Below are 288358 nucleotides of genomic sequence, written 5' to 3' on the forward strand. Positions count from 1 at the left end.
CAAGGAGGGAGCCATTCTGATCACTCTGGGCAGAGTGTTCCAGAGTCTAGGGGCAGCCACCAAGAAGACCTTCTCTCATGTCCCCACCAACTGTGCTTGTGATGGTGTTGGGACGGAGAGGAGGGCCTCTCCAGAGGATTTCAGAGTCTGGGCCAGTTCATACAAGGAGATATGGTCTGCCAAATAGTGTGGACCTCAGCCATATAGGGCTTTATAGGTAATAACCAGCACCTTGAATTGTGCCCGGAAACAAACTGGCAGACATTGAAGCTGTTTCAGCAGGGGCATTGTGTCATCTCTGTAATCTGCCCCCGTTAACAGCCTGGTGGCAGCTCTTTATATCACCTAAATTTTCCGAACACTCTTCAAAGGCAGCCCCATGTAGAGCCTGTTACAGTAGTCCAAATGGGATGTAACCAAGGCATGTACCACTGTGTCCAGAGCCAGCATTTCAAAGAACGGGCGCAGCTGGCACACAAGTTTTAAATGTCCAAAAGCCCTCCTAGTCACTGCAGAGACCTGGGCCTCCAGTTTCAAAACTGAGTCCAAAAGTAGCCCCAAACTGCAAACTTGTGTCTTCGGGGGGGAGTGTGACCCCATCTAACACAGACTGGATCCCTGTTCCCTGATCTGCCTCCTCACTGACCACGAGCAGCTCTGTCTTGTATGGATTAAGTTTCAACTTGTTTGCCCTCATCCAGCTGTTACAAAAGAATAACAGAAAGAAACAGTTGTTATGTGTTATCTGTTCTGAAAATTTATTTATCACTGACCCTTTCTTCAAAAAGCCTCTTGGTAAATTTCTACAAAATCACATCAGTCCATAATTCATGATGATGCTATAACTGACCTATGAATCCAACAGCATAAATTAGCTCTGTGTTTAAAATCCTATTTTTTGTTCTCTCGTTATTGTGTGTATGTGGTTGAGTGGGTTACATGTTGGGTGACTGAGTGGAGAGAGATGAGTGGGAGGCACAGAGCATAACAGTATGGCAGATATTATTTTTAATATCAGAATAATCTGACTAGAAGAATAACTCCTTTCTTGTGTTACAGTCCCACATGAGTCATATATTTGTACTACACTATTATTTCATATAACTTTTTGTACCACTTTTTGTTCATAGCTGCTTCCAAAGGGATCCTAGTTTTTGTAGTCTGTTGAAGTGCATAGAAGGTAGCAAGTTGCCCTGAGAAGAGAGGGGTTGAATTATATCAGTATAAACATGTAGCATAGATAGGCAGTCAGGGTACTTGGACTTGGATTTCAGGAAGTACACTAGACAGCAGACAGTTCTAAGTGCCTCAGCAAACTACAAAATCCAGAATTCCTTAGAATGGACTCTTGACAATTAAAGTGGTATGAAAGTGATACGGATGTGTAGTATAGATACATCTAGAATATTCATTAATCACTGATGCATCTGATACAAAGTTTATCTAATACAGGTGGATAAAAGGGGGGAAAGGAGAGGAGGAGAATGTAGCAACACTTTTAAGACTAATTTATATTGTACATAAATATTTATACTTATATTTTACCATGAATTTTCATGGATATCAGTCCACTTTCTGAACTGATATTTGTAAACCTATGTCAGAGAGACACTATGTGGGAGAATTACACAGTTGTGAGGGAGAATGTAATAGGATACAGAAAATGTGTGTTGTGACCCTGGTGATAAATCTTCAAAGAATCGTGAGAAGTGATGCAGTTTGTTGCTGTTGTTGTTATGTGCCTTCAATGGTGACCCTAAGGCAGACCTATCACAGGGTTTTCTTGGCAAGATTTGTTACAAGGGGGTTTGCTTTTGCTTACATAGGCTGAGAGAATGTGCCTTACCCAAGTTCACCTAGTGGATTTCCATGGCCCAAACATGATTCGAACTCTGGTCTCTTAGGGTCCTACTCTAACACCCAAACTACCACACCATGCCACATAAAATGGATCATAATACTGGGACAATACTCGACCACAAAACCAAGTGCCAACTCTATCCCCATATCTATTTTTGCAACAACATTACAAGGACTAGTAACAGCACTCCCAATGTCAGAAGTGTGATATACACCATCCTGTGTCAGTAAGGCCTTTTTGCTATACATTGAAAAAATGAACAGTCTATACCCAAGAGGATAAAAGTACATAAATCTAACATTAGAAATGGCAGTACTCAAAAACAATTGCAGAACATTCCATCATTATTGGACATATTATATGAAACTTACAAGTGGCAGTTCTTGAACAGAACAAACAAAATCAAAGGAAGACTGAAGAGAGAGAAACAGAATCTGTTGCCTGTCAGAAATCTATTTCACTGAGTAACCTTGAGTCTAGTTTTATGAAAGACAGATTTTTTCCTACCTACTTTCTCCACACCACAATTTTTTTTTTATAAAACTCTGCTATACTGTTGATGATGACCCTTTTCTAATGTGTGTAAGCCTATTTTATCCGTGGAAATTGCATCCTTCTTGAAACAGTCCACAAAACAATACTATTTTTACAATACACATATAGGCAATCAACTAACATAACATAAGGCCAGGGCAAGCACACAGACAAATTACTATGTCAGATAAATGTTCACCAGCTTGAAAGAATCCTTTCTGCTTTTATTTCCCCAAAAGTTGTTAAGGCTGTCAACAATGAGGCCCCACTTGTGCCTCTTACCAGGTACAGGTGAAGTTAGGAAGTAGGTCCTTACAGTGACCTTTAAATAGGCAAAAGCCATTTTCTATCAGCTCTGTTTCCCTAACAATCAGTAAGAACACTTGCAATTTTAATTACTTAAGAAATGTTGTCATGGGTGTGGGTTGTTTTACAGTGTGACTGTGTGTGGGTTTTCTGGCAGTAGATACAGGTGGCTGCTACCCCAAAGCCATAGGAAGACCTTCATCATTCTGCAGTTCCTGTTAGTAGAAGACTGTACTCCAGAAATGAAACTTCTTGAAGCAGAAGGAAGTGAACAATAAATTTAGTATGTGGGAATGCTACTTCTCTTTTCAAATATTGTTTATGTACACAGAAGAAACCTTAGATTTCACATTATGTCTGGTTTTAGGTTAGATTTTTCTATAGAAAAGACTATCTACATTTTCTCTGGCATGTTCTTTTTAAGAGCCTCTGTGCAGTTTCACAGACTTTGGGAAACTGTAGGAAATGCAGCCAATTGGCATCATCCAGGTGGTTGGAGGACAGGTTTGGCAGAAGCTAGAACAAAGGCTTCACTGTGGCCTAATGCTAGGGTATTTAAGCTTCATCACATGTTTTAGCCTAGTGTCTGGATCCAGTTGGTGGAGAAATAAGGCATATGTTCCCAACATACCCAGATTGGGGGCCCATACAGAACTGTGGGGGTGAGGTCATAGTGAGTCATAACCATGTTGAGGGAAGATGGCTTCACTCTGCTCCCATGTGACAAAGGAACCACACAGTAGCTTCTGTGACTGTGGCATCCCACTTCTGTCATTCCAGATATCTCTTGAAGGCAGGCTGGGGCGAGATGCTTTTATCAGCTGGCAGGTGGTTCAGCCAATGCAGGGATCAGGAGCCAAGAATTTTCACCTGTAACCAATAAAGTTGTGGCTCTTTTCTATTTCAACACATGTCTGGGTCTTTATAGGATAAGCGGAACCCAGCTCACCCCTGAACCTTCAGTATAGGAGTGTAGTGTTACTATGCCTCATGAATGATGGCTTAACATGAATGAGGGATGCTTTAGAAAACAGAATAAAGCTCGAGCTGGTGCAGACCGGCACTAATGGCTGCCTTGCAGATAGCGTGGGAGCATGATGTACACATGACGCACACCCCAATGCCACCCAGAAGCCACTCACTTGTCCATACATGGGCTGGCTTCATGACTCTCCGGCGGTGCAGCTTTTAGATGCCGTATGCTGCCTGAGTGCCACAAAGCCACTGTGGCAGCAGAAAGAGCACCCTTTTGCTAGTTCAAAAAGGAGCAGCATTTTGCTGCCTCTTTTTGAATGCCAGATTGAGGCCATGGCAACCACATGCCTTGGCCCCAATCTGACGTTCAAAGGGGTGGCATTAAGTCACCCCTTCAGGGCCATCTGAATGCATTAAGGCCTCTGTATGCATTAAGGCTTTTTGCATCTTAAATCCTATGTGCTGTATGTTCACTTTCCTGGGACTAGTTCTATGTATAGATCTTTAGAAATAATGAAGGTTTCTTAACAGGTCCAACACCTGTCACCCAGGGAGAACTGCAGGCCTACAAATGCCAGTCCTTTCCTCCTTAAGTCTCCCTGCTAGTCAATGGATGTCTGTGGCCAACCATTCTGTATTTAATACACTGTTCAGAGCCCTTGACATAACACTTTTTAGGCCATTGTTGGAAATTTAACATGGCAGCAGAGATTTGCTGCTTCTGGTTAAGAACTTGGCTTCCTCTTGTATATGAGGGGACCTAGAGAGGGCATCACTAGGGTTGGCTTCACCCAGTGCAGTAACTCATGGTGTGACTCACCCCACTGGTTTCCTCCCATACCACACCATAGAGGATCATTTGGAATATATTTTGTACTAATTCTACTGTAAATTATAATTCCTACATATCACTGAAAGTAATTACAATAGCTGAGACATAAAAAACTAGCAAAATTAAAATTATACCTTTAAATTATAATGTCATAAGCACAGCCTAAATATATTTACATTTACATAGTTTCATATGATTAAGGTGAATATTTTGTACAATGGGATGCTTTTTTTAAAAAATTAAAAAAAATTTAAAAAATTAAAAACCTCAGGCCTTTGTCCACTGAGCCTCTCCCAACTCATGCCTTCTCTTCTGCAAAGCTCCAACTTTTTAAAGGGACACAGGCCAATACCACAGACCATTTCTGCCAAAAGGTGAACATTTGGGGAGCAGAGATGTCACACACACACACACACACACACACAGCGTGTCACTCGGTGTGGTATATATTCCCCTTAGTGGCACATTTTCAAAGGAAAGTTCCACCCTTTCCCGTAAAATCTGTAACTGGGAGGATATGGCTCAAAGACGAGAGTCAGACAGAAAATCCAAATCCATCAAGGTGGGCCACAGATTTCTTATATGCAGTTGATCTCACCTTTACAATCAGAACCCAGACACAAGGTCACCAAAAAACTTAAATTCACAGCTCATGACAGTTGAAATATAAATTGAACAGAAGCGAAAACTGTCTTATCTTCTTGAAACTGCTGTTAGTCTTTAAACACTTATAGGATTCTTTAAATGTATCGGTGGTGTAATGACTCTTGTAATGTATTTAATAGAGGTTGGCATCAAATTCATTGCAGCTTATACAAATAGCACAGAAAAATGTAGAATCATTAGAAAGTAATTTTGTTCCTTCCTCAAAAATAATACACTCTGCTTCATCTGGGACAGAGATGTGTGCATAATTTTAATGGATTTCAACTTAATGTAATGAATGCTTTCACATTTCAAGTGTATCTAGTATTCTTAAATGTATATTCATGGTCAGAGGTTAAGAACCACTCTTAAATGTATATTCATGATCAGAGGTTCAGAACCACATGGCCAGAGGTTCAGAACTGATCAGCATGTCCAGAGTTTCATCTGTAATTTCCTTCAGTGAAGACAATGTAACAACATTTTATGAGAGTGGAAAGTTTAGTAGGTGTTATATACTTTTGAAATAGGGAAGGGGTGGGAAACCTGTGTCTCTCCAGATGTTGTTGCATCACATCAGTATGGACTGCAAAGCTCATCATCCCCAGTCATTGGTCATGGTTGGTAAAACTAATAGGAATGAAGTTTGGCAACATCTGAAGTAACAGGCTGCATCTGCATTGCAGAAATAATGCAGTTTGACACCGTTTTAACTGTCATGGTTCAGTGCTATGTAATCATTGGATCTGTAGTTTGTTTTGGCTCCAGAGCTCTCTGATGGAGAAGGCTAAATATCTCACAAAACTACATATCCCTGTATTCCATAGCATTGATCCATGGCAGTTAAAGTGGTGTCAAATTGCCTTATTTCTGCAGTACAGATTAAGCCAGAGAGATTGTCCACCTCTGGAATAAGTTTCTTAAAACACTGCATTGTTGTTTCAAAAGAATTATCACGAGGCTCTCTGTGAGTCACATGTTAGCTGTTTTCCACACACCTGTGCCCAGAAGTAGGGAAATGAAGTGTTTGAGATCATTTGATATCAATGGGACTGAAAAACACTTAGCTTTCCAGATTGCATCCTGATGCTTTTAAAAGCTTTCAAGTTTCCCACACCTATTAACAAAGTATGAAGGACACCTCTGTAAAGCGCACATGAAGAGCAGCCTCCCCAGTATTAAAATATGAAGAATGCAATAATTTCATGTGATAAACTTGTGCTGTTGCATAGGAAAGGTACACACATAAATAATTAAATGCACTTTCCTTGTGCAGCTGAACAAATCTGCAGTACTGTATTACATTCCCATATTGACAGAAATTGGCTAACTTTGGTGTAGCTTTCTAGATGAAATAGAAAAATAAAAGGTTGCTATAATGATGTATATATGTGTTTTTAAGGAAGTAATATAGTTCATATCCTGCATGTGGCAATGCAGCACTACACACATGTGCATGCCATCTATTATGGCTAGAGGCAGAGGCATCACGGGTGTGTGTGTGTGCAGGCCACACAAGGTGACAACCTAAGTGGGGTAACACCACTACTTTCCAAACATCTGCCATTTGGCAAAAATGGGCTGTGGTGTTCACCTGTGTCCCTTTAAAACACTGAAGAGATGGGGTGAATGGCATGAGGCTCAGTGGAAAAAGAAAGAGAGGCGCCCAAACAATAATAGTTATTTTTTGAAATATATATATTTATTTTAATTAATTTTATTCTTTTTAATTTTTCTTTTGAAACACCACACCTTATGAAATTTTCACTTTAACCACATGAAACTATGTAGAGGTAATACATTTAAGCTGCATCTATGATACTGTAATTTAAAGGTATAATTTTAATTTTGCTAGTTGTTTATATCACAAATCTTCACATTAGATTCAGTGATACATGGGAATTACAATTTATGAGTAACATTAGTACAAAAGAAAAAAAGCATTATTAAGGATTCTGTATGTTGTGGCATTGGAGGATATCATTAGTGGGGTGGCACCATGAGTTACTGCTCTGGGTGGAGCCACCCCTAGTGATGCCTCAAGCTAGAGGTTCAAAAAAAAGACACTCTCAGGTACATTTTCTCTTGATAATTATTATTTATTTGTTAGACTTATAGCCTTGTTTGTGTCACCATGAGTCCTTCACATGTTTTGCTCACAAACAACCCTGTGAGGTAGGCCCAGGCTAAGAGAGACTGACTGCCCAAGTCATGAAACAGTGAACTGCATGATACAGTGGAGACTAGAAGGTGGGATTCCCAGGTCCTAGTCCAGAAGTCTAACCACTAAACCACACAGGCTTACTTTGCAAAAATATGTTTTTTAGAAAACCATTCACAAAAAAAAAGGGGGGGGGTATTCTGTGGGAAATGAGAATATGTTCAGAAAAATATTTCCCACTACTCCACTTTCATGTAGCACTATATAGGATTAACAATAACATCTGGAGATTGTCCAAATTAAAAGGGAATTGGTATTGACAGTGAAAGGCTGGAGGTTGGAGAAGAGTTCATGAATTCTAGGGAGATGCAGGTAAACACATGATCATTCAAAGAAAGCAGATAATATTAACATGGTGGTGGATCTAAGCTAAGGTCTCTGCATGGTAGATGTGAGGGACCTATGGCCCACAACTCCCATCAGCTCAACCAGAATGGCCAGACTGTAGAAGGTCTGATCCAAAACATCTGGAGAACCAAACTTTTCCAACCCCTGCTGTGTGATATCCAAACCAATCCTTTTCATAGTTCACCTATTAACTATTGCATATTTTACCATACAGAAACTAAACTGACTTTTGATGATGTTGCTGTCAATGGCCTAAGCATTTCTAGTCACAGACAAGCTTTATTTAGTGACAGTGCTGAAGTCAGAAATGTGCAGACTAGGAGTGCTCATTTCAGTGGAGACTTTCCCACTAGCCAGTCGCAATAGGTAGCTAATGACCATATCTTTGGCTTTGGTGGTGTTCATCTTTTTCTCTTGTGATAGCTTCATGCTAATTTGATCTACATTGGTCATGATGAACTCTGACGCCAAGATGTGAGTGGGGGATGCACTGTTGCCTGGGCCATCCATGATATATTGTTTGTACAGTTCTACCACCTTCTCCTCCAAGTAGTTGTTCAGTATTGAATTAGACAGGGGTTGCTGGTGTTGCATAATGCTGGCCACACGCCAGCATGACAAATACCCTTGAGCTGGCTTGTGAAGGCTATCAGCAGGTGGCACTGATATAGATTCAATTGGTGGTGGAATCTCTGATGATTCAAGGAATGGGCCTATGCCGCTGTCATAAGTAAAATCTCTTTTCACTGAGCTCATAGGCAGCACCTGGTCACCAGCAATATGCAAGTCATTGTAATTTTTGCAAATGCTTTTACAAGAAGATGGAACCAGATATGTGTCTTCATTTACAGCATGTCCCATGGAGACACCCACAGCTGCAGATGTTTGCCTTTCAAATAATGGGTTTTGATTAGTCTGTGCCAGTGCAGCCTTCTGTCTTCTACTGTTTCTATTTTCTTTGGAACAAACAGAGTAGATGAACTTGCCAACAGATCTACACCTCCAAAAGGGAGCTCTGCCATATGTTTCCTCTGCTGATTCACCGATGATCCCATTCAAAGACCTCAGCTCATTTGCTGAGTCTTCTTGTTTGTTACAGAGCTCATAATTCAAGAGGTCATGATAAGGAATTCCACAGAGATACCCTTCAGACAACATTCTTTCAAAAAAGAAAAGAAGATTGAAATCAGTAATAAGAGAAGAAGAGACATAATCAGAGTAATGATTTGTATGAATTTTAGATCATTAAATGCAATTACTAATAACAGGGCGAAAGGGAATTGTTGAAATTAATACCTTACTGCATGCTGAGTACGGCTGTCTCAGATCAGCACTGACAATGTTATTTGATCTCTCTTTCATTGGGAAATTCTCTCTCTGTGTGTGTAGTGCTTTGAAGTACAATATTTTCTTTTCCCTTTCCCTTCTGTTCTCAAAGGATGGCAAGGAGCTGAACAGAAACTGGTTTTGTTATTTAGACCAAGTCCAGAAATATTTTGTCTGCTGGACAGATGGGACATTTGGCCTGGTGCTAGTCCTACAAGAGAATACTTTTTTTTTTAACCTGTTGGTTCTTTACCTATTGGACTTTGCAAAATGGCTGCTCAAGCCAAAGTTAAGTGCTGTTGGAGTAAGGGGGAAAGTAACAGCACTTGCAATAACTTTACCCAGCCCTATCCCACAGCACAGATACACAACTGGCAATGAGAGAGCTATCTATGGACTTTATCACACAGGGGAAATCAGAGGATTCAAAAGAGATTATCCAGGGAAAGTTGTGTGATCACAGCTAAGATTATCACATGATGTCACAATTATAGAGGACTTATCCCAGGAATAACCAGGGAAATCCTGTGAATAGTTTGTTGCTGGTTATTCCCTGGTTATTCCCAGGATAAGCCCTCTCTAACTGCGAAGTGTGTAATAATCTCAGACATGATTGCACAACTTTCTTGGATAATGCCTTTTGAATTCCCTTATTTTCCCCTGTGTGATAAAGTTCTATGTCTCCTGGAGAAATACTGTATAGCCCATGTACCTCCTGCTGCCATGACATTCTGGCCTCCACACACACAGACACACACAAACATAAGCTCTGCTCTTCAGCCACTAAGAGCAGCACAGAAGCAGCAATACTGGTTGGAGTTGGTGGGAGAGGATGTTAAATCCTCACTTCCCACTACACCCGGTAGCAGCTGGTCTTCACCACTAATGATATCACAAAAACAGAAATTCCAACTCCCACCTTCAGTAAAGTGACCTAGAAGCTGTTGGCATGATTGGCTTCCTGGTGTTTTTGTGTGCACATACTGTATGAATGTTACTGTCTATGCCACAGCTACCAGGCCTCCAGTCAACACTAGTGTCAGCCATTGAAGCCAAAAAGGTTGTCTGTCTCAGAAGGAGGGGGCAGGATTTGGCAATGATAACTGGATAATTGGTGCCTTCCCTGGAACATAGCAAGTTGCCTGTCATCCAAGCATACACTTTGTCTTTTACCTGTCTACATCAGAGATGGTCAACTGTGAAAGGATCAAGAGTCACATTAGCCCACCAGGTGATTTAGGAGGGCACACTCCTCTGTGCCCATTCCCGCTTGGGGGAAAAATCCTATTCCCCCCCTCCCCATAACACTCTAGGGAAGAAGGGGGCATTTTCATCATGGTTTAGGGCCTTCCTTGACCATTTTACGTCCAGGAAAGGACTTGTTTTAAAACAGGTAAGTAAGTGAAAGTCAACTTTTGTTCAATTCTTGATTTCTTTTTTTTAAAGCCTCTCTTGGACCTAAGTGGGCCTAGGGTGGGCCAAACATGTCCCCTAGAGCAGTGGTTCCCAACCTGTGCTCCAAGGAGCCCTTAGGTCTCTGCATGCACTTCCCAGGTGCTCTGCGGCTGCTCCAGGACAATGAAAGAAATAGAAATTGAATGAAATTAAAGAATAAGAAACAAAAAGTAACCCAACTCCTAAACACTCCTAAACTTGTAAGACATAGGGTAGGCCTCATAGGGGCTCTGCCATAAAAATTTATTCTAAAAAGTGCTCTGTGGGTCAAAAAGGTTGAGAACCCCTGCCCTAGCAAGTATTTGTGGCAAAAATGGTTTTGAAAAACAATTGCAAAAATTGGTTTAAAAATTATTTGACCCCTGGAGGGACCCAGAGCAACTCAAAACAGCCCGTTAACTGCCATGGTCGCCTTAGTCGATGATCTCCGTCTGAGCATCGACAGGGGAAGTGTGACCCTGCTGGTGCTCTTGGACATCTCAGCGGCCTTCGATACCATCGACCATGGTATCCTTCTGGAATGCCTGAGAGAGTTAGGTACTGGGGGCACTGCAGTCCAGTGGCTCCGGTCCTACCCCTCATGAAGGTTCCAGATGGTGAGGCTGGGGGACTGCTGCTCTCATAAAAGAGAGCTGACATCTGGCATCCCTCAGGGCACCATCCTGTCCCCCATGCTATTTAACATTTACATGAAGCCGCTGGGAGAGATCATCTGGAAGCATGGAGCTCAGTGTTATCAGTACGCTGATGACACCCAGATCTATCTCTCCATGTCTCCGACTGAGACAGTGACTAAGGAAGGCATCTCTCCTCTAGATGCCTGTCTGGGGTCAGTAATGGGCTAGATGAGGGAAAACAAACTCAAGTTGAATCCAGAGAAAACAGAGGTACTTGTGATAGGCACCTCAAGACCAGACAGGGAAATTTGCCATCCAGTCCTGGATGGGGTCACACTTCCCCTAAAGGACAAAATTCGCAGTTTGGGAGTACTCCTGGATCCATCCTTACAGTTATCATCCCAGGTGGATGCGATGGCCAGGAGTGCTTGGTACCAGCTTTGGCTGATACGCTAACTGCGTCCCTGTCTGGACCGAAAGGACCTTGAAACTGTAGTACACACATTGGTAACCTCTCGTTTAGATTTCTGTAATACGCTCTACATGAGACTACCTTTGTACCAAGTTCGGAAGCTCCAGCTAGTTCAAAACGCTGCAGCCAGATTGGTCACGGGAACACCCAGATCGGACCATATTACACCCGTATTAAAATCCTTATGTTGGCTGCCAATTAGCTTCCGAGCCCAATACAAAGTGTTGGTTATTACCTTTAAAGCCCTATATGGCTTGGGCCCGAGTTACTTGAGGGAACGCCTCTCCCTATACAATCCGCCCCGCATCCTCAGAACAACTGGAAAGCTCCTACTTGAACACCCTAAAGGGAGATTAACAGCTACTCACCAAAGAGCGTTCACAGCTGTGGCTCCTACGTATTGGAATAACCTCCCGGAAGAGATTTGATGTATCTCCACCCTGGACGCCTTTAAGAAGGCTCTGAAAACCCATCTCTTTCAGCAAGCATACCCCTCTGACCCTCTATAAAGGAAATCACCCAAATATATATCTATCTCAGGACATTTTTATATTGTATTTGTAAATTGTGTGTTTTTACAAATTATGTTATTACTGGAGCTGATTTTAACTAATTGTAACTGTGATGTATTGTGATTTGATAATGGCTGTAATCCCACCGCAATCCGTAGGGAGAGGAGGGAAAATATAAATAAAATTTTTATTATTTATTATTATTATTAAAACATGGTGTAAATACCCTCCACACCTTCAGAGGCTCATCTTTGGGCAATTTTTAAAAGTTTGCCAAAAAAAGCCCCCTGGGGCCACAAAAATGTTCCAGAGGGTACACACAGCCTGCAGGCCATTCTTTGCCCACCCTGGTCTACGTAGATTGGCTACAGCTTCTAGAGGATTGAAACAAAACTCTGTCCAGCATACCTTTATCACAGAATATCTGGAAAGCATGCTGAGCATATGCTGTGTTGCTGAACTACAGTTGGCCCTCCATATTCACAGATTCTTTATCCATGGACTCAAACATCCACAACTTGAAAATATTGTTAAAATATAAATACCAGAAGGCAAACATTGATTTTAACATTTGATATAAGAGACACCATTTTATTATGAAGATTTTCATACCAGTACTTACTGTGGGATAAGCGCTGGTAAAATGCCAGTAAAACCTGACATACTTCCTAAACATCAGGAAATTGTCCCCTCGCCTTCAGCGTCCCTGAATCGTTCAAGGAGCAGCCATTTCCCATTAATGGAAACTTTGTGTTAATGGGAAATGGCTGCTCCCTGAACTATTCAGGGATGCTGGAGGCAAGGGGATGATTCCCTGACATTTAGGAAGCGTACCAGGCTTTCACACACATGTGTTTCCTAAATGTTTTACTGGCCTTTTACCAGCACTTACCCCATGGTAAGCACTGGTATGAAAATATTTTATTTCATTGTATTTAATGGGATTTGAGCACCTTCGGATTTTTTAGGGGGTGGTCCTGGAACCAAACCCCAGAGGATACCAAGGGGCCACTGTATGATCTTTTCTAGAAAAAGATAATAGAGATAAAATTAAGTAAAAAGAGCAGTGACAAAAAAGACAGGTATATGTGAACTACACATTGTTTCAGGCAATTGCCCAACAATGCATTAAACTACTTGCTTTTTTCATAGACAAATGGCATGAAGTTTGGCATTAGAGAACTTAACAATACCAAATGGTGTTTGTTATTTTAAAAACTGGTCTCTTTAGGTGTACTGTTATTTAATGAACCTGCAAAGAAGTCCCAGCAGATTGTTTGCAGAAAAAAAGTCTTGTGATCATTGTGCTTCATCTACTTGAGTCTCTATTGGCCTCAGAAGTGAATGGCACAGTGGTGGCTATGCAGCTCAGTGGGATGCCTGTAAAGCATTTCTCTGCCACAGAGTGGAAATGGATGATATAGTAATGGGGGTAGGTTGTGGCATTTGCAGGGCCAGGGTATTCCAAGCTGCCCCTCGAGTATCCTGGCCAGTGTAGAGAAGGCCCCCATGTTCTAAATGAGCTGTTTTAAAATTTTGGTCCCCCAGTAATTTGGGATTTTGACTTCCATAATTCCTGAGCATTGGTCATGTTACCTGTGACTTCTGGAATATGGAGGACCAAAGACTAATAAGCACTGTTCTACATGAACTTAGATTTATGACAAAATATTAGAAATTTACATACCTCAGTAAGACAGATTTGATGCTCATTCATGCCCATCAGTTAGACTGGTTTGTAGTTTATATTGTAGATAAAATCCTTATTGATTTAGATTTCCCTTTGTTGAAGTTTTAGTAGCACCATTAGATTGAGGAACACAAGAAGGAAACAGACCATATAAAAATGAATATGTAAGAAAAATAGTCTCTGTGTACTATATTCTAGTTTTCACTTACCTTCACAAAACTTCCTACTCCCTTAGGTCAAGAAATGCACAGCAGTGATGTTACATAGAGCTTTGGGCACATTCAAGGCTTCTTATGCAATACTTTCATTTCTATTAGTGTCACTCATAGACAAAAAGTTTCATTTACAGCTATGTAGGTGGCAAAGCTTCCTCCCTCCCCCAGCACAGGCTTCTTAAACGGAAATCCTGAGCAGGGCAGAGAGAGAGCTTTATAAGTAACTTTCTGGAGTTGAGTCACTTCTGATTGCTTCTTCCTCTTTTTGTTTCCACATGAAACTTTTGGTGGAACTGACTGCTGTTAAAATAGCTTATTTCCACACAATATGCATTTACAAGCAGAGAACTCTTGACTGGTTTCACTGAGAATCAAAAGTAGAGAAACTGTTGATTGGGTTCAGAGAGTTCTTCAGAACAAAAATCTGAACTATGATCATATGAAAAGGAAATTGCCTTCTGATTCCAGACTTGCATTTTAAATTTTGTATTATGAACTATCTCTGGTCACTGAACAGTTTATAATGACTGTCCTTAGATGAAACATTGCAGAGTTGTAGTGAACTGATTCCACTTTATCTGCTATGTGTTTTAGAGTTTGGTGGGTTGCTCTGAAGCTTATCATGACCTTGCACAACTAGAAAACTACAGTTCTCTGCTAAGCAATTTAAAATTTGTCCCAATAGTGCAGATCCTGGAATTCCATAGGATGGAGCCATGGCAATGAAAGCAGCATCAGACTACTATTATTGTGAACTGTGGCTACATCCTTTATACATAAGTAGCAAGAAGAGGACTTTATTGACTACAGCAAAGCCTTTGACTTAATAGACAACAAAAAGGTTTGGCTTGTGCTTAAAAGAATGGGAGTACCACAACAACTGATTGTCCTGATGCATAATCTGTACTCAGGACAAGAGGATGCCATCAGAACTGAACAGGGAAAAATAGAATGGTTCCCAGTAGCCAAAGGGATCAGGCAAGGCTTCATACTATCCCCCATTTACTCTGATCCTGTCAACCCTGTGCAGACTGCTCAAAGCACCTCCTGTATATCTGAAAGGATTTATTTATTTATTTATTTATTTAGGTCTCATAAAACCAAAATTTCAGATGTTCTTTAATAAAATCAGCGTAGCATATTGACTGGTTTTAATAGTATAAATGGGGTTCTGTGTATTTAAGAAAGAGGCTTGTTAGGTTTCCCAATGTGGAAGATAAATTTCTTCCAATATTGTACCAAGCACCATGGATCACCTATATGCATCTTTAGTATATATTAGAGTTGGTTCTAAAGGGACATTTTTAAACAATATTTAAAGACAAGTAACTGGGATAGGCTAAAACTGATAGTATCAGCTTACTGTAACAAGTAACTGAGCAGTTGGAGCCACCTAGTGATTGTTAAAATTTGTGTCCCTTCCTTGTTTCTTGCTTTATGTATAGTTGTGTTTTTATTTGTCCCCTCTCTCCTTTATATTGCAAAACAAAGCAGGCATTGCCTCATGAGTAGCAGAATGGGATATTTCTCATAAAATAAGTGAGATGCCTTGATTTAGCAATGCCATAAAGCCAGCAATGCAAAATAGCAGCAAAGCAGATTGATGGACTGTAAGATTCTATTTGCACAAGAGTATTAATATGTATTTTTATTGTGAAGTTGAAGGCTTTCACAGCCAGCGTCCATAGTTTTCTGTGGGTTTTTCAGGCTATGTAGCCACATTCTGGAAGAATTTATTCCTGAAGTTTCACTTTGCTAGCATCTTCAGAGAGTGGTGGCATGGAAGTGTGTGGAGTATATATATTTGTGTGAACCTTGGTTGGGAGGAAGTGATTTACATGTTAATCTATGTGTTGGTCTGTTGTTGAATGGCAAGGCCTCAGGGTGGGAGGATATGTGGGAGGATATCTGTGTCTATTTAATTAGCAATCCATTGTCTGCAGGGAAACCCCTGACCCTGGGTGGTGTTCATTTGCATGAACTGAGTCTTCATTTTGGTGTTTTTCAGGACTGGTAGCCAGACTTTGTTTACTCTCAGTGTTTTGTCTTTCCTGTTAAAGTTGTCCAGGTGTTTATGGATTTCAATGGCCTCCCTGTGCATTCTGACCTGGTAGCTGTTGGCATGGTCCAGAATTTCAGTGTTTTCAAATAGCATTCTATGCCCAGGATGTTCTGCTACTGCCAATTATTCTGGCTGGCTCAGTCTGCAGTGTCTCTCATGTTCTTTGATTCATGTTTGGATACTGTGTTTAGTGGTCCCTATGTAGACCTGTCCACAGCTGCACAGTATCTGGTAAACTCCTGCAGCAGTGATAAGTTCTCTCCTGTCCTTCGCTGAATGCAGCATTTGCTCTATTTTCTTGGTTTGTTTGTAGATCATTTGGAAGTTGTGTTTCCTCATCAGTTTCCCTATTCTGTCTATGACTCCTTTGATGCATGGTAAAAATACTTTCCCTTAAAGTTGTTGTTTGTCTTCACTTAGGCTTGCCATATCCCGCCTGGGGGTGGGACTTTCCCGGTTTGGGGCGGGTCCGCACGGTCCTGCCCCGGTTTGCCCCCGCCCCGGGCTTTCCCCCGCCCCTGGGCTGAGGGGAGGATTCCTTCCCTGCCTGGGCTCCGCCGCCGCCGCCACGGCAAGCCCAGGGTCCAGGCCGGGAAGGAAAGCCTCCCTGAGGGGAGGATTCCCTGCCCGCTTGGGCTCCGCTGCCGCCACAGCAAGGCCGGGGCCCAGGCCGGGAGGGAAAACCTCCCCTCAGCGAGGCTCCTATTCAAATGTAGGACAAAAAAGTGTCCTACATTTGAAAATTTTATCCTACATTTGTCCTGGTTTAGAGGTCCTGACGTATGGCAACCCTATCTTCACTCCTGTGTTTTTTTCTGGGTGTGGTAGCTCTTCTGATATCTGAGGTGGAGTAACCGTTAGCCTGTAGAGCCCAGTTTAGATGCTTCGATTCATCTTCCGTGAAGTGGGCTCGCAGATACTTTTTCTGTGGTCTACCAGTGTTTTTATAGTACTCCTTTTTGTCCTGGGTGATGGTTGGAGTTCTTGTGTAGATATCTCTCTGTAGGGATGTAAAGAATATTCTCCAAAATTCGAAAATTAGTAGAAATATGTCTAATTCGAAAATTTCGAAAGCATTTTATAGAGAAGAAATTCTGATCACTTCTCAATCATGAGTAAGAATTTTGATTTTTAATCATTTCCAAATGAAGAGAAGAGAAGAAACTTTCAGCTGACAAATTCGACCTACAGGATTTGGGTATTTTGCGTAAGAAAAGCTACCATTCATCCTGGGTTTTACCAGAGGCTATTTCCTTTGTTAGGGTGATTGCCCCCCCCCCCATCTTTGCTCACTCACAGATTTACTTTGAAAAACAAAAGAGAACAAAAGGGGAGGCATTTTGTGTGTTGGTGGTAGATAAGACATTCTGCCCTTTATGCCATGCTCTTTTTGGATGCATCACACACTCTTATTGATGGATATTTTGAACTCTCCTTGCCATATATATATATATATATATATATATATATATCAAAATAAAAGTAGGTTTGCTTTAGCATCACCTTGAGAGAGCTGGAGAGAGGCTTGTCATGCCCTGCCTCTGAGGCTGAGAGAATGTGCACTCTCCTTGCCTATTATTATTATTATTATTATTATTATTATTATTATTGCATGACCTTAGCATCACCATGGGAGAAGTTCAGAGTTGGTCATGCCCTGCCTCTGAGGCTGAGAGAGTGTGACCCTCACAAAAGAGAAGAAGGGGCAGGGTGGGGTGCAATGGCAGGAATTCTGCCATGATGGATAAAACCTAGCATTCGAAAGGATTCCAAGAGGTCATCCAACCCCCCCCCTCTTCTACTATGAAGGAATACCTAGGAGTTGGAGTTGAAGCTGAGAGCATGTGACTTGCCCAAGGTCAGCCAGTGAATTTCTATGGTGAACTGGGAGGCTAGTGTCCTGATCCCAGCTCAGCCATGTAAATCCACAGGGTGACATTGGGTAAGTTACACTCTCTCATTCATGGATATTCTGCACTCTCATTGCCTATTATTATTATTATTATTATTATTATTGCATGACCTTAGCATCACCATGGGAGAGGTGCAGAGTTGGAGTTGAAGCTGAGAGCAAGTGACTTGCCCAAGGTCAGCCAGTGAATTTCTATGGTGAATTGGGAGAATGAAGATCTACTGAACTTTTCCCCTTCCCCACTGCCATTCCCTTCTCCTTTTGTCTCTTGTCTCTTTAGATTGGAAGCCTGAACAATCCTTGCCCAAAAGCAAACCAATCATAGAAAGAATGAATGAATGAATAAATAAATAAATAAATAAATTGTAACTTTATTATTTAAAGAGGCTTTCTTGAAATGAAACAAAACCAAAGGCCAGAACCATCAGCATTCATTCATGAAGGCTTTTTTCCCCCTTTTGTGTGTGTGCCTTCAGGTTTTTTTAAGCATAGGAATGTTCTTTAAACATCTGCCAAACTTCCTTTTGACATGGCAATTGAGTTTGAAATGCAAAGTAACTAGCGTAATTATTCGACTTGTCTTTTATTGTCATTCAAGAAATCTGTGAAAAATATTTCGCTAGCTGCTGGAAGGGAGAGAAGAAATCACCTTTTGAAAGGGGTTTTTGTAGAACGAATATTTTTTAAAGAAATTCTCTTAAAGTTCTCAATGAACGAGAAGAAAAATATGGGTTTCTCCAATCACTATCTCTCTGTGTGTAGGTTTTCTGTATACCAGGTGGTTCACTTTGCCAATGACCAGGATATCCAAGAGCAGTAATGTTCCTTCCTTTTCTTTTTCCATGGTGAATTGGATGTTGGGGTGGATATTGTTCAGATGGTTGAAAAACATGGTCAGATCTTCTTCTCTGTGGCTCCAAATAGTCAAAAGTGTCATCCACATATTGGAACCATGTTGTGGGCCTTTTTTGTGGGGTTGTTTCCAGGGCTTTCTTTTGAAAGTGTTCCATATAAAAAAATTCTATCAGAGGGCTTCCCGTGGCTACCCCATCTCTCTGCTTGTAGAATTCATTGTCCCACTGGAAGTAGCTTGTGATGTTCAAACAGGGCTGTGATGTCTTCCAGAAAGATTTGTTGGATAAGTGCCATAGTATCCATTATGAGGACTTGGGTGAATGAGGAGACCACATCAAAACTGATTAATTTGTCTCTGGGTTTCAGTTGAGTTGTTGATTTTTTTCTATGAAGTGAGCTGAGCCCTTGATGTAGTGCGGGGTTTGCCCTATATGGGTTTGTAATTGTGTGGCCAGAAATTTAGCCAGGTCATATATGGTGGATCCAATGGTGCTCACTATGGATTGGGGTGGAATGGAATCCTTGTGAATATTGGGAAGTCCATATAGTCTTGGAGGGAGATCTGCATAGACTTTGGTGTGTGATTGGCTGAACTGAGGAGTTCTTGATCAAGGTGTTCATTTTCCTGGTGATTTTGTTGGTTGGGTTCTGTTTCAGTTTTCTGTATGTTGCAGGATCCAGAATTTCCTTGATTTTTTTGTTTGTATTGTTCTGTTTCCACGATTACTGTGATAATCCACTATATCACACTGACTTCACCTCGTTCTTCATCTCTACAATATCCTGTTTAGGTGTGCTGACCAGGATTGTACATTGTATTCTGGATATAGTTTCACCATGGATTTGTACAAGTGCAGAAAGATTTTGGCAGTTTAATTTTCTATCCCTTTTCTAATTATACCCAACACAGAATTTGCCTTTTCAACAACCGAGTTGAAATTTCCATCAAGCTATTCATCACAACAACCCAAGATGTCTCTCTTATTCAGATGCTGCCAGCTCAGATCCCATCACTATATATGTGAAGTTGGGAGTTTTTTTCTTTTGGTCCCTGTATGCATCACTTAACATTTGTGTACATTGAATCTCATTTGCCATTTTAAAATTCATTCTATTAGTTTGGAAAGATCCTTTAGGACAAAGTGGGAATTATGGATCCTTTTGAATGTTGGACTGCAAGCCTCAGCAACCTTAGCCAGCACAGTTAAAGATGAAGAATGTTGCAGGCCAATATCTGGACAGCTACATTATTTCTTCCTCACCCTCACCCTCCACTTTGAGAGCTCTTTTGCAACCCATTTTTTTCTTCCTTCATTAGCCTATAAAAATTAGATTAGATTAGATTAGATTGTCAAATATCTCACTGCCATAAATCACATGGGATAGTATAAAGTGAACCTTTTTTTCAAGATTTTTCTTTCAGACCTTTGGTTGCCCATAAAGAATGAAATGTCAAGAAAAAGAAATCCTCTTACAAGAAGAGAAAATTACTGAACATATATTACACTTGATCTTAGCCAAAAGGCCGAGAAGCGAGATCTGAAGCTTTTTATTTAAATTATCTATTATCAGACAGGAACTCGCATATAACTTATAAATTGGCACAGTTTTCTGCACTAGCAATCACTTGTAGGAAAAGAACAACTGATCAAAGTTAAACACATAATATTGTGTCATGTCTGGTACTGCATGTCTGGTAAAAATCTGATATTGCTAATCTACCTTTATTATTTCTATCTTAATGGCAGAAACCCATAAAGGTTAATTTCATTTTATTTATTTTATTGTAAATGAAGCTATCTTAAATGTAACGGAAATGAATTATTTACATTTCTAGTTGGCAGATTTTTATCCCAAGCAATCTTTTTATGTGTATTATTTTATTTTTTATGTTATATTTTATATTGATGCTGAACATATATTAGCATTTCAGGTGTACTGCTGTTGTTTAGGAGATAGCTGGATCTGTTCTAGATCATTCTTGACTTGTGTGATCAGCTTAGGTTTCAGTATAGTAGTTGCAACTAGCAAATACATTTCTACACCGCTTATCAGTGTAAGCTAATTGCCCCCAATAATGTGGGTACTCATTTTAGCAGCCTCAGAAGGATGCAAGCCTGAGTCGAGCTTGAGCCCTTCACTGGTACTGAACTCACAACCTTATGGTTTGTGAGTGAGTGGCTGCAGTATAGGCATTTAACCACTGTGCCACCAGGGCTCCTGCTTGAATGTTAAGTAGCACCCTTTTCATCTGTCACCCCTAGACTGTAGAATGACCTGCCGGGAAAGACTTAACAGCTAAAAATGCTGTCTGAATTTAAAACAGTGTTAAAGACTATCTCTTCTGGCAGGTCTACCGAATCGATTTTAAGCTATGAATTTTAAATTGGTATATTTTAAATGTTATATTTGGATGATTTTAATGTATAATAGTCATTTTAATCCTGTGTTTATGTGTTTTAACCTATATGTTTAAATTGTTTTATGTGTTTAGTTATATATTGTATTTTAATCTTTGTACCCCATCTTAAGCTTTCAGGAGAGGTTGGTAAGAAATAAAAAATTATTTAGTTAGTTAGTTGCTGTTGTTGTTGTTGTCGTTATTACCTTCTGCTTTGACCCATTTCTTACAATTCAATCTGTTGCATAGGATGTAGTTCTTCAAAACAGTTTCAAATAGCCGGGCTGCAATTGCCCAGTCATTGCTTCCCTAAATGGTATTCATTAACTTCTCACTAAGGACTGAGTTGAGATTTCTATCTTGGCCTTACCTGATACAATTCTAACATTATTTTAAAGCAAGCTACACTATTATCAGTGGGAATTACTTTCTAGTAATTTGAATTGCCAGTCAAAACGAATCTAGTTTGTTCACTTTCTCCCAGAGAGAGAGTCAATTTAAAAACCATCATAGCATTTTTTAAAAACAATTTAAACAGTGTAAAATCATTCAAAAGACAAAAAAAAAATTTTTTTTTAAAGATAAATAAGACATCCCAATAAGAAGGTTCCCTGCCTACACACTGAAAGCCTGATTAAACAAAAAGGTCTTTGCCTGCTTTGCTAGAAGGAAATCAACCACACAGAAGTGTTGGTGGTCCATTTTTGCCTGATCAATCCAGTGGGGCTCATCCTCCCCCCAGCATAATCTTTGGGAGGATTGACACACACCCCTTCTGTGACCAGAACTGTACACAGATTATTCCAAGTGTGTCACATCACAGGCTTCTATAAGATTGTGATATCAGCAATTATTTTTTATTCCTTTTGTAATTAACTAGCATTTATTAGACTAGAAATACCTGCTCAAGCACAAAACCCCACTGGATGACCAGTGGATGAGTCACACTCTTTCAGCCTCAGAGAGTGACAATGGCAAACCCCCTCTGAAGAATTTTGCCAAGAAAAACCAATGATAGTTTTGCCTTAGGGTTGCTCTAGTTAAAAATGATTTGGAGACACACAACAACAACAGCAAACTACAATAATGAAAATAATATCTGTTTCAATAATGGTTAAAATATTCTTAGGTAGAGGCTGATCTCGGCTAAGACAGTCTGTGGAATGATAAGTGTTCTGCCCATGCTCCCAAATTTCTCATCCTGATTACTTTTTTAATGAAATACAAATTATTGTGGCATTGGTCCTATTTCTCTAGGTCCCTGAAACTCTGCCCAAAGCTGTATCTTATCTTCCTCCCCATCATTTTAACCATTCTTCTGAATTCTTATGGTGTCTTCCTCACTATTTTGCACACTGCTCCTCATCCCTCAAACACTTTCCAAAAGATAAAACTCAATTGTATTATTTCACAGCTAATGAGACCTTGAATTGCAATAAGACTATTTTCAAATGAGCATTTCTGTTACATCAAATGTGTATTCCATATCATTAATTTCAAAATGTATCCAATTCCTTATTAATCTTTTATAATATGGAACTAAAGGTGATGAATGCATGAAGCAAAGTCATAAATGAGTACAATATATGAGACAATATAATGTCTTTATCACTTTCATAATATGTACATGGAGGTGTGAGCATTAATTTGTTAATTGTTGCAGGAGTAAATTAGTAAGACTTTTTTTTAAAAAAATGAGGTTTTTGTTCTCACTGGATTTTTACAATAAGCAAAGAATGATTTCTAAAATTCTATATTAATAAGACTGAGAAATTGTACTTAATGACAACATAAAAATGAGAATAAAACTGCAGCTGCTGTCCACTTTATATGCAAATGCTATTTTATGATTCTGCAAAACACTTTTAGTAAATTTCATTTTGGCATACAATTCATTGGTTAATAGGCTAGAAAAAAGAGTTCTGAAAAAAGAGACATTAAGATTGAGGATTGTTATTGGGAACTGAGATTTGTAAGATGTCTGGCTAAGACTATAATGCATTTCAAACACGCTAAATTGAACAGCCCTTTCCCAACATTTTATCTATGTCTGTGACTTAGATGTCTATTTAACCCATTCTGAGCTGGTTGAAAATGTAAATTACTCATTCATTGTATTTTGCACTACAGGAATAGAAGGTGAAAGTCATCTGTTTGGGAAGAGGTAATGAATATGCCTCAAATACTGTGTTTTTTTTTTCACAGTTGTGGTGGTGAGGGAAAGCAAATAAAATCTGCTTGATTTTTTTCTCCATTGCCTTACTTCTTTTGCAGGTGCTGTGCTCACATTGGTTTTCTCTCACTATTTTTGTTGATGCAAACGTGAGCGCGCAGAGTAAACTTGGAAGCCTTGTGTTGAAGATAAACAACTGTTAGCTGCCGGAGCATGCCAAGAAAACAGCTGCTAGAAGAAAGGCACACCGACTCCTGGCTTATCTCCGTAGAGGTACTTTGTTTATTTGTTGCCAAAGACACACACAAGAACAATCACCAACACCATCCACCAACTACAAACCCACAAAATGTACAAATGGACATCTGAGCTTATATACACATTTGCTATGTGGCAATCTAGCTCAACCCCTTCCTGTACAATTCCCTGTGCATCTTGGAATATCTTCCCCCTTGCAAAGATGACACAGTATATTTACATCTTGCTATGCGCTTCTGGCACACACTGTGACCTTGGACATCACCTGCTGGTTTGAGTCCCAGCTGCAGCCAATTCCAGGCTTCTGCAAAGTGAATAACCAAAATGTTACATCTGAACATTTTCATACACTCTATACATTAACAATTTTGCATGTGCCTTTTTCCATGTATGTGTGTACAAATGTAGCTTCAAGTCAACCATTGACTTATGGCAACCCCATGAATTTCAATAGGCTTTTCTTAGGCAAGAAATACTCCGAGGCGCTTTTGCCAGTTTCTTCCTCTGAAAATAGCCTATAATGCCCTCCTCTATTGTCTGTTCTGATCCGGTGTCCATTTGGGGGTAGGGGGTTACTCCAATCTGAACTCATCCTATCTCCATTGGCCACAAGGATCAGGACAACACCCCCAAATGGAGTCAACTATTGTAATGACATTGTTTAAAACAAGCAAGCAAACAATGGCTTTTCCCTCCAATACTGTACATTTTGGGGAAGGGTGTGACTCCTTTTCATGACTCTCCCACACTGTGAACCATTTGAAACATAATTCCATAATTCCTGTGTGCTGCCTCATTCAAATAGATTTATTTTTATTTTTTGACAAAAAAGTGGATGCTCTTTTTGGGGGTGTTTGTCCTTGAGAAGTATTTTTATCCTGGCTTTCCACTCAAAATCCTCAAGGCAGTTTACCATATAACCAGCATATTAAAACAACAAAATGCAGAGTAATGATTAATAACAGAGAGAAGGGGCAATAAAACACTCCAGCTAATGTAGCAAGTTAACAACTCAGTAGCCCTAGCCCCAGTCAAGAAAAAGAAATGTATTTTAAATATAAAATGTTTTACTTGTTCCATTAACATATTTCTGTGTTATACCAGTAATTTTAAACTATTAACAGTGTTGATCACTTAGACAAGTAAGATACATACATATTCCAGTGAAACATTAGTTAAACTCTTAACTAATCCAAGTGTGACATTGCTATTCCTGAAGATTACTAGAGCTACTATGACTGGGTACCTTCCTAATTTAGGAGTTACACAACTAAATATTAGCACTGTTTTATGCCAGCCATCAAGCCTATCAAGCCTTTCAACAGGAAGACAATATTCCTGTTTAGGCGGTAAGGATAATCTCACTGGCATGACAACAGTGTTAAATTACAGGATGACAACCGGTATCCATTCTCTGATCTATTCTGTATTGAAAGTTTGAATATTGCAATCACATTTTGCTTTATTCCCCAGATCAAATGAGGTGACAAAAATTAAGCAGATACAAAAGAATGTACTTGAGTTTTTGTGGGAAGCAATCAGTTTGTGTTCATCTAAGGACATCCACACAACTATTCATCATATGGACAGCTGCTTTTTCTCATTTTCTTTGCACAGTACACATGGAGAACTGATTACCTGAATTACTGGTTGTCATGCAGAAGTAAAAAAGCTAGATTTGCACGAACATTCAGACCTTTCTATTCTACCTTAAAATTTTTTGCTTGGCTGCCAAAAATTAATTATATACACCATCTGCCTCATGTCCGGAGCAGTCTATATTATAAGAGGTAGCAGGCCACCTAATAAATTATATGTGGATCAGCTGTATCAGTGGCTTTCAAACTGTGTTCCAGGGAAACATGTGAAAACCCTGATAAGGTTCTAGAGAATATAAAAAAATATGCATTTAGATATGTGACATTAATATCATGAAGGGCTCTTTTTAGCTTTAAGTTAGTTAGAGGTGATACAAAATATTCTCCTTTATCTGGAATTCCAAAATCCAAAATGCTCCTAAATCCAAAATTATCCACATGGGCGACTGAGACAGTGAAACCTTTATTCTTTGGTGGTTCAGTGTACACAAACTTTGTTTCATGCACAATAATATTCTAAAATATTATGTAAAAAATCACCTTCAGGCTATGTGTTTAAGGTGTAAATGAAACATTAATGAATTTCATGTTTAAACTTCGATCCCATATCCAAGATGCGTATATGCAAATATTCCAAAATCTGAAAGAAATATGAAATCCCAAACACTTCTGGTCCTAAGTATTTCGAATAGGGGAAACTCAACCTGTAATTCAAGAGAGGATGAGCCAGCACTTGAACCATGTGATATTCCTTCTCCAATATTCAGTGACATGTCAATAACTATAAAAGTTGCTTAAGCATAATAGATGTATTACAAAAGGAGTGCAATTATCTCTTGTTGAATTACCATTTTGGTTGCTCTTTCGTTAACTGTAGTTTTGTGAGACATTTAGCCTTCTCCTTCAGAGAGCTCTTGTGTCACAGCAAACTACTATTCCCAAAATGCCATAGCATTGAGCCATGACAGCTGAAGTGGTTTCAAACTCGATTATTTCTGCAGTGCAGATGCAGCCATGATGGCATGATAGGAAAATGAAGCAAAACAGCTATTTGGATTCCCCAGAAAAGGAGATAATGGAGATAAGATGTTAATAGAACCTTTTCTATTTTTTCTGTAGAGGTAATTATATTGCTAGCAAAGGAATTGGGGTGCCTCTTCAACAAGGGAAACAGGAAAGTAGAAAAGGGGATTTGTATGATTTCTCCTGTGGAAGTAACTGATGCTTGTCTGGGACAAAGAAAAGCTAGCTTCTGGCTCACTGCTATTTATTTACCCAAACTTGAGATTATCAAATTGACTTTTGCTCCCAACTTAGGTAGGATGGAACAAGATAAGAAACTGTTGAAGTTGTTACCCTGGTGACTTTTTTGGGGACTAGGGTCAAACAGAAAATTTTGCAAGAGATATTCTGGGGGGGATAAGATGCAAAATTAGACCTACCAGGAATATATAGGGATGACCTTGTATCGCTTACATAGCTCTGCCTTGGCTTCTTTGGCCAGAAAAAGAGGCTTCTCCTATACATTCACAAAGCAGGAATGAAGTGTCTCTTTCTCTTTTGCAAATAAAAATGTTCCCAAGAGTTCGGTGTCTTTCAGATTTACAGTCTAAGGCGGGATACAGACGGGCAAAAAGGGGTGTGTTCATGACGTCATGAAGGTAGAGCCTTCAGACGGCCCTTACCTGAATGCCGCCATGAACACGCCCCCCGCACGCCCCAAGCGGCAAGAAGCGGCATTAAAAAGGTGCTGCTTTTCCCCGCTTCTTTTCCGTATGATGCGCAGCTGCGCAGCTCCGTCTGTAAGCTGCTGCACCGGTACGCCAGAATTGCTACGCTGCTAATTTAAGTTGCCCATTTAAAAGCTCCGTGTCTGCTGCGTCACATAATGAGTTGGGGTCCTGGAACATGCACAGTTTGCAGTCAGGCTTTAATTGCAGCATCAGCTGCCATGCAGGTGTGGAAGCTGCAGCACAGCTGCAGTGCATTTTAAGACTTGTAACCCTAACCCTAACCCTAACCCTAACCCTAACCCTAACCCTAACCCTAACCCTAGAGCAACATGTACGCATGCGCTGCTAGAATCAGGGAAAGTTTGGAATTTAAAGTGAACCCCTACACACATTCCTGTGCCATTTTCACCTAACAATAAAAACCCCTAAAACTTTAAATATTTACATATGTACAAGGCTGCGCATCCGCCAGCCGGCAAAAGAAAAAAAAAAGCCCCGTTTTTGGCCGCCCGTGAGGAAGCTGCCTCTCTCTTTGCAGTGTCCTCCGAGGCGGCGGTTTGGAAACTGCGGGTCAGAAATGGCCCCAGGTGAGGCGTCTTTACTGCCCCCCATGTGGAAGCCCCATCACCTGAGCCACGCCCCCGGGGCGGGCGGTCTGGAGGCTCCGTATTCAGCAGAATACACCTCCAAGACGTCTTCCCCTGCCCGTCTGTATCCCGCCTAAGACTCTAAGTGATACAGCTCTATTTGCTATCATTACAGTTCCTTTTTAAAACTCCAGTTACAAACCCCTTGAACAATAATATAACAATGATTATTTTCTTTGTTAGTATCAGGGTATTGTTTTTTAAGTCATAAAAAAAGGCTGGGTGTGTAATCACATGTTGGAATAAAAATAGGCTTTTATTGACCTACCTCAGCAAGACAGTTTTGTGGGGCGGGAGAACCAGTTCTACACTGTTGTTTTCTTTTCTTTTTTACAATTAATCTTTATTGAATTTTGATATATATATAAAAAAAGAGAAAGAACAAATACATTCCTATTCAATATAGTCATACATTGCTTCCTTTACTCTTCCCCCCACCCCCCTTTCCCCCTTTATTGTTCTTTGTGTTGCTGTCCTCTTAGCTATAATTTTTAATTCCTCAAGAAGTCAATCAAGTATTATCTCTTTATCTCTTATTAACCCTTACTCTTAAGCTTAATTACTAAGACTATATGGATCTTACAACCTCTTCTATCTTATTTTAACAAACCAGTTATTATCCCTTCACCTTTAACTTATTCTATATTCTACTTGTTCATTATATGCTTATCTAGTTTTGCTTAATCATTTTTCTCTCTTATCAGATTGGTATATTTGCAGCATCCTTGTCCAGGCAATATTTTCTTCTTCCTCCTTCTCATTTAATGCCATTGTTAATTTATCCATTCCCAATATATCTAAACTTCTTTCTATCCACATCTCCATATCCGGTACATATTTACTTTTCCACTGCTTTGCTAGTACTATCCTTGCCACTGTAATCAAATATAATAAGATTTTTTTTTTCCTTCCTTAATTCTTTCCACACTGTTGTTTTCTATTTGTAACCTTTCCATGTTTGTACCACTTCTTTCCTTTTTCTTACCAAAGAAAATCCACTAAGCAAGGAAAGACAGAATTAGTTCCACAAGCAATTTTCACTTGGAGCTATCATTCCGAAAGTACCATTGAAGCCGTGAGATTTAGAGAAATTAAACATAAGAGTGATACTTCAAAATCTCAAAACTGTTAAAATTCAAGGATAGACTTGAAACATAGGGGCCATTCAGACTACCTTTTAACCCAGTTCAGGATTCAAAATTTGCATGTGAAGTTCATATTGGGCCCAATTCTGTCACAATCCATGTCGAGGCTTGCACAAGGAAATGCCCCTTACTCCGGGGTATCCAGAATCGGGCTAAAATCTGTCTTTTCCCAAAAGACCCGGGTTCCGCAAAATATGAACTTGCCCTCGATCACGATCGGGGCAAATTCAGGGAGGGATTGGAGGGCGGGCAGAGGTCAGAGCATTCCCTCCCCTCATCTGAGGGGAGGCGGAGGAGGAGGAAAGAGCTGAAGGACTGGAGGCTGAGAGGAGGCAAAAGGGGAAATCAGGGTGACTTTTGGGCTGCAAAGGGCTGTAAGAGGGAGGGGGAGTGGAGAAAGTGATGGAGGAGGAGGAGGAGGAGGAGGAGGAGGAGGAGGAGGAGGAGGAGGAGGAGGAGGGAGCCCTGGGAATAAGAGAGCCATGGAGGGCATTCTCTAATGGAGCAGGAGGAGAAAGATGAAGGAGCCAGGGAAGCTTGGGAGGGGAAGGTCAGAAGGAAAGAGGAGGAGGAGGATTGCCCAGGGAAATAGGGCTGTGGGGCTAAGCCGGGGGATGTAGGGAAATCCAGCTGCAGCAGAAGGAGCCTCTTTTATTTCTGACAATTTATGCACATGATTTTTTGGGTGACATGTCTGTGTGCTTGCTTGTGCTTTATTTCCTCTTGCTCCTGGATTATTATTATTATTATTATTATTATTATTATTATTACATGTGTATGAGGCATTCTGGGGTGGCAAGGAGCTGGGTATACAGGATGCATTAGCTTGCATTTTGGGGTTGAAAATGGGGCCAAGGGCAGATCATAACCTGCACTGACCCAAATGCCCCCCCCACACACACACACACACAAAGAGGTTTTAAATTTTGACGTGTGCACATTGGGGTATTTTGTGCATGGCTCTTTAAAAAAAAGGAGGGGGAGGACACTTCCGATTCTCCTGCAAACGTCACATATGACGATCGCTTGATTGACAGCAGGTGCCTTCAAGTTAAACCTGATAAGGCATTTGGGTTAAAATGCCCCTCAAATCTAGTGAGCACTCGCTAACGGAGAGATTTGGGGGAGGGGCATGTGGATCTACCCAGTTCCACCCACGTTAACTGGGCCAGTGGGAATGGGGCCATATAGAACTTGAATATGTCTTTGTCTAAAATGCAGAGACAGATGGTGACCTGACCTCTCTTCCATTAAAGGACAACTATATTCTATGGCAGTGATGGCGAACCTTTTTAAGGTCGTGTGCCGGGGGCGGGGCTTCTACCCCCAGGATGGGGGCTGGGTGCAGGGCGGGGCTCCCACCCCCTTTTCAGAGGGAGGGAGCCTCTGGCTCCTCCCCTGGCGTTTGCCGGCCACTAAGGGTCCCTCCTGGGGCCGTCAGAGGCTGGCAAAAGGGCCGTGGAGGATGGCACGCTGTCCTCCGGCCTTTGCCGGCCCCTGAGCATCCCCCCTGGGGCCGTCAGAGGCCGGCAAAAGTGCCGTGGAGGACTGCGCGCTGTCCTCCGGCCTTTGCCGGCCCCTGAGCATCCCCCCTGGGGCCATCAGAGGTCGGCAAAAGGGCCGTGGAGGACTGCGCGCTGTCCTCTGGCCTTTTCCGGCCTCTGAGGGTCCCTCCTGGGGTCATCAGAGGCCAGCAAAAGGGCCCTCGCCCTTCCTTCGCTCGCCGGGAAAGGGCTCCACAGAGCCCTTTCCCGGCGAGCGAGGGCAAGCCAGGAGGAGGAGGAGGAGGCGGCTGGGCACGCGTCCCAGCTGTCACCTCCTCGGCCTTGGCTCGTCGGGAAAGAGCTCCGCAGAGCCCTTTCTCGGCGAGCCAAGGCAAGCCGGGAGGAGGAGGAGGCGGCTGGGCACGCATCCCAGCCGCCTCCTTCTTGGCCTTCGCTCCGCGCAAAAAGGCTCTATGGAGCCCTTTTGTGCAGAGCGAAGGGAAGCTGGGAGGGAAGAGGGCTGGGAGGAGGAGACAGATGCGCACGCACTTCTGTCTCCTCCTCCCAGGCGCCATTTTCTGGCTTCCCGCAGGAGGCCCAAAAATGGCAGGGAGGAGGCGGAACGGGCACGCGCCCGTTCCGCCTTCTCCCTCGCCCCCCGTGCCTTGCGAAACCGTGCCACGTGCCGCACGTGGCACACGTGCCAAGGGTTTGCCACCACGGTTCTATGGTATACTCAGTTTAAAGGGGACAGGTGGAGTTGTGTGATCTAACTATACCCTCTTTTTGAGTTAATTATATTTAAAGACACCTGAGAAGTATGTGTCCCTTTCTTTATCATGTTTAAGAATAACTGGAAAGCTATGGTTTTTAAGGTGATGTAATCTGCTATGAGTGCTCCATTGTATTTGGAACATATACATGTAATCAATATGTATTAGTGTGTTCATCTGTCATTAGTAACCATATCTGTTAATGGATAGAATTAGTTTTTAAAATGGCAGATGTTGGTAGTGTAATTATGTAATGGGGGTTTGCCAAAGATGATGTCAGAGGGGGTTTGAAAAAGTATAAGATTGGCCAGAATTCTTTGTTCGGGGCCCAGACAAGATTTGAGCTTTGCCTCTTGTCTTGGTGAAACTTGCTTGATTTTTGCAAAAATCAAATAAAGTTTTGTTCCTGTGAAAATTCTCTGTTCTTGTCCAGTCTTTTTGGCTAACATACTGGGCAGGGAGAAGCATCTGCATTTTGCAGTTGCGATTACACCTTGTAGCATATATTACTTATTAGGCATGGGGAACAAAGTAATTGAGAAAAGGCAGGACAATGTGTTGTGACTAAATTCAAACTAAGTGTCTTGACTTATAGCTATAATAACACCATGTCATCCATACCTTTTTTTTTAAAATGATCAGAAACTCCCTCTATTGCCACTGAGACATTAGTACAGGGGTAGGCAACCTGCGGCCTGCGGGCCGGATGCGGCCCGGCAAGGCCTTGGGAGCAGCCCCAGCCCAGTCCTGCCGCCAATTGCCGCCGGGGCCTTTGGGGGGCAATTGTCTATAGAAGCCTCAGAAACATGCATTTATATTAACATTTTTTTAAAAATCAGAAAATTTTTTCGTGTGTCCTCCATTTTTTTTAAAAAAGTGTCTTCCATTTGAAATTTTTGTCCTACATTTGTCCTGGTTTATTTATATATTTAATTTTTTTTAAATTTTTAAATTTTTAATTTTTTGGCTTCGGCCCCCCAGTTGTCTGAGGGACAGCAACCCCACCCCTGGCTCAAAAAGGTTGCCTGCCCCTGCATTAGTAGATCCCAGAAAGAAACCTTCGCAACTCCAGCATTTACGATTAAGTACATCTACTTGTGTGTTCCCTGAAAATATGAACACAAAGCCTGTTGTGTGTGCTTCTTAAGCCTGGAACTCTCCTCATAATGACCTCATTAACACACACACACACACAAATGTAATAGGGAAGAAAGCCACTTCTTCTATCCTCATGGATTTTGATTTTCTATATGCTCTGGAGTAAAAATTAACATCTCTCTCAACATGCAGGTAAGTTTTTAATCATAAAATCTAAAATGTTTTTGATCAGCTTTGCAGTATCCATTCTAACTTTGTTTCAGGAAAATATTTATTTAGTTTTTAGGACTGTTGCACAGTATATAGTGGCTTGCTGTTCATATTTTGCTCTGAGCCATGTTATGGTGAAAGTATATGTGAATGTGGGTGACATATTCCAGTTTGACACTGCTTTAACTGCTATGGCTCAATGCTATGGAATTCTGGGAATTGTAGGGTTTTTTTAAAAGACATTTAGCCTTTGTCAGAGAGCTCTGGTGCCACAAAAAACTACAAATCCCCGGATTCCACAGAATGGAGCCATGGCAGTTAAAGTGGTGTCAGACTGGATTATTTCTGCAGTGCAGATAAAGCCCTAGTAGGAATGAATTTGAACAGATGTGTATAGGATTCCACTGTATATTTTACATTGCCGTTTCTAGCAAGAAAGATGTTGTTGACATATATATATGCAAACACACACACACCTGTGCTTTCCCAAAGACTTGATGCAGTATATCTGTCACCAAAAGTCAACTGGGTGGTGCCTGGGACAAGGATCTTTTCTGTGGTTGCACCCAGCTTGTGCAATGCTATTGCATGATGTTGCCTCTTTCATCTGTGAAGCAGCCATTTGTTGTGTGCCTCCAAGTCAGTTTTGAGTTATGGTGACCCTATCACAGCAATGTATATTCTTTATTTCCTACTCGTTTTTCAAGAATCCTTGCTGCTGCTTTCAGCTTCCTACTACAAATAGAAATCTCCTGCAAGTTCCAAAGATAAAATAGTACTTTACACCTGCTCAAATATATTTGTTTTTATTACAGTACATACACATGACCAGTGTAGCAACTGTTCAGAAAATGCACCTAATATCTGCGTGCGGAGAAGTCCCACTCACTTCAGTAGCCCATGCTCCTAGAAAACCATGCACAGGTTTGGACTTTGAACAAGGGATTCCTCATTCCCTGACCACAGCTTGGCTAAGCAATTACACAAACAGCAGCAGCTGAGCAATTGCAAGGGCCACTTTGGCTTGACTCTACAAGTAAGAGACCCCCAGCAAGTACGCAGAGAGACCTTGTAGCAACTTTGAGATTAACTGAAAGAAAAGAAGCTGGGACACACATTCGTAGCCTCAGGGGAAGGCAATGGCAACCCCTCCCACTGAAGACATTTGCCAAGAAAACCCCATAATTTGCCTTTTAAGTTGGAAAGGACTTGAAAGGACACAACACACACACACCACCTTCTTTCTTCCAGTTAGTCTCCAAGGTGCTGCTAGATGCCTGTGAGTACTGATTTAGCAATATCAATTGCATGTATATTTCTATATCACTGATCAGTGAACTCAGAGGTTTATAGTCTGTAAGCTAATTTCCCCCAACAAGCTGAGTACTCATTTTACTGACCTATGAAAGGATGGGAGGCTGAGTCAACCCGAGTCAATCGAACTCACAACCTTGTGGCTGCATTACTAGCATTTAACCGCCACGCCACCAGGGCTCCCTTATTATTGTTGTTGTCTACCTTCAAGTCATTTCTGACTTATGGCGACTCTAAGGCAAACCTGTTGTAGGGTTTTTGTGGCAAGAGTTCTTCAGAGGAGGTTTGCCATTGCCTTCTCCTGAGGCTGAGACTATATGACTTGCCCAAGGTCAACCAGTGGGTTTCATGGCTACGTGGGGAATCGAACCCTGGTCTTCAGAGGTACAAGGTGTTGAATGTTACCTTCAAAACGTTACATGGTTTGGGGTCCAGGCTACCTATGAGAGGACTTTGTCCTGTACACACAGTGACACAGATCTTCTGGCAGACGTTTAGTTCAGTCAGTCAGGACTGAGGATCAGAGGACTTTTTTATAAGCTGCCCCCAAATCATGGAATAAAGCAGGGACTTGACATCTGGATATGCAGCCTGAGTTTGCTGATGTCTTTCAAGTACACCTCCAACAAGAGTCCCTTTTTAAATCAACTGTCCCACTCAGGTCTTGCAAGCCCCGCCCTGGAACAAAATCCAACCGTCTTGCTGGGCGGCCTGAGTGTTGGGACTACACTCATCCCTCCAAATTTGCAGCTTTAACTTTTGGGGATTTGATTATCCATGGATTTGATTAATGCGTCCTCTCTAGGAATCTCTAGGTCCTCCAGTGCAACTCTATGGACAAGTTTAACCAAAAGTTGCCCTGGAGGACCTGGAGATTCCTAGAGAGGACACTCTGCTAGGCCTTTGTAGCTCCTCCAGTGCAGTTCTATGGTCAGTCTCTGTCCGACGTTGATCATAGAGTTGTACTGGAGGACCTAGAGATTCCTAGAGAGGTGTCCTCCCAGGTAAAACCATGGTGCTTTTACTATTTGCGGCGGTTTTCTTTTCCCTGCCTCTTTTCCTCTTCCATGGAAGACTGCCTCACAATGGAGGAAGCAGCAGCAGAGGCTGCTCCGCGTTCCATTCCCCCCTCCCTTCCAGGCGCTTGCGTCACAAGTGTCGTCATCAAACCCCAGAAGCAGTAGCATAGCAGCTGCTGCTTCTTCCAACGACGTTCCTATTCTTGCTTCCTCTTGTAGGCGGGGCGAAAGGGCTGGTCACGTGCGCCCAAGGCCTCCGCAGTAACGGCCAATGCGTTCGGAGCGCTCCGGCTACGTCAGAGGACTTGGGCGCACGTGACCAGCGCTTTCGCCCCGCCCACGCACCTTTCACTCATTTCCTGCGTCTCTCGTGGGAGGGCAAGCCCCGCCCCCTCCTCTTCCCTGCGTGCTGATTGGCGGAGTCTTGGCCGGCGCCCCCTTCCCAGCCTCCGAGCCGCGCGCGCGGTTGCCTCAGAGTGAGAAGGACGGGCGCCGGCCGGGAGAGAGGCTGCGGGGTCGCCTGGGAGACGGGCGAGGGTCCTGCGGGCGCCATGGCAGAGACTCAGGCTGGGGCCCTGGGCCCGCTGGTGGGGGCCATCGACCAAGGGACCAGCTCCACGCGCTTCTTGGTAAGCGCACCGAACGGGGGTGCGTCCACACTGCGGAGATGGAGCGGTTTGGTACCGCTTTAGAACTGCCCTGTGGCTCCATCCTGGGATTTGAAGTGGTTTGGGTTTTGTTTTTGTTTTTTACTCTCCTTAATTAGAGATGATTCCATTCACTTAATAATTATCTGATAATTATAACATTTCATTCAATATAATAATTATATGATAATCATAATATAATATAGGATATACAATGTGTATATATTATACATAGGAGATATTATATATGCGTGTGTTATGATTTAATTAATTAAATTGTTAATTAATTATTATAATAATGATGTATACTATGATAATGATAATATAATCATTTGAGTGTTGGGCGACCTCTCTCCAGGCCGGGGTTCGAATCCCAGCCGAGCCGTGGAAACCCACTGGGTGACCCTTGGCCAGCAAGTCACACTCTCTCAGCCTCTTCAGACGAAGGCAGCAGCAAGCCCCCCTTCTGGACAAAGCTTTTAAGGAGAAAAGCCCATGGTAGGGTCGCCTGAAGTTGAAAACAACCCAAAAGCACGCAAGAACAACGGAGATATTCGGCATGGTCCATCGAGAGAGCTCAAGTGCCTCAGCAAACTACAGATCCCAGTGTTCTGTAGCATGCATTCATGGCAATTAAAGTGGTGTCATTCTGCAGCGAGGGAGCAAAATAAGCCTCCCAAAAGAGAGAAGAGAGAGGGCACGAGGGGGGTAGTCCTTGGGGTCAGCTGTGGGGGAAAAGAAGAGCCCCAGGAAGAGCAGTGGCTTCACAAGGAGGGTGCGTACCACACCAAGTGAAGCCCCAGAGAAGGGCTTGGCCCCGCAGCCACACAGGGCCGTGAATGGCCCTCCGGAGGCCACAGTGCTGTAGCTACACCGGACCCTGAAGTCTTCTTGGGTGGGGAAGCTGCCTCAACTGTGGCGCAGTGGTTAAATGCCTGTACTGCAGCCACTCGCTCACAAACTATGAGGTTGTGAGTTCAATGCCAGCGAAAGGGCTCAAGCTCGACTCAGGCATGCATCCTTCCGAGGTCGCTAAAATGAGTACCCAGATTGTTGGGGGCAATTAGCTTACACTTTGTAAACCACTTATGGAGTTCTTAAGTGCATTGATAAGCGGTATAGAAATGTACTTGCTATTGCTATTGGTCTGGGCAGAGAGGGGAAGGGAAGGCAAGGCAGTTTGCCCCCAGACACCCCAAGTGACATCAACTTCAGTGAGTGGGGCAGTGAAAGGTCTCCAGTGCCAGGAGCTCCTCTCTGGGACCCAAGGAGGAAGGGCAGAGGGATGCACACACACCCCTGGCTACATAGCACAGAGTGTGTCGTCCTTCAAGCCACCCTCGCAACGAATGGAGGGCATTGTTTGGTTCTTGTTTTACTTATGAATTATGTGCTGTGTACATGGAGTCTAATTTTTCTCTTATCCGATGGACAATGTATGTAAGGCTTCAGATGTTTATGTCTGTCTGTCTGACCAGGAGGCTTGGTGTTTTGTGCCCAAGACATGATGGAGAGGGGTACTGGCTTCTCCTGGAATAGGAAGGTTATTGATCTCTTGGTCAATGTGGTGTAGTGGTTTGAGCGTTGGACTACGACTCTGGAGACCAGGGTTCGGGTCCCCGCTCGGTCATGGAAACCCGCTGGGCAACCTTAGATGTGTCACACACTCTCAGCCCCAGAACCCCCCTTGATATGGTCACCTTAGAGTCGCCATAAGTTAGAAATTACTTGAAGGCACAGTAATTTGTGACTCTGGGTCTTGTTGGACAGCAATTCTCTTCAGCCCTCACCAGCATAGTGATCAGTATGTGGAGAGATCTTGTAGCACCTTTGAGACTAACTGAAATAAAGAAGTTGGGAGCATGGTATTTCCTAAACTAAAGTCTACTTCCTTAGATGTATTTTGATTCCTTGAATTCTACCAGCATAGTGATGGTGGGGAATGATGAGGTGGCAGTTTGGCTACTTTCACAGAACCACAAGTTCCCCACCTCTGTAAAAGGTATATCTTCCTGTTATGCTATTTGGATCTTTATGGGGTATGGGATGGAACAGAGGGGACAGAGTTCTGAAATCTAGGATGCAATGGAAGTAAACCAAATAATAGATCCTTCTCTTATGTTGATGTTACATCTGAGCCTTGAATGTATAAATCACTTCTGTACTGTCTCACTGGATTCTCTAGAGCCTGTGAGTTACTGAACAGTGTAGCTCCACATGGGAAACAATATCTCTGTAAATTCTGGAAACTTCTCTCATTGGTATTCATTTCCTTTCCTACATGGCTGATGTTGTACTGAATTGCTTAATCAAGGCTGTAGGCAGTTCCATTGTGAATATGCCCTTGGGAAACCACTGCTGTTGCTTCATCCAGAGATCAGTCTGCACTGCTTGTAGCTGCATTTGATAGACTTTTGGCATCCTACTGTGAACCTCAAAATGTGAGAAACAATGTCAGTTGGTTGAATGGTAAATTTTGTTGCTTTATGTTCATGCATCCAAAGAAGGTAAGTTAAGGCTGCACCCACACTGCAGGTATAATCCAGTTTGATATCACTTTAACTGCCATGGCTCAGTGCTGTGGAGTTCTGTGAACTGTAGTTTTGTGAGACATATAGCCTTCTTTGTCCAAGACAAACTACAATTCCAAAACAAACTCCAGTTCAAAAAATTCCATAGCATTGAGCCATGACAGTTAAAGTGATGTCAAACTGGATTATTTCTTCAGTGCAGATGCAGCCCAAGTCTACAAAAGCTAATGCTACAACTTCTTTTGCTCAGTTAGTCTCAAAGGTGGTACAAGATCCCTTTGCATAGTTTGTATATGTATATGTACATAGTTTGAGAGCCTGCATGGTGTACTAGTTTAGCATTGGACTAGATTCTGTAGACTCGCCACTTAGCAATGGAAGCCCAATCGGGTGATCTTGGGCAAGTCACACTCTCTCAGCCTCAGAAGAAGGCAAAAGCAAACCTCCTCTGAACAGACCTGAAACAGAAAACCCAGTGATAGGGTCACCATAAATCGGAAATTACTTGAAACCATACAACAACTGGTTTTGTAACCTTTAAGGTCACAGTTACTAATCAAATGTTGTAGTTGCTATTCTGTGCACATATACTTAGGAATATCCCACTGTAGTTGAACATTTTTACTTCAGGCATGCACAAAACTAAGCTTTGCTTGGGCTTTTGCACACTGACTGTTCTTTCTGAAGCAGGGAGGTTTTGATGATTGTTACTAGAAGTGAATGGATGTCCTCAGACATAAGTAGTCTTAAAGGTCAGAGGACTTAAGGCTTTTAGTCAAAATCTTGCTTTTCATGTAATTTCTAAACACCCTCTTCTAATCTTTCATCATATCCCATCTCTCTCCACTTTTCTTTTTTAAACAGAGCATAAGGTCATACAAGATCTGGCTAAAGTTCAGGAATCTTGTACCAGTGGTTACGAAAACATGCCAACTCAAATAGCTTTCAGGGACAGTCTAAAGTCCCTGCTGATGTGCGTAAGGGCAATGTGTAAAAAGGGACATAATGCAATGGCAGTGCAAAAGTTGAAAGAAAGAAAGAAAGAAAGAGTACTAATCCTATAACAGATTTTTCTGTGCTTTGGTAGACTCTTTATGCAACCTCCTTTCTGTTTGGTATGAGGTAAAAGGATGAGTTTATCATTATTTTATGCCCGTGTAAAAAAATTAAATCTATTTCCTATTTTTACTAATAGCCTAAGAGATTTGAGACTAAGTAAATGCTCCCTCACTGGCTTAATGTGACGTCTTTAAAGAATTTTACAGAAATATGTCTTCACACAATAACTGCTACATAGCAGTGATGATCTTAGATCAATTAATTAAATAAATAAATAATCCACACTATAGAAATAATGCAGTTTGACATTGCTTTAATTGCCATGTCTCCATGCTATGGAATCCTGGGATTTGTAGTTTGTTGTGGCACTAGTGCTTTCTGACAGTGAAGGCTAAATATCTCACAATACCACAAATCCCAGAATTCTGTAGCATTGAGCCATGGCAGTTAAAGTGGTGTCAAACTGTATTGTTTCTGCAAGGCAGATTAGACCATATATTTCAACATCATGTCTGATACTTATTTATAAAATGTTCTACAGTTCTAACTTCATTTCTCCCTGGTACCTCTGAATTTGACTAGGTGGGGAGACTGACCAAAGTTGAATAGTGAACTGCTTAATTCCATGAGGAGTATATCAGAAATCTCATAATCTTTAAATTTGATGCCCCTTAAACACTTTAAAATAATTTATAATCATAATTATACAGATTCTTCTAAGACATCTTGCAAATGATATCAAAATGTACTAAAATCACAATAAATGAGATTAACTCAATGTTTCCTAGATTTCCCCAATCTTTCCTCATAATCCTTTCCTAGCACTATCTTCTACTCCAATGCTTAGTTCACATTTCCAGAGCCCTATACATTTTTTCCTTCACTTCATTTGTCCAGAGAGAGTCTTGTACATCAGAAGAAAATGGTTTGTCCTCCAATAAAATGGTACACTGACTACCTGGAGAGAAGATAGCTAGTAGACAAATCACCTCCATAACAAAACAAAAAATAAAGAAGTCTTCCCAGAACAATGACAAGAAAACAGCAATGCTGAGACATCATAGAATCATTGTATTCAAAGAGACCACAAGGGCCATCCAGTCCAACCTCCTGCCATGCAGGAAATCACAATCAAAGCATTACAGACAGATGGCCATGCGGCCTCTGTTTAAAGACCCCCAAAGAAGAACACCATGCACTGAGGGAGTGTGTTCCACTGTCAAACAGTTCTTACTGTCAAGAAATTCCTCCTAATGTTGAAGTGGAATCTCTTTTCCTATAGTTTGCATCCATTGTTCTGTGTTCTAATCTCTGGAGCAGCAGCAAACAAGTTTCTCCATCCTCAATGTGACACCCCTTCAAATATGTAAACAGGGCTATCATATCACCTCTTAACCGTCTTTTCTCCAGGCTAAACATACCCAGCTCCTTAAGTCTTTCTTCATAAGGCATGGTTTTCAGGCCCTTCATCATTTTGGTGTTCCTCCTTTGGACAAGCTTCAGCTTGTCAACATCATTTTTGAATTGTGGTGCCCAGAACTGGATACATTATTCCAGGTCAGGCCTGAACAAAGCAGAATAGAGTGGCACTATTACTTCCCTTGATCTAGACACTATACTTCTATTGATGCAGCCTAAAATAGCATTGACCTTTTTAGCTGACACATCAGCTAAAGTTTTAGTTGACTCATGTTCAACTTGTGGTCTAGGACTCCTAGATTCCTTTCACATGTAGTCTCATTAAGCCAGGTGTCCCCCATCCTATATCTATGCATTTCATTTTTTTTCCTACTGAAGTGCAGTATCTTACATTTGTCCCTGTTGAAGTTCATTTTGTTAGTTTTGGCCCAGGTTTCCAGTCTGTTAAGGTCATTTTGAATTTTGATCCTGTCCTCTTGGGTATTAGCTACTCCTAATTTGGTGTCAGCTACAAATTTGATAAGTATGCCCCCTATTCTTTCATCCAAGTCATAGATGAAGATGTTGAATAGCACTGGGCCCAAGACAGAACCCTGTGGCACCCCACTGGTCATTTCTCTCTATGATGAGGAGGAGCCATTGCTGAGCACCCTTTTGGTTCAGTCCACCTAACAGTTGTATTGTCTAGCCCACATTTTACTAGCTTGTTTGCAAGAATATCACAGGGGACCTTGTCAAAGGCCTTACTGAAATCAAGATATGCTATATCCCTTTGTCTTAAACTTAATCTTGCTTCAACAAAGACTTGATTAAAACTTGATATGGCCAGTTGAGTTGAACTGTATCTCACAATGAAGCAAAGTTTGTTAATGCTTTTAGCTGCAGACCTCCAAAACATGATTGAAAAAGCCCCAGAGTAGCAAAGGTGGAGGTTAATGTGTCCTGGCACCATGGCAAGAAGTAAGTGCAGATGTTACTTCTGTTTTGTATTGGTTGAGTTCCTTTGAGCTGTCTGAAGAATATCCAAAGGCTTGACCACAGCTTACACATGAGAGCAGAGGGAGTCCTGGCTTGCAATAGAGAAAGGGGCCTTGGCTCTGGGTGAATAGTGTAATTTAGTGAGCAAAGTTATTACCATTCAGGTGATGTCTGACTGCAGATGCTTTGGTGAGCAAAGTAATTACTGCCTAATCTGCTAGGTTTTAGGAAGATTATGCACAAGAGTAGAAGAGATGGAGACGTTTACCAAAGCTCCTTAGTGAGGCCTAAGTAAAAACTTCAATATATTATTCTCTGACAGGAGACGCCTGGTTTAAAGAAAGAATTGTGGTCTTGAACTGGAAAGTTAAAAATGATGTCTTAATACAAGACCCTGGTCTCATCGGTCAATCTGAGCATAAACTAGTCCATGGAGAATCAATTTGTACAAATGTAAATGCTGTCTCCTCAGCCATTGGAATTGAAAGTTGTCTTCTGTCTGAGATAAAAGGCCTTGATAGAGTTCATTTGCTAAACTTTGAAAAACAGAGTGGCCTACATGTGAAATATTGGCAAGTTTGTACTCCCCGTGCCTGACTCAGTGGAACAGAATGCCTTGAGTTTGAAAGGAAACTACTGAATATAATAGGCAAATGGGATAGAAGGCCAGCAATAGTAATGTGAGGTCTTCATTAAATAATTTTGCATAGTCCTCTTTCTCATCAGTGGAGAGCTGTAAAGCTTAAGAAACCAAAGAGCACAATTTGAGAATATCAGGTTTCTTGTTCACTCTTTTTGAGCTTGTAAAAGAAAGTAGTGTAAAAAAAGCTTGCAAAAGAAACTAGTTTTAAAACTGTGTTCTCAAGCTCTTTGGTATATTTAACACAATAACATAAGCTCAACAACATATTGTTGACAGCAATCAACATCAAAGGCAAGATCGCCTAGCAAAGCAAAATTGCATCCCAAAGGTAGTCATTGTAAATGATAACTCCTAAGTCCTCGTCTCTTTTATATTATTTCACTCTGTTACTTTATTTCATTCTGTTTATTTCATTTTCTTTATTTCATTGTGCTTCAGGTCACCTCAAAAAGACGAAACTAGCAAGTAGCCTGTTTCAGAATACTGCAATGGCAGGGCAAAGACTGGCTTTGATGGGGAACTTGCTTCCCAGCATACACTAGTCTTAGGCTGGAGAAAGCAAACAGTCTCTGGTGTCTGGAAAGAGCATCTTCCTGGAAAAGTGCTAGGTGTGGTTCTTACTCTTCTGAATCAGAGATAAATAAGTTAGATTTACTCCTAGATAATGATTAACAACTATTAAAGGTTGTTTGGGAGCGTCTGTTCTTTGGAAGGTTCTGTTGATTCTGACCTTTGAAAGTGGGGCTGATATCGTTACATTAGCTAAAAAAGAAATAAAATCTAGAAGGAAGCTTGGCAATGAAAATTAAAATGATCAGTAATACTTTTTAATAAATGTTTCTTGTAAAGTAATTATCTATGGGAGCCAGTGTGGTGGTTTGGGTGTTGGACTATGACTTTTAGGCTGGAGAAAGCAAGACAGTACATGATGTCTGAAGACATCGGCCTGTTACAGACTGCCAAAATAAAGCTGTTTCGGGTCTCTTTGGAGGTATGCTGTTTAAATGATGCATGCACCCTAAGAATCCAGAAGCTGCACCAAAGCTGCACTCCAGTGCTTAGGAATGGAGTGTGGCTTTGGCGCGACCTCCGGACTCTTAGGACCCATGCATCATTTAAATAGCATACCTCCAAAGAGACTCGAAGCAGCTTTATTTTGGCAGTCTGTAACAGGCCGTAATCTTCCTGGAAAAGTGCTAGGTGTGGTTCTTACTCCTCTGAATCAGAGATAGATAAATTTGATGCACTCCTAGATAATGATTAACAACTATTAAAAGTTGTTCGGAAGCATCTGTTCTTTGGAAGGTTCTGTTGATTGTTACCTTTGAAAATGAGGCTGACATGGTTACGTTAGCTTTAAAGCAAAGAAAATCGAGAGGGAAGCTTGGCAAAGAAAATTAAAATGAATGAGGAATACTTTTTATGAACGTTCTTGTGAAGTAATTTTTTATGGTAGACAGTGTGGTGTAGTGATTTGGGTGTTGGACTACAACTGTGGGGACCAGCATTTGAATCCTAACCCAACCCACTGGGCCACCCACACTCTCTCAGAAGAGGGCAAAGGTAAACACCCTCTGAACAAATCTTGTCAAGAAAACCTTAAATCTTAGACTGATCTAACTGACACATTAGAGCTACAGCAAACTGGGTCCCAGTTAATGATTCAGTAAAAGTGGGTGTCAGACACAGAGCTTGCTGAGTCTGTTTTCATGTTGAAATGTATAATTATGTAGATAAGGTCTATGATTACATATCTGGGTTCTTCCTTTTGTAACATGGCAGCTCTATAAAAGTCTCTGGTCCTTATGGACTGTTCAGTTATGTTTGGAAGCTCCTACTCTCTGCCTGCCTGTTCTTATATCTCTGATGTTTGGACCCTTGGAAGCCTCTATCCCTAAGGAGGCCAGCCACTGGCACATAGAGCTTCCTCCATCAGGATATCTAATATGAATGGCAGATGCTCCAGGCACTCTCCCTGTAATGGCATTTTCCTAAATGCCCCTTTCTTTAAAATTGCTCCTGCATCTCCAAATTGCTTTCTGATATATAATAACAAGAACAACAAGCAAACAAACCCATAGTGAGACACTTAATTTTACCCACCTTCGGTATGGTTAGGCTTGCCATATCCCGCCTGTGGGCGGGACTTTCCCGGTTTTGGGCGGGTCCGCACGGTCCCGCCCTGGGTTGGCCCCGCCCCCGGGATTTCCCCCGCCCCTGGGCTTTGTTGCAAAGTGTGCAACAGCGGTGGCGGGGGAAAGAGAGAGAGGCCTCTGTAGGCCTCTCTTCTTTGGCGGGGGGCTTCCCTCCCCTCTTTGGCTCCGCTGGAGCCGAGGAAGGGAAAGAAAGCCTCCCTGGGGGCGGATTCCTTCTCCGCCTGGGCTGCTTCCAACGGAGCCCAGGCGGAAAAGGAATCCTCCCCTCAGAGAGGATTCTTTTCCCCCTGGGCTCCATTGGCAAAAACGGAGCCTAGGGGGAAAAGAAAGCCTCCCTGGGGGCTGATTCCCTCTCTGCCTGGGCTGCCTCCAACGGAGCCCAGGTGGAGAAGGAATCCTCCCCTCAGAGAGGATTCTTTTCCCCCTGGGCTCCATTGGCAAAAACGGAGCCCAGGGGGAAAAGAAAGCCTCCCTGGGAGTGGATTCCTTCTTCGCTTGGGCTGCCTCCAACGGAGCCCAGGCGGAGAAGGAATCCTCCCCTCAGCGAGGCTCTTTTTCAAATGTAGGACCCCCCCCAAAAAAGTCCTACATTTGAAAATTTTGTCCTACATTTGTCCCGGTTTGGAGGTCCGGACTAATGGCAACCCTAGGTATGTTTAATATCTAATGTTTCATTGTGCTCTTGTTTTCTGTTTCAAAATAAAACAGGTTGTTAAAATGGTTGCTCCTTACAGTCAGATTGCTTATATGATGACACATTCTGAACAAGATGCTTTGTTTCCACTGGTAGGACAGCTACACACTATGGCTCCGTTCAGCCCCCAGATAAGGAAGTATATTAGTTGCATACCATGGTTTGCAATCAAAATCAGAACCCATGGCTGGAAATGAGTTTTTCCTCCCTTCCAGTTTACTTAAAGATAGGAGTGCTTGGTATTGAAAATAAGCAATTCTAAATTGTTTGCTGATAACCTAGAATTTTATACTGTGAGTTTAGTTACTGTATTTCTCGATGACTTCTTCAGACAATGAGTACTTGAAACAGTTGATAATAAAACTATTGAAACAGTGAAATTACTTTTTTAACAAAAAAAACCACCTTTAAGCAAGGTCCCCCTGTTTTTTATTGCAGTGCATACACTGCAATAAAACAGAGGGACATTCTAAAATTGGAAGTTTCTTTAGCCACTAACAGCAGAGCAGTATCATTTTTATTAGCTAGCTAGACATCAACAATCTAAGAAGGAAGCTTCACACATAAGGCAACACTACAGAGTGTACTACGCTACACAGATCTCTATTCTCTACATGTTGTGAATCCCCAACATGGGTCCATGAGCACCACTATGCCCACAAACACCTCTACTGCTCTCCCCTCAGATCTTACCACGCCTGATTTAAAAATAAAAATAGGGAATTATTCATTTGTGGATCAGTAGCCTTCAAAACAGAATGTCTTTCTGTCGTGTAATCTTTCTTCCTAAGAATTCTCCGGGCAAAGAGGCATTTTGAGATAATAAAAATGGTGGGCAACAGCAACCTCATTTTAAAGAATAAGAAACTATAGAAAAAAAAGAATTTGGGAGATGATAGGGATATTGTGGTGTTAAGAAATATGATGTGTAGTGATTTACCTGTATGTATATTACCAATTTGCCTTCTTTAAATAGATACTCTGTTTTTTTGGGGGGGGGTTAAGGAAATTGCAGGTTTCTGTTCCCAGTTCTCCCATGTACCTAAGATTAACAATTCTACAAGATAAACAAATCTCCATATTTAACCATTAAATTGTAATGGGATATTGGAAAGGATAACGTGGAACTCAATGAATTAAAAAGTTATTTTATAATTAAGTGCTACAATAAAAGAGCAATAGTATTTTAAATTTCCAATTTTTTTTTGTGCAATGTTTTCTGTTGATAGGAATATAAACTGCCTTAAGTCTGGTCATTTGCCTGTCTGGTATGGTATTATTTTACACTGATTGAGAGTGTCTTTCCAGTCTCAAGCTGAGTTTTTTTCCATATCACCTGGTGTGTTTGTCTCTCTCCCTCTCTCTCTTTCTGTGTTATGTGTGCCTTCAAGTCGTTTCCAACTAATGGTGACCCTAAGGTGAACCTATCATGGCGTTTTCATGGCAAGGTTTTTTTTTCAGAGAATGTTTGCCATTGCCTTTCCCTGAGGCTGAGAGCATGTGAGGTGTCTAAGGTCACCAAATAAGTTGTGCCTAAATAAGGATCTTGTTAGAAACCATCAGAATTTCAAAAAACATCATGTAGTTCAAGACCCTTAAAGACTATCCTTGTAACTGTATTTTCAGAACAATCATTATGACTGTTACATACCACATGACCACCACCCCCAGTTACTGCTAAGTGGCTGCTAGGATCGATGGGGGTCCACTCTGCTGTTGATCATGAAGCAGTTGCTTCTCATCCCCACCTGTGAGTGATCTCTGGCATGACAAGCAGAAAAAGCACCCCTGTCACAACTCCTCCTTGTGTTAGAGATTGCTCACGCAAGAGGAGTGAATGCATCAGGCAGCTGCTTCTCGACTGATAGGAGGACAGACCCACACACACTGATCCCAGCAGCTGCTTACCAGTAAGTGGGATTGGGGGACTTCCATATTTGCTACATAGCCCCTAAATTAGGGACCTGGATAGGGATCATGAATATGTAACAGTTATGAAGTTATAACAACAGGATTCCGCCTAATATTTATACAATACCTTTTAGAGTAGCATATTATTTATTGTCCATTCTACAGTTAGGCCAACTGTTTTCACATTATTCTGTTCTTTGGCTCACGCGCACACACACATATATGGTATTTGTTAGAGCACTTACTCTGCTTCTTAATGTCACTCTTATTGGTGAAATTTGCTTCTTAGTAAATGTATAAGATGAGGGTGCCAGGGTTCTTTCTTGCCACTCCCATTAATTATGACCTTACAAACTGGTTTGGTGAATTAGTACATTCTGTTGTTCACAGGTTTTTAATGCAAATACATCTGAATTGCTGAGTCACCATCAAGTAGAAATCCAGCAGAAATTCCCTAAAGAAGGGTATGATTCGTCTTTCCTTTGTTTTTTGTTTTTTGTTTTGTTTTTTTGTTTTTGAATATTTGCCATTTAGTAGTGTGATGTGATTAAAATTTTTGTGGACCCAAAAGTACCCCATGTGAGAAAGTGGAAATACACCCCCACTTTTCAAACCGCCCTTCCAGTTCTCCACTACACCACACCCAGTCCTGCTCCAACTTTCCCCTTCAAGCCACATCTGTGCTGTTTGGAGTGTGCAACAAAGAGTGCTTCACTGAGAAGTAGGAGGTGAGAAAGCACCATTTCATCAGCAGGTGTATATATCTTTTTGGATATTGGCCAACATGTTTCTACTGAAGTCAGTGTTTGTTTTTAAGAATATTTGAATTAAGGATTTGTAAGAACAAGAAAAGGCTAGGAGTCTTGCATTAATATGATTTTCTTTCAATCTTTGTACAGTATTTTAAAAAAATTATCTTAGCCCAGCAATCTTTGAGGTGGAACAGTAACCATTTAGTTACCTTTTATTCATTAGTTGCTGTTCAAAATAGTCATAGAAATCTATAATCTATAACTGCATGAGCCCATGAAAGTTCTGATATCATTTAGAGAGTTCCTCCACTCTGTTCCACCACCCTCTCAGACATGTTTGGTTGGGCCAAGGGAGAGGGCCTTCTCAATGGTGGTTCCCAGACATTGAAACTCCTTTCCTAGTGAGGCCAGTATGGTCTTGTCCTTGCTGTCCTTTTGACAGCAGGTCAAAATATTTCTGTATCATCAAGCTTTTACACATTTACTAGGGTGGGATTTTAATGCTTATACAAATTGACGGGGGGGGGGGGGCTTTTAATGCTAATAAAGGGTTTACAAAAATTCATTCTAGATGGTGAGGAAATTAAAATAGTTAAGGAATTCTCATACCTTGGATCAAATATTAATCAAAACGGAGACATCACTCAAGAATTAGAAGAAAGTTTGGATTGGTAAGGGCAGCTATGAAGGAACTGGACAGAATCCTAAAGTGTAAAGATATAACTGAGCACCGAAGTGAGGATCGTTCAAGCCATGGTATTCCGCATCACCATGGATGGATGGGAGGTCTGGCTAAGGAAGAAAGCTGGTAGAAAGAAATTCAATTCATTTAAGATGTGATCTGAAGAAGAGTGCTGAGGATACTATGAAGACTAACAAATGGGTTCTAGAACAGATCAAGATCGAACTCTCTCTGGAAGCCAGGATAACTAAATTGAGGTTGTCGTACTTTGGCCACATCATGAGGGCATAAGTCACTGGAAAAGGCAATGATGTTAGGAAAGGAAGAGGGCAGCAGAAAGAGAGGAAGACCAAATGCTAGATGGATGGACTCTTATCAGAAAGGCCATGGGCATGAGCAGAGCAATGGAGGACACAGGATCTTGGAGATGTCTCATCCACTTAAGTTGAGGTCAACTCAAGGGCACTTAGCAGCAACAACAATATAGTATTTAAATGCATTGGTTCTGGTTTAAATATGGTGTTAGCCACCTTGAGTCCCATTGTCGGGAGGAAAGCAGTATAAAAGTAATGATAATAATATCCCTAGTAAGATGTATTCTCTAATTTTTTACAGAAAAGCACTAATCAGTTATCATCTCTCTTCATGGAAATGCTGTGTAACATTGCCTGTGCCAAAAATGGTTAGGGAAAGCACTCCTAGGTTTGACGTTACAGGCTCCATCTCATGAAACTTTACAAAAAAAATTGCAAATTAAATATTTGTTTGATGTATGTACAGATCATCCACATTTTTTCTCTTAGGAAAGTTGGCACCTTAAGCTTCTAACTTGAAATCAGACTTCCACAATCATTATAAATCACAGAGCATTTTTCTTCCTTGGTTCTGGAGGAGATACATACGTGTGTGTGTGTGTGTGTGTGTGTGTGTGTGTGTGTGTGTGTGTTCTAGGATTTGGAATGTTCTGCTGATATTCCTGACATAATGCTAAAAGCTATATATAGCCATTTTTCATAAACAGTATAGGATATTTCATTAGAACAAAAACTTTCCTCTTAAATTGTTAGCAACTGATATTAATATGAAAATACTCACTTAGCTATGTTTCTTAGCAGATTCTAATTTGATAATTCTTTTTGTGTGTGTACTTCATGTCTGTTCAAGGTGGGTAGAACAAGACCCGAAGGAAATACTACAATCTGTTTATGAATGTGTGGAAAGGACATGTGAAAAACTGAACCAGCTAAATGTAGATATTGCCAATATAAAAGGTATTACTGGGAGCACGGTGTTGATTTGAGGTGGGGAGAGGGAGGGAGGGACTAATAAAAGATTTCCCATACCAGGTGTAGAGGTCAAGAGGAGATTTCTGTTCTTCTATTTGGGAATAAAAGTGGTTTGTAAAGAATTGGCATACTATTAAAGTGATACTTCGTTCAGGAATAAGATGATGAAACAGGTGGTTTATTGATATGCTTTGCCAGAGTGATCTTTCCTTTACTGGCATAGCATGAAAATTAAACATTGAATTGTTTGCAGTTTGTGCAGTAGTATTCTATTTTATCATTTTCTCTTTTTTGATGGCAACCAAAGAGCTGTACTTTTAGCTTTCCATTGCAGGAGGCAGCTTTTGGGTGGATCAGTAAGCCTTAGATGCTCCTTCATCCCTTAATGTCTGCTTGCAGGTAGTTTATGAATATATAGACTTCTCAGTATACCAGGCAAAAATTTTGTTTTGTAAGCAAAGTATTTAAAGAATAACCATGAAAAGTATTAAAACAAAAATGGTGGAAGATGCTGAAATTTCTAAAGAAATCTTTGCAGAAACACAAAGGAATGTCTCGTGAAAGACAGCCTGGCTAAATTCTTTTCACTTTTCCACCCCACTTCCATGTCTTGTATCCCCATTCCAGGTAGTCTCTCAACCCTCAAGAGTGGTTTTTGAGGGAAATACAGGGGGCTGTGATATGTGGGAGAGGAACCAGGACAATCTCATTCCATGATAGGAGATATACTCTTTTAATCCAGCCCAAAGGACACAAACACTAACACTTACTTATTATTATTATTATTATTATTAACCTTTATTTATAAAGTGCTGTTCTTTTCTTAAGCTGTTGGAGTCAGCAATCAGAGAGAGACAACTGTGGTTTGGGACAAACTAACTGGAGAGCCTCTTCATAATGCTATTGGTAAGTAGGAAGGCTGTCTTCCACTATATTACATGCTAACTTTTTATGTTTTAAATTACACAATAGCTTCTTTCCTGCATACAGTTACTTTACTCGCTCTTTAAGTCGCTAAAATGAATAAATCTTGCCCCTCATATATTTGTCTCTGTTCTTTCTTCAAAATTAAATGTCTAATATATTTTATTCCTCAGAGGCTTCGGGAAATCTCACATTTGCTTTTCTCTTTAGTCTGATTTTGTATGTCTGTTGTACTAATACCTGGGTGAGAAAGTTGCCTGCTGAAAGCTCATGGAAAGCTCTTTGCCTTCTTCCTGGGCCTTTGCTGCAACTGGATGTAGTTACAAGAAGAGGCCTGTCACCTGACTCTTCATAGTAAGATTTCCAAATAAAGTCTAGAGTCTAAGATTGGTGGGTTAGGTTTTTAGAACAAGTTGGAAATACAGTGCGCCCTTATGATGCAGGCGCACTGTGTAGACAAGGCGTATTCATGCTTTGTAGGGAAGCACTGAGAGCAGCTGATGTAGCCACCTTGAGGATAAGCAGCTATGGGCTTGGTTAGTGCCTGGAACCACTTGCTAAATGGAACTGGAATGAATCTTAATTGAACCTGTCACTCTTCTGGTAGCCTGCGATACACACAAAAAGTTTGTGTAAAACGATTTCTATTTCCTAAAAGATTAAGCTGTTCTGAACCAGTTGATAGCATCAGAGAAGTATTGCTGGGACACCATAAGAGAAGAAATTGCTGAAATCAAGGCCTAACTCCACTTGTTCAACCAGTGTAGACCTGTTGAATCATTGAACTAATTAACTGACTTAACATTGATTGAGTTATCAGAGTTTCACTAATACAGTGCTCTCAGTTCTAGTTGGGACTAATAATTAGATTTAGTGATATAGTGGTTTAAGCATTGCAGTTTGACTGCGGAGACCAGGATTCAAATCCCAGCTCAGCCATGTGAACTCACTAGATGACCTTGGACAAGGCACACTCTCTCAGCCTCAGAGATATCAATGGCAAACTCTCTGAAGAAACTTGCCAAGAAAACCCCATGATAGGTCCTGTAAGGGTTGCCATGACAACTAGAAGGCACACAACAAGAACAACAAGGTCTGTAAAACACAGGATACTGTAGCAAGATATGGCAAAGACATAAGATAGTTTTCATGACATGGATCCTAAGAGATGCTCACAATGTGAAAAGTCCTTGTCCCACAGCTAATTCTACAGTTACCTGTGTTTTTTCACAGATTTGGGGAGGTGTCTCTGTGAAATCTGGGAGGGACACAGAGGTTGCTTGCAGGTGCAAAACTACTTCTGTGAACTCAAGTTATGTTGTGTTACTAGGATTTAAATGTCTTTAAATGTGAAGTGGTATAGCAGTAATTTAGGTGTTAAAATGGTAACTAACCTGCATTTTTCTCTCAGCTTTGGGGTTGAATAGCATAGTTGATATAAGTGGGCAGGGAAAGAAAGAAAGGGAGCCCTGGTGTCGCAGTGGTTAAATGCCTGTACTGCAGCCATTCACTCAAAACCACAAGGTTGCGAGTTCAAGACCAGCAAAAGGGCCCAAGCTCGACTCAGGCTTGCATCCTTCCGAGGTCGCTAAAATGAGTACCCAGACTGTTGGGGGCAAATTAGCTTACTTGCTAATTAGCTTACTTGCTGTTCACCACTATGATCTTTGGAATAATGGTATATAAATAAAACAAATTATTATTATTATTATATAGGCCTGATACGGGCAGGCCAAAATAAAGCTGTTTCGAGTCATTTTGGAGGTATGCTGTTTAAATAATGCATGAGTCCTAAGAGTCCAGAAGCCGCACTAAAGCTATGCTCCAGTCCTAAGGAAAGAAAACCTTTCCCCAAAGATCTTAAAGTCAGGCAGGCTCATATGATCTTTCATATAGGAACATGGGAGTTATGTTTAACTTGCTTAAAATGTTCTGCATAGTCCCTTTGACTAATGTTTGCTTATGACTTACAGTGTGGCTTGACCTGCGTACCCAGCCTACAGTTGAAAGACTACTTAAGCGAATTCCAGGGCAGAATAAATCCTTCATAAAGGTAAAATTTGATTTTAAAATATTGAAGAGTGTTGTGTTGATGTAAGACTTGGCCAGACATCATAATTTCTCTGGTAGCAGTCAAAACAAAATAGATAAGCTTTTTAGTAATAAGTATGAATTGATTTTTGTTTACCATTGCATTGCATTGTATTGATTAGTGGGATTCAACAGCTGGAGGAATTAAAGAGACTCTTGAGATAATCGCGGATGTTTAAAAGGTTTAAGAAAACAGATATTTAAGAAAACAGATGTTTAAAAGGCTTAAGAAAACAGGTATCACTAATAAAAATAGTGCCGTTCTATAAATCAGTAAGTCCCATTTCATAAGTGAAAATATGATTACAGCCTAAATTATTTATTCTCCAAATCTTGCCAAAATACTAAGAAACAAGGTATCAGGCATTGTTTGTTCATTAAACAAAAAATGTGAAATTATCTGAAGATTCTCTGAAAGTATAACTATTGAGGGAGAGAGTATTTCAGTGTAAATTCACTTACTTAAAGTATATTTTAGTTTCAATTGGCATTTTTCATTATGCCTAGGAAATAAACTGTTTAGAAATGCATGAGTAAATTGGTATGCTAATCCAAATTAAGTGATGAATATAAAAATTGCTGTAGCAATTTTGAAAGTAGCTGTTGTTAAAATAGTGCATCTTTTCAATATGCTCCCCTCAGTATATGTGTTTATTGCACAAGTCTTTATAGAGAGCTTGTACCAAAGATGATCTTTGAAAGGGTTTCTGCGTCCTTGCTATGTGGCAGATCTTCAAATGTCTTTTCTTTTGCTCTTTGATCATGAATTACGCTGAAGTTGGAGTTTAGCACAGGTAGTGTTGGCAGAATTTAGATGCCATTATTATTATTATTATTATTATTATTATTACTACTACTACTACTACACTGGAAACAAATCTTCAGTAGATTTGTTGCAGTTGTGTATCTTTTTAATATCCTAACTTTCACTCTTGCAGAGTAGGACTGGCCTCCCACTTAGCACATATTTCAGTGCTGTGAAACTTCGCTGGCTTCTGGACAATGTGCCAAAGGTCAAGCAAGCAGTTTTGGATCGGAGAGCTTTGTTTGGCACCATTGATTCATGGGTGATATGGGTAAGTTTTCAGTAGTCTATATTGAAATTTCTTTGTTTCTATTCCCTCTCATCTGGAACCAAATACCCTTGAGCTTTGTACAAAAAGGACATTGATTTTTGCTGTTATATTTACAGAAGCATTAATGTGCATTCATAATTTGTGAACCAGATCAGTAGCTCAATATATTCAACCTAGAAAAAATGGGGCACACATCAGGGATGGTAACCACTGTGAAGTTCTCACATTCACCAAATTAGTATCATAAAGTGTTATAGTATGTAGAATATAGTTTCAATCAGTGGTTACCTAGTACATGTCAGTAAATGTATAAAGGAGGAAGATTGGTGTCCACTGGTCACACATCCATAGTATCTTCCCATTTAACATAAACTGAAGAAGAGCTTAAATGTTGTGTACAGCTTCTTGTCTTGGTTGAAATCCCTGGCCAAAGACCACCTGCCAGTATGTGGAAGTACTCTTTTACTCTAATGCTGAGTGTGCAGCTGTTGGGGACATGACCAGTGGACTTGATTTTGCTCCTCCTGTGGAGGAGTGGTGAAGGAGTTGTACTTATGCTTGTAGCAGTTTGTTCATAAAAGTAAAAATTGTAATGTACCTCCAAGGAGCATTCCAACTATTTAGCATCAGAGATCTATATAGATTAATCCTACTGTATAATTATTTTAACATAATTAATGTTTAATTCTGTTTATCTCTCATTTGTGTGATAGTCATTATTTTACAGATATCAATAGCAAACATATACGCTACAAGATTTTCAACTTCTGTTACTAATTTGGCAGTGTATACAAATCTGGTTTTTACTTAACTTTCCCCTATTGTTATCTTTTTATTCAGAGTTTGACAGGTGGAAAAGATGGAGGTATCCATTGCACTGATGTGACCAATGCCAGTAGAACAATGTTGTTTAACATTCATTTATTAGAATGGGATGAGGAACTTTGCAAGTAAGTATTTGTCTGTGTGGCTACTAAAATGGGAGATATTGTCCACTACTTTCAAAAACTAAATCTGACATGCTGATTCTAAGTTTAGGTGTAAGTAAGTTCCATTAAAGCTGTGGAATTTGCCAGTTCTTTTTTCAGAACTGCAGCATCACACTTTACACGGCATGAGCCTGACTTTGAAGAACATATTGAGGCTTTAGTTGTAACAAGGTTCTTAGATGAACTCTGATTACTTAGGGCCCAAACAAACAGGCCAAAATAAAGTTGCTTTAGGTCACTTTGGAGGTATGCTGTTTAAATGACACACACATTTAAGTGTTCAGAAGCTGTGCCAAAGCTGCACTCCAGTCCTTAGGACTGGAGCGTGGCTTTGGCACAGCTTCCGGCCTCTTAGGACACATGCATCATTTAAACAGCATACCTCTAAAGTGACCTGAAGCAGCTTTATTTTGGCCTGTCTGTTCAGGCCCTAAGTTTCTCACTGTGTAATGGGGATCCAGGGTAAGCATATCTGTTTGAAAAATGCAGCACACGTGGCTTAGAGTAAAAGCTAAATTTGGCTTCTCAGATGGATCACAAAAGATTCTCTGCAGATCCCACATAAGATAATTAGCACAGGAAATTTCACAATCTGATTTAATGCTCTCATTTTTTAAACAGAATCTTACTTCAGTCATGGATCATGTATGCTTTGATGGTTCATTGGATGAAATAACAGATCTGTGCAAAAACTTTTTGATCCCAAGCAGCATGTCTCTTAGCCATGCTAAGCTTTGGTTTGGGCTGCATGAGTAAGAGTGTGGGCAAGTGAAATTTTTTCCACAGTTCTGATTTAACCCATGTAAAAGAAGAATGGGGGGCTGCTAATACTCACCTCTTTCCTGGGGGAAAAGACCAAGCTCTTACCTTGGTCCAAGCCTGGCAAATTTCATTGGCATTTCTATTAAGCACAGCGGCAGGTGAAGTCAGGAGACTTCTATAGTGAGTGTGCTCACACTTGTTACTGTTTGGAAGTGTAAGGTAGCATTTAAAGACACACTAAAGCTAAATAGTTTTGACAGTCTACCCTTTCCCACCCCACCCCCCGAACAAATATGAAAGATTTCAAAGTAACATTTGGGAACTCTTCTTTTTCCAGGTTTTTTGAAATTCCTATGGAAATACTTCCCAAAGTGCGGAGCTCCTCAGAGATTTATGGATTGATGGTATTTTGACATATTTAATATTTTCTCAAATGCTTCTAGTTAGTGGAAGTGTTAATAACTTGGTCTGTTTAAGCTGCATCGAATAAATGTGTTCCTTCCTTCTTGAAAATACTTTTTTTTCCATAAGTAACTTAGGCACAGAGCCTACAGAGTTTTAAAGCACAGACATCCAGCACAAGTATTATGAAAGATGTGAAACTATAGATCATATATTGGAACTGGAATTTTATTATTATTATTATTATTATTATTATTATTATTATTATTAACCTTTATTTATAAAGCGCTGTAAATTTACACAGCGCTGTACATACAGTCTTTTTAATTAGACGGTTCCCTGCCCTCAGGCTTACAGTCTAAAAAGACGCCACACAAAAGGAGAAGGGAGTAGTGGTGGGGAAGGGGATGAGGTCCAGCAGTTCCTCTCTACCTCCAAGGCCTGGACCAAGGCAGATGGACTGGAGGGAGGGCTTGGAGGGGGCACCCGGATATGAACCAAAGACCTCTTGATTTTGAGGGTTAAATAGGTATAAAGGATTAATGGGAATTTTTAGAAAATGTTTAACATTATCCAACACTCCTTGGCTGTGTATGTTAGACATTTCCAGTGTGACTTTTGCTGGCATTTCACTGAAGTAAATATGAGGTAAAGTAGAAAACAGCAATTTTTTTAGTATGCAGACATTCATAGGTTCAGTTCAGTCCTCCACTTCTTGGTCAGGGTGCAGTTTACGCCTGTAATGTGGTACTATTTACAGTACTGCTTTAGTGGACAACATGTCTGTTTCAGTATAAGGCAAGCTACTTTTGTAACAGTGATCTTCCATCCCAAGCACTTGCAAATGTGAGAACCTGCTGCTTGGAATACTTTTACTGTGGTCCTTGTAATGCCCGACTCTGAAAATCAGAATATTCTGAAAACCTTTTTCTCAAAAGGATAAACACGTGTTTGAGAAGCCACTGATAATCAGTGTGCATCCTGAACTCCAGTTCTGGCTGCTAATGATGGCCATGCAGAGACTAACAGAGTCCATGCCATTTGGTCTGACTAGGCTCTTTAGGATAGTTCTGTGCAGATTCAGAATGTTTGGGAGCTGTCTCCCAACTTCTAAGATTTTGTACCTTAATGCAGGTATTAATGTTCTGCTCAAGAATGAATTGATGGAATCTATGAATTATTTGTGCATTCAAATGCTTTTTTTTTTAAAAAAAAACAGATTTGTGCTTGACTTTCTGTTTTAGAACAAAATAACAGAACTCTCATTAGATGGATGTTCCAACAGATTCCTATAACACAATATGGTACAATGGAATAATTCAGAGTAAATTAGTTTATGAAGGAAGCAAATTATTTAAAATAACATAAAATCTGTTGTCAGTTTAAGCCATTGTAAAACTATGTATTTCTTTATTAAGTATTTAGGAAGGAAGCAAACACTTATTGGTGTTTTGGATACATTTCAGAACTGCTACCGATGTTGACTAACTTTAACCCAAATTCTATGGCAAGATCTTTCAACAGTTGTATAGGAAAGGGAATTCCAACAAATGAAGCCTATCACAATGCTGCAGAAATTTTAAAAAAGTTGCTACCTCTTTCCTCTGTACATTCATTCAGCTTTGAACAGTGTGGGATCAGTAATGTTAAAGGGTTGCTATCTCTTTTCACCATATCTGAAGCATCTAAGATAATTGTACTATGGAGCAGCAGAGAAGAGAAATTAATTACTTTGCAGTTTCATTATAAACTTGGTTTAGTGTTTACTTTAAAAAGGTGGCCATGTGAGTCTGGCAATCATTTTGTCCCAATTGCAGTTTATAGGAGGAAATAATTGGTGGGGGACTTGAGGTGGACTATCAGACTTTCAAACTGTGAATTTGTTTGTGTCTCCTCTCCCTTTTCACTTTCCTTCTTGCTGACTAGAAAATTTCTCCTACCTTGGTGAGTAGGATTTTTTTTTTTTTTTTAGGATGCCAACCCGTCACATCTTCATCCATTCTGCTCAGATACAGTGCATTTCCTTAGGGGAAATCCCATTCTTTAAAATAGAATGGAGTTAGGTGAACTATGTGAGTAAGATCAATTACACAGCTGGCTCTCTGTACCCACGGATTTTTTATCCACAGAGTCAACCATCCACAGCTTGAAAAAAAATCAAAAATAATATATACATTCCTAAAGCAAATCTTGTTTTTGCCATTTTATATAAAGGACACCATTTTACTATGCTATTGTATTTGATGGGACTTGAGCATCCACAGATTTTGGTATCTGCATGGGGCCATGGAACCAAGCCCCAGTGGCCCACTGTAGTAGATTCATTTTTCTTTAAGTTCTGCAGACACATTTGCAGCTTTATCCCACTCACCCACCCACCCCAAAAAAAAGGGGGGGGGAGGAAAAGGATGACAAATTACTGTGCATCTATACTTCAAAGAAAATATTTTAAAAGATAGCCCCAAATGGAAATGTACTGAATGTATGGTATGCATGGCTTCACTGAACGGAAGTGCTACTGCTGAATGTGCAAACATACATACAGTTGGTAAAAACAAGCTGTTTGGGTATTGGAGAAGTGGGTGGGCACCAGATTCTGGCATGCCTGGCTGTTTCAAGAACACAATGGCATATTTCTGCTGGCTTTTGAGGGAACATCACATAATTTCACAACACCAATAGCATGACATTTTTAAATAAAGTCTCCTGTTTTTTCTCAACTAATCTGTTACAATCACTCTTGCATAATAGGCACTGTATAATATATGCAGACCTCCCATTTTGAAGCACAGTGTTTTCCATTTTGCTGTAGTTCCAAGTTGGTATTTTTTATAGTACAGGTTGGGAGCAAAACTCAACTGGTATTCTGTGTAGTATTTTCATGAGTTGATAAGTGGATTTACCTTACCTTTTTGATTCCATCACCAAAATAGGGACAACAGAGAATACTGATCTGCTGATATAATTTTCACCTGATAGTGTATATGCATTGATGCAAATTTATGAATATCCACTATAATTTAAATACTAATATAATTACTCTCATCATAGCGGGGAAGATTATAACCTATCTGCCTCCTCAGTCTGGTTCCAGATTCATTCTTGAAGGCCTTTGCTCTCCCACAATGTTTTTCATCTTTAAATTGGACTTGGATTGCAATTCAAATTGATGTCTTAAAATACAAAAATGTCCTCTGTAAAGTAGAATGCATGGCCGCACTAACTGGAGCATGGGGTGAAACCTACTAGTATGCATTGAGCAGAGGGTAGTGGGTTGGATTAGTAGGTGGGAGGCAAGGAAATACTCAATTTGCCTAGTTGCAGATGTTTTGCAGTCCTAAAAGCTTTTACTGCACAATATTTGCTCTTTAGGTTTTCCTTTCACCTCATCTCAAATAATATCTAGTTCAGAGGTACTCTGCTAGTGTTTGATTTGTGAAAGTGGTATTGTGCAGTGTTCCCACTCTACAGTAGTATCACGGGGCATGTAGAGGTGGTGTCCACTTGTATTGGTCATTTGTCATGTATTTAAACAACAACCCATCTGGTTTCTTTAGAAGTTTTAAATCCAGATAAAGCTCCATCATACTAAGTAATCCTGGGATTTGTAGCTATTTATGACTCCCCACAACAACCCTAGTGTAATGTTACCCATTTTTCTTCTTGATAACTTTTCCTATTAGAAGATACTGAACACAAAGAGGTCTATTTTATATTAAAACTGTCTCCATGTATTATGTGGGGAATGCTAATTGATGGAGTAGTAACCAATTCCTCCTGTCCGTATCATTATAATAGAGCGAGTTTCTGTGGAATATATATTTAACAGTGTAAGTAAGAAGTGCAGGAGAGATTACATGACAAAATATTTTTATCTCTCTCCTCCCATTCAGTTGGCTAATTTGTTTTGTGAACTTAGTAATTTTTTCATGTCAATTAGAAATTTATTTTTATTTTTGCGGGGAAAAACTGAGTGTGAATAAATGCATACATGTGACTGGTTTTAATGTATTTGAGATTTTTATTTTAAAACAGATTCATATATTAAACATACTTGATTTTTACTCAGATGATTTTCTAGCTGTACATTGCATTCCTTCTTTACAAAATACTGGGAAAATTACTAGTTGAAAAATGAATAGCATAGAATTTTATTTTATTTTTTAAAAAAGAAAACCTTTGTCTGTTTTTGGTTAGAGTTCTGGAGCATTAACCGGCGTACCAATTTCTGGGGTAAGTTCCCTAAATCATGGTAAGATGGTTTTCTTAATACAATGAATGCTATGTGAATTTTTGCACTGTCTGTTTGATAGAATATGTATTATTTAAAAAGTATATTTCATGGATCTAAAGTCAGTTAAATGTGCATGTTCAAAGTACGAATTTCATGTCTTAGTAATGCTTGTGTGTTAAGTTTTTCATCTATATTCCTATGTAACAGGCGAGACCATAAAGAAGGGACATTTCATGCATTCTTAAGCTGTCCATATTTAGTTAGTTAGATGTGCATAATTAGGTGCTATAACAGTCAAACAGAATAAGCCCATTATACGTCTAAGAGCATAATGCAAAATCTCTGTTGATGCCTGGGCTGTACAATTACATTTATTAAGAAACAAGAAAAACAGTTTTTCAATGAATGAGTTTGTATGGTGCTCTCTTCATTCAAAGGAGCAATTTCCAGTTCACTTCCTCTTATATAAAATGTCCAGGTGCCCCCCCCCCCCCAAACTTGATGAAATTGCCTTCTATATCCCATAGATGGTGTTTGGGAGTATTTGGGGGTTAATCAGTTTGGGAGGTCTGGGGTTCAAACAGTGTGTGGCCCCTGTTCTGCACTTTTCCCATCCCTACTGAATGAAATTCAAACACTAGATAAACATGATGAATTCTGCACTTAGTGTCTCGGGCCCAAAACACACTGCAGAAATAATCCAGTTTTAGACTGCTTTAACGGTCCTGGCTCAGTGCTAAGGAGACCTTAGAATTGTAGTCTGTTGTGATACCAGAGCTCTCTGATAGAGTAGGCTAAATGTCTCATAGAACTACAGTTCCCAGAATTCCCTAGCATTGAGCCAGGACCATTAAAGCGATCTCAAAATGGATTATTTCTGCAGTGTGTTTTGGACTTCACTCTTCTAGAATTTTGTAGAAAAGATAGTACTGCATGTACTCATGTATAAGTCTAGAAATTTTAGTAAAAAACATGACCACAAAAACCTGGGTTGCTACACTTTAACTCTTATCAGTGGAATAGCAGAAGGTGAGAATTTAGTCTACCCAGGAGCATCTAAAAAGAGGGACCAACCCCCCTCTATGCTTCAGTGCTTTTTCTGGCCATTTTGAATGCCTCAGTCTGAAAATGGGGGCAAATTGGGGTTTGAAAGATTGGAATAAGACATTTGTGTATGCTTGTCAACTTTTCGGGTTAAAATCAGGCAAAGTTATCACATTAAAGTTCATAGAATCAAAGAGAAGAGACTCCAGGGGCCATCCAGTTAAAGGCAAAAATCACTGCTAACGTAGTCACCAGTTTCTTTGTTTTTTTCCTTTTTATCCTTTTGTACATGTGTGCGGTTTCTTAGACCAGCCTCTACCTGGTCACCTCTCACACACATTGCACAGCGACCATTTACTCCTCATCCATCCAGCCTTTAGTGTGAACACAAACAGTTATGACTGTTGGAATTTTGTAAGATTTTGGTATTGTTTTTCTTTGCTTTGTTCTTTACATCCTTTGTTGTATGCCCCTAAGTTTTACTTTCGACTTATCCATGGATCATATCAAAATTCATAATTTTGGCCCTCAAAATCTGTTCTTGACTTATACATGAGGTTGCCTTATAGCCAAGTATATATGGATGGTAAAAGTTAAAATAGTAATTTTCCTTAAGAACAAAAGTAAGCATCTTTGTCTGAGAATGAGAAATAGTTCATATTTTTAATAATTATATAAAAAATAAATAATGACAGATTGAAAAGAAGTGTTGTATGTTTTGATTGTATGATTGTATGTTAATGTTTTCTAATTTGTTAAATGGAAAATTTAATAATTAAAAAAAAAGATTTTCATTTCCTTAATGAAACTGTGCAATTATCGGACACAAAATTTCCCATTCCTGTCCATTTTAGCTCGGTCACCCAATACATTCCATTTCTTTTATTTTGTCTAGCTTCCTAATTAATGCTTCTCACTTTCCACCTTCCTAATATATGTGTTTTGCTGCTTTGCACTTTCCTTTCATCTCTCAACACATCAGCAGCTTAACGTTCTCTTGACTTTAGTCCAGTTGTATCTCATAATTATTTTCTGTTGTATCCCAGTAGCTGTTGAGTGCTTTCTGACTTAGGAGTGTAATCTTCTGGTGCTATATTTTATTTCATTTTGGATTGCATGGAGGCTTTGGTAGACCTGAGCCACAGAAAGGATTTAGCGGTTACTTACATCTGATGAACCACTCTTTCCCACCCTTGCTTTAAATTTAAAAGCTTATCTATTTCTATTAGTGCTTTTTTCTCTCTGCTGCATTAGTGTGACAACTAGACAGAGGTTGGGTCAAATTAAAAGAAAAATATAATTGATCTGACTTCAGCAATCAATATACAAGTGTGTTTTAGCTAAACATTAAGCATTGTTTTTCCTTCCAGTGCTTAGGTGACCAGTCTGCTGCTTTAGTGGGACAAATGTGCTTTAAAGATGGTCAAGCAAAAAATACGTGAGTATGGACATGAGAAATGGTATTAAATCATCTTTGATACGATGCAAGAATCTTAGGAGTATGCAGTTCAACATAACCAATGTAGCATAGTCACTAGGAGACCCAAGCTATGAATGAGGACGCTCCTAGTTTGATATTACTTCTGCCATATGCTGGCTATTAGAATCATAGAATCGTAGAGTTGGAAGAGACCACAGGGGCCATCCAGTCCAACCCCCTGCCATGCAGGAAATCTCAATCAAAGCATCTCTGACAGATGGCCATCCAGCCTCTGCTTGAAGACCTCCAAGGAGGGAGACTCTACTACACTCCAAGGGAGTTTGTTCCACTGTCGAACAGCCCTTACTGTCAGGAAGTTCCTCCTAATGTTGAGGTGGAATCTCTTTTCCTGGAGCTTGCATCCATTGCTCCAGGTCCTAGTCTCTGGAGCAGCAGAAAACAAACTTGCTCCCTCCTCAATATGACATCCCTTCAAATATTTAAACAAGGCTATCATATCACATCTTAATCTTCTTTTCTCCAGACTAAACACCCTCAGCTCCCTAAGTCGTTCCTCATAGGACATGGTTTCCAGACCCTTCACCATTTTAGTCGCCCTCCTTTGGATATGCTCCAGTTTCTCAACATCCTTTTTAAACTGTGGTGCCCAGAACTGGACACAATATTCCAGGTGGAGCCTGACCAAAGCAGAATACAGTGGCACTATTACTTCTCTTGATCTAGACTATACTTTTATTGATGCAGCCTAAAATCGCATTGGCCTTTTTAGCTGCCGCATCGCACTGTTGACTCATGTTCAACGTGTGGTCTACTTGGACTCCTAGATCCCTTTCACATGTAGTTTCATTCAGCCAGGTGTCCCCCATCCTTTATCTGTGCATTTTATTTTTCTGCCCTAAGTGCAATACCTTACATTTGTTTGTGTTGAATTTCATTTTGTTAGCTTTGGCCCAGCTTTCTAGTCTATTTAGGTCATTTTCAATTTTGATCCTGTCCTCTGGGGTATTAGCTATTCCTCCTAATTTGGTGTCATATGCAAATTTGATAAGTATGCTCCCAATTCTGTCATTCAGGTCATTGATAAAGATGTTGAATAACACTGGCCCCAGGACAGAGCCATTACATTTTTTTTGTTTGTTTACGGTATTTATATCCCATTCTTTAGCCCTTACAGATCTATTACTCTTAGGTGGGACTACTACTTTAATCTGTCCCATCCAGAATATAGCTTGTAATAATGACCTATCTTACAGATTTGTTGTAAAAAAATCAAGCTAATAGGTAAAGGGCTTTGAAAACTAATTTTGCATCATCCCAGACAGCTATGTGGCACTTCTTTGGGGGACTTTGGTAGTTAATCAGAGTAGCTACTCTGTGCATTTGTGTAAGTTGATTTGATGGATTGGTTTAAATGGCTGTATAAGTTGAAATGCATTTGAAGTGTGAGATGATATTGTTTAGATACAGTGTCACTGTCAGATGAGAAGTGTCAGATATAATACTATTTAGATACAGTTGCTCCCATTTCCTTTCCAAGTCTCCCAAAAGTGGCACAGAGCATTCCAAGTCCAGTGTAGTGGGGAGAACAGGCAGGCCAAGAAAATGGTGGTTTGGATAGAACATGGACAAGGGTGGCTCTGCAGGTCCTTGACTAGCAAGGCAATCCCTGTTTGCAAGCCACTCATTCCCTTCCATATCTTGGCTAGTTTGTGATCTGGAAAGTGCACACACTCCAGTCACCCAAGAGCTAGTTGCTTCTGAGCTGGTTGGCTTCCCTGAGCAAACTAATTATACTGAATAAAGCTTGCCCTTTTATCCCTTTTGTAGAGTGTTATGGAATATAGTGGCAAACTGTCTGAAACAGTTTTCCCAGCTCACTAAGTGAACGTAATATTTAAAGCATGCAACAGTATTTTGCACAGTATAGCCTACTGGCCTAGCCACCAGTCCTGAATGATGGGTAGTTGGAGAATGGGTTCCATTGAAGATGTTGATGACCGATGATGGTGGCTGGAGAATGAGTTTCATTGCTTCCCTACACTGCTACCTCCTCAGAATAGAAATATTATTGCCATTTCTAGGTAAACGAGTTCACTTGCTTTTATGTATTCTAACATCACTAACGTACATACTTGACAAGACTGCAAGTCATCTTAAAGCATATGTCTTTTGCAGTCTGGTCATGTATGTATGCCAGTGATGTTTTTCTTGTGCTTTGTTTTGTAGGAAACTAATAAGTTTTGCCATTTTCACTGTAGGTATGGGACAGGCTGCTTCTTACTTTGCAATACAGGTCAAAAGGTTAGTGCTGTGAATTAAACATCTTGGCAGTTCTGATAAATATCTGCTTTTTGCAAAGAAATAAATCTTCCTGTGCAATTCCCTCTTTAAAAAAAAATCCTGTTGAGCTGTAAAACAATGTTTTCCCATGCATTTCGCATGTTCTTTACAATGTATACACTTAATAAGAGCTCAAAAGAATTATAAGATGAACCAAAGAAAAAATATTCTTGAATATCCAAAATAAAGATAAAGTGGCAGATTTTCACATAATGCAGTACTTGTACTATAAATAATATGTTTTTATATTAAATGGATGCATATACCAGTGTATTGTTTTGTTTTCAGCCTGCGTTTTCTGAGCACGGCCTTCTGACCACTGTGGCTTACAAACTGGGCAGAGATAAACCTGTATATTATGCATTAGAAGTAGGTATAACTGTTTCCTGTATTGCATGGGTTTTTGAAGCTTTGGGATTTTTTCATGTTGTACAAGGACTTGTATATTCTACAACTATAGGTAGGCTAGCTGACATAGGGGCGAAATAGAGTGGCAAAAGGGGCGGCTTCAAGCCACTCCTTCCAAAGCCAGATTGGGGCTGTGGCAACTGTATGCCGCGGCCCTAATCCCCCTTGTAGCTTCCTGAAAGAGGACTGGCAAATAATGCTCCTTTTTTGGGTGGCAAAAAGCCAGCTTTTCTACCCTCCAGCTTTATGTCACTCTGGTGGCATGCGGTGTGTAAACGCCACACTGCCGGAGCGACATGGAGCAGCCTCCATGTAAACGGCCAGGTAGCTTCCGGGCGACTTGGGAGCATGCAGTGTGTAAATACTGTGCTCCCAAGCTGCCCAGAAGGTGGCACAAAGAGGCCCTATAGTTTCCTGGCATCTCCTTGATGTCACTGGCTGTGTTCTGTGACTTTAGAAGAGGTTCTCCACTAGAAACCATTTCAGATATGCATATGTATATATGTCTATTACTTTATTGCCAGATGTTTTAAGCTTGATAACAGCTGAATGTATAAATGTATTCCACTTAAACAAGAGTCTTGGAAGGACTGGAAGAGATGCAAAATAATATGAAAATTTAATGTGCTCTTAGGGCCACTTCACATGTGCAAGTCACAATTTTCTGTCATGAAGTAAAGAACACAGGGATATGAATCAGCCCTGGTTCTGGTTGCTTAAATTATCTGTTCTAAAAATAGATGTCGTTGTTGTTTACTTTATTTATACCCTGTGTTTTCCCCAAAACTGGGTATTGGGGCAGCTGTTCCCAGGATCACAGAAAACCTCTTTCAGTCCCCAGATCTGAGTAGCTATATGATATGTTCCTTGAGACTTGAGGGTACTTTAATTGTGAGTTCAGGGAATTTCTGTTTTGCCTTTAATGTTATTGTCCTTTATGTATGAGGAAGAGTTAACCAATTAATTCTTTGTGTGGTCTCTTACTTTTAGGGATCTGTTGCCATTGCTGGAGCTGTTGTTCGTTGGTTAAGAGACAATCTTGGTATTGCAAAGTCTTCAGATGAAATTGGTGAATATCAATAATTTGTCTTAAATAGGTTGTTGTGGAAAAATAATTACCATGGTCGTCTTCTTGCTGAGGCTAAAACTGAACATATGTTTTCCTTTTTTTCTAAGTGGGATATATGCCTGCATTTAGTAAGGCTGGTCATATAGTGTACCATGGTATTCATTAAAGAATTGGGGAGAAAATTTAAAAGGAGCCGTATCAGTTGGTATGCTAAGTCTTTTGTATTGCATTTGCAAATTTAAAAAAAAAAAAAAACAAATATGGAGATTTTCTCAGGTTACTGCTTAGCAGCAGGATTGGGGGTTTGTTATGTGTGCGTTTGTTTTTCAAGCTTTCAGTTATTGTGACTCAATAAGGCTGCAGTTGTATATCTTTTTTCATGAAAGTAACTATAATTGAACTTAGGGAAACTAAGTTTTGTGTACTCATGTATAGTAACAGTAAAAATCCCATTAACAGTATAAAGTGTGGCAAATATTGATATGCCCCTAGAAGCACAAATAATAATATTGTTCATTGATGTATTATTATTATTAGTATTACCTAGAATTGAGACTCTTACTTTTTAATTGATGTAATTTGTGTGACAGTTTTCCATACGCTGAAGTCGCCTTCCCCAACCTAATGCCCTCCAGATATTTTGGCTTCAACTCCTGTTAGGCCCAACCAGCATAGACAATGCTCAGGAATCCTAGAAGTTGTAATCCAGTACATCTGGAAATACCAAATGTTCTGGAGGCTTTAAAAAAACCACAATCCTGATTATCTAACCTTTAAATGTAAGTGGCTGTTGCTGTGCAAAGATAAGTTCTATTTTGGATTTAATTTTAGAGAAACTTGCTGCTGCTGTAGGCACTTCTTATGGCTGCTACTTTGTCCCAGCATTCTCAGGATTATATGCGCCATACTGGGAACCCAGTGCTAGAGGGTAAGGATATCTGAATAAATGTTCAATTTAAAGTATTGAAGGTTTCTCTCATTCTGATATTAACAGAAGACTTGTAACTAAGGATTGAAGGAATTTATACCAGCAGACTGTGTGCATTAGCCATAATAGCTTAAACCATATGTGACAATAATATACTTGTTTATTAATTGTGGATCACACATGGAGCAAAGGGAGGATAGTTTAAAGGGCAATGTTTGCCAGGATATGAGTGTTGAACACTTCCCTTTTCCTTCTTGTATGCTATCATGCCCTGTCATATTTTCTCAACTGGGCTGTAATTCTGGGAGTGAACCTAGCTAAGAGAGAAGCACTGTGAGATAAGAGGCTTCAGGAAAGTATAGGATGGAAGTGAGCACTTTATGACTTTTACTGATCTTTAATCAGGCCTCACGCATACCTCAACCTGGTTATGTGATTGGTTTAGACTCTAGTTATATACAGGAGTGCCTCCATTTTATGTCACCTTATCTTGAGTTTCACTGATGGAATACCCTAACTTCAATACAGTGGATTATTGTGGCAACCATATGAAGTCATATTAAATTAATATTTTAATTAATTTATCCTAACTACTGTGTTTGCTTTTTACCCTTTTTTCCCTGCAGAATCATTTGTGGCCTTACTCAGTTTACAAATAAAAACCATATTGCCTTTGCTGCACTAGAAGCTGTTTGCTTTCAAACACGAGAGGTACGGTTGATGCATGTAATCTATATTACTTTGATGATGTGTATCTCTGGGTCTCTTGTATGCATTTCTGTAGGTCACAATATTAAATATGTAATTGAATTTAGCTAATTTCACATGCTTAGAATCTCACACAGGTGTCATTGGAACTTTCAAATATGGTTTCTTTTCCTTCCTTTTTTGAGTTTTGCTTGTTCACTATTCTTTTTTCCTGAAGCATTAAAGCTAAGGATTTCTGTCTTTTTGTGGTCCTTTTCTGGCTTTTTTTAATCAGATATTTCAAACTCATTTAAGTCATTAGTATGTCCTTTTGTCTATTTGTCCTTTTTTTCTTTAAATTTGCAGCTATCTAAAATAAGGCATAGTTCTATTATGCTTCCATCATAGTTTGAAATAATACGTCCAGTCAGAGTCTTACTACTGTTTTGCTAGCACAATACTTATTTTTTCCTGTTGAAAAGGCTTTTGTGAAATTTAAAAATATGTAAATGGTTTATTTCAAGATTTTGGATGCAATGAACAAAGACTGTGGAATACCATTAAGTCAGTTACAAGTTGATGGAGGAATGACTAACAACAAGATTCTTATGCAGCTCCAAGCTGACATTCTTTGTATTCCAGTAGGTAAGAGAACTATCTGTCCTCTTTCATTTAGAACTATTACTTATAAGACCAAAGCAATATTATTCAGTTCTAGATTTATATTACAAGTATTTCCTGTAGTTGCTGATATTAGGATTCTCAGTCATGCTTCTTAAGGATGAGTCTTAAACCACCTAAAAAAACTGTGCCGCTCACATCCTACATGCATACCTTTCATCAATGAATTCCATCTTCTTGTACTGTTGTGTATATGTGGCTAGTAGCTACATTATATACCACTTCAAAGCTGGTTAAGTGGTCCCTTCCCTCAAAGAACTGCCTTTGACAATATGTATGCTATAATCCTGTCCCATTATTTCAAGGAAGGGGCAGTTGAATCCTCTTAGAACATTGTCTCTATCTCAGGAATTGTGTCTTTGGGTTCACAAACTGAACTGGTTTTGTTTGTTTGTTTGTTTGTTTGTTTGTTTGTTTTTTTCATAATGGACTTCTTGCCAGTCCACTGTTGACTTTTGGGTGGCTTATGTTGATTCCATTCTTAGTATCATAATAACGTTAGTACATAATGCAAGGTAGCCATGGTAAGATGTCACTTCCTTAAGCCATTCACAATCCAGTGGTAGTTCTTACGGGTTTAATACAGGTTGCAAGCAACAAATTTGGGCACTACTGATGGTGGCTAGAAAAAAACTTGCATGTGAATTTTAATACATAGAATAACTCTAATCTATTTTTTAAAAATTCCATGTTATTTGTCCTTCCAATGTTATTTCTGTCCCTTATTTCTACTTGATGTTCATCATGGAATGCAAACTTCTCCCTTTTCCTTAACTTGCTTTAAAATAATGACTGAGTGTAGTGCCTTGGATAAATACTTTTCCCTGGTTGATAGTTTCAGCCACCTCTACTAGAAGGTGTAGAAAACAAAAATAGGATATTGCTTTGTGTTCATACTTTGTTATGTTATAAATATTTTTAAGCAATTCATAAGCATCCTTATTTACATCTTTTTAGTAAAACCATCTATGCCTGAAACTACAGCACTGGGAGCAGCCATGGCAGCAGGGGCTGCTGAAGGAGTAGGTGTCTGGAGTCTGAATCTTGATGACCTTACGGCAGTAACAAATGAATGTTTTGAGCCAAAGATCAACCCTGAAGGTAAAAGGGGAAATTAAATCATGATTCCCAATATCTACAAATGTATCTAAGCCATGGTCCTGGCCCATTCATATCAGTTTTAAAACAGAATGATAGAGGAGAACACAAAGTCCTACCACTACCATGAAGGAGTCCTACCAGTTCAGATAGACTATCACAGAGTGTGTGCGTGCGTGTGTGTGTGCATGTCTTGAGGAAAATATACTTGCCTTTTGCCTGTTAGTGCTACAGCTGTCTAATATGGAGTATAGGAACCTTCTTTCTGAATGTGCATGAAATAGGGGTAGACCAATACTGCTTATCTTTTGATAACTGCATTTGGAGGGTTTTGAAATCAGGGAATTGGAATGAAAATATTATTTATGATTTCAGAAAGCGAATATCGCTATAGCAGGTGGAAGAAAGCTGTAAAGAAGTCAATGGGCTGGGAGACATCAGAACCTCAAGGAGATGGTAAGCAGTTACTCAATTGTGAAAGGTTTTTTTTCTAATAATAGTTACCTTCTGCAAGGAAAGGGTTTTGTAAAGAGAAGTTCACTTATCCACCTTTTTTAAAAAATGAAACTTTTCAACTAACAAATAATAGTGAATAACAAACTGTATTAGTATTATCCTTCACTTTTTTATAAGAGTCCAGGGTGGCTAATATTCTACCTAAAAGCATAGAGTTAAAGTTACAAATACATTTTTAATAGTGTCCATTTGCTGATCTGGTGGTATTGGTATTGGTATTATTTATTATAATCTAGCATAATTGCAAATCTTTTAGCAAGTGTACAAAAAAGTGGGATTATGGGGAAAGATATTCACTAAAAAAGAAAAGTAAGATCACAACTTTCCATCATTTAGAATCTATTAAAATCAATGTTGTGATAGTATCAAGTTGGAAGTATTTTCTTAACTTGCTTCAGAAATACCTAAATATTGGTCCTCTAGTGAGAAAGCACCTTCCTCTGGCTGCATGTAGAGATGGAAAAAAATAAGAAAAAATTGTGGGAGACAGTTTCACATTTCTTATTTTGCCTATGTGGCTCTGTCCTCTTCAACCAAATGACTTAGATGCAGATGTGTTTTTCTGCTTGATGCTAAAGATTAACCACATATACCGTATATACTCAACTATAAGTCAAAAAATTTTTGCCCCAAAATGGTCCCCAAAATCCTGGGGTAGACGTATACAAGGGTCAGTGGGGTCCTCCAACCAAGCGCCCGGCTGGGGCGACGCTGGGAAGGGCGCGCATTCGCCCCTCGCAGCCTTCTCTGCAGCCAGCCTCCCTCCCCCTGAGAAGGGAAGCCGGCTAGAGAGAAGACTGGGAAAGGCACGTGTGCGTCCCTGCAGCCTTCTCATCAGCCAGGCTCCTTCCTCCTGAGGAGGAGGGAGCCCGGCTGGAGAGAAGGCTGGGATGGGCGCACGTGCGTCCCTGCAGCCTTCTCTTCAGCCGGGCTCCTTCCTCCTGAGGAGGAGGGAGCCCGGCTGGAGAGAAGGCTGGGAAGGGCGCGTGTGCGTCCCTGCAGCCTTCTCTTCAGCTGGGCTCCTTCCTCCTGAGGAGGCCTCATGAGAAGGCAGCCTGTCTGGAGAGAAGCCTGGGAAGGGCGTCCCTCACAGGCTTCTCTCCAGGCGGGTTCCCTCCTCATGAGGAGGCCTCATGAGAAGGCAGCCTGGCTGGAGAGAAGCCTGGGAAGGGCATCCCTCACAGGCTTCTCTCCAGGCGGGCTCCCTCCTCATGAGGAGGCCTCCTGAGAAGGCAGCCCGGCTAGAGAGATGCTGATCGTCCCAGAGCCTCTCCCCAGCTGGGCTGCCCCCTTAAGACTGACCCTCGACTTATCCACGGGTCATATAAAAATCCCCATTTCTGCTCCCAAAAGTTGACCTCGACTTATACATGAGGTCGACTTATACATGAGTATATACAGTATTACTCTGACTGAGCCGAAATCTGGGTTGAATTAATATAAAGAACCTGCAAGTATCCTTCCCCCTTATGCACAGACTAGGTTTCTATTTTACAGGTTGAGTCTTCCTTATCCGAAGTTCTTAGGACCACAAGTCTTTTAGATTTTGGATTTTTTTAGATTTTGGAATATCTGCATTCATGAAATTCATTTATGTTTTGTATACATCTTATAGCTTGAAGGCAATTTATTGTTTGCTGTTGTTAACTACCCTCAAGTAGACCACAATTTATGGCAGCCCCATGGATGAGGCTTCTCATGTCTTCAACTGCTCTTCTCAGGTCATGTAAATTCAACCCTGTGACCTCCTTCACTGAGTCTATCCATCTGGCGTGCAGTCTTCCTGGCTTTCTGCTGCCTTCTACCTACCCTAGCATTATAGTCTTTTCTAGTGAGTCATCCCTTTTCATGATATGGCTAAAGTACAGCAGTCTCCATTTAGTCTTTGTGTCTTCCAGGGAGAGTTGAGGCTTAATCTGTTCAAGGACCCATTAGTTTGCCCAATGTATCCTCAGTTGTCTTATCCAGCACATCTCAAATTAGTTCATTTTCTTTCTATTTGCTTTTTTCACTGCCAGTGCTCACATTTATACAATGATGGGGAATACAATATATTAGACAACTCTGACTTTAGTGTTCAGTTCTCTATATTTACATTTTAAAATCTTGTCTAGTTTTTTCATGGCTCCCTTCCCATTCGTAGTAATCTTTTTTCTTGACTGCAGTCAACATTCTTATCAATGCAGGTAAAGGTAATCATATAAAGAACAAAGAGGTCTTACTAGGATTTATGGAGACAATTATCAACTCTTTAACTATTTTGATTTCTTCATTATCTTGGCTGAACTTGTGTACCATATATAGTTGTTGTGATGTCCTGCCAGGACTATTTGAATCTCCCCCTGCATTTTCTTTCATGTTGGTTCAGGCCATAGAATATTTTAGTGTAGGAAAATTCATTGTATTAGTTGTTGGAGGAGCTGTAGGATCCCCTGCATTTTTCCAGGTTTGGTTTGCCCTTTCCCAGCATGCTCTGCTTTAGCTAGAGGCTTTTTAGTTTGGTGCAGTCTTTGCTGTGAGCAGGCAGAGAACTGTCTTTTGGTGGCAAACAGGCCCAGGCAGCCGGAAAGGGCATTTCTTACACCTTAGCCATTTTAGTTACCAACAGCAAGTGAATAAAGGAATTCAGGAGCTGAAAGACCCTGCACCAGCTCCACTGAGAGAGGAGAGCAAACCAACATCAGACCCAGAAAGATGACACCCTGAAGATTGCTGAAACTGTAAAGTATCTTTTATCTAGAGCTGGGGAGGAGAAAACTCTTTATTTTTGTCCTTTAAATTAAACTTTCCCCTTTTTGAACTTTACACTCAGCTTCAGAGCCTTTTTGGGTAGAAGAGTTTGATCTCACCAGGGTACTGGCGTTGCACACCCAAACCTGCCACCACCTTTAGTTGGGTGTGTCTTCACAGTTGTCTATACGTCAAGGAATTTATGCCCAAAAATCGACACCAAAATTCCAGATAGACTTATTTACAGATCAGTATAGTAATGTGATAGCAGCTCTTTCAGATTTCCCCATGCAGTTGGAAGAGCAGTTTATTTCTCTGTTGTGCCAATCAGAAAGTGTCCTGGATGATTAATTGCTTTTAAGCAAACACACAGAGTCCCTCTCCTACCTACTGTCTTAGGAGTGAAAGACAAAACAAAAGCTGAAACGATGAAGCAAAAAGCCTCAGTTAGATTCTCTTTTGATGCACACTCACATATACACACTGAAGGAGCCTCCAAGTTTTACCAGCGACTTATGCATCAGTCATGGCAAAATTCCATCATTTTGGCCCCAAAACCTGCCCTTGACTTATACATGAGGTCAACTTATAGTCGAATATATACCATACATCCTCTGTGGTCATTATTTTTGTTTTCTTTATGTTCAGCAGTACTTTCTTCTTTTATCTTCCTTAGTAATTGTTCCAAGACTTTATCATGTCATCTGCATGTCTTGGGTCCTCCTAGCTTCACTCCTTTTCCTTCTGAGTCTAACCCTGCTCTTCATATGATATTTTATGCATACAAGTTGAATACATAGAGTGATGAATGCAGCTTTGTACACAACATTTTTAATAATTTTGTGTATGAAACAAAGTTTGTGTACATTGATCAGAAAGCAAAGGTGCCACTATCTCAGCAACCCATATGGACAGTTGGATTTCGGAATATTTTGGATTTCGGAATTCTGGATAAGGGAGATTCAACCTGTAATAGGTCCCCTGGAGCAATGGACCACAAGAACGTCAAGAATGGTTAGATCTGTAGCAGAAATGTTGCTCTGGGGGGTTGGCTGTCAAGGACAGTGCCTTCTTGTTGATGGGGAAATGGCATTGGCTTTCACATCATCCGTAAATATATCCATGGAAGGCACTGAAACTAGAAAAGAGAAGTTGCTGATTCTATGTGTACAAGAAATGGTGTTGCAAAGGGATTTGGGGAAGCAGTTAATCTTGATTCAAGTTTTTAATCAAGCCCAGCGAACTCCACTACTCAAGTATTCTGACCTGACAGGAGGAAGACTGTGATGGAACATCTCTGTATTTGAAACACAAGAAAGTTTGAATAGGGCAGGCACACATTTTGAACTCCCTTGTGAAATGTTGGGATTTCTCCCAAAGACAAATTACATTTGCTGAAAGGCTGGTATATTTCCCTGCTGCTAACACTAAATGTTCAGCAGCAACAGCAGTAGACATGTAGGGTAAAAAAGGTGTAAGGAAAAAGAAGTTTCAGTATTTTTTAGCAAAATTGGTGTGACTTACGTGCATGCTCGCAAAGCATTCAACTACAGTAGGTCCTCCGTTTTCGCGGGGGATCCGTTCTGGAACCCCCTGCGAAAACGGAGGCTCACGCATATTCAAGCCCCAGAGGCTTGAATGGGGCATTCCCCTGTGTCTGTGGCCTGGGCGCACACGCCTTTGAAAATAGCGGAGGTCGCCCCTCTGTGGATATTTGAGGTTGCAATTCTCAGATCCGTGAGTTAGGAGAAGTGACTGTACATGCATTACTTTGTTTCTGAAGGCACAACATATGGCATAACCAACCATATTGCTACTTCTCTAATGATGTTTACAATGCAATCCTATATATGTTTACTCATAAGTAAGTACCTTTGTGTTGAAGTCTTGCATCCAGGTAAGACCTACTGCAGTCTTGAATTTTGCAGATATATAAATTGAAAACATACACCATGTGCATCAATACATCATATTTGGTTGGAATAAATGATGATTATTCTCCCACCCTGAATAGCGATGGGTACATACAGGTATATCTCAGTTAATGAAGTAGATGTGTTCCTTGGCTTTATTTCTTTAACAGAAACTTTGGTACTAGAGGTAGAAATAACATGGAAAGAATGAGAATAGGTTCCTACATCACAAGAAAGAAGAGCAGTTAGTTCAACATGTTTCCGTGAACTTTTTATTCTAAACAAACAGGTGAAATGAAACAGCCAGGCCAGGTAAGCCTTGCATAAGTAAAAAAACAACAACAACATGTTGAGTCTTCTAGGGATACTTGAAAGGTTATTCCAAAATGCATCCAAGGATGATTCCCCCCCCCCCCCCCCGCGCTTTCCAACAGGCTCCAATTTTCTTACAATTTCCATTTTGGCGGTAAATAGATCTGTGCTTTTTTTTCAACACGCCATGGTAACTGGTAAGGAAAGCTAATTTGCTTTCCATTTTTCTTTTTATTTTGCTCTTCACACATGCTGATTGCCAGTTGTATGTAAGCTACACATAACTCAGTAGGGTCGCCTAGAACAGAATCCCATTCTTTCCCAGGCCAAGCTTTATTGCATTTTATGCAGCACAGTGCTGCAACCCTACACTAAAAATCTGTCTTTCTCCAGCCTTCCATCACCATTCTCCCAATGTGAAGACTGCAAACACACACACGCACACACCCCTCTTCCAGATAGGCAGAAGACAAGAAAGGAAGGAAGGTGCTGGGCTGGGCTCCCATAAAAAGAATTTATAAAAAGAAGCTTCTTTGTCAGAGACTTCGCTAACTGAGGTATGCCTGTATTCCCCTTGCTGCAGGTGTATAATGTATGGTGGTGCAGGCACACTGTAGGAATAAGTCAAAACAGATCTACATAGTGCCCATATTACATGATAACATCATAATAGACAATGTTCTATTTTTTTTAAGGATAAGAGCTATGATTGAAATGCTTATATCTTATACGTGCTACCTTGAGTCCTTTGCAAGGAGGGTGAAAAATAAACCTGTTACCTTGGTTGTAGTTGTAGACACATGCTTCTGCTTCTCTACCATCTGTGGTGGATTCTTTATCTCTAAATAATGTTTTCAGTATTTATCATCAGCATTGTTTGAAAATTATTAATTTTCTGCTGTATTAATATTAAATTAGTATTGCCTAAATAAACCTCCAATATTGACCCTGGCTGCAAGGTTGGAATTTATTTGAAAAAATCAAAGCTTGGCTCATCTGTAACTATTGTATACTAAATTATCTGTAAAAATTTGCTGATGTTGCTGCTTTCTTATAATTTCATTCATGTGATTCTTAAATAGTGCAATTTACATGTGTCTCTCTTTTGATTTGCTTGACTGGAACATCTTCTACTGGATGACAACAGGTGAAACTAGTATCTTCTGTAGTCTGCCTTTGGGCTTTTTTATAATGAGTAGCCTGTTAATGTTAATCGGAGCAAAGTACATCTCAGGTTAGTTGATTATTATTTGACCTGATAGTTTGACTGCTTTTAGATTGTAAAGAAACTACAGGTACACCTCAATTAACAAAGTTATATGTTCATGGCTATTAACTTCTTTAACAGAAAATTTGGTATCAGATCAAAAATGATATGCAAAAAATAGGGATAAGTTCCTGCACCACAACAAAGAGCAGTTCAACATGTTTCAGCAAAATGTTTATCCCAAACTAAATATGCACATGTGAAGTAAAACAGGCCAAGTCAGGTGAGCCTTGCATAGATAAACAAAAATATTTTGAGCCTGCTGCAGATGAATTGCAAAGGGTTTTTTTTTCCAAAATACACCCAGGAATATTTTTTTCTTTCACCCGCCTCAAATTTTCTTATGATTTCCATTTGGTGGACAAACGTAATGTCTACATCCTTTCTTAACATGCTGGGGGTGGAGGAGCTAATGAGGCAGGCTTATCTGGTCTTTCCCTTTCTCTCTGTTGTTCATGCATGCTCAGTAAGCAGTTCTGGAGGCTGCAGCTGCTATTTATCTTGCTTGTTTTAGTCAAGTACTCATGACTAGAGTAGGATCAACTAAAATAGAATCCCATTCTTTCTCAGCTTAAGGTTTATTGCATTGTTTACTGAAGACATGATGCTGAAACCCAACACTGAAAGTCTGTGTTTTTCCATTCCTTCTCTCCCATCCTCCAAATGCTGCTAAAGAAATCCCAGCTAGACAGAACAAGGAGGAAAGGGTTGGCTGGGCAGGCATAAAAAGATACTGTAAAGGGGGCTTCTTTGTCAGATGCTTTGTTAACTGAGGTATGCCTGCATTCAGTATTTCTTTGTATAAAGAAACAATAAACATATAGTACCTGTTAGTTCTAAAGCATTGTGTTGAATCAACTATCAATAGCTTTTGTAGAGTTTGCACTACAAACTATACTGCTTTGATATAAAACCACATTCCAAAGCAGGATTTTTGTCCACATATTGTGACAATTGAATTGTTCTAAAGATTGTTATATATGCATTAGGAGCCTGCCATGGGCAAATAGTTTCCTAAAGCATGTATTCATACCATCCAGATAGCTGATCTTCATCTTGTATGTGTAGTGCATCTTCTGACATCTCTGTAGATCAGGTGTGGAGAAGGTGCACCCAATGGGCATGGGTACCCCAGGAGTAAAAAAATGTTTTTTTTTAATGTTCTAGAATCCCCCCCTCCCCAAATGCCATGTAGAAGGTATAGAGGGCATTTCCTCTATGAAATTTTTTGCTCTGAAATGATCCAGTATGGGCATGGTGGCATTTCTACCACATTTTGTGAGGGCACTGAGCTAGGGCCAGGAGAGGCCTTTTTTCAAACCCAAAGCTAAGTGAAAATGCCCCTGTGCCACACACACACACACACACACCTCAAATGTCTCTAGCTGGCACAAGGGCATTTTCATATATATATTGCTTATTTTCTTTGTGGGAGCAGCTGTGGCCCTCCCAGTGCCTCCAAGGAGCTAATGCAGTTCTCTAAGCTTCCACAGTTGTCCACCCTTGGTGTATACGATATGTAAAGTGGCATTTATTTTCATTGTATAAGTATATAATCCTATCTGTTGCTTTGCTTTGCTTTATTTTTAAAAGTAGACAGTTCTCTTTGCTGTATTTTTCTATACTCAGACTTGTACATTGCTATTTTGCTATGGTAAAAAAAATAATTTCCTTTGGTGAAATAGGGAAACGTAGAAAAGCTGGATATGCATGGTAATCAGCTTTGTTTTCATGAGGAGCTGTGATGATGTAGTCTATGATTGCAGTAAAGCTAGGATGTTACGACTTTTTGTTTGTTCGTGACAAGGAAACTGTTAATTTTTTAACGTTTGAAAGTTTCAGATGGAAGTTGCTATCAACTGAAGAGAGTTATGAAATGTATTTGGAAAGATTCTGTGATGTAAAATCTACACAGTGATAGTTCAAAACTCAGAGCTAATTCTCAAACAATTATGCACCACCCAGTTATTAGAAACCATAGTACACCAAGATTTTTTAAAAAGGCAAATGCTGACATTTCTCTGCCTTTTAAAAAAGATTGCAGTCTTCACCTTGGCTAACTAGAAAGTAGTGTAAAGCTTTCCGCATACAGCTGTACTACCAGGCCATGTCAGTGGCTGACTGGCTACTAACATACAGTGGTTCCTCAGCTGTTCAGTTTGAAGCAAGGTTCTCCTGGCATCTCAAGATCAAAATAATAATAATAATAATAATAATAATAATAATAATAATAATAATAATAATAAATTTGCAGCAGCCTATTCATACCTGGGTCATGGATGCTTGTTCAGAAACCCTCAGTAGCAGCCAGTTGCTCAGCATTCTTACATATTTAATTTGCATCTACTTCTTCCATCATTAAGCTAAAGGTGGCAACACAGGTTTCCCAGGCACTGATCAGATCAAGACCTCCTGAGTTTCTATAGGTTTACCATTAAATCCTCATAGGGATGGTAGTATGAATTCCCAGAAATGCCTCAATTCAAATGAAACCATCTACAAAAAAGTGATGTGCCTGGCTTGTTGAGGTGGAGTACATTAAAGACTTAATAGGAAGCCTCTCTGCCCAATAAAAGTCTGTAGTTAATAGCTTGTTATTTGTCAACAGAATTATTTCTCCATGTATTTTGGGTGATAAATATGAGCATCTTGTGAACATTTCATTCATCATTCTAAAAAAAATTCCACAATCCTTTTATTTTTCAATTTGGGGGGGGGGGGGAGAATACAGGGAAAGAGGTGTATTCTCCCAGTTTTTCCTGACCTTTCATATTCATGTTCATTGTGCAGTCTATATCTATTTTTTTCAAGATGGTTAGCCAAATAGAACTAAATATTAGTGCTTCTGTATCGTGGAACAAATTTGTGCAGTTTTCTGTCCCATGAGGTATTGTGCATCTCACCTTTCGCTGTTTGATTTGGTACAAATGTGAGTTTTCTGTCCATATTCTCTCTGCCAGAAGCTAGTCATCTCGATGAGGCCTCTGCAGGAGAGGTTTCTGTTAGATTTTGTCCCCATCCCCCATCTGTTAAATTTTCCACTACAACCAAATTAGGATGCATTCTATACAGTAAATCTAAGCACTAATTGTTGTAATTATCGTAAGCTATAGTTATTGTGCGCAGTGTGATAATGTTATTGCCATTCTCTGAAGAGAACTTTCAGGAGAAACACCACCCCATCCCCTCCAGCTTACAGAAAACTGCTTTTATCACTGAAATGGAAAGAGAACAATCAAATTCAAGATAATTTCCAAGTTTTCCTTATAGTCACAATGTAATACAAATAGGCTAGAAGTCCAAATAAGGCATTAAAAATCTGTACAGGGACATCTCCACCCCACAATCAAATTATGTCACAGGGCATCACCCTATTCTATCAGCACAAAGAATTTCAGTTTTAGTGCACTCACTGAGAAGTTCCTTTCTCTTTTCTCCATTAATCATGCCTTTCCCATAGCTAGGGTGCATCTTCAAATATCATCAGTGACCATTTGTATTCTGCCTACAAACAAATTGGTAACCTGTACAAGTTTTGCGGGATATTTGTAGCATGATTCTGTAAGTGAGCACATTTCATGTTTTGGTAAAGATTGTAAACATTGTAACTCATGTTCTAGCTAGGATTGCCAGAAGTTGTCAAGTAACTAAAATTTTAGCTAAATCTTAGCATAAAAAGGAATTATAAGCATTGCATTGAACAGAATGTTTTTAACAATGTGCTTGATTACTGTTATGTTCTTTTCTTCAAGGTAACTGTAAATGAGACTCATTCACACATTTCCAGGAAACTGCAACAGCTGAAGAGAATCCGGTGCTCTCTTCCAATGTGATGTCATTGTTTTGACATGACCACTATCAAAATTATTTGTGGACATTTAGGAAGACTTGGATAAGGAACACAGAAGATATTGCTGCTACCTGTTCCCTGCTTAACTGTGTAGTGGGATAGAAGCCTTGGTTAGCTTCCTCATCTGCGATCACCGGTTTTGACAGGGATAATTGCCAATAAGAGAAGTTATACTTTTTAAAAATCCTTACAGTTCAAGAACTTGGCATTATGTACACATCTGTAAAGTCATAGTGATTTTTTTTCACTTCTTAGAAAATTGCCCATATAATGGCCCTGCCAATCTGTTGGTAGAGAGGAAGGGAACAACAATGGTTTTTTATCATGATCTATTATCTTCATTCAATATTGATGTCTTCAGTGGTGCTTTTTAAACAAACAAACCTCTAATTAATGATGGATTTTACTCTTCTGTTCATGTGCATTATTTATCAGTCTGAAGGACTCAAAGTACTGTAAGTGCCACAAGTTTATAGGTTAAACATGTATTTCTCTATTTGCCGAAAGTATATTTAAATTCCTAAATATATAAGCTTCCACATACTTTGGCAACCCAAAGAACATAATAGCAAGGAAGCCATACATTTCAAGTACTATGATAGCAACTTAGGGCCCAAACAGACAGGCCAAAATAAAGTTGTTTCGGGTCACTTTGGAGGTATGCTATTTAAATTATGCATGTGTCCTAAGAGGCCGGAAGCCACGCCAAAGCCACGCTCCAGTCCTAAGGACTGGAGCACAGCTTTGGTGCAGCTTCTGCCCTCTTAAGATGGGTGTGTCATTTAAGCAGCATACCTCCACAGTGACCCAAAGCGGCTTTATTTTGGTTTATCTTTTCGGGACTTAGTAACAAACAGTAGAAGTCAGAAGCCAAGGTGTGAAGACATGCGTTAAGAAGACTCGTATAAATTCATTTCTCATGTTCTCTGTTGGTTAGGACAATCCAAAATGAAACTTTCTGTTGTCAATTCTATAGGAACTGATTGCAGAAAAACTGTGTACTTTGTCCTCTGTTTAATTTGTTATAAAAGTCTGGACCAAAAGTATTTGGGATAGAAGTACCAAGAGCTTTCAAAATGACACCATCTTATATTGCCGTTGGGTGGGGGGAGGGGGTCCTAAAGAAAACATCACTGCCAACTCTCTCTCTCTCTTCTATAGTCTCCTTTCTTTTTTTCTCACACACAAAATAATTTTCTCTTTATGTTGGTTTGTGGTTTGATCCCCTTTGTCTTCCTTTTTTTTTTTTCATAACCATCTGCTGTCTCCCATGTCCTTTTTACTAAACTTGGAGAACAGTAAAAGAATAGAGAAAAGATGGAAGAGGAAACAAAGAGGCAAACAAGGGTAACGGTCCTTTTCAAATCTTCCTTCTAATAGGCTTTCATCAAAGGCCTCCTTGGAATTCCTCCCAGGTTCTCTAAAACATGTACCAAATGTCTTCCATGCTGTCCATTTTTTTACCGCTAATACTATAATTGCAACAGGTTTTTAGCTATGCATATAACACTAAAGTGAACTGAATATGAAAACTTCTTGAATGCAGTCTTTCTTATATTTGAAGATATCATAGGATTGCTGTAATATACTCACAAAGGATTCCCCTGGGGATGAGTGGCATAGTCTACTCCCTGTTATAAAAATCTTATGCATAGGAATATTTTGGCAAATAAAAGGGCATGGTGACACCTTTTTAAGTCTGAATTCACCAAATTTGGGAGTTTAGTGTATGACTGTTTTGAATGATAGCAGTATGCTAAGTATGTGCACTAGGAGCTAAAGGGAACATTCTTGCTCAAAACATTAGCATGTTTGTCTTGTGTGAAATTTCCCCATTTTTACTGAATGTGTGTGTTTCATCAACCTGTGAAATAATATTAACAGAAAATGTGAAGAATATTGAGTCTTTACAGGATACTTAATATAAATGCCTTTTCATTAAGTGCAATGTAAATGATGATTTCTGAAAATGTAACTGCTGAATATTTATGGATTGATGAAATGTAGGAATCATCACTTCAGCATCGTAACTTAGTCTGGGTGACAAATGTTTTAGCGTGTTAATAAATGTAATGACAAAGGCAATTTAGATTTGTACCAAGACTGTACATGTAATCTCAAGAATGGGATTTGTGAAACTCAGAATTTCAAGTCTGTCATTTGGGTACAGATATTGTATGGCCTGTGGGCCTCATTTAGCTATTCACAGGGTTTTTGGTCCAAGTTTTGGGCCATTGCAATGCAGTATGTTTTTTCCTGTGGGTTTTAGCAGAGGAAAGTACTAAGGGAGAAGTTTTCTAGTGCAGATCTTAGTTGAGCTGGATATGAGGCCTTTTTTTTTTTAAACTATAAATCGCATAGCATTTGGACTCAGAGTGCACTGTAATATGGGTTTTGGAGATGGAGCTGGTGCCAAATTCTAATTCCCTTTTTTCCAAACAAATGCTGATACAACAGATCTTTAACCTGGAAACCACTTGTTTATGAGCTGTCTCTGCGTGTGTTCTGCTGCTGTGTTGTATGGCATTCTGTGGTGGGCAGTTTCAGCTACAGTTTGTGGGAATATGTAGGACATTAAATTATTTTTGTGAGATTATAGCTACACTTCCAATTTTGTACATTGTACTTAATTCCACTTTTTCTACAGAACGGAATCAGTTGTAGAAACCTGTTCACTTTTTGTGAATAGAAAGATGATCTTTCTGTCCCTAAATTTAACATTCTTAAATGGATACAGTGAAAGTATACGTATACCAACAATACTGCTTGGTGTTGCACTACTAGGAATAAATGTGATTTAAAATGTACTAGACCTTGTTTTTTCAATTATGTTTGCAATGAAAGCCATGAATAAAATAATGAAGTCTGCTTTACTTGTGGACGTGCTTTATTTAAAAATATTTTTATTGAAAGTTCCCTAACATATTAAAAGAAAAAATACACAAAGAAAAAGAGAAAAAGCAATGAGAGAGAGAAAGAGAAATAAGCACAAAAACAGAAAAGGGAAAATTTACGTTGATGGTTCTATTTCTTTATATATAAAGTCTGACTTCCCTAGCTAAAGCACTACTCATACTTCTGTTTAACCAAACCTGTCATCTGTCAGGAGTGCTTTGACTTTGTATCTCTGCATAGTAAGGGGATGGACTGGTCTCTTCCAACTCTATGCTTCTACTAGTTATTGATACCTACAGTTAACATATTATTCTTTTTTTTCTGCAAAAAGACTGTCTACAACAGGACAGCCTTTCTATCTACCTCCTTTTTTCCAACTTTTTTTCTGACATTACTAACCCTGTTTTTTCTATATATCTGCAGTTACAAACTAAATATTCACTGACTATAAAAAACAGTATTTTCCAGAAAGAGAGAGAGTTGTTGTGTGTCTTCAAGTCACTTCAGACTTCTGGTGACCCTAAGTGTATAATCTCTCCCATACATATATCTATAAGATTTATAAGACCTTGTTTTTAGGTTTAATGTAACCCTGAAGCATCCTTCTACAAGCATTTCTTTTTTTATAACCCAGACATCTCAAAACAACAGATTAGGATTCATATTGTCTCTAAAGCAGATAATATTAATTATTAAAAATTAATTTCATTTACAAACCTTTATATCTAACCAGGGCTTTTCTACCCAATTTCAGTTGTTGTTAATATTGGGCATAACTTATCCAAACAGAAAAAGCCTGCAACAACTCCATTATCTCTTGTACTTAGTTCATCTTGATCTTGGATATTTTGTTTACTTCCCCACCTGCTTCAGCTCTCTGCAGGCTCCCCTCCCTCCCCCCCTCCCTCCCCCCACTCTTTTGATCTGATTTCTCTTAGATCCTCTTACCTCCCAGATCTGCATCTTTTCTCTTTTGGTTTCAAGATTCTTCAGAACCACCACCACTTTCCCAGTATTAAATCTCTTGATCTCAACTGATCTTCTGGATCACACAATTCTTCATCTTTCTCTGAAGGGGCAGAGGCATCTCTTTCCATCTCATTAATTTCCATTCCAGCTTGAGTTCTATATTTCTCTTGTTCTGGTTAGCCTCTTCTACCATATAAGCCTTGTTTCTCTAAAAATTCCCATCCAACTTTTAATTACTGTATCATCTAATTTAAATGCTCTCTCAGCAATATTACCTTTCTCCAGGTTTCTTGGGCCTCTGGGCTTTCTTAGTCATCTTTTTTTAAAAAATCTCCTTTTTATTAGTTTTATGAAAGAACATTTTAACAAGAAATAATAAATGCATTGTAAAGGACAAACAAATGTAGCCACAGGACAAGAATATAAAAACAGCAGATTGCTTCTGTCCATTTTTGTCAGGTAAAAAAGGAACAAAGACATTTAGTTCATAACTCATGTAATTTGCAGAGTTAGTTGGGTGCTCATCAGGTTGGAGGGGAGAGTCAAGGTGCAATGTGTCCTTCTGGAACTCTGGTTGACTACTTAGTGGTTGAAGCGGTTACTGATTTTTGTTGACATATCAATAAAAAGTGACCAGACCTCATAAAATGTGTTGTCTTCTTTTGCATTATTATAAGAATTTTTTTAATAGCCAAGTGCCCCATACTTCTTTCCACCAGTTATCATGAGCTTAAGTTTCCATGTAGTTGGTTATTTCTGCTCAAGTTGCTGCAAAGAAAAGAATTAATTCCTTGTGTTTTCACGGACTGTTGTTAAGTGCAGTGTAGCTATGTTCCTGAGCATTAGATATTTATTGGCAAACAAAACAAAATGGAGGTAGAAGAAAACATGGACAGAATAAGAATATGTTCCTGCATCACAACAAATAGGAGCAGTTCAACCACTTTCAGCAAACCATGAAATGAAACAACCAGGTAAGCCTCACATTAGCAATCAAAAACATTTTGAGTCTCCTAAAAAACACACCAAGTGTGTTACAAGAATTACTTTTTTCTCCTCATTAGCCTCTAATTTTTCATTATTTCCATTTTGGTGGCCAAATTAATCTATGATTCTTTAACACAGGGGTGGGCTTATCTATTTTTCCACGTTTCTCTCTGTTTTCTGTTCAGGCATGGTCAGCAAGTGATTCTGAAGGCATCTGCTGTTTATCTTGCAGTCAGGCACACACAGATAAATTAAAATCATATTCTTTCCCAGCTCAAATTTTATTACATTGTTAACTGCTGACATGCTACTGTGACCCAGCGCTTAAAGTCTGTTTTTATTCAACCCTCCTTCACCATCTCCTCAATGCCAATGCTAAAAAACCAAAACAAAACCAGCTGAAGTAAAAGAGGCTCATGATACATCACTTCCTAAACATACAAACAGGCCTACCAATGAATAGTTGCAGAATAATAAATTCCTTGTTTTCAAATGACCGAGTCAAAACCTAAACTTCACTCCCATTGAATTGTTGTGGCAGTACCAGAATCTAGCTGTCCATGCAAAGAAGGCCCGACATGATGCTGAATGACAAATTCAAAATCCACATAAGAGACTGATAAACAATAACAGAAAATGCTTATTTTTGCAAAAAAGGATGCTGCCATTACGTACTGAACCTAAAGATTTCAATACTTTTCATACATAGTTGCTATTGAATCAGTTGTGGATAAATAAATGTTGAAAATGCTTCATGTTTGTGTGTAATTTCTTTCATCAGGCTGTCTGTTGTCATTTATCTAGGATTATGTGGTAAAATGAAGATTTAGTAACATTTTAGGTTGGAAATTGTGACAATCCTAAGGGATTTATAAACTTTTCCCCTCACTGGAGATCAGCAAAGTACTCCCCAGCTATGTTACACCAGAGACTATTCACTGCAGCAGAATCTGCCTTTATTGTAAACAGTCATTTCAAACAAAAGTACCTAACAAAAGTGCATGCGAATAATTTATGAATCCCAATATCAACAGAATGTTGTAATTGCACATATTTATCAAATTACCAAGTAATTGTGCTAAAGCAGCTCAGGTCAAACTACTGTACAAACTTTAATTAAAAAATATTTCTGTCGATAAAAATAAAAAAGGATTTTGTGGCGCCTTATAATTAACTCTCAACAGGGTAGTTGTAATAGAAAATGCCAGTCTTTAACTTGCATTAATTATATTATTTTGCTTCAGCTTGTTGGCAACTTGGAGGGAGAAGGAATCTAATTTGGATATGGGAACTTAAAAGTAAAATAATGCTGCAGCTGAAGTTTCTTTCTGCAAGAGTGGCTATTACTCATTCACTTCACACTGAGCAGCTGATTAACAAAATATATTACCCTAGTTTTCAGAGAAATGAAGGTAATGTGTTCTCAGCAGTGGGCAGCATCTGAACTATAATAATGTAATAGGCTTGAACATAGTGATATTATTGACTACATGTTATTCACAAATGTGCTGAAACTGAACATTTTAGGGAACTGAAATCTGACAAATCCTCCACATTTCCAAATTAAACAACCCTGGATGTCACCTGTAAGGTGTCAAACATACAAAAGTTGTTTTTTGTTTGTTTGTTTAATTGAGGAAACCTGTTTTTTAAAAAAACAAAGTCTTGAAAGGGTGACAGTGGAATTTTGTAGCAGGGTTAGGATCAATTTACCATTTTGGTATGAACAAAAATGCATGGGGTCACTAAAATAATGCATTTGTTCGGACTGGCCAATGGTCACAAAACAGTCTTACAATTGGGCCCCTATATCAATGTTTATTTTATTATTTAAGCAGAAGATTTGACTATCCATGGCTTGAAAAGATTATATGTGTGTGTGTGTGTATATATAAATTCCAAAAAGCAAACCTTGATTTTGCCATTTTATATAAAGGATACCATTTTACTATGTCATTGTATTTAATGGTCTTGAACATCCAGAGATTTTGGTATCCACAGTGGTCCTGGAAGCAAACCCCATTGGATATATAACCTCGGGCAGGAATCATGTAGCCTTCCAAATGCTCGAGTGCTAGCACTAGCAGTGCTAGACAACATAGGCAATGGCAAGGAATGATAGGAAGTACAGTTCAACAAAATCTGGATAACGCACAACACATTCAGCATTAGCCAATGTTTCATGCCTATCTTAAAAGTTGGCAGCAACACCAGAGGGGCATTCACACTTTATTTTTTTTTATTTTTTTTTGGTAGTGAAGAGATCTGGGTCTCCTCAGGGATCTCATACCAGATCGAAGTTCCCAATATATTTGCCATGATCAAATATCTCCATGGCATTTTATCCATATTGCCATTCACACTGGAGAGGGTGGGGCAGCAATAGGGATAAAATGCCATAAGAGATTTGATCGTGGCAGGAGAGGGGGAGGGAGAAGAAGATGAGGAGGATTCATGCCAGAAGCAGCAGGTGGACGGAGAGGAAGAAGAGGAGGAGGAGGGAGAGAAAGTAGGATGCACAGCAGTGGCAGGTGGGGAGGAGCAAAAGCAGGGAAAAGAAGAGGTGCCAGATCGTTTTGAAAATGGAGCCACCTCCATTTTCAAAACGATCCCACGTGGTTCAGATGTCTTTGGTAGTGAGTTCTCGCTACTGAAGATCCAAATCATTGTGGCACCACAAAAAAAAAACCCTAGTTAGTTGAACCGATGTCAAATACAATGGGTCATGTGGGGTTTGGGGTGCCCCCCCTTGCAAACTGCACCAGGTGCAGTCAGGGGAAGTGTGAATGCCTATGAAATAACCCAGGTCCCACACCGGGTTATTTCATAGTGTGAATGGGCCCCAGGAAAGAGTGCAAGGATGATATTTCCAGCTCATTCCCACTAGCGAGTGAGCCAAGGATAAGAAATTGTGGCAGTGGCCCTGCTTCTGATTGTCACAGCCTCCCTCACTGGTGTGTGAGAGGGCTGGATATTTTTTTTCTTCTTCTTTACACCCTCAGCAGCAGCTGATCAAGCTTCTTTCACCGAATGTGGCTGCTGGCTTAGGGGATATGTCCATGGGCTTACAATAAGACTACACAGTCATACTAAATACGGAACATTTATGATCCACAATTATAGGTTACAAATCCATAGCTGCAATACAGAATGCCAGCCAGGGTTTATTTATTGATAGGTTAAAGAAAGCAGTTTTATGTGGAAAAATAAGAAGGAAGACGTAGAACATTCTCAGAGAGAAGTATAACAAACATCCTACGGTCACCAGCTATAGACTGTGTAAAGGACAATGCAACTAGATGTTTGTGTGACAGACATGTACAGGCCCAGAGAGCACCTACGATTGATAGACCGCTCTTCGGACCCAACTGCAAACTGGCTGGTTCCCTTTGATACAGTACTTACACGTTTTTACGGCATAACTTCAAAAATATTGTTGTGCAGATGTGTGCACAGAACTGATATCTGAAACTTGTTAATAATAATAATAATAATAATAATAATAATAATAATAATAATTTATATCCCACCTCTCCCTGTATTGGATCGAGGCGGGTAATAAGACAATAAAATCAAGTAAACAAACAAACACAGAAACAATAGTTAAAAGACTTATTACATTTCAAGTTCCCAAACTCTCTCCCACCCTATAAAACAATAAAACAATTCCCAACCGATGGCCAATAAAATCAATCAAGATCATTCAATCCAATGGGAGCAATTAGGTAAGTGGAAAAATTAGAAGTCAATTCGGGAAGGCTCACCAGAAAAGATCCGTTTTTATAGCCTTCTTGAAGGCACCTAAAGATGTTATTTGGCGGATTATCTGGGAGAAGGCGTTCCCTCAGGTATGTTGGACCACAGCCATTTCGGGCTTTATAGGTAATAACCAACACCTTATACTGTGCCCGGAAGCAAACGGGGAGCCAGTGTAGGGGTTTTAAAATAGGTGTAATGGATTCAAATTTTGAACTCCCTGTTACCAATCTGGCTGCCATATTTTGTACCAACTGCAGCTTCTCTTTTTACCCGGTTTCAGTACATAATGTGAATCTGCAATGGTTTTCAGTTTTCAGGCACTCTGAGGTTGTGACTCTCCTTTTCTTATGAAACAGCAGGCATGTGCTGTAGTTTACAACAGCCATGTAATGTCATCTATCTTTTTCAAGCAATAATTGATTCCTTTGGGAAAAGGCGGAATATAAATTATTATTATTAACCATACTCCTCATTTCATATATTCTGCATGCACATAAATGTAAATAAATGATATCAAGATCAAGTTATTCCCCAAACTAACCATCAGTCAAGTAACATCCACTATATGCGAGTTCTGATACTGATGTTTTAACTAGCAAAAAAAGGCTTTTACATTTATTACCAGTTAATGTTGTTCAACTATCCAGTGAAAGAATGAGTTTTAATTAATGAAAATCCTTTTAAAGGAGGCAAGCACCATTACCTCTCTTTACGAAATAAAAAAATTTAATGACAAGTAAAGAAACTATTCTATTGATTAGCCCAGCAAAGAGAGTATTATCAATATCTTTCTATCTGCCAGGGAAGTAAACTACAGCACCTTGACTGGCGACGTAGTCATACAAAAGCGAACATGTAAAGGGAAATAAAATCAGAAACAAAAATATATGTTTAAAAGTTCAAAACAGAAAAACGGTAGAAGGTTTGTTATATTTTCTTTCGTGGCAAAATCTGAGGCTGGATAATAATAAGGGGAAGGGGGCACCTATCATTTGCTGTCACTGTCTGCCTCCAAGTCATCTCCAATTCAAGACTCTTACAAGGTTTTCTGGGGCTGAGAGCCTGTGACTTGCCCAAGGTTACGACTTCTAGTCCAGTGTTCACTAAATGGCTCTGATTTCCAGTATCTATAACAGTGGTCCATTTAAAGGATGTTGGACTTCAGCTCCCAGAAGCCTCAGCCATGATGGCCAACAGCCTGGGATTCTGGGAGCTGAAGTCCAGCATCCCTTAAAGGGCACAGTTTGGGGGCCACTGATTTATAACAGGGGCCACATTTCAAAGGACGTGGCCTAGTGGTTGGAGTAGTACTACCATTCCCAGTTCGGGCACGAAATCCATTTGGAAGAGGAGGACCTTGGGCAAGCCACACTCTCTCAGCCTCAGGGGAAGGCAGGGCAAGCCTTGCCAAGGAGAGGCTCCAGGATAAGTCTGCCTCATTAGGGTCGCCATAAGACTTGAAGGAAGGCACAAGAAAAGGGTGCTTTCGTTGCCACTCATTAAGACTTCTGTGCCCTGAGTTCCCATTCTCCGGGGCTTCCTCTCCCCATAAGCTTAAGGGCCTACAGTTTTCGAGGGCCACCGCGCCTCAGCGAACTCTATGGGGCGGTGGGGGGGGTTGGGGTGTGTGGGTGTGTTTGTGGGCTGCTCTTCAGCACAATGGCCCACTCTTCTGTCTGGCCCTCCCTCCTTGGCTGGGCTCCGTCCTGATGCTCAGAGGCAAGGAGCAGCCTCGACACGGAGCCAGGGATTTGGGGCTGCATCCACCCTGGAGAAATAACCCGGTTTGGCACCGCTTTAACTCTTTGTCTGGCTCAAGGCTATAGCCGGGTTATTTCTGCAGGGTGGATGCAGCCTTGGACTCCCTCCCGGACAGAAGGCGGGAAAGGAGGAGGTGGCTGGTCCCCCGGGTGGAGAGGAACCCAGTGGGCGATGGGCTTGTGGGGTGTTTGTTGCTGTTGTGTGCCTTCAAGCCGTTTCCGACTTATGGCGACCCTCTCCTGGGGAGACTGGTTCAGCGGAGGCTGGCCATGGCCTCCTTCCCCTGAGGCAGATCGTAATGTTGAGCTCACAAAAATGATGATGATGATGATGATGAGGAGGAGGATGAAATATTAGGACTGTTTTGATCTCTTTGCCACAGACCTTGCCGCCTGTGCGTAAATGCACTGACACATAAACCCCCACATCTGTTTCCACAGGTATACATCACTAAACCTGTTTATTGAAATAATAATAAAAATATTCTTATAATAATCATGGATTTTGACTAAATCCCAGTGGGTTTCCATGGCCAAGAGAGGGGGGGGGGACTCTGCAACCATTGGGCCACGCTGCCCCTGGAGGGGTTGCTGCTCTCCTAATTGCCGCAGACTTAATCCGGGCGCAGAGGCAGAAGAAGAGGCCGCCGCCGCCGCCGCCGCCGTCCTCCCTCGGCCTCCATTTTGCGCAGGAGGGCAGGGAAGGTAGGAAACAGACCCCCGAGGTTGGGCTGGGTGAGGGGGGGGGGTGTTGTGTTGGCCTTGGTTTTCCCCACTGTCCTGGGATTTCTTGCAGGATTTCTTCAGCCCTTCCCCTGAGGCTGAGAGAGTGTGACTTATTCCTGGGGGTTTCCATGGTTGAGCTGGGACTCGAACCCTGCTCTCCAGGGTCGGAGTCCAGCTCTCACAAGAACCCCAAGGAGGAGCCTGCAATGTGGAGCCACATGTGGCCCCCAAGGTGGGTTTCATGGTCAGCTCCTTTGGGTCTAGCAGGGCTGAATGTGTGGGGCTTGCTCTCTGGAGGGACTGGGCTGATTTTGCTTGCTTGGGATGTGTTTTTTTGGAGGGAAAGGGTTGTTGGGGGGGGGGACAGATGATCCGCACATGATCCACTCTGGGGGATCCTTGCCTCTTGCATCCCTTCCCCAATAAAAAATAACATATAGTTAGAATCATAGGAGTCTATCACACTGGGGCTAATTTTGGCATTAAAGAGAGATTGAAGCACATTCAAAGCGAAAATGGCAAGCAGTCGCACGGAGGATTATCACACGCAATTGTTTCAATAAAGCAATATCAGAAATGCCATGTCGCTCAAATCCCGAAAGGAAAAAGATGGGAGTCAAGGCTTCTTTGTGACCGCTGGAATGGCAGGTTTTGTGTGGCATCACATAATTAGACGATTTCCCCAGACTTTAGGGTCTGGAAACCATGCCTGATGAGGAAAGACCTACAGAACTGGACATGTTTAGCCTGGAGAAGAGACAGTGAATGGGTGATATGATAGCCATGGCTGGGCGGCCTTTGGGGTCTCTTCCGGCAGTTGGAATCTAGGGAGTTTATCACACCAAGGAGATGGGCAGTTTATCCCATGAATATCCTGGAAAAAACCTGTAATTACATGAAACGATGTTTCCAGGATATTCACAGGATGAACTGCCCATCTCCTTGGTGTGATAAACTCCCTAGATTCCAACTGCTGGAAGAGACCCCAAAGGCCATGCAGTCTAACCCGCTAATCCATGCAGGAATACACCATCAAAACACTCCTGACAGATGGCCATCCAGCTTATGTTTCAAAGAAAAACTTGTAATTTTTAAAACGCTTTGAGTTGAGAGTTCTTAAAACCGGCGTGGCTTGGCAGGCATGTCTAATGTGCCTGAAACGTTGTGTTTTAAATAAAAACACTTTTTCAAAGGGGAAAAAAAGATGGTGTTACCGTTTCAATCTGGCTGCTGGGTTTTCCTCCAAGTCTTTCAGAGTATACAGGTAGGCATTTTGTACATAGTGCACAGCAGGAAGGTTTTTAGTTTGTTTTGAACTTGTGTATATGTTATGTGATTTTGTGCTGGATGTAGATGTTTTAACTGTTTTGAACTTTATTGAGATTTTAAATGTTTTATGTGTGAGCCCCTCTGAGGAGAAAGGCTGCATATAAGTGAACTAAATAAATAAAACAAATTGTAGGTCTTGTTTCTTTTGTCTAAAATCAAGGGGATCATAGAATCATAGAATTGTAGAGCTGGAAGAGACCACAAGGGCCATCCAGTCCAACCCCATTCAGCCATGCAGGGACTCTCAATCAAAGAACCCGACAGATGGCCATCCAGCCTCTGTTTAAAGACCTCTAAAGAAGGAGATCCCATCATGTCCTGAGGGAGTGTGTTCCACTGTCAAAAAGCCCTTACTGTCAGGAAGTTCCTCCTAATGTTGATGTGGAATCTCTGTTCCTAGAGCTTGCATCCATTGTTGTATGTTCTACTCTCTGGAGCAGAAGAAAACAGGCTTGCTCCATCCTCAATGTGACATCCCTTCAAATACTTAAACAGGACTACCATATCACCTCTTAACCTTCTCTTCTCCAGGCTAAACATACCCAGCTTCCCAAGTCTTTCCTCACAAGGCATGGTTTCCAGACTGTTCACAATTTTAGTCGCCCTCCTCTGGACACACTTCAATTTGTCAATATCCTTTTTGAATTGTGGTGCCCAGAACTGGACACAGTATTCCAGGTGGGGCCTGATCAAGGCAGAATACAGTAGCACTATTACTTCCCTTGCTAATTTGATAAACATGCCCTCTGTTTGAGAAGCATGCCCTCTGTTTTTTCATCTAAGTTGAATAAAGATAAAGATGTTGAATAGGACTGTTTGTGAAAAGTGGGAACAATTGAAATTGACAGACAATCCTACCATAACAAGGATGACACTATATTCTTATGGGTCTGGTAATGACATTACTAATCCTAGTATATTATTATTATTATTATTATTATTATTATTATTATTCTGGACATTATACCTTTCCTGTTACTTTCTCCAATGAGGACACCAGAAAATAAATAAGATAATAGTTTTCTTAAACAGAGGGCTATGGATAGGAGAATTCTGTAAATAACTGATGGCTTCTTGTTTCTTGGTTGCCATGTTTTACTACTGATTTTAATGTTTAAGAATGGTCAATGAAAAGCATCAGTTCCTCTTTTAGTGGTGTCCAGATTGTTTCTATCACACTGGGTTTCAAAGCATGTTGAATATTGCATCTACACATAATTTATGATGTCCTTACAGCCTTTTATAGCTATCTGAGTGGCTTTAAACTAATGTTTTTATTTCAAACTGCAACGAGAGTGCGGCATTCAAGATGGTCACTAACAAAAAGAGATTAGATCCAAGTCAGTACCAAACAATGTAACAAACTACTGATGAGATATAATTTTCATGGGCTTATTACTATTCTCAGCCCTGATTAGTCCACAGTAATAATCCATTGGCACCATCTGAACTCTTCCAGTAAACCTCCTGCATTGCTTTGGTGCCAAAGCTCATTACAATTAATGGGATTTTCTACATGCTTTTTGGTGGGACTGTGTTTGCTTATTAGCAAGAACTTGGAGGAAGGATTCCAGCACAGCTTTGGAAATTCACTGTACTGATTATTTGTAAATTTTGGGATGGGCACAGATTACAATAAGGAATTACAACTGTTACAGCTACACATTAATTTTAAAGCTTTTCAGGCTGCAAGAATATACAAATCTAGAATATACAAATATAGGTCTGAAATACAGATCGCAGTTAAGCATGCATTAGCCAAGTTCAAATGTAACATGAAATGATGATTTCTGCTAGTTAAGACCCCATCCATAAGCTCTTTCTAGATGAAGAACAGGAAACCATAGGTGGAGCTGTCTGACTGATGTTGTTCTCCATCTTCTTAAAATTCACTTTCAAAAGTTTGTTTTTTTCCATATCTGTGATGCCACAGTTTCCCAAGGCAGAAGAAAGGTTCTATGTGATTTTCCAGTAGTTTGTGAATTCAGACCTGAATGAACGAGTGTTTATTGCTAAAAGTTATAAACTATTGCAATGTGATATACCCGTAATTTGGATTAAAAAAAAAACAAAAATCAAATACAGTAACAATAATAAATTTGAAACAGATTACATGACAACAAAGTGAACACAAGTTTTGGATCCTAACTGTTGGCCACAAACAAATGTGGGCAGGCTTGGTTTATTTAAACTGACGTCTTTTTAACTGATGTTGTTTGTGTGTTAATTGTTGTTGTTCCCTGCCTTGATATGTGAGAAGAGGGGGGTAAGAAATAAATATTGTTGTTGGTGTTGTTGCTGTTGTTATTCCAGCAGGTTTGGGGCATTAAAACAAGCCACACTTTAGCTAGATAACTCATGGTTTGTTTTACTTTGAACTTAGCATTATACATGTTTAATGTAAGGTAAATCCAAATCAACCATGGAGAAGCTACATGCAGGCTTTTGTAAGTTATATCTACATGTTCAAAATCTAAATAAACATTTATTTGCATAAAAATAAGGTCCAAGTTATAGCAGGGGCCCCTGTCTTCAATACTTTTGATTTTTCTACCATTTCTGGGATAAGCTCAGATGGGTCTGAGAGAGAGAAAGATAAAGAGAGAAAGGAATTAGTATTTTAGCACAAATTGATACGCTTCTCTCTCTTTTTGGTCTCAGATGTGTTGGGTAAACTTTGGAAGAGTGGGAAACAGAGAGAGAGAGATAAAATGTTGAGGAATTCATAGCAACATCTGCTTTATCTTAAGTAATAAATGGTTGAAAGATAAACGTTTGATGGGGGGAAAAACTGCAGAAGTTAGGAATATTTCAGGAGATATAACCTATACATAAGGCATTTAAATCAAGAATGCAGAAGATTTGTTGTTCTTGTTGTTGTTGTTGTGTGCCATCAAGTCAGTTCCGACTTCTGGCGACCCTAAAGTCAGCCTATCATGAGATTTTCTTGGCAACATTTTGTTCAGAGGTTTGGCATTGCCTTCCCCTGAAGCTGAGAGTGTGTGGCTTGTCCAAAGTCACCTAGTGGGTTTATATGGCCAAGCCGGGATTTGAACTCTGGTCTCCAATGCTTCAACCACACTCACTGTCCTCAGAATAATACAGGTGCCAAAAGAATTATCTGATTCGTTCGCTAATTGTCAAATGTTGTGTGGAAAGGCACCAACAGATTGTGCTGGAGTAATGTAAAAAATGCTGTGTTGTTGTTGTTAACTGCTCTTGAGTTGACCTTGTTTCAAAGCAACCCTGTGGATGAACATCTCCAAGTCCTCCTGTCCTCTGCCTCCCTGCTCAGGTCCTACAAGATCAGGCCCATGGCCTCTCTGATCAAGTTTAATGATCTGCATTTGCTCTTCCCCTGTTTCTACTGCCTTCCACCTTTCCTAGCATCATTTTCTTTTCTAATGTTTAGGATATTTAAAAATATGCTTAAAATATTACACTCATCTCTCCACATTTGTGGCTTTCACTTTTGTGGATTTGATTATTCATAGATTTTATTAATATGTTCTTTCTATGAATATCTAGATTCTCCAGCACAACTCTATGGTCAATTTTAACCAAATGTCTCACTGAAGGACCTAGAGATTCTTAGAGAGAACACTCTACTAGGCATTTGTAGCTCCTCCAGCACCATTCAGTGGTCAATGTGTGGCAGATGTTGACCACAGAGTTGCACTGGAGGGCCTAGAGATTCCTAGAGAGGTGGTCTCTCAGGTAAAAACATACTAGATTACCGCACTACACTCCTATAGCGCTGCTCTTCCACTTTTACAGCTCTGGCTGCCTGGTATTGCATTCTGGGATTTGCAGTTTAAGGAGAGGCATTTAGAATTCTCAGCCAGAGACCTCTTAGGCCTCACTGAACTACAAACCTCAGAATGCAACAGGAGGCAAACAGAGCAGTAAAAGTGGAATAGCAGGACTATAATAGTATAGTGTGGTAATGTGGACAATGTTTTTGCTATTTGCAGTTTTTCCACATTCACGGGGGTCCTGTGCCCCTAATCCCAGTGAATATGGAAGGATGGCACCAAATTAGGAGGAATAGCTAATATCCCAGAGGACAGGATCAAAATTCAAAATGACCTTAATAGATTAGAAAGCTGGGCCAAAGCTAACAAAATGAATTTCAACATGGAGAAATGTAAGGTACTGCACTTAGGGTGGGAAAATGAAATGCACAGATATAGGATGGGTGACACCTGGCTGAATGAGACTACATGTGAAAGGGATCTAGGAGTCCAAGTAGACCATAAATTGAACATAAGTCAACAGTGCGACACAGCAGCTAACAAGGCCAATGCGATTTTAGGCTGCATCAATAGAAGTATAGTGTCTAGATCAAGGGAAGTAATAGTGCCACTCTATTCTGCTCTGGTCAGGCCCCACCTAGAATATTGTGTCCAGTCCTGGGCACCACAATTTAAAAAGGATGTTGAGAAACTGGAGCATGTCCAAAGGAGGGCGACCAAAATGGTGAAGGGTCTAGAAACCATGCCCTATGAGGAACGACTTAGGGAACTGGGGATGTTTAGCCTGGAGAAGAGAAGGTTAAGAGGTGTTACCAGCATTGGTGCCTTAAAATCCTAAATGTGTATGACTTTTCTTCTGATGACCCTATGCAGAGTGCCTGATGGGATACCTGACGTAGAGTTCTCCATCACTGCAAGACGGACAGGTCACGTAGGCTATTGAAACATAGATCAAAGAGGCCCAGATAGGAGTTGCCAACAGAAAAGTCATTTACACCTTTGAGGCAGATTTATGGCCAGGATGCCTTGCCAGGCCAGAACCATTCTCACCTTCAAGACTTCTATAGATCAAGCAATCTTTAATATGTAGATTTGGCTTTGCTTTGAAATGTGGAAACAACTCTTCGCCTGAGGCAAGATTTTGTCTATTTAAGGTCCCTCAAATCTTTTGTCTATGTTCCATGTTAGAATTCAGACAGGCTTCATGTCAGTCTGAGTTCTGATATAGTTCCAATCCACTCCCCCTCCCTTCCTTCCCCTCCGTGTTGCTGAGTCTTCATCAATCTGGACCTGGAGCACCGCCAATACAGGTGAATATAACCATTAGAAAGCCTCATGTTATCTATCCAACGCTAACTTACTATATTCCTGAGTTCTTGGATGATTGTGTGAGTGTATGATTGTCTTATGTGTGAATGAATAATAAACAGTATTCAGTTTTCATAAAACTTGTCTCTGTTGACCTATTTACCTTGGCTACCTTCGCATACATAGGATAGAGACCGCTCCTCTGTTTGAGCTAATGATAAATTCCCCAGACCAAGGTCTCCTTATTTACAGAGGTGATATGATAGCCCTGTTGAAATACTTGAAGGGGTGTCACATTGAGGAGGGAGCTAGCTTGTCTTCTGCTACTTCAGAGACTAGGACCCGGAGCAATGGATGCAAGCTCCAGGAAAAGAGATTCCACCTCAACATTAGGAGAAACTTCCTGACCATAAGGACTGTTCGACAGTGGAACAAACTCCCGAGGGGTGTAGTGGAGTCTCCTTCCTTAGAGGTCTTTAAACAGAGGCTAGATGGCCATCTATCGGGGATGCTTTGACTGAGATTTTCTGCATGGCAGGGGGTTGGACTGGATGACCCTTGTGGTCTCTTCCAACTCTATGATTCTGTGATTCCTATGATGAGTGTATGTGTTTTAAAGATATTTTAAAAACATCATTGGAGAAGATCAAACCACAGTGAAGAAAGTAAACATGCAACATTCAAGGACATCATTACTTCCGGTGAACTATTTTAAGTGTATGAAAATTTTGCTTGTTGTTTAAAGGACAAGTACTTCAGACTGCTTAGCAACAAGGATCACATTTTTCTTTCTTAATTGTAAAGAATCTGCATCTGTAGGCCATATAGTGATTTCTAGAAAATGAAGATTTTTTAACCTCAATAGATTTTCATAGCCCATTAAGTAAGTTCTATATTTAAAGTATCATTAAGTGAAATCTATAATCCATTGCCCTATATCTTCAAAGAATACAGCATAAAAAGAAGCATGGATATACTTAGGCAGCCGCCTTAGGAACTGTAACTGAGATAAGGATTGTGTGCTACAAGATGTTGAAATATATGTCAAAGCAAAACTCACACCCAAAATCCAGTTGTATTTTTTTCATGGTGAATTGTTCCATAACTTGTGTGCTGTTTTGTTGGAGGATGTTTCAATATGTAGATGTTAATTGATGAATTAACTTACTGAACATATGGTAAGCTTATGGCATGAGAATTACTGAATCCATTGTGATATTCAATACATGCTGCATATGAAATTGAGCTGCCACAATTTGTTGAATTAAGCTTCATTTGACCCCCCCGCCCAAAAAACCTCCCGTTGTTACCATCTTTAGATCCCTGATTCTATTATAGCCTTGTCACCTCCTAACTTCATTCCAATTTCCTTTCCTTTTTTATGTTGTACATCAATACAGATACAAGATGAGCATTATATTGTAACCCTATTTCTCTTGGTGCAACCTGTAAAGTTATATAGGAGTCCCTGTCAAATAGAAGAGGACTCATTCCCAGATTTACTTACATATACTGTATATAATATACTGACAGCAGCACCTTCTTATATACTCACAGATCTAAATTCTAACTACGTATAGTCTAGATAGGTAAGGGAAACCACCTTATACTCAGGGTGACCAGACAGCCTCTTTTTCCAGGACATGTCCTACAGCTCAACCTTCTGTCCAGGAAGAATTTCAAAATGCCCTCCATTTTGAGCATGACTAAATAGCATGAATTTACATTTCTATTAAAGGGTTTACATTTTATTTGCTAATGTCCTACTTTTTTTGGTTTATCCTACATTCTGAAGCACCTTGTCCTCCTTGGTGGTTATGCCATCTGGTCATCCTGCCTATAGTTCACATATAGGTCAAAGAAAAAGTCCAGATCTTCAGAAAGTTTAATTCTGAATAGAGAATTAATGGCTACAAACGTCATACAACTGTTCTTTACAAATGTAATAATGTTAACATGTGTATGAGTAAATCTTTTTTATTTCTCTCTTCTTTGTTTTGACAGAGTTAGGCTTTATAGATAAGGAAACTGCTATGTATATCTTGATTTCAACAAGATTTTGGACAAGGTTCTGCATTATAGAATTAGTGTTGAGAAGCTGGTAAAATGGGGCTAGATGAAGCTACTGTCCAGTAGGTTTCTATTTTGTTGACAGATGACACCTGGAATAATAGTCTCTCACCATTCTGGTGAGATGTGATCCTTCAGCATTCTGTCCTGTGCCCTATTTTCCACGTCATTATAAATGACTTAAGACAAAGGAGACACTCATCAAGTTTGCAGATAACCAATTAGGAGGGATAGCTAATGCTATAGAAGACAGAATTAGGGTCAAAACTAACACAAGAAAAGGTGAAGTTCTATGTTTAGAGAAGTAAAATCAAATTTACAGATATAAAATGACTTGACAGTAGTATGTGCCAAGAGCATCTGGAGGCCTTAGTGAAACACAAGTTGAACATGAGTCAACATTGTGATGTGCCAAAAAAGTTAAAGTAGTTCTAGGCTAAATGATGAAAAGTACAGTGTCCGCACCAATAATTGTACCACTCTGTTTTGCTTTGGTCAGACATCAACAGAATACAGTGGATCCTTGTTATACGCTGGGGTTTGGTTTCAAGATCCCCCGTGTATAACAAAATCCGTGTATGCTCAAGTCCCATTAAATATAATGACATAGCAAAATGGTGTCCCTAATAAAAAATGGAACATCAAGGTAAATTTATACTTTTTTGGAACATTTTCAAACCGTGTATGCTTGAATCCGTGTATAAAAAATCCGTGTATAAGAAGGGCCGACTGTACTGTGTTCATTTCTGAGCACCACTGTTAAAGATAGATATCCACAAACGACTATATGTAGAGAAAGGTGATGAAAGTTGAGAGGTGATATGACAGCCATCTTCAAATATTGCCTCTTTTGCCTTGAATTTAATTGCAAAGGGTTGTCACATAGTTGATAGAGCAAGCTTTTTTGACTGTTCAGAGGACCTGAACCTATGGTTTCAAATTACAAGAAAGATTATGTCTAAACATTAGGTAAGAGCTGCTTCACAGTGAAAAAGCCTTTCTAGGATGACAACAGACTATCCTATTTTAATTGAAGCTGTCATATTTTGGTCATATCATGAGAAGGCATGATTCACTAGAGAAGACAATAATGTTAGGTAAGGTAGGAGACAGCACAGAAAGAAGACTGCATTGCAGGTGACTTTCTTTTGATTTTTTTTGGTATGCTCCAATGTCTGATTCTCTTATTATCCCTAGTACCTCTTTCTTTCCTGAACCCATTTTGGACATCTGACATTTCTTGCCTCATATATGGTAAAAACCTTCATTGTAGAATTTTGAGCATCACTTTGCTTACATCTGCTCCTGGTGATTTATTTTTTACAAGTGCTTTACAGCTTCTATTTCACTTTCTAAACTGTAGGTTCATCTTTAAAGTGTACTTCCTTCAATGAATCTGCCATCATTTCATCTCTTTTATGTAGTTCTTCAGTGTATTGCTTCTGTTGTCTTTTTATGGCTACTTGATCATACGCACACACTGTTTTTAAGGTAGGTACAGGTTGGAACTTAACACCTAGACCTACTACACAGCTTTATTTAAAACAAAGAAAACTTACATGAGGAATGACTAATAAGTATTCCAAGTGTGGTCTTTCAAATCCAAGTAAGCTTCCAAAGTTTAGAGAAGAGGTGAAATTTGCCACGTGAGTCACAAATCCGCACACTCCTTAACTTTGAAGCTTAATACATCAAACAAATTTATAATGGACACTTTTCTTTTCCATGAAGTTAGCACCTGTCCTTTCTAACTTTGAAGTCTGCCTTCTCTACTTCTTGTGCTGTCAGTCATTGTTGTCTTTGGGGACCAACATGCGCACCAATAATCCTCCTGATTTTTCAACATCTTACTTTCTCCCCGATGTTATCCCCTTTCATCTCCACTTTTCACCTCCCATCTGCTACTCACCATTCAAGTCATTTGCTCTCTTATAACTGTTTGCTCCAGCTTTGTTCTTATTTCATCCCTTCTACTCTCTCCCTTGTAAGTACAATTGTAGTGAAAAGGATCGACAAAGACCTAGTAGGAATTTCTCTCTCATACTCCCATCTCATTTCTCCCTCAGCCTGAACTGGGGTATGTCTACATGTAGTTTTATACTGATAGGAATGTAATATAATTCCAGAAAAGATGTTGAGCCATCTTTTTTCTTGATACATATCCCACTATTTACATCTGATTTATCAGCATCTTTGTCCTAATCTTTCATTTGGTATTATTATATGTATTCTGAAAGTTATGTCTTTGTTGCCACTCAAACTGTTTTTTAGTTTCCCTTTAAGTAGCAATTTATCAGTTACAAGGAATATTCAAGATAATGGAAACAACATACATTTGTGACACATTGGTCTAAATGTGTGTGACTTCTCACAATATAGTTCCTTAGATTTCGCTATGCTTTTCTAGTTGTCACTTCCACATCCACTCATTCCATTCTTCCTGAAGCAATTTCTTCTCTCTGCATTAGGGCACTTCCAAAGTTTAAAAAAACAAAACAAAACTAGGGCATACTGTATATACTCAACTATAAGTCGACCTTATGTATAAATTGAGGGCAAGTTTTGGGGGCAAAATGATGGTTTTTCGTGCAACCTGTGGATAAATCAAGGGTAAAACTTAGGGGCATATAGCAAAGGATCTAAAGGATGAAGCAAAAGAAAACAATGCCAAAGAACTTACACAATTCCAGCAGGCATAACTTTTTGTGCTCACATTAAAGTCTGGATGGATGTGAGAGTGGTGGTGGTGGGTGCTTCCTGGACAGATTATACTCTTGTCTTTCACCAGGGATTGTTCCTTTTTAAAAATAAAAGTTAAGATACAGTGCTTACATTGACCGTGGATAAGTTGAGTCAGGTTTTTGGGGTAATTTTTTTTACATAAATTTCTAGATTTATACATGAGTATATACAGTAGTTTTCTAAAATGGCCCAGTGTTTTGGGGAGCAAATTTTCTCCTCATACACACAGTTTTTTTAAAACAAACAAACAAACAAACAAACAATAATTATACTGTTGTTCTGAAATTGTGCCATTTTACTGATGAAATTATAACACTAAAATACTTTTTAAAGCGAGAGAAAAGAGAATGAAGTCTATCCTTTTTTGTTCCAATTAGAATTTGTGGAATCTCACGTGCGAGTGGGATTAAAACAGTGTAGCTAGGACCATAAATTGTTAGAAAATGGTCTGGGACAACAATAACACTTCTGGATAGTTTAAATTAAAACAAAACAGAGAAACACTGCAACAAATACTGCAGTCTCTAAACACATTTGCCCCATCTGAAGAAGCCTGTTATCCCATGTTCACTGAGGCCATTTAAAGTTAATCACAAGGAAAGCTGTAACTTCTGCATGTGAAAGTGGTTTGCACAAGAGTTTGTTTGTGAGCTATGGTGACAGCATGGTGTGCAGCTCTTCCTTTCTGGTGGTTAGCTTATCCTCAGTTGAGATATACACCTGTCTACAGCATAGATTAGGAACACAGAGAAAAAATAAAGATGACTGCTGCAAGCACACAGCTTACTCTCAATTTTAATTACAAATCTATATATCTGCATGAAGCTCAACCCAATCTGCACTTAAAATAGTCATGGGTTCCCTGTAGACCTTTACTTAAAGAGCCCAGTCACTCATCCTTGTGGGACTAAAATTCCTAGGGTCAGTGAAGGGAATTACTTTATATACTCATATATAAGTCTAGAACTTTTAGTCAAAAAATTGACCCCAAAAACAGAGGTCAACTTGTTCGCTGCTCAATGTTAATACTGTACTTTAACTCTTATTTTAAAAAAGGAACCATGCACTTGTGAAAGGCAAAGTATAATCTGTCTTGGAAGCACTGACCCTCCTCTGTTCTCTCATCCATCCAGATTTTAGGATGAGTACAAACAGTTATGCCTTCTGGAATTTTGTAAGTTCTTTGGCATTGTTTCCCTTTGCTTCATCTTTTAGATCCTTTGTTACATGGCCCTAAGTTTTACTCTCAACTTATTTATGGGGCACATCAAAATCCATAATTTTGGACCCAAAACATGCCCTCACCTTATACACGAGGTCGATTTATAGTCGAGTATATATGGTATACAATTTAGACATTCCCTCAAAATCCTTGTGATGGAAAGACACATCTTCGTAAAGAGGGACTATTGATGAGTTATTCTTGCCTCTTTTGCCTTGAATTTAATTGCAAATCAGAAAGCTATAAGAACTATTGATGTCTAATAAAGTTTTCATATATATGATAAAAGACAAGAAATCATGCTGCCATACACTATATGGTCTTGGAAGTTTGTCATTTAGATTTTTGTTGCTAGAAAAATACTGTGAAAAACACATACTTTGTGTTACAATACAGATACTTTGGAATAAGATATTCTTCTAACATTCATTTCACCATGAAAAACTGTACTCTAAAAATGTAAAATTAGTAATAATAACTACAACATTTTTAATTGGTTCAGCACAGTTGAAACATTTGAAAATAGCTTTCAACGTAATTCTAAAGACAGACTGCATGATTGATTTCTGAAGCGGTACTGATAGTTTTCATGCTTTAACATTTCCAGCTAATTTGCTGAAGTATATTTCTGCACAATATAAAACTAGTGAACTAGTTTTTAAAGTTGAGCCTTCATCCTCTTCTAGTAATTATGCTCAGAGCAAGCACATTCTCTTGTGGAAGGGGAGACAAGATTATCAATATTTTGTCCTCTCTTCCCCCCCCCCCTTTTAATTTGTAAGTCAATCTACTATATTGGAGAAGGTGGTAGTGAGAATCAAGCAATGTAAACAATCATTAAAAATTGAGATTAATGTATGTGTCAGCAATGTAATATTTTTTTCTGCAGAAATCAATTGAAAACTTGTCTGAAACTGAGAAGTTAATTTGAAGAAAGAACATTAATAGTGTACAATACCCACCCCCCCGCCGGTAGAATCTGGATTTTCTAAGTGGCTTTGTATCCAAGAGAAGTGTCCACGTTTCCTTTGACATATATTTCCCTTAAAGTATGCTGAGGGGAGTGAAAGGTTTTGAAATAAAGTTCAGTTTTAGCTACATTTTGTGCAATTAATCTTGCAAGTGCCTGGTTTTTCTCTCTTATGAATGCAGCTCTGGAATTGTTTATTCCTTTTTTTATTTCAGGATGGAAAAAAAAAAACTTAAATTTGTTTTCCTTTTCATGAGACTTGATCTACTTATGCTCATATTCAGCAAGAAGTCCATTGGTGGAAATATGATTCTGCCAGCAGAGATTCCATTAAATCCATGAATGAGTGTGTTGGGATATGATTAAGCATTAGTCAGTTCTCTGAAAAAGAGCAAGAGTTTCATTCTATTCCACAGAATTTTTATCTGCACAGATAATTAATTTCTGTGCATATACACCCAATTACTATGGGACTAATATGATATCAGTTACAATCTACTATCATGTTCCTGAATAAAATTAGCAAACTCAAATGCAGTATGCAAAGTTATAGCCATGTTAGTCTGTTGAGTCATATATAGAGACTTTATAGCACTTTTGAGAGTAGACGAAATCAAACTCTTGCCACAGTCGTTTACATGTCTTCACTGCTTCACTTTTTCTGAATGTACTGAACACACTAGATCAATGTGCCTATCTTTTAATATGAATATTATTTTTACTACTGTTAGGATAAAAAAGGGCAAATTCGATGAAATTTGACAGCCATCATGGATTCTTCATTAAATACAAGTAGAGAACATTCTAATCTTCTACTGAAGGGAGCTGATCTAGAGACTAATGACTGGTTGGCTTTTCAAGCACATACTAAAGATGTCCAAGATGGTACTACCACCATGGAGAGCATACACATGTATCTTAGAGAAGAGCCAGTAATGAGACATCCTCTTGTACAGATAACAGATTGGGATTTGCAAATTTTAGCTAGCCAAGATGTGAACTCTTTAAAGCACTCAAGATATCGCCTAGGAGGCTCAGCTGATAATATATTATCTTTAACTTCTTGTAAATCTGTCCAGCCTCTTGAATGGAAAGTTTTGAGATCTAGTCGGTCACAGGACACACTGGCACATTTTTCAGGTATCACTCAAGAAAGCATAGATGGAGGTCGTGAACTAACATCTTACAATAAACAAGACATTGTAGAAGATATAATTGGAGATGAAGTTGCTTTCAAAATACGTCCCCATGTTATTAAGAACAATCAAGGTGTTGCTTACACTGCAGATTTCAGAACAGCTTTTCCCATGCAACACATTGGATCGCCCACCCCCCAAAATGCAACACAGTGTTTGAATGGTTCTGAACGCATACCACTACGACACTCAAGAGGAGAAAAGTTGCTGGAAGTTGGAATGCAGGTTAACCAAGCACAGAATTCAGGTAACTACAATACTTTTGAACTTATTTGGAACTGCTGAGTGTAATGCAGTGTAATGTTGTGCTTCTCTGTGTCCTCTTTTTCAGCTGTTGATCAAGATTCAAGTTTGATTGGCCAGGTTTGGACACCAGCTGCTTCACCAAAGAACTTATATAATAATACTTCATCATCAACTAGCTTGGATTGTCATGCTTGTTATCATGAGGTTAAAAATATACATTTTTTATTGTAGTGTGAAGTCAGTACATTTTAGATTGTTTACAATACTTCTTGATGTACAGTTATGATAATTCTGCATTTTAGAATCATAATCAATGATGCTATAGTTAAAAATTCATTGTAAAGGGCTGGTGCTGATAGAGAAGAACATTCATAATTAACAAAGGAGTGATCAGGGAATCAACGAAGAAACCAATGGAAGGTTTTAAACATCAAACCTTTCCTGCATATAAGCTGTACATAATTAGATAGAAACAGCAGTCCAGCTGGATTTGTCCATCCCCCATATTCAGATCAGTTGGCAAACCTGTTCAGAACTATCAGAACCTGAAAGGGTAATTCAAGTGAAAGTTAAGATCAAGAAAGGAGATAACATAAGAATTGGAACTGTTTGGAACAGGTAATAGCTTTTCTTTAGTCTGCCCAGTTCTTTGGGAGGTGTTCAGATAAACAGAAAACAATGATATAAAAGCAATTGAAGGAACAGGGATGAAATTGTGTTGTTGTGTGCCTTCACGTTGTTTCCAAATTATGGTGACCTTAAGGCAAACCTATCATGGGATTTTCTTGGCAAATTTCTTCAGAGGGGGTTTACTATCCTCTGAGGCTGAGAGAATGTGATTTGGCACAGTCATCAAGTGGGTTTCATGGCTGAGTGCGGATTTGAACCATGTTCTCCAGAGTCATAGTCCAGCGCTCCAAACCACTCCACCACTGGCACAAAATTAAATAAGACACAAACGGCAGAGCACTGTAACACATCACAAACCCCAGAAAAATCCAGCAGCAAAAATAAAATAGCAGAAAGACTTGGGAAGTCACAAACAATTCTTCAAATATCTGAGAGATAGAAAAGGTCTTCAGCTGATGACACCATTACCACTATCCTGAAATAAACCAAAGTATATGCCAGACAAGCCCTTCTTGGGAGGGAATCTCACTCTTATTTTCATCATTTTAATAGTAAATAAGTTGTGTAAGATGTAACAAAAGTAGAGTGGTTAAGAGAACTAATATTTCTCCACTGACTTCCTGCCACAAAGTGATCATTCTTCTTTGTTGGTTTTCCAATATCATCTGCTGTTTTATCATGAAACAAAGGAAATAAGGAGCCCAACATATATGTATGTCAGAGAGCCAAATATTCAGTGATTACATATATGACCTTTCGGGTATATATGTCACTAGAAGTCATTAAAAAGAAATTCAATGAAAACTACAAAACATGATGAGAGAAATGTAATGTTTTTACCTAAACTTCTTATTTATACAGATCATCCTAGTTACAGGTAGACAGGAAGACATTTTTTAAAAAAAATCTGGCTCACATACTAAACCAACATAGGGAAGGGGCTATATTTTGCTGGGAAGAGACTTCTTGTCATCTTTGCATTTGGTATGTTAAACGAGACTTCAGCAGCAGCTGTTCAAGCTGTGTTTTTGACAAAGCCCTGCCTTCTGGCTCAGTGATGGTTAGACACTGAACACAATAGCTCTTTCTGGATGTAAATGAAGGGCAATGCTATTATAGAAAAATAGCTGGAGACGTGGAAACATGAACATTGATCAGATGAATACATCTCTGGAGGTAAAATGAAAAGTGTTTTTTTTTTTTTGGGGGGGGGTTGTTGTTGTTAAGGATGGATTTTCTTTTTATCAAATCTGTGTAGAACAATGAGCGTACCAAGAACAAAAAGCTTTGTGTTAGTAGCTTATAATGTTTTCTGTGCATTAAGATGAAGCATTGATGATTATGTGCATATAAAATGGTACAGGAAACAGATCCAAATCCAGATTGTCTACTGATTTTTTTAAAAAATGTGAAGTAGTTTGATTTTTCAAATATAATAGGCTTTAAATTCTTATTCTCAATATACATGGCCATTCAATATTTTCAGAAATTTGTTTTTACGGAGTATATTTTCTCATTCTGAAGATGCATTCTCAATTCTCCAGCACTCTTTATGCTATCTGATTTTATTTTTGTGATGCATTTGAGTATAATATTCACTGAGCTCTGTAGAGTTCCTATGATCATTGCAGTTTCTGTAGTTTCAAAGGGTTAACACATGCAAGCACCAGCAATCTGGAAGCTGGAATTGAGTGGGAGGGAATGCACATTTTGTATTGGTATGTATATTAGATGTGTATCCTTTATTATGGGTTTCAGGATTTATTTGCTGTATTTCATTTAAAATAATCATCCTACCCACGAAGTATTTATCATCTTAATACTTTGATATTAAAAAGTGACACTAAGGGCTCCACCAGATAGGTCTAAAGCAGCATGAGTTCTTCAGTTTTCCTGATTATTGCCACCCCTGCATCCACTCGTTGCAATCTTTGGGGGATTCTTTGTAGGAATTTCTTGGATCTACACTAGGGCTTTTTAAAAAAACTGGGGTGTGATTTAATGTAATAGTCCTATGGTTTGAAGGGCAATTTTTCTCCTCTTCTGATACATCAGAACAATTCTTACTGTCTCCACTAAAGGCACCACGCTATTTATTAGGAAAGCCAGTTGGGTTGGAACCATATGGGATTGGATCCAGAGTCTGTGCTACACTAGCAGAATCCATGTTGTGCAAGCCAGTGATTTATTTTACCATTGTGGACTATCATCTTACAAATGCAACAACCCAGATCTTGCATACTAGTTTGTGTGTTTGCACTCTTTTGTACAATGTTATACAACATAATCTTAATGCTGCAGTTCTCCCAGTTGTTTAATTTTTCATGAAAATGGACCACCACTACAACTGATTTGTTAGTACATATCTGGATCCAACTTATAACACTTTCCTGAAAGTAAGCCCCCTTTAATAATAATAATAGTAATATAATATTGTTGTTGCTGTTAAGAGAAACAAACAGCTTCATTTATATACCACTTCATACTGAACTAACAATGTCTAAGTGGTTTATAACTGTAAGCCTCCAACAATCCGGGTACTCATTTTAGCGACCTCGGAAGGATGCAAGCCTGAGTCGAGCTTGAGCCCTTTCGCTGGTATTGAATTTGCAACCTCATGGTTTTGAGTGAGTGGCTGCAGTACAGGCATTTAACCAGACATAGATAAAAATATACCAAATACAAAAGTTTAAAGTATCACTGAGCAATCTATAACATTAAAAAGTTTTAAAACTTAACTGTATTATAAAACAGATAGGTAGGTACAGGATAATTTTGCAAGGCCCTGTCCTCTTTAGCAGTCAGTTTTCAAAGGCTTGTCAATTTTTAATTTTTTTTAAAAAACTTGTATATGAAAACATAGCACTATGCAACAGCTCTCATTTCATAGTAAAGTGTAAATCAAAAGCTTGAAATATCATCTGACATGTTTATCTTTGTTTTTTAACCAACAAAGACAAGAGAGTCTCTTGTACAGTCTGAGTTTTTACAAAAACTTCCAACTAAAAACAGACGAGAAAGAAAAGACATGAAGAAAGTTCTGACCAAAGACCAACTACTCTTCAAAGGACAGAGTTTGCATTTTGCTGACAATGGCAAACATAATAGTAAGGTAAAAAAATGTTAAAAACATAATAATTTTCTCATATTCTAAATATGCTACACCTTTAATATACATATTTACTGGGATAAATGTGTCCCAAATGAAGAATAGGGAATACAATATTTTTCAGTACACTAGAGCTACAATGGAGGAATGATTAAGATTGCCCAGAAGTGGCTTGTGGCCAGTGGGCATGGGATGGAGGATAAGAACCTTAGAGATCTTTTTGTTACTATATTGTGCATCTGAAGAAAACACCTGACTTAATGAACTAACATATAGGTCTTTGCATTTATATTGCCAGTAAGACACATTTACTGATGAGTAAATATTGTGTGTGTGTGTGTGTGTGTGTGGGGGGTTATCTATAACTCCCATCAGGCCTAGCCAGGTTAGTCAATGTTGATGGATTGTGACAGATTATGAGAATTGTAATATTAAAATATGTGGAGTGCCACAAATGTTAAAAGGCTTAAATGAACAGTGTGTTACAGGAGCTGACAGAAGATTTGTATTTTAGGAGCTCTACAGATGATGATTCTGACAGCATAAAACAATTGGCTCAAGACTGTCAGATGCCCTCAGCTGGGGGAGAGAATGACTGAGCACTGTATTCCCTCAATATTGATGGTTTAATTCCCCCCAAGTTCACAATATAATTGTTCAGGAATTGAAAATATGTGTTTCATGTAGAAGGGAACAGCTTCAATCTCTGGTAGTTGGTCCAGGTTATGACTGCAAAATCATAACCAGGAGAAGCAGGAAAAATTCCTTACAACCTTATTCCTTATATAACTTTTTAAACGTTTGTGGGCATATTTGGAATTTTGTTGAAATATTTTGATTATCATCACAAAACAGCTGCTGAGAAGTCAGAGATGAAAGTTAGCTCTAATAAATAAAACTTTTAAAAAGAGAAATGGATCATCGTACATCTGCATCATTTCTACAAGAGAATGCCATTCTCAATTTTAAAAACACACTACCAAAATCTAGCTTGCATTGATAGTTATGATTTCCCCATTAAAAAGCACAGCCGAGAGAGGCATTTACAGTCTTTGTACAAAACGGTAATCCAATCTATGGATTATTATTGAACATGCATATAGAACACATGAGATACAAGCAGAAGCACCACCAAAACACATGATTGGACACTCAGTGTCCAAACGTATTCTCAGAAATGAATTTGTGTGTGGTCTTACCTGAAACTTTAATTTTACGTCAATTAAGGCACTGCTCATTGTTTACGTCAGCCTTTCTCAAATAGTGGGGCAGGCCCCCAAGGGGGGGCACGAGGCTCCATAACGGGGGGCGCGAGGCTCTGTTATGCAGAGGTGTACTTATAACAATTTTATAGACAAATGATACTATTTACAGTTGCGCAGGGGGCGCGAAATGTTTTCTTCTTCCTGGAGGGGCATGACAGAAAATAATTGAGAACCACTGGTTTACGTTAACATTCAGTGGCTTTAATTTCCACTGAATCATAGGCATAATTGTCTTTAAAAGTATCTCAGAATGTACTGAGCATCTTGTAGATGCTGGAAAGCATGAGTGTTACATCTCCAGTAGATTCCACATTGTGAAAGATACCCTTTATCAGATGCTGTGTTGGAAGACTATTGTCCTCTAAAGCCACTTTTGAGAATATACTGAGTAATTATACTTAAAACAGGTCATTGTAAATACACACACACTGCACAAGTACAGTACATGTTCATACTTTGTGATTTCACCTGCCATGACAGTCCTCTGTTGGTGGTGTCATCAATCATAATGTAAAATACAAAGTGAAATTACTCTTCCCTTAATCAGCACATGAAAGCTGCAGGAGAAATAATCTATTCAAATTAAAATCCAATAGAAAACAAATATCCAAAAGGAGGTAATTTTTTTTGGTCCTTTTCTGTGAGTAGGCTCTATTAAGTCTAAACTGGAGACATTGGAAGTAGAACTGATTAAACGGTTTGTTATGATTCTCCTTCCGGAAGCAGGAGTAAAATGAAATTCTTCTGAAATTCATAATCTAGATTGTATACTAGATTATGACAGATGACAATGGCAAGAATTTGAAGGATAAAAATAGTCCAATGAGTGAGCTGTTGCACACTAGATGGACCATCAAGCAGTATATAATATACAAGTTCATAGGAGCTTAGCTTATTTATAAGAAAGAAATCTTATTTATAAGAAATTTATATGAAAGAAAGAAGGAAAGGCAATACAGAAAGGAACCATAGAAGAGAAACATACAATCAGTGTTTTTTTTAAACAGACCAATAAAAAGTGAAGAAAAACGTAATTTTGTTTTCTTTAGCAGAATAAATAAATGCCAATGAATCTCTATGTTTTAGGCAGAAAACATTCTTAACAAAGAGGAGTCCACCAACAATTTGCTGAACTCCGAATGCAGTTCGCCTGTAATCCTGCAGCAACTGATTGGTATGACAAAATTGCACTTTGCTTCTTTATTCATCATTCACTACCTTTCATTTTCATTTGAATATGTACTGATTAGTTTTCATATCTTCTTAGTTTCTCAAAACAGGAGCTTAGAGGAATTGGAAACCAAAATACTGTCTTTCCAAATACCTAGGATGCATATTGGGATCCCACTTGTATTGATAGCAAGAGTGAACCTTGTATTAAACAATGTTAAAGAATTGCTCTCCTCCTTTGTCCTGTGCATCATGCTGGAGAGATCTTTTGCCACAATAAATCTGTAAAACAGCATAGTGTGATGAAAATGAATGAAATGTCAAAAGCTGATACCACATCCAAAAGAAACAGATGCCAGGATGTCTACATACAGCTTCAGATCTCATATAAATGACTTGTCATAAAACTTAAACTGAGGGTTAAAGTGAAGTAATTACACACTGAAAATCCACTACCCCTATAACCTGAACAACTTGAAAAATTCAGGCTTCTTAAGATCAGCAGCTTCCTCATAATGTATATATTTTCTTACCTGCACAGCAATAGAACATAATGGCCAACATTCACATTGTGGAGCTAATTCCAACATTAGTCTTACCTAGAGCAGAATCACTGAAATCAATGGGTCTCAAAGTGTGGCTTAATAAGTCTCAGTCATTTCAAATGGTCTAGTCTGGATAGGAGTAGCACTGGACTTAATGTAAGGAGGGCTTTTTATTCTTTTCTTTATTTGTTCTAAATATTATCCTGCCATGATGAAAACTAATTTCCAGGCTCTTCAGTACTGGAAATTTATGCATACTACTCAATTCTCTTTGATCTCAGTGACCCTAATTTCTTAATAACAAAGCACAAGATTAGGCTGCAACCTAAGTATTTTGAATTCCCTTTTATTGTGGCACAACACAATTTCTTCTTAGAAGTAAATCCCACTGTAAGGAATGAAATGTTCAGTTACTGTACATAGGATTGCAGTTTTAAGCACTCATATCTGGGCTGGATCATGACTACTACATGTGTTTGCTTGTTGATGTATAGTGAACCTTAAAAACCAGATCAGTGACCTTCAAGAAGCCAACAAAACTGCTGCCTTAGAGCTAGGAAACGCAGATGAAGAGATTTCACAACTGAAGGATGAAATGGTTCTGTTAAAATCTGAATATTTGCAACAATTAGCAGACTACACAGAGGAAAATCTCATTTTGAAGAAAAAGGTAAGGCATCTTTTAAGGGGAAGTGGACAATAAATTTTCAACATCCTCTACATCAGTGGTTCCCAACCTATGGCTCGGGACCCCTTTGGGGGTCGAACAACCCTTTCACAGGGGTTGCCTAAGACCATTTGAAAACACATATTTGCATGTAGCAATGAAAATAATTGTATGGTTGGGGGCCACCACAACATGAGGAACTGTATTAAAGGGTCATGGCATTAGAAAGGTTGGGAACCACTGCTCTACATTATAATTTTAAACCTGTCATTTTCTTATTGGAGTACAGAGAGTAAAGATGGTCTATCATATATGATACTCACTGAACAATATGGTGCAACAACAACATAAACCTAATCCTTTTAGGAAATACACATGAAGAATGTTATATACTTGCTTTATACATCTGTAAGTCATCATTGTAAAGTTGGCCCTCCGTATCCATAGATTCAAGCACTCACAGCTTGAAAAAATTCCCCCCAAAAAGTATAAATTCCAAAAAGCAAACTTCGATTTTGCAATTTCATATAAGGGACACCATTTTACTATACATTTTACTATTCAGAAAATGAGTAGACCATGCTGTACATCACATGGGCAGAAGATGGATGAGGATCTCCTTATAGGTAGGTAAGGGTTTCTGCTTCTGGTTATTTCACAGTTAAATGATTTCTCACATCTAAATTCAGCTGCTGAAGTAAAGATGTTTTATGGCCATCAAAGTGCACTTTTACGTAAGATTGATTCTACTACTATAAGTAAATTCCTAGCAACAGAATGTGGCCAGAAACACCAAATTCCTTAATCCAAAGTGTATGTTTTTTATATGTGGCTCTTGTTTATAAATCTTAAAGAGCTTTAGAAAAAAAAAAAAGGATCCTATAAACCTGAAGTCTGTCGACCCCTACTGCAAATAACTAAAATTGACTTTTAGAAAAATGGAATATAGGTTGAATTTCCCTTATCTGACATGTTTGGAAACAGACGTGTTTTGGGATTTTGGATTTTTTCACATTTTGGAATATATGCATGTATATAATGATACGTATCTTAGAGATGGGACCTAAGTCTAAACATGAAATTCATTTATGTTTCATGTACACCTTATATACATAACCTGAATGTAATTTTATACATAATATTCTTAATAGTTTGCGCATTAAACAAAGTTTGTGTACCTTGAACCAACAAAAAGCAAAGAGGTCAGTATCTCAGCCACTCAACTGGATAATTTTACATTCATGGCATATTTTGAGTAAGGGAGATTCAACCTGGATGAGAAAAAAAGGTTTCTAGTCTAGCTCTTTTTCTGTTTGTGTATTATTTTTGGCATATAGTATCCAAACATATGGGTATGGGAGAAGATAAGATTCACCATGTAATTTCTTGGGAATTTACATATACCAATGGATCAAACATTTTGAGAATTACAATTCATCAGTAATAAATTATACATAAAATAATGTATATTATAGACTTGTACTTTCACCACCTCTTTCCTCCCTCAACATCCAGAGTTCAAACACAAATTAACCTATTTTTCCCCTTGAAAGATCAACAGGATACACAACCGACACGGTCCAGTAGACACTTATGAGCAAGCCCTTCATGAAGAAATTTGTGAGTTGAGGAGTGAATCCAAAAGGTTGAGGGAAATCACTCACCACCTGAATGAGGAAAACCACAGATTGAAAGAAGAACTATGGGATATAAAGAGGCAATATGAATGGCTAATACATACAACTACTGGCAAACAGGATGGTAAACACCCATTTTACAGTATATGGATCAAGTACTTAAAATGCTGCTTTAGAAACCTAGAATGTTACTCTTGCAGAAGACATGAGACCACATCATATGAACCACACCATCATCAGTTAATTTTGACCAGTAATTATATAGCAGAGCTGCAAAGAGCACAGTCCTCTACATGGCTAATACATGTTGAAGCTATCATACCTCTCAGGAAGATTCCACATGGTGTCGCTTGGGGACAGTTATTTGGCCAAGAGGGAGCTCAGGTTGGGCATCCCTCAAGGTGCAATTCTGTCCCCAATGCTGTTCAATATTTACATGAAGCCGCTGGGTGAGATCATCCAGAGACATGGGGTGGGGTGTTATCAATATGCTGATGACACCCAAATAAATTTCTCTGTCTGCTGCAGTGACTAAGGAGGTCATCTCTCCTCTGAATGCCTGTCTTAATGCGGTAATGTACTGGATGAGGGAAAACAAACTCAAGTTGAATCCAGGTGAGACGGAGGTAATAATAATAGGGACTCCCAATCCGGGAATGGAGTTATGCCAGCCAGTTCTGGACAGGGTCAGACTTCCCCCAAAGGACTCTGTTCGCAGTTTGGGTATGCTCCTAGACTCGTCTCTCCATCTGACGACCCAGGTGGATGCAACGGTCAGGAGCACTTGCCTTCAGCTTCGGCCAGTATGCCAACTGCACCCCTTCCTGGAGCAAGAAGACCTTGACACAGTAGTACATGTGCTGGTAACCTCTCAGCTCGATTTTTGTAACACACTCTACATGGGGCTACCTCTGTGTCAAGTTTGGAAACTTCAATTGGTACAGAATATGGCAGCCAGGCTGGTTACTGGCACATCTGGATTTGCCCAGATTACACCAGTTTTAAAACCCCTTCACTGGCTGCCTGTTAGTTTCCAGGCAAGATACAAAGTGTTGGTTTTAACCTTTAAAGCCCTACATGGCTTGGGTCCTGACTTCTTGCGGAAACGCATTCTCCCATATCATCCTCCCTGCACTTTTTGTTCTGCTGGGAAGAATCTGCTTCAATCAAAGAGGACTAGAATTTCGGCAGTGACCCAGCGATCCTTTTCAGCAGTTGCTCCTAGACTCTAGAAGGACCTGCCAGACGAGATCCGTCAGATTACCACCTTGGAAATTTTTAAGAAGGCTATTAAGACGGATCTCTTCCGGCAGGCCTTTCCAGACTAGACCACCTCCATTTACTTACCTCCCCCCACTCCACTTTTCTCCTCTTTTCTCCATCCTCATTTCCATCCTGTCTGGACCCTGCTATAAACTTCTTACAAATCTCCTACTTATTTTAACTGTTATTTTATACTATTGTTTTAATGTCCTTCTGGTTTAATCTCCTTTTAGTATTACTATGTTTTTATACTGGGGGGAAGGATAGGGTTTTTTTTTTAGAATTTTTAACTGTATCTTGTTTTATTGTAATCCGCTTGGATTCCCAGTGATTAAGCGGAATATAAATATTACTACTACTACCACTACTACTACGGCCACATAATGAGAAGGCACAGATCACTAGAAAAGACAGTAATGCTATGAAAGATAGAGGGTAGTACAGTGCGCCCACGCCATACGCGGCCTTGAGCTTATGTGCTCAAGCCGCGGCACGCGTGTGGGGCAGAAGGGGCGGCGCGTCCCATTCAATTGAATGGGCGCATGCACCCGTTGTGCCCCGCGCCACCGCGCACGAGCCCCATTGTTTCCAATGGGGCTCGTGCATACGCGGAATTCGTCTTACGCGGAGGGATCCGGAACGGATCCCCCGCGTAAGGCGAGGACGCACTGTAGATAGAGAGGAAGACTGCACACCAGGTGGATAGATTCAATCAGGGAAGCCATGGACCTGAGCAGAGCAGTGCAGGATAGGAGTTCTTGGAGATGTCTCATCATCCTGCCATGAGTCAGGATTGACTTGAGGGCAGTTAACAGCAACAATACATGTGCCCCAGTGCCATGTATCTAACAAGCTAGGAAGACAGACTCAAACTGGTTGCCATCCACCACCATCAGTGTGTTAGTTGCTGGAGCTGCTGTAAAGCACATGGTTATATCAACATGGAAATTATGTATCCTTAGAGGACAGAATTTCAGTCCAAAATAAAGGTTATTTAGTGATCTACTTGTAAGAGGTGATTAATATTGAGAAATAATGGCTAGCAGAAGGAACAGATCTATGACTGCAGAAAGAGGCATCCAGTCATTTGCTGTAGTCAAAACAGCTTTGGATCACAATACTTTACTAAGGGATTTCCTAAGACCAAAATGCTGTTAACACCAATGCTATAAGAAGAATAATTAATGTATCTATGTAACACAAAGTTTTCCCAATTACTGTGTAGCAAAATTCAATCACAGGTCTGTTTAAATTCAGAGTTAGATGCTTAAGGAAGATAGTTTGGTCCCAGAGATTCTATTTCCCATCCATGGCAGTTTAAAGGATATGAGGGCCTGAAAAGACCAGCATAAAAGCCGGCAGCTTAGGGGCATGGCATTTTGGCCCAGAGACCACCCAGCCATTCAGTTGGGGGCAGCTTCAATTAGTATTACAGCTTGATGAAATGATTGAAATTTAGTAGACTATATCAATAATAATAAAACAGTAAGATTTTCTTAAGCAAACATTTTATTTTTATTTAGAAAGTTTTCAGGAACGTTATGGGAATGCTTCCCCTTCATCCATAAATAGTGAGTCAACAGAAATTCTGATTGCTGGATACTGTGACGCAAAGCTAGCAAAGGAAAACAAAGACTTAAAAGGTATGTTAAATTAGATTTGCAGTCTCAGTTTCTCAGTATTATCTTGGGCTTGTTTGCTCAGGCATGGCTCTAAGAATATTGCATGGCCCAAATCCAGTTGCTAGTCCCAAATAGATTAGAGCTGAATCAATGAGATTTATATAAGGGATGATTTATTGACTCAGTACATTTACTCCATTTGAGACTAGCAACTGGATTTGGGCGTGTATGTTCGCTCATAATCTCTTACTGTTTCTGTTCACATGACTGGAAAAAAAGCAATATCTGTCATGCTATTACCTTGCTATTGCCTTTGTATTATCCTATACAACATGGTAATACAATGTGAAAGATTTCAACAGATCCAAAGTACAGGAAGATGTCTCCTGCATGTGGGAACATTCAGGGTTGGCAACGCATCTACAGATTGTATTGGATTGGTCTAATCTAAACTACATACCTCAGAATTTAGATTCCTCATGATAGTGTCAGTTTTTCCTCCCTACTGGAAAAATGAGCTTAGTTAACTCACTGGTTTCAGTATTTGCCACATAATTATGAGAAATGGTTCTCTCTGAAGTAACTTAATAGTGTTTTTGCAGCTTTGTTACAGAAATTTCTAGAGGTAGGCTGACATTTCTGCAGGCAGTGCCTTCCTCACCTCATGGGGGTGCAGTTCCTGCTTGCCTCTTTAATTCAGTACCATAGTGACAGCATCAAAGGATATTCTCTATACAAGATTTGTTAGGTAAAAAAACCCAACATATTTTATTCTCTCCAGTCTTATTCTTTTCCATTTTATTTTGGTTACCTCATATGTTTCAGTTGCTCCTTTTCAGGGGTAATGGCTCTAAAGACTACCTTGTGTGTTTGACACCAACAAGTAAATGCACAACAGCAGACAGCCACAGCTTGTGTTTTTTGTGAAATGATGAAGAATCATTCAGTTGAACTGAATTTAAAGTTATATAAAGTTATATAATTTACCATATATACTAGACTATAAGTCGACCTCATGTATAAGTCAAGGGCATGTTTTGGAGCCAAAATTATGGATTTTGATATGACCCGTAGTTACGTCGAGGGTGAAACCTAGGGGCATGTAACAAAGAATCTAAACGAACAAGCAAAAGAAAGCAATGTCAAGGAACTTATAAAATTCAAGCAGGCACAATTATTTATGTTCACACTAAAGGCTAATGCACTAGATGAGAGAGCAGAGGAGGGTCAGTGCATCCAGGAAAGATTAAATTATTACCTTTCACCAGAAGATAGTCCCCTTTTTTGGTAACAGTTAAAGTACACTACTTACATTGACCCGTGGATAAGTTGACTCAGGTTTTTTAGGTCAATGTTTTGAATAAAATTTCTAGACTTATACATGAGTATATACAGTAAATACAGTGTGCCTGCGCTGTATGCACATATACTGAAGGCACACGGCAATCAAACAAATGGCGCGCCCCGTTGTTTACAATGTGGCGCAAGCATACACAGGATTTCCTTTACGCGGGGAGTGGATCAGATACCCCACATAACGGAAGGGCCCACTGTATATGTAAAATCCCTCCCAAATATACTTTGGCAGCACTGCCCTACCTTTAATCCTGATGTACCACTGCAGCCCATCTTGGTAGCTGAACATAAGTCTTTGTTTGCATGGTCACCTTCTTGCCTCGTGGACACACCTTAAGTATTAACTGACTATTTCTGCAGGTCACAGCCTCTCAGTGGCATTGCCAAAGATAACAGAAAAACAGTACTATCCTGCAGCTTTATTGTCATTGTGTATCCCAATCTTCTTTCAAGGAGTACCATGAAATAATGTCAATTTCAAATCCACATGGTCTATGTCTTTGTTGAGTGTCACTGGTGACCCACCATCACTGTTCAAATTATGGTGCTCAGATAATTGTGGCCAGCCATGACCTAGATTTAAAATACAGTGCACCTGCGTCATACACGGGTGCACTATACACAGCTTTCAGCATACGCTGAAAATCGCGAGGGAGCCACAGGAGCGTGTGGGGCACAAGGGGCGACACATCCTATTAAGCTTAATGGATGCGCACCTGTGGCGTGTGCGCCACCGTGCTGCCATGCCATGCGGAAGCCCCATTACGGGTTTTTTTACACAGGGGGTCCAGAACGGATCCCCCGCATAAAAAAGGGGTGCACTGTATCATTTTAGTATCATACCGTATGTGAAAATTATCAAAGCTTTCAAAAATGTGTCTACATTTTTATAACTTCAGTATTATTATTACATTATTAAAATGTTACTAAAATGAGAATAGAGAATAGTTCCTAAATACTTGGTTGTAGGGAATCATGTCAGTGCAAATGTTGCACATAGGTGTGGTGCAGATATTTCCAACTTCTCTTTTTTGTGTGTTTTATCAAGATAGTATATCAGAAGAGAGCATAAAGATCAATGGCAACAAGAATTCTAAACAAAACATCTCAAGTTCAGCCTCAAACAGTTTCTCTCATGTGGATGCTTACAGCAAATATTCCACAAACAGGTAAGAAAACACCTAATTAGAATTCAAAAATTGAAAGATAGCACTGCCCCAAAACAACAAAAGAAAACTTAGAATGTAGCATAGCACACCACTGTGTAAATTTACAGCGTTTTATAAATAAAGGTTAATAATAATAATAATAATAATAATAATAATAATAATAATAGCACATTCATAGAGTCACAGAGCTTCAGAATTATAATGGAAAACAAGGCTGATACAATACAACACTCCACCCATGTAGGAATCTATAGCTAAAGTATATTTGACAGGTGGCCATCCAACCTCTGTTAAAAACCTCTAATGAAGAAGAATCAATAATCTTCTGAGGTGGTGTTTTCCACAGTTGAACACCCCTTAGGAAACTTTTCCTGGTGTTTAAAGAGTCTTCTTTCTTTCAACTTGAATCAATTGGTTCAAGTTCTAAAAGTTTCATATATATATATATATATATATATATATATATGTTCTAGAACAAATGCTTCATAGGATTACATTCTGCTGCTCCTGTCCTGTTTTATATCATAATCATTCTTCATGCATCTCCTTTACCTTCGAACCAAAAAAACATTTTACTTATATAAATATCATAATCCTAATATACTAATCTTATTTAACTTCCTAAAGTCATCTCAATAGTTAGTCCTATAAATTGTTAGCTCTTTGATTTATTCTCTATCTTTATCAAAATATACTACAAAATCATCTATGAACTATGTCTCAAATTTTTTCTTAAGAGAATCTAGGTGTCTAGAAACTTTTTTTTAAACTTGTTTCTGTCTCTGCTTTTTGTCCTTCAACCCATTTCTGTGTACAAGCTTCAGTTACAGGGAACCAATCTTCCTCTGTTTGATTAATATCTTTTTTGTTCAAAAGAGCTGTCAACTTATCCATATCTTTAATCTCCAATACCTTTAATAACCAGTCGTCTAGGCTCGGTGTGTCATTATTCTTCCATTTTTGTGCTAGTGTCAATCTCGCAGCTGTGATTAGCTACATCAATATTCACCAGTGTTTCCTTTCAATTTGTGATGGCAATTTATTTAACATGTTTAGGAGATAAATTTCTGGGCTAAGTTCAAATTTTATCTGAAATGTCTTTTCAATGAATCTATGTATTTGTTTTCAAAAAAATTTCATTTTCGTACATTTCCACTAAACATGAATCCATGTACCAACTGCTGACTGACATTTCCAGCAACTATTTGACATTAAATTATAAATCTTGGCCATTTTTACAGGGATCAAGTACTATCTCTGTTCCATTTTGAAATAATTTTCTTTCAGTATTTGTGATTTTGTGAACTCTTTCGTTTTGGTCCTCGCATATCTCCAGCTTTCATAATCGATGATCCTCCCATAGTCGGTTGCCCACTTTATCATTGCTTCCGATATCGGGTCTTCTTCTTGTTCCAGATTGCGCAAGACTCTTTAAATATTTGCTACTTTTTTATTCTTTTTACTCTTTAATGCTTCTTCCAATTTGGCTTGTTCTTCTGCAAATTCATGTATTTTAGAGTCCATTTTAAATCTCTCTTTTAGCTGTATATACAGAAGCCAATGTAGGCACCAATCCAATTTTTTAAACAAAGGTATCATGAGACCCAAACACTAGTTTCTCCATCACATCTATTTTATCTTATGAAAAATATGGAAGATTCTTTCATTATCAAGATAACTCTGAAGAAGATTTTTCTCTGCTGAAAAGGTATTAATTTTCTTTATTGTTTTATCCAAGGGTTCATATGGATAGGTCAACACTATCAAGACGACCATTTGCACCCAGAAGCATTGCAGACCTGAAAGTTGGAAATTTAGTAAAATTTTCACAGCCAGCAGGGAAAATCAGCAAAGGAACTGTCAAGTACCTGGGACCACTGTTTGGAAGAGAAGAGGACTATCTTGGCATAGAGCTGGAAGGTGATCAAGTGGGGAGACATGATGGGATTTTTCAAGGAACACGCTACTTTCTTTGGTAACTTTTGACCTTGTTTGGTATATATTATTATTTTAAGCTTTTAAAGGGTCTTCCAATTAAGTGTCTTCCAATTTCACCCAGGAGTGGGAGAAAGGAAAATGGATCCTGCAACCCTAGTCACCATTATGTCAAGCATTTTAGCTACACAAAAGACATTTGTGATCTGACCCAGCAATGGGTGGTAATGGCACACAAATGAACTGAAGTAAAAGAATGGCACAAAAGGCAACATTATATCAATATATCAGCAAAAATAGTTAGCACTACTGTTCCAGATGAAAGACCCATTGATGAACATGAAATCAGTAGCTGAGCACATTAATACATAAATCAGGTGAATGCGACAGTCAGGAGCGCCTGTTATCTGCTCCGGCTGATACGCCAGCTGCGCCCTTTCCTGGAAGTAAGGAACTTAGAAACTGTAATGCATATACTGGTAACCTCACGACTCGATTTCTGCAATGCACTCTACATAGGGCTAGCCTTGTACCTAGTCCAGAAACTACAGTTAGTACAAAATATGACAGCCAGGCTGATCAATGGTAAAACTAGAAGTGATCATATTACACCTATTCTGAAATCTCTTCACTGGCTGCCTATTGGTTTCCAGGCACAGTACAAGGTATTGGTGATTACCTTTAAGGCCCTACATGGCTTGAGTCCAACCTATATAAGGGATTACTTCCATACAATCCGTCCTGCACCCTCAGGTCCTCTGGGAGGAATTTATTGCAACCCATAAAAACCAGACTAACGGCAACCTCCCAGAAAATGTTCTCCGCTGCCTCCCAGACTATGGAAAGCCTTGCCGGAGGAGATCCGTCAAATGACCAGCCTAGACAGCTTCAAAAAAGCTGACAAGACAGATCTCTTCCAGCAGGCCTTCCCAGAATAGTTCAATCTAATTTCTCTACTCTCCCTACTTTATGTAACCACTGCCTCTACTAGAAAATTGCTGTCATTTGAACAGGTTGAATTTTTAAACTGTATTGTATTTAATCCTGTTTTAAAGGGGGGGGGTGTCAATTTATTTACTGAGAATATGTATTATTCCAATATATTCTAGTCATGTAAGCTGCCTTGATTGCTGCAGCAGAAAGACAGGATATAAGAATAAAGTTTATTATTATTATTATTATTATTATTATTATTATTAACTGGGAAAGAGAGGATTAGTCAATAACATACACTCTTTAGAACTGGATGAGTATATTAAAAGCAGCAATTAAATAAAATGTAATATTATATTGATAAGAGAGTCTTATAATCTGGCCATTACCTATGTTACATGACTTTAAACACTGATCCCAATATAAATGAAAGTATCTTGCATTATCTCTTCACAAGAAACACTGGAGTCATAGTAGGGAAGACAAAAGAATATGGCAATCATGATTTACCACTGCCTCATGATTTATCACCATCTTAGATTTTCAGAGCCCCACCCTCATGCTATTTAACAGTAAACTGTGCTTTGAATTCTCTGTTCAAGGGGGACAGTGTTATCATTCTGTTGTCACACATTCAAAGAACATTATTCTCACAGAATATGATAAGGTATTTTAAAAATCTCTAATTATGCATTATAAAATAATTCTGGCTTACCCCAAAATTACTAAAAAGAGTGTTTGTTCTAACTCTGTGTTTTAATGTAAGCTCTGTCATAAACTGAGTAAAACAGTTCACAGAATTTCATGCTGCTACTTATTTCATGTGTGTTTCTGCTCACTTTAACATGCATACAATTAAACTTCCTTAATAATAATGGAAACTGTAAAAATTTCTGAAGAACTAATTGTTATGTACTTCACTAGTCAATGCAACAAAGCTTAAGCTCAGAACTACAGTTATACCTCAAGTTAACAAAGGACATTTCAAAATTAAACAACCTGGTCAGGCAAGTGTTGCATAAGTAGACATAAAAATATTCAGTCTTCTAGAGACCACTTGAAAGCTTCTTCCAAACTGCATCTCAGTATGATTTTTTTCTTTCTTTCAAAGGTCTCCACTTTTATATGATTTCCATTTTGGTGGCCAAACTTGTAGATACATGCTTTTTCAAAATGTTAGTTGTTGAAAAAGCTGGTGTGAGTGGTTAATCCGCTTTCCCATTTTCTTTGTTTTGTTCTTAACACATGCTCAGTAAGTGATCTGTTTACTTTGCCTATAGTACATAAGCACATAAAGATACTACAGGGTTACCTAGAGTAGAATCCCATTCTTTCTCAGATCAAGTTTTATTGCATTGTCTACTGCAGACATGCTGCTTCAATCCAACACTGAAAGTCTGTCTGTCTCTAGTCCTCTTTCACCATCCTCCCAATGCTACAAAAAAGCTTCCAGCTAGACAGAAGACAAGAAGGAGTGGGATAGGTGAGGCTCCCATAAAAAGACTTTGTAAAAATGAACTTGTTAGAGGCTTTGTTAACTGACGTATTCCTGTACTGTGTTTCTATCTATAGTTTATCTGTAAATGTATCCAAACCTCCAAGAACTTTATTACTTCATTTTCGCCACTTCAACCTCTGGATAATTTCCTAGTCAGAGTGAATTGCTGCAGTGCAGCCTGAATTTAATAAAGCATTATGGTCAAGCTGCTTTTAATTTACTATCCAATGTTAAGATAAAAATTAACATACTGTCATTCCCACTTGGTTTTAACTGCTTTTGCTATACTGAACAATTTAAGCAGCCTAAAGTAGATATCCTAATGATATAGCATCCATTATTAGGTTATTATACCAGGTAAGATACAAAGTCAGTTTACGTTCATTTATATACATAAATTAGTGACATATAAGTTCAATTATATATATTATAGGACTTCAGAAGAAGTTTAAGAAAAAGTTATAGCTCTCCAGGTACTTTCGTTCCTAAAAACATTAATTTTAAATTAAGGCATATGCCTTAGGGCCTGAACAGTCAGGCCAAAATAAAGCTGCTTCCGATCAGTTTGGAGGTATGCTGTTTAAATGATGCTGCATTCTAAGAGGCTGGAAGCCGTGCTAAAGCCACGCTCCAGTCCTAAGGACTGGAGCATGGCTTTGGTGCAGCTTCTGGCTTCATAAGATGTACGGTATGTGTCATGTAAATAGCATACCTCCAAACTGACAGGAAGCAGCACCATTTCCATCCCACACTCATTCTCAGATTAATTTTCTCTCACACTGGCAGTTGTCAAACCAGGTTTGCCTTTGCCTTCCTCTGAGGATGAGAGTGACATGACCAAGGTTTCCATTGCTGAGCAAGGATTTGAACTACTACACCATGCTGTCATTGTGGAAACACGTATGACAAGTACTGAATTATATCAGTAAATGATGCAGAAGTAGGACAACCTGTAAGACAACTCTCAACTATATATCTTTAGATCAGTGGTGGGCAACTTTGGAGGACAGCCTATTTTTACCCCATCTGCCATGGGTTTCACCAGTGTTCATCATGACTGAAATGGGGGGGGGGGTGTTATAACCAGAGGCAACCAGACAGCCACTTCCATATTTTATTGGGGGGTGATGTACACCCAAATGCAAAATGGGTTGCTGCTGCAGATCTTGAGAAATAGAAAAAAAAATGCATGGAAGCATTAGGGGGTTATGGGGGGGCACAAAATTGGTCTGTAAAGGATGTTTTCTGCATCCTCGCTTTGGTGTTCGCACTATCACCATTCCTCTGGCTTAAAATTATCATAGCACATGTCACAATACATAAGGAAAGTAACAGGCCTCTTTGTACAAATCTTTCTTTGTGCAACGGAGCCAGGTTGCGATGGTTCTGCTCAGCAGCCAGGATATAAGTAAGGCTATCCTCCAGGCTGGGCACTAAAAAGTGAATCAACTCCAATTTCCAATTCTTTGCATTTATGAAAGAACCAAAGATTTCGAAATACAATGAATTCTTGGTATCCACTGAAATTTGGTTCCAGGGCCCCCTGTGGATATCAAAATCCATGGATGCTCAAGTCCCATGATATACAATGGCATAGTATAATAGTGTCCCTTACGTAAAATGGCAAAATCAGGATTTGCTTTTTAAAATATTTTACAATGTTGACATTGTAAAAGAAAGTATTTTCAAGCTGTGGCTGACTGAATCTGCGGATATGGAGGGCTGGTTGTAGGTGCTTTAAAAATAACCAATAAACATTAGCTAAATGACAAGGATGTTAGAAATAATTCACTATGACAGCTATTGAGGAGGGGTAGTGTCCAAACCTAGGACTCCCTGAAATAGCTTAAGACAGTGGTTTTCATTGTTTTTGTTCTTACAGAACATGTCAATGGCCAAGGACTCTATAAGATGAAGACTTAAAATATCATAAGAACCAATAGTTGAGAATTGAGCTTGCATTACCTGCATAATTAAACCTAGATCATTTTCAAGAATGACATCCCTATTTCTGGTCTGCAGAGTCATAGTCCAATGCTCAAACCACTTCACCATGCTTTCTAAGGAAATGATGTTACTCCCCATCCCCCTTTTATGGCAGGCCTGTAAGGTGTTACTGGTATTGTAAAAGAAAAGATGCAGGGAATTCTGTAACGCAGAAAAGCTTCTGTTAGACAATGCCTATTTTGAGCCCAAACAGAAAACACCATTCAGCCTGCATATTTCAGTTCATGAATCCCAGTTTTGGGGAAAGGGTGGGATGTTAATAACAACAACAACAACAACAACTTTACCTAGTATAGCTTATATGTATCAAAGGTACAAACGTTAGTTTCCAGCACCTTTACACTCGCCTGTTCATGAATTAATTTTATTTCATTTATACCATATTTACTGACATCTTCCATTTGTTTTCCAGTGAACCTAACAAAGGAGTTTTTGTTAAATTCAACAAAGTCATTATTGCCTGGGAATAATAAAGTGAATGTGAACTGTGAATTCTTCACATTTTGAAGAAGGAATATTTGGATTTTAAAGGCGTCAGTCATGTTGTACATCTGCTGAAACTGAAAAAAACCAATCTATCTTGAACCCTGTCCAACAATCAATATATTTTCTATGATTTTTTCAAAGCTCTATGTAAGCATTTTCTAGTATGTTAATTCTTTTGTTGTGAAATAAGTCTATAATTGTACCATTAATGTAAATATGAACAGGGAAAAACTTAAATGAAGTTATAAGATGGATACATCGACCTCCAATGAAATGTTTCAAAACCATTTCCTTTATGTATGCCAGGATGGCCAAAGTATGGCTCTCCAGATGTTAGACTGCAACTCCCAGTGCTTCTTCCCATTATGACAGAAGTTGCAATCCAACACTACAACTTTCCCAAACTGACGTCATTTAAGTTCATATTGCTGTCAATGAAAATAGAGTGCATGAACAGTTGCACATAGAAATAGCTGCAGTGACTTCATGACTGTGACTTGAGGACAAATGTAGCAGTGACTACAGAAATGTGTCTTCCTTCCCATTTAGTCAAAGACATACAGTTGTGCTAACCTCTGTGCATAGTAGGCCCTCTCTCACATAGGCTTGGATAGTAATCAGATTACCTAGGGTTCATCCTGCTTTCAACAAAAAGCTGAAAAAAGAAGTTGTTCAAGTCCATATATGGAAGGTAATTACGGCCATACGTAACTAAGGTGTATGGTTCCAAAAACAAAGGAAAGAAAAAAAGGCACAGATACCAAACATCTAAAGATCACAGAAATACAGGCTACAATATGCAGAACTAAACAATCACTACTGTAAACACTCAGAGTTAGTAACTTGCTTTTCCCAAATGCCAACCACTGTCACAATGCTAGGAAAGGACAAGAGCTTCAGTTCTAAGAAAAGATGATGTTCTGACTGCTGCTTCTAAAAATTATCTATTGATTTGTTGATGAAATAAACAAAAAGAGACTACTATCTCAGTCACGTCAAAAGATGAATGTACAAGTATTTAAAGTTAATGGAATTTAGTAAAATATTTAATAGTACAAATGGTAAATAACTCAGATTTCAGTTCCTGTTTTAGAGGGAATAATGGTTAAGGATGAATGGAATTCATGCCTTAGGGAAACAGGATAGTGGAAAGAAGTGAAGCGTCCCAAGGTTCATTCTTGATCTCAGCCATCCTAAGACTGCCAGTATCCAAAGAACAGCTTGTATTTTGTTCAGATGGATTTTATTGCAGAAATACAGAAGACTGACTACTACAAAGCAAGCATTTTAAAAAGTTATATAGGTCAGGTGTGTCTTCTAGTCACCCATATTAATTATTGCTGGGACAACCTAGGAAATGTAAGTGCCATACTGTCTTTAAAAATAGTACCAGGTATAAACTACTGTGAAAAATTTCTATACAGGGCATAAAACAGTTTCCTACAACACCTGGTAACATAGTCCAAAACTACTGTTTGTGCAAAATATTCATATCATGAATTTTAACTTTGGCAAGGATACATAAGTGACCTACAAGGACAAAATATTTCTCTTTGCAAAGTGACACGTAAATAAAGTCACTACCCAAAAGGATCCATACTTGATTTGTCATCTGTATTAACAAAACAACAAGCAATACAGCAATGTGTTAGGAAGAAAGATTAAGTTTTAAGACGAGAGACTAGATGTCAATGTATAAAACATACCTTTTAAGAAGATTCCTTAGTACATATGAAAACAAATGCAGGATGTTACATTTTCTTAGCTTTATTGATTTTTTAGGCAACTGCAGCACTCGGTATATGTCATTTGAATGTACCAGGCATGCATAGCCTCTTAATGCTTTTACACATTTCATCTCGCAGTAATAGTTTCCATTCACAGCATACACAAATCTAAATAGTAAGAAACACCCTATTTACAGGATTTAGAAATACCATGGTTCTGTTATCTAATTTCAAAAAAAATTAACAGGATTTCCAACAGAGCAGAAATAATAGATTATATACATTGGTTTTATCATTCAAAGAATAAATTTTTAAAAATCTGTTCAAGCGTCGAGAACTTTAGACTATTGCATTAACACTATTGCCCTCTGGAAATTCAAAAATGGGAGGAAACTGCTTCATATACGTGGCAAATCTGAAGTGTTATTGGAAAAACATAGAGCACACAGAGGCAGTGTTGACTATAATATGCATTTATTTCTGTGTACATTGTCATCTCTCTGTAAACTCATTTTATCTGAGCAAGTAACAGAGGAAATGAGAAGCCATCTGGCTGCATCATACTGGACTGTAAACTGATTTCACATTTCAGGCTATGCTAAAAAAAAAATCCTTGAGTTAAATGCTTGCAAACCCAAGGACACAATCCCATTAATAAGCTTATTTAATCTTTTTGTTTTCTCTTTAAAACATGCTTAAATTTCCAACTATAATTTCAAAGCATGTAAGTCCAAGTCAAGTTTACAACTGAAGAGGTGAGAAAGATGAAGGAAGGGCACATAACTGGAGCATACAGTAACAGAGAGAAAATGACTGTAGCATGACTGAGACCAGCTCTTTAAAAATTACACTTGCTTCATACATTTCCATAAGGAAAAATACATACATACCATAGACACACAAGCACACTTCTCCATTGATCTATTTCACAAACATTTTCTCTTACCTTCTTGGCCCCTCCCTACACAAATAAGCTAACTTGGAGGTTCAATCATATATTCAAGCACTAGATTTGATTTTGGTTCTCTACATTCCAACTTTCCACAAGCTATTCTATTGACTAGAACTTGGAGGGGCTTTTGTATTTTATATGTGAAACGGGAGTATCTTAATAGCAGTTAAATATAAAATAGGCATTTATAAACAGAAGTATTTTGAAGAACATTGAGATAGAATACTCAAGTACAATGGGCAAGGAAAAGTCAGCTATTATTAAAAAGTAGTGCATTTTATAAAATCATGATGGCCTCAAAATCCCATCACTCAGATGTGCACATTCCAAAGTTGTATACATCGCAGTGCATTTTCTATTGTCAAGCGATATAAGGAGATAAATGAAAATTTATATGCAATGAATGTTTACTCTGGCATAACGTAAGCCCACTTTGGCTGGAGCCGCCTATTCCCGAGTGGCTTCTATGTATAAGTTGATATCTAATATCCATATATAACTCTTACAAATTAAATTTAAATTAATTTCATTGCTATCATTAGTATTACAGAATGAAAGGATATTTACAAGTAAACATGAACAACAGTCTTTTGCACAACTAACAAAAGATAGTAACTGATTCAAGTTTTTTTCTTTTGAATCAACATGACTACTACCTACTGTCTCCTCCACCACAAGGTGTGATCTTCTCTTGTACTTTGCCAACTGAATTGGGAGTAAAACGGAAATGGATCTCCATAAGAATGACTCCACAGATCCAGCTTAAGTACATATATATGGCTTTCCTGTTATCTTCTGTGAATCAGAGAGTACTGTGTACACATAACGGAGCAATCCACATATGAGCAGTTTTCACTCACAGTATGAAATAGGAAAGCCATGTGATTCCAGTGCTGCATGGATAGACCAAAGACTTTTCAGGAATTTTAATTATGCTGCTGGACTCCAGAAAGCACACACTTAAGATGAACTGCACCCAGACTTGATAGGCTACATGCAATCCTTGTAAATGTCCCCTCCCCAACCAAAAATCCTTGGAGTCATGTTGATGTCAAAAAATGGTACATACCACTTCTGCTCTTTAGTAGTTTACTATAATTTATTTGCAATGGCAGCAGAATAAGTGCCAAACAGAAACTTATGATCAAAAAGGGCAAAAGCATCAGTATGAAACCATAACAAATGCTACTGAATTACTGCAGACAAAATGTTACTTAACAAAGTGAATGGTTCATATGAAATATTTCATTGCTTGTTTTACCATACTGTAAGACAAAGAAAAAACCCATCTGATAATTTAATGCTGAAATTGGGGCAGCATAATTCTCAAAACTTTCTCTCACATTCAAGGGTCATATTTGTAATGATGTGAAAATTTTAAACAATCTTAGTCTTTTAATTTAATTGTGCTCCCTGATATTTCATCAGTAAGAATTTAACATATGCATCAGCATCACACTCAAATTCCACTTTGAACAGCAAATCTGTATTATCTGTACATACCAATTGATAACAAAAACATTAACATGGCCAGATGTGTAACATTCCTGTTTGCAAATATTGCAAGGGCTTGCAGCAGAATAATTTAAATGTGTAAGAAATTAAACACACCATACCAATATTTTATTAGAAGGAGAGAGAAAAAAACAACAATCCTGGCTGCTCTTGCACAGTTTTATTTTAGAGTGACTACTTCAAAAACCAACAAACCTTCACAAGAGAGTGCTTTATTCAGAAATGTGAAGCACTCAAATCCAACATCACGTTTATAATAATCAGATGCATAAAAGTACTTGTATATATAATTTTTTTTGCGTGTTCTTGGTGTCCATCAATTGACCGAATTTGAAATAGAAATGCCTTCTACATTTCAAGATCTGCAACTCATAGCAGTTAATACAGACTGGTTTATTGGCAATGTGCAAATAAACTTCTGTTGAAGAGCTAATATTACTAGTTTTCAGCTAAATCAGAATGGGGGCACAAAGTACCTTCTGTGCTGTAAACATTATGAATTCTTCACATAATTGGAAGCTGAAAGGCCTAAGGAACAGGGTGCAACACATCTCATACATAATGATGGATGAGCTCAAGTTTTCCAAAGAGAATTTGGAATAGTTCTGCATTTGGCATATGTCCGCTCTACTGTCACCAAGTAGTTTGAAGGGAACGCCATTTATAAAAGCATACTTTACTTTTAGCTTTAAAACACAAAGGCCTAATAAAAGCATGCATACCTCTGTAATATGGTATAATTACTTAGTTACCAGTGTTAACAAGTCTTGGTGAGCGCTGTACAAGCAAAAGGGATTGTAAAATCACCTCTGATTGTACTCTATAAATAAGGCTCATACAGTACTTCTCCCTCCTCACCATGATTCACAACTTCAAAACAGCAATTATGTAGACTTAAATTACCCTGAAAAAAGCAGCATTTTTGAATACCCCCCTTTTTTTGCTCTTTGATGCCCCCTCCCCCCTTCAGTAGTTTACAATCTGGAAGCACAGGGAGCCTTTGTGTCCCAGTTTACTGTGGTCAGATTAACAGCTCTGGTTCTTCACAGTTTTTCTGGATACCTGTAACACTTCACACCACAAGGTAATAGTTCAATGCTTATAAAAAATATATATAACGGCTACTACCCAGCAAATGTAATTATAAGGGCTAGAACAGCAGCAATCACCTGCTTTCCTGTATACATTCTTCACAAAGCAGATCTGTTTTGGATTTAGGATGTCCTTTCAGCATTGCTAACCACAGTAGAATAAGAGTACTTTTCCCCCAAACTAATCTTTAGTGCAGCATGAGTGGAAGGGGGAATAGCTCCCATATAATTTGAAAATGATTGGCTGGCAAATGCTATTAGATGGACTGAAAGGTGTCCCACATTTCCTTCTATGGCTGTGTGCTCAAGAGCCCATTATTTTAATTGAAAGCAGAGTGGATTTAATCCAAAGCAGTATGGATTCAGGCATACCGTGGCATTTCACACTGCTCACAGCGATTCAGTGCTGGATGGTTCAAAAAGGTACAGCTGTCACAATTCCAAGGAGCGCCTTCAAAGTCTTCGTCTCTTGGCTGTGATCGTGGAGCTTGCTTGGAACTGTTCTGATGGTCTACAGAGAATGATTTTCTTTTAAACTCTATAGTTTTGAATACACAAAAGCCACACAAAACAATAAAATAGAATGCTGAAGTTTCAATATTTTTGTAGTCAGAGTTTTTCATCCATATGCTGCCTTTCTGGTTAGAGGACAGCCAAAATTCACAAATTAATGAGGTACTTTTCTATTCCACTATTTTAGGATCGTGGTAGAGCAAATCTGTGTATTAAATATATCTGATCAATAAGACAGGAAGGGGAGTACAATCTGTGGAAGAACTTATGTCTACTAAGATATAATGCCAACATCAAAAACTAGCATTTACTACATGCACTTCTAAATCATCTAACACTCTCCAGAATTTGGGTATGAAACATCTACTTTAACTCATCTGTGATATTATTATTATTATTATTATTATTATTATTTTATTTTCTTATATCCCACCTTTCTCCCAATACAGGGACATCTGTTTGAAAAATAGAAACTTTATAAACCTAGGTGTCAAGCACAATGCACAACATTACAGCTGCCATAACCTTTTAGTATATCAATCATAGTAGCATGTACAAACACTCTGTTACTTCCAAACAGAATCCAGAGGCAAATGTAATCTTAAAATTTCAAGCATCTGTGGAATAAACCAGCTAACACTAAGGTGACTCCAACGTGCCTAGGCCCAGAAGGAAAAAAAGGCTCTCCCCTCCATTCCAACTGTCACTGCCCTGGTCACGGAGAAAGACAAGGAAAGGCAGGCACAGTTTCATCATGCCTAGACCTAGAAGCAGATGAATGACCCTTTCCGTTTCCCAAGTGCCACTGTCCTGGCTATGGAGGGAAAGAAGAAGAAGAAGCATCTGCTGAATTTACTCTCCCACACTGCCATCCTCCTTTCCTTTTGTATCATGTCTTAATCAGATTATAGGCCTGAGAGCAGGGAAATAAGTTTTTTGATTGGTCTTTTATTTTTAAAGTACCATCTACAGTGATAGCACCATATAAGTAAATGGCAGAGGAGGAGGAGGAGAACAATAACAACCATACACAAAAACCCTTTCTCTGGATCCTGGACACTTTTCTGGCTCAACCAATCTATGTTTTTCAGCAAATTCAACTTTTGTTTCTGGATATCAAAAGTTGATTTTAATGGCATTTCTCTTTTCACTTCTACTTTCTTCACAAATTACCTATGGTAATCCCCCCAATTGTTAGCACATTTTAGAGTACTATAAAAATGATTGCTTAGGGAAATGTGGATGGATGTCTTCTATCTTTTATAGAAGGATCAACCATGAAATATCAGCTTTTAAACATACATATAGCTCTGTCAATGTATGATCAAAGTACTATATGCAGTGCTTGGCAGAGAGCCACCAACATTCTTCACTATATCCTTTTTAGCATGGAGCAGAAAGAGACTTCTCTAATCTAAGGTACACACCCTCCATTCATCTTAAAATAACCAGGAAACTGATTTAGGGCAATTACATTTCAGATTTATTATCCAGCTGTGCTATTTCTCCCCAGTAACTACAGTTTGTCTAGTAAGAACTACAGTGCCTCCAGGTCAGGGGTTTAATTGTTATTTCTGTAAGATCTGCTGAGTTATAATGGAAGAGTGGTAGGGTACCACGAAAGATTAAATTACTCCAATCTTGATCACAGATTAATAAGAACTAGCCACCTGGGCTCTTAGGTTGCCAACTAAATCCTTCTTTGATGCTTTCAGTCCTTTCATTCCCTGCTAGTGGAGGAACTGTTGCTTAGGCTAGCAGTAAAAGACTGAGGCCACACTAGACAGTGTGCTTGGGTGGTGTTGAGGCCAGGATAAGAGCACTTTACAAATGGCACATTTTTCTTCTTTTTTTCTCTATCTGACAAAACTGCAGCAAAGTTAAATAATCTCAAAAGGGGATCATATGGACTGGAAAGCTCCTAATTTCATAAAAACAGTGGTTGGGAGACAGAAGTCTCCACCTTAAGGCAAGAGTAAGAATCATGGGCCCCTCCAGTTGCTGCTGGATTGCAAATCCCAGCATTTTATACCACTGCTATGTTGGTTAAAGAACTGTGTGGAAATTGCAGTCCAAAAAAGATCTTGGAGGCTGCATGATTTCCACTCCAGCTTTGAATCTACAATATTAAAAGAACTAAAGATTGATTTGCACAAAATTGAAAACATAATTACAGATTTTGAAAAAAGTCCTTATGCTTCAGAAAGAACAGTAAGCACAACAGCATCCTAATCAGTAAGACCCTACCCAGAAAACAACAAAACTGACGAAGCATCAAGAGTGAAACTGAGAAACTTGCTTTTCAACAGTTCACATAATACATAAACATAATACAATCACTATTTTTAACATATTACCAATATTCTGATTTACACTATAACTAGCACTCGTTCTATTATACACCTGGCCAAATATCTTTTGTGCACAGCTGGAACAAGATATTTATTTATCATGGAAGAATGGCATTTGTTCCACAATGAAATAATTATGTTAATGACGATGTTATTAGAACACACTGGAGTTCTCCATCCCCAACATAAAACATCTTCAACAACAATATAAAAGTAAACCTAGACTGTTAATCTGGTGACTCACCTTTCTTACATGGTTTTGGCGGCACAATAGGACCAGGCTCTATATTATCATAGAAGTTACTCATGGCTTTCGGGTCAAAGTTCCCTATTAATATATGAAAGAAACTTAAGTGACATTCAGAACAAGAAAACTATTCAAGATGTTACAGAAATCACTAGCCTTACATTAAATATGTGTGTTTTCAGCAGAAGAGATGATAGCAGAATACACTGTTTTTCATAGTTCTTCATCAGTATCTGCCTGTCATAATGTCTCATTCTTCAGGGAGATGTTATATTTACAGTGAAGAATCTATGGCAGTTTGGTCGTCTAAATTAACTTTTACCTTTTACCGCTGGAAATATCCAACAAAAGAACTGACATCCCTGAACAGTACAATTTTTATTCTATATCGAAGTAAACCTTTACAACTGTATACATAGGGTCAAATACATTTCTGAAAAAGCAAATTTTTCAAAATATATACCTCTAGACTGAAGAAGGTCAATTTCCTTCTGAGTACAGTCAACATTTATCTGAAGCTGCCTATTCATGCTCCGCAATCTGGTCATCTCCTCAGGCTAGTAAAGAGAACCAGAAATAGCAAAAGAAAGGGAAATCAGGATAACCATTATACTTAAGCAATGCATATATATAAAAAGACTCAAACAGAAACAGAATCTCTTTAGTTTTTACAGTTGCTTCCACTTACACTGTGCAGTCATAATTACACAGATAAATGGGTTACAAACAAGAGCTTTATTAAGGTGTTATCATCATTGGAGCATTAAAATCCTAAATGTGGATGACTTTTCTTCTGATGACCCTATGCAGAGTGCCTGATGGGATACATGACATAGAGTTCTCCATCACTGCAAGACGTGCAGGTCACGTACGCTATTGAAACACAGATCAAAGGGCTCAGAAAGGAGTTGCCAACAGTAAAGAGTCATTCACAGCTTTGGGGCAGATTTATGGCCAGGATGCTGTGCCAGGCCAGAACCATTCTCACCTTGGAGACCATCTATAGCTCAAGCTATCTTTAATATGTAGTTTTGGTTTTGCTTTGAAATGTGGAAAACAACTCTTCACTTGAGGCAAGATTTTGCCTATTTAAGGTCCCTCAAATCTTTTGTCACTGTTCTATGTTAGGACCAGGCAGTCTGTTTGGTTCTGATATAGTTCCAATCCACTTCTCCCCTTCCTTCCCCTTCGTGTTGCTGAGTCTTCATCAATCTGGACCCGGAGCACCACGAAAACAGGTGAATATTCCCATTAGAAAGCCTTGTGTTATCTGTCCAATGCTAACTCTCTATTTCCTGAGTTCTTGAGTGATTGTGTGAGTGTATGCTTGTTTTATGTGTGTATGAATAATAAAGTCAGTTTTCATAAAACTTGTCTCTATTATTACCTTGGCAACCTTTGTATACACAGGACTAGAGACTGCTCCTCTATTTGAGCTAATGATAAATCCCCCAGACCAAGGTCTCCTTATTACAAAGATGAATGAACATATTTTCATTATAGCATTCAACTGAATGGCTTTTCCTCCAGAAAAAAAAAAAAAACAGAAGTACAATGCATATTATGGTAAAACTTAATTTAAAATATCTTCTTAATGATTTAAATCAGGATTTAAACTTCTGGTTTACATAATTTTGATTTAAAGTAGGTCCATCCTACAGAGATTATTAAAGGGTGTTTCAGCACTGTCATGGTAATATAATGCCCAGAACGTGTTATTAGCCAAGACAAAACCACTTTCCAACTAAAGTAGCAGTGATATACTTTGATTGTTAATCTCCCCATGGATAACCAGGTAAAGCTCTCAAAGTATGCTATCACTGCTATTACTCTGAGGCAAAGCTACAAGGTGTAGAGGTTTGAGCATTGGCCTATGACTCTGGAGATCAGGGTTCAGTTCTCTCCTCGGCCACAGAAACTCACTGGGTGACTTTGGCAAGTCACACACTCTCAGACACAGAAAACACTATTGGTTTAGGGTTGTCCTAAGTCAGAAACAACTCAAACGCACAGAACAGCAATAAAAGAGGCAAAGAAAAGAGTCACTGTACATTTGTGCAAGAAAATCAAAATTGTTTTCTTTAGAGACCAAAGTTAAATAATTTTCCTTATCAGAAGGAAAACAACCAAGTTAGAAAACACGCAAAATAGCCAATTCTAAATTTAATTCCATCTCCCATTCTTTCAACATTTCCTTCTTTACAACCAGACAATGCTTATTTTGCAACAATGTTGACGTTACTGTATTGGCTTTAAAATGCTCTTTCCACACTGAGTTAATTATTTCCTTCTGAAGAGGCCACCACATTGAGAATGCAATGACTTAATAATGCAGGTATGCAGTACCATACTCATTCGGGTCTGGGAAGGGCATTAAGCCACTATGAGGTTGCTGGAAGAGGAATTGGTGAACTGAATCTTATCAGACAGTAAGTATTAGATAAAGATTTTTAAAATGGTACCTGAGTTTTCCACTTGCCAAGAAAGGAAAATGATTCTAAAATATAAATACTGCATTGTATGAATTTCTTACTTACTGTTGGGATAGAGGTTGTACAGCTCACTCTTCTCAGACGCCGTTGCATAAGATCATATTCCATGCCGTTCACTTCGCCTTTCAGTTTCTCAAGTTCTTCATTTTCAAACTTCAGTTCTTTTGCTAACCTCTCCATCCTTGCACGTTGATGTAACAATAAGGCTAGTGTATTATAGAAAAGAAAGTCAATGCAATGCATATCTTGTAACTTGGCTAAGTTTACAAGTGAGCTTTTTAAAAACAGAAAGTGACCATAAACATGCATTCAAACATCAGTGTAGAGATGCTTCATACCAACAGAACTATAACTGTAAATGCATCTGAGTAAGTACTCTCAAGTTTATGAAAGATTGTGCTACCAGCTTCTTTATTTTAGTTAAAGGTGCTATAAGATGCTTTGCACATTGATTTTCTACAATAACACAGATATGTCTTTGAATGTTGATGTAAATTCTTCCACCATAAACATCATTTTTAGACAGTAATTTGAAGATATTACCATTTCTGGCCACTCTTCCTTTTTTGTTTTGTTCTTTGTCCACTCAAAAATAAAAAGGCACCTGTACAAGGAGAAAACTTTTCAGGATGAATTGGCAACCTAATTGTATCAACAGTGCACTGGCAAGATGAAATATCAAAGAAAGAAGGAATAAGACCACCAGCAGCTCATGATCCTACCAGCAGACTATGAGCCATTGGAGTGTGATATTCTGCACTGCATCTGATTAATGAAGTCTCTTGATACAATGGAATTATATTATTCTAGTTAGAGATGTAAAATTTCTGAAAATTTTAAAGCCATTGTGAAAAAAGGCGTTAAAAAGAGCATCTTAAGAAAATCTGGGGGGAAAATAACATCAACACTTTTTACAAATTCTAAGTCACTTTGTTACTTTACAGAAATAATATGTATTATGTATGCAATAAACACTTGAACTGAAAGGAACCTGTTTTTGTCAGGTTATTAAAAGTAGGCAAAAAAAAGTTAAAAAGAGAAGGAACCATCAATATTATTAAAATGAAGAAAATTGGTTTGTCTCCTCTAGTTATCCAAAGTGTCAAGTAAATATAATGCATTTCTTTAGAACTGAGGCCTGAAGCAGACGGGCCAAAAGTGCCAGCTTCAGGCTGCATTAGGGTTGTGGCGTTTAGACAATACATGCCCCCAATGCAACCCGAAGCTGCGTGGAGAACCACCAACCAAAAAAAGCCAGCACAAAAAAGAGAGGTGAAAATCCGCTCCTGCCAGCAGCCAGGTTGAGGATTGTGGCAACGGCCGAAATCAGGCCCAGGCCCATGCGGTCGCTGCAGTCCTGTGCCAGTCAGGGTGGGAGCAACCTCTGGCTGCTCCTTTTACCGCATCTGCATGACCTCTGAGAAAAGGAAACCAAAACCAGGAATTTAAATGAAATGATGCTGTATATAGCCTTCTACAATATTATATCTGTTACATAGGCCTGTTACAGACTGCCAAAATAAAGCTGCTTCGGGTCTCTTTGGAGGTATGCTATTTAAATGATGCATGGGTCCTAAGAGTCCAGAGGTCGCACCAAAGCCACACTCCATTCCTAAGCACTGGAGTGCAGCTTTGGTGCAGCTTCCGGATTCTTAGGATGCATGCATCATTTAAACAGCATACCTCCAAAGAGATCCAAAGCAGCTTTATTTTGGCAGTCTGTAACAGGCCAAAGTTTCGGAAATATATTTGAAAGAATAATTATATATACACCTTGCCTTAACATTTTATGCATCATTCTAAAAAAAAATTGTGTAACCCTTTTTTTTTAAATCCTTTTTTTTTTAAAATAAATCATCCAGAAAAATTCAGGAAAACATTTGTTTATTAATTCTTCCCTTTCTTTCAGGGTCTTCCTACCTCTAATTCCAGTAAATACAATGTTGTTTTCACACTTTAAACGCTTTTATTTTCAGATTACAACACCAGTCCTCAAGACACCAAGACTGGAGCAGAACAAATTAGTTACTAGAACCTCCATGTAAAAATTTTAGCACCCTACCTATGACTGATCCATTTGTATTTTATTTTTGGAGTGTAAGTTTAACCAATTGGTTCTAATCCTCTGGTTTTTATAGTGAGTTCTTCACAACTGTCTATGTTTTTCTTTAGAAAAATTCATAAGAAATCATTTAAAAATGTATTTGCTAGAGAGAAAAGCATGATGACTGCATGGAATGGAAATAACTTATGGCAGGGCCGGGGGCTCATGTATTCCTGCATGGCAGAGGATTAGACTGGATGCTCCTTGTGGGTTCTTCCAGCATTATGATTCTAGGATTCAATTATTCTGAAAGCAAGACACCCGTTTTGAGCTAAAATTTTCTAAGAAACCTCCATCTTGCTCTTTTCACTTGACTTCCTGAAGTGTGATGAAGAGACAAGAGATTTTTTTGCTTTGCTGCAAATGCAGAAATGCTCTTCAGCCTGATAAAAGTATCACAGCAGCAGCCCTTAGGGAAAATTGTGGTTTTGGGCTGGCTGACAATTAAGTCTGGGAGAGATTAAATGCATGAGCAGCAGAACAGAAACCTCTTCCATTTACCGCCAAACATGTGGTGGTGAAGGAAAAGAATCTAATGCAATCAGACCTAGAATGCTGGTGTGGTACCACTCTTGGCCATCCTATCCTACTCAGTGCCTGAAATCTTCTGTAACTTGTGTTACTTAAAATACTAACATGCCTGACTTTTCACCAATTGTTTAGAGCAGACAACTAACCTTCTATATTTTGTTGGTTTTCCAGGCTATGTTGCCATGTTCCGGAATAATTTATCCCTGATGTTTCGCCTGCATCTGTGTATGGCATGTCAGAGGTCTGAAGATGCCAGCCACAGATGCAGGCAAAACACCAGGGACAAATTCCTCAAGAACATGGCCACAAAGCCCAAAAAAACCCACAAAAAAACTATGGATGCCAGCCCTGAAAGCCTTCAACTTCACAACTAATCTCTCTTCAGGAACAAGACTTCCATTCATACTTCTCATTCATTCAAATGCACAATACAGTCACAGTATTCCAGTCTATTATATTATTATAATTACTTCTACAGTTACTTAGAATCTACACAGAAATCGGCAGGACATATCATTCATGATCAACCTTTTCTTACTAGTTATAGAAGACATACAAATTCTGTCTTATATCAAGTTCCATGAGAGGGTCCATCTATTTTAGTACATACTGGATTTTACTTATCCACAATACTTGGAACCACAAGTCTTTTGAATTTCTGAGTTTTTCAGATTTTGTAATATCTGTATATATACAGTATATATATGTGTGTGTGTATGTGTGTGTATGTGTGTGTGTATATATATATATATATATATATAGAGAGAGAGAGAGAGAGAGAGAGAGAGAGAGAGATCTTGCAGATGGGACTCTATACTAAACATGAGATTAATTTATGTTTTGTATACACATTGTATACATACTCTGTAGTTAATTTTATACACAACATTTGTAATAATTTTGTGTATGAAATAAAGTTTGTGTAAAATGAACCATCAAAAATTAAACATGTTACTATCTTAGCCACTCATGTGGTCAATTTTGGAATATTTCAGATTTCAGAATTTTAGGTAAGGAAGACTCTGACTTTACTGACAAACTATTGGGGTGGTGGTGGTATTGAAATACTTTCAAGCCACGAATAGTTAAATCTGTGGATAAAAAATCATGGATATGAAGGGTTGATTGTACTACTGTACAATCTGAGTTCTCTAGGGTTACAATTTGAAAAGTGATGATAGCCTTTAGGGCTGAAGGGCGGGGTATAAATACCATATATAAATAAATAAACAAATAAATAAAAGGCCGGCCTGTGGATGGAGTCAGGGCGCAGCGTCCTGACAATGCTTGCCCTAACTCTGCCCCAGGGCATCATGATGGCGCATGCTGCTTCAGATGGCACACGCCATCATGACACACCTCCTGCGCTGTGTCCAAATGATGCTGTGCCAAAGGGGCACCATGGAGCCGTGTTGCCACGGCTATGGCGCCTTTTGGAAGGCACAAAAAGGAGCTACACTCTTTCACCCTCCAAAGGCCAGATCAGAGCCACGGTGTGAGGTTGCCATGGCCAAGATCCAGCCAGGAAAGGGGCAGCTGCAGACCGCTCCTTTAAGGCAGCCTGTTTAGTCCCTGAATTAAAAATTTAGGAACACTTATTCCACATTTGATTAAAAATGTTGTTTTACTTATTCTGAGATCAGCATTCATCATAACACTGTCAAACCCAAGCAAGTAACTATCTCACCTAGTATTAAAATTAACAGTAATAGCTGAAGGATCACCACTTCCTGTATATACCACTCAGAATTTGCAGTCATTTTTAACCAGGTGACCCTACCAAGTGAGGTAAAGGGCTACTACTGAAGAAAGAGCCTTCTCAGAAGCAACATCCTAGTTATGAAATGCTCTGTTCAGAAAGACTAACTTGGTGCATTCTTTATTTTCTGCTCAGCACCAGGAGATGTTTTTGATTTTAAGCCTTTCAAATTCCTTAATTTTCTTTTTAACTGATTTCATTTATATGGTTTTACTCTACATGACAAATGTTAAGATGTATATCATCCTGTAATGTTTACAGTTAATTATTTTTACCATGTTAAACTAGTTAGCGGTTGTGATATCTTTGTTTATAAGGAGGTCTATAAATATTGACAATAAAATATATTGTCTAGTCTATCTGACAGCACATCTCCAGGATCACAAGCAGAGTCTTTACATCATCTGCCATCATTTTTGTCACTGAAAATTCAATGGATCATCTGTATACAACTCAAGCGGTTTCTTTCCAGCTTCTGTACTGCAGTCCTCCTAGTCTGTAATCTAAACTTATCATAGCACAGATTCATTTGTTTCCTCTTGTTTGGTAGGAAACAAACAAACAGTAGTTCCAACTAACCCTTTCTATACAGCGTCTGAAAATGTAGATTATTATTCAATTAAACATTTTAAACAGAGTTAAAATAACAATCAACATAAGGACTACTATCTGAATTTGTTATGTTACCATGGGAAAACTACTCAAATATGATTATTTATCAGGAACAAACAATTAGTTTACAACATGCTGGAATATCCAATTGTAAAGGAAAGAGATAGAAAGATGTCGATATCAATTATTTTATGTATATGCATTTTTGTAAAGTTTGTTAAGTTTGTAATTTTTTGTCAGGTTAGAGTTTATGTCTGTTGGTTTATCTGTTTGTCTTCTCTAATTTTCTTACTACTGTTATATGTTAATATATATACACATTTTAAACAGTTTTATTATTTATTATGTCATACAGCTCTGTATTTTAGTATAATGAGGTACCGTATATACTCAACTATAAGTCAAAAAATTTATGCCCCAAAATGAACTCCAAAATCCTGGGTAGACTTATGGAAGGGTCAATGAGTTAATGCTAATAAATTTTGTGAAAGAAGAAATGCCCACCTTCCTCTGTAGCCTTGTAACGGCTCCCTGTTTGAAGCCCTGGTGCCGGCTCTCCTCTCTCCCTGTGTGTGTGTCTGTTTCCCAGGCTCTCAGCCTTCCTGCCGAGCCAGACCTAACAAGCTGCTGCTAAAGAAAGGGACACACAGAAAGTATGCCCAGGCTTGTACCCCGTTTTGCCTGGAAGTCCTGGGGGTGAGAAGGAGAGAGAGAAAAAGGTTTGTCCTCCATTTCTGCTAACTATGAGCCTTGGAGTCCTGGGGGTGAAAAGCAGAGAGAGAGAGAAAGGCCTGTCCTCCATTTCTGCTAACTATGAGCCTTGGAGTCCTGGGGGTGAAAAGCAGAGAGAGAGAAAGGCCTGTCCTCCATTTCTGCTAACTATGAGCCTTGGAGTCCTGGGGGTTAAAAGCAGAGAGAGAGAAAGGTCTGTCCTCCATTTCTGCTAACTATGAGCCTTGGAGTCCTAGGGGTGAAAAGCAGAGAGAGAGAAAGGCCTGTCCTCCATTTCTGCAAGCTATGAGCCTTGGAGTCCTGGGGGTGACAAGCAGAGAGACAGTGGGGTCTGTCCTCCTTTTCGCAAGCCATGTGCCTTGGAGATGCTTTTGGTAAGGGGAAGAGTGTGTGTGAGTGTGCACGTGCATGCTGAGGTTTGTTTCCCCTTTTCCATGCTGAGACTGATGCTTGGGAGAGGTCCAGAGAGTGAGATATAGGGAGGGAAGTGGTACTTTGTTCCCCCCCCCCCTTAGATCTTTTGTAACATTCTCCAGTGTTTGCCCCTCGACTTATCCACAGGTCATATCAAAATCCATGATTTTGGATCCAAACACTGCCCTCGACTTATACATGAGGTCGACTTATACATGAGTATATACGGTAATTACTATGTGCTTTTCCTAATACACCCAAATCCCTAAAATATGCCTTCTGGTGTATATGAAACACACATGAGAAACCTTAACATTAAATAGTTCAGGTAACAGTCAGCAATGCACACTTCACTGATTGGTGTCCCAAAAGTTTAACAATTAATTTTGACAATACAGAGCAGTTTGTGGTAACAGAGCTTTAGCATCATGCATCATTAAAACCAATAGCTGATGCTAGCCTGTTTACTAGCTATTTATTTCTTTTATTGTAACCACAATCCACCACCCTGTAGCAATGCAATAAACAATGTCAATTTATATCAGTACAATACAACTCCTTGCGATGTCACATTGACACAGCAGACACTTCTTTGTTGCTGCAAAAAAACAAAACAAAGTTGAGGCGCAATAAACTGAAGTACATTATTCTTCCAGATCCTCCAATGTGACAAGATGATCTACGGTGGGATACAGACTGCCGCTTTGCGGCGGTCTCCCGCCGGCGGCATTTGCTCTGCGCGGGAGCTGCAGCAGCCAAACCGCGCGGCTCCCGCGCGGAGCAAAAAAGAAGCTCAATTTCGGAGCTTCTTTTTGCGGCGCCTTTATGACGTCGCGAGGCGCCGCTGGCGCATTCGCAACGTCATAGGCGCCGTGACACGTCTGGACGTTATGCGTCCAGTACGTAAACATAGCGGCCCCCATGTGGAAGGGGCGCCGCCATGTTGTACATATTCTATACGTACTAGGGTTAGGGGGGTGCGGAAGCACCGCCCCTTCCTAACCCTAGTACGTATAGAAGACGTACTATATGGCGGTTTGTATCCCGCCAACATTTCTTAACTGATCAAGATTAAGTAACTATGGTACTTCAGATGGCCTTATGAAGTCTATTAGGGACACAAATTTAAGATGATATTCATTCTACTGTTCTTTTTCGCACTTATTTTTTAAAACTGAGAATTCCTGAAAGACAATAACTTTACCTTGAGTATAAGCATAGTCATCAGATCCAGAACTGGAACTCCTCTGGTACTTATGGCTTCCTCTTTCACCTCCAGATCCTGGTATAACTGAAATGGGCTGAATGGGTTCTGGTGCTGCAGAACGCTCTTCTTGGTCCACTAAATTTAAAAGGTTCTCAGTTGGTGCTCGGCCTACAGTGATTTTAAAAACTGCTGGATTTGGCTGAGATACCATTACTCGGGGGGACTGAGTAAGTACACCTGCAGGTCCAGCTGGCTGTGTATATGTTATATATACAGGATTAACACTATAAGGAGGTTTGGGCTGACCTGACATACTTCTGGAAGGAGAACTCGAAGGAGGAGTACCAGGTGCATACAGTGGGTGCTGATTCCGTTGTGATGGCTGGTTACTTATAGGAGAAGGGCTCCTGTTAATTGCAGTCCCAGGCCTTTGTGGTGGCTCAACTGTAATTTCTATCTTGTTCATCGAGCCTTTGGATCCAACATATGGGAGATAAGATACTGAATGTCCACCTGGTTTTTGATACGTCTGGGGCGTTTGTTGATATGGATGGGGTAGCACTGTTGAAGGACTGGGAGGCAGAAACACATGGGAACTTTGATGACTTAATTGGGTAGGCTGAACTTGATGCTGAGGTGAGCCAAAAGGAGAAGGGCACTGAGAAGCCGGTGGTGACTGAAAAGGGGATTGAGGAATCTGGGGCTGTTTTGGCGAATACTGAGAAGGCTGATAGTTCTGTTGGTGTGGGTAGATAGGTAGTGGATGTGGACTGTAATGTGGAACTGGACCTTGTGGCGATGAATGCCACTGCGTACTTTGAGTAGGAGTCTGTCGGCCTGATGAACTTTGAGACGTCTGTCTTATGTAGAGAGATCCAGGATTCCCATAAGGATTGCTTGGAATTGGAGGAAGAATTTGTAAAGCTCTGGGTACAGTCTGTCCAGAAGGGAGATTTTGTGACACTGTAACAGTTATAGGATTTGTGCTGTACCGAGGTATGTGCATATATGTAGGAGGAGGAGGAGGGCCTTGCATAGCAGATGTACTCATTCCAGGTTGCATGGAAGAAGGTTGCTGAGGTGGCTGAGGAGGAGGTGTAGCTGCATTTCTATTCTGGTCATTCAAAAAAAATGGATTGTAGTTGGGAGAAGCTGCCACAACAGCTGGAGCAGAATGTGGTTCTTGAACTAAACATATTAGCTGTTTACCTCCTGTGCGTTGTGGATCAATATGTCCATCACTTGAACTGTGTACCAGTGTACGACCACCATTAAGTTGAGCCCCATCCCCTCCATGATAACCGGTATGAGGATGAATGCCCAGGTTAATATGTAGAAGGCGGTTCTTGTTCATTCGGGTGTCATCTGGGCTATGGTACTCCATGTATAGATATTTGTTACTCTCTTGTGCAAGAACTCGACAACAAGCATCAATGTTGTTGTTATTCTAGTAATAAAGACAGCAAGTTAAGTGTTTTGTGCGCATGTAAATCAAGCTCTTAATAGCTACATTTGAACAAGTATGAGGTACAGGCACACCATAGTTAACAACCTCTGACAAAGAAGCTCCTTTTTTATCCCTGTCCTGCCCATTTTCTTCCTCAACCTCTTGTCTATATGGAAGTTTTTGGCAGTACAAGGGGATAATGAGGAAATGGTGAAGGATGACTGGAGAAATACAGACTTCCAGTTTCAGGTTCCAGCAGCATGTCTGCAGGAATCAACTGAATAAATTTTGAGCTGGAACAGAATGGGAATCTACTCTAGGTGATCCTATCATAGCTGGGTGAGCCAGGCAGCTGCCTCTAGAATCCCTCACAGAACATGTGTGAACAGTAAAATAGAGGACAAAAATGGGAAAGAAAACTAGCTTGTCTCATCACTACTCAAGTATATTTATTATTGCTTCTCTGACCTGGCTGATTAATTTCTCATGCATATATTATTAGTTCTGAATAAAGTTTGCTGAAAATTGTTAAACTGCTCTTATTTTCTGTTGTGTAGAAACCTGTTCCTATTTTTTCCATGTCATTTCTGCATCTGGTACCAAATTTTTTTATTGAAGAAGTAATGCCTAGGAACACATCTGCTCCATTAACTGAGGTATAATTTCTGTAAAGGCTGTCATCAGATTTAAAAAGCTTTACTTGAATAATAATGTGATATTTCCTCAGGTAAAACTGCATTAATTTGCATCTGAATGAAACAGTGATTCTGAAGAAAAGACATGTTTCCAGATGATACATGCTCATATCATAAGAAGCATCATCTTAGAAAGGTTTTCTATTGAGAAATGCAACAACTTCATGTGTCTTAAAAAGTGCATTTTCACTATTTACTCACAGGCATTCATCTCTTTTTGCATGTGCACAACAACAACAAGCTGAAGATCTTATGCTATTATTTTGCTATGATATTTCATCTTTTTCTCATCAGTTCTTCACTTTTTATTTGTTTCAACACACCAGGAAAAAAGTTTATGTGCAATGTTTTCAGGAGCTTAAAAAACTTCTATTTACAAGTAAATCTCATACTCTTTGGCACAGACAAAGACAAAATTTTATCTTGCACTCAGTCATATTCCAGATCCATGAATTAAACATTTATAATACTTATGAAAAGCTGAGGAATTTCCAAGCACTTTCTACCAATTACTTGTTTCATCTCATTTCCAACAGTTAATCAATAGGTATATGACATTTTTCAGCCTTGACAGTAGTATAAGGCACACGAGTGTTATAATCTGGAGCAAGGTTATAACAAATGCACGTCTCTGTATCCCAAATATATTAATGCTTCCTTGCAAGCTTTACTGAGCCTATTCCATGAATTCATTGTTTTGTTTCCATCCTTTCCAAACAACACTTACATTAGGAAAAACAATGAGTTTTTATTACCCATTTTATCTCTTTAATTCTTCCACAGGGAATTTTTGTGTTCCATTTAAAACTATACACTACCAATAAAATAAAATACTATAAACGGAACACAAAGAGTTATAGATATGCAAGGTGCTATCTAGATGGATTCTAGATCAGTTCTGAAATGATGAAGATTTTAGAGTACCACCCTTAAGACTGTCTACCATTAGCCATGCTGGTTGGGGCTGATATAAGTGGATGCCCAGTGTAACTGGAGGGCATCAAGTTGTGCCTCTGTCATTTAGTTAAGCATTTTTAATTCTACTTAAATGATATTTATACTTTTGAAAAGAACATTCTGATTTTTAAAAATATGGGAATATAAAATGAAGTACTGCCATTAAAAAATTTGTAATAACTATCTGAGAGTAAATAATAGTTTTCATTCCCACTCTCTGCTGCCTCAAAATAGAGCCTTTATTTTTTTCAGAAACAAACAGGAAAAAAATCATGCTTTAATCTTACCAGTTTGTAAAAAACTGACTTTTTAACTTTCCAAAAAAAGTTATTGCTGTCCCTCTTAACACTTACCTGGAGCATGCACTGAGATACCACACCTTCTGGAATCTCAGGGAAACGTTGCCGGAGGTCATGGAGCACCTGCATGTCAAGCTGCTGGCTGCCCTGCGCCATGCCCAATGGGTGTTATGTGTTCAAGACTTTCAGGAAATACCCATCAACAAGCTTCCCAGTGGTTATTATCTTCAGGCATGTTCTATAAGTACAAAAGCAGTTGAATGAAACCATAATTGAATATCACTTTAACCATCTTACGCATACACACACATCTGAACATCAGTTCCAGTTGAATAATGCAGATAATTTCCATCTATATTTCATTAAGTGCCACACTAAAACGCACAGCAGGACAGAAGGCAATCTCCCTCAGTATGCTACCCTCCAGATTTGTTGAATTATACCTCCTCTCTGTACCAAGACGCATGGCTGGTAAAAGATACTATACTGAGCACAGTAGTCCAAAATATCCTGATCCCTCTAAGTTGGGAATATTTATAGCCCATGCAGAGGAATGTGTAGCCTCTCAGATGACCTTTGAATACAACTACCAGCACTGGATAAAATGGTTGAGGCCGATGGGATCTGTAGTCCCAAAACTTCTTAAAAGCCACAGGTTCACTGTCCCTGCTCCAGAAGCACTGTATCTGAACCTGAAAAAAAGGATATCGTTCAGCCTTGAAAAATTAAAACCTGATAAGCGCTTTCTGTTTGTAAGACCTATCACTTCTTCTGTCTTATGTTTCTTCCAGGAACAAAAACAAACAAAAAACTTTGTACCAGAATCTCTCCATTTAAAAGGTGGGGGTGGGGTGGAGTCAATCATACTGCTAGCATAACACCGGAACCGACAAGTGTGGAGATCTCTATTCTTGGTCTGTTCCTTAATTCTAAGTGTATCTCTTAGAATTATTTCAAATTTTAGTAAAAACAAACAAACAAACAAACAAACAAAAACAACCACATTAGATCCTGAATGCCTAAAGTATGCCACCATTTCCACAGATTATGTTTGAATGAAAACCAATTAATGCCATTTTATAGTAAAATCCACCTTGGTTGACTTTTGTCCCTGGTACTTGCAGTTTATCAATATGCTCCACACTATGATGAATGCCAATTGCAGACTGTTTTTTTTTTTTTAAAAAAACAAATATAGGTAAAATTATCAATCAGGCAAAATTACAAACCATGTATCAAAAGAAATTACTAATTTAAGCACCACATGCCATCAACACAGTATCCAGAATAGTCATTCCTCTATTTTAGCACACTCTTTGTTATTTAACAATTATCAGATGCATATAAAATTATAACAAATGATATTAGGGGGCAGAACTTAAGGCTTTTAGTTCTGAGCTGCATCATTAGTTTCACTTTCATCACACAAAGCTCTCTTGTAGCAATTTCCATAGAGGTGACCATATTCCTCTTCTTTAGCAATAACCATAAAGAGTTTTGCTGCACCTTAAACACTAACAATTTTATTTGGTCTACGTTTCATTGATTGCCACAAGACTCTACCTTGTTGTTGTTTTTTAACTCTCACATAGGTTTTAACTAACATCAGCACATGCTTCGTAATGCTTATGTAGCATCTTGCTGTGATAGACAATACTGCTTGTACTCAGAGCTCATTGGGGTAAAAGTAGACTGGCTTCCATGTGTACAAGAAGGAAGGATGGATATCTTTGTATTAGCATCTGACTTGGCCTGTACAAAGATCTGCTGTATAATCAAGTTGTGCAAGGAACCCATTTTTGCTCATAAACAGAATTTTGTTGCTACCCCTGGCTAGCATTTCTACCATGTGTTTGGGAACTCTGGCTGTTTCTTACCTTCTCATAAAGTAGCTATATTTGTTATGATTTCTTCTTTGGATGATAGTAACACTCAACTGGTAAAGGGGTCAGGCAAGGCTGCATTCTATCACCCTATCTGTTCAACTTATACAGTAAGAAGAAAATATCACAAGAAGAGCAGGCTTAGATAAAGGGGGAGTAAAGGCAGATGGAAGGAATATCAACAGTCTAAGATATGTGGATGACACCATACTACTAGCAGAAAACATCATGAACATGGAACAATTATTAAGGAAGTTCAAATAAGAAAGTACAAAGGCAGGCTTAATGCTGATCATAAAGAAAACAAAAATAATGATCATGGAGGACCTACATACATTCAACCTAGACAATGTGGAAATCAAACTAGTAAAAGAGTTCCTGTACCTTGGAACAAACATTGATCAGAGATAGTGGTCAAGAAATCATAAAAAGACTAGGAATGGGAAGGGCACGCTTGAAAGAACTAGACAAGATCCTAAAGAACAAAGATATGCAACTGAGCACTATAGTCAAAACCAGGGGTAGGTAACCTGCGGTCCGCGGGCCGAATGTGGCCCAGCGAGGCCTTGGGACCGGCCCCAGCCCGGTCCTGCCGCCGATTGCCGCCGGGACCTTTGGCGTCTCGCACGAGGGACATGGTGGGGCAATTGTCTATAGAAGTCTCAGAAACATGCATTTATCTTAACATTTTTTAAAAAATCAGCAAATTTTTTCCTGTGTCCTCCATTTTTTTAAAAAAAAGAGCCCTCCATTTGAAAATTTTGTCCTACATTTGTCCCGGTTTATTTATTTATTTAATTTTTTAAAAAATTATTTAATTATTTCTTTATTTATTTTTTTTTGGCTTCGGCCCCCCAGTTGTCTGAGGGCCAGCAACCCGGCCCCCGGCTCAAAAGGGTTGCCTACCCCTGGTCAAAACCAACCAAGCCATAATATTCCCCATCACCATACTCAGATGTGAGAGGTGGACAGTGAAGGAGGCAGATAAAATCAATTGATTTGAGATGTGGTGCTGGAGAAGTACTGAGGATACCACGGACAGCCAAAAAGCCAGATGGGGCCATTCCAACAAGACGATTAAGTTGAGTCAGTCATACTGTGGCCACATCATGACACGGAATGGCTTATTAGAAAAGACAATAATGCTACAAAAGATGGAGGAATGTAGAAAGAAAGGAAGACTGCACACTAGATGGATGGACTAGGGCAGTGATGGCGAACCTTTTTGGTTTGCCGTGCCAGGGGCGGAGTTTCCACCCTCTGGGGATGGGGCCACATGCCAGAGGCAGGGTTTCCACCTTCTGGGGCAGGGCTTTCCCCCACGCCCTTTCCTGGCCTCCAGCTGTCTTTGAGAGACAGCTAGAAGTCGGGGGGGGGGGGGAATTGGGGGAGAGTGACAGGCGCATGCCTGCCCCTCCTACGCTTCCCTTGGCCTCCAGCTGTCTCTCAGAGACAGCTGGGGACCAGGAAGGGCCCATGGAGGGGGGAGGAGGAGGCCTACGGCCCCTGCTCCTCTACGAAGGGCTTTGTCAGACCCGAGGTGCCCTTTGAAGGACACCTCAGGTCTGTCGAAGCCACGTGGGGAGGAGGAGGCCCGTGGCCCTTGCACCTTTCCTCGAAGCTTCACCAGACCTGAGGTGTCCTCTGAAGGACACCTCAGGTCTAGCAAAGCCCCGAGGGGAGGAGGCGTCCGCCCACCCTCTCCTCCTCAGCACGAACGGGCTCCAAGGCACCCGTTCGCTCTGAGGAAAGGGAGGCCGAGGAGAAGGGGACTGGGCACGCGTCCCAGGCCCCTTCTCCTCGGCACGAACGGGCTGCAAGGCACCCTTTCGCTCCAAGGAAAGGGAGGCCGAGGAGAATGGGACTGGGCATGCGTCCCAGGTCCCTTCTCCTCAGCCCTTTCCTTGGAGGGAATAGAGGAAAGGGAAGCTGGGAGGGAAGAGGGCTGGGAGCAGGAGCCAGATGTCCGCGCCACTGGCTCCTTCTTCTGAGAGCCATTTTTTGGCTTCCCGCAATAGCGGGAGGCCCGAAAATGGCAGGTAGGAGGCGGAATAGGCACGCGTGTGCCTCTTCCGCCTTCTCCCTCGCCCCGTGCCTGGCAAAATGGCATCGCATGCCACCCGTGCCATAGGTTCGCCATCATGGGACTAGGGAGATCAAGGGAATGAATTTGCAAGACTTAAGCAGGGTAGTGGAAGATAGAGTCTTGGAGATGTCTCATCCACAGAGTCACCATGAATCAAGATCGTCTCAAAGGTAATTTGACACGATCTTGCTTTGGTCAGGCCCCACCTGGAATATTGTGTCCAGTTCTGGACCACAATTTAAAAAGGATGTTGAGAAACTGGAGCATGTCCAAAGGAGGGCGACTAAAATGGTGAAGGGTCTGGAAACCATGCCCTATGAGGAACGACTTAGGGAGCTGGGGATGGTTAGCCTGGAGAAAAGAAGCTTAAGAGGTGATACGATAGCCCTGTTTAAATATTTGAATGGATGTCATATTGAGGAGGGAGCAAGCTTGTTTTCTGCGGCTCCAGAGAACAGGACCCAGAACAATGGGTGCAAGCTACAGGAAAAGAGATTCCACCTCAACATTAGTTGGAACTTGCAGACAGTAAAGGCTGTTCAACAGTGGAACAAACTCCCTCGGAGTGTAGTAGAGTCTCCTTCCTTGGAGGTCTTTAAGCAGAGGCTGGATGGCCATCTGTCAGGGATGCTTTGATTTGGATTTCTGCATGGCAGGGGGTTGGACTGGATGGCCCTTGTGGTCTCTTCCAACTCTATGATTCTAGTTAAAAACAACAACAACAAAGCTGAAACATGTTTCTGTGGTCTGAGTAAAATGTTCCTGTTTCCTTTTCCACATGAGCTGTTAGTCTTAATGCAGGCTTTGCTTTTGCTGTCCCATTTCCTGCATGGGTGTTTCAGATATTTATTGTTAGTCAGGTTGGTTAAATGTGTGGGCCGTACTTCCTATTGTGTTTTGTACTTATCAGCAATGTGGTTTTAATTTAACACTTTTTTGTGTACTACAGAAGTTTGGCTATCTCATCCAAGGTTAAAAAATAGGACAAAGACCAATACCCTCATTTCTCTTGTCTCAGGGTAGTGGTGACTAGTTTTGCACTGAATGTCTAGGAACACCAGTCAAACAATGGTCAAGTATTTTAATGCACAAGCTTCATTAGGGCAAAAGACATAAGCCTGATACTTACGCAAATTTCAAGAATTAGTTTAATTTTCACATCAAAAAAGTTAACTATTAAATTAATCTAATGCTTTACAATGTTAATTACGTTAAACCGAGTTCCGTTCCTATCCTATTAGTGAGTGATTCATAATTTTTTCACTGCTGCAGCATCATTTTTGCTACCATATTGCAGGACTAGAGAGCAAGCAACCCACATATCTGTTGCTAACAAACAGTACCACAGTAAAACAAAAGAAAATAAGTTTCCACTTCATGGAGTATTTCACCACAGCAAAATAACTGTTGCTCAGCTGATCACAACAATGACCCTAGTTACCCTATATAGGAACATTTATAAGCATGTTTTTATTGCCAGAAAAGTTTAAATTTGAAGAAGAAGCTATTCAATCACGAGTAGGGCCAGCATGGTGTACTAGTTTGAGCACTGGACTATGACTCTGGAAACCAGAGTTCAAATCCTGACTCAAGCAGAAAAACCCACTGGATGCTGTTGAGCAAGTCACACTCTCTCAACATCAGAGGGCAACAACGGTAAACCCTCTCTGAAGAAACCTGCAAAAATAAACCTATGATAGGTTTGCCCTAGGGTTGCCATAAGTAAAAAATGACTTGAAGGCATACAACAAAGGCAGAGATATATCTTTAATTATGTTTTAACTCAAATCATAGCTTAACTTAGCACCAGAATAATGCTACCACTGGTGTCAACTGGGTTTCCAAGGAAGGGTTTTACCCAACCAGGCTGACACAGGAGTGAAGACCCTTTTCCATATCCTCTCACAGTATATTGCTGTCAGTACTACAGATCACAGCCTCTCCAGCAGACCTCTATCATCAGGTGTATATATGGTTTAGGAAACCATTATGAATCTAAAGCAAAGGTGTGAACTTTCAGAGGTCCAGAATACCCCCAGATGTTGGACAGCCCTAGGCTAGGGGGAAAAAATAACAGAGAGAGGCTCATTGTGGCTATTACAGGATGAGAAAACAAATGTCAATATATCTTCATTACCTAGACCTGTTTTAAGGCGGAAGGGCTGTTTTAAAAACTAAAGGTAACTTCATATCACTTCCAGTTTTGAAAAAGCAAATCAAGGTTGCACAAAACATGGCAAACTGATCTATACACACTCCAGAGTAAGGTGACTTTGTAAGTCACAAAATATTTTTGTGTGGCAATGTCAGGTATGTGGGTTGTTGGCGACCACATTCGGGCCTACAGGCCACACAATGCTCACTCTTGGTCAGGGGGCTCTGTCCCAACCATTACTGTATACATGATTTCCAATGTGCCTAATGTCGTGTCTTTGCAGCAAGCAGGTATAACATATATCTGAAAACTAAGCATATACTTTGGTCAATCCTATTCTACAGATATAGTTCTAAATATGCATTTTCTATACCACATTACAATAATCATTAGCAGGGGTAGGCAACATTTTTGAGCCGGGGGCCAGGTTGCTGTCCCTCAGACAACTGGGGGGCCGAAGCCAAAAAATAAATAATTAAATAATTTTTTTTTTAAAAAAATTATATAAATAAACCAGCCCAAAAGTAGGACAAATTTTTCAAATGGAGGACACTTTTTTAAAAAAATGGAGTACACACGAATAAACTTGCTGATTTTTTTTAAAAAATGTTAATATAAATGCATGTTTCTGAGGCTTCTATAGACAATTGCCCCCCCTTGCCCGCCGCTTGTCCCCCTTGCCCGCCGCTTCCCCCTTGCCCGCCGCTTCCGCCCTTGCCCGCCTCCTCCTGATAGGCTAAAGGCCCCGGCGGCAATCGGTGGCAGGACCGGGCTGGGGCCGGTCCCAAGGCCTTGCCGGGCTGCATCCGGCCCGCAGGTTGCCTACCCCTGATCATTAGGAAGACATGCAGCTGGTAACTGTTCTGCAACATGGTTTATTGGCCTAATGTTGTTTTATGGCAGATACATGGTTCAGTCACTTCAAGGTCAGTAATGAAGGACACACACACACGTACTCTGAAAGTTCAATCATTAAAGTCAGAAAATCTTTATAGGTGTGAGAAACTTCACTTGGCCCTTTGCATGCTTTCACCGTTCTGACTACTGACATTCTAACTAGGATCAATACTTACAGAGTAGCTAAGCAAGCTGTGCCTCAATAGCTGGCAATACCACTGTCTATGTATTACAGAGCATGACCCCACATTGTTTGGGAAAGGGCACTATTTAAGAATTTAGCTAGAATTCGGTTAAACTGTGCCTAGTTAAAACATTTTTAAAAGGGCATTAGCTGAAGTAGTGTTATATTTGTTCAATTCAACTGAAAAAAATTCTAAATATGCCTAACATCAGAACTATGCTTCTTTCCAGACAAAGATTTGTTCCATATTTTTCTCTCGTTCATTTGAACTCCATGCAGAAAGTATTTCTGAGTATTAGAAAGATACACAGCATCTAAAAACAAGAAAGTCTTTAAAATCATTTTGGAATTGTTCAGGCAAGACTGTAATAGAATCTTCAAAAAGCACATCTGCTTGCATACTGAAAAGATCCCTTAAAAATGCAAGCCATTAATCCTCTACAAATATAAGCCATGCAGAAGCAGAAATGCATAAAGGTCCACTCTCTCTAAGATAATGAGTAAAGCATCCATTAAATATTTTCTTACTTATTTGTTTACAATAAATTTTTATCCAGTAAGGCCACAACTCCAATCATGACCAGTTCTGATCTTGTATTTCCAGATGGGTTGTATTCAACTGCTATCTCACAATGCAAGTGGAGAAAATATCTCTGTGTGAATTGGTTCTTGCAGGTCATGAAGTTGGCAATATCAAGTAATGCAGGACAACAGCGTAGCTATAAGAAATGGCACTCATTCCAGAGTTCAAAGTGTGATTAGCATGTTTCCTACAATACTATGTTAAATGTGATATAAAGGAAACAAAAGATCCATGGTTTTTTTCTTTTGGAGAGACTAGCTGCTGTAGGCTGACCACTGCCTCACTCAGGCTGCATCCAGACTGCAGAAACAATCAAGTCAAATACCACTTTAACTGCCATGGTTCAATATTATGGAAGCCTGGGAAATGTAGTTTGTTGTCCCAAACTCTCTAGCAGAGAAGATTAAATGCCTCATAAAACTAGAATTCCCAGGATTCCATAGCACTGAGTTAAAGTGATGTCAAACTGGGTTACCTCTGCAGTGTAACAGGCAGCACATCAGAAAACAGGGCACACTATGAAGAGAAGACCAGAAAGAGTCACTGCACCGGCCATTTTGGCTGTAAAGTAGGATTAAATTGCTTTAAATACACATAGAGGCTGTGTGGCACAAGCATCTCCTATTCTAGCTCCATCATATGTAACACAGATATGGTGACTCAACATTTTCAAATTTCAGGTACACTGAATTAATCAAATTTACCTATTTTTACAGACATCAAATTAGGGCAAACACACGTGCCTTTTAATCTTGAAATTCTTAGACCCAAATACCAAGCTATTGGGTCAATCAACCTAAAGTCTTGATATGAACAATTATTGTGGCCTTTGATTTTCAACAGGGGCACAGTTGCTCAGAGAAAAGACTGCCAAAATAAAGCTGCTTCGGGTCTCTTTGGAGGTATGCTGTTTAAATGATGCATGCACCCCAAGAATCCGGAAGCTGCACCAAAGCTGTACTCCAGTGCTTAGGAATGGAGTGTGGCTTTGGCGTGACCTCCAGACTCTTAGGACCCCTGCATCATTTAAATAGCATACTTCCAAAGAGACCCGAAGCAGCTTTATTTTGGCAGTCTGTAACAGGCCATTGTATTAATTGTTAGATAGGGCCTCACTTTGGGATCATGTGTGTTTCACTTCTCATAACTGGAGAAAGGAAAGCATCCCAAAAAAGAATAATACAAACTTGGTGAATCAACATAGCATGCCTAGCTTGTTGTTGTTGTTGTGTGCCTCCAAGTCACTTTTGACTTATGACGACCCTAAGGCAAACTATCACAGTGTTTTCTTGGCAGGTTTCATAAAGGAGGTTTATCATTGCCATCATCTGAGATTCAGAGAGTGTGACTAGCCCAAGGTCATTAAGTGGGTTTTTCTAACACTCGAACAGGGAAATGAAACCTGATCTCCAAAGTCATAGTCCAACACTCAAACAACTACTCCTCGCATGCCTAGTTTTCATTATTAAGGACAAACAAAGGACATAGGTTAACAAACTACCCTTTACTTCTAAGGTTTTGAATCTTAGTGACTAAATTAATAAACTATGATTAGTCCTAACGTTATATGATGTCTCTACTAATCCGAGCATTCTATAAAACTAAGAAGCAGAGTCCTCCCTCCAGTTCATCTGGTGTCATCCGGCCTTGGAGGGAGAGATGCAGGCAAGCTCCATTGGGCTGGGCCTGGACTAAGAAGCAGGGCCTTCCCTCCAGTCCATCTGCCATGGTCCAGGCCTCAAAGGGAGAGAAGAACTGCTGAACCCGATCCTCTTCCCCACTGCCATTCCCTTTTCCTTTTGTGTCATGTCTTTTCAGATTTTAAGCCTGAGGGCAGGGAATTGTCTAATTAACCATTTGTAAGCTGCTCTGAGAGTCTTTGTGGCTGAAGAACGGGGTATAAATACTACTTCTTAAAGATGACCACAAATCCCATACGTTATTTGCATCGCATATCTGAAGCAACCATCAGAAGATAGCTTGCCATAAAACAAATTGCAAAATTATAAACTCAGGAAGATATTAGATCAATGCTTCTGATAAAAACTACATTGTGAGGTTTATACAAGGCACAACATTTCCATGATCCACAGCACAAAATTAGCAAGTAACCTAGACGAAAGTATTCTAATGGATGGTTAAAGAGACTGCTATTAGTCTGTGATTGGCAAACACTTATGCTGAAAATGAAAAAGGCCACAGAAGAAACAATATTAAACATATAACAAAGAAAATGTTTTGTTTAATAAAAAATCAGTTTAAGGTAAGAGATTGCACAGTTAATAGTTCTCTTACAACCCCCCCCCCCCCACACACACACATACTATTTTTGTGGGTCTGACTCCCTCCTCCAATTTCCCTGGACTTTTCTAGCAAAACCAGAACAGTAAAGCAATTTTTCCTGGAAGCCTCCACGAGTGGCAATTAAACTTTTCATTAGATCACAGGGCAGCCCTGCACCATTTAGCCTAAAACAATGCCTGTTTTTCATAACCAGCCACTTTTGGTTCTTTGCTTGGTACTGTGCAGTCCATGCAGCCCCCAGGTGCTCCCAGGGAAGAAAACTGACTCCCAGACAAATGAAGTTGCTTGAAGGAATGGTATGTCATAGAAGTCACAGAATTAAAGGCATCATACAGAGTGGCCAAAATAAATTTATTTCAGGTCACTTTGGAGGTATGCTGTTTAAATGATGCATGTGTCCTACGAGTCCAGAAGCCACACCAAAGCCATACTCCAGTCCTAAGGACTGGCGCGCAGCTTTAGTGCAGCTTCTGGACTCTTAGGACGCATTCATCATTTAACAGCATACTGTACCTCCAAAGTGACCTGAAGCAAATTTATTTTGGCCAGTCTGTATGGGGCCAAAGAGTTGGAAGAGACCAAAAGGTCCATCCAGTCCAACTCCCTGCCATGCAGGAACATATAATCAAAGCACTATTGGCTCTATTGTTTAAAAACCTCCAAAGGAGGAGACCACACACTCCAAGGCAGCGTGTTCAATTGTCCAACACGTCTTACTGTCAGGAAGTTCTTCCTAATGTTGAGGTGTAATCTTTTTTCCTGTAGTTTGAATCCATTGTTTTGTGTCCTAGTCTCTTGGAGAGCAGAAAACAAGCTTGCTCCATCCTCAATATGACATCCTTTCAAACATTTCAACATGGCTATCATGTCACTTCTTAATCTTCTCTTCCCCAGGTTAAAGATACCCAGCTCCCTAAGCCATTCCTGATAGGGCATGGTTTTCAGACCTTTCACCATTTTGGTCACCGTCCTCTGGAGACGCTTCAGCTTGTCAATATCCCTCTTGAACTGTCCTATTATTTGCTGCACTTCTGGCATATCCTAGGACAATAGTGAGCTTCCACTTCAGTTTTCACATCAGAAATTGCACATAGAATATCATAGTCCCATCATAATACTGAAATTAATTTCAGTTTACAATATACATTTCTGATATGATTATCAGTGTTGATCACAGTTACAAGGTACAATGCCTGACTATAAGAAGAATTACATTTTGTGGTTCATTAGTTTAGTATCATATGAATTAATTATGCACATATTGATAAGGCCTAAAATAAAGTGCTGGCCAAAGCTAACATTGTTTGCACTGCTATGACTACACGTCTAATTCTGATAGGACATGCTAATAAATAAATATATATTACTCAGAAAGAAAGAAAGATTTTTTTCTGAAAGAATACATCTGCATGATTTGCTACAGAGGCAGGTAAATATTTGCAAACCATGATGAGTCAGAGCATCTAGCAAAGCACTGTCCCTGAAAGCAATCAGGATGATACCCTGATGGAGTTAACAGGCTGATCTACTGGTAGCCCTCCCCTTGCTGTATCTCCTACATCAAAGATAAAGAAGCAGGATGTTTCTTAATGTGGAAGATTCATGCCCAGTTATGTGCAGTACCACTGAACCACTGACACTGAATATTATTGTTCATGTGTAATTACAGTGTGCAATACCACTGAAGCAACTGAAATAATTAAAAAGTTCCCATATCTAGGATCTAAATGGTGACTGCAGCTAAGAAATCCAAAGAACACTAGGAGTGATAAGGGCTGCTAAAAAAAAAAAGACCCTAAAGAGTAAAGGTATACAACTGAGCACAAAAGTCAGAATTGCCTAAGCCATAATATTCCCCATCACCATACACAAATGTGAGAGCTGGACAGTGAAGAAGGCAGATAAAAATCAATTGATTTGAGATATGGTGCTAGAGAAGAGTGCTGAGGATATTGTGGACAGCCAAAATATCAAACAAATGGGTCCCTGAACACAGTTCAAGTATGAACTCTTCCTTGGAAGCCAATGACAAAACTGAGGCTATCCGACTTTGGTCACATCATGAGAAGGCATGGCTCACCAGAAAAGATGATAATGTTAGGAAGACCACACATTAGATTGATAGACTCAATCAGGGAGGTCACAGGCATGAATCTACTAGACTGAAGCAGAGGATTGAAGAAGGGGTGAGGGGTGGGAGATAGGAAATCTCTTATCCACAGGGTCACCAGAAGTCAGGGCCAACTTAAGGGTAGTTAACAACAAGAACAATCACTGATAGCCCTACTGAATCTACACAGTTCTTTTTTAAACCACATGCTCCTAGTAATCGTTCAACTAATTTTTTTTTAAAAGATAAATATAACCTGGGCTCACAGGCTCTTTTCTCCAAGTAGTCCTGCTGTAAGGAGTTCACATACTCTACTTAACACTGTATCACCAAGAAAAGGCATTTTTCCTCAGCAGCATGGCTGTGTTAATACCAGCGTCACCTACAATACAATACCCATCCTTGACAGGCAACAGGTAATGCAACACTGTTCTTCTCCTGCTTGTCTCGGCTATTACTCTGTAATATTTTTATCAGCAATGTACTTCTTAACCAGCTGAGCACATTTACACACTGGATCACTGCAGTGGCAAAGCCCTCTGACACAACAGTACCTCAACTAGTCAGCTGTAGCTCTCAAGTATTTTCTCCGGATTACCAGGCACAGCAGAATTACAGAAGTTTGAACGTTTTCTTACTCCTATCACTAACAACTAGGATAGGCGTGTGCATGCACAGGTGTCTGCAGGCAGGTGGGGTACATATTTTTTGTTGACATAGGTACTTAAAAAAAGAAAACAAATTAAGAGACAAATACAAAACAGACAAGAATCCTTCTTCCTGCCTTCTCTGTGCTGCAACAATCCCTGATATTTCATTAGCCTTTTAATCTGTGGTGAAATACCAACTCCCACTGCATCAAATCTACTCTGCCATCTTCAGTTATGAGAAAAGAGAGTATATCACAGTAGCACCAAGAAAAACACCTGTGCTTTTTAATCACCGGCACACGTCCTGTTTTGAACAGTTATTGCTCTCCAGTGTACACATAATGCCATACATCATAATATATTGTACATCATAACAGGAACAATCCAAAATTCAGCAAGACATCTCAGCAAATTGGCAAGGCCCTGCTCCTACTCAATATTTTTTCTTTTTCCAAAGCTGCCAAAACCAAAGCAGCAGCATCATACTGCAGTCATCAGGCAGACAAGACATGCCAAAGAAAACAGCAACTATTACACATCGCTTACTTACAAGAACAACAAGGCGATAATTGTGCGCTACCCACATCCCTGTTATACAAATACAGGTGTGGGTGTGGCATATACAAGCAACCCAAAAGCAACCTCTGAGCCAGGCAGAAAGTTTCACTGCACGTGTAGGAGTACAGAAACGTTCACACCCATCACATCATTTAAAAGGTTTCCCTCTGTTTCTACCATAACAGTTCAAAAGTGCAGAAAACTTTATCTGCTTTAAAAAGAGTATTAAAAAAAATCCAACCAAAACAGGCTAAAATTTGATGTGCAAACTCACAAGTAAGTGGATGCTGAATTGCTGACAAGACACTCAATCCTTACTCATCACCCACCCTCAACTACAGGCCTCAAGTGGAGGCTCTCCATCCCTCAGCACTGAGTCCAACCTTCTTTCTGCCAAGAGACCACCTTATTTACAGAGCCAGGCTACCTTCCCAAAAGGAGATTAACAAGTCAAATAAATGTGGGGAAGGGCAATAATGTTTATTATTGTTACTTTTTTTGTTTTGTGAGTGTGCCTAGTTTATAGTACAGATGCAGTTTTCAACACACATACGTGAAAAGGTGCATCAGGATTCATTCTACTTTAATGCTCACTTCTGTATGTTTTTATTTGTGTTGTTCTTTTCGTTTGTGTCCCAATTTGTGGCGAGGGAGCAGGATATAATTGTAGATAACAGTAATAGAGACCACCAGATTGGTGTAGTGGTTTGAGCCTTGAACTGGGACTCTTGATACCAGGATTTGAATCCTGGTACAAAACCCATGGTGACCTTAAGTCATACTCTCTCAGCCTCAAAAGATGGCAAGGGCAAACCCCCTGTGAAGAAACTTGCCAAGAAAATCCCATGAGTGGTTCGCCTTAGGGTTGACTTCAGCAAATAACTTGAAGGCACACAACAATAACACAGTAATAGCAGTAGTAGTAGTAACAACAATCTTCCCCTCCTCCATGCAAGATTTTCATGCACATTGCAATCTTTCCACAACAGCAGAAAAGGGACACACATACACACAATTAAACTCCACTTCATTTATAAGCTGTATGTGGGTGTTGCATAGTCCATACCTACATTTACAGTTATCAACACAAACACACATTCATATGACAAGGTGCATCAGCATTAATTCTACTCTAAGGCCCACTTTTGCATGTTATTAAGTGGGCTTTTCATTTGTAAGCCTCTTTGTGTCCCAGTTTTGGGAGGGAGAGGAGGAACAGGATATAAATAAATTCACTGGTAACAGTAACAATAACAATTATTATTATTATTATTATTTAGGTCTGGACTTGAAATAGCCATAATAAAAGTAGTAATATTAGTGATGATGATGATATTCATAGTTTATTTAGGTCTAGACCTGTAACCATAATAATAACAACAGTAATAGTAGTAGTAGTAATGGTTTATTTAGGTCTGGACTTGAAATAGCAACAATAATGATGATGATGACACTACTTTATTTAGGTCCAGAGCTGTAACCATAATAATCACAATGGCGATAATAATAATAATAATAATGACAATGATGATAGTAATGATAATAATAATTTATTTAGGTCTAGAGCTTTAACAACAACAACAACAGTAATAATAATCATTGTAATAGGAATGGTAGTGCTGCTGATGATAACAAAACAACAATAATAGTTTGGGCCTGGAGCTGTAACAGTAATAATAATAACAGCAATAATGATAATAATAATAATAATAATAACACACAAGATTTCCCTGCATATTTGCAACCTTTTGCACAACACCAAAAAGGGACACACACACAAATACACACCCCACAATTATGCCCTCCTTTCAGAGACAGAAGTCACTCTTCTCCCTACTATTACTGCTAATATAATAACAGTAATATAACAATAGTCATATCCCCCCCCCTCTCTCTCTCTCCCCTGGGCCTGCCCTGTGTGACCCACAACCACAACCACAGCAGCCCCAGCGAGAGAGGCCCTCTTTCCCTGCCTGCCTGCCTGCTTGCCTGCCTTCTCTCACCGCTGGCCAGAGGGGGCCCGGTCCCAGGAGGAGGCAGCCCATCTTCCCTGGCGGGGCTCGGGGAGAGGGCCCCCTTCCTTCCTTCCTTCCCTTCTGAGGCGGACGGAGGAAGGGAAGGGGCGGCCCGGCGCGCGGGAGGCGGCCGGGAAGCGTTTCCGGGATCCAGCAGGAGACTCCCGCAGAAGAACCAGCAGCAGGGCCCGCCCCCTTCCCCGCCCCCTTCTCCTCCTACAAAATGGAGGCCTCGCCCAGCAGCCTTGACTTCCGGTCCAGGCAGGGCCGCCGCGCCACCCCTTTTTTGACACCGCTTTCCCTGCCCCTGGGGATCCTGGGAAGTGTAGTTTTTGTGAATGTGGTCGAAACGAAAAGGGGTTTCGCGTTTTCGGGGGAGAGAGAGAGTCGGCACTACAAGTTCCGTCAGGCTGTGAGGTACCCGGATGTTTGCCTCTCTCTGTGCCAGTTGCATAAACTTAAACTCCATGGCAGTGGAGGGGAAAGAGGCTGGCAGAGATCAGCTGTTGCGGGGAAAGTACACAAACACACACACCCCTTGCCTCGTTCTTCCTTTAGTCTCAATTGGGCTCCCCGCCTGTGGTTTGTATATGTGACACACACACTTGTCCCTCCATATATTCGCTAAGGTTAGGGGCACAAGACCCCAGCGAATGTGGGAAAACCGGAAATAGCAAAAACACCATGTTTTACCTGGGAGTATGCCTCTCTAGGAATCTCTGGGTCCTCCAGTGCAACTCTATGGTCAACAGCTGCCAAACACTGACCATAGAACTGCACTAGAGGAGCTGCAAAGGCCTAATGGAGTGTTCTCTCTAGGAATCTCCAGGTCCTCCAGGGCAACTCTGTGGGCAACATCTGACAGACACTGACCATAGAACTGCACTGGAGGAGGTGCAAAGGCCTAGTAGAGTATTCTCTCTAGGAATCTCTAGGTCCTTCGAGGCAACTTTTCATTAAAGTTGACCATAGAGTTGCACTGGAGGACCTACATATTCCTAGAGAGAACATATTAATCAAATCCATGAATAAGCAAAGCCACAAATATGGACGAGTGTGTGCGTGTGTGTATAAATTTCCAAATGCATCTGAGGAAGTGGACTGAACCCTAGGAAAGCTCATGCTGCCAATTTCTTTCTTTCAGTCATGTCTCAAAGGTGCTGCAACTAGATCTCTCTATGTACTAAATTTCTTTCAGTCATACATGCCTTGCTTATTTAGTTGTTGTAAAGCATTCTCCTGGTGGGAGAGGCTTCCATATATATATATATATATATATAATCCTTATTTAGCTGTAGCTATTATACTGCATTCTACTGGTGGAAGAGCTGTATGTCTGTAAATGTATGTGTATGCGCATACACACACACACACAGCCCTTCCACCAGTAAAATGCAGTACAGTATAATTGTGTGTGTGTGTGTATATATATGAAAGACATGTATAATTGAAAGATAGATATAGATATATTGATCAGTTATACAGGTCTTCCTTATTTAGCTGTAACTATTATACTGCATATGGTAGAATAGCTGTATGCATGTAAATGTATGAGTGTGTGCATATATACATACACACATAGCCCTTCTACCAGTACAATTCAGTAATATTTATATATATATGAAAGACATTACTGTATAATTGAAATATATATATATATATGCATTCTACTGATGCATGTATATGTATATATGTGTGTATATATACAACTTTGTGTATGTGCTTATGTATGTGTGTTATGTGTGTGTAGCCCTTTCACCAGTAAAATGTAGTATAATGTATCTATATAAGGAAGACATATATACATGAATATACAACACACACACACACATATATGTTACACACGTCTTTCTTATTTAGCTGGAGCTATTATACTACATTGTACTGATGGAAGAGCTCTGTGTGTGTGTGTGTGGTCCTTCCACCAGTTAAATGCAGTATAATAATAGATATATAAATAAAGATATAGGTATTTTTTTTCAGTTATACATTTCTTCCTCTTTAGCTGTGGCCATTCTACTACATCCTAGTCATGAAAGATCTGTTCAACCAGCAATCCTATCAGTTTGTATTATAGAAAGCAAAGAATAAAAGCCTCTCTGAGAGTGCAGAAATAATGCAGTTTTACACCATTTTAAGTGCTGCAGTTCTATTGTGTGAAATCCTGGACTTTACAGTTTTACAAGGTCCTCAGCCTTCTCTGTCAAAGAGTAACGATGCCTCACAAAGCTACAAACCCCAGGAGCCATGTAGGATGGAGCCATGGCAGTTAAAATGTGTCAAACTGCATTATTTCTAAAGTGTGGATGCTCCCTAAGGCTTCTTTTTAGGCAAAGTCTGTGCAGTCTCTACAAGTTTCTCTCCTGCTTCCTTTCTCTGTTCATAATGTTCTTAAAATAAAGAAGCTGCCAAGGAACACTTTTCTTTCCCTGATGAATTTTTATTTCCTTAATCCCAGAAGAGACTGTTATGTTTTTGATAATATCTGAGCCACAGAAACAGCCTCTGGCACATTGTGGCCATTTACAGGAGCAGGTGGTATGGGATGCAATAGTGCCAATATGGCTGAATGTCCAGGTTATGCCTCTTTGTTTCCGTTAACAACAGTATGCTAACTACATAGGGTTTAGTATCAAATATTATTATCAGCCCTGTTGACACATTTAGCACAATGGTCTTTTCTACCCCACCCAGGTTTTTTTTTTTTTTACTTGCAGTGTGCATCCAGGGTTTTAAAGGGTTTGGGTACTTTGTATATATGAGCTTAAAATTGGAGGGTGGGAAAAAGCTGGGTTACACTGTTCCAGTGGTGCTTTCTGAGCCCAACATACTCTCCATCCTTGTGCTTGCTTGCTGAAAATTGTTAGGAGCCACATGGTAGGAGTAAGTAAGACACTATGGTCATCCCATATTATGGCTTTGTGTAGCTGAATTTTTCTTTATCAGAATAGCCAACAGGGGGAGAGCACTGTGATTACAGAATATGGAGAAACGTTTTCTGATTGGTGCGGGGGGAGGTCAGACAAAAATGCATTGTATCATTGTATTTTTAACTTACTATGTTCAGAATGGTATCATACAGAAAATGAGATGAGACTATATTCTGAGGAAGGAGTGTGGATAACATACTCTGTGTGTGTGTTCACACGTGTGTCTCCAAGTGTCCTGTTGACCTCATTAACTTAATAGGGTTTTCTCAAGCAAGAAATACTCAGAGGTGGTTTTGCTAGTCCCTTCCTCTCATAGCTTACAGCACCAAGTAATTCCTTGACAGTATCTCATCCAGGTAGTTTAAAGTGGGTGATGAGGGAGATTACCGCACTGCGTTCTGAGAACGTTCCGTGTCATAACGTGATGATAACGTTCCTGGAACGGATATTACCGCATTAGCAAACTAGAACGTGATCAGAACGTGATGAGAACGCATTTTACCGCACAGCGCTTCCTTTTTCTTGAAACCGTTCCGAGAACATATTCCACCAAGGCCGCCTCCGTCTCTTGATTGGCTGAAAGAATGACAGGCAGGGAGGCAGGGAAGCAGGCAGGCGAGCGACTGCAGTGAGGGAAGGGGTATGTGTGTGAGAGAGAGAGGGGGGAAAGGAGGAGGGAGGGATGGGAGGGAAGAAGGAGGGATCGGGAGGAAGGTAGGGAGAAAGAGAAATGGGGAGAGATGAGCCTTGCAAGTTACATCCCAAACCTCCTTTGCAAGGCTGGGATTGGGAGGAAGGCAGGGAGAAAGAGAAATGGGGAGAGATGAGCCTTGCAAGTTGCATCCCAAACCTCCTTTGCAAGGCTGGGATTGGGAGGAAGGCAGGGAGAAAGAGAAATGGGGAGAGATGAGCCTTGCAAGTTGCATCCCAAACCTCCTTTGCAAGGCTGGGAAGAAGGAAGAGCTCCATGCAGGTCTCTTCAAGCCGAAGGAAAGCAAGTTGCCAGGGAGGGGACTGGGCCAATGCCAGAGCCCCGGCAGCCATAGCAGCTCTTTAAACTGGTTAGAAAAGAAGAGTCCTCTGCTGTCATCCCAATTCCCCTTTTTGGCTGCTTGTCACCCTTTTGCCTCCTGTGTGTGTGCGCATGTAATAATAATAATAATAATAATAATAATAATAATAATAATAATTTGTTTTATTTATATACCACTATTCCAAAGATCATAGCAGTGAACAGCAAGTAAGCTAATTTGCCCCCAACAGTCTGGGTACTCATTTTAGCGACCTCGGAAGGATGCAAGCCTGAGTTGAGCTTGGGCCCTTTGCTGGTCTTGAACTCGCAACCTTGTGGTTTTGAGTGAATGGTTGCAGTACAGGCATTTAACCACTGCGCCATCAGGGCTCCATGTGTGCCTTCATAGAATCATAGAGTTGGAAGAGACCACAAGGGCCATCCAGTCCAACCCCATTCTGCCATGCAGGAAATCACAATCAAAGCATCCCCAACAGATGGCCATCCAGCCTCCGTTTGAAGACCTCCAAGGAAGGAGACTCCACTACACTCCGGGGGAGTGTGTTCCACTGTTGAACAGCCCTTACTGTTAGGAAGTTCCTCCTAATGTTGAGCTGGAATCTCTTTTCCTGGAGCTTGCATCCATTGCTCTGGGTCCTAGTCTCTGGAGCAGCAGAAAACAAGCTTGCTCCCTCCTCAATATGACATCCATTCAAATATTTAAACAGGGCTATCATATCACCTCTTAATCTTCTCTTCTCCAGGCTAAACATCCCCAGCTCCCTAAGTCGTTCCTTGTAGGGCATGGTTTCCAGACCTTTCACCATTTTAGTCGCCCTCCTTTGGACACGCTCCAGTTTCTCAATGTCCTTTTTGAATTGTGGTGCCCAGAACTGGACACAATATTCCAGGTGGGGCCTGTTAGCTTCCCTCCCCACTTTAATTCTTGTCTGGCTCTTTGCTATGGAATTCTGGGAGTTGTTTGCTTGCTTTTGTGTGGTGCTAAAACAGAGGAGCTTTTGTGGGTTCCTTCCTGGAGGGAAGGAGGAGAAGGTCCTGGGCATCCCTGCCATCCCTGTTTCCTGCAGGCTGCCAGCACAGGAGCCCCGCTGGACATGACACCAGAGCCCCCCCCCCCCCACAGAAGCAGCCAGACCCTCTCCCTCTTGCTCTCTGCCCTGGCCCCGTTTCCCTCTCTCTTTCTCTCTGTTTCCCTCCTTTCCTCTTCTCTCCCTTGTCCCAACTTCCCTCCCTTCCCTCCCTCCTTCTTTCCCCCCTCACACACACACACACACACCCCTTCCCTCACTGCAGTCGCTCGCCTGCCTGCCTCCCTGCCTCCCTGCCTGTCATTCTTTCAGCCAATCAGGAGACGGAGGAATGAGAGAACGGATTTGAGAACGGATAAGAATACCGCACACACCTCTGTTGGAACGTTCTCATCACGTTTCAGCTCTCTGGGAACACATTCAATCCGTCCCCTCCTGGAACACATGTAGAACACATTTAGAGCGTTCTGAGAATCCGATTGGAACACATACGTGCGGTATTCTTAAATGTGTTCCGTTCTCATCACGTTTTGAGAACGTTCTCAGAACGCAGTGCGGTAATCTCCGAGAAGTGGTCTCTTGGTATCTGCTGGGGTTTGGTTCTAGGACTCTCCGTGGATTCCAAAATCCTTGGATGCTCAAGTCCCCTTATATACAATGGCACAGCGAAATTGTGTCCCTTATATAAAACAGAAAAATCATGGTATGTTTCCTGGAATTTATATCTTTTAAAAAAATATTTTTGGGGATGGTTAAATCGATGGAAAAAGAATCTGTGGATGTGAATGGCCGGCTGTAGTTTAATATTTTCTGTACCTTGGCTGAGCCAATCAAAATAAAGACTGAAGTAAAAAATAATAATCAGAAGGCTAAGGCTTGGAAAGGTAGCTATGAGGGAACTAGATAAGATCCCCAAATGTAAAGGGAGATCGGTACATAACTACAATTTGGTGAGAGAAGCAATATTGGCACTGTGTCATGGAACTATTCTTTAACCTTCCCTCCCACTAGGCCCAATAGGATGAGACCCTATCTCTGCTATTCACAATGGGGTGGGGAGAATATCCCATTGATGTAATTTCCCATTGTGAATAGAAGGCATGAAGGTAGTGTGACTTCATTTGAGATCACAATGGATGAGAAAAGTTTCATCTGCACACTACAGGCCATATCCATCTTTTTTGCTTCCTCACCCTGGTACAGCTAGGGTTGCCATTTCACTTTCCCGCCTCCCGGGTGGCTGCCCGACTGAGCTCCCAGGGTTGCTGCCTCCCTTTGCTACAGTGCTGAGCAAGAGGGCTGGAGCAGCAGCACGACTGAACCTAGCAGGGGGCGGGGTCTGCTGCTCTGCCCTGCCCCTATTGGCCAGCCCTCTGCTTCCTTATTTGGCATGCTCCAATGTCCAAGCAGGGAGGGCTTTGCACCCAGGCAAGCCGCTTCCCCTCTTTCTCTTTCTCTTTCCACTCCTTCTCCTTGTTATTCCGTTTTTTTCTTCTCCTCCTCTTCCCCTCCTCTTCCTCCTCTCCTTTTTCTTCCTTTCTTTCCCCTCCTCATCGTCTTTTTCTCTTTGTTCCTATTCTTCTTCTTTCTCCTCCTTTTCTTCTTTCTCCTCCTCCCCCTTCCCCCTCTGCTGTTGTTGTTGGCATTGTTGTTGTTGTGTGCCCAACTCTTTTCTGACTTATGGCAACCCTACCTCTAGCCCCCTCTCTTTAAGTCCCCTCCTCTTCTTCTCAGGGGTCCAGGGCTTCTCAAGGCTTTGCCCCCATTACAAAAGAAAAAAAGACTTTGCAAGGGATCTGACCCATAAATCCCCCCTAAGTTGAGACATACCTGGGGAAAAAGAGGGGGTGAGGGGTTTTGGGGGGGTTGGAGGGGGCAAGGAAAAGAAGGAAGAGGGGATTGCTAAGAAGGTTTGGGAGTGGGACATGTAGTTTGCAATGGCACAAGGGACTGCCTGTGGTCTTGCAAATGCTATGCCTGCTTGGGAGTGGGAAATGTTCTTGTAGAATTGGGGGGGGGGGGGGGTGTTTGGCCAGAAAGAGAAGTACATTTCAGCCTTCTGTCTAGGAATAATGCCAAAATGTCCTCCATTTTGAGCATGCCTAAGAAACATGCATTTATATTAACATTTTAAAAAAAATATCAATTTTTTCATGTGTCTTCCATTTTTTTTAAAAAAAAATGTGTCCTACATTTGAAAATGTGGTTCTACATTTGTCCTACATTTGTCCTGGTTTGGAGGTCCTGACTTATGGCAACCCTAGGTACAGCAGTTCGTTGACAGAAAATAAGCCATGTAACTCCAAACCACATGACAAACAGACTTAGTTTAGTCCTCACTTCTCTGCTTCTAAAGATGAATAAAGTTAATGAGGAAACATCTACAGTGCCGTGTCCCATTGTCCCCAGAGCCTGGGATGTTTGCCTCTCTCTTGATTTGTGGTGCCTTCCCATATTCACCTGATTTTATCATCCATTTATTATTTGCACGTATATTTTGCAGTATTGGCAGGCATCTTATTTTTCTGTCTGTCTTTTTTCTTTCCTAGAAAAACATGGCAGTTTAAAGTTTATATATTCATTACTTAGTGTCAGTTTAATGCTACATAATCATCATTTAGTAATTCTATCTGGACACTCAAAATTTTACTTACCGTAGTCTCAGGAATGGGGCTATCTGAATAGCTCCACATTTTGGATTGTGCACATTACAGTGTTTCATGCTGCTTCCATATGAATTGCAAACACCTGTAGAAATCTTATGCAGTAGGCCTCCACTCTGCAGATGCTTGTGCCAGATGGCATGGTGGGCGTGTAGTGGATGCATTGGCAGGACTTGGCTAGGCAGTGTGGCCCTACATTCATGAGGTTAGGTAAGTATAATTTTGACTGTCCTGGGCAGACTAGTACTATCCTTATACATACTTTCATCCCCTTCCTAAGTGTTGAAATAGCACACCTTTCTTCCATGTTTACTTTTAGTTTAGTGCTTTTCTGCATGAGCAACAAACACATACAAATATTTCCCAATGTATTCACTGTGGAAAGTAAATGTTTCTATTGTTAAAGTGAATGTAGTTTACTCTGCCTTCCCAATCCCCATTTTATTAATCGAATCACAACAAAATATAGGGAAAGCTTTGAGAGCTTCATTTCAGCATTTGCATCACAGCTTTGGCCTTTTTACATACCTCTTCTCCTACTTTGCCCTCTGAAATATGCACATCATTCTATTTGGACAAGTATTATTGTTCAGTGAAATTATGCTTCTGTAAAATAGAAAATAATATCACCCAGAGAGAAAAACTTCAGCTGTCGCTACATTAGCTGTTAGTCATTCTCTGTTGGATTTTGACTAATTAATCAAATGTGCATATTCATAAACCATTTTTCATTCTCTTAAACAAGTCATAATATTGAGTGAACACACACGGTACTGTGTCTGTACTGTGAAATGAAGTGTCTTTTGTATTTGCATCTTCTATTCTTTTTCCTGAGCAGCTGGTATTCAGTCTCTCAGTGTAAAAGCTGTAGTGCTTATGATAAAAGTCGAATATCACACAAAAGGTCCAGCTGGTACCACATTTGTTCCCAGCAGTGGCCAAACAGAGAAAACTGCCCTCCCAATTTTTCTCCTTTCTACCATGTCTTAAAAAGTGGCATTCAGTACTTGTGGCATTCCAGTGTCCACCTACAGTGATGAACAAATTGAATGATACATCAGTCCTTTTAAAAGCAGCAAGGATGGAGAAAGTTTCTCAGTAAATATTTTGTGGATCCCTTAGTTAAGATTAAATAATAAATAAGTCTATGGAAAATAAGATACTGTATACACTCAGTTCTGTCTCTGCTGAATGTATCCAACTAAATCCATCATTGAAAGGAAGACTGTGGAAGACAGAGGATCATGGTTTTCAGCAATTCCCCTTCCCCTTCAAATCTGCTCTGAAGTACCCTAGTGCTCAATATCAGATTTGGGAGAGCCAGAAAATATATAAATAAAACAAGTCAGTGCACATAAATCAATGGGGATAAATGGATATTGCTGAAAATGACAGTCCTTCTTTTTCTGTCAATGAAAGTGCCCCATCAGCACCATGGTTTGTAGCAGAGCCAGGACTTGCAGGACTGAAGTACTGAGACTTCCTTATTTACATGAATGGTGATGCCTTTCTTTTTTTTTTTTACAAAGACCATGGTGCCTTAATGGTACTCACACATGAATACCACCTTTGCTCCAGCTGTGGGTAGCATGCATGCGTGTGAGCTGGATTGCCAGCTCTCAGGGCACCAGCTGAAGTTTTAGGAAACTGGCTCTCCAGATGAGATAAACTTCAGGATGAGCAGTACTAAAGGAGAAGAAAGTTTGATTTATGTATGTAGTGTGGCTTTGAAGTCTGAGCTCCATCCATTGCCTTCTTTGCTTGCATATATCTCAGAGTTTGGGGAAGGGGAGGTTACTGACCTGGCAAAACTAGTGTGAACTATCCATCCTTCCCCAAACTTTTTGCTTGTTGTGTGCTTTCAAGTCATTTTTTACTTAGGTGGCCCTACCATAGGGTTGCCATAAGTCAGGATCTCCAAACCGGGACAAATGTAGGACAACATTTTCAAATGTAGGACACATTTTTTTTAAATGGAGGACACGCAAAAAAAATTGATGCTTTTAAAAAAATGTTAATATAAATGCATGTTTCTTAGGCATGATCAAAATGGAGGACATTTTGGCATTTTTCCTAGACAGATGGCAGAAATGTACTTCCCTTTCTGGCCAAACCACCCCCCTCCATTCCAGACAGCACATTTGGGCATTGAACATGGCTTTATTTAACATGGCCTCTTGCATATTTCAGAGGCTTATTGCATAACCAAACTCTTTGGGTTTCACACTGAACATGGGTTCACATGGCTATGCATATTGAATATGTCAAGGTGGTTTAACAAGAAGTGGATTTGCCCTCGGATTCAACTGTACTTCTCAGAAGTGTGTACTTAGTCAAGGGACTTTGGTTTTAATTCACTGCGCATGAGTTTGTAAAAACCAGAGCAACTTACATTGGCCATGCCTCAGAAGCTGGCTGATATCAATATCACCACCGCCACCACCACCACCATCATCATCATTGTTAAAACAAGGCAGACCTGTTAGTTATAAAAGCACAAAAAATACACCAAAAACACACTTTGGAAAGTCACACTGTCTCACCTTCAGAAAAAGTGAGTGCATGCCTCAGAAGCTGGCTGATATCACCACCACCACCGCCATCATCATCACTATCATTGTTAAAACAAAGCAGACCTGTACAAATGGAATGGAAATTCTCCTCCTTCCTCCCTCCTCCTTCCTCCTCCTCCTCCTCCTCCTCCTTCCACCTCCTTCTCCTCCTTCCTCCTTCTCCTCGTTCCTCCCTCTTCCTTCCTCCTTCCTCCTCCTCCTCCTCCCTCCTCCTCCCTCCTCCTCCTTCCTCCTCCTCCTCATCGGACCCAGGCCGGCCCACGTGCAGAGCAAATAGAGGAGCTCCTCCTCTTGAGGCTGGCTGGCCAATGGGGGCAGACTGGAGCTCCAACAGCCCCGCCCCCTGCCAGCAGTCATTAGCTGGCCAGCCAGCCCCAGGAAGAGAAACTCCTCCTACTTAGCCCTGCGCTTGGCCCTGCAAGAGTGCGCAGGGCTAAGAAGGTGCCGGCTGGCGGCAAACGCCACGTTGGTAGCGGCTGCAGCAGCTGTAGTGACGTGCAGCGCATGCAGCGCAGTGCAGCGCAAAGCCCGCTGGAGTGGGCGCATGCAACAGCCAGCGCAGCTGCCGCCATAGGCGCCAGCCGTGGCAGCAGACCCGTGGCAAACCCGGGTCCAGGTACGAACTGGGATGGGGTGCCCCCGCCCGGTTGAAAAGTGGGATTGTCCCTCCTGGGGGTGGGAAATGGTGACCCTACCCTACCACAGTGTTTTCTTGGCATGATTTGTTCAGAGGAGGTTCACCATTGCCTTCCTCTGAGGCCTATATATATGGTTGTTACCAAAGAACTACCTGCATTTTGTGGCTTACTTTGGAAGTATGCCCATGGGTCATGTTGCTTCCAAACTGGCCATGGAGTTAGATGAATTCCTTCTTGACTAAGGGAAACCATTGAAAATGATGGACAAAGTCTAAGGAGTGCTTTGCGGAACTGAAAACCCTAACGTAAGAAACTGCATATAATGGAAGACATTGATGGTGCTGGGTTTTTTTTTTTTTTTCTTGCCTGCAAGAAACCTTGAGCAACAGCTTTTATTAAAGAGTTAGGACTAGAACTATATAGACCAGTTTTGCAGATGGATATATTAGAAATAACAGCAATGGAGCCAACTGCAAATTACAGCATTGTCTCTACCTGTTGTTGGCTTCTACTGCATCTTTTGAGTTCCTGTATTAAGTGCTGCTAAGCAGCAAAGGTTATCAGTAAATATGTAATCTTGTCAGTCTCCTTGGACCCCATTCCAGGAAAAAGACGAAGATATAAATACAACAAATAAATAAAGGTCTAATTGTGTTTCTTTTATTCCCAATAGGCAGATTTTGCTTTTAAATTTAAAAAGGTAGACAACATACATGGTAAATGCACACTGTTATTCTCCCATCCTAATTAGATAATTTATAGTGGCTTGAAAAAAGTGTGCCTCTTTCTCACAGCACTCCATATTTACAGAGACCTTGCAGTTATCCAGAACTATAACATATTCCAAAGTTTATATCCTACTTTTTGACAAATTTCTTAAACTATTTTGCTACAGAAATGAAAATGAGTTTTGATATGGAAGATGATTTTGCCTCATTGTTTTTGTTCTTGTGGGGTGTATAACCCTTTATATACAAATGCATCAACTTACAAAAACACTGATAGTTGTCTTATATCAAGTCAAATTATTTCTCCATTCTCCAGTATTGCCTAGTCCTAGTTACCATTGTTCTTCATGTCTCAGGTGAGGGCCTTTCTTTCATACTATCTATTACCTGGCCCAAACAGGAACAACAACAACAACAAAACTAGTCCTGGCCCATATCATGAGATTATTAAAATCTTGATGGAAACAAGTAGCAACAAAGCTGCATTGTGTGGAGCTCCCTTTTTCTTTTAGTGCTAAGTAATGCCTCCTGGAGAAAATCACTTGACAGAAGGTCTTAAAAGCTTCCTTATATTTAGGAAGGAAAATGAGGAGAATATGGGCTAATAATGTTTGTAGTAAATAGTACTGGGCAAATCAAAACAAGTGGGCTAATCAAAACAATTTATTTATTTATAAATTCAGCTGATTAGTAAAGTTCACCCTGCAGTTTGTTGTTAAGTGCCCTTGAGTCAACCTCAGCTCCTGGTAACAATGTGGATGAGACATCAGTACTTTGAGTTATATATAAATATCTACAATATAAAACATTCATGTGTGGTATCACACACAGTATCCAAGCTGTAGCAATTATTTCAATGGGGGGGGGGGTATTCAGAGAAAACCCAGTAAGTTATTCCTCAGTGTTTATAGTCTTGACATGCTTGTTATATCTGCTTTGATGTAGCTAGTGCATAATTGCAACATCAGAGCTTTAAGGGTCTGAGACTGCATCAGTATACACCAAAACTTTTTCAGGCTATCGCCCCCTTTCCTTTTGGGCGATAACCCTAGCACACACCCTGCAACACATATTTCTTGATATTAGGACTACTGTTCTATTGCAAATTCAAACAACCAATCTCAGTCACTGGTCCTTTTTATACCCAATCACCTTGGGAAGAACAACTGAACAGCTGGATGAGCAGCGGCAAAGAAGCTTCCCATTTGTGCCAGTCTTGCAACAAAGGTTGGCGCAGGCAAGGGGCTTCTTGGTTGCTGTGTGACTGGCTGCTTGGTCACTGCTCCCTTTGCACTCAGTTGCCAAATACCCCAGTGAAAAAGGACTCTCAATCCTTCTTTGTTGGGAGGAGAGGGGTGTAATTGGTAGGGCAGGGTTTACAGAGTCCACATGCTCTGGACTGGAGACTGGCATGGATGGGGAAGGAAGAGATTTTCACTACAGAAACTGCTCCAAGATGAAGGACTTTTTCCAAGAATTGCCCCCACATATTCCCCCCCCCTTCCCCAGAGACAGGTCATTCTCACACAGCTTCAAGTGTTACACACACAGTAATTCACAAAAAAATGTTTCTTTTGCTATGTCTTTTCTTGGCCTGTCCAATGAAAGAAACCAGAAGGAGCAGCGCAGCTCCATCCTGCCAGCCAAGTCCCAGCAAAGCTCAAAAAGCTTAACCAGGGTCCCAAATGTGAAAACTCCCATTTTGCCACCATGTCTCCCCCACTGCCACATACTCTAACTCTTTGCTCCAGTCAGTATGCCCCAAAATGGTGCTGCTCCAAGCGACAGAAGTAATGCCCTGCATCCAAGTCTCATGAGAGTTTCCCAATTGCCTCTGCCACTAGCAAAAAATGTAGCTAAGAGCTTGCATGGGCAAGTGCAGAGTGGGAGACACCACCACACAAAGCAACCAGCAAAGTTGTGCAATGGTTTTAAGATATCTTGGAAAGAAGTTTCATGCAACCCTCATCCTTACCATGGTCCTAAAAGGCACTGTTTTATCTTGTCTTTTTTGCACACCAATACTTTGACTGCTGTCCCTTTTTCCTTTCACTGCCTCCTGGATCTTTCTGTGGGGAAGTACCACCCATTTTGGGAATCACTGGCCTACAGATTTATCTGGAAGCAAATCCTGCTAAAAACAGTAGGGCTTGGTTCTGGGAATATATGCATAAGATTGTACTTAATGTCTGTATATAGACTGAAAATATTTCTCTCTGCCCATGAGTTCTCTCTTCACTGCATTGAAAAGGGCATCTTCTGTTGGCAGAATTGGGCCAGGGCTCTAAATCTTTCATGGAGTAGTAGGAGTCAGTGTTGTTCCATTGTCCAGATCTTATCATCAGTTCTCGTCCATGGCCTAGTCAAACTTCTTTAACAACTTAAGAACTACCGTAATGAAAAGCTACATAAATGCACATAAAAGTAGCAGTCATAACTGGTGCTGGATTTCAGACTTGCAGGAGAGCCATTCATTCTACACAGGCATGAAGCCTGAGGAGAAGTATTGACAATAGTCTTCAAAGCAGATTTTTCCTTTGCAGATTTCAGCAGATCCTTGGATCCAATCTTACATCTGCAGAAAAGTCCCCAAGCCCCCTGGATACGCTATTTACTTGTCACTCCTGCAGATCTGTACAGTACACCTGTGGGAAGAGGCAGGGCCAGAAGAAAGAGCTAGAGGTGAAAGGAGGTAGCATAGCTTGCTTGCCTTTCTTATCTACACCAGTGAGACTCTTGGTACCAACTGTGTGTTTCTACTGCTTTATTTAATTAAAGCCCTGAGCTAGTAGATCCCATCAGAAACTATCATCTTACTTTCAGCTGAACTGTGTCTTCTGCTTGGCTCCTGTGGGAGAGGTTACTGCTGAAGGGGACAATTCCAAAGAGGGAGGTCATCCCTATGGAGGAGCCCCTTTAGGGTGACAGTCATAAGAGTGAGGGCCTACTGGAGAGAAGAGAGGAAGCCTATTGGCATTTCAGCACTTTTTTACTGGCAGTGGTGTCAGCAGGTGACACCCTAAGGGGTGTGTGTGTGTGACACCACTGCTCCTCAAATATCTGTATTTTGGCAGAAACAGGCTGTGGCATTGGCCTGTATTTCTTTTAAATGTTGAAAAGATTGTGTGAGTGGGGTGAGGATCAGTGGGAGGACAAAAGAGGCCCCAGTTGTTGTTGCTTTTTAAATAAAATTTGAAATTTTATTATTTATTTTTTTAATTTAGTTTTTAATTTTTTTCTTTAAAAACATCATACTTTACCAAATTTTCACTGTAATCACGAAAGTATGTATATATTTATTCTGTACATATGATATTGTAATTTAAATATATTTTTTAATTTTGCCACTTGTTTATGTCACAACTACTACCATTAGATTCAGTGATATATGGAAATTACAATTTATGAATAAATTAGTACAAAAAACATTATTAAGGATTCTGTATGGGTGTAGTAAGGGAGGAGGTCAATGGGGTGTGACACCATGAGTTACTGCACCAGCATCATTCTGGAGGGCAGGGACTAATGGCAGGGGGGGTGTTTACCACCCCCTTTCAGTTTTTGGTAGATCCACGATCCCCCACCCCCAGCGCTGCCTTTGTGCTTGTGGTGTGACTGATGGGTGCATGGTTTTGTTTCGTTTTTAATAAAATTGATAGAAGAATCCATTCACTGATTTTGCAACTACTTGCTTCACTATGAAGTTGAAGGCTTTCGTGGCCGGCATCCATAGTTTTTTGTGGGTTTTTCGGACTATGTGGCCAAGTTCTAGAAGAGTCTATTCCTGACGTTTCGCCAGCATCTGTGGCTGGCATCTTCAGAGAATGCTGACCTGGAAGAGAGAGAGAGAGAGTGTGTGTGTGTGTGCGCGCACACACACACACACACACTGTGTGGTCCTGGGTAAGGAGGAGTGATTCCCATGTTAATCTGTGTATTGTTTTGTTGTTGATGGTCAGGCCTCAGAGTAGGAGGATATGCTCAAATGTGTGTACTACGCAATGAACTTTTCTCAATGAATCGAATCTTCTATCAATTTTTTTAAAAAATAGAAGTGATTACAGGGGGATAATGAAAAGATCTGCTTTCATAGTGGGGAACAACAGACCTTTTGGAATCAATTCACCAACATGGAGCGAAGGGAAATTGTAAACTGGTTTAAATGTAAGTTGGAATGAATCCCATGAGTAAGTATAAGTTGAAGTGCAAAAAAAGTATAGGTGTTCCTTGTTCAGTAATAATCAATATAATGTAGGTATACCTCCATGAGTGAAAAAACCAGATGAATTACAAATAGTGAGGTACGTGTGATTAGTTACTTTCCCACTTTGGCTTTTGTCTACTCATACTGCCAGGATCCATTTGAAACAGATAAATGAGCTATCATTGGGTTTTTTTCTTCCCCTTTTCCACACAGAAGTCTAAATTTCAATTATATATATGAAACAGTAGGTATGATAGGAGTGTTACAAAGCTGTTAGTAATATAAATACAGCATTAAAGACAATTAATCCAGTCCTGCTGTAGTCATGTCAGACAGCCAGTTACTACACCTATAACCATTGTCTTGGCTATTGCCCCTCCTATACATACAGCCAACAGTTTTCAAACTTTGTCCTTTTATATACAATGACAGGAAAAGGATAAACTAGGACCATGTGGGGGGGGGGACTCGACAAATACCTTCATTTATGGGTTGAAAATAATTCTCCAAAAACTAAAAGTAAATGACTTCATGCTTGTTTACAAATATAAACCCTACAAAATAAGTAACAAAATCCTAGCTCATCATTCTGCATCACTCTTAGTAGTGCTCCTCTCTGGTGTGCATTTGAATGAGAGATTCCCATTGAAGTATAATTTCTGCCGCTACTTCAGGTTCTTGTGGTTCCTGGAAAACCCAGTGAATTAATTCACTGGGATTTGCTGCCAGTGAAAGGTGTTGGTTACATTTTAGAGATCAGGATCCAGGAAACTGTAATCCAAAATGTCTTCATTGCTCCTTTTTTGTTCTTTGAATATACTTTAGAATTATCTCCCCACCCTGCCTTCAGCTTTCTCAATTTTCATCCTCCTCTACCCCAAAGTAAACTTTGCAGTGCCCCTGCCTACTTGGCATCCTTGATTTCTGATGTGTGTTTCAAAAGACAAGAACTCGTCCTACTGACCATGTTCAGATGGCTTATGTAGTTTGTTGCGGCATCAGAGCAGCCTGAGCAGCATATATCTGTAATTAACATAGAGTCCACTATCAATAGTTGCCTTCAGAGCAGATACACTTTGTAGTTATAACAGTATAAAATATTATGTTACCTTGACCCAACACAACTGTAGTAAAAAGTCTCTAGGGCAGGAATGTTTGAGAGGAGTGCCCTGGAAATGAACTCTACTCTTGCCACCACATTGGTCTTATGCTACCTGGGACTTTAAAAATTATTCTTATTAGTAGGATCTGGGCCACATAGGCGGGATACAGACGGGCAAAAAGGGGTGTATTCATGACGTCATGAAGGTAGAGCCTTCAGACGGGCCTTACCTGAATGCCGCCATGAACACGCCCCCCGCACGCCCCAAGCGGGAAGAGGCAGCATTAAAAAGGTGCTGCTTTTCTCCGCTTCTTTTCCGTTTGATGCGCAGCTGCACAGCTCCGTCTGTAAGCTGCTGCACCGGTACGCCAGAATTGCTACGCCGCTAATTTAAGTTGCCCATTTAAAAGCTCCTTGTCTGCTGCGTTGCATAATGAGTCGGGGTCCTGGAACATGCGCAGTTTGCAGTCAGGCTTTAATTGCAGCGTCAGCTGCCATGCAGGTGTGGAAGCTGCAGCACAGCTGCAGCGCATTTTAAGACTCGTAACCCTAACCCTAACCCTAACCCTAACCCTAGAGCAACATGTACGCATGCGCTGCTTGGAAAGTTTGGACTTTAAAGTGAGCCCCTACACACATTCCTGTGCCATTTTCACCTAACAATAAAAACCCCTAAAACTGTAAATATTTACATATGTACAAGGGAGGTGATGGGGGATGGCAGGGGGACAGCGGTGGCAGCAGCGACAGCTGTGGCTGTGCATTGCAGATTCAGCAGGAGCGCGGGGACCAAAGGAGAGGAGGCATCCATGATGCTGGTGACACTGGCAAAGTGCAAGCGGGCAAGGATGCCAACACCAGCTGATCACCAGCTGGCAGGAGACCACCATTGTTCTTGGGCAGAGCGGGGAAAAATGTTTTAAAGGGGCTTGGGCACTTTAAATGTGCCCATAGGCTTTCTGCCGCCGCTGCTTAGCGCTGCAGCTGCGCAGCTGCGCATCCGCCAGCCGGCAAAGGAAAAAAAAAAGCCCCGTTTTTGGCCGCCCCTGAGGAAGCTGCCTCTCTCTTTGCAGCGTCCTCCGAGGTGGTGGTTTGGAAACTGCGGGTCAGAAACAGCCCCAGGTGAGGCGTCTTTACTGCCCCCCATGTGGAAGCCCCATCTCCTGAGCCACGCCCCCGGGGTGGGCGGTCTGGAGGCTCCGTATTCAGCAGAATACACCTCCAAGACGTCTTCCCCTGCCCGTTTGTATCCCGCCATAGAGAAAAACAAAGAGCCCAAACAGACAGGTCAAAATAAAGCTGCTTCGGGTCACTTTGGAAGTGTGCTGTTTAAATAACACATGCATCTTAAGAGGCCAGATGTCTCCTTTGGACTGGAGCTAGGCTTTGGAGCGGCTTCTGGCCTCTTAAGATGCATGCATCATTTAAACAGCACTCTTCCAAAGTGACCTGAAGAAGCTTTATTTTGGCCTGTCTGTTCAGGCCCAAAGAGATACTTCCTGGTTTCTTTTGAGATGGCAGAGGAAATGGATTTCCATGCAACCATGTATAGTTATGAGCAATTCCTGTTAGAATCTTGACCTTGAGTGAGCAAGACCCAATAACTTTACAAAAGACTTGCTGATAGTGAAGATAAGAAACTGCTAGAAATAGCATTTTGAGACAGATAGTCAGACATATAAAAACATGTGTCTCCATTTGGGGACTATCCTTGGGGTGGGTTGCTATTGACACTGTCATGATAAGAGTCTAATACTTCAAAATTTCTCACTACACTACTTGATTGGACATAGATGGATAACAAAGCTTCAGTCTTTTAAATTTGCTATTTGTTACTGTTCTCTCCATTCCAGTATGAACGGTAGAATATGAGTAGGACTGACAAAAAGGAGCAAGAGTATTGGTAGGCAAAAGAGAGATGAGAACTTACAATCCATCAAGAAATGGTAGCTCAGACCCGTTCTGCACGGGCATATAGTACGTGCAGAGCGCGTACTAGGGTTAGGAAGGGGCGTGACTTCTTCACGCCCCTAACCCTAGTATGTGCTCTGCGCGTACAAAATGGTGGCGCCCTATACAGACGGGCCCGCCATGTTGACATCGCATCCGTCTAGCGTCCGGACGTCGCGTCACGGAAATGCGGTGAGTGCGCCATTGGCGCCTCGCCGCATCATTTCCACTACGCAAGAAGAAGCCCCATTTTGGCGCTTCTTAGCGGTGGCAGGAAGCCTTGTGGTTTGGCCGCTGGGGCTTCTCGCCGCCACTAATGATGTCGCAGGCAGACCGCCGCTTTCTGGCGGTCTGTAATGTGCCTAAGAGTCTTCTTTTCCCAACCTCAAATGAAGCAAATTAGAGCAAAACCAGAGATGTGTTCATATTTGTACAACTTTCACATTTAAAGATTTAAGCTGTTATAAGTTTAGTTTGCAGGTTTCACATTGTTAATGATTTCATCTACTGTAATACAGAAATGGTAGACACTATAATGATATAGTACTGAAGCGTTCTATCAGACTAAATGAGCATAAACAGCTGACATAAGGTGTATCTTGCTCAGCCAGTTATGCTTTGCTATGTCAGGGAAACTGTGGAATTTATAGCACATATATGACAACATAAATAACGGGGAACATAACTGTCTTATTCTGAAGTGCTGACAGCATTCCAAGGAGACTACTTTTATTTTCCATATTCTAAAACAGTCTCTAATTACATTCCATAACAAATTAAAGAGAGCAGCAAATTGCTTCAACATAAAACACAAGAAGCCTAAAAAGTCTACTCTTGGCTTCATCTACTTACTCATCATTCTCTTAGACTGCAAGTTCCAAATACATTCATGGGACTACTAATGAGACTTTCCTCCATTGCTTCCATTAGATTTTATGAATTGGAAACTCCAATCTTAGTTACAAAATTGGTTCTATAACCATTAGCCACATTCCTCCAGTTTCCGTCTTCTTATTTCACACTTCAGCTTATGTAAGACAGTTTGGTATCAGGAGTGTGGAATTTAACTTGCTCTTCTTCCAGTTATTACCTTTTGTTCATCAAAGAGCCAAAGCCAACGGAATTGTCACAAGGAGAAGAATATTTCTCAGCAGTCAGAAAATAGATGGTGCAGAATATTGAAAAATAACACTAACATATGCTGTGGAAGTTGGGGGGAGGCATGTCCTCAAATTATTAATTCAATATGGTGAGTTGGTTTCCACATTTTCCTCTTTGTTCATTAGCACTGGTTTATATTTTTAAAATAAAATAAAGATTAGAATCTTAAAAGGGGGAAAAAATCACACAAGAGCCAACAGATAAATACATACAATAGCTCTTACTCACCTAGATAGGCAACTGTAAGCCCTATACCAGTTTTGCTATTGTTCTTTTCCCGATGGCATTGGGAAGAATTATGTCAGAAACAAATTAATGTAAAACGAAAGTATGTGTGAACAGTTGCAGCCCTCTAGAGATTTTTGGCCCTTCTGTCATAGCAAGCATAGCTTTTAGACCGCCTCTGCACTGCAAAAAATTATGTACTTCAACACTACTTAAACTCCATGACTCCATCCTGTGGAATGCTAGGGTTTGTAGTTTGTTGTGGAAACAGAGCTCTCTGACAGAGAAAGCTAAATATCTCACAAAATCACAAATCTCAGAATTATATAGCATCCAGCCATGGTAGTTAAAGCAATATCAAACTGCATTTTATTTCTGCAGTGAAGATGCAGACTAGGTGAGGAAGATTGTGAGAGTTGCAGTACAAAAACATCTTCAGGGCCACAGTTGTCCATCTCATATGTTATAGATACTACAGACACCTCCTTCACCCAAGATAAAGTAACTCCTCAGCACAGAGTGCACATGATTAAAAATGTCAAACTTTTTTTACAGGGTAAACAATTTGAATAACATTAAGTTTTAAAAGTTCATAGGCAGTATGTGTGGACTGGGAGAAAAGTATGGTAGGACTGGGAGAAAAGCCATGCTGAACATGTGATATTGGAAACCCACCTCTGAAATAAGAAATTTAAGGGGACACATATAAAAAGAAAAAAGAATCCAATACTGATCCTTGAGGCACCCCTATAGATACTGGGAAAGTTGCTAATGGCTGAAATGAACAGCAGAGGTGTAATAAAATAAAGCATCAATTGGGAAAGGGCTGCTCTCTTCAAAAATTTGGAAAGAAAAGGAAGGAGAAACAAAGAATGATATTTAACACAAAGTGAAGGATCCAGGGAGGGGTTCTTTAATAAAGGGTGCACAACAGCATGCTTAAAGCAGTCTGGGAAAATACCCTTTATAAAGGAGCCATTGGACATGTATATAAAGTAGAAAGACTGAGGCCCTATAAAGACTGGCAGAAAGTGCTTGCCTGTGGCTGGAGTCAGGGCACAGCATCCTCACGTTGGACACCCTAACTCCACCCCCATGGCACCATTTTGGCATGTGCTGGTCCACATGGCACACACCATCATGACACACCTTTGACGCTGCATCTACATGATGCAGCACTGAAGGGGCGTTTTAAAGCTGTGCCACTGTGGCTATGGTGCCCTTTGGAGGGTGTAAAAAGAAGCTGCTTTTTGTGGCTCCTTTTTGCACTCTCCAGAGGATGGATTGGGGCCATGGCGTGAGGTTGCCACAGCCCCTGTCTGGCCAGGAAAGGGGTGGCTACATGCCACCCCTTAGGGGCAATCTGTATAGCCCCTGAATAAAGAAAAGAAGGAAAAGGGTCAGTAGGGCAGGAAGTAGCGAAGAGGACAACACAATCTGACCCATGGTAGTCTCTGTAAGAGGTAAAAATTGGAATTTTGCCCTGGTAATAAAGACTTAGCCTGAGTCAAAGGCTGTGGTAAACCAGCTGATGGCAATGGTGGAGGAGATCCATCCACAAAATAATAATAATAATAATAATAATAATAATAATAATAATATAAAAAATTAACAATTGACACTTTCTGGTCAAAGAAGGAGGCTAGGGCCTGAAACAGATGGGCCAAAAGGCGTGGCTTCCAGCTGCTTCGGGGGCATGACATACAGATGATGCATGCTGCCAAGGTGGCCAGAAGCTGTTCTGAAGCCACGGAGGCTGCAAGAGCTGGCCCAAAAGGGAGCTGAAAAAATCATTCCTGCTGGTGGCCCATTTGGGACTGTGGTGGTAGCCCACTTTGAGAGCAAGCCATGTGGTCACAGCGGTCCCATAACAATTGGGTCCTAGACACCCATCTGCTTCACTCCTAAGTCACTTGCAGTGAGATCCTGGACTTCAGGACCCTCATTGCAGCCAGCTACAGGATTCAATAAGATGTTAAAGGTACCAAGTAACTGATGAGGCATATGAGCTTTAGCTTGAATCTTCTCCTGTAGATAAGAGTGTCAGGATTCATCTACATGGAAGTGACAGGTTGAACAAGCAGTCCTCAAGGGAGATTATCACACTGCCCTTTTCGGTCCTTCCCTCCTGACCTAAGCACGGAATGAAAACTTTTAAGCACAGATTTTATTGCATGCCTCTGTGCCAAGGCCAGAGGCATCCTATACCCAATCATGGCATCCCATACGGGTCCGGATTTCTCCTGGACTTTGTAAAGAATAGGAAAGTCCCATTCATTCAAAAAGTGCAGGAGAGGTCTGGATTGTGTACAGGATGCCATGATTACCCAATGCTTCTGCCTGGGCACAGAGGCATGTGATAAAATCTGTGCTTAAAAGTTTTCATTCTGTGCCTAGGTCAGGAGGGAAGGATGTAAAAGGGCAATGTGATAAACTCCAAGCTTTGACATAACTCACCTGATGGATTCTGTCTCCACTGCCTTAGCAATTGATGATTGATTGTTCCTTCAATCTCCTCTACATGCTGCCAAGGTCTTCGTTGGTGCCATGTAACTGTGCATGTTCTTGATGGTGCCATGACTTCTAGGGCAGTTTTTATTATGGTGTTGAACTGATTTGCCAAATTGTCAGGATTTAGTGCATCCTCTGCACCACATCCTATGGAATCCTAGTTTGGTGAAACACTAGAGCTCTCTGGCTGAGAATTCTAAATATCCTTCCCTGCACTGCAAATCCCAGGATCATAAAGGATGTTGTACTAGGTGTTAAAGTGGAACCATAGTGCTACAATTATGTAGTGTGTAAGGACCCCTGCCTTTTAATAAAAAACACTTTAAAATTTTAGTGTTTATTGCACTACCAACAAATATACCTTTTAAATAGTTCATATAAACACTCTAATAGCTCTTATAACATGAATTTTCATAATCTTGACAGGAATATTAAAATAACTGTCCATATCAGAATTGGTAATTGCAACTTATGCATTACAGTGATCTGCCTACTTCTAGCTTTATTACTGATAATAATTCATACTCATTATTGATTTTCATTACACTGCACTCTAATTTTTGGCAGAATGAAGCTCCTAGAATGTCATATCTGCTTTAAAAAATCCAAGTACCGTATATACTTGTGTACAAGTCGACCTCATGTATAAGTCGAGGGATGTTGACATTACCCATGAATAAGTCAAGGTTAAAACATAAGGGACTATAAGGAATGATGGAAAGGGAAAAATAGCACTTTTATACCTCCTTCTCCTTCTCTGGATCTCTCCTGACCACCTAACACCGATTCCCAGACCTGGAGAAAAGGTTTTGACACTGGATTGAGAAGGGAAGCAAGTGGTGTTAAATGAGGTATTTTTTCCATGGGAAGAGGAGACTTGCAAATCAGACTGAAGAGGGAATCAAGTGGAGTTAAATGAGATGATTTTTCCAGGGGAAGAATCATAGAGTTGGAAGAGACTACAAGGGCCACCCAGTCTAACCCCCCCTGCCATGCAGGAAATCACAATCAAAACATCCCCAACAAATAGCCATCCAGCCTCTGTTTAAAAACCTCCAAAAAAGGAGACTCCAGCACCCTCCGAAGCAGTGTACTCCACTGTCTAACAGCTTGTTCTGTCAGGATGTTCCTCCTAATGTTGAGGTGGAATCTCTTTTCCTGTAGCTAGTATCCATTGTTCCGGATCCTATTCTCTGGAGCAGCAGAAAACAAGCTTGCTCCCTCCTCAATATGACATCCCTTCAAATATTTAAAGGCTATCATATCACCTCTTAACCGTCTCTTCTCCAGGCTAAACATACCCAGCTCCCTAAGTGTCTCTTCATAAGGCATAGTTTCTAGACCCTTCACCATTTTGATGGCCCTCCTCTGGACACCCTCCAATTTGTCAACATCCTTTTTAAATTGTGGTGCCCAAAACTATTCTAGGTGATGCCTGATCAAGGCAGAATAGAGTTGCTGTGATGTCCAGCCAGGACTGTTTGAATCTTCCCCTGCATTTTCTTTCATATTAGTTCAGGCCATAGTATGTTTTAGTATAGGAAATGTTCATTGTATTAGTTGTGGGAGGAGTTGTAGGATCCCCTGCATTTTTCCAGGTTTGGTTTGCCCCTTCCCAGAATGCTCTGTTTTAGCTAGAGGCTTTTAGTTTGGGGCAGTCTTGGCTGTGAGCTGTCTTTTGGTGGCAAACAGGCCCAAACAGCTGGAAAGTTAGACAATTTAGTTACCAGGAACAAGTTAGCCAAATTAGTTACCTACATCAAACAAGTCAAAGAAATCAGGAGCTGAAAGACCCTGCACCAGCTCCATTGAGTGAGGAGATCAAACCCAGAGAGATTATTATTATTATTATTATTATTATTATTAATTTTATTTATACCCCGCCTTTCCATGGGGTATGATCAAGGCGGCTTACAACAATAAAATAATTAAATACAACAATGACATAACATTACATATCTCAAGCACAGCATAATAGCAATAACAATACATTTCAATACAAAAACGGCAATACAGTTTTCAATACAAGATAAAAATCAATACATGTCTCAAAACAGCCGATATTACATAACAGCAATAACGTATCCAAACAGTATTAGCCCAGCATTAATAACTGAACCCCAGATGACACCCTGAAGACTGCTGAAAGTCAAATTGTAAAGTAAGTATCTTTTATTTCAAGTTATCTAGAGCTGGGAAGGAGAAAACTCTTTACTTTTGTTCTTTAAATTAAACGTCCCCCTTTTTTGAACTTTACATTCAGCATCAGAGCCTTTTTGGGTAAAAGAGTTTGATCTCACCAGGGTACTGGCGTTGCACACCCAAACCTGCCACCACCTTTAGTTGGGTGTGTCTTCACAGTTGCACTATTACTTCTCTTGTTCTAGACACTATACTTCTATTGATGTAGCCTAGAATCAAATTGGCCTTTTTAGCTTCCCCATCACACTGTTGACTCATGTTCAACTTGTGGTCTACTAAGACTCCTAGGCCTGTTACAGGTATGCTGTTTAAATGATGCATGGGTCCTAAGAGTCCGGAGGTTGCGCCAAAGCCACACTCCATTCCTAAGCACTTGAGAGCAGCTTTGGTGCAGCTTCCGGATTCTTCGGGTGCATGCATCATTTAAACAGCGTACTTCCAAAGAGACCCGAAGCAGCTTTATTTTGGCAGTCTGTAACAGGCCTTTGATCCCTTTCACACATAATCTCATTCAGCCAGGTGTCCCCCATCCTATATCTATGCATTTCATTTTTTTGCCCTAAGTGTAGTACTTTACATTTAAATTCATTTTGTTATCTTTCGCCTTGCTTTCTAATCTATTAAGGTCATTTTGAATTTTGATCCTGTCCTCTGCGGTATTAGCTATTCCTCCTAATTTGGTGTCATCTGCATGAAGATGCTTACAAATCAGACTGGGAACCTCTTTCACACACACACACACACACACACACAGAGAGAGAGAGAGAGAGAGAGAGAGAGATAGTGCCTTGAGATACCAAAAGTGGGCTTGCTTGTTTTATGACCTTTCTAAGCAGTACCAGGAGCTTTTCGCAAACATTTTTGTATCCATTCTGGGCACGGATAAGGACCGTGTGTGGCTGAGTGAAAACGGAGTTTATCGCATACTAAACTGTCCTCAAGGCGTCCTCATTCCATCGCCGACCCTAACCTGTCCCTGAGCAGGGCAAGGCATGAAAGATTCTGGCTGACCGAAATTCACACACCTCAGTCCAGCTCAGGGATGGGTTAGGGTCAGCGATGGCATGGAGACATACTGAGGACAGTTTAGCATGTGATAAACTCTGTTTTCACTTGGCCACGAACATTCCCTGTCTGTGCCCAGAAGAGATACAAAAATGTGTGCAATAAGTTCCCTGGTTATTGACCCATATATAAGTTGACCCTGAATTTTCGGGTCTATTTTGGGATATAAATTTTTCAACTTTTAGTCCAGTATATATGGTAACTTAAACTGCACAAGTTTCTTGTAAGCATCTATTTTATTACCTGCATGCTTTTTTAAAGGTGGTTGCTAAACCCATTCTGAATTCCTTTCTTATTGGTTATTACTCATTGTCTTAAAAATTAGTGCCATTTTTTCAGCGACGAATAATTAAAGACAAAGTTCAACTCTAAAATCAGTTTTGCACTATTTGTACTCTGTTGTGCACAGTAATTTTAAAACTTCAGCATTATGCTGACTTAGGGGCTCAACAGAACGCCCCTAAAGGGCAACTCCATGCTGCCCCTTTACTGGCTTTTCCATGGCAGAAAAAGAAGCTGCAAAAAGCAGATCCTTTTTGCTCTATGGAAAGGGCATTGTAGCTGGGGCAGCAGCAACTTTTCACCAATTCTTTGGTACAGTGCATATAAATGCTGCACCAAAGATGCAGCATGATGCTGCCCACCATCTGGTCAGGCGGCCAGCACAGTGGTGGAATTGGGGTGCTGGCATGCATACGCCACGCCCCCATGCTACCCTCATGCCAGCATATAATGCCAGTCTGTCAAGACCCTTTGAGGGAGTAAGATATATTCATTGTATAGAAATTTGGTGTAAAACGCAGCCTCCATGCTTGTGTAATGTATTTTTTCATACTGTTCAATAATCACAGCAACATTAACCACAGCTGAATAACCACAGCACACGCTGACATTTGAAAAGATGCATATTAGATTCTAGAAAAGTTGGAGTTCTCTTTTTCAAGAAAAGTTTACTACCTCAGTTTCCATATCTGGACTGCACCAGCATTTAAGATGGATGGGGAAGGGCAGCTGGGGAGAAGTAAAAAATATACCACACAGACTTCAGTGCATTTTTTTTTAAAAAAATAGCCTGAAATTGTATTGTGAGTGAAATATATACAAAACCCATTAGCATTCAGCACATAGATGGGGGGTAGGGAGAGAGAAACAAGAGTAAGACAGTGCTGTGAATCACTCCGTAACACAAGTGACTTGAAGGGATTTTAAGGCTTTTCAGATCTGCCACTTTGGCCATTATATAATATAGTGTCTTTGCAACACTAAGGTGACATACCATTGAAAGTTGCAGGCCTCCAGTACTTAAAAACAAAAAGAGAAGTGAGGATTGCTTTTGTTTTTAAGGTGCAAGGTGTTGCTGACTAGAAAGGAAGTCTAGTGCAGCAGATGGCTGCATTTAGGAACAGAAAAGAAAATTGTATGTTTTGAATTTTTTTGAAAAAATACCAGTTTCATATCTGTTGGGATTAGTAATGGAAGAAAGAACATCTCATCTCAGATAGCTGTATATCCCCAAGGCCTTTATATATTTCAGTTGCAGAACAAAAAAAGTCTAGGGGGGAAAAGGAACAATGATCATAAAATAGCAATTGTTTTATTGGAAACCAACTGGAAGAGTTGGATAAAAAATGAAAGGGATAGGTAAAATATATTCAATCCTGCAAACAGACAAAAATGCTGTGGTCTGTGTGCAGAGCCCAAAGATGAAATCAAAAGCTTCTGAAACAAATAAGTAAAAGAGCCAGTGTAGCCAATATGTACTAGGCTTAAGAACTATAAATCCCAACGAATAAATCAAATGTTGGAGATGCCATACATATAAAATACAAATACAACTGAAGTTTGCAACACCTCCAAGGACACAAATAGGAGGGATAACATAGAAAGCCCATTACAAGTGGTAAATTGATAAAATAGGACCAAACCCATTTCAACAAAGAGTCTTCGTCAGTGGTCAGAATAGGCTAGAAAGACAAATAATAAAAACAGTAATTTATCTATATATATTGAAAACCATATTGTAGATAAATCATATTGCAAATATACCTGTTGTTACAGCATGGGAGATATATCAATATATGTGGGTACACCCAGTGAAAGTAAGCAGTTAGTTGTCCAAGATGGACCTAAAAAGGTACGCAGGGAGAAAAAATGTATATATATGTAGACAAATTATAATAAAGAGCATGTTGGAGAAGTTACTCCAAATATGTCCTTACTTACAGTAACCTGGATGTCCCACAGATGAATAAGACTCTGTTGGTTGTTAACAGAGGGGAGCTCTATATCACTCTCCCAATCATGAATATGGCACACCTGTTTTGCACAGCCTGAGATCATTTAACAGGGGATGCGATCCTGTACGTTTTTATATCCACTTTAGGTCGCAAAACAGGATCGCAAAGAAATCAATTATTCAAAGACTAATAGTAAGGAAACAACTGAGCTGCTTGCTACATTGATCTATGCCACAGAACATAAAACAAGTCAGAAGGATAAGTTTTTTGGTCTAATTCTAACTGTCAGTCCCAACTATAGTGTGTGTGCTATATGTGCCTTCAAGTTATTTTGACTTATGGCAACGCTAATCAATGGGGATTTAGTAGATCAACACATAGGAAAGTTCCATGGATTCAATGGATCTATTTTATTTGCAAAGAGCAATAGGATTCCAGTCTTGTCGTTTCCTTAATTCGGTGTTAAACCAAGGAGGAATGGTTAAGTGCTGAATTGTAATATGGTAGTTGGATAAGTTCTCCTTTCTCCTGAGAAGAAGCAGGCAGAGAAAGAAAGGAAATCACTTCTACACTCAAAACATCTTCTAGTACATGGATACCAACAACACTAAATATAACTAATGGAGCTGGGTTGGAATAGGCACCTTGCTTTTTAAAACAATTTTTAATTGTTTTTTGAAAAAATTCTGAACACAATTAGAGCTGCATATAACTGAAATTCTCTTTTTCCATATATAGATCGTATCATTTCAACAAGCATAATAATCACTCTGCAGTCTGCATGAAACTGTGATTCTGTGATCATTTACATTTGCAGTTTTAGTTTACATGTTTTTTCACCAATGAAGTGGGAAATGGTGATGATAATCCATTAGCCTTCCATTTTTGTACAGTAAATAAAGCTCAATCAAACTGGAAATGGGTTGCCTGCCCTTGTTTGTCCATTAAGGAGATGGATTTGTGTATTCATTTATTTTCCTAAGAAATGCACCTCATCTGCCTATGGATATCTCTTCCTTAGCTTTCCCATCCAGCTGCCACAAACATATACAAACATATACAGTCTCAGTTTATTCATTTTGGTTTCCTGGGAACTCAGGCCTAATCTGTTCTACAACCCATCTATTTGTCTTTTTGGCTGGCCACGGTATCCTCAGCACTCTTCTCCAGTACCACTTCCCAAATGATTTTATTTTCTTTTTATCCATTTTCTTAATTGTCCAGCTATCACATCCAAACATAGCAATGAGCAACACCATTGGGCTTTTTAAGAAATAAAAGATTTTGGACCATCACACAGAATATGGGACTTTGTCCTCTTCTAATCTTCTACTATAATTTTATGCCATATAATTGTTCTTAGTGTACACTCCAAAACTTTTTTTAATACCCTTTTTTAAGAAGGAATAGAATTATCAGCTTTGAGAGAAACACTTTATTTCCTACTTGAAGTACAGAGTTTTAAAAGCTTGCACATTTCATTATCTGTGACACCTAGTCCTTGAAATGTAACCTATCAGCTTCAAATGAGGGAATATGTCATATCCTCCCCATTTCTACCAGATAAGGAATCTGCAGAGCAAGACAGAGAAGTAAATGTAGGCTCATTTCTCTTCATGGTGAATTTCAACATAGTGTTTTCTGTATTCAGGTTCTCTGTATGTATGTGCTTATCACTTATTGGCTAGTGATGATTAAATTATGTAGTTTGCAGAAGTATGCATGCAATACTACAAAGCTCAAAAAAGATGGTAATAACACCTTTAAAAAATATCTGTAAGGACAACTTTAACACAAAAATAATTTTGTAGTTCATTTATCTAAATGGGGTGCTTATCATATGAGTGATGAGGAGTCAAAATACTGAGAGTGGATAGATCTTAACTCAAATGATGGATGGACAATTGCACACAGTATGACATCCTCTTGTCTCAGGTCTCTGCTCAATAAGAGAGAAAAATGTTTCTGGAGTGAATGTTGATCACAGAAGAAAGAGAATTTCGTTTGGTTTATTGTTCTCTCCTCTCTCTGGCGAAAACCATCTATAACATTAGAGACATACAAGACTTACAGAAAAATATTACACAATTGAGCAATTTCCATTTAAAGACGTAAAACAAGAGCTCTCAAGGGTCTACCACACTCTTTGTAAATGTCCAGCATGCAAAACTTTCAGTCTTCAAATTTCTAGTCCTTGTAGGAAGAAATGTAAAAGTTTCTAGTGAAATGTGAAGTCGAAGGCTTTCATGGCCGGCATCCATGTTTTTTTTTTTGGGGGGGGGGGTTCAGGCTATGTGGCCATGTTCTAGAAGAGTTTCTTCCTGATGTTTCACCAGCATCTGTCGCTGGCATCTTCAGAGAATGCTTGCCTGGAAAGGACTTGGGTATATATATTGTGTGACCTGGAAAGGCAGGAGGGATTTGCATGTGGATTGTTCTGTTGCTAATGGCAGGCCTCAGTACTCAGTAGTCACTCACTAATCCTCCTTTGCAGACCCTCCCTCCCTGAGGCCTGCCATTAGCAAGAGAACAATACAAATACAGATCACTCCTGCCTTTGCGTGGCATCACACTGGCTTGAGGCTGCATCTAGTGCCCTTTCTAGGTTGTGCAACCTACAGTGCCCTTTCTAGGTTGCAAAAAGAATCTGCTTTTTGCAGCTACTTTTTGTGCCATGGAAAGGTCAGATTGGGGCTACAGTGTGTGGTTGCCATGGCCCTGGTCTGGCAAAGATGGAGGTGGCTGCAGGCTGCCTGTTCAGGGGCAGTCTGCACAGCCCCTGAGTTGAGAAAAACATTGAATTTGTGAAAGAACAGTGTGTGGTACAACATTTTTATTATGTTTTTCAAATTCAGCACTCAAAATTACATTAAAAACAACTACAATATTGAAAAAAGGTCCCCCCCCCCATTTCAGGCTTATATATACATCCTACTCCTTACTGCAATGTAACCCATAGCAGGGAAACAAAATAGCAGCTATGGGGTTGGTAGGGGATGTAGGAGGGATTTATTGTGAGAAATGAAAATATATTATGTTGGGGTACTGTTGATGGGGAAACAGAGGCCTGCCACATTGGATTGTCATGTTTGTATATTCTTGCACTGAGAACACCCTTCAGACTTTTCAGAAAGTTGGCCGTGTTAATCTGCTACAGAAAAAACAACAACAACAACAGATCTTGTGGTACCTTAAAGATTAAGAAATTTATTTGACATTAGCTGTCACTGATTGCAATAGACCATGTTCTCATCCTGTTTGACATGGAAGCAAAGGAACTGCTACTATCCCAGATTTGCAATCCACTGACTGTGGCCTCCTTGTTATTTTTAAAAATATTGGCCTTTTCTGTGTATATAATGGCATCAAGTGAGAATAGTAGCTACAACATGAAGTAGGAGATGGTGCAAAAAAAAAAAAAAAAAAAGGAAGGAAGGAAGAAAAGGAAGGAAGGAAGGAAGGAAGGAAGGAAGGAAGGAAGAGAGGGCGGCTGCTTCCACTGCTGTGCAAATGAGCAGAAGATCGAAAGGGCTTCAGGCAGGTAGGGTTGCAAGTAGAAGTAGCAGCAGCCACTATTCTCTGAGGGAAAAATGGGCAGGAGATGGAGGATCAGGCAGTGATGAAAGGGCATTGGATAGAAAGGCAAGGAGAAAGGGGTGCAGAAGCATGCAGGTACAGTTGGGTGATGGCAGGGTGGGCTTAGAAGGGAGTAAGCAAAGACAGTGGCAGCAGAACCCTGTTAATGTGGGTCACACAGAGCTGCACATTTCACTAGTCCTGGCATCTTGTTGCCTCAAGGCAGACACCTCACTCTGCTTAATGATGGGAACAGCCCCGTTCATGGCTGCAAGCCATTTTGTCACATGCAAGGAATCTTGCTTCAATTGGTAGGTTATTGTACATATGTTTGGGTGGGAGTCTGTAATCAATGGGGTGAGAAGGAGTTAATATGGGAAAATACAAGCATTGATTGATTACTGTAACTGTGGACATTAAGAACTAGTAGATGAATGGTAGTACAAACATCTTAGCATAAATGAGTTGATTAACAAATTCAGTAGTTGTAAAGATCAACCAAACAGGACAAAGAAAGTTAAAACTATAAAAACCCTATTTCTTAATGACTACAGCAACAGAGGCTGGAAGGCCATCTGTCGGGAGTGCTTAGATTGTGTCTTCCTGCATGGCAGGGGTTGGACTAGATGGCCCTTGAAGTCTCTTCTTTTTAGGATTTCTGTATTTCTCAAATAAACCACACCCTATTTTCCCCTTCCTGTGATTTCTGCAATTTCCTCTTTATTCTGCACCCCCCTCCATGAATCAGATGACAGTTTTACTATCTTCCAGGTCTTCTTGCTATTTTCATTGTTGGTGTTGTGTGCTTTTAAGTCACTTCTGACTTATGGCAACCCTATCATGGGGTTTTCATGGCAAGTTTTGTGCAGAGTAAGCTTCCTATTGCCATCCCCTTAGGCTGAGAGCATGTGTCTTGCCCAAAGTCACCCAGTGGGTATCCATGGCTGAACAGGAATTCGAATTCTGGTCACCAGAGTCATAGGAGTTTATGGGATGGATCCTGTGTAGAAACAGGATTTAAAAATCTGGAAAAAACCCCACAAAAGCAGCTTGATTTTCAGACATGTTGGGCAATAACGTGACAATAGTGTGACATTAACTTGAATAATGGAATAATGTGACATTAACCTGAATGGAAACTCAACAAAGCCTGCTGCTTTTACTTTCGGGATTTTCTGAAAGTAAAAAGGAGTGGATTTTTACTACTTTCTGTTCAGGTTAATGTCGCATTATTGTTCATTAACCTTTATGTCGTATAAAAATCAACCTGGTTTTGCGGGTTTTGTCCACTTTCTGTTTGGCTTAACCTCTGACGTTGTCAGAAAATCTACCCGCTCTTATAGGTTTTTCCAGTTTAAATTCAATTTCTGCACAGGATCCATCCTGTGTGATAAACTCAATAGTCCAGTTTGCACAGACAGGCATATTTTAGCCATCAGTACAAAAACACCTGATGGCAAAAAGTAAAATGGCATAGCAGAAATTGCTGGGTTTGTGCATGACAAAATGTGTTCCTTCTGCTCATGTTTCTTGCAACAGTATTTGCCCCTACAGAAAGCTGTGTGGTATGTTTGGCTGAGAGATTGTTTTGGGTCCAAGAATATGATTGGCCACAGGTTCGGAAACTGTAGCCTGTAGGCCACCTTTTGAGATTTCCCGGGGATGTCACATCCCTCCAAAATGGTTATATTTTTGGAACCTCTCAGAGTCCCCACACCCTTTTTTCCTCTGGGGTTTCTTTAGATTATGGCCATTTACCTAAGTTTACTCCTGGTTGCACGCATGAGATAACTGGATACAATAAAAGCACCTCACACATGCATTTAGAAACCTTCCATTCTGCATTATTGCCTCGCTAATAAAATAAATACATTTAGCAGCATCCCCACAGGGGTATGATGACATTCACTGTAGAAAGCAAGAAATCTTGAAGCATTTTCTTGTCAGGAATCAACACATTTTACTTTTAGGATAACTTTAATAACATTTTTCAGACAAGGTGGCCACAAGGGGGCATAGCCCAGCTTGCTTAGCTTGTCTCAATTTCCTATCAGATAGCAAATGCACAAAACTGGAGAGAGAAATGCCAGTACTGTACTTTGCACAACACTTTACCATCATGGCCTTTAATAATAACTTAAAGAAATGTAAATTGATATGAATACATGATAATTAAAATTAGAGCCAAAAAAAAAGCAAAGTAATGCATTTCTTGGTCAAATAAAATCTAGAAAAAACATTAAACAAAGGACAATATTAAACTAAACCAATTTATGGTGGCAAATCTATCTCATGCTTGATTCAGTTGTTTGCAGCATAATCGTATGCATGCCTACAATAAGTCCAGGGTTTACTTGTGTGTAATATGCAGAACTGCAGTCTCAGAATAAGCCTGTAGTTTTGTTTCATTCATACTTGTCTGGAGCAAGTTACTCATTACTTTTGAATGAATGCTCCTAGGACTCGCCTGTTATGAAAATACTGAGACCAGTAATCAAATAAATAAATAAAAACCACTTTTTAAAGTCAGCAGTTCAATGGTGAATGTATCAGTGGGACATTCTAGGAAACACTTCACCAGACCTCTGTGGCTGGTAGGGCACCCTAGTTATCCCTCTGGAATGGGGCCGGCTTTCATTTCTTTTGTTAGTGAAGGTCTCCCATTTCAGATGGAATCCAAAATGTTTTATTAATGGACTAAGGGCTGCACTGGAAGAACTACTTGCAGTAAGTGTCCTATATGCCTTTTATGTTTTGACCTAAAGTAGTGAACATGAAGAATGAAAGTCAGAGGAAGGGTTTGTCAGAAATGAAGCCTTTAGTGTTTTAAATAATACTCTGGGCCACCCAATACTTTCAGAGAGTTTGCATACACCTTCAGAGATAGCATTTTGGAGGTTTGTGTTATCAGTTATTGTTTTTCAACACACACAAACACACCCCATCCAGGTTCAAAATGCAGAATTCCTAGAGGACATTTAAACTTTCTCAAGATAGCATGTGCATTTTAAAACTGATTTAACTAATTGTTTGTCTACAAAGCTTTTTGTTGTTTGCTAGACTTTTAATTTAGTTCCAACTGCCATGTTTCCTCATAGGGCAGTGTGGGGTACCTGTGGCCTTCCAGATATGGTTGCACTTGAGATCCCATCAGCCCCAGCCAGCATGATCAGTAGTCATGGAGAATGCAGATGATAGTTCAGCCATAGGTCAGGGATTCCCACTTTTATTGCAGAAGGAACAATTGGAAGCTGAAATAATATGTTAATATGGAATGCTTCTGTTCATTTTCCCTGCCTTTCTGCCATGCATAATTTCAAGGTGTATAACTTCAAGGTGTAATCCTCTCTGGACCTAAAAGTCACCTAATGTTTTATGGAGGCTGTCCCCATCCCCAGCCTCCTTATCTGTATGAATATAGAGAGTTATCTCATTCATCCTACAAGAGAGGAAAAGTTTGTATTTTTTACCTGCAACTATACACCCTTACTTGCCCTGCTTTAAAGCTGATGAAGAGAGATTTTTACCCTTCCCCAGCAGCAAAGTGATTACTGTCTAATATCAGTTGAAAGTCAATAGTATTGCTATGTCACATTTGTCTTTGAAAGCCATCCACCATATCACCAGTTCATATTATTATAGTAATCTTTTAGGGTACATTAGTTCTAGATAATGTAGACGGGCCATAAAGGAAGGCATCTTAAATTGTAAGATGTTTGTACATGCCCGAATTGGGCAAAAATAGATGTGCAATAATTTCCTAAGACTGTGAGAAGTTACATAGATGTACAAACATATTAATTTAGGATGCCTTTATATGCTCACTTAGCTGGCATTAAATCCAATTGAACATTGTAGGGTTTACTTCTGAGTGCATATGTATAGGATTCTACAATCAAATGCCTGGATGAAGATTTAACAATGTGAGGTGTGTTGATATTATCAGGACCTGTCTCCTCACCAGCTGCTATGACTGGCCCATCTACATTCTATAGAACTAATGTACCCTAAAAGATTACTGTAATAATAGGAACTGGTGCTATGGTGGATGGCTTTCAAAGACAAATGTGACATAGCAATATTATTGACTTTCAACTGATACTAGATAATAGTCACTTTGCTGCTGGGGAAGGGTAAAAATCTGTCTTCATGAGTTTTAAATCAGGGCAAGTAAGGGTATATAGAACTCTTTACTAGACAAGATATCACACCAGCTGGATTAATTGGGAGGAAATTAGATCTGAAATTGCCATGCAGCCTTGCTTACAGGAGATGCAAACTACACTTCTGTCACTGGCATCAACATTTCATGTTATTGCCAGAAGAGTGGAGCTGTCAGTATGCTCCTTGGAAGAGAAAAAACGTCATTACACTGAATGTGATTCCTGTTCATGAGTGCTAGGAACTGAGTCAAATCACAAGGAAAGCTGGAACACAGAAGTAATCTGTTCCGGTACTTTGTGGGTGGGTGCGTTGGTTGGTTTGCCAGAGTCATCTATGCCTATTGCTCTGTAAATGACACTTGCTGGAACTGCCAACTTGTTTCTGGTGGGATCCCTGTGTCTTTAATAGCTATTTAAATGGCATATATTTAGCTGGGGGCATTTGTACTGGCATTTTATGAAAATGGGTATGTTATTCATTCATCCAAAGAAGGAGCAAAATAAAGGACACTAAAGAGAGAATAAGAAAATATAATAAATAGTTACAGTAATTTTAAAAATATGGATTGATAGAGCAGCATAAGACAGAGGTCAACCAGACAGTCATACAAAAGCTTGGCAGAGCTAGGTAGCCTTGACCATCTGTACCAAGGCTTAGTGTATCTTGGAATCAGCACTGGAACTACCCTAAGTTACTGGCGGGAATGCAAGGACTGCTGAGACAATTTTTGTGAACAATACTAAAAGTGCTGTTATGATTAAAATTAAAACAGGATATAGCCAGGTAAGCCTTTCTGGCAAGCAAGCTCTTACCTGCAGTGCAGAGCTCTGGTTGATGCTATAAAAAGATACTTAGTTAAACTTATTGTTCCATGGCCTTTAAAAAGTAGCTTATTGAAGTTGTAGTGTCTACACACACACACACAAAGACAATTGTTGGTTGCCCTTACAGTAGAATTTTACAAAGACAATTATTTACTATTCAGTTACATATCAGTAACTAAAATAGCTACTCTGGTTATTGGAAAGTCAGCAGGATATGAATGCTATAAATCTGGCTTCTTGTGTTGTTTTTTTTTAAATAAAAAACTACCCTCTGCTGCCTTTCCCACATTTGCCCCATAAGCATGAGGCCAGAATCACGAGGCAATAACACAGTCACAATATGAGATAGCACTTCAACTATACAAATGCAGGGGTAATATCAGGATACCCTGCATTATATTTGGGTTCTTTATATTTTCAGATCTGGAGCCAGCATGTTCTTAGAGATCACAATTTACCTTTGGAACACCAAGTGGACTTCCCATGGAAGGGACATGGAGACCCAAGGGCATGTGTAAGACCCAGGTAATTCTGCAATCAAACTTCAATGGGTGTGCTGATTATTCATTCCTTCCCCCCAGGCCCTCTGCATTTCTTTGTGCACCATGAGACAAAGGAGGTCTCATTGCATAAAAGCAGTAAGACAGGCTTCTTGTCTACCCTCTGTGTGTTCCCAGCCAACTTCCCTATCTCTCCAATCTTGGGCTGTCCTAATACAATCACTGTTTTTGTTACCCTACAATTAAAGCCATCACCCTAGTCTGAAATCCCATTGTCGATACCTCAGAAGACGACAAAGTCTTTGTTACCTTGCAAAATATCTTGAGGCCAGGATCTCAGATATAAATATTGGTCCCAAAACCTACCATCCTTGTGTACACAGTATATACAGTTGGTCCCAGTCTGTGTTCCTTGTGTCACTCTCAGACTCCTGTTTAATCCACCTCCTGCCTTCCAAAGTCTACTCTTCTCACTGATGAATATCACCCTCTTTACACCCCTCCAACTCTACTATCCAGTTTCCATACTTCCATTTTGGTTAGTTCTGAATGCTATGTCTGTCTGAATTACTATTGTGTGTTTGATTTCATTCCTGCGTTTTTCTGAATAAAAACCTTCTTAATTCACCCAAATTTGGAGTCCTCCTTAGTTACTACTGATATACACACATGGAAAAGACCCTAAGTTACAATGCCTCTTGCAAGCTGAAGCTAATTCCCCCAACATTTAAAGTGATGGATTGAGAATTGGTGGGGAGCCCCCCCCTCCAAATGTGGTGCTCTATTTGATAATACAGAAAATCCCTTCGAAGCCTTAATTCTGCTTATCTGGTATGTTGTTGTTGTTGTTGTTGTTGTTGTTGTTATTATTATTATTATTATTATTATTATTATTTCTTATTTCTTACCTGCCTCTTCCCAAGGCTCTGTGTGGCTGAACTATGTGATATTATCCCCCTTCCATTTACTGGAGTCACACTCCCAAACCATAAAAAATAAAAATATTATTATTACACCACAACAGGACTGAAATTATGTTTCACTAAATTACAATTCTGATATGCTGTAGTTATAGCTGTATTATTAAAAACAGAAATTAATTACAAGCAACTAGTTATCTGTAATAAGTTGCTTCTAAGCTCCTTGCAGTGCTGCTGTTCTCAGAATATGGCCCATTGCTTTTAAAGAGAGATGTTGGAATGTTATCTTGTGTTCCAATAAATGCATCTGAAGGGCTGGAGGGCTTGAATTTGGATTCTGTAGTTTGAAATGATAACTAGGCCTATTGATAAGCAGATGAAAAGGTTAGCCTTACATAGCAGGTTTTAGAATATAACATATTATGGCCCTTCTGAACCTTGTTCTCCAAGAGACCAAGTCCAGCTCTCAAACCTAAGCAAGGAGAGAGTCCAGGGAGAAATGTTGCTTTGTAACTGAGGTGTTACCAGTATAACTCTATTATATTTTATACAATAAGAACTTTACTGTTTTTATTTTCTATGGCGGGATACAAACCGCCGCTTTGCGGCGGTCTGCCGCCGCCGCCGGTTAGTCTGCGGGGGAGCCGGAGCCTCTACACGGGGCGGCTCCCATGCAGACTGAAAAAGAAGCTCCAAAATGGAGCTTCTTCTTGAGTTGCGTTTGCGACGTAGCGAGGCGCCAGGGGCGCACTCACTACGTTACAACGCCCACGACGCGTACGGACGCTCAGCGTCCGATACGTCAAGATGGCGGCGCCCATGTAGAAGGGGTGCCGCCATCTTGTACGTATTGAATACGTACTAGGGTTAGGGGGGTGCGGAAGCACCGCCCCTTCCTAACCCTAGTACGTATCCTATACGTACTAAATGGCGGTATGTATCCCGCCTATATCTGAATGTTTTAATTTAATAATTAACAGGGAAAAGTGGCCATGCTTTACTAAGCTGGACCATCGACCAATCAACCAACTAACCCATGCACTTGTCCAGGATAGTAGTTACCAGTCTGAGTACAAGATTCAGAGAGGGATCTTAAAGGTAAAAGGCGAGGTGATAGGAACCCAAGGGCAGGAACTGTGGGACTAACTTGGATAGAGGTTCTGTCACAGTGTCACTATCCTAACTCACTGTTGCATCCTTAGTCTTATGGTGTGTCAGAATTGGTTGTTTGCTGTGACCTGCTTGCTCTTCCACAGAATGAGTTTATTATACTGACGGGATTTTCTACCTCAGCCCATAAGCTGTTTTGGATCATTTCTGTTACTGAGCCAGAGACTGGTGATGCTTTCATTCAAATGAATTTTGTGCCTCTTACTTTCTTCAGATTGGTTCCAGGTTTGTATGTTCAAGAGGGAGTGGGAAATAAAAGAAATTGTGAAGATCAAGTGGAAATCCTTATGTCTGGATCTTCTTTTTTTCTTCAGGAATTCAGTATACATTTATCCAAACCTTGCTGTGTAATGAGTTATTGATTTTTACCTCTGGCCTCTGTGATCCACGCATGCTCATGCACACACACAAACTCAGATGGAAGGACCAGCCTATTCAGTGAAGAGGCCAAGTTCAGAGTAATTACACAGCTGTTCTTTAATGCTGAAAATTATGTCTATTGTGTCTGGGCTCTTAATGCCTGTGAAAGTGACAAATGTGAATAGCTTCAAGGAAGGCGACATGATGAACAACAACCATTTCGGAGAGAGCAGCACAAGTAATATAAACACTCGCTTAAATTCATCACCAAAAAGGAAGATAGCACAAAGGCCCAAGTGCAATCAGGGAGGCTGTGAGTACCCTCCTTCCAGCATCCCAATCAGGACTTGGCTATTGCAGTGGCCTTGCCTGGGCTCTGTAAAAATAAGGAGGAAATGCCAAATGGCTTCCTAGCCTAACATGTTGTAGAGGCTGAGGGAACATTTTCATGAAACAAAACATATTACAATGCTTGCATATACCGTAAGCATACAGATGAAACACTGCTGGCCATCTAAGGAATGTGACTGGAAAGTCAATGTGTGGGCAGAAAAATGCATGTCAGTTTTAATTGCATTTTAATGAATAATCTGTATTTGTTACATCTTTGCATTAAGGCAGGGCCGGGCACAATCTGTTGATGAACCTCAACTCCTAGTATTCTTCATATTTAGTAAAGATGGCTAGGGTTGCTTAGAATTGCCATCCAACAACTCTTGAGGGCTGTATTCTGCCCTCATCTAAGGAGTTTCCAAAATTTCCACTTGACAGCAGGCCAGTCTATTGAAATGCAAGTTACCTGTTATTTTTCTCCTATCCTGTCCCTTGCCAATTACATGTTTTTGAATAGCTGTCTTATAGTTAGAAATATACCTTGCTTATTAAATTTAAGATAGTGAAGGCTGGTTGAACACATCAGTATGCTTATGATACCCAGCAATATTTATCCTTTAAAATTGATGCCAAGGAGGATGTTGTAGTACTGAATCATTGGAGATTACCGCACCTTCTGTTTCCCCCCAATCTGGGTACAGGCTGAGACTGGGCTGAGACTGTGTGGTATTGCACAGCTCCATGCCCAGATCGGAGGCTTCCTGTACCCGATCGGGACTTCTCCTGTACTTAGCAAAAACGGGTCTTTCCCCTTCACTGCAAAGTATTAGACAATAATAATACATTTAATAATAAATTTATTTATATACTGCCTTTCCAAAAAGATCAAAGCAGTTTACAAAATTACAAAATCTCTTCCGGCAGGCCTATCCATCTGACCTTTTATAGCTGATTTCAAAGAACACTCCCACTTCTGACTTTGATAGCATGGAAAACAGATGACTATTTGGTCAATGAGAAAGGAGGACATTGATACTGATGTAACAACTGAAATTGCTCAGGGAGCACCAATAAGAGTGGTGCGGGGCATAGGGAGATACAGCGTTAACAGGCTGAACAAAATATTGAGAGGAAGATGCGATCGATGCTTAATACCTATCCCGTCTTCCAGCCATCCTGTTAACCCGATAGAACCGAGGATCGTCCCAAACATACCACAGACACTTACCTTGCTCCTGTGCAATGCTAGGTCGGTGAAAAATAAATCCCATATAATATACGATCTTTTGGAGGAAAAAGACGCCAACCTAGCCTGCATCACAGAGACCTGGCTGGGAGAGGAAAGTTGTGTCACCTGGGCTAAAACTCTCCCGGCCGGCTATGTGGTGAAGGAGCAGGTTAGGGAAAGTGGGCGAGGGGGAGGAGTGGCTGTTGTCCATAAAAGTCACATCACCTTGACCAAGAACCTGGTTCCGAAACTGAGACACATCGAGTGCATTTACCTGACCCTAAAGGCCAAGGACAGTCTGGGGATTCTGTTGGTCTACCGTCCACCCCGTAGCCTAACAGACTCCCTGGCCGAGCTGACACAGCTGGTTTCGGAGCTGGTGTTGGAGTCCCCCAGACTTCTTGTTCTGGGGGACCTCAACATCCCCTCCGAGGCTGGCTTATCAGATCTAACAGGTGCAGCTCGGCAGTTCATGGATTCCATGACAGCCATGGTCCTGTCACAACTGGTTCGGGGTCCTACACATTGTGCGGGTAATACACTTGATGTGGTTTTCAGTATGGACCAAGAGCGTCCGTGGGCAGAAGTAAGTGTTATTTCCCCCTTGTCATGGATGGACCATTTCCTGGTCGAGGTAGGACTGAAGACCATAATCCAAAAACCCCTCAGGGGTGGAGGACCTATTAGAATGGTCCACCCTCAAAGACTGATGGAACCCAAAAGTTCTAAGAAGCCCTAGAGGGTTCTATGTTTGGGAACGATGGCGACTCTGTCGAAACCCTGGTTAATTATTGGAATAAGAATCTTACCGGGGCAATAGACAGCATCGCTCCCAAGCGTCCTTGCCAGCCCGCTTTAAATAGAAGACCCAGGTATACAAAAGACCTACGCCAGATGAAGCGGGCAGCGCAATGACTAGAGCGCTACTGGCGGAAACATCAGCGCATATCTGACAAGAAACTCCATGAGAACATGTTACGTTCCTACGGAGTGGCAATCGATGCAGCAAAGAATTCGTTCTGTGCTGCATGGATTGCATCGGCAGAGTCTCGTCCAGCAGAGCTGTTCAGGGTGGTTAGGGAGTTAACTCAATCACCAGCCGCCCCAAACCCTTTACTAGAACCAACTAGATAGAGCCTGTTGTGACACCTTTAAATGACTTTTTTGCCGATAAAATCTCTCAGATAAGGGCTGATCTCGACGCTGGGCTTGTGCCAGAATCATGAGAAGAGGTATTCAGTGTCTCTGGAAACAAGGTTATACTGGATCGCTTTGAGTTTGTGAGTACCAAGGACGTGGACAAGCTCCTTGGCTGCGTGAGAAGGACGACCTGTCTTCTTGACCCTTGCCCATCTTGGTTGACAGCTCAGGGAGGGGATATAATAACATCTTCATTACAGCTCATAATTAATACATCCCTTTGGGAGGGAAAATTTCCATCTGCCTTAAAACAGGCTATAGTGAAACCACTCTTGAAGAAACTCTCCCTAGATCCCCTGCAGATGAGCAACTATAGACTGGTCTCCCTTTTACCATTCTTGGGCAAGGTGATCGAGAGGGTGGTAGCCTTCCAACTCCAAGCTGTCTTGGATGAAACCGATTATCTAGACCCATTTCAAACTGGCTTCCGAGCGGGATACGGAGTGGAGACTGCCATGGTCACCTTAGTCGATGATCTCCGTCTGAGCATCGACAGGGGAAATGTGACCCTGTTGGTGCTCTTGGACATCTCAGCGGCCTTCGATACCATCGGCCATGGTATCCTTCTGGAACACCTGGGAGAGTTAGGTATTGGTGGTACTGCGCTCCAGTGGCTCTGGTCCTACCTCTCAGGAAGATTCCAGATGGTGAGGCTGGGGGACTGTTGTTCTCGTAAAAGAGAGCTGACATCTGGCGTCCCTCAAGGTGCCATTCTGTCCCCCATGCTATTTAACATTTACATGAAGCCGCTGGGAGAGATCATCCGGAACCATGGAGCTTGGTGTTATCAGTACACTGATGACACCCAGATCTATCTCTCCATGTCTCCGACTGATACAGTGACTAAGGATGGCATCTCTCCTATGGATGCCTGCTTGGAGTCATTAATGGGCTGGATGAGGGAAAACAAACTCAAGTTGAATCCAGAGAAAACAGAGGTACTCGTCATAGGTTCCCCAAGTCCAGACAGGGAAATTTGCCATCCTGTCCTGGATGGGGTTACGCTCCCCCTAAAGGACGAAGTACACAGTTTGGGAGTACTCCTGGACTCATCTCTACAGTTATCATCTCAAGTAGATGCGATGGCCAGGAGTGCTTGGTACCAGCTTCGGCTGATACGCCAACTGTGTCCCTGTCTGGACCAAAAGGACCTTGAAACAGTAGAACATGCACTGATAACCTCTCGCTTAGATTTCTGTAATGCGCTCTACATGGGGCTACCTTTGTACCAGGTTCGGAAGCTTCAATTAATTCAAAATGCTGCAGCCAGATTGGTCGCCAGAACCTTAAGGTCAGACCATATAACACCCATTTTAAGATCTCTTCACTGGCTGCCAATTAGCTTCCGGGCTCAATACAAAGTATTGGTTATTACCTATAAAGCCCTATATGGCTTGGGCCCGAGTTACTTGAGGGAATGCCTCTCCCTACACAATCCGCCTCGCACCCTCAGAACTTTGGAGAAGTACATATTGGAGTACCCTAAGGTGAGACTTGAATCAACTCACCAAAGATCCTTCACAGCGGTTGCTCCAAATTACTGGAATAAACTTCCGGAAGAGATTTGCCTTAGTTCCACCTTGGACGTGTTCAAAAAATCTTTGAAAGCACATCTCTTCCGTTTAGCATACCCTCCTGACTCTTCTTGAGAAAACTACCTCCTCACAGAAGTTACTTCAAGATGCTGGATCACGATTAGATTAAGATATTTAAAACGGTTTATACTATGTTTTTAAGATGCTATTTTACTCTGTACTGTATTTTACCCTGTATTGTAATGAATATTTGATGTTGTGAACCACTTTGATTACCTTGGAAAGGCGGTATATAAATAAAGTTTTTATTATTTATTCATTTTATTATTTTAGTGCCAGTTGTACATTTTAGAGACCATATAACACTGGTCTTGCAAGAATTCCTTTGGCTTCTAATTTGCTTCCAAACTCAATTCAAGGTCCTGGTGTTGACCAACAATCTCTAACCAACTTGGGGCTAAGATATTTGAAAGACCAGCTCCTCCCATATGAAACTGCCAGAAATTTGAGATCTTCAAAGAAAGCCCTGTTGCATGTCTAACTCTTTGTGAATTTAGATTGGCGGGTACACATAACAGGGCTTTCTCTGTAGAAGTGCCTCAACTGTGGAACTCTCTGACCAAGGAAGTTAGGCTTTATCCATCTCTTCTAAGCTTCTGGCAGCAGCCAAAATGGTGCTGTTCCTCATGGCATTCATTGTTTTAAATTGCTGTTTTAACTGTTTCAAAATTTGATTGGAGGGTTGTTTTAGGACAGCTTTTAAGAGTTTTAAAAGAGTATTTTAATGTGTTATAAAATGTTTTTATCTGTATGTTGTTTTAATTGGCTTTTATTTGTTCATTGCACCTGGAGCCCTCGTAGGTGGGAGCATGTGCTATTGAAATAGTTTAAATAAATAAATAATTAATAATGCTTAGCAAATAATAGGTCTACAATGCTTAGTAAATGTATGGCGGGCTACAGACAGGCAGGGGAAGACGTCTTGGAGGTGTATTCTGCTGAATACGGAGCCTCCAGACCGCCCGCCCCGGGGACGTGCTTCAGGTGTCAGGGCTTCCACACGGGGGCAGTGAAGACGCCTCACCTGGGTCCGTTTCGGACCCGTAGCTTCTATACCGCCGCCTCGGAGGACGCCGCAAAGAAAGAGGCAGCTTCCGCACGGGCGGCCCAAACCGCGGCTTTTTTTTTTCCTTTGCCGGCTGGCGGATGCGCAGCTGCGCAGCTGCAGCGCTAAGCAGCGGCGGCAGAAAGCCTATGGGCACATTTAAAGCGCCCAAGCCCCTTTAAAACTTTTTTCCCCGCCCTGCCCAAGAACAAAGGTGGCCTCCTGCCAGCTGGTGTTGGCATCCTTGTCCTCTTGCACTTTGCCAGTGTCACTAGCATCATAGATGCCTCCTCTCCTTTGGTCCCCGCGCTCCTGCTGAATCTGCAATGCACAGCCACAGCTGTCGCCGCTGCCACCGCTGTCCCCCTGCCATCCCCCATCACCTCCCTTGTACATATGTAAATATTTACAGTTTTAGGGGTTTTTTATTGTTAGGTGAAAATGGCACAGGAATGTGTGTAGGGGTGCAGTTTAAAGTCCAAACTTTCCAAGCAGCGCATGCGTACATGTTGCTCTAGGGTTAGGGTTAGGGTTAGGGTTAGGGTTAGGGTTACGAGTCTTAAAATGCGCTGCAGCTGTGCTGCAGCTTCCACACCTGCATGGCAGCTGACGCTGCAATTAAAGCCTGACTGCAAACTGCGCATGTTCCAAGACCCCAACTCATTATGCGACGCAGCAGACACGGAGCTTTTAAATGGGCAACTTAAATTAGCGGCGTAGCAGTTCTGGTGTACCGGTGCAGCAGCTCTCATGGCTTCTTCCACTTCTCGATATGTGTCAGCATTCAGGTAGGACTGCTCCAATTTTTGCAGAATGTTTGGCTGGGACCATATAGCTATAAGGTCAGCCGTCTCCGCATGAGACCAAGATGCCTCCCTGCCTTTTTTCGGGGTGCTGGTGGATGGCTGTGCCATCCTGCCTGGTGGCAAAGGGGAGCCGCCGCACAGCTGTGCCAGGAGCAGCCGAACTGTGCCCGTTCCCAGGTGAAAATGGCGCAGGAATGTGTGTAGGGGGACACTTTAAATTCCAAACGTTCCCTTATCACTTTCTACAACCAAAACATCCGCCGGCAAAACTTACAACTGCCCGCGATTCTAGCAACGCATGCGCACAAGTGGCTCTAGGGTTAGGGTTACGAGTCTTAAAATGCGCCGCAGCTGTGCCGCAGCTTCCACAGCTGCATGGCAGCGGACGTTGCAATTAAAGCTTGACTGCAAACCACGCATGTCCTGGACCCCGACCCATTATGCGACGCAGCTGACATGGAGCTTTTAAACAGGCAACTTATATTTGCGGCGTAGCAATTCTGACGTATCGGTGCAGCAGCTTACATACGGAGCTGCGCACGTACGCCGCAAATCAAAAAGAAGCGGAAAAAAGCAGCACCTTTTTAATGCCGCTTCTTACCGCTTGGGGCGTGCGGGCGGCGCGTTCATGACGGCATTCAGGTAAGGGCCGTCTGAAGGCTCTACCTTCATGACGTCATGAATACACCCCTTTTTGCCCGTCTGTATCCCGCCCATGATAGTGTAAATTCTGTTGAACTAGATCTAGTGTAGTGGTTAAAATGTTGGACTAGGACTCTGGGAGACTAGGGTGTGAATCCCTGCTTAGTCATGGAAACACCACTGAGTGACCTTGGGCAAGTCACACTCTCTCAGCCTCAAAGGAAGGTAATGGTAAACCTTCTCTGAATAAAGTTTGTCAAGAAAATAATGATAAGGTTGACATAAGTTGGAGTCAACATGAAGGCACATAACAACAAACAACTTTTGAGCTCAACAAACTACAGGCTCATTTCCAAGGCTAAACTGGTCTTGCCACCTCATTTCCATACCCTATGTCTTTGGACCTTACTGCTCAGGGGATCCAGGCATAGGATGAGAATGGAATGAAAGGGGCCAGGAATGAGTGGGGGATGCATTTTATTGCACACAGAAGTCCCCATTCCGTTCCCTTCCCTTCTGTTCCCAATCCATCCCAGAGGACACAATCCGTCCTCTGGGACGGATTGGGAATGGAATGGAAGGGAAGGGAATGAGTGAGGGTCTTCCTGTGTGCAGTAAAATGCATCCTCCACTTGTTCAGTTCCCTTCCCGGCCTCTTTTGGACCGCTCTTGTCCCATGCCTGGAGCCTGTGCGGTAAAGTCCCTTGTGCACAAACAACCATCGTTAAAACTGGACTTGTTATTTTATTTCCATACACAAAGGATTTTGAATTTGAATTGACATTCTCACATATCAATGGCATATATAGGTCTATACCTGGCTTCCACTCCACCAAAAGCATCTGAAGAAGTAGACTGAAGTTTACGAAAGCACATACTGCAAACTTCTTTCTTTCAGTTAGTCTCAAAGTTGCTACAAGATCTCTCTGCATATTTGCTGTTTAACTTTGCTAAACTTTCTAGTTCTGTTTTTCTTTCTAAAGACTAGGATTTGAGCAATTAGGTTTTATGTAACATTTTCAAGTTACATAGACCAAGAAGAGTGATTGGTATGTTCCCAGCTTCCTTTTCATAAACATAGGACCTTTGTCCAATGCTTATGTTATTTGTGTGGAGAAGATTATGTATGGGCATTCTTGACTGCATGGGAAATGGCACATGCTCCAACAAATCACCCGGTTCAGTCAAAGAGGGGGTTACATGGTTATAATTCTTTAAAAAAACCCAGCTGAAATCACCCTGATTAGCTATTTGTATGGAGAGCTGTGGGCTGGATTCAGCTTCTTTTTTGGCCCCACTTTCTTCACCAACAGCTGTTTGGCAGGCTTTGGAATTTGTCTAAAAGAGCTGGGCAAATAGCTTCCCCAAGCTACGCCACATTTACATTGTTGAATCAGAGCCTCTGTATTTCTTGCTGGTAGCATTGTTTCTTTTCCCCCTACAGTGTCTTTTAACAGCCAGACACACAGAAACTATTGAATAGGTGATTTTTTTTTACTTCTACTTATTTCATTACAATAAGTCAGTTTGGTAAATGTCTGATGGACCACTATTTCCTTGTAAACTTGTTTTCTAGGTAATTTTCTGTTCACCGTGATGAAATTGCTTTGGAGCATTAGCACAGATGAAGCTGTCTTGGCTGGCAATGAAATACAGTACACTAAAGCTGTTAATCCCTGCTAAAATACTGGTGCACCATAAGTGCAGTGCTTAACATATTATAGGGCTGGGTTCTATAGATATAATGCATGGGTGCAGCCTACACAAGGCTGTTTTTGTAGCCCTTGATCCCTTGAAGCCCCCATAACCTTCCGTTTTCTACTTCCCCAGGTGAATTGCTGTTGTTGGTAGCCCCAGCAGTTCACCTCCTATACTATTTAACATTTTCAAAAAGCCCACAGGGATGATATTGTTGTGTGCCTTCAAGTCATTCCTGACTTATAGCAACTCTTGGCAGAGAAAGGAGACATGTTGGAGGCATTTGTGTATTAATAAGATCAGGGTCTTCATGGAGGGGTCTTACTTTTTTAAAACAATGATGTTTAGGAATGATTTGCTTTTTCTAATAAAGTGCATTTAAAGAATCTCTTTAGATTTATTAGAGACTACACTTCTCCTGGACTTCTCCTAGGATGGCCCAAGGCTGGTTCTAATCATTAAGTGGGACATATCAATCTATCTCAATAGCAAATTTGGGAGTGCCATTCAAAGACCATGGTTTGAATTCTGTTGCTAGTTATATGGATTGAATTCATGGAACTTGCCAATGTATTGACTAATGATTCAAGAATTGATTAAATGGGTCTTCTCTATTTTGGATCAAGCAACAGCATTCATGCCAATAAGTGGTTAATTACAAGCATTTAATTATATTTTATCATGATGGCAGAGACATCTGGGTCTTCTACTTCAGTCATTAGTCATCTTAGCTCTTAGGATAGGTGTTTCTGTTCTCTTCCCTCCTCTGCCCCTAACAATGTAGTTTGCTGATGGCTTCATAGACACCAAACTTGTACCTCAGAGTGAAGGTACTACCCATGTTCTTGCTCTGATGTTGTACCTTTACTAATTTTGACATGATGAGCATTTTTGTGCCTATCCAGTGGCTTACCAAAGACAGGCTTCAAATATATAGCTGTATTAGTCTGTACAATCAGTATGTAGAGAGATCTTTTAGCACCTTTGAGACTAAATGAAAGAATGAAGTTGGCAGCATGAGCTTTCCTAGACTTCAGTCTACTTCCTCAGATACTTTTTGTGGAGTAGAAACCAGGGACAGACATATATATGCCATTGGTATGTGTGAATGTTAATTCAAATTCAAAATCTTTTGGGTATGGAAATGAAGTAGAAAGTCCAGTTTTAACTATGGTCATTTGTGGACAAAGACATATCTACTGGATATGAAAATGAGTTGGCAAGAATAGTCTGGCCTTGGAAACTAGTCTGCAGTTGGGGTGAATAGATGAGTATAGGACACCCTCCATGAGGATGGGATCAGATAGTGTTGAAATGTGTGTAGTAAGCCAGGAAGCCATTGTCCCTGTTCAATCCATTGCTTTGGGACTGTAGTTTGTGGATGAATTCCAATTCTTCTGTTTCTCTTTCTGATCTACTTTTGTAGTTCTTTTATTCAAGGACTGCTGTTTTGAGGTCTGACATAGAATGCCCAGGGAGATTAAAATGTTCTGCCACCGATTTTTGTGTATTCCCATTCCTAATGTCTGATTTATATTTATTTATCCTCTGGTACAGGGACTGGCCTGTTCGTCCGATGTAGAGTGTTGATGGGCATTGATGACATAGTAAGGCATAGATCACATTGGAAAATTAGCATGTGGAGGTCCCCCTAATATTGTGGGTGATGCCATTAGGTCTTGTGATGACATTTCCTGAAAAAAAATGTGTGGACAGAGTTGGCATCTTGGTTTGTGGCAAGGCTTAGTAGCTGTGTCCCCATCTGTGTCATGTGCCTTTCTGTTTGAGGTTTGGAGGCTTTCTGTAAGTTTCAAGTTAAGGTCTGCCACCAACAGCCCCCGAAAAAGTAGCATTATTGTCCAGAATGGGTTGTAGTTCAGTGATGATGCACCTGAGTGGTCCCAATTGGGACCTGTATGTGATCACTCGAGGCAGACTCTGATACACATAAGGAAACATTGAATTGGATACATGTGATTTGCTTTTGTTTATTGCGGTACATGACTTTGGAGGAAGGTAACATAAGATGAAAGGCAGCATATAACTGAAATAACTGTGATAATATGTATTGTAAGTAGAGACACAACCATCTCTGACAAGATAATTACTACTCCAGCAGGCTTTATGTTTGATGACTCGTGAGCTTGGTTACCACAGTAGACAACCTACAATATCAGAGTTGTCACCTCGGCAAAAAAGAATTAATGAATATTTAATGCCTCAGACCCTGCAATGACAGAAAGTATTCTCTAGCTCTTGAAGGTCAAAGTCAGTTTGTGAAATATCACCTTCATAGATTAGCTCAGTGTTGTTTTATCTCAAGCCAGCTTTATTAATGCAAGGTTTATAGCTTTCACCCCAATCTAAGATAACAGCATAAGGATATAGACAACCAACCAACAATTCAGCAGAAAAACATTCCCATAATGCTTTGTTTTGTATTTTCTTTCTGAATTCATCTCAAATGCATAACTTCAATTAAGCATGAAATTGCTGATATTAGCTGTCAACTAAAATTGGTGTAGCTTCCAGAAATGTCATTAATAAACATTGAATGTCCTCTTCCCCACTAATGACACCTGGAGATTCAACTGCTCATTATGCCCTAGATGGAGTCCAAGGAAGTTCTTTTATCTCCTGTCTACTGTAAATTCTCCCATTGATTTCTGTAGGCTCATGCTTGGTGCTGAATTTCAATTTTCCCCTTTGAGTAGCTGTGTGGATGGATTCCCGAGAGAAAAATATACATCAGTCCAGATCTTGGAAAGTTACTCTTTTTGGACCATAATTCCAAATCCCCTGGCTGTGCCTGTGGAATTCTAGAGGTTGTAGCCCCAAAACAAACACTTCTACGTTGTTCCATAAATGACCATACTTACCACAAATTAACTACAATTTTCTTACACTCAAGTAGCAATATGAACATGAAAAATTGGAAGTTGACTTACACCAGTTAGAATATTTGTCCAACTAGCCCAGATAGCCTCCTCAGACTGGCAGTGGTCTCCAGGATCTTTGGAAAATATATGTTTCTGTGGCCCACCATCTAGTGCTAGGTGGAAATCATGTGGCCTTCTGGATGATGTTGGACTGCAAGTGCCAGCTCCCTTTGGCCTTGGAAACTAGTCTGCAGTTTCTAATGTTGGCAGGGGGTTCAAGGTACTGAAGTCTTGTAGGAGTTGAAGAAACTCAAGATTCCCTCCCCTAGTCTAGCAAGATGCCCCCCATTGGACTTGGAACATTCTGCATGCAAGCCGCATTCCCTACTATTAAGCTATGTTTGTTCCATTAGCAGCAGCAGCCATCATGACTTCATATCTGAAGCCAGGGGTGCAAGCTTTAAGTAGTATTTATTTCTTACAGATTGAGCCTCCCTTATCCAAAATGCTGGAGACCAGAAGTGTTTTTTATTTTATTTTTTTTTTATTTTTTTTGGATTTTAGAATGCTTGTATATACTTACTGAGATAGCTTGGCAATGGGGCCCAAGTATAAACATTAAATTTATTTATGTTTTGTATACACCTTATAAGCATAGCCTGAAGATAATTTTATACACAATATTTTAAATATTTCTGTGCATGAAACAGTTTGTGTACATTCAACCATTAGAAAGCAAATGTATCACTATCTCAGCCACCCATGTGGATAATTTTGGATTTTGGAATATTTTGGATTTCAGAATAAGGGATATTCAGCCTGTAAATGCATTTACTGCTCCTTGGTATATCTCTTTGTGGTTCCTACAAATTATTACTTTTAAAAATAATCACTCTGAATCATAAACATATGAAATACTAAGCCAAGAAAAAAATTACTGCTCAAAACATAAGATGAATTTAACCATGCCCCCCCTTGAAATGAAAACAATTTTCTGTTGTTCACAAAATAACTTCAAACGTGGAAGCCAGACAGGCAGAGATTTCTACTACTTTTAAGAAGGCTGTACTTCATAGTCACCAGTTGCAGTTCAGTTGCTGGAGGCACATGTAAGTGAAACCTTTTGAAAAAATTTAACACACAAAGTAGGATATCTAAGGAGAATTATTTTTTCTGGTATCCACAACTCAGATTCTACAGGGCTTTAAATGTCAACACCAGTGCCATAATTGTCTAGGAGAAAAATAAGCAACCAGGCAAAATATTGGCATACCTCAGTTAACAAAGCCAAACACACTTCCTTTTACAAAGTCTTTTTATGGCTGCCCCAATTTCCCCTTTTCTTTTTGTTCTCTATCTAGCTGGAAGGCTTTTTTTTATTTAGTAGTATTGGCATTGGAAGGATGGTGAAGGAGGGTTGGAAAAACACAGACATTTGGTGTCAGAGTGCAGCAGTGTGCAGTAAACAATGTAGTAAAGCTTGAACTGGGAAAGAATAAGATTCTACTTTAGCTGAGCCTACTGTAGTTGTGTTTCACCAGTTGATGAAAGAAAGTAATATCTGGATACATTTTGGAAGATGCCTTCAAGTGGTCTCTGAAAGGTTCAAAATATATTTGTTTACCTATCCAAGGCTTATCTGACCTGGTTGTTTTATTTCACATATGCATATTGTTAGTTTTGAATAAAAAGTTAGCTCAAATATGTTGAACTGTTCTTTTTTTGTGCTGTAGGAACTGATCTCTGTTTTTTCAATGTTATTTCTGCTTTTGGCACCAAATTTTCTATTAAGGAAGTAGTAAGGGACACACATGCTTTGTTAACTGAGGTACACCCATATTTCATTAATGTTGTAAGATGGAAACTATTTGCTGAACTAGCTGAAATTCTGTCTGTGCATTTTGGATGAACTGCAGTTTCTAAAATGACCTTAAGGACAATGTGCAGTGTATTTGAAATAGTCTGAGTTAGAGGTTATGAGAATATAGATTACTGGTGCAAGATCCTGGTCTTCAAGGAGAGGGTGTACCCAGAAAAGCTGGGGGAGAACACTTCGGAGAATAGCAGAACAAGATGTGTCCACAAGCCAAGGACCATTATCACCTGCAGAATAAACCATTTTCACTTCTTGATATCAAGACACCACCTAGTGCTGGCTTTAATTTGGGTCAAGTTAACTGTATTATGTCTCATCCAGTTATTACTAGTGAGCATACATGGATATGAGCCTGTTTGGTATAGTGGGTTGTGTCTTGGACTAGGCCTCTGGAAAATGGGGATATGAATCCCTTCTCTTCTATAGAAACCCTTTGGATGACCTGGGCCACATTCCAACTCCCTCAGTCCAAGAGGAAGGCAATGGTAAACCCCATCTAAACAAGAAAACTCTGTGATAGGTTTGTCTTAAGGTTGCCATAAGTCAGAAATGACCTGAACACACTCAACACACACATACATACACATACACATATACTGTAGGTGGACAGGCAGATATTAATTTTTGGTTACTTTGATCACTTATTTTGGATGCTGGATTCCTTTGGTATTAGTTCAGCAATGCTTGTAAGTATCTGATTCACACTCTAGTACCAGGCTTCATCTGTAAAACCCTTTGTTTGTGTCTATGGGCTGAAACAGATGGGCCCAATAAAGTGGACCTGGGTTGAGCCCATGCAGTTGCCACAGCCCCCACATGGGCTCAGTCCCAATTCAGGCCACTGTCTCTGTTTTGAACTGAGCCAGCAAAAGGAGTGGATCTTGTCTGCTCCTTTTTGGCCCAGTTGTTCAGCAAAGATGCAGCATTGGTGTGGCTTCTGGCTGTGCTTGAGGCATGTGTCATCTAAACACTATGCCCTGAACACAGCTGGAAGTTGGGTTATTTAGCCCGTCTGCTTCAGGCCTATGTTGCATCATGGAAAATGAGGAAGATTCACATTTAATCAGTTCAATTTTCATTTAAAATTAAAATTTAACTTTAGTTAAGAAACTAATTTTGCTAGAAATCTGCTCATGCCAGAATTACTCAAGCTGGAAAAGGGCGCTGTTTAGATAATCAGTTATCGTAGTCCCAACTAGGGTAAACCCATAGAAATGGATGGGTCTGGTTAGTTATCACTTGATTGCAATAGATCTAATGTACTTGGTACTAATATTGGATTTATTCTAGAGTCTGCTTTATAAAGCTAGTTGTACAAAATTTTGAACTTCATTTGGCCTACATCAAAGACATGGAGGAAAGAACATAGAGGATTATCACACGAGGCACTTATCCTGCTGGAATCGTTGCCCAAACTCTTTAGAAGTATGGAGGTGGGATAGCCGGTTGCACTTCTGAAGTATCATTGAGGCATCCTGCTCTTCTCCCATTGACGAATCATTCGTGGAGCGTTTCAGTGATGCGCTTCAATGATGCTTCAGAAGCACAACCAGCTATCCCACCTCCATGCTTCTGAAGCGTTAGGGTAATGATTCCAGCAAGTAAGTGCCTCATGTGACAATCCCCATAGTATTTGTAAAGGAGTGGGAAGCACTCTTATTATAACTGTCCAGTAAAGCTTAACTGTGTACCACTTGCAGCTATTTATCTTTCAAAAGTTTTAACAGTACTAAAATGCCACATTTATAACAAAAGTTCAGAACTAACATTGTGGGAAGTTCCTTGTATGACTGTTATTTAAGACAGAGTTGTACTTTGCAAACACCTGTTTGGTGTGATTTGCCAGTAAAATATTGACCCAAGCAGTGATGATGTGTCCCTCCTTCCCTACTAGTAGCTTTAAAGAAATGCCACCAACATTGACTGTTTATTCCTAGGAAGAAATAGGTTACATGTTCTTCTTTTCCCTGTGACCACATTCATATCTTATTCTGTGAAGGTGAAAAATTAGAAAGGTTGATTGAATCTGATGATTAGCAAGTGATTTAGGGGTCAAAACCTGGATTATTGCAGATGAAAATTTAAAGTCTATATTAAAGTCTGCTGTTTTAAAAATCTTGCAAGAAAGGAAAGGAAAGGAAGAAGAATGTGCCTAATGAATTGCCTATCATCAATAATTCAAATGATATTTCCCCAACTTGTTAAAAATTAAATTATTAACTTGCAGATATAACAATGGAAATGAACATCAAAAAGAGTATTGTTTTTGATGCCCAAGTTATTTTTGTCAGTTTGAAAAAAAATAGGATGATTTAGATGAGAGGAACTGTTTCCATTATACAAGTTAGAAACAAAGGAAAGACCTGGGGAGTCTACAGATTGGTACTGGGACTGTGGAGAATCAATTGCTGACCAACTCATTAAATAATGAGACCAGACACAGAGAACTGGGTTATAAAATGGGCAACTTTATTAAAATTCAACCTATTTAACTTTATTTCTTGAGAACTGCAAGCAAGGGGAGAACCTTGTGCAGGAACAGCTGGCGGATGGTCTGCTCCAAGACCAATTCCCCAGCTTCCAAAGGGCAAAAACACCTGAACACCAAGGTCAATCCACACTATGGGTTGCTCCCTGGCCGGCCCTCATTTGGAAGGCCAACCCAAGACTTCCCCACTTAACTCTCAAGACTTAAGTGAGGGTTTGAATCTCAAGCCAGCTCCAAGGCAAGTCTCTTTCCCTTTGTGTTTAGTCTCAAGATGTAAACCTCCATTCCAGAGACCCACCTTCACCCTTTAGGATGGTGCCGAGGTGCTCACCAAACCGACTATCTCCCCCCGCCTATGCATGAGGCCTTTTTATGGCCACACCCTAAGCCAATCGTCCAATTCCCCATCCAACAGTGTAGGGTAGGCAAAAAACCCTTGGGAAAACAAGGGCAAAAATTCCTACCCGGCTCCAAAGCAACCAGAATGAATCTTACACTGTCATCGAGGTGGGAGGGTGGGCCAGCTCTTTTGAACTGACAGGGAGGCAAGGGCGGGAGAGCCTTAAACAGGCTTAGCCCCACCCCCTCCCTGTCTAACGGACACACAAAGCGCACCGTTTTTATTTAAATCTTCTGGTCTCTCCAATGAGAGGCCAGCAAAACCTTCTCGCTGGGCCAATGGGCCCCGAGAACCAGTGACAGTATAAAGGCAGGTCAAAGAGGCTAGGGAGGTTAAGGAAAGGTATTATATAATGTGGGTCTTAGAAAAACTGTTTTGAAGGAAAGAGGAGAAACAACCTGAATGACACAAAGGAAGAGGCATTTCAGGACCTAGAAAGGCAATATGGCAGAAAGCATAGTAAAGAATTTGTGTGTCAGTTAGCTGAGCCAAGGCTGTGCCAAGCCAGAAAAAGCTGGCCATTTTAGGAGAAGATTAAATCTGCTGCTGACGGCAGGCCTGCTTGGACTGGAGTGGCAGCATGCTTTAGGAGTGGGTGGTGTGGTCACCATGGTCCTGGCCTGATCGCGGCTGGAGTGGCCTCCAGCTATTCCTTCCAGGCTGTCTATTTCGGACCACAGAATACTTTTGGTAGTTCTGCTAATGGGAACATGGCAGTTGTTCTCAGATGGTCCATAGTTAACTCACATCTCTGTGCCCTACGTCTGATCTCAGGGATGGAATATGATTAGCTCCTCATTTTGCTGAAGTTGTATCCAAGGCTGCTTTAAGTTATACTTGTTAACCACAAGGTGGTGCACACCTTCTGTTTTAAATGCCAGTAAACTTTAGCTTTACCCCAAACAGTTCTCTGTCATTCTCCTACATTTCAACAGTAGCTGTTTGGTGATAAACAAAACAGCCAGTTTCAGTTGAATGTCAACACATAGGTCCAAACCCAAGATAAGCCAGTTGTGTGTTAACTATTTATAAAACAAGAGCCATAAAATTGCATCTCTTCTAGTGGTCTGCCTTCCAGTATATGTCTTCTTTATTATTGCAGACTTCTGCAATGATCATAGCTGTTTTACTGTTTTATTGAGCTGCTGTTTTTGTCCATGGAACACTTCAGTTTAATAGCAGTATAAAAATGCTATAAATACATTATAATTTGTATGATGAAACATCTCATATCATCCTTCCTGTGATATCCAAGCTTAAGAGTCTCCCCAAATGATATGAAAGATGTTGTTATTTTTTCCTGGGCTATCTAATGCAACATTATTTTAAAAGGAATGTTAAAGCATAGAAAAGAGACAGTGACAGTGGTTTGGGTGTCAGACTAAGATTGTGGAGACCAAGGTTAAAATCTCTGTTTGGCCATGGAAACCTAATGAGTGACCTTGGACAAATCACATTCCCTCAGCCTCAGAAGAAGACAGTGGCAATGGCAAACTGCCTTTGAACAAATCTTGCCATGAAAACCCTATCATTGGTTCTCCTTAGGCTTGCCATAAGACAGAAACTATTTGACGGGACACAACAAAAATAACATCAAAGAGCACAAAAAAGTCATGTTTTCCTGCCCTTTCACTTGTGGTATGAAAGCCTGTCCATCATTGGTTTTTTATGCCATTTCTCTGAATCCTTCATTCTTCATGTAGGGATGCTTCACCAAACACTTTTTCATGTTGTTTAGCTGCTCAACACATCCTCCCATGCATTCCAAAGGCATGGCTATTCCATAGGAATACTTATATTTGTGGGTTACTCATGCAGTTGTTCCATACAAAATTAAATAGATTCATTTCTTAGGAATGAAGAAGACAGTAACTAACTCTAAACTGACTAAATTTTGCTTTGAATTATGGATTCTTGACTTCTGGATAGTATTAAAGAAAAGTTATACTTTCCCCCCTCAGGTTATATGATAGGCTAAAATAACAACAACAACAATACTTATTTATAACATAAGGGTGGTACATAAGAACATATACAATCAAAAAGAAATGATAAAACACAACACTGTAAAATGCTAAAATACTAAAATATACTAATATGCTAAAAACAAAATTTTCATAACTTTTTTCTAATGTTAAATTTAATGTCCTTATATTCTAGGAATGTGTATTTCTTTAAGTATACTTAATAATAATAATAATAATAATAATAATAATAATAATAATAATAATTTATATGCCACCCAATCACTGGGAATCCTTAGGTTCTGCCCCGGGCTTGTCCCGGGGTAAGTATGCATGTACTACTTGTACTTGTACCACATGGAAATGAAATCTATAGGGGAAAATGTTTTTTAAAAGAATCGGGCATTTAAACCTAGGCAATGTACAGATTGTGTACTCCTAGTTCTGCATTAAATATGTTCTGGGGTGATGACAGTGTTCATCCCAAAATTTGGGTTTGCCTATAGTTGGCTGTAATCATGCTGGTAAGTTTCTGGCAGTTGTGCTGTAACTGTGCCTTGGTGCCTGTGGAGTTGTCATTTTTAAAGGACAGTTTGCTATGCATTATGATGACACTGTACTTACACACTGGTTTTGCCCAAAGCACACTTTTCTTTCTGTGTGTGTGAAGAACTGAAAATTGTGTACTAGGATGACATCATACCTTCTTTCAATCTTCATCTCCTTGCAGTCATCTTCTATTTTTGGAAGTAAAGTCAAAGCTGGTCAGTTCTTTATTGATTTGACTTGCAAGGTCTCCCCAGCTTTAATGCCACAGTCACATCAACACATTCTGATATCATACAGAGAATCTAATTGGGAAGAAATATGATCTGAGCTTCACTCTCTGTGTTAAATCTGAGTAAGTAATCTGTTACCCATGGAAACCAAGCATTTTGCCAGGAGGCTAAAAACACAGTAAAGAATAAAGTCAACAGAGATTCTGAGGGGAAATGCACGCAGTGCAGCCACACAGCAAATTCAGAAATAACTAACATGACCTCTTTTGTGCCACTGAAATAGCTTTGTCAGAAATGCATGTCACATGCACAGAAATGGCTCACAAATTAATAGCATTTCCTTTTGTGATAGATTTAGGCGGTATGCTGTGTAATGTTTCCTCAGTTACTGGTTGCAGCTAATTTGGATTTCGACTGAAACCTGAAATAGTTATCACAGGCTATCTTTCTTTACTTTATCTCTCTTAATATTATCATCATTTGCTGCTCTGTTACCCATGGCAACAACCATTAAGATCACACTTTCTTGGAGGAAGCAAGTCCTATTAATGTCTGACATTTATCCAGCTGTGTAACTTAAGATACTCTTTTATGAAGTTTGAAAATAATTCCTTAAATCTGCTTTGGAGTATGGGCATGATCTGAGGATTTATCTAGAGATGTACGATAAGATGAGATTTCTAAGTCTCATGCTGCTGGGAAGCCAACACAAGCCTGACAAAAGTGCTATTTAAGAATAGTTGGGTGTTATTTTTATTATTATTTATATAATTATACATGGCCTGACTTATGTAGGCCAGTAACCAGAACTGGCATACCATTTTTATTTTTTAAGAGCAAAAATGAATTTTTGAGGCATAGCAAATTCTCTTGCTGGGAACTGTACTAAGATTGCAGTCTTAAGCAAACATATTTCAGGATATGTCCCAGTCATACTGAATTAGGTGAAATCTACTTCCTAGTGAATTTGGTTAGGGTTACATGCTAGGAATTTGACTAGTCCTATGAGTAAGAAGTACTGTCCATTTCTTTCTCACACACCACAGACAGAATCCTATTTCATGGGACTCTGTGTGAGCTCAAGAACAGTATGCGCATGATTGCTAGGGCCAATTTACTGTAAACATACAGCAAGATATTGGTTGCATATGCCTAGCAAATTGCAACTTGGGTGAACATAATTTGCATGCTGCTCCTTATTGCTTCAACATCTCTCCTCCTTTTGAATTTTTTTTAACGTTTACTCATTTTGCACATGGAAGCAAATTGCTCAGGATGAGGCCCGCAAGCTGCATGTATTCACATGCCTTGTTGCTCATCAAAACTTTAGAATAGTTTCCCAACCAGGTAGCCTCTGGATGTGCTTGTCTACAACTCCATATTAGCAGGTGGTGTTAGCAGGTTGTGCAGTCCAGTAGATCAAGAGCATGCACTTTGGGAATGATGAAAGCATATGCTGAAACCTGAACTTAGAGAACCTACTTTGATAGACATTGATCTGCACCTTTTTAATATATCCAAATGATAATCTCTGACCTGCATCTTGATATCAAAAGTACACCTTGACCTGAATAGCTATATGGCCCTAGCATGTGATCTAACAGAACAGGTTCTCACTGAAACAAAGGGAAACCATGAGTTTTGATATGTAAACGAATTTCCTTTCCCAGCTTTGATGAGATCATGCCAGGAGCTGCGAAGATGCTATCAGGTGTCTTAAGGAAGTGTCTCTCTTTGTGATTGAGGGGGAACCATTTGAATCAAAGGAATGGCATTTGCATAGCCATTTGGGTCTCTACTCTAGCAGAAACATTTGGTGGCGATCAAAAACATATACTTAAGATGTGAATTACACTTCAAACAGTTTCATTTGATTGCCCTTTGTCTAGAAACCCTTAAAGGGTCTCCTAAATTTAGGAATGTGCTGCTACTAACCACTCTCACTGCTGGCAGCCAACATCTATGAAGATTATCGCACTGCGTTCTGAGAACGTTCTCATCACGTGATGAGAACGGAACGCATTTGAGTATACCGCACGTATGTGTTCCAATCGGGTTCTCAGAACGTTTAAATGTGTTCCAAATGTGTTCCAGGAGGGTACAGATTGAATGTGTTCCCAGAGAGCTGAAACGTGATGAGAACGTTCCAACAGAGGTGTGTGCGGTATTCTTATCTGTTCTCAAATCCGTTCTCTCATTCCTCCGTCTCCTGATTGGCTGAAAGAATGACAGGCAAGGAGGGAGGCAGGCAGGCGAGCGACTGCAGTGAGGGAAGGTGTGTGTGTGTGAGGGGGGAAAGAAGGAGGGAGGGAAGGGAGGAAAGTTGGGACAAGTGAGAGAAGAGGAAAGAAGGGAAAGAGAGAGAAAGAGAGAGGGAAACAGGGGGGCCAGAGCAGAGAGCAAGAGGGAGAGGGTCTGGCTGCTTCTGCGGGGGCCTCTAGTGTCATGTCCAGCGGGGCTCCTGTGCTGGCAGCCTGCAGGAGGCAAGGATGGCAGGGATGCCCAGGACCTTCTCCTCCTTCCCTCCAGGAAGGAACCCACAAAAGCTCCTCTGTTTGGAGCAACACACAAAAGCAAGCAAACAACTCCCAGAATTCCATAGCAAAGAGCCAGACAAGAATTAAAGCAGGGAGGGAAGCTCACAGGCCCCACCTGGAATATTGTGTCCAGTTCTGGGCACCACAATTCAAAAAGGACATTGAGAAACTAGAGCGTGTCCAAAGGAGGGCGACTAAAATGGTGAAAGGTCTGGAAACCATGCCCTACAAGGAACGACTTAGGGAGCTGGGGATGTTTAGCCTGGAGAAGAGAAGATTAAGAGGTGATATGATAGCCCTGTTTAAATATTTGAAGGGATGTCACATTGATGAGGGAGCAAGCTTGTTTTCTGCTGCTCCAGAGACTAGGACCCAGAGCAATGGATGCAAGCTCCACGAAAAGAGATCCCACTTCAAGATTAGGAGGAACTTCCTGAGAGTAAGGGCTGTTTGACAGTGGAACACACTCTTTCCTCAGAGTGTAGTGGAGTCTCCTTCCTTGGAGGTCTTTAAGCAGAGGCTGGATGGCCATCTGTCAGGGATGCTTTGATTGTGATTTCCTGCATGGCAGAATGGGGTTGGACTGGATGGCCCTTGTGGTCTCTTCCAACTCTGTGATTCTATGAAGGCACACATTACATGCGCACACACACAGGAGGCAAAAGGGTGACAAGCAGCCAAAATGGGGAATTGGGATGATAGCAGAGGACTCTTCTTTTCTAACCGGTTTAAAGAGCTGCTATGGCTGCCGGGGCTCTGCCCTTGGCCCAGTCCCCTCCCTGGCAACTTGCTTTCCTTCGGCTTGAAGAGACCTGCATGGAGCTCCTCCTTCTTCCCAGCCTTGCAAAGGAGGTTTGGGATGTAACTTGCAAGGCTCATCTCTCCCCATTTCTCTTTCTCCCTGCCTTCCTCCCGATCCCTCCTTCTTCCCTCCCTTCCCTCCCTCCTCCTTTCCCCCCTCTCTCTCTCACACACACCCCTTCCCTCACTGCAGTCGCTCGCCTGCCTGCTTCCCTGCCTCCCTGCCTGTCATTCTTTCAGCCAATCAGGAGACGGAGGCGGCCTTGGTGGAATATGTTCTCGGAATGGTTTCAGGAATCGCTGTGCGGTAAAATGCAGTTCTGATCACGTTCTGATCTCGTTCTAGTTTACTAATGCAGTAATATCTGTTCCAGGAATGTTCTCATCACGTGATGATAGGAATGTTCTCAGAACGCAGTGCGATAATCTCCTATGTCAGTTTGAAGTCATAGTCTCTCTCTGACTTGGTCTGCTAAGCCTTAAATATTAAAGCAGACTTGCAAACCCTCACATAATTTGGACTTCTCAAGATAGAAGCTCTACATCAGGTGAGTATTTCCGTTAGTAAAGCCCATATCTGTCCCACATTTACTACGTTATTTCCTGAGTCTTGTATGAATGTATGTGGGCATGTACCTGTGTGTTTGAATCCCTGTTCCAATAAAAGAGACATTGATTGTACTTAGAGCCTCTGCCTCATTTCTGGTTTTCTAGTTCCTGGTATACAGATCGAAGGGGCAATCCCTGAGGTGTAGTAACAGGCCTCCTCTTGTGACCCTGAGCTAATTAAATTCCCCATTGATAATTTGGTCACTGTTCACTGTTACAACTTTCTGGACTATTCAAAGACATGACCATGTTAGTCTGTAGAACAGTATGTAGAGAGATCTTCTAGCACCTTTGAGACTAACTGAAGGAAGTTGGAAGCATGAGCTTTTGTAGATTTCAGTCTGTTTCCTCAGATGCATTTCGTGGAATGGAAACCAGGGGCAGACATATATATGCCATTGGTATGTGACAATGTCAGTGCAAATTCAAATACTTTGTGTATGGAAATGAGGTAGTGAACTGTGGCCTTGATGGGTGGGGGATTTTGAGAACTCTCACTGTAATATTTATATTTCTGAGATATACAGCCTGTTGTAGCAACATACTACATCCTTTTTTACAGCTAGATTCTGACATATATCCTCTTCCAAGTAGGGTTGCCATGAGTCAGGAGCTCCAAACCGGGACAAATGTAGGACACATTTTTGTGTCCTACATTTGAATAGGAGCCTCACTGAGGGGAGGCTTTCCCTCCCGGCCTAGGCCCTGGCCTTGCTGCAGCAGCAGCGGCTGCGGAGCCCAAGGGGGGAGGGAATCCTCCCTTCAGAATTAAAAAGAATTAAAAGTTAGGGAAAGGGAAGAAGTCAAGAATAGTGTACTTTTTAGTGATGTTCCTGCTCCAGGCATCAGATAGTCCCAGCATTATTCCAAGTGCCTGGATGGTTTGTGTAAGACAGAGGTAGGCAACCTGCAGCCCATGGGCCAGATGCGGCCCGGCAAGGCCTTGGGACCGGCCCCAGCCCGGTCCTGCCGCCGATTGCCGCTGGAGCCTTTGGCCTCTCACGTGAGGGCGTGGGGCCTTTGGCCAATCAGGAGGAGGTGGGCAAGGGGGGGGCAAGAGGCAGGCAAGGGGGGCAATTGTCTATAGAAGCCTCCGAAACATGCATTTATATTAACATTTTTTTAAAAAAATCAGCAAATTTTTTAGCATGTCCTCCATTTTGAAAAAAAAGGGTCCTGCATTTGAAATTTTTGTCCTACATTTGTCCCGGTTTATTTATTTAATTAATTTTTTAAACAATTATTTAATTATTTATTTTTTGGCTTCGGCCCCCCAGTTGTCTGAGGGACAGCAACCCGGCCCCTGGCTCAAAAAGGTTGCCTACCCCTGGTGTAAGAGAACAGTTGCACCCATCATGTAACATTTCTAAGTCCAGAGAGCTTCCCAAAATCTTGTGAAATGTATCCCTCTTCTCATATTTTGTACAATATACTCTCTTGTATGTAATTGGTATAGCAGGACCTAATCACATTAGTTAGTATATGGGGCACTATGGTTGACTTTTAAATTCTGTAATATCTGATTCTTAGCTGCAACAAGGATTGTGATCTGGCAGTTTTGAGGATGCATACAGTAAATAGCTGGATAACAGGTTAGATCTGGCACTGTAAATTATGTTGTCTTGCAGTTAAAAATAAAACAGAAATTGGCAGCCCTCTGATGTTTTATGAATGTTTTATTTTTTGTTTTGGCTGTATGCTTGTTTTGTATCTGTGTTTCTACAAACTTTAACATTATAGTATCTCATTTCTGCATGCTTTCTGTTTTAGTATTGTGATAATTACTGCTTCTGAATGCCAGTGTTTTCTATAGGTAGAGAAGTTTTTCATCATGTCTATCTAGGTCTTGCAATGTGTATACTTTAATTGTCAGATTGGAGGAAATGACATGGAACTAAATCTTCCATTAATCTTGCATCTAATCTTCCCCCCAACCTTTTTCTGCTCATCAAAATGAGGCACAAGCTCTTCATCAGGTGAATGAGGTACAGCTAAAGCATGTAATGGTACAGATAAATCCTTCTTAGAGTGAGATTTTGATTATTTATTAGATATAAGGTATATCATCAAGAAGGCAAGCTTTATATGCATGTTTATCCTGTTATACCTTATCATAGTGATAGAAACATTATTACTAAAATCTGTTAGCTTTAAACTATGCTGTTTTGTTATCAGTGTTAAAAATTGTCCTTAGTAAGTGCTGACATCCTCCATCTTCAAGATCACTTGTATAATTTCAAAAAAGAAAGAAAAAGAAAAGAGAAAAAAAGAATTATATAGTATTTTATTTGCTTTTGCAAAAATGTGGGTTTTTTTAACTGTCACAAAACATTAAATTAGATTTTAAAAAGTGTATTCTTATATAAAACCAAAATTTAGCAAGCTTAATTTTCTTATTTTTCTTCAAATAGTCTGTTTTGCCTCTCCACCTGCTTAAATGTTTCTCTGTACCTGCTGCAAATGCTGTGTCTTTCTTCTAATGGACTTGGCTGATGGAAAGTCATTGGCAGATAGAAGTTGCATTTTTTTGTGGTTTTTTTTTGGACTATGAGGCCGTGTTCTAGAAGAGTTTATTCTGACGTTTCGCCAGAAGCTGTGGCTGGCATTTTCAGAGAAGGCATCAGCTAGTAGTCTGAAGTAATGTCTCTAAAGCATCTCTGCGTCCCTGATGCATCTCTGAAGATACCAGCCACAGCTGCTGAATAAACTCTTCTAGAACACAAACTCAGCCTGAAAAACCCACAAAAAATTATGGATGCCAGCCGCAAAAGCCTTCACAGATAGAAGTTGCTTTGTTCAGTGATTAAAATAAAAATTTCAGGGACTCTGAGGGCATTGATGCTATTATCTTGGTTGCCATCAGCCTAGAGTATGACATTTGCCCTGATTCTGACATAGCTAGTACTTACACTTACCCCAAGCAAATATACTTCATGCTCGTGCCATACGTGAGCACACTATATGATGCTTTGAGCTTATGCTGAAGCCGTACGTTACAGAAATGGCACATGCGCCTATGGTGTGCATGCTGCCCTGCATTGCAAACATGCCCCCCACTGTTTGAAATGGGGCGTGAACATATGGAATATGCAGATCCCCTGCATAAGGGAAGGCCCACTCTGCTTGAATAGAATGAAGCGTAGGTGAGGGATGGCAACTGTGGTCCATCAGATGTTTCTGGCTACAACTCACCTAATCTTCAACATTGGCATTGCTGGCTAAGACGCTTGAATCCCAAGTTTTTGGGGGGAAACGGAATGTAAATAAATATAATAGTAATAGTAACAATAATAATAATGTGGATGAGAAGGAGGCAGCAGCAGAGGCAGCAGCGATTGCCAAGGCTTGTAGACTAAAACCACCTGCATTGTCACAGTTGCCCACCTCTGTTTTTAAAGGAATGGCACATGCATTAAGACTTGCCACACTTCATCTGCGCTAGTATAAAATCTAGCCTCATACTACTTTAGTAATAAAAATAAAGAAAAACTGGTAAAAGCCATGTTTACTTGGTAGACAAGAGTAGTTCAGTCATGTTCTCTATTGAATCTTTGATTATTTGCAATATCCTAGGCTCCCAGGCTCTTCCCCTTGGAGCATGTACTGAAGAGACTGAATCAATGATGTGATATGGCTGTTGTTTAGCAACACATAAAGTTATACTGAATCAGGCCATTGGGCCATCTGGCTCAGTATGCTGGCAGACTGTGACCCTCCAGTGTTTTTGGCAGAATTCTTTCCTAGCCTTTCCTGGTATTCTCTCGTTTCTTGTCCAAGTACTAACCAGGCCCAAATTTGCTTAGCTTCCAAAATCAGATGAGGTAGATCTAGTGTGTTAAATGCTGCTAACTTCCACTTCCTTTTCTGATATCCCCCCCCCCCCCTTGAGGGGTGTTTCTTTAACTTGTTGCAGGCCTGTAGTACAAGCAGCAGTGTTATAGTACATAAGTGTCTTGCTGATATGTTGATGGCTAGCTGGAAATCATGCATACTGGGAGTTGTAGGTTAAAAAGATCTGGAGAGCCACAGTTGTTTACCTCTGTTCTACACAAACAGAAGAAGAAAAGTTTCTCTGCATCTTCTGCATATAAGGAACAGACCATACAAAAATAAATCCATATTACTATACTCTAGGACAGGGATGAGGAACAAATGGTCTACTAGATATTGATGGACTGCAACTCATAGTATCCCTCATCATTTACTATTCTTGGTAGGGCTGATGGAATTATAGTCCAGTAATGTCTGGAGGCAAAACATTTCCAAGCCCTGCTCAAGGAGCTAACTTTTGATTGTAATACAGATAATGCAGTTACAGGCATTATTAAGAGTTATTACCAACATTTGTTCTTGATGATAAATTTGTAGTGCACCTTGTTGCCTTTGGATCATATCCTTCTCTAAACAATTAAAAAAAGAGAGATAATAGTGAAAACATTTTCAATGTGAGATCTGTGTTCTAATCCCCAGAGGCAACAAATTGCTTTCAGTTCTTGGCAGTTAAATCTAAGCAAGCCCATCCCTGAAGTCCATTTGGAAAGAAGCTTAAATATTTCTGCTCTTGACACTCTGGTAACACCTGTATGCAAAAGCTGAAGAATGTTGGCTTGAGAAGTGAAAATGATGAGGAGAAATGGATAAAAGAAGCATTCCAGTGGTATAAATTTTAAAGGGTACTTCACAGAACAAAATATTCATGGATTGAACTGAATTTTTACAGCCAAAGCAGCTCTTTCCATGAAATGGCTTGTACACTTGAAAACTCCACACAGGGTTTCTGATGAGAGGTTAATGCCACAGCTTACAAAACATTTGTTGTGAGCATGAAAAAGAACACAGCATTAAACCATACCCAACCCCTCCCTTCCCCTAAATTGCTGAGATTTTAAAAAAACAACCATTACTGTTGGCTTTTGGCCGTGGCATCTTTAGCTGCAGGGCATGAATGACATTGGGGAACAAAGTGAATTCAGGAGTGGATAAGGTGGCATTCTGCCCAGCTGAACTCCAGAAACACAGTCTAGCTGGAAAAGAGAACCACAAATGAAATGCTGGACAATCAATAAAAATGCCACACTTATTTTTATAACATAATTGCGTGCTTTATTGATATACACAGTAAAGCAGTATATAATACAATAAGTAAGGCATATATTTGGTGAAATTTGATATGTTGTGAAACAATGCAGTAAAACTGAAGTTTATAAAAATAATTAGTAAGTGTTACAGTGTTGATGTTAGAACACAACAGATTATGATATCCAAGTAATAAAACCAGTACTGAATAACAATGGTATAACATGCCAGATGATAAGTACTCAGTTACACTGATAATGGTTTACAGTTTAGTAGTTTATGGATATAAGGAACATGACATATTTCCCCCAAAATGCTTAAAAAGCAGCAATAAAGCTTTTAAACTCTTTTAAATGTTTTTGAGAGATTCACTTCAAAACTAATGTATATGAAGAAAAACAAATGAAAACCCTGATGAAAACAATCGTGCACTCTATTAGTCTCCTAATCTTTAAAGAGAAGTTTCAACTTAAAAGCATAAATGAAAGCAAGACACCCCTATAAATCTCAGTCTGCAGTTTCCAATAGAAAGGCTATGAGAAGATGCAGAATAGGTAAATAAAGGGAACAGTCCACACCAGTATGGATCGAGTGTTTGTATGGACTGGGTAGAATTGGTATTGGACATGAGAGAACCTTGCTGCCCTTCACCTGGATGTGCATTCCTTTGGAGCTTAAGAAACACACACAGAGGGAAGATGGATGCATCAGGAAGGTAGACACAAATTTCACCTTCCCATTCAAAATGGAAAAGGAACAGGGTACCATATGCCAATATCCCAAAATGGTGGCACTGCATGAACCCTATAATGGATTGTTCCTCTACTTTTAAAAACTATTTATTATGAAAAAAATTGTTTGGGGCCTCTTTGAAAGTTGTTACATAATTCATTTTGGAAAAAAATATTGTTACAAATGAGAAGACCTGTTTACACACAATGGACAAGTGGTGACGATGTAATACCTTCTGTACATAACTGTCAGGAACACCACAAAACCAAAGTGAGGTAGAAATAACATGACTACCCATGTTTAATGTTAACTAGCATTCACAAATAAAACCATTTGTTTTTCTCTCAAATTTTAATTACACTTCGTACAAGAAGAGGTAACTGATTTTACTCCTGCAAAATGTTAATGTGGATTAAATGGTGAAACTCTGTTTTCAGACAATGGAATTAAAGGCTGGCGAGAAGGAAATGAAATGAAGTGGTAAAGCTTTTGTTAACAGCACCTCAACATTTCAGAGTAGTAAACCTGAGGAGCTGTTACGTGACTTCTATTTTCTGTTATCCCTCTCCTGAGTCATTGTTAATTGTGCAGTATTACTTGTAGAAGGACCTAGGGAGGAGCAAGTTGGCTGGCTATTGTCTTCAGCCACCAACCTCTCACAAAGTAGTGTGGCTACTTTCAGTTGACCATGGACTGGAAGGTAACAGAATTGCTCCACACCATTTCCTATTTAAATGAGCTGTTGTGGCTCCTTGGAACCTGCTGCAAGGCAAGTTTATTGGGACTATTTTGTTATGAAGAGATTAGGCAATTTTCAGTAACACTGCTACTATAAAACTAAAGGTTGAATAATAATATGAGAAATCTGACTTTAAGGATGAAAGCAGATAACAGATCACACTACCTGTAGTCAAGTCCTCCTCTCTCCTCCACATAGGTGTAGGGTTTCCCACAGAAGGTGGTGTCACAGGGCATGAATTCAAACCAAACTTCTTCTTTGAAGTGTTAAGGTGCTGGCCAGTGGCAGAGACAGGTTACCGGATGGTAAAATCCAAACGTACAATCCGGTAAGGCAATTCCTATTCTGTGTTTACTAACCACATTGTAGTTCATAGTAATGGAGGAAACAGCACAAGCATAGAATACTGGTTGTGGCGGTGTTTTGTTTTTGTTTTTAATTCTTAAAAGCTCTGAAGGTAGTATTTGTCATGTAATGTGCTCTTTCATATTATTGCCAACTAGCTGGATAACTTCAATACAACTTGATTTTACTTGAAATGAGGTGGAATAATACCTCAACTGGAAGTTTAGGACAGTACTATATTTTAAACCAGTGCTAGTCAGTCACAAATAGTGAGAAATGTATGTTGATTATTTTGGTGTTGCTGAAATTCTCTCTTTCATTTGTAAGGAAAAGAACACAGAACATGAATATCTGTCTCAAACAATTACAGAGCTGAAGTGATACTAAACAAATGCATTGCCTCTTTTTTGTTTGTTTTTCTAGGGATTTATATAAACTTTTTTATAAAGCACACTTTGTTTACAATCTTTCTTTATAACGCTTATAAATTTTTTTTTAGACAACCCAAAATGCGTTCCATATAAAGAAATGGCAAGTTATTTAGCTATCAAGATTTTACATGTAGTTTTCTTATAATTTTTTTTGTACAATTGCATAGACGTGTAAAACCTGCCATTGTTAACAAAACAATAACAGACTTAAGAAACTACTGAAATCTACAGTATTGTACCACTACCCTTCACAAAAATAGAGATTTGTTTTCATGTAAACTCTTACAGTCTAATCCTTTGTCATATGAATATTATAAAAACCATGCGGGTACGCCTGAAGTTGTAAAACACATCTTGCTATTCTAACACCTTGTTGTCAGTCATCACCGTCACTAAGGTTTCCATTGCTCGGCCCAAGTCATCTGCCATATGAAAAAGGCTGCCTACATTGTGGCCTGTAAAAGAAAAGAAAAAGACATTTTACAGATGAAGGTGTACTTTACAAGTTTTGAAGACTGCCATGTGTACTACACAAATAAATAAACACAGATCAGTGAGTTATAGCTCAATGTAAAATAATGCATGCTCCCATGCAGGGGGATTATAAAATAAATTTGTTCTTTGACAGTCCACCGTCGCTAGCAAAGGTGAACAAAACCTGAAGAGAATGTTTTCAGCTGTCACTATATTGAGCTTTCAAAATGAAAGACTTAGAAAATCAATTTCAAAGGCACATGCATGAAGATTTTACTACACAACTGTTTGCAAATAAATTTAAGTGAATAATACATAACCTGATCAATCATAATCAACCCAAACAGCCTGACTGGGGAAATTGCCAAAGTGCTAATTGACATTAATGAGAGTAAAGTCTTGGATGAAACGGCCACCAAACTGCCGAGTTAAATCAACTTATATAAATTCACTCAATTTTTAAAAATTACTAATTAAAAGAAACATGATTCTCAAAAGGGGGAAGCTAGAAGTGTGATTTATTTACTAGGAAATCACATTTAATGAAATATTTTCAGATAAATGAGTTTACCCATCGATGATATAGTTAGATCTTGATATAGATATACAATCTTTATACAGTATTTGGAGAGATCTTGTAGCACCTTTCAGACTAAATGAAAAAAAGACGTTGGTAGCATGAGCTTTCATATACTCATACTGCCAACATCTTTATTTCAGTTAGTCTCAAAGGTGCTAGAAGATATCTCTATGTACTGATTCTACAGACTAAGGGGCTGTTCAGACCAGCCATTAAGGCTGGCCTGGGAGTGGAGTCAGGGCATCGTGTCCATTTCATAATGGTTCAAAAACTTCAGTTTGTTCATATTAGGGTAGTTAGACAGCTCAAGAGCACTGGTTGATATAATTTTCCCATATTGTGGTTACCAGTGCATTTCCAAGCCCAATTATAAGTGTTGTCTTAATCTTGAAGGCCCCAAATTGCTTGGCAGAAGGTTACCTGAAAGACTTTGTCCTACCATATCTATCTAGACTGTAAAATCTTCATCAGAGGTCCTTTTCCAGGTGGTCTGCTAACTGAGGCCCGTTACAGACCGCCAAGAAGTGGCGGTCTGCCACAGCTGCCGGTTGCAGCGTCCAGGAACTGCAGCAGCCAAAATCGCGCTCCTTCCTGGGCCCCGGAAGAGACGCCACGAGGCGCTAGTCGCGCACTCGCAGCATCACTTCTGGGGCCCGACGTGCGGATGCAGAGCGTCCGCTACGTCAAGATGGCGGCGGCCGTGTGGAATGGCCGCTGCCATTTGTTACGGACACAGTCCGTGGTAGGGTTAGGGGCGTCTGGAAGAGATGCCCCTTTCTAACCCTAGCACGGACTGAGTCCGTCCTAGGGTGCCCGTGTGTAACGGGCCTCAGCTGGCTATTTTGGGCTGGCCAAAATCACCTCAAAATTCACTTTATAAGAACACATCCCCTCAATATGGTCATTTCTGTGTTGCTGGGAAATTGTGTGTGTGTGTGGGGTGGCCTCCAGTTATTTTCCTGCAAGATCATCATCTTCAGAACCTTGTCACAGTACATTCAACTACAACAGAAGAGCTCTCTTGGGAAGGGGGCTGCACTTCTTACAAGGTAAATTGGGGGATGGGCTAGGATTAGGAGATGTAGCTACATGATATACTTATGCTTCTCACTGAAGGATCTCTGCCAAAGTATTTCATTCTCTCACTTTTCTATAATCCATGCAGGGGATTCAGGGGTTTGTTTTATTTGATTATTTTGTATTGTATTAACCTCTGTTGTTACCCATCTCGATCCTCAAAAGGGAACAGGCAGGATATAAATAAAAAAGCGGTTGCCCGACTCGGCGGGCTGACCGCTTTGCCGCTAGACGCAGCGAACGACTACAAGCCCCAGAGTGCTCTGGGGCTTGCCCCAGCTCCCTATTGGTGCGCGGGGCGAAAGGGAGGCCCTTCCGCCCCGTGACGCTCTGGGAACTGGGCTCTGTGATCGGGAGTTCCGGTCCTCCAGGGCAGATGATTGGTTCAGCTGCCCTGGAGGAGGAGTCTCCTGGTCAGGTGGTACTGAGGGCGGGGCTTAGGCCTATATAGGCCATGCTGCCAGCCCCGGCCCTCAGTCGGCGCTTGGCTCCGGATGGTTAGGAGCCAAGCAGGAAGGGAGGAGGAGCTGAGCCTTCTCCCACCCACCCACCGCTTGGGTTTGGGTTTTTTGTCACAACTTTGGGGCGGCAGCATAGGCCAGGATCTGCACGGTGTGGTACCAGGGCTACGGAGCTCTGGTTTGGGAGTCAGTCGGGACCCGGGGGCGAATAGGGCAGGCGTATGGCCATTGCGGGGGCCATAACGCGAGAGCGCCTCCCGGTGACTAGGGGCTTAGCAAATATGTGAACGCATGGCAGAGATGCGGTCATACGGTGTTCATTAGCCCCTAGGTCATCCCAATGCCTGGTGGGTGCCAGGTTGTGGTTAATCAGACAAACGTGGGGTTGTTTGATTTCGCAGATCCTGACCTCATGCTTTGTGCCAACCCTACCAATGGTTTGCTTAATAAAGTTGTGGCCTTTCCTCCAACACGGTCTCCTGTGGTTATTCGGCAGCAGCATCTGAGGCAATACATTATTATTATTATTATTATTATCATCATTATCATCGTAATTAGTAGCTTAAAAATAACTTGTTTTTTTTTAAAAAAACAACTTATTGTGCATGTCTGAATGTTGTGGAACTGAAGCAAAGTAGTTATTTGCGTGGTTTTGTCAATATAGTGTACATTAAAAAAACATATACACACATATATAAAATAAAGTCTAGGGTCTGCAATGGCAGAATCTAGTGAAAGTAGACATTTGGATGCTGGCCTATCTCTCTGTGCAAAGAATTCTCTCTGTGAAGTAAGTCCTTTGTAATTACTGAAAAGCAAGTATTAATTTCATCTTTAACTTTAAAAAATTCCTCTATCTTTTAATAACACAAACTGCACTAATAATAATGTAAAAATAATGTAAATCACACTATTGGAGTTATGTTGAGGTGCACAAAACCTAGATATATTATTATTGACCCCATACTGATTCTATGCATTGATCAGTGACCAACTCCTACATTCCATTTTTCCCTAATTTTGTTGCAATACCAAATATTTTGCATTATAAAAAAATCAAAACTATACAGAAATAAATTGCAATTAATGCACATATTAAAGAATATATCTCCAGTTACATAAGTGACTTCCAAATGGTAGATATTTGATCATCATCTTTAAATGTTATCAGACTAAAATCCAAAACACAGGAGCTCTTTTTAAACTCTAGGAAATTTCAAAACAGATGAGCTATGGGTGATTTTATGAAACATTTTACTTTTAGTTCTAAAAATCCAAAGTGCCTCATAACATTACAATATTCTAAGACATGAAAAACAATAAACTCAAGCAATGAAACAATAAAAAGTTGTAATACAAAAGAATTATAAAATATTTCATCAAAATAAACAAAAATGTTCCTCTTAAATACTTGATGACTGGAGAGCAAATGTTACATATTTCACTTGGAATTCAAACTTCTTTATATCATTGAACTAAATTAACTTTCCTATATATTTGCACCACCATATAATCTGTGCTAGAGTAGCTGCACACTAGTTAGGGAAAAAAAAGTTCAGCTTCAGGTACAAAAGACAGAAAATAAGAACACTGAGGCCCGTTCCGCACGGGCCTTTGCGCCGCCCCCGTCACGTGCTAGGGGTTGACCGAGGATCTAGCATCCATACCGGCCTCACCCCAGCACATGCTGGGGGCGTAAAAATGGCAGCGCCCTATACACACGGGCATGGCCATTTTTATGTGCCGGGTGCTTAGCGTCCGCACATCCCCCTTGCCTTGCGACATCACGAGTGCACCATTTGCGGCTTCTTTTTCCACCACTGGGAAGCCTCCCCGTTTGGAGGCTGCAGCTTCCTGGTGGCAGAAATGGAGGCGGCGGCAGACTGCCACTTTCAGGCAGTCTGTAATGCGCCAAAGTTTGCTTTTAGGAGTATTTTATGAAATGGTGCCCATTTCACACATTCTGTTTTTTAGTTTAAGTATTCAGTATGTTTCAATATTTTCTCAGTTGCATTGATCTAGAAACTTGAGATGCATATTTCAACATGCACTCTGTTGATACTGTGTGGTGTACCAAAATGTACACTTTATTCATTTTAAGAGACTACTCATCTTTCAAACATACTGGGTGGAAGATGAAAAGGTGAACATCCAAAGCCCTTCTGCAAACACTTTTAAGATAATGTTGCACCAAAGACTTTGAATTCAGTAATAAGTAGAAAGGAGCATACCTTATAAAAAGGAATAAACCATTTAAAAAGGAAGGGCTTTTAGGAGAGTGTTGTTTTATTTGTATTGTTTTAGCTGTGTTTTATCCTTTTAAGTGCATATTTAGATATTGTTCATAGTTTAATTCTGTTGTTGACCTTCTGTGTGCTTTTAACTGTACTGTAATCATTTTAATTTGTAAGCTATCTTGAGTCCCAGTTTTTGAGAAAAAAGTAGATATAAATAAAATTAATAACCATTGTCACTGCCACCACCACCTATCATTGCTGGTTCCCAAACACACATTTTCTATAGATATATTGAAGATTTCCACAAGCTGAAAGCCTTATTTCACATATCTTCACAAACTTTCATAAAAGAATTATGATTTCAGCTTTGTAGCTGAAAGACTGAACACAAGAGACAGAGCTGCCCAAAGCTACAGAGCAGAATGCACAGCTGAGCTGAATTTTTTTCACAGGTGAAAATCCAGTACTATATCCAGGACACCACAAGAGTTTTGATATAAGCTTTAAAACAGCAAAGCAGAACCTGTGACGTGTTAGTGACATTCTGGCTGGAGCAAGAGAATTTACAAGCGCAAGTAATATATTCTTTATACCTCTCAACTAGAAGAGCACCTATAGATAAATATGTAAGGCATTTGAAAGCTAAGAAGGGGGCAAGATCTGAGGTCCCAGAAAACTGGCTAAGGCCAGAGTATGACTTTATACCTTATGAGTCAGAAGGAAGATTTCACCAAAATGTATTCATCTTATTTTCCCATTAGGCTCTGCAGAAAGCTGTTTGGTTTACAATGGGAAATTAAGTGCATTCTTGTATTTCTAGTGTTTTCATTTCTGCTAAAGTTGAGAGGTATTATGCATTAGAGCACACATGTGAAATGTACCTAGCAACGAACATGCTGTGCCACAAATGCCAGACAAAAAAGAAGGCAGCAAACAAGAAGTTCTTACAAGTGGGCATCAGACTCACTAACCTCTCTCACTGGCTTTCCTGGGGCATTTCTTCCTTTAGTTACAGAAATATTAGGAAAAGAGGAGGGGAGAGGGAAAAAACACAAATACAGAAGTACTTCAGTTTTCATTATGGAACTCCATTCAAGATGAGACATTTGAAAAGTACTACAATACATTTAAATGCATAGAATGTTGCTTCCAGCTTCATCCCACGGAGAACAGTCATGAAAAAAAATTTTGCTTTCAGCTTTTTAGTTGAAATGTAGAGAGGCACATTAATACATTTACTAAAACATTTTTCTTAGAAGACAGTCATACATTCTCTGAACAGTATGCGTTGATATAGGGGCAGTGCACACTGGTAGGAAAGGCCGCTCTGGGGCGGAGTCAGGGTGTGCCATCCATGACATACGCCCCGGCTCCACCCCCAGGGCAACGTGATGTCATGCGCTGCACCACACAGTGCACAGCATCATGGCGCTCCTCTGGAGCAGCATCTGCATGATGCAGTGCTGAAGGAGCACCATAAAGCCATGGTGCCGTGGCTATCATGCCCTTTGTAGGGTGCAAAAGGGAGCTGCTTTTTGCGGCTCCTTTTTGTGCCCTGCAAAGGCCAAACTGGGGCCACAGCATGTGGTTGCCACGGCCTCGATCTAGCTGCAAAAGAGGCCATAGTAGCCAATCTGTATGTAAAATGTTGACTTGTCCCTCACACTGAAGGTCTCCCACAACAAAAACATACTTAAGTTTCACTTAACTTCAATTCATTTTGGGTGGACTTAAGTTACTCATTACTAACTTGGCTGCTAACAGAAGAAGAGAAAATGGCAATCTTGGCGGGGACTGCTGTAGAATGTAGAGGCTTTAGAGCCCTGTGACTGCAACTCAGTGAACAGGACAGTGAGACTTAAACCTTGTGTGCTTCCTTGTGTGCTGAAATATGGGAAGGTAGAGAGAATTGGTATGAACTCAAGTAATCACCATGTATAACCAATACCAGAAACTGTGGAAGAGATTTGTAACACTGATGCAGCTGGAAAGTCCCTAATTAATCAGTGTTCCAATATACTTGGGAAACGGACTATTGTACTTTATCTGATTTGTCTATTAATTCCTTCCTTATAGTGACTGACGCAAGAGTTACTGGTCATTTTCTAAGCAGGAAGGCTGTATATTGTTTTTCTACCCCGTGTTGACAGATCTGGCATTGCACCTTATTGTGGTTCCTTTCAGATAATCCTTGTAGGTAGCAATAGAAAATTTAAAGTGTGTAAAGCATTCTAAATTATCTCATTTTTCTCATGCATTTGTTAATCTATATGTGGCCAATTAGCACCATGATTTAGTATAATGTATGTATAGGAGGTTGGATTGAAGACTTTCCTTATGTGGATAGAAGGGCTATAATCAGAGAAGGTATATCCAACTGATTTTTAGGATTTTCTTCTTTCTCTGCACCATTGCACAGCCCATTCAACAAGGTCTGCTGACCCTCTGGTGAATCACTTTCTGGGGAGGGCCCCCTGGGATGGGTGTTATATATACCTAAATTTGGATTCAGTGCATTGTTTCTAAATAAGTAAACAGCAGTGATATTGATTATGTAGTATTTTAATGGAACAACTACTCCACTAACCCTGGGATAGACGGGCTAAGTTAACAAATTATCAAATGAGATGTGGGCCAACCTTTGTATTACTGCTCAGACTTTAATCAAGTTCAGCTTACCCACTGGGTCCCCTGTTGGAAATACTGGTATTCTGTCCTAGTTTGTTGTTGAGTACTTTCAAGCAATTTCTGATTTATGATAATAATAAATAAATAAAACTTTTATTTGTATACCGCTTTTCCTCCTGATCAAAGCGGTTCACACTGTGCAAGCTAAGTGACACATGTCATGATACAAAGCAATACAATATAACAACAATTACATCAGCAATTACATCAACAATTCATACAATTCAATACAAGTCTAAAACCATCTACAGATCAATTCGAAACTATCAGATGTGGTAGGACATCCTGATCTTAATTAGGGTGATGATCCTAAGGTGAATGGTCACATAGTTTTCTTGGGAAGATTTGTTTAGATGAGGTTTGCCTTAGCCTTCCTCTGAGGCTGAGAGAGTGTGACTTGCCCAAAGTCACCCAGTGAGGTTTCCATAGCCATGTGGGTATTCAATCCCTGGTCTCCAGAGTCACAGTACATTGCTCTAATCAGTACACCATTCTGGCTCTGTCCTAGTCATCCCTGTCTAAAATTCTGAAAACTGCTAAGATGTTTTTCTTTCCATTTTAATATTTTAATATAAGAATGTTTAGAACTAGAGTATAAAATGTAAATTAAATTGTGTCTAAATGATATTATCCAAACATTAACAAGGACAATTTCCAACTGAATATATATACATCTTAGGAGAAGACGTGGTAAACTGCTTTCATGTTGTATTTGTGAACAAAATGCTCTGTGTCGTATTATCTTGTAGAGTTGAATGGACCACTAAAGTGGTATTTAATACTACAGTTCCAACAAATGTCAGACCTATGGCTTCAACATCTGTTTGGAGTTTGTTCAACAGCTGGGAAAAGCTGCTGTAGCCACCATGAATTTGCTTAGAGCAGCATGCAACAGGGATTGTGGATGGAAACCATACAGCTTAAAAGAAAAGGAAAATGCCTTAAGGGCAGCCATCTTCAGATACTCAGCAGAAATTCCCACTGATAAAGAGACAAAGTGTTTTCACCAACAGTCTTTAGCTTTGCAGTTAATGCAGAGATTCTTCTATAATGTTTTAAAACTGCTAAGTAGGGCTGAAAGCTTAAAGTTTAGATAAAGAAAAATAGTAAGAACAGCAATATTTTTCCCTCCCAAAGATCTGCTTACTTAAGTCAGAGGCATATGAAATTTGCCTTCATGATGCATTACTTGTTTTCAATGATAATGTTAAAATATGCCTGAATAAAGAATATAACTCCTGATGCCTTCTATTTGTAACTAATGTGTTTCAGTTAATCATCCATTTATCTTCCTTCTGAGGTTGTACCTATCACCATATTTTATTCAAAGGAAAACATATCACACTGCAAACTCAGGTTTTTTTTACTTTCTACCTACCATACTATAGCAGGTTCTCTCATTGGACCATTTTTACTGGATGGACCATTTTTACTGGATGAAGGTTTATCCAAGTTTTAATTGAATTGTTACAGGCTGTGTTTTTTGCATTTTATTTCCATTGATCCTCTTTTTAATCACACACCCCTATGCTATAATTTTGTATCTTGTCAGTAGTTCAGGCATCTGACAAAGTGCACTCTAGTTCATGAGATCTTACAAGAACTTGTTGTGCCTCTGATGAAATGATAAAACAGTATCTTAGTAATATTTTTATTGTTGTTGTGTGCCTTCAAATCGTTTCCAACTTATGGAGACCCTAAGGTGAACCTATTATGTTTTTTTTGTTTTTTTTTGCAAGATTTGTTCAAAGGAGGTTTGCCATAGCCTTTCCTTCCAGCTGAGAGAGTGGGACTTGCCTAAGGTCACCCAGTGGGTTTACATGACTAACCTGGGAACTGAACCCTGGTCTCCAGAATTGCTGGCTAACAATCCAACCACTACACCACACTTAATAACATCATTATTAAGTAAAAAGCTGCTTTTTGGGTTGATATGCATAGGACTGCCTGTGGGAAAATGTTATGAACACCACATCAGTAGATTTAAGAGCTGTACCTATCACAAGCTTGGTTCAGAGGGGACTTCCCTTTGCCTTCTCCTGAAGCTGAGAGACTGTGACTTGCTCAATGTCATCCAGTGGGTTTCCACAGCTGCTCAGCTTTGCACGTAAAAAATGACGGCGGCCGTTCCAAACGGCCGCCGCCATGAGGACGTCACGGCCGTGCTGCCTCTATATGGGGCGGCGCGGGCGTGACGTCCTCACTCCACGCCAGGGCGCCTAGTGCGCCCTTAGCGCGGACCAGGAAGGAGCTCCATTTCAGAGCTCCTTCCTGGTTTGCGGCGCCACTTTGCTTCACTGGGCGCAGCCTTCAGAAAGCTGCGCCCAGCAAAGCAAGGGAGAAAGGGGCCAAGCGGCCCCTTTCTCCTCCTTCCCACCGCCGCGGGGTGTCCTTGGGGCTTGAAGCCCCAAGGACACCCCTTTTCAGGCTGCAGGGAAGCGGCGTTTTGCCGCTTCCCCGCAGCCTGAAAAGTGGCGGATCGGGGCCTCAGCGGCTGCCGTTATAGCAGCTGAGGCCCCGATACACCAGGGAAAGGGGCGGGTAGAGCCCGCCCCAAATGGGTGGTCTGTAACCCGCCTATGTCAGCTCTTGGATCACAGAGATAGCCATTCACTATGAATTAACATCCATAACCTAATTCTGAAATAATGATTACTGTGATAGAGACACTATGTCATTTTTTTAACTGAAGATGCTGTATGTGCCCCATTTATATTGCGAAAAGTACTGATTAAAGAACAAGCTGGTTAGCCCACAAAGGTTAGCTCACCAGTCTGCTTCTGAACCCAGTGCAAGGTGCTAGTTTGGATTAATTCCCTGTGAATATGGTTCAAACAATAAGATTTCATGGGCTGAGTGGAATCAGCCACTCATGGGTTTTAGAAGGAGGTCAGAGGGGGAATGAATAGCACAGGAAATATTTCACTGTTTGACTGTCAGATAGATTCAGTTACAATAGAGATAGTATTATACATAAGATTTTAAAAAAGGGTAAAATAGAAATAGACCTAGTTGAGAGTCAAAAATGCAGCAATATAAAGAATTCAGGGAAAAGTTTTTACTGTATTTCCAAGTTTTTGCCTTGAAATACATATAGAGACAGGTACATGCTAGATGCTTAATCTGTTGGTTAGTCAATAAACTTTTTCTTATTTTGTTATTCTATGCCTCCCTTTTATTTAACTGATTAAAGGAGAAATCAGTCATACCATTACCAAGTTGAACTCAACATAAATCACATCCACTTGTCCAGGGTTAAAGTCACATCATGGGATGAGTTACTGAACCCAGGGAGGAGTTTAAAGTTGTGAGGCAAGGTGAGTGACTGGAGTACAATAGTTGGTGTTTGATCAACCTGAAGAGGTGATCTGTCACACTCCTTAACACTGGGGCCAAAATCTCTGCGAGATCTCCTCCTATAGTATGGATATACAAAGGACAAAGGGGCTGCTGTGTGATCCACCACCCTAACAGAGTAGGTTGTTGGATATGCAAGACAAGGCTTTCTTCTGTGACCAGCACCTCAGTTGTGGAGCTCCACTGCAAGGCTTAAGAGGCCAGAAGGCGCACCAAAGCTGTGCTCCAGTCCTTAGCTTTGGCATGGCTTCTGGCCTCTTAGGACACATGCATCATTTAAATAGCATACCTCCAAAGTGACCCAAAGCAGCTTTATTTTGGCCTGTCTGTTTGGGCCCTACGTTTCCAACAGTCTTTAAGATTTGGGGTTGGTTTTTTTTGGTCAGGACTTTGGCTTCAATATTAAAAATTCTATTACAGAATTATTGTTTCTGGTTTCTTTTTATATTGTGATGGTATTATGTATTTGCTGGGGGTCCCTGTTAGACAGCAAATGATGTATAAACATCACACATGAATACAAACAAAGTAGTACAAATTCCAGATTTATTTGCTGATTGTGCTAGCTTTCCACAAACATCATTAAGGATTTCAGCAACCAAAATAAAACAATAATACCCAAACACAAAAGAACCAATTAATCTATTAAAACAACTACTCGCAGTTGAAAAGGCCAAATTAAAGTGATGTTTCCACTCTCTTCTAAAAAGTTAAGGGGATAGGGGCCAAATCTTTTTCTGAAAGAAGCACAGTCCATGATTTATGGACAACAAATGTGAATGCCCTTTCACATGTGTCCAGCAAACAGTTATCTGCAAACATGGGTGTCTTCAACAAGAGATTCTCTGCATCAGGGTTATCTATTATACAATCATTATATATTATGCAATCATAACAGGACTGGGAGATACTTACATAGTGACAAGAAGTTTAATTCATATTTGTACCTGATAAGACATTTTCAGAAGCAAGGATATGATAAAGTTTCCTTCATCCCATAGGGGATCAAGTCACTGTATCTCCACTGTACACTTAATAACACCTAATTATATCCCTCCCCAGTCACTGATTCATGAACAAGTGCATTTGAATTCATTCTTAAATATAAACAGCAAAACACTAGACTACCTTTTGGTGCTGAAAATAAAATGTCAGGTAATAAAACAGATGGATTTGCTCAGAGGTAATTTTGCCTTTGCCTTCCTCTAATGCTGAGCAAGTATGGCTTGCCCACGGCAACCAATGGGTATCCATAGCTGAGTAGGGATTTGAACCCTGATCTCTGGAGTCATAGACCAATGCTCAAACCACTACACCATACTGGCTCTTGATGTCAGATTTAAAATTACATAAACAGTGTTCAATAAAGAAAGCACCATCTCCTAGCCCATGTCTTTTTGTGGTGCTATAATGCAGGGAGGGGCAGACAAATTAAGGGATTTCCTTTTTTTAAAAAATGCATGAAACAAAAAATTTCAGAGAACCATTAACTGGAGTGATATAATGGGGCAGACATACACTTAATTAAGGATAATGGGTACATCTGAGCATATTCTTAGCCTGCAAATTTGTTTTCATTACAAACCAGAATTAGACTTTCTTTCTTAGCCTTTCCTGCACCTGCAAAAATCCACTGTTGTTACTTGTCAAGTCCTCTCTCTTTTAGAAAAGAGATTTAGTTGTTGCTGTTGCTAAACAGCTGGAGGTCAAAAAAACCTTGCTGATCTACTACACGTCATCTAGAGATCTGTCTTTTGCCCACTCCTGCCATGATGTATTAACCAGATTCAGCAATGACCTTTTCCAGAAAAAATATTAAAATACCATGTTTACCCAGCTTTCACAAAGAAAATGTTACGAAGAGAAATGTTAAAGAGGTTCCTGTGTCTGAATTCGGTCAGCTCCAATTAAATGAACAAGTGTACCAACATTATGTTTGATTGTAATGTCTTTTGGGTTACATTCTGTTTCTAGTCCCAAGCATACAAACTGAGATATATATGTTTATAGCTTCTAAAACAGAAAAGAACATAGATTTAACAACTGTGATAAAATGGGGGGGGGGGGGGATGGGGAGTGAAGCAGGAAGATGGTCCTATACTATGGTATGACTGCCCAAAGCTAAAAAAAAAAAAAACTGTTTTGGAAGTAAAACCTCCATTGCACATTGTCCTCGTTCACTGAAATGAATGAGACCCTCCACAGGCATCGGAAATCCATATGTGCATTGGAGCATACATACATCTGATGGTATTCAATCCAAGTGCTCAGAGATGCAGACTTTAGAAAGATATCAGGTTTGTATTCATCCCTATTACACTTGCACCTTTCACCGATGCAACTGCTTTTCAACACAACACTGATGTACAAGGATGATGCATAATAAAACTACCAGAACTGAAGCTTACCTCTTGTACTTGGAAAAGAATTGTTGAGCTGTTCCATGACTTCTTCTAACCCTGTGCTTGTGTCCTGGGGAGGACTGAGCAGATCATCCTCACCTGATAAATACAAAAACAGAAGCACACTGGTTTTGATAAGAGCCACAAGAAAGCAGAAACTACAGAAATAGCACCAAGTGACTGCAGTTCTGTGAACTGAGCCATTCACTTGTGACTTCCGCAAGCTTCAATTTGCAGAATGTTATCTCAATTGAACTTAATTCATCATACTTCAAAAAAAGTTCGTATCTATCTATCTATCTATCTATCTATCTATCTATCTATCTATCTATCGCTAAAAGATTAAGACATATAGCAATATCAAGTACATTTCTTTACCGCTTATCAGTAAACTAGCAGTTTTAAAGCAGTTTACAATGTGTAAGCCAAGTGACCCCAAATAGCTGGGTACTCATTTTATCAACCTACAAAAGGATGAAACATATGCAGATGCATACAGATTTCTTTATCCTTTTCTAAATTAACAAGGTCATTCTATTTGAAAAGTGGCATAGGCCTGTAGGATAAAATCTTCACTGGAAACTACCTCCTTAGGTAACCATTAGCCAGTCTCTAATTTTCCCTAACTAAGGCTTTCTTGGATGAAACAAATTACCTGACCCATTCCAATCTGGGTTCAGGTCTGGTTATGGGACAAAGAGAGTCTTGGTGGATGACCTACACCAAGAGTTGGACAGGGGGAGATATTCCCTGAATATAAGAACAGAAGAACAAAAGGAGAAGTTGGGGGGGGAAATCCTTTTTGCTTACAGCTACATTGTTTTCCAAGCTTAATGTGAACAGGTTACATTGCAAATTTAGATTCTGGTAAGAACCTGCACAGATATTATGAAATCTATTTATTCCTCCAGAAACAACTCCTTGATATCTTTCCGTAACATTAATTCACAGCATAGCTAACATTGGCCTGTTACAGACTGCTAAAATAAAGCTGCTTTGGGTCTCTTTGGAGGTATGCTATTTAAATGACGCATGCATCCTAAGAATCCAGAAGCTGCACCAAAGCTGCACTCCAGTGCTTAGGAATGGAGTGTGGCTTTGGTGCGACCTCCGGACTCTTAGGACCCATGCATCATTTAAATAGCATACCTCCAAAGAGACCCGAAGCAGCTTTATTTTGGCAGTCTGTAACAGGCCATTATTTTGTTAGAAGTGATCCAAATTTGTTCTCCATCATACTGCTTCAGTTTATTTTTAATTTTGTATCACACATCTGACTCCCAAAATCAGTTTATAAATAGGAAAGTTTGGAGAACAAGAAGGGTTTGGACATGGATTCTCCCACTTTGGAGAGAAGCCAACAGAAATTTTCGCCCCAAATTCAACAATTCATAATTAGCTTCTCCAGAGTTCTCTAATCCCCACTTCACTTCTCTTACTTCTTTCCAGAACTTATTTATAATAAAGAGAAAAACCAATAAAAAGAGGAAGAAAGAGAAAAAAACAATAGCAGCAACGTTGAGCAGACAAATATCAACACAGATATAGTCCAGGCTGAAGAAAGAAACGGGGAAACCCCTACTTTAAGAAGCTGTGAACTTAAAATAATTAACAACTACTCATTTCCTGTACAAGAAGTCCATACTGTTTGGAAAAGATTCAAGTAAGCCAATAATCAAAATATTTATAAGAAAACTGAACAAAAATGGCTGAGAATTTCTGCCCTTTGAAATCTATTTTATCTTACCCATAGATTCGGAAGTCTGACTGCCAACTACACGGAGAAGCATTGGCTGATTACTATCTGACCTCTGTAATGAGGTAGGAGGAGAAGACTGAGTTGTACCATTCACCTTGGCATCCACTTGAGGCTGAAATATAGAAGGAAATATTATGGTTACCATATAAACAGGAAGGAACAAAATGCTGGATGTAAAGCTTTACTCAGAAATTAAAAGTCTAATTGACTTCAGTCATATTTTTCTCCTGGTAAGAGTGCATGACAGACACTGCTGCCTACATATTTATATTGTGCAGTAATGCCAATGTTTATTATTATATTTTTTTCAGTGTTAATTTATTTATTATAGATTCTGTTTAAACAAAGTTGACTATACAAAGAGACTGAATTGTATACAGCCACTACTTTCCATAGTTTGACACCAGACTCAAGCTATATGTTAACGCGATCAAATTTTTGTTACTGTTTTAACCATTTGCTTCAGACAGTATTAATGTTTCAAGCAGAGCTAACAGTGATTATGAAAGACTGATGACTCACCTGTTCCAGCAGCTGTCTCAACCTGTGCAACTGTGATTCCAGCTGTTTGTTGTGATCCTCCAGGATTTGCATCCTGGCTTCTAGGCGGCCTTTGTGCTGACGAAGAAGCTTGGCTTCTGCAATGAGTTCAGCATCTCGTGGACTCTGGGGGGAAATGGGCATCATCTCAGGTGGGGATGGCAGTGGAGAGAGTCCCTTATTATCATGTTGCTGCTTCAGGCGGTCATATTCTGCTTGCAGGTTTCTATGGAAAACAGGACAGAAGTAAGCATGAAAATGTCACACTGTCCCATTTTATAGCTGGAGTGTGTGTCATCATCGCCTGTTCTCACACCTTAGGCCTAATTTAATCTTTATTAAAATGAATCCTGCTGCAAATTACTGAAGTGGAATTCAGTGAAAGCAGAATATCACATTTATGTTTCCAGGCCCTTTTCTTTACTATCAGATATCACACATATGGTAGACAAGGGGATGAATGCACCTATTCCAACTCTCCCATACTACATCCCAATACTCATTCATAAGGGTATCAACTAACCTTGGCTTTAGGCAGTATACTTGCCTAGTCCCCCAATGACCATAATTAAAACTGAACTTGTCACCTCATCTCCACACCCACAAAACTTTGCATTCCTATGGACATTCTCATACACAGACTACTATGTAGGTCTATCCCTGGGTTTTCCACTGCACCACATGCATCTGAGGAAGTAGGCTCAAGTCTATGAAAGCTCATGCTACCAACATCTATCTTTCAGTTAGTCTCAAAGGTGCTGCAAGATCCCTTTGCATACTGAGTTTCCAGACTAACATAGGTATGTCTTCATACTGTTCCAACCCTATTTATTTCAGCAGTCCTTCAAGGTTTACAAAATGGATTCTTAAATTTACATTGATAAAATTTATAGATATTAATCCCATGTTAAACTTGTCATTTGATCAGTGCTATGAAATGAAAATATATTTGTTCTGTTACTGAATGTGTGCTTAACAGTACAGATAATCCAACAAGTGTTTATCAATTTAATATACTTTGCAAACATAAAGCAAACACAAAGGCAACATCTACGAAACACTCCTCAGGTTGACTTCAGTCTAGTACAGTAATCACATTCCAGTTAGTCAGACTGAAGATTCAGCGCTTGTTTCCCTTTGCATAGATGATCACAGTTGCCTTTGTTCATAATATTAGGACATGTCTGTGCTTGTCTAAAAAGAAGCAACTGGTTCTGCAGTACTAACAGAGAAACAAAGAAATTATCTTTATAGCCTGCTACTTCTCTGCATTTCTTTTTTACTGGATAGAAACATTCATAGATAACAAACAACTTATTTTTGCCACAGAGTTTGTGACAAAAGATAAATCCTAGCACTTCTTCAGAGTGGCTTACTTCTCGAGGAGAAAGAAAGCTCCCCTGCCCCACCCTCCACCAGGTGGTGTTCAGCTGGTTGGTGTGAGTGAGTCACCAGAGTAGTGATTGATGTGCAGAGTGCTTTTATGCAATATAGGACTTTGAAAGAGAAAAAGGAAAGAGGATATAATATGGACAGTCAACAAACTCATTAGAACACCAAAAACATGCTGGCCTCACTATCTACATAATATAACTACTGGAGGGATTTACTGGGCTGTGTGCCTTATTTTCAAAATCAAAATTATGTGCAACAGCATCACAGATTTTGTACCTGTTAACAGCTTCTAACAGCGCTAACAGCTAAGAGCTGAGGTCTACAGCCGATATAAATTATGCAGCTTAACTAACTTTGCTTATATTCTCATGTTCACTGTCCCTTTAAGAAATGTATGCTTTGATTTGTGTCTCTGTTAGCTCTGCATTATGTATCAAAACCAGATGGATGATGGACATAAGCCTTTGTGACAGAAAAAAAGTTACACTTAAAAGTAGTGAGAGCCAGTGTGGCATAGTGGTTTGAGTGTTGGACTATGACTCTGGAGACCAGATTCAATTCCAGGCTCAGCCATGAAACCCACTGGGTGATCTTGGGCAAGTCACATACTCTCTGCCTCAGGAGAAGGAAATGACAAACCTCATCTGAACAAATATTGCCAAGAAAACCCCATGATAGTTTCACCTTAGGGTACCCTTAAGTTGGAAACAGCTTGAAGGCACACAAGAACAAAGTATTCAAAGACTGATGCTAGTCTGCATCATCATTAAATGATGTAAAGAACTCCTGTAGTACCTTTGAAACTGAGAGCAAGAAATTCCTAGTATAGGCTTTCATGGACTCTGGTCCACTTGCATCTGATGAATGAACAAAAACTTATGTTAGATTTTTTCCTTCTCACTCTCAAAGCTGCTACAAGATTTCTTTATATCTTTTTATTGCACTTAGTTTGTGTTTTCTAAGGACCCGTACAGACAGGCCAAAATAAAGTTGCTTTGGGTCACTTTGGAAGTATGCTGTTTAAATAACACACACATCTTAAGAGGCCAGAAGCTGTGCCAAAGCCACGCTCCGGTCCTTAGGACTGGAGTGTGGCTTTGATGTGGTTTCTGGCCTCTTAGGACGCACACATCATTTAAACAGCATACCTCCAAAGTGACCCAAAACAGCTTTATTTTGGCCTGTCTGTACAGGCTCTCATTTTCTCTGGAGTACAAAAAGGTTTATTTTCACATTTCTGAACAAAGAAAGAAATAATCAAAACTTTTTAGTTCTGATGATGTTTAAGGAAAAGTAGGTTTATAGCCTAAGCAAAGATTATTTGGATATCTATATATAATACAGAAGTAAAGAAATCATCTCTATATATTTCACCCATCTCTGTAGAACACTCATAAACTATGTGAGGTGAAAGAGGTAATGGACCTATTGCAGCATTCTTCATGCCAGTCAGAATTAAGTTCTGAAAAAGATAATTTCTTAAATGATACAGATGCAGAAGAGACAGCAAGAGAGAGATAAACGTATAATCCTCTCAAAATGACTGAGAGAACAGGAACTGCCAGTGTTCGATAATCTTAAATAGGTCTCTCCCGCCCTTAGCCTCCCTATCAGTTTGAAAGAGCTGGCCCACCCTCCCACCTCGATGACAGTGAAAGATTCGTTCTAGTTGCTTTGAGGCAGGGTAGGAATTTTTGCCCTTGTTTTCCCAAGGGTTTTTTGCCTACCCTACACTGTTGGATGGGGAATTGGACGATTGGCTTAGGGTGTGGCCATAAATAGGCCTCAAGCATAGGCGGGGGGAGATAATCGGTTTGGTGAGCACCTCGGCACCCTCCTAAAGGGTGAAGGTGGGTCTCTGGAATGGAGGTTTACATCTTGAGACTAAACATGAAGGGAAAGAGACTTAAAACGTCACTTAAGTCTGGCGAGTTAAGTGGGGGAGTCTTGGGTTGGCCTTCCAGATGAGGGCTGGCCAGGGAGCAACCCAAAGTATGGATTGCCCTTGGGGCTCAGGTGTTTTCACCCTTTGGAAGCTGGGGAATTGGTCTTGGAGCAGACCATCCGCCAGCTGTTCCTGCACAAGTTTCTCCCCCCTGGGCTTGCAGTTCTCAAGAAATAAAGTTAAATAGGTTGAATTTTAATAAAGTTGCCCATTTTATAACCCAGTTCTCCGAGTCTGGTCTCATTATTTAATGACTGGGTCAGCAACAGCTCTTTTTCTTCTCCCTTTGTGTCTCCTCCTGCTCTTCCACTGGCATAGTTGCACTGGGAAACAGAACCTTGGCAAAAGGAAGTTTGCCATAAGGAATGTAACCCTGGATGTACACCTGTACAAAAAGGACACTCTAATGCCAATGTATGTTTAGGGAATAATGAATTAGCTCAATGGTAGTAGCTGGGTTACTTAGCCATGGGACCAAGTCCCTATGTATACCAAGTCCAGAGACATGGGAAATTCCAGAGGCAGATATCTAATCAATTTATTTAAAAAGGGAAATCAACAATCATCCAAAACATACCATCACACACGTTCACAAGGACTAAGAAATTCAAAGGTGTTCCATTGGAACAGAGAAGGCAGAACTAATAGAAATACTACACCTGAGTGGATAGTTGCTCTGCTTGTTACAGAGATGTTAAGGGAACTCACTCGCTTCTGAGGCAAACGAAGGTTGGCAAGCGAGAGTGGGGTTATGCAAGCAAACTGCAGCATGTATGCCTGATACTTGACTAAGCTGAGTAAACAAAGGAAAAGCACCAATATTTATAGGGAATGTCAACCTTGGGGCAAAATTCAGGGTATAGAAAAAGCCAAATGGGGGTGCTCTCTTTGAAATGGGTTTGGATTGTTTTGAAGTCAGTTTGCCGAGGAGGTAACTCTAAAGCAGGGGTCGGCAACCTATGGCCTGCGGGCTGGATACGGCCCAGCAAGGCCTTGGGACCGGCCCCAGCCTGGTCCTGCCGCCGATTGCCGCCCCCAGCGACGGAGGCGGCCAGGCAGGGGAAAAGAGCCTTGCCTCAGCGAGGCCCCGTTCCCCTGCCTGGTCTCCTCCGCCAGTGACGGAGGCGGCCAGGCAGGGGAAAAGAGCCTCGCCTCAGCCTGGTCTCCTCCGCCGGCGGCCAGGCAGGGGAAAAGAGCCTTTCCTCTTCTTTCTCCTCCTCATCTTCTTCTGCCTCCTCTCCTCCTCCCCTTCTTCCTCTTCTTCTTCCTCTTCCTCCTCTTCTTCTTCCTCCTCTCCTCCTCTCCTCCTCCTCCCCTTCTTCATCTTCTTCCTCCTCTTCTTCTTCTCCTCCTCCTCTTCTTCCCCTCTTCCTCCCCTTCTTCTTCCTCTCTACTTCCTCTTCTTCTTCCTCCTCCGTTTCCCCTCTTCCTCCTCCTCTTCTTCCTCCTCTTGTTCTTCTCCTCTACCTCCTCCTCTGCTTCTTCCTCCTCTTCTTCTGGTGTTTGGCCAGAAAGGGAAGTACATTTCTGCCATCTGTCTAGGAATAATGCCAAATGTCCTCCATTTTGATCATGCCTAGGAAACATGCATTTATATTAACATTTTTTAAAAATCATCAGTTTTTTCCACGTGTCCTCCATTTTTAAAAAATGTGTTCTACATTTGAAAATTTTGTTCGGTCCCCCAGTTGTCTGAGGGACAGCAACCCGGCCCCCAACTCAAAAAGGTTGCCTACTCCTGCTCTAAAGTGTGAAGATGAGTGATGGAAGAACATTTCTGAGGCAAGAAGGATTATCGCCAGAGTTGTTTAGTTCTTGGCACCATCTATTGTCTTATAGCTATGGCTTTTTCTCATCTCCTCAAGGGTGTCTGGAAAATGGGGCCTCAATGCAACTTCATGTTGCATGTGCGATGGAGGAATCAGTGTAATGGCATCTACCTCAGCGTCACAGAAGGGCCATTTAACCGAACTTGATTGCAATTCTGATATCAAATGAGGAGGATTCTGCAGAGACTAGCAGAGTAGACTCTGCCTGCTAAGTACAGTAGCAAGAACTGGGGCATACAAGTTAATGTTTTGTCTTGAACTTTCTCCAACTCTTTCTTTAATTCCTGCTACTTGACTGAAGTATAAGACCTGGGAATTGCTGACCACCTGTCTTGGTGCTGTCTTCACTAAGTACTGCCATATAATTCTATAAGCAAAACCAGCCTTCTGAAGAACTTCAGTGAGATAGCATATGGGCACACGACTTTCAGGAATTTAAATATATTTAAAACAAGTCTGTATGAGCATGTAGACTGCCAAACCGAGCTCAGCCTACCAGTTATTTGGGTGAGACTCCCTGATTTTCTAGTTCCAGAAGGCAGCAAAATAAAAAAAAGACGCTGTGTTGATAGGTTGCCTGTCTGAAGAAGCCAGACAACAGTCTTGCCACAGTACTATGTGATAATGTATTAATGTTGCCTAAAGATGCTTTAGTTTGCCCCATGTAGAGAAGCAAACACAGATGGCTGTCAGCATCAGTGGAAACATGAAAGATCCAGATGGTCAGAGAGTCCTGACTGAATGCTTACTTAATAGCTCATGATTTCCTAGTCATTTACTGTATACAGGACAAGGCATAAAAATATAACCTAACCCCAATAAAACTGAAATTTCTGTTTTTAAGGCCACTCAGGAAATAAGACATGAATATCCTGTCTGAAAAGATAGATAACCCCAAGGAGTTGAACAGTTGACAAGGATTCTTTGACTTGAGTGCAGTGCTAAGTGACTATTTTGAATGAGGAATCCATTCTGTTGAGAGTATTGTTCATTACTGGTCAAATTTGCCTTGACCTCATTGTCTGTTTCTTCTTGTGGGCTGCCAATCCAATCCAGATGTGGGCTGAGATCCTGCATAGCAGATGTAGCTACAATGATGTACCATATATACTCATCTATTTAAGCCCCAAAATGGGTTCCAAAATCCTAGGTAGATGTATATATGGGTCAATACGGAAATACCTCTCTGTGAGCCTTGGAAAAGCTGTGAGAAGGGAGGAAGGAGAGAGAGAAGGGAAACTGGAGGTCTGTGCCCCCCTTTTTGCAAGCCAGTAATCCTGGGAAAGGTTTTAGGGAAAGGAGGGAAATCGGAGGTCTGTGTCTCCTTTTTTGTAAGCCATTAGCCTTGGGGGAGATTGTGGGGAAGGGAGGGAAATTGGAGGTTTGTGTCCACAATTTGCATACCAGACTGTGACCCTTGGGAGAGGTCCAGAGAGGGAGAAGGAAGAAGCAAAGTGGCGTCTTCCCCTCTGTTTAGATGCTTTGTTAGATGCCCCTGATTTTGACCCTCGATGAGTCATATCAAAATCCATGATTCTGCCCCCAAAACCTGCCCTTGACTTATACATGAGTATATGATAATTGTGATCTGTCTCCCTATTCAATTCACCCAAACCCATCTTAGAAGCCAGGCAGCCATACCAACTGAGGCACTGGCACATGAACCACTGAAGGATGACACATTCACATGCCTTCCACCAGTCAGCTGCAATGGGATGAGCAGCAGCAGAGAATGGTGCAATAGTGCAACAATTATAAATGTGAATTGCAAAATTTATGAGATCATAAATCTAGCTTACAATATTGTAAATACTGAACAGGATGATAGCCATTATTATTTTCCTCTTTGTGTTCAGTAACATTCCAATCTTCAATCTGTATGTAGCCTTCATACTATAAAGACAGAAAACATCTGACAAGAGCATAAGAGAAGAATCAATAATAGAAGGTGTTTGTAGTTCTTGCTTAGAAATTAGGCTTATAAAGTTGAACTCCCACAGCCTCACTCTGGCCTTAGCTGCAGGAATCCTCCTCATAAGAACCCAAGCAAGTACTGATCAGTCAGTTTGATGTCTATAGAAGGAAAGGTTGCAGAATAGATCATAAACAGTCAGTCTGTCCAAAGTTAGAAATGAATGTTGTGATTACTAAGAGCCAGCATGGGTTTCTTAAAAACAAGTCATGCCAAACTAATCTCATAGCTCTTTTTATATATATTGTCAAGCTTGGTAGATCAGGGGAGTGATCTGGATGTAGTATATCTTGATTTCAGTAAGACTTTTGACAAGGTCCCCCTTGATATTCTGGCAGGTAAACTGGTGAGCTGTGGGCTAGACAGCATTACAGTTAAGTGGATCTGTAATTGGTTGAAAGGCAGAATCTAGACAGTGTTCAAGAAGGATAGTGTCAAGTTGAAACATGTCCACAGAGGAGCAACCATATTCATCTTATGAGGAATATCTTAGGGAGCTGGGCATCTTTAACTTGAAAAAAAGAAGACTGAGAGGTGGCATGATAGCTCTATTTAAATATCTGAAGGCATGTTAAATAGGCCTGCTTTCTTCAGAGACTAGGACATGGAGCAATGATTCAAGCTACAGATTCCACCTAAACATTAGGAACACAGAGAAGGACATATTTTAAGACTGCTGTAATTTTCTGTTCTTGCATGACAGGGAGTTGGACTAGGTGACCCTTGTGTTCCTTCCAACTCTTAAGATTCTATCATTCTGAACTGGACCTCTGGAAAAATAAGTAGCTCAGGCTGTTTTGCAACTTCATCTCTAGAAGAGGTGGGGAACCTTTAACCCTCCAGACTACGTTTAGACTTCAATTTTCATAAGACCCAGCCATAACATGGCTAACAGTATTGGAATTTGGGAAGAGTAGCTCAAAATTTTTCTACCTCTTACTCCACCGCCTCTTTTTATTGGATTTTCTCCCCACTTCCCATACCTGTGCAAAACACAGACTTTTTTCTTTTAAAAGAAAAGTTTTTAAAGTAGTTTTCATGAAGCAGTTATTGGGCACACCTACATGTGTACACATGTATGAACATGTGTGTGTTGAGATTTTTCTTCCTAAAGAAACTCACCATGGCTGTATGAGCACCAAATAATTTCCTCTGCTTTGCCATATAAACAGGAGTATGTGCTTGTATTATCTTCATCTGTAACATCTCCTGTCTATCTCAAATCTTATTTAAAATAACCTTATAATTTGTTTCTCTTCAGCCCTCTCTGTGTTATGTATTATTTAGTGTAACAGAATATTTTAGAAGATAGTTTATAGATCAGCAGGCAGTAGTCATGCAGCTCCTGATAGTAATTTTGTCATTAACTTTTACTCGTTGTACTACACTGGTGGCTAAAGGGTCCAGTGAAATTGTGGAACTGTTGCTCTAGGGTAAGAATATAATGCTCAAATCTTTTCACACAAGGTATAACAGATCGATTTCACACAGCACTGCAATTTAAAGGCAAGGTACAATGAATGTATTAAAAGCACATCACCAGGCCGTATGTGGGCAATTTTTAGTTTGAAGACTGAAAATTCTCCCCTTGGCTAGATGATAAAGACATATTTTCCCCAGCTGCTGCACTAACATTGCCAAATCTGACAATTTCAGGTTAAATGAAATTTTCTCCTTGAAGCCACTGCTACCATTAATGGGAGTGCTAAGCATATGATTTAACCACCATCAAGGGACAGAAGATGCCTGTGACATCAGTGATAACATGTCCTCTATACACCATCATATAAAATCTATATATATTTCCCTCACTGATGTACTATGTATGCATCTATGTAATTCTTCAGAGAGAGAAAAAGGTGGTACCTTAATGCATAGCTAGCAACAGAAGGTAAAATCAACAGTAGCAAATCTCAACCAGACTAGAAGTCTCACACTTCTTAAAAACTTCAATAAATATCTATGAATAATTTTAATTGGAAGATTAAAAGACTTGGAAACTATCTTCCATGATGCTAAAAAAGGCCCAGCATAGATGTCAGGCAGGTTTCTCTAGGGAAAGTATTTCATAACTGGATTGCTGTAAGTGAAAAAGAGTGGTCCCATACAACAACAACAACAACAATAATGATAATAATAATAAACAATTGTATCTGATACATTTACAGAATATTTATAAACAACATATATCACAACAATTGGTTTGAATGTTATGCATGTTCATGTGTAAGAAAAGATTACTTAAGAAAACCCACCTGTTTTCTTCTTCTAGGTCTGCTAGAATTCTCTCTAACTCGCCTCTTTCTTCACTCTCTAAAGAAATTAAAATCTGTGCAGGGCTTCGAGGCTGACTGAGTGGGGATTCCTGGTTCAAACTTTGGCAGTAGTGCTGGATTAACAAATGCTCATCATCTCTTAAAGAAAAAGGAGGAAAGATGTGAACAACATCAAACATTTCATTTGCCCTTATAGTTAAGGGACAGAATAAGCAACTGTTTAGTTTGGACCATCTCTAAACATCCACCTAGCAAAGTCCCATAGGTGCCTTTTTATCCCAACAGATGTCAGAGTGCAATTCCCAAGCATGTATTTTGGCTTGGCTTCTAGAATGCATTAAATCAGAAATGTGTGGGCCATGAACAACATGTAGCCTTATGGGGGGAGCTTCAGTATCACCCTTGGATGGACATGTCTCAGGAGTGCTATAGCTGTGCATTCCTCCCCCAGAGCATGGTGTAGCCCTCCAAAGCTCCAAAATCCTGAAGTAAATGTTTTACAAATGTTTCAGTTCAATTTACAAGCAAATGGTTCAAGTCCTGTACAATATTTGCTATGTTCTCTGTGTCATTTTAGACAGCAGAGGCTTCTTTTAGCTACTGCTAGAATTCTCACTGAAGATACTAAATGATGTAATGTCAAAGAGGTCACACAGGTTCTTCACCTTGCTTGGTACAATTTGCTTAACAAAGTTGAAGAGAAAGAATTATGGATGAACTGAGATAATACCAAAGAGGTGGTAGAACTCTGTCTAGATAATCATATCCCAGTGCTTTCAGGAACCATCTGCAGTGCTTATTAATGTAGTGAATTGCATTAATGTAATGCTCCAAGAGCTTGTTTCTAAGCATTTGGAATCCTTACTTCCCAAGGCTATTCAGGGTTCTCTAATGTCCGAGCATGTAAGTAATGGAATGCACTTTCTCAACAAACTCTTTTGTTATTTCAGGTTGAATATAGAATAAATCTATATTAACTTGTGCATCAGTTATTTTTTTCCTTTCAGTTTTAGCTTAAGTTTCATTCCCCGTCCCTGTTCTCCTCTGTATGAAGTCAACTTTGTACTTCCTTCTTTTTGAATAGGATCCCTGGGTACAAAGTTTCCTTATAACCTGACTTGTCTCAATACCACAGAGTGTGCTGATGGTCTTTGCAACTGAAACAATCCACATTGTTTCTATTCAATAATTTCTAAATGCATCTATGTTGCATATTGGTATCCACGGCCAACAACCTTTTTTTGGCCAGGCACTGTTAGAAGTGAATATCTTGCTATTATATCTGCCCTGCAGAGCAATGGACTTCTCCCTATTTTTTGTCTTCAGATGGAATTAGTAGCAGTTGTTTCTAGTACAGGGATTAGGAACTAGCAAATTTTGTGTCCTTCATAGCACACTGCAAACTTTATAAGGTTAAAGCCAGTACATGTAATCATCGCACTAATGCATTCTCTTGGATTACAGCCAGTTCCTCTATTTTTATTTTTTGCTTGAATCTGTTGTATAAAGTTCTTTCATGGAGGTTATGTGAGGTGCGCCTTTTGTGCACCTTTTATTTGTCAATTTAATGAAATTTCATACTGACTATTATAAGATAAATCCACAATAAGATTACATTTGTGAAGAAAATAGCTGGTAAAATAGAATTACAGTGATTACGTCCATGGTCACTGGACTTGCAAATCTGTGGAAGTACTTTGGGTTGTAGGACACAGAAAAAGAGCTGAAGTGCTGCAGAAACCATGCATATAGAACTTGGGAATGTGTGTTGCTGTAAGCCTTTATATCAGGGTTTCTCAGCCAGAGTTTCTTAGGTTCTGCAAGAAACTGTGACTGGAAAAAATAAAACACAAACTTTTTTTGAGCAATAGATAAAATAATTTTTATGCAGAGTTCCTTGAGATCTGAAAATTATTTCAAAGGTTCTTCCAAAGCACAATGATAGGAAAAGGCTGCTTTAAACAAATAATGCAGTGTGCTAGGTTTTATTATTTATTTGCATCATTTAAAAACATCTCAATTAACAATCTCCTTTGGATGGCTAACAGTAAAATGTATGTGTAAAATCACAGTTTGCTAAAGCTCAGCAGCCTCAACAGTACATTTTTCTATGCAGCAACACTTAGTTGCTGCTGAACCAAAAACTGAAAGATATAGTCTTAAAATGATTTTGATACTATTATTTGAAATAGTGTCTAATATGCTCCTTTTTCTTAGAAATGAATGAAATGTCATTGTATTTCACTTTTTCATCCAATACCAAGGAAGATGTTGGTGTCTAAACATTGCCTGGAGATATTGAGTTGAATGAGATATAGCAAACCGAAATTCATTCTAAGTAAAATATACTGTATATGCTTTTTTCAGGAAGGAAATGGATTCTGGCATAGCAATTCAGCTTGTTCTGGACTAATTCCTCTTGAAAAGTCAGCCTTTTCACTTCTGAGAATGTTTCCGGATGTTACAACTGATGACTTCATGGCAGCAGTTGCTAGAAGTGATTTGGTCCAGTTTAAGCTATTGTGTCACACATACTACTATAGTAACACATTTGTAAATTAGTTTGGATTATGGCAATGAACTCTGTGTGGGACTACGATAAATCATCAGAAGATGCAGTTGGTACAGCATAATCATCCCAAGGAATCATGTTACACCTTTCCATGTGGCTTTACTGGTGCATCAATTTGCTTCTGGGCATAATTGTAAGTGTAGGAGATGGGGTTTAAAGGCTTAAATGGCTCCACTCTGCTTACGTGAGGGGTTGCCTGTTTCCTAATGAGTTGCCCACTTTTGAAAATCAGAGAGGCCCTTTTCTGTCTCCCAGAAAGGTGTGAGGCATGGCTGATAATGCCAAAAGACAGTTTTGTGCCTGATAAGTGTTGAGTTATTACAGGTGTGATTCCTGACTTTATATCTGACAACAAAAGAGAGAGCCTTCTCAGTTGTTGCACCAATATTATGGAACCTCTTCTCCCATGAAGCACAGATAGCTCATGTTCTGGCTGTCATTAGCTGGCTCTAACCTGTTCTGGAGTTAAGGTTTTGCTTAGAAAAACCTAAACCCAGTATCATGTTAGCAATGTAGTGACAGAACCTTGTGGCACCTACAAACCAGCTCTGGGAAGTTTCCTTGGCCTGTGTTTTGGGGTACACAGGAGACTGCAATGGAGAAGGTAAATGACCTCTTTTCAGACTGTTACAAGCAATTTTGACAGAGGATGTTTCCCAATGAATTAAAACCTAAGTATCTGCTGATTCATTTAAGTTTGTTGTAAGTTACCTTGAGTCACATATTTCTTTCTGTTTCTTTTGTTAGTAAGCATAAGAAATAAGACATCCTATGATTTCATAGACACTACACACTTACATGCTCTCATTAGGAGAAATACTATCATTCAGGTACGTTCCATTGGTGTTCTCCATTTCTGCTAGCCTGTGTAGAAAAAAAAATATAGTCTCTTAAATAACAATATATAGTCTCCCTGTTACTATCTGAATATGAGAAAGGAAATGTCACTTTGATGACTGTAAAAATCAGCATAATTGATCCTGAAAGAGTAGCCCTTGCATTTGTTGCTTGTTGTTAAGCTGATAAACAGTGACATGTAAGATTATGTGCAGTTCAATATATGACATTTAGAAAATTAACTTCTTACCATTTGACATCTACCTATTCAACTTCCCTTTCTTGTACAGGAAAAGTCTAAATATTAGAACAGTACAGTTGGCCTTCCTTATAGGAGGGCTTACCTTCCGCGGCTTTGAGCTTATGCGGAAGGCAAGCCTCGGCAGAAATAATGGGGCGCATACCCATTGTTTTCTATAGGGCTTGAACATAAGCTCTTTTCCCCATACACGGGGAGGGGGGGAGGTCTGGAACGGATCCCCCACGTATGTGGAGGGTGGACAATACTGGTGATGTTTATGTTAGAAATCATCTAAAAATGTAAATGATAGAGCTGGTATATGATAATTCTCAAAACAGTGGCTTCTTCTCCTATAATATTCAATAGCTGTTATTTTATGACTCATGTACAGACAATCACAGATACTTGACTTTGCTACTTTGTAGTACATGGTCACTGCAGGATTCTGCTGAAGTATACCTCTGAGAAGAAAAATAAGTAATGAACTTCTGTGTGAAATTTGAGTGCTAGTGGTAAACCAGAGCATGCTTTGGTGTTTCTTACTTTATATCCATTCTAAACATCATGCAGTCATTCAGCATGCAGGTTAGTTGGCAAGATGCTTAATAGAAGTTAGTAAACACATATACCATTTATCCTAGGAGCTTGGGATAACTCTTAACTTCATTATTTAATGCGTTTGGTGATGGCAATAGTGATTTTCTTTAAAATGACAACCACTAATTGTTTCAAGTATGATTTGCCTGACAATCCACCTGGTCTCATACCTGCTAGCATAATGTTCAATACGTGAATGGGTGTCATCATGTGAAAGCTGGGGGGACGAAGCAGGCCTATAAGGCAGAAAACACTGATTAATCACACAAGTAATATTCCTTGAAAGAGAAATGCACTGAAGTGTTATTGGCCTCACATTGATAAGCCTTGCTGAGTCTAAAAAAATAGCCTGTTACAGTTGAAACTCATGTGATCTGTCTGCTTCCTCAAGCTACCTGTAAAAAATGTTTAGTAGAAATAGAGAAATGTTTCTTCAGCAATAAAGAGAGTTTAGGGTTTCACACAACCACAGAGTAGTTGTTCTGTAAATGGTTTCTAGTGGTATATAAATATGCTTTCCTCCTTGCCATGACACCACTGCTACATTTCCTTAAGAAGGCTGTTCGATTTGTATTTTGCTAAGAGTTTGTTTTTCTTTCCTCTTTAAACTACATTTTCTGGTCTACACTGTCACAGTTCAACGAAGATAAGGCTTTGGACTCCTGAACCAATTCCACATTGCTGGGAGTGTATTTTATCCTTCCAACAGATAACCAAAGTGTAAGGGATGAGAAACTGTGCACCTCCTTCTGCAAACAGGAAAGCTTTATGAAGTGAGAAAGGGGATAGTGTTTCCATTGCTTATAGAAAACCTGACAAAGAACGAGTTTCCCTCTTTTGCACCAGTCTGTTTCACATATAATTCCACATAGAAAAGCCACACATAAAACCTCGGTTCCACCTTTAGTGGGTACTCCTGAATGCTTCTTTTGTTACTAAAAGCTCAAGAGGCTTCCATGGATCAGACTCAAGAATGTTTCTGTCCAGCTTATGCTGGCCTTCAAACAATGACCTTTCCTAGTCAGGAAAATTTGGCCACAGCAGATCATGCATTGGCAGCTTCTCATTTACTGTAGTGTGAGTTGCCCTTGAGGATAACATGGAAGTAACAACTAGAGCAAATGGGGCAGCCAGGTTCCATCTCAAATATATGGCACCAACTTTAAAGTGTGACACTGGCTGACAATATGCTTATGGTCCACATTCAAGGTACTGATTATGACTTTTAAAGCCTTAAATGGCTCAGGGCATATATATGCTCAATATATGATGTAGTGCATCTCCCTAGTCATTAAGATTTTGAGATCTGGAGTGTTTTGGTAACTCCTCTGTCTCCCTCAAGGGGAGTAACACATCAAATGAAAATGCAGATAACTATATTGTTTTGGATACCTTCCCATTTGGAGCCTGACTGGTACAACATTGCCTTTACTTTAGCACCAAGTAAAATGCTGGCTGTTTACCCAAGCATTTGGGGTTTGGTGTGTGTCAGGTTGTGGATATTAATTTGCTTGAGTTCTTCAATTATTTTAGATTATTTTAAGATTAGAACTTGGTTGAATGTGCTGCACCTTGCTTCTCTGAATCTGTCCCATGCTGATGATTGATAGGTAGAAATGTTTTAATGTAATAATTAAATGATAAACATATACTTTTACGAATATAGATGTAAATGCTGGAGTATATCAGTAATTGCCAGCTTCCATGAATGCATGTATTAAGACTACATTCTACAAATACTTTTAATTTAGTACTTTTCTAGTATCAACAAAGAGACATTCAGTCATTTTCTCTTCACAAGAGAATTCTTTGCAAGACAAGGTTCAGTATTTTAAAATCAAATCTTGTTTGGGGTTATTACCAAATGGCAGCATTCACCCCAACAAGCCGGAACAGTATACCAACTGCAAAGCACATGACTGGAAGACTATTATTATGAACAAAGATAAGATAATATGCAGGTGGGAAACTATGATTTACCAAATTAGAAATTGGTATCATGTTATAAAAGTGGCAAGGAAAGGTTTGGAATTCTTAAGTGAATTACTTAGAGTTTTAATGGTACAAAGCAGGCCACAAGGGCGACAGTATGGACAGATTCAGATTCATTTCAGGAGAGAGAGAAGTAAATCATTATTTCAGAGTAGGAGGAGACTAAAGAACTATAACTGTGCTTGGAAATTCACAGCAGGCACAAGACAATCCTGGCCACTGGGAGGTTGGGATTCAGCTATATATATTTAACATGGGTTGGCTACTGGAGCCAAGGCTGGTGATGCTTGACTCAGGCCCAAAACAGACAGGCATTTTAAGCCTGCTTCCACGTGGCTTGGGGGCATGACGTTTAGATGACACATGCCCCCAACCTGTGCTGAAGCTGCTCCCAGACTGCCTAAGGTGGCCCAAACATGACCCAGGATCATTTCCTTGCCGTGGTCCATTTGGGACCGCAGTGGGGGCTGGATTGGCTGTGCCATATGGTTGCTGCGGCTCCAGGCCAAATGGTGTTGGCATGGCCCCAATCTGCCCTTTTTGGGTAGTCTGTTTTACCCCTAAGTTGTTATAATGGATACTAGAGCTAATTAACATCTGGTTGCAAAAATAGACTTCAGAATTAGGGTGTTGGGATTTCTAATCTGACTTGCAATAATCTGAGGAAAATAACAAGAAGCAAGGAGGGGAAACTAATAGTAACAGAAGCAGCATTTAAAAAACTTCCCTGCCCTAAAAAAATGCAGTTTAGTTGCAAGAGAAGAAGAAGAAAATAGTTTTTGTGGGGTTTTTTTGGCTATGTGGCCATGTTCTAGAAGAATTTATTCCTGATGTTTCGCCAGCATCTGTGGCTGGTATCTTGACAGAAGAAGAAAGGTTTTAGCAGAACCATGAGAAATATGCTTCGGACCAAGCAAACCTTGGCAGACTCTGGGAGATGTGCAAATATCTGTCCATGCTTGGTAGTGTTATCAGGAGGAACACTGGGTGCCAGAACTTAAGACAATTACAAGCTCCAGATTGAGCAAACTATCATTTAACAATCTGTGGCACACTCAGGATGAGACACAAAAAAGAGACCAATAGCTTGATACTTGGAATTGTAAGGGAACTTCAAGAAGGCTACTTCTGTCAATTAAGTGGGAAAAAAGATATGCTTCCCAAACAGCTTATTAATGCCAGGGTCCTCTTGATTCTAGCTGTGACAAATATTCTGCCAATCTGGGAAGCTTTGCCAAAGTGAATAACAAACACACCAACAAAACAGTGCGAAGGTGATTCTATCAAAAACAGAAAATCCTACAGACATAAAAAAAAAAAAAACCTATCATGGCAGAGATCCTTAGTCATAGAGTAATAGCTCTTCTTCCACCTAATTTCTCTGAGTCCCTCCAGGTACATTATTTCCCCCCCCTAGGATTTTCCTCTGTGTTGCTACTGAATTCTTTCCATTCTCATTTTTTGTAATGGATGAACATATCCTTAGACTTGCTTCTTAAAAAACGCAGAGTATAATCAATCTTTGGCAAAGTACAGATATTATTTTAAATGTACCATGGGTCTGCAGGAGAGCTATGCATTCCTGAGTAATTCTTATTCAAGATGCTGTGAGCAAATGGATTCTCAGTTTATATGAAGTTTTATCTACTGTATAAAATCTGTTTAATGTGTTTCTCCAAACAGCAAAAAAGTTTTTCTTTAGGAGAAAAAAAAAATGACTAAATATCTTTTTTTCTTCTTAGACAGACATGTTATCAAATTTAGTATAGTGCTTTCAGATTTCACCACAATATCCATGGCAATTTATTTTATTTTATTTGCACCTGAATGTATGGTATAACTTAAAGACAGATCAGGGCATTCTGAAACAAATGCTTAGTGGCATTTTTACACCAACCGTTCAGAAATGTTACTGGGTCCCTCACACATCTCAGCTTTAAAATTTGCCACAGCTCAGTTGCATTTGGTCATGCCTTTTTCCCCTCAGAAACTAAACTATAAGCTTAAAGTAAGGATAGAGCTTACATTGCTAAAGTTTTAAGACAGGGTTTCACATGCATTTTCAACTGGGGAATGAATGCAAAGTGTTTTTCCTCACTGCTAGTGATGATGATGATATATAATATAATATAATTTATTTATATTCCACTTTTTCGTGGTGATGATGGGAAATAATGATATCTCCAAGAACTGTTGGAGGAAAGGCTGGAGAGCCAAGATTTCATAGATAAAAACCTGAACATGGTGGTTGAGTCATGGCCGAAATAGCATTATTAATGAGGAAGAACATACAACCTAGAAGAGGGTACAGCGGTTTGCTTTTGCCTGAACCTAGTGGGACGGGCAAAATTCCAACCCTTCTCCTCCACCCCGACTTAAATGAGTGCAAACTACTTTTGAACTTTGAATTTAGAGTGCAGTTGAACTGAAGAAAGATGAGGACAAATGAAGAAAGTGGGAGGACAGAGAAAATGAGGACATTTTAAAAGCAGCTGAAAAAGTGGGACGACAGGGGATTAATTGGGATTGTCCCTGCCAAATTAGGACAGTTCGAGGGTTTGAGATTGTCTTTGTCAGCAGGAAAATCAGCAGGGGAAAATTTGGTAACAATGACAGCGAAATCAGGTCAGGTACTTCATGAGTAACTGAATAAGGGATGGACTCAGTCCCTTTGAAATCAGCTATAACAAGCATTATGTATTTACTTTATTGCACATTTCAGTTTCATTTGGTATCTTTTTTTAAAGATTAGAAGCAGCAAGTATGACAATGAAACATCATCAGAACAGAAACTGAAGGTAAAACAGTGAAAAAATAAATGAGCTACAGCCAAAAAATTAAAAAATAAACTAGATATAAGAAATAAAGAAGCTCCTGTCTGAATAGTGCCAATAACTGAACTAACTAGGAGGAAGAACTTGGTAGTGCTGAATTCCACGTGGGTTAGATAGGGAAGAGTACAGATACCACCATCACGTCTATATGTGGTCAATAAGAAAGTCTTTAAAAAAACCTTCAGTACTTTTCATATATTCTCATATAATACAGAGAGGAAGGAAGGCAAACTGAAAAGGATGGGAGTGATCAGGGTAGATCTCACATGGCACAATTAGGCAAGAACAGCATGTAAGTCACCAGGTATCAGTAAAAAGCAGGCAAGTTATGATTGCATTTGTGATACTGTTGGCAAAAGGGAGAAGCTCAAGGGGATATACTATAAAATGAAGAACTATTTTGAACGTTTTGCCATTTTATGACAAAATAGGTGAGGGAAACTTGACCTTAACACATGGCAACCCCTGTCCTTAGCCTTTGCTCAGATCCTGTAGGCCCAGGCCTATTTTCACCCTGACTGTGGTCTTCCTCTCTTTATACTGCCTTCCACTTTTCCTAGCATCATTGCTTTTTCTAATTATTCATTTTTCTTCATAAAGGCAAAGGCCCTCTGAGTACTCTGAGTACTAACAAAGTACTCAGATTGGGAAAAATAATTTCTTCACTGGTTCACTGTATTCTTTATTAATGGTTTGTTGATGATGTTTTTATCCCCAAATGCTAATTTTAAACTTTTACTTGGACACAAACTAATAACATTATTTAAAAATTTGTAGTACCTTATCAGATAAAACTTGTGTTACATTAAACTGAATCAGTAACACAATCTAGCAATAATAAATATTGCTACAGTAGGAAGCTCTCAAAGTATATTTGTAAGCACAAGTAGTACTGATTCCATGAACCAAGGTTCCTTTAACTAACTGTTAATTCAGATTAGGAAAATCAATGAGATAGTCACACCGAACACACAATATCTTTCAATGGGTGAAGACTATAACAAACAAAACTGTAACTTCTTCACATGCTACAACACACACTCTTATTTTTTTTAATTTGCCCTGATTGCTATTATAACACAATAGAGGGTCAGTTCTATTTTTTGTTGTTATTAAATTAGCAAAGATGCACATTGCAATGTGAAATGCCTGTGTATGCAAGTTCCAGAAGAGAAATCTGGTTTCTTATTACACACTATTGGTTGTATGTGTGCAAGGGTACATCAGTGTTTTATGTATACACTGTGTACATCCATCTATGTTTGGATGAGCAAGTGGATGAGAGGAGTGTATATTTTTATCTAGATAGCATGATTACCCATGGTAAAGTATGTTCTTCCCATGTCAACGAATACAGATTCAATATCCAACATCTCCTGACAGGGCAGGAGATAATCTGTTAATAATGTTAAGTTAGGTAGTCCAATGTAACCTGTGGTACCTACGCACATACACATCAGGTTTATTCACATAATGCATATGTCTTGCTGCTCTAGCACATCTATAGATGGCATGGACTTAACCTATTTTGTCTAATATTAAAGGTGCATTTTCTTGTTAATAAATATCTGGTCCCTAATTTTAAATCCTGGTCCCCCTGTTTAAATTATAAAGTAGATTGTAGCAAAATAGGGGAGGCAACATACAACCCAGTCAGCTTCAACATTGGTCCAAAGGCCCATCCAATCTTTTCAATCTCTCACAAAACTGGAACGATAGGGATTGCAATGAATGCTAGCAAACTCTGTGCATTGGCCATATGAAAACTGGATGCAGCCAGGAGACCAGATGCCTCCACCCATGGGTTAATATGCTTTATAGTTTTCTGTATATGCTTTATGTTTTGTTGTTGATGCTAGATATCATCAATGTCAGGCATTTATTTTGTGAAGTTGAAGGCTTTCATGGCCGGCATCCATAGTTTTTTGTGGGTTTTTCAGGCTATGTGGCCATGTCCTAGAAGAGTTTCTTCCTGACATTTCACCAGCATCTGATGCTAGCCACAGATGCCGGCAAGACATCAGGAATAAACTCTTCTAGAACATGGCCACATATCCTGAAAAACCCACAAAAAACTATTTATTTTGTGGTTTAAAAATAAGTGTCTATATTATGCTATCCATGATAAGTGTGGCACTGTCTTTAGAGGAGCATGGCAAATAAACAGCCTTCCTCCCAGCTTTAGAACTACCTAAGCATGTGTGTTTGTGTGTGTGTGTGTGTGGGGGGGGGGGGGGTTAATTTTGGAAATTATACAGTCCTGTCTGCCTATGCTGAAGCTGAAATGTTGGGAGGAGGGCAGGGGTCATTTGGCCACATCAGTGCTGAAACATCCAAACTTTTGCCTGGTAGGCTCATGGTTACTCTTTCCTGCAGGAAAAGCTATTAGGATGCTGCTGACCAGAATGAAACTAATAGGTTAAACACACCGGCAAAAAGAGCGGGCTTCCCGGAGGTTTGGGGGCATGGCATATGCAAGCTCCAACTCCTCCCAACCAGTTGACGGGTAGCGTTTCAGTGGTGAAGCATTTAGACACTACATGTCACCGAAAAGCAGAAAAATCACTGCTGTGGTGGCAAAAGCATATTTTTCCCAGTGCAAAAAGGAGTGGCTTTCTGCCACTTCTTTTTGCCCTGGGAAAATGCCAGATCAGGAGCATGGCATGTGGTTGCCATGGCCCTAATCTGGCACTCAAAGGGGCAGCCAGAAGCCGTTCTTTCGGGGCAGTTGGTTTCGCCCTTAAGTCCTGACAAAAAGATGGGTATTTTTCCCAGCTTTACTAGCAAGGCCTGCCAAAAGCAGTGGATCCACTGTATTAGAAAGTCTATTGAAAAGAACAGCTACTGCTTACTTTACTTGTAGTTTTAAGCACAGTCCTTCAAGAGATATGCCTGGCACCAATATTAATGACATTTCGGCACCAGGATAAACCACAACTGTTTGCTTGGGTATTTATGACCTGTTAGTTCCCTGTGCATCTTGCAGCTGACTGGTTTACTAGTTTTAATATATATTGGTTTATTATATTTTATTGTTACTGATTTAACATTGCAGTTACCTGTACTGTGATTTGTGTAATGAACAGTAGTATAAAAATAGAATGAAAAGAAAATGAGTTGCAGAGAAAACAGCATTGTTGCACTCATTCTGCGCAGATTTTTAAAATATGCAGTAAACAACAGCATGTTAATGTCATGACTCCATACTATCAATTTCCTAAAAGAGTGCAGTTAGTTTTCAAAACAGCCTCTTCCCCATATGCATACCATGAATTAATGTTTTATGTCCAATTTTAGTACTGCCTATTTTATTAAACATGGTTTGCAAACCCAAAAGCAAAAGTCACACACTTCAGAAAAAAAAATCAGAACTATTCATAGATTTTTATGTTTGCTCTTGCACTAATTTGGCCAACTTGTGAATTGAGCAGAACAAACAAATAATTAAAATCATTCTTAAATTTATGTTAGCACCAGATGCTGAGCTGATAGTTATTCATAATATAGCTAAAGAGAACAGTTACTAATATCTGAAGTTATTGAATAGATTTATCAGTAAATTCATACAGTCCTAAATTAATTCCAGTTGGCAATTAACAATTCAACCAAAATTAAGTGATTGAGTCCTGTTGTTTTCAGTGAGAGAGATTTACACATGAACAAAACTCAGGTGAACCAATGCATGTAGAAACTGGATGAACCCCAACTATACTTCTGACAATACTGAAATAGAATGTTCATTCTCAGGAATGAATTGTAATTGCATATAATAAAACAACCAGGAACTCTAGCTTTGCTGTTAATCAAACAACTACATCACTGCTTAGGGATGCAGAAAGAAAACATTTGCACAGATACTATTTACTAGCAAGTGCTTTTCCACTGATTTAAAATGGTCATGACCTGTGCATGAACAAAGGCACTCCTGCACTTGAACTAACAGAAATGTCTGCATGCACAAGATACCTAATGGATATCTGAGTATGCATATATCTGGATAATGACACATATACATTAAATAATAACCTTAAATGTAAGTTCAATAATATCTTTGTATTAGTAAATAACCACATTATCACACCTCAAAGTAGCTTTTCTCCCAACCAAATTGCTTATTTTTAATCTAGATATCCAACCATTTAACGTGCATATTTCCTTATCAGATAAGAGACTGTGAAACCAAATCCCAATGACTAAAACAGAGTGCATTATCCAAATAGAGGTTAACTTTTATTATTTCAAATGCTACATTTGCGAGAAGAGTGTATGCTGTACGCATTTGACTAAATGTAGTAAACCCTAGAGATATAACCTTTTCATTAATCTGGAATAAATGTGTGTTTTCTTTTTTGGAAAATTTGACATAGGAAGGGAGGAGGAACGGAATGGACACGTGTTTAAAAAAAAAATTAAACACAAAAAAGTGAGGGAATGCAACAGCAGCAGCAATAGCAGCACACTTCGGCAAAAGTACTCACGCAGAATCTACTGGCCAGAAGTTGATCAGAGTAACAGGACTGCAAGACAAAAAATGAGGAGGTGAAGAGAGAGGCAGAAAAAACTGAGCAGCAAAATAATTACAGAAAGTTTAAAAGAAATCCAAAAACAGGAAATCCAATAGACCAACATGAATGTCCATGAAAAGCAGCCAAAAATGACAAATAAAAGAGGGCCAACAAATAAAAAAGAAAAAAAGATATAGCAAGCTGCAGTGCAATTGCCATTATAATGTGTTTCTACTAACGAGCAGAAAACTCTCTGGATGTGATTTCTACAAGGAGAAATGGGGAGGACTGATTGTGATGTTTAAAAAGAGAAAGAGATAAAGAAGAGATAAGAATTTTCTGTGCCAGTGGCTGCATTTTGACTCCTGCTTACTTATTTTCAAATTACATCAGTTTTAAAGTCTCTCAAAGCAATCAAGGAGACAGAAGACATTTTCCTTCTGCTAACTGAAGTTCAAATTATTGGAGGGTAACCATGTGAGAAAAGGTATGGGGAACAGCAATTGAAACGTCAGCTTGTGTTTTCCTTTCAGCCAAAATAAAGAAAAATGAAAGAAATGAAAGAGGCTTTATGCAGTTAGGAAGTATAGGGAGCAGGTGCCAACTGGGGGAGCTCAAAGAGCTTATATCAAATGAGATACTGTTTATTTGCTTTACTCACGTTTCCATGTTGTCTCCCTCCAACACTGTTTGGACAGGCAGGTAACCCATTCGGGGGTGCTTTGCAAAGTATCTTTTTGTTCGGAATTTGTTTTTTAATACCTTGGCAAAGTCACGAACATCTTCTCCTGAAGTTGTCTGAAAGCAACGTTTCAACAATACCAATTTATTAGATCTTCTACATACAGTAATGGGATACAGATATTAAAACATAAAGGCATGGGATATGCATATTGACTGACCCACCATATCTTCCCGAGCCACAACACATTGTCGTTGTACCAAAAAAGTGCATGGCAACATGTTTAGTACCAATCTACATCCTGAAAATGTGTTGTGATCTGGAGATGAACAAGTTGCTTACATGAAGCTGTGCTTTCTCAAGTGGCTATCTGTGAACTCATAAATATGGGTTGTTCTGCAAATGCACAATGATGACTGAAACCTTTCAGAGCTGAGCACAACATTTTGGCCAAAACTCTTGCTCATTCCCTCAGTTCCTGGTCTGTCAAAACAGAAACCCAGAAAAAAATAATGGAAAAGACAATCACCCTCAAGAGAAGGGGAGTAAGTTGTGAATTTACAGAGGGCTACTTTAAAAACCAAAATTACAGACAGGCAACTTATTCTTCTTTGTGGTCTCTATGAATCACACAGTGTGAGTGTAACTAGCACTACTTGCTGGTAGCAGGAAAGGTATCACTGAAGAAGCTAGCATCATGAGCTTCTTGGCTTGTTCAGATATCTAGGTAGTAATGCTGCACAAACATTAATAGCTGCCCCCATGTAGTTGCTTAACAAATGTTGTGTGTTAAAAATCCCGCTAAGGAAAACTACTGAAGCAGACACTGCTGTGGTACAGTGGCTCTGTACCCTATCAGGAATAGCTCTGGAAGCCAACTCATATGTCAGTTTATTGTGACTGCCTTGAAACAAGCATACCCTTGTTAGGGCTCTTAAAGACTCATAAAGACCTAAACCCTTTGTATAGTCTGCTCCAGGATATAAAGTCAAGTCTACAGTGTAACTCCTAACAAGAACACTGTCAGGATGATGTAGTAGAAGTGTGATACTAAAGATGGAAAGTATATTTGAAGGGAAAAAACACACAAAAAAGAGCTTCTCAAGTGTCTGAAACCCCCAACAAGAAAAAAACTACCTCAACCCCTTTTCTCATTTTGTTCTGCAGTCCTTGAATAGGCTTGAGGACTACTGTACTTCCATCCTCCAGTCTAGACTCATCTATCTTCTGTCCCCCTAAGATGGCAAGTCCCCGGGGGGAGGGCAGCCAAGTGAGAAGGCTGTGTTCTGATTGCTGGTGTATAGTAATTGTATCGGTATTGCCATGAGCCAGCTATCAAGTCTTAGCTTAATGGAAACCACTCTCTTCTATTGCCTGCCCCAGCCCCTGTAACATCAGGACAGGGATTTCACAGGATTGCAAAAGGATTGTGGACTTAAAGTTCAACTGCTGCTGCATACAGTATTGGTGGTGTTCACTTGGCTCAGTTTGGGCTGGAATTGCTAAATGATAGGTAGCCTATCCTTCACCAAAAGCTAGATGTGGTACAAAGTGTGAATACTGTGTGAAGTATGTTAGCAGTGTGGGTGCTGTCTGCATCCAGGTGCTTGCTGAAAATATAGGTCTTATGGGTTTTTCAGATAGTTCTGATGGCTATGATCTTAAATCATATTCTGAACATAGGGTATGACCCCAGAAAATCAAATAAATGCCAGTAAAGGTTGATCTGGTATGCATTATCATTCATTTGCATGACAGCATCATGTGTAACCATTGCAGAGAATCACAAAATTAGGTAGAACCTGCTATGTACAGGGTAATCTAAGTATCAAAATAATGCTAAAGACTTGCATAAAATAAATGCTCTAAATTTATTAATATTTTAAATAGAAAATCCTTTTTTCCAAGGACTTTCTTAGGGATGTGTTACAATAAAACCAGTTTCAAACAGTTCAAAACAATAAGAATAGTTTTAAATAGCTATAACCATAATAAACTATTCAACATTTAAAACAAAACAACTTAAAACCAGTTACAACAATTTAAAACTTCTTTTTGGAAGTAGTAATTGAATTATTTTATTTTAAAATATATTAATACTTTATTATAAAGTATTAACACATTTTATAAAAAAATAATTCAATTACTACTTCCAACAAGAATAGACTCAATTAAATCAAGTGTTGATTTACTATTTGGCAACTACATTTCAGTTTCATTCAGACAAGCACAATGGATTTAGACCCTGTTGTTTCTGCCTTGTATGTAGAAAGCCATAAGGAGACACTAAGATTTTTACTTACTGGTGTACAGTATTCGACCATTGGGTAGTGCATCTTATGACCTTTTGCAACTCGGCCAGAAAAGAAGCAGCTTTGGCAGATGTCATAGTTAAAATGCTTTAAGCTTCTATATCTGGAAGAGAAGAAAAATGCAATTTCAGAACTCAGAACTGAACCATGTTCCAAAAGTAAAGCAAGGAAGCCTGATATTATAGCTATCAATGCAGTACCATTTTGATTAGCCGTACAAGCACTTTAATGCAGCAAAAGTTTTCAAATGTGCACTTTGAGATACACTATAATAGATTTATTAGCATGTATCAAGATAAGTGAGTTATTAACACACATTCAAAACGTAAGCATTATAACAACACTATGCTATTTCAAAAAGGGCTGTCTGAGTCCTGAAAAATATTGCAGTTTTGTGCCTCTAAGACAGAAATAAAAATACAGAAGAACAAATTAATAATACATATTATTTGTGACATTCACTGGTTTCTATCAACTGATGAATAGGTGGTGGCAATTTTGGATAGATAACCTGACTGACCACAGTTTACCATGTGATGTTTAGTAGTAGGACTGACTATTCTGATTTATTTGAAACTACGCAAAGAGTTGCCTAGAAATTGCAGTCAGTTGAAAAGCAGCCACTTTTGACCAGTCTTCGGGAACCTATTTCACTGGCATGCAAAAGGCTAATATTAGTAACAAAAGCCTGGAATAAACAGACCAAAAAAGTAGATTCCAGACGCTTCAGGAGTGTGGTGTTCAGATGACGCATGCCCCCAATGTGGCCAGAAGCTGCTCTGAGGCTGCTAAAAGTGGCCTGAAGCTGCTGGAAAAAAGAGTGGATTTAATCTGTTCCTGGCAGCGGCCTGTTTGGGACCATGGTGGCAGTCCACTTTAAGAGCAGATCGTGTGGTTGCTGCGATCCTGGGCTGATCACGGCCAGAGGCTGCTCCTTGCCACCTCTCTGCTTCAGGCCTATGTCTTAAAGAGCTAAATGGCTTGGATTAGGAATACTTGAAGAACAAATTTTTCCATGCTAACCTACCCACTCACTAAAAAATGAAAAAGAAGCCATACTTTGTAATTCCCCTTCCATGGAGGAATGGCTTGTGTGACTGTACCAATACTGTAGAATAGCCTGCCTCATGAACTCCTCTTCAGACATGTATAGGATTGCATTATCAAATGAGCATGTTTTGCAATAGAATGAAGATAAATATGACTTGCATATAGCTTTGTGTTTCTGCTCTGAAGCAAGTCCTGTTGATTTCCATGAGAAATGTCTACCAAAAAATTGTGTGTAAGAGTATACCCCATGTCCTGATGAGAAGAGACGGGTAGGCAGATGTATCTTTTAAATCTAGTCCATATTAATGGGATGCCTGCATCACTAACTTTCTCTATAATGTGACTGGTGTCTGAAATCCATTCTACTGCATTTAGTAACAGTAATTTGCACAGTGCCACCATTATAATGGGGCTTGGGCGCGGCGGCGCAGCAGCACACATCATTCACTTTTCTAATGGAGGGGGGGGTCCGGACCCCAAGAACACCCCCCCCCCTTGGCTACGTCCCTGATTCCAGCCTTACGGATGATTCCACATGCCCTTGGATCACAGGTCTACCTGTATTCTTTAAACATTTCTGGTTAAAGCTTTGCATGAAATATAAATACTGGAAGCTTAAGAGAGTTCTCTACTTGCCCCTGGTGTCTACTGATCATATTTTGATATTATTTAACTAATGTAGCTTGGGTTTGATAGAAAATCCACTAAAATAATTTTGCAATGGAGAGGTATGGCTGTTTTGTTTGGCTCACAGTTTGCACAAAGGTAGTTCCAGATTCTTGCTCTTTCATCTACATCTGAAACAATGCCAGTAACTGGTATGAGGTGGGGTTCTTTGCCTAGTCAAAACAGCATGGAACTAGATTAATCAGACTAATATAGTATAGTATATGTATAATGCTCAAGATGAAAATTCACATGGATGCTCTAAATGAAATAATAATTGTTTTGCAATAGAATGTTTTGCAAATGACATGGTAGAACACATAATAGAGTATCTACATTATGCTCTAGATTTTAGTCTGAATAATGGAGTAGCTCAAGGAAATTATGGTATAAGAACATATAACTCAAAGAAAATTGTGAGACACACAAATCTGTTTTACATTCTTAAAAAAAATCCAGTACTTTATGTCATGCTGAAGAAGATACAAGAAGGAAGTATGCATAAATTTACTTAGTACATTTCAATTTAAGGCCATTCATTCACTATCTTTGAAAACAGGCAAAATGATGGTTTTTTTATGTGAATGTAGCCCACTCAGTCATCTGTCTGAGCTTTAGAAGGGGAATTCTGAAATGCTCTTTGTCAACAGCTTGATATACAGAAGGATAAATACCAATGCTAAGAGAACTACATGAATAAAAAGCACACCAACCAATTAGGAAAGAAAGCAAAAACCCAAGCCTTTAGCATAATCAGTTAACTGGATTCTGAACAAACCTTCTAATCCATAGCTATTTTTTTCCAAATTGTTCTTTAAAAAAATTGGCTGATTCATTGCTATAGTAACCACGTTTTTGAAATCCAAATGTCTAAACAAAACAAGGTGAGTTCAGAATTTAGGGATAAGATAATGATTAAAAGAGTTAAGGATAAAACAAGCAGATTCAGTTATTATGTAATAGTGGTTCAGGCATACCTGAGTTATATGCCATTCAGGATAAGTAACATAATCAGTAAGCTCTTGATTTTTGTATCCTCAGTATTTTTATATGTAAGTTTTACAGAATTTGGGGAAGTAATAAAAATACAATGCAACCAGCAAGACTGCTTTTACAAAATAGAAGTAATAGGAAGTAAGCCCTTTAGATAATAGGAAGCTGCCTTTAGGAAACGTAGGGAAAAGAAACATGAAACCCTCTGAGTTGTATTAGTGAATGATTTAAAGTCTACTGGCACTGAGCAGAGCATAATAATGGAAACAATGTACCTGAACCCAATAATTGGACACTCCTTACAGATGTTGCACTTGGCTTGGTGTTTGGCGGTTTCAGCAGCTGCCACCCTGTGTAAAACTGGCAGCCATACCATAGACTGTGGTTCAAGCCTCATCCAGTCCAGAAAAAGGGCTGCCTCAATTTCAGGCTTGTTATTGGCCTATCAGAAAGGGAGACAAATGAAACAACTCAAGAAAATGTTGCATTACACAAATAAATTGTGCTTTCATTCCTCTAATTTTCTGATACCATTTGCTTCAGTCCTCTTGTTTTCAAATGGTAGAACAATATCACTGCACGATGCTCCCAAACCTGTGTTTGAATTTATGATTACAGGACTCATGGAGATAACACACATGAAGGTACAAGGAATATAGGGGGAAATGAGTGGGTGGGTGGAAGTAGTGTTTAATCCTTTCCACACTTATGGGTTTCCAACTGAACATTTTTCCCAGCTCCTTGCACAATTATTTTCTACCACCTTGCCTGGACTAACATTCTGCTTTTGTGCTTGGGAGCTGAAATCACACATGGATGTTCAACCAAGACTCAGAGGGCAGTATACTGGATAAACACAGCGTCCTGTCCTTTACCTGATCCCTACAACTTTATTCCCGCCTGTCTTACACAAGACAAACACAGCTCTCCAAACACCACATTGAACACTTCTCCCTAATCTCATTTATATTTTGGGTATTTCATAAACATTAATCAACATGGCAACTGTTACTTCTTTTTCATTCCTTCTCCCATGAAATTATTTTTCTTACTACTATACAAACATCTGTTGACATGTCTGTTGCTCTTGGCAATTTTTATTTTAATCCTTCTTGATAGCTGAACTCTTGACATTGCCCTTTTCCTGCTTAAAATCACTAAATCCCAACAAAGACCTGCATTTTGGATCAAGGTCTTTTTTTGCTACGCTGTAGAATTATTCTGTGGACTATGCATTAACTTCGTAATTTTATTTTCCCCCTTTTTCAGTAATAAAAATATTCAGGGTAATAATTCCATTCTATTTTACTTGTTTCTAATGTCTTTTGCAAGCTGTACATGTCTTCTGGGCTTCCTTTACTTCCCTGAAGTCTTTCTTCTTTAATCACTATTAAAGTGATTAAATCTACTTAATCCTGATTTCATATAGGAAAAATAATAATTACATCTTTCATGGTCCCTGAATAGGGTCTTCTAAACCATCTAGAATTTTTTTTAGCCTTCATGTTCATTCCAAATTGTAGACAATTTTCTGTCTCTAAGAAAATGTGACTAGCAGCTGAAAAACTACCACAGTAACTAAATATCAAGATAATAATAATAATAACAATAGTAATAATATCCCGCCTCTTCATATGATTGAGGCAGCTTACACCATAAAGCCAAAAATACAATAAAATAATCCCACTAACCCTTTTCCCAAGATAAAATCTACAATTTACAATAAATCACATTATAAATACAATTAAAGTCATTAATATCAATAAAAAGTCAATATTAACAATATAGATATTTCAATATTGTCAAGAAGGTCAGAAAACAATATTATTAGGTATGGAAGTAAATCTCTACATTGGTTTGCATCAGGAGCTATGGCAATAAGGGACAATCAAAAAATTAATTAACAGAAGGGGTTGGTTTTAATGTTGGTCTTCTGCCACGGCTGCACGGCTTATCTTTTTCTTCCCCATAATGACTCATCGATTAAATCTTTCTAGGCACTGTACAGATTAAAATAGTATGAAATAGAAAACAGTTCATAAACAGTTAAAAGAAAACACACAAAAAGTCTGGCAGATAATATACAAGCATAAGACCACTAAATACATTATAGAATGCAGATACTAAAACGAATGAAAGGTGCATGAGATAAAAACTGAACCATATGGACTGCAATGCACACCAACAGCTTTAAAAGACTGGGAAAACAGTAGATCCCGGAACTATGCCAAAATGGTGGCCAGCAGGCCTAGCTAGGGAGACCATTCCAAAACCTTAGGGACTACCATGGAGAAAACTGCTTTTTCATTTTCACCCTCACAATTTATGATTATAAGACTCATGGAGAAAGGGTTTCAGGGATGACCTCAGGACATGGGCAAGTGCTATACATGCAAAAAAAAAAAAAAAAAAGGAACTGCAACAATTTACAGATGAAAAATGATGGGGAAGGGCATTATAAAGGGCAAAACAAACCCATAATATACTGAATAATGAAAATTATAATCTTAGACCTAATATATTATGTCAACTTTATAAGAAAGATGGAATTCCTTGTTGTTGTTACCTATTTTGACCCCCAAAAGGTCCCCCCAAAAAGCATCCTCAACATATGTGTCAATTTTTTTTGCACTGTGAAAAGTGAGCCTGGTTCACTAGGCAACAACTAGATGGTTGTTAAGAAGCTACATATACTTTTTGAGATGATAGGGTGGACTTAGATGAAAAGCGATCAACTTATCTGGAAGGGAGCAATATACTTTATTGGGAAAGAAGGAAGAATGTAGAAGAACCAGCATTTATTTATTTAATTAATTTTTATGCTGCCTTATCCCTCCAAAAAGGGACCCATGGCGGCTCACAAAATGGTGTACTGGTGTACTGGTTTGAGTTTTGGACAAGGACTCTGGAGACTAGGGTTCAAATCAGAATAAAGCAATGGCAAACCCTTTATGAACAAATCTTGTGGAGAAAACTGTGACAGGTTTACCATAAGGCAGAAATGACTTGAAGGCACACAACAACAATACATACTGCAGGCTGGAGCATTCACGTCAAGCAGATCTGTTAATAAGTATACCATTAGACAGTTCTTTCAAGTAACTAGTAAGCATATCTATTGGCAAGTAAAATATCTACTCACACAAATAGAAAGATTCATAATTAAACTATTCCCAACAATTAGTTCAAATTCCTGAACTGTCTATACTGTTCCGCAGATTGACTTGTGATGTACATCCCAGCAAGTCTTTTGATTCCCCTCATGGAAAAATGTAGTGATCAAGCAAACCTGCTGCTCATACTGCATGGTGTCCTCAGGGTTGATCTATTTGTGTATGTATCTTACTTATGATTTTACTAAGAGTCCTTGTGTGACTGTACCACTTCAGCATCACTGACAACACTGGGAAGTGGCCTCCTGCATAGATGAATATTTCCATCAGCAAGAAGGCTAGGATATCAAGGGTAGCTTTCAGATTACAGAATTATACTCCTATGATTCCACTTTAACTGCCATGGAAATTCTATGTAATCTTGGGATTTGAAGTCAAAGAAGGGGGTATTGTGAATTCTCAGCCAGAAAGCTTTAGTGCCTCACAAAACTACAAACTCCAGGATTCCAATAGATGTTGCTTATAGCAGTGAAAGTGAAATCATATCTCTGTGTAATGTGATATGGAAATGGAAGTTAAATCTAGCCTTCTATCAAAGACATCTGGTTAACATCTCCAATACTTGGCATTATCTTCTAAAATGTAAGAATGACTACTTAACAGCATCAACTGAGTTTCTATTACAGTTAGACCTCCATATTCACAGAATTTTTAATCCATGGATTCAACTATCTACAGCTAGAAAATATTTTTGTAAAATATATAAAATCCAATAAGCAAACCTTGATTTTGCCATTTTATATAAGGGACACCATTTTACTATGCCACTTTATATTAATGGGACTTGAGTATCCATGAATTTTGGTATCCACAGGGGCGGGGGGTCTGGATACCAAGAGCCCACTGTACTTACTGTTATACTGTTGAGAGTTTAGAAGTCTGTACAGGGGTAGTGTGACCCAGTTGGTGCTCTTAGACCTCTCAGCGGCTTTCGATACGATAGATCACAGCATCCTCCTGGACCGCTTGGGGGGATTAGGTATCGGAGGCACTGCATTGCAGTGGTCCCGGTCCTACCTCTCAGGCAGATCCCAGAGGGTGCTGCTTGGGGACAGTAGCTCCAGAAAGAGGGAGCTCCTTTGTGGAGTCCCTCAGGGAGCTATCTTGTCCCCAATGTTGTTTAACATCTATATGAAGCCGCTGGGTGAGATCATACGGAGTTATGGTGCTGGGTGCTATCAGTACGCTGATGACACCCAAATCTATTTCTCCATGTCTCGTTCGTCGGCCTCGAATTCTAATGGCATCTCTTCTCTCAATGAATGTCTTCGGGCGGTAATGGGCTGGATGAGGAAAAACAGATTGAAGCTGAATCCGAACAAGACGGAGGTGCTCACGGTAGCGGCCCCGAAACCAAGAATTGGGTTGCAACCACCAGTCCTGGACGGGGTCACACTCTCCTCTAGTGACTGCGTTCGCAGTCTGGGGGTGCTCCTTGACTCGTCGCTCCTGATGATAGATCAGGTTAATGTGACGGTCAGGAGCGCCTGTTATCAGCTTCGTCTGATACGCCAGCTGTGCCCTTTTCTGGAAGTAAGGGATCTCGAGACAGTTGTGCACGCGCTGGTAACCTCACGCCTTGACTTCTGTAATGTGCTCTACATGGGGCTACCCTTGTGCCTGGTTCGGAAATTACAGCTGGTTCAAAACATGGCAGCCAGGCTTGTGTCAGGAACATCCAGAAGGGACCATATCACTCCGGTTCTGAGGTCCCTCCACTGGCTGCCTATTGGTTTCCGGGCCCAGTACAAGGTGTTGGTTATTACCTTTAAAGCCCTAAATGGCTTGGGTCCAAGCTATCTCAGAGACCGCCTCTTCCCATACAATCCTCCCCGCGCTCTCCGGTCCTCTGGGAGGAACTTGTTGCAGCCTCAAAAATCGAGGCTTGCGGCGACCTCCTGGAGGGCTTTCTCTGTTGTCGCCCCTAGGCTCTGGAACGGCCTGCCGGATAAGATCCGTCAATTAACATCGTTGGACAGCTTCAAAAAGGCTGTCAAGACGGATCTCTTCAGGCAGGCCTTCCCAGACTGAAATATCCTGGCCTCAGGATCTCAGGATTCCCCCCTCCTCAGTAATGTCTCCAAAGCCCCCTTTTCTTTAGAATTGAAGTTGCAGTGGTTTATTGGTTGGTATTATTTTGTTTAATTTATTGTTATTTCAACTAGTTATTGTGGTTTTAAATTAGATATGTTGTTTAATAACTTTTTAAGGGGGGAGGGAAATATATTGTTTTTATGCTGTATGTTATTTTAATGTTGTAAACCGCCCGGATTGGTTCGCCAAAGGGTGGTATATAAATAAAATTTATTATTATTATTATTATTATTATTATTATTATTGTACTGTGCTATCCTACTCATTAAATGTTCATGTAGATTTATCTGCTGTAAATGCACCTCAGACTCTAAAAAATCATTTTTATGCGATCCATACCATCAAAAGGGGGATTCTGTACTGAAATGATGCAGTGTATGCTGCAGGCAGATTAAGAATAAACAGCTCAAAGCAATACCTTTTGTAGTTGCTTTTAATTTACCAGAGCATACACTGGATGAAAAAGTCTTGTAATATCCAGAGATCATTTTAATTTCCCTCTTTCTGCAGATTCATATCAATTCTCTTGACTGCTAATAGTCTTGACTGTTGTTCATTTCAATTTATATAGTGTACAGCATAGAAAAATTCTCCTACATTGAAATACACCAAAACTAGAACAGAAATGCTTTAAAGTCACATTGAGAAAACTTTGTTAGGGTCAAGCAAAAGATGACAAATCACTCTTTAATGTTCTAAGTTGCTATTACAATTTTTAAAATAATCTCTAAACCCAGCCAAATTGCTTCTAAGGGTTTTATAAAGGGAAATAATTCAACAAAATTTATCCAGACAAACAAAAGGAAACTTAAGACTTGTTTCCCTCTAACAACATAGCTCTCTGAAATTGCCACAGCAAAACTGCAAATCATAGGACAAAATTATGTGTTTCCTAGTTCCCAGAAAAAAAACAACCTTGTTATATCTGTGATTTAAATTCAGAGTAGTACCATTTCAAGAGGAAAATAGCTATTCATTATAACTATATGCTACTGTTTTTTTTAAAATTATGCCTTCTAAAATTTTAACACATGCTAAAAATATGACTTATTTACTAATGATATAGTTCATCTGTGGTGGTAACAAAACTGCATCAAATTATCTTAGCCAATAATCAGATGCAAAGACTAAGCAGTAGCTATTTTTAATATGCCAAGTGTTACTATGTTGGCTGTAAATTCTGCCCTTTCCCCTCTACATTCAACTGTCTATTAGAATTCCATATTTCTCCCTTGTTTCAATTTAAAGACATCTACACAGTAATAAATTTTAAATGCAGAATAGCCAACTGGCAAGGCTAAATGATGACCAAAGCAAAGTGCTTGGCTAGCACTTTAGGAACATGAGGAAAGGGACAAATGACCAAAGTTTTGGGTGAAGCCATCAGGTTTGGAAAAACATGGTCACCCTTTGACTTCATCTTATTCCTCACATGAACCTGTCCATGCCCTGAGGTATAGAGGAGAAGACCTTCTCTCAGTCCCATCACTTTCACATGAATGTCTGGGAGGTACACAAGGCAGGGTCTTCTCAGTGGTTGCTCAGAAGCTATAATGGTCTCCTCTTTACTGTCCTTCCACCAGCAGGCAAAGACTTTTAATTTCAACAGGCTTTTGATAGCAATAGGAATGGCAACAGCAAGTACACTGGCTCTCCGTTTTTGCAGGGGATCCATTCTGGACCCTCCCCCTGAAAACGAAGCCTTGTGCATATTCAAGCCTCGTGGATTTGAATGGGACATGTCCCCATGCGCATACCGGGCGCGACATTGGAAATAGCAGAGGTTGCCCCTCCATTGAGGGGCAACTGTACATTTCTATACCGCTTATCTGTGAACTCAGCACTCCCTAAGCAGTTTCCTAATTTCCTAATAATAATTTCAATAACAATAACAATTTCCTAATAACTGGCTAAGCATAACAACTTAATCGAAAATTATAGTTACAGCTGCCTCTCCAAGTTCGCAGACTTGAAATCCATGAACTTGAAAATCCATGGGGGGTGACCACTATTAACCTTAATGGGGCACACTACCCACATCCACGCACCCCGTTCTAGCCTGTGGGGCTTGAATAAGTGCAAGATTTGGAACTGGGGGGGGGGGGGGCGGAATGGATCCCCCATGAGTTTCAAGGGGGGACTGTATTTGCAAGTTGGTATTTAACCCCACAGAAACTCAATAATACAGAGGGGGGGGGGGGAAGGAGATGGTACAAGGGCAGTTACACTGCATGCATGTTGAAATTTATCATTTAGAAGTTCTGACTGCTAATAATTGAACAAAATTAAATTAATATTTGTAGTAGAAACTTCAATGGACCCTATACAGATTGATACTCCCATAATTGGAATTCCAAAATCTGAAATACCCCCAAATCCAAAATTATCCACATGGGGAGCTGGGATAGAGACACCTTTGCTTTCTGATGGTTCAAGTTACATAAACTTTGTTTCAAGCACAAAATTATTAAAAGTATTGTGTATAAAATTACCTTTCAGGCTATGTGTATAAGGTGTATACAAAGCATAAATAAATGTCATGTTTAAAATTGGGTTACATCTCCAAGATATTTCATGCAAATATTCCAAAATACAAAAAAAAAAAAAAAAAAAAAAAAATATCCAAAATCCAAAACATTTCTGCTCGAAAGCATTTTGGATAAGGGAGACTCAACCTGTAGATGTAACTGAGATATTCTGAAGAAAAGGATGTTGCTGGCACTAAGGCCTAAGTACAACACTGTGCTCATATTACCATGCCAATATGACAGGGCTTTCTTTTTTGCTCCTTCCACTTATAACCATTAGAGCCACCTGAAAACGGACTCCAAGGGGTTCCTTAGGTCAGGGGTAGGCAACCTGCGGCCCGCGGGCCGGATGCGGCCCGGCAAGGCCTTGGGACCGGCCCCAGCCCAGTCCTGCCGCCGATTGCCTCCGGGGCCTTTGGGGGGCAATTGTCTATAGAAGCCTCAGAAACATGCATTTATATTAACATTTTTTAAAAAATCAGCAAATTTTTTTCGCATGTCCTCCATTTTTTTTAAAAAAGTGTCTTCCATTTGAAAATTTTGTCCTACATTTGTCCTGGTTTATTTATATATTTAATTTTTTTAAAAAAATTATTTAATTATTTATTTTTTGGCTTCGGCCCCCCAGTTGTCTGAGGGACAGCAACCCGGCCCCCGGCTCAAAAAGATTGCCTACCCCTGCCTTAGGTCTTTGGGGCAGAATCTGAGAGTACACAGAGGTTGCAGGGGGAAAGGAACTCACACTCTCTTGGATTGTACTCTTCTGTCAGCACAATACTGCCCTTAATAATTAATAATTGCATCAAAATTCTAATAGTTCAATACACGGGGAAAAAATAAAGTGGCTTGCTAACATTGAGTGGGACATCAAGATTGGTTATCAGGTAAAATGCATAAAATAAGCATGGTGGGCATGAGTCAGAAAAGACAGATGGAAGGAAAAATAGCATTTCTACAATGTCTTTTACAGCCTCACTATCAAGACCTTTTAAATTAGATTCAATTTTTACACCAATTTTATTTTTATTTCTGCAAGATTTGGTCCGATTACAGAGCCTGGTTTCCACTCCATGTTTTTTCACTAGAACTACAACCACTTGAAAGCAACCTCTCAACAGCATAGTCTCATGGAGGGCATGAACATATATGGCTACATCACAGCTATGGTATGGATCTTCCATTCCCTAGAAATCAATCAAAATCAGAGACTGAACACTATTTGAAAGTGCCTATTTAAGCTGGCATTGAAAAGACAGGGTTCAGCAGGCAAAGATATAAAGTTCCAATTTCTATAAATGTAAAGTTTTCCCCTTGATATGAATAACTGACTGTAGGGGGCGGTGCTCATCTCCATTATCAAGCCAAGGGAGCCTGGGTTGTCTGAAGATGACCGGGGGTCATGTGGCCAGCATTACTGGATGGAATGTTGTTACCTTCCCACAGAAGTGGTAACTATTTATCTATTTACATTTGCATGATTTCAAAATGCTAAGCTGTCAGAAACTGGGACTAGTGATGAGAGCTCACTCTGTCATATAGCATTTGGGCCTCAAACTGCTGTCCTTCTGATCTTGAGATCATCAGAACTGGCATCATAACCACTAAGCCACTGCATCCCATTTTCCAATTACTATACAAATGATATAGTTACTGAACCTTAAGCCATTGTTATTTGCTCTGAAATCTTAGTATGACAGGTGAGAGAGAAGAAAATGAATAAAATAAATGAAAAAAAAAAAACAAAGTGCAAGTTATATTTTGTTTAGGTCATATGAACCTTCATATCTCTCCCTAAACTGATCTTTGCTTCTCCTTT

General features: G+C 40.0%; 5 protein-coding genes and 1 pseudogene across 21 annotated transcripts in view; 2 read left to right on the forward strand and 4 right to left on the reverse strand.

Moving 5' to 3' along the window:
- Positions 1-7039: 7039 nt before the first annotated feature.
- On the reverse strand, positions 7040-8880 carry TASL (TLR adaptor interacting with endolysosomal SLC15A4). The gene has a single exon (XM_089508075.1). The coding sequence runs from the start codon at positions 8878-8880 to the stop codon at positions 8002-8004; it is 879 nt and encodes a 292-aa protein (XP_089364201.1). The 3' UTR covers positions 7040-8001.
- Positions 8881-20264: 11384 nt separating this feature from the next.
- LOC149319482 (U2 spliceosomal RNA) lies at positions 20265-20375 on the reverse strand (annotated as a pseudogene).
- Positions 20376-35188: 14813 nt separating this feature from the next.
- Positions 35189-83084, forward strand: LOC149319483 (glycerol kinase-like). 4 transcript variants are annotated; one of them, XM_089511799.1, is made up of 21 exons: positions 35189-35320; positions 47120-47193; positions 49328-49434; positions 50278-50355; positions 52347-52426; positions 53403-53540; positions 54381-54490; positions 55629-55695; positions 57620-57637; positions 59891-59926; positions 62342-62409; positions 64671-64713; positions 65041-65121; positions 66151-66229; positions 67061-67157; positions 67784-67868; positions 68369-68489; positions 69483-69626; positions 69999-70079; positions 76242-76328; positions 80114-83084. In XM_089511799.1, the coding sequence occupies exons 1-21, from the start codon at positions 35243-35245 to the stop codon at positions 80125-80127; spliced, it is 1686 nt and encodes a 561-aa protein (XP_089367925.1). In that variant the 5' UTR covers positions 35189-35242; the 3' UTR covers positions 80128-83084. The 4 variants fall into 4 exon arrangements, with proteins under 4 accessions (XP_089367925.1, XP_089367928.1, XP_089367926.1 ...); XM_089511802.1 differs by lacking the exon at positions 76242-76328; XM_089511800.1 differs by lacking the exon at positions 57620-57637.
- An 8127-nt stretch (positions 83085-91211) lies between these two features.
- Positions 91212-128998, forward strand: LOC149319484 (uncharacterized). Of its 2 annotated transcripts, XM_089511808.1 has the most exons (11): positions 91212-91286; positions 105435-106146; positions 106231-106349; positions 109732-109887; positions 112236-112323; positions 113359-113534; positions 115085-115292; positions 117955-118074; positions 120458-120578; positions 122317-122553; positions 127364-128998. In XM_089511808.1, the coding sequence occupies exons 2-11, from the start codon at positions 105474-105476 to the stop codon at positions 127419-127421; spliced, it is 1956 nt and encodes a 651-aa protein (XP_089367934.1). In that variant the 5' UTR covers positions 91212-91286; positions 105435-105473; the 3' UTR covers positions 127422-128998. The 2 variants fall into 2 exon arrangements, with proteins under 2 accessions (XP_089367934.1, XP_089367935.1); XM_089511809.1 differs by lacking the exon at positions 122317-122553.
- TAB3 (TGF-beta activated kinase 1 (MAP3K7) binding protein 3) lies at positions 106383-164676 on the reverse strand. Of its 4 annotated transcripts, none has more exons than XM_089511807.1 (8): positions 164496-164676; positions 149137-149320; positions 145682-147131; positions 138371-138531; positions 136297-136390; positions 135831-135914; positions 133095-133260; positions 106383-106690 (listed from the first exon to the last, which is right to left on the reverse strand). In XM_089511807.1, exons 2-8 carry the CDS (start codon positions 149236-149238, stop codon positions 106684-106686), a joined length of 2064 nt encoding a protein of 687 aa, XP_089367933.1. In that variant the 5' UTR covers positions 149239-149320; positions 164496-164676; the 3' UTR covers positions 106383-106683. The 4 variants fall into 4 exon arrangements, with proteins under 4 accessions (XP_089367933.1, XP_089367932.1, XP_089367929.1 ...); XM_089511806.1 differs by lacking the exon at positions 106383-106690 and adding an exon at positions 114592-115198; XM_089511803.1 differs by lacking the exon at positions 106383-106690 and adding an exon at positions 129362-130821.
- A 67587-nt stretch (positions 164677-232263) lies between these two features.
- The window catches only part of LOC149319486 (dystrophin-like), a 1434671-nt gene continuing 1378576 nt past the window's right edge, over positions 232264-288358 (reverse strand). For 4 of the 10 annotated variants that reach the window (XM_089511811.1, XM_089511810.1, XM_089511813.1 and 1 more), the window contains exons 67-77: positions 279023-279189; positions 276030-276141; positions 273706-273842; positions 273018-273056; positions 263884-263949; positions 262837-262902; positions 259446-259604; positions 250032-250275; positions 249498-249621; positions 247757-247849; positions 232265-234929 (exon numbers count right to left, since the gene is read on the reverse strand). In XM_089511811.1, the coding sequence (XP_089367937.1) occupies positions 234832-234929; positions 247757-247849; positions 249498-249621; positions 250032-250275; positions 259446-259604; positions 262837-262902; positions 263884-263949; positions 273018-273056; positions 273706-273842; positions 276030-276141; positions 279023-279189 (1305 nt within the window). In that variant the 3' untranslated portion in view covers positions 232265-234831. Of the gene's footprint in view, positions 234930-240274; positions 240307-247756; positions 247850-249497; positions 249622-250031; positions 250276-259445; positions 259605-262836; positions 262903-263883; positions 263950-273017; positions 273057-273705; positions 273843-276029; positions 276142-279022; positions 279190-288358 lie in introns of all 10 variants that reach the window. The other 6 variants (XM_089511814.1, XM_089511816.1, XM_089511819.1 and 3 more) reach the window with 6 other exon arrangements.

The sequence above is a fragment of the Sceloporus occidentalis genome, unplaced genomic scaffold, assembly GCF_023333645.1.
Source record: "Sceloporus occidentalis isolate IW3139 unplaced genomic scaffold, rSceOcc1.0.p SCAF_2, whole genome shotgun sequence".
Taxonomy (NCBI): Eukaryota; Metazoa; Chordata; class Lepidosauria; order Squamata; family Phrynosomatidae; genus Sceloporus; species Sceloporus occidentalis.

Coding starts and splice junctions, on each gene's coding strand:
- TASL (XM_089508075.1), bottom strand. CDS start 8,880: ATGTTGTCTGAAGGGTATCTCTGTGGAATTCCTTATCATGACCTCTTG.
- LOC149319483 (XM_089511799.1), top strand. CDS start 35,243: ATGGCAGAGACTCAGGCTGGGGCCCTGGGCCCGCTGGTGGGGGCCATC. Junction 53,541..54,380: donor TTGATTCATGGGTGATATGG/GTAAGTTTTCAG, acceptor CTTTTTATTCAG/AGTTTGACAGGTGGAAAAGA. Junction 70,080..76,241: donor ATCAGAACCTCAAGGAGATG/GTAAGCAGTTAC, acceptor GGATGACAACAG/GTGAAACTAGTATCTTCTGT.
- LOC149319484 (XM_089511808.1), top strand. CDS start 105,474: ATGGATTCTTCATTAAATACAAGTAGAGAACATTCTAATCTTCTACTG. Junction 118,075..120,457: donor GGAAAACAAAGACTTAAAAG/GTATGTTAAATT, acceptor TGTTTTATCAAG/ATAGTATATCAGAAGAGAGC. Junction 122,554..127,363: donor GGAACACGCTACTTTCTTTG/GTAACTTTTGAC, acceptor TTTGTTTTCCAG/TGAACCTAACAAAGGAGTTT.
- TAB3 (XM_089511803.1), bottom strand. CDS start 149,238: ATGGCGCAGGGCAGCCAGCAGCTTGACATGCAGGTGCTCCATGACCTC. Junction 138,532..145,681: donor TGACTATGCTTATACTCAAG/GTAAAGTTATTG, acceptor ATAATACACTAG/CCTTATTGTTACATCAACGT. Junction 130,822..133,094: donor GAGCAGTGTGAAATGCCACG/GTATGCCTGAAT, acceptor CTCCCAATTCAG/TTGGCAAAGTACAAGAGAAG.